Source organism: Trichosurus vulpecula, chromosome 9 (assembly GCF_011100635.1).
Source record: "Trichosurus vulpecula isolate mTriVul1 chromosome 9, mTriVul1.pri, whole genome shotgun sequence".
NCBI lineage: Eukaryota > Metazoa > Chordata > Mammalia > Diprotodontia > Phalangeridae > Trichosurus > Trichosurus vulpecula.
The window spans coordinates 20,115,281-20,382,502 of record NC_050581.1 but is presented as its reverse complement, the minus strand read 5'-3'; the positions used below and the strand labels follow the sequence as shown (position 1 = coordinate 20,382,502).

The 267,222-nt window shown below is 38.2% G+C and overlaps 1 protein-coding gene across 1 annotated transcript; it reads right to left on the bottom strand.

Moving 5' to 3' along the window:
• Positions 1-30,922: 30,922 nt before the first annotated feature.
• MOB3B (MOB kinase activator 3B) lies at positions 30,923-224,748 on the bottom strand. Its single transcript, XM_036738567.1, has 3 exons — positions 224,226-224,748; positions 73,069-73,271; positions 30,923-31,176 (listed from the first exon to the last, which is right to left on the bottom strand). Exons 1-3 carry the CDS (start codon positions 224,641-224,643, stop codon positions 31,147-31,149), a joined length of 651 nt encoding a protein of 216 aa, XP_036594462.1. The 5' UTR covers positions 224,644-224,748; the 3' UTR covers positions 30,923-31,146.
• Positions 224,749-267,222: the final 42,474 nt, after the last annotated feature.

The window sequence follows — 267,222 nt, the reverse complement described above, 5'->3', positions numbered from 1 at the left end:
TAAAGAAAGAACATATATGAATGAAAAATCTATTTCAGCCTTTTCATTGAAAACATTAATAATAATGAATTCAGAATATTTGCTCTTCAGTTTTCAAATCTTTTTAGTTCTGTTCATTCTTTGGAGCCATAATTATCTTTTTAAAAATAATGAGAAATGATAGGTTTATGCTTAAGAAGAGTCTCATTCATACACATGCCCCTACTTTTCCTTCAGAAAAAAAGTATTGAATAACTCATTGGAATTTTTAAGCTACTTAGTCCTATTTTGTTGTTGTTCAGTCATTTCAGTCATATTTGACTCCGTGGCCCAATTTGGCATTTTCTTGGCAAAGATACTAGTGGTTTGCCATTTCCTTCTCTAGCTCATTTTACAGATGAGGAAATGAGGTGAACAGGATTAAGTGACTTGACCAATGTCACACAGCTAGTGTGAGGCCAGATTTGAACTCAGGAAGAGAAGTCTTCCTGACTCAGGGCCTGGCATTCTATTCACTGTGCCACTTAGCTGCTCCTATTATGCCAATAAAAAAGATATTTGTCTTATAAAAGATAATCAAACTTCTCCAATAAAATCTATTATTCACTTCATGTGCAAATACAAAGCTAAAATGAGAAAATAATGCCAGATTTTAGGTGTGAAGAGAGTCAGTTTTTGAGTCCTAACTGTCTTATCAGTTGTCACCAAAAGACCATCTTCCATAGCGTTATTTTTATCAATGGGTCAATGGAACCTTGGATCAAGCAGCATTTATGATCTATAGTGACACCAATATCAGAAGAAACAGTGAATTGAGAGTAGCTTATATGAGTAATGATTTCCAATGATTTGTTGTTGTTTAGTCATTGAGTCATGTCTGACTCTTTGTGACTTGATGAAACATACTGTTCATGAAGTTTTCTTGGCAGAGATACTGGAGTGGTTTGCCATTTCCTTCTCCAGTAGTTTAAGGCAAACAGAAGTTAAGTGACTTGCTCAAGGTCATACAGCTAGTAAGTCTCTGAGGCCAGATTTGAGGTCAGGTCTTTCTGATTCCAGGCCCAGCACTCTATCCACTGAGCCATCAAGGTGCCTCTCCACTTTCTAATGATAACTACAACTAAGTCAATGTCATTCAAAATGTACCTATCATTTCTGATTATTTTTAAAAAGATAATTGTTTCAATTGTTGTTACTCCAAAGAATGAACAGAACTAAAAAGATTTGAAAACCGAAAAGCAAATATTCTGTACTCATTATTATTAATGTTTTCACTAACTGCTTATGGATAAATATAGAATGCATATTTAGATCCTTTTAATTTTTATTAATTTTTTTTGGTTTTTTATAAAATTTATTTCTAAATATCTCCCTTCCTTACTCAGTGAACCATTTTTTTGTAACAAATATTAAAAATGAAAAGAGTAGGAAAAAATTCAGCAAAACTAACCAATACCTAGGTGGGTATCTGCCAGTATGTTCAATATTCTATACCCATGGTCCTCCTCCCCTCCACAACGAAGGGAGGTATCATGGGATCATAGATTTAGAGCTAGAAAGGACCTCAGTGGCCATCTGGTCCATCTCCCTCATTTCACAGATGAGACCCAGGGAGCAGGAGTGACTTGTACAAGATCATCTCATCAGAGTGGGATTTGAATCCAGGTCCTTTGACTGGAGCCAATATTCTTTTCACTGCATCAAGGAGGTACCTGCATTTATTTCTCATTACACTGACAAATGTTTTATATTTGCTATCTCATCTCCATGACTTAAAATATATAAAAAAGCAGAAGCTGATATGCAAGTCACTCAACACATAATTATTAGTCTTATATGATTCAGAGCAGGAAGAAACCTTAACGGTTATGTAGTACAAGCTCTTAATTTTCCAAATGGAAAATCTGAAATGCAGAATGCGGGAGCGAGTGAACTAAGCTCCTGTAGGTATTAAGTAAAAAAAGTCAGCATTCAAACCCAAGTCTTCTTACTCTCAAGTCAATATCTAAATTTTGATATAATTTAAATATTAATATAAATTTGCACATAATATACACTGTGCTAGATGCTAAGAAAAGATACAGAAAAAAAACAACACACAGTAAGTTAGATCTCAATGAATTTAAATTATAATAAGAGTGCTAGGACCTAGACACAAATTACCATGAGAGAAATTAGTACATAGCAAATGCATAAGAAGAGTACTAATGATGTTATTAGTTCAGATATGGGTGAGATCACTATGGGCTGTAGAACCCAGAAAAGAAAGTTCTTGTCCCCTAAGTTCTTGGTACTGTCAAACGGTTCAACATGAGAAACTGATGTGACTTTATCAATGGAAATGACGTTAAAATAGAGGCCTTAACACCTGCTTTGCCCCTGTGCCCCAAGTATCATAGGAACCTTCTGATTTGGAGTTGAAATCTTCTATCTGTGTTGTTTCCCACATTAGCGTGTGAGCTCTTTGAGAGCTGGGACTGCCTTATTTTTCTGTTTATATCTTCAGAGCTTTGTACATAATGAAAAATATTTTCTTTTTTCATTCACAAGGCCATCCTTAATGACATTTGTGTTGAGGCTATGCATTGAGTTGGGAAGAATTTCTCCTTCTAAAAGATGGTATGAGCAAAGCTACCAAGACAGGAAAATGTAGTGAAAATCCAGGGAATGGTGCTTAGTTACATTTAGTTAGGAGAGTATAGAGTATGTGGAGAGTAGAGTGAAACGACTAGAAAGATGGTTTGAAGCTAGATTGTTGCAGTCTTGAATGCTAAGTGAAGGAAATGAGCTTTTACATACTAGGTGCTATTGAAAGCTTTTTGAGCAGAGGAGTAATAATCAAATATTCACATTCAAAAAATTAACTTGGATTTATGGTTAAGATGGTGATGTGAAAGCTGCTGGTGGAAACTAGCTCTCCCAGAAATGCTCTGGCAATGATTTAAAAGGGCATAAGATGGAACAAGCACCAAGAATACCAAACAAAAATATTAGTACGCTCTTTCATTCAGTCCAGGACTGTGTAAGAAGATAGCTAGAAGCCTGCGGGTATCCTGAGCAGACTACACTGGGGGAGATGGAAGCCAGTATGAGCCCTCTGGTAAATGGGACTTAAAGCCAATGGGAAATAGGCCCGGGTCTGTTAAAATAGCAAGAAAGGACAGAGCCAGTCTCTGATAGGTGACCGTGTGGGAAGATATGTCACTGAATATATGCCGCAATGTAGTCCAAAAGGCCTGAGGCTAGTACTACTGTAGACACCACAGCAGGAGACAGAACAATATACCGATAGCTCTCCAAGAACCCTGAAGCCAGTGCTCTATTAAAAGTCATTGCCCTATGTAGAGCCAATTCACCTAGGAGCCTTCTAGGAGATTCCACGAACAGAATCTCTGATCAGGGGGAGGATTCAACTCTAGTTTAGGGATTATGTTCAAAGAAGGACACCAATGCCCAGCTAAACTACCAAGGAGAATAAGGAAGAAACTAGGGTGCAGTCCTGCACAACCGTAGCAGCAACAGCTTTCAAACTCCAGAGGTGATAGTATGTAACAGAGTGTGCCTACTATGTCCAGCAGTACAAGAAGTATGTCCTGGCCCTGGCAAAAATTCCCCATCTAGGATCAAAGATTAGAAATATGAGCAAACAGAAGAAAATTCTGTATAAAATGAAAAAATATGAATTAGGAGATAAAACCAGAAGAGGGTATCAACAATGAGCACAAGTTGAGCCAAAACCAGACTTTAACAATAAACAAACTTGAAACATAAGAAGATTCACACAGTTAAAATGGGGGGGGGACTAGAAAAACAATATTAATAATATCATTTATGTAGTTTACATACTTTACACTTTACAATTATCATCTCAGATAGGATAGATTGGCAATTACTAAGTGGGAATTGAAAAAAATGCATATTTTTCAGCTACGTATGACATCTTTACTGAAACTGATTTACAGAAAAGCATAAATATTAAACTCCCCCCTTTACTCATCACAAAGCCTTTTATTATGGCTTTTTGTAATCAATATAATTAATTATAATTGATTCAAAATCAATTTTAATTTACAATCAATAAAGGGTATTTGAAAAGAGAATCCAAACCTAAATGAAGACTAAATAATATGATCATAAAGAAGATGTGGATCGAAGAACAAATCATAGGAAAAACAAAATATAATCAAAGAAAATGCTATAAACCTATCAAAATTTTTAGGGTGAAGCCAAAGCATTTATTAGGAGGAAATTTGTACCTCTAACATTTTCATCAATAAAAGAGAAAAATAACAGATCAACAAATTGGACTTGCAACAACAACAACAAAAAAAAACCCAAATGTGATACTGATGCTTAAGTCATGGATAGACAATGCAGAGAGAGAAAACTATAGATCAAAAGCTCTGATGAACATTGATGTAAAAAATTAAATAAAATATTAGTAAAAGACTACATTCTATTTAAAAAAAACATGTAGGAACAAATAAATGGACTTAATTCCTTAATATGGTAAAGAGTATTTATCCAAAACCAAGATTTTTATTGGCATTAGTATTGTTTGATAGAGTTCTGGAAATGCTAGCTATAGCAATAAAACACAAAAAATTTGAGGAACCAAGCATAGGCAAAAAAGAAATAAAATTGTGGCTTTTGTAGATTCCATGATTTCCTTAGAGAACCCTAGAATTCAAATAAAACTAATTAAAACAATATCAGTAAAGTAAGAGGATATAAAATAAAACCACAAAATCATCAGGCTTTCTGTACATTGCCAACAAAACCCAATATGAAAATAGAAAAAACAATTCTATTAAAAACAACTATAGAATAGAAACAATATCTGGGAGTCCACTCACTAAGATGCAAGATAGGAATAACATGAAATAACTACAAAACACTCTAAAGAAATAAAAGAAGAAAAATAAGTAGAGAGCTATTATTTGTTCGTATTTGGTCCCTGGAAATGGGATAAAATGATACTACTGTATTATTTTATAAATCCATTTCAACGCCAATCAAACTGTCAAAGGGTTACTTTACAGAACTGGGTGAAATAAAATTCACCTATAGGAATAAAAGCTCAAGTATCTCAAGGAAATGATGAGAACAGCTGGAAGGGAGGAGGCCTAGTAGAAGCATATTTCCAACAATACTACAAAGAAGTAATCATAATTAGATATTGATTCAAATTTTTTAAATGATCAGTGTAACAGATTAGGTATACAAGATCCAGAAGCAATCAAGCATAGTAGCACAGTAGTTGCTAAAACCCAAGTATACCAACTGCCAGGATTCACTATTTGACAGAAACTACTGGGAAAGCTGGATATCATTCTGGTAGAAATTAAATTTAGACCAACATCTCACATCATATGTGCCATAATAAATTACAAATGGATAAATAATGTAGATATAAAAGGTCATATCATAAATTAGAAGAGAAGAAAAAGCAGTATCTGTCATAACTATGGTTTGAGGGAGAATTCTTAACCAAATAAGGGATGGAGAAAATCACAGGAGACAGTATGGACAATTTTGATTACATAAAAATTAAAAGTTTTTTGAACAAGTGAAACCAGTCCAGTTAGAACTGGAAAAGAAATAGTTAACTGGGGAAAAAATCTTTTTAGCAATTTCTCTGATAAAGGCCTGATATCAAAGGCATATATAGTGAATTGGTTCAAGTATATAAAAATGACAACCATTACCCAATAGATAAATGGTCAAAGGACATGAACAGACAGTTTTGAAAAATTCAAGCTATCAACAACTACATGAAAAAATATTTCAATAATAAGAGAAATACAAATTAAGATACAACTAAGATTCCATATAACACCCACAAGATTTGTAACAATGACAAAAAGGAAAATGATGAGTGTCAGAAGTGATATGGGAGGATAGGCATACTAATGCACTATTGGTGGTGCTGTGAATTGGTTCATCTATTCTGGAAATCAATATTCAAATTTAAATTAGAATAGAGAGAAAAGTAATAATAGCTCACACTTAAATAGTGCTTACTATGTGCCAGGCACCGGCTAAGTACTTCACAATTATTAGGTCACTTGCTGCTCATAACAACCCTGGGAGCTAGGTGTTATTATTATCCTAATTTTATAGATGAGGAAACTGAGGCAAGCAGAGATGAAGCGACCTATCCAGGGTCACACAGCTAGTAAATACGTGAGTCCAGATTTGAATTCAGGTCTTCTTAACTCCAGGCCTAGACCTCTAGCCACTTCATTAGAAAGACACTCTACATGAATATTCAAGTCAATGTGGAAGATAGCAGAAGAAGGAGCAGCGGGCAAGACCAAGATCCAGGTGATAAATTCATTTATGAAGGAAGGAGGATGTCCTACCGTCTAGAAGACCATATCAACAATGATAGGGAGATGTTTGACGAGTTGTTTGAAGTTACCTTCAAACACATAAAGGTTGTTGACTTAAGCAGAAAAGTAGTCTAAAAACAGCAAAGTGGCAGCAAGGGTGGGGCAAAAGATTATGTCAGTGTATCCATCTCACATCGAGGTTACAGGATAGTGGTTGAGGGAACAGTCTCTACTGGACAGGATCATCGTGGTTGGCTCTCAGAGGGTAGCCAGGTTTCAGTTATTGCCCATAGTTAGAAGTAGCAATTGAGAAAATTCCAGTATCCAGGCATTCCAAGACATCACTCCTTTAAGACTCCTTAGTAGCTACACTCACCACAGTTGCATACTTTATTAAAAGGAATCCTTGAATTGTTTGACAATGTCACTTGCCAGTTTGGTAGTGGCCAATCTCATAGCTGAGTGTCACTATGATCTAGACGCAGGTTTCTTTCAAGTTTTCTCTTGTCTTTCTGTTCAATTCAGCTCAGTTGCATATTTTAAGTATTATGTTAACTACCCTCTTGTTAAAAATTATGGTGTTGGATCTACTTGTACCTGCCCCTGTCAAATGTTTCCATTTATATTTGTTTGTTAATCATTCCCCATATTGGTTTTATTTTATTTTGTTTAAGTTTCATTTATGCCTTTTGTTTTTATACCAGCCATTCCTGCAAAATATCAGTCCAATACTGAACCTTACAATATAAGAAAAACATTGTTAAGCAAAACAAAGTGACACAATAATCATACTTAACAATGCCATAGTCCTCCACCTCTCTCCTCAAAGGAGGGATATGTGTTTTATCATCTGTTCTCTGAGGTTGAGTTTGGCTTTTGTAATTAACCAGAATATATAATGCCTCTATACCTGCTACTTTCCTCACTATTAGCAAACTCTTCTCGTTATAGCAATACCTACTGAACTTAGCTGTCCTGCAGTTTTGACACTAACCTATCTGGCCCTTATTAGTTGCTTAAAATGGATTTCCATCAGCACAGTTGTTATTTCTCCTTGACAGTCTTCACACCAATCCAGCAGCTCACTTCCTGCCATCACTGCCATCCATTCTGGGCTCTGACAAGTTTAAGAATGTAAGAAAATTCTAAAGGGCAGAATGTAAAGGATTACTGGGGAGAAAGGGGAAGATGGGTAAAACCCACCTGGGAAAGGATGGAAATGGAAGGAAACAACAGGAAGAGATAGCAGAGGAAAATGCTTTTTTGCCTAAAGCTTCAAAGAATATAGTCTTTGGAGATCCTGTCGGAAAGAGAATGCTAGTAACCAGGGACAGACAGACAGACAGACAAAAAGAGCCAAAACAGCAGGAGACAGAAATGTAAAGACGGGTGGGGGAGCAAGAGGGGAGTAATGAAAAGAGGGAGGTAGAGAACTGAGCAGGATTTAGTTCATAGATAAGCTTTTAGAAGTCTTTTCAGACTTCGAGAAATAGAAGTAGCATGTGTCTCTGCAGCCTGACATTTTGGAGTGGTTACAGAGTTCATATGGGAGGCATACATACACCTTCTGGTAGATAATCAATTCTTTCACAGATTAACTTCAATGTCTCTAAGACTGCTTTTTTTTTTTTAATTTGGATTTACAAGGATTTCTGTACAAGTTACTGAATCCTAGGAGAAGAGCAATTTTAAATAGATAAACATGTGCCCAGTTTAATAGATGTGGTTCCTCCCAGGATTCATATTAGGAAGGGGTATCCCAGACTAACCACAAGGTAACTTTGTTCTTAAAAAATAATTTTGGGGAAAAAAAAGATGAATGAGCTCCCTCTGGTGGCTGTATTCATAAACTACAATTTGTCTTTCAATGCAGGTAAGGACTTCGCTTGGCAAATGTGTTTCTAAAAAATGCTAAATAGGTTTTTCTATAATTTTTATAGAATTCTAAATTGAATAATAATTTAATTGCATTAGGAAGAAGTTACTACTATGAAGAACCTTGCAATGAATTATTTTCTGAAGTGAAGAAAGTCTTTGTAACATGAAAGATTGAAATTCAACTGAATATCTATGTGGAAAACACTGTTACAAAAGTTAGATTAAGGACTGTTAACTTAAGAGCTGTGAGCTCATTTCAAAAATAGTTTAATAAAATATTTAATAAATCATAAAAGTTTAATAAATGTATTTCATTATAATTGGTTTCTATATTATCCTATATATTTTATTTTTTTATTCAAAACTATCATTAGAAGGAGTCCATAGTGTTTTCTTAATCAGACTGCTAAAGTGGCCAACGGCACACAAAAAGTCTAATCCTCTGGTTTAACTAAAGTATGGTCACTACCCTTGGGGAGTTTAGTTACCACTTACAGCTTTTGTAACAAAATCTAGCAATTGATATTTCACGTATTTGTCTTATCTTCCAAGTGTGTGTGGCACATGTCAAATGCTTAATAAGTGCTCTATTCTATTCTCTCTCTGTCTCTTCCTTCCCCCCCTTCTCTTGCTCGCTCTCTTCCTCCCTCCTTCATTCTTTCTGCGTCCCTGTGTCTCTCTGTCTCCCTTCATCGACCTACACTGGAAGTTTCTTGGATGTAAGCCCTCTCTGTCTCTTCTATTTCCTTGATGACCCCAATAATCCTCACATTTGCAGAAAATAACACTTAATACATATTAAGTTAATGCATGAAGTAAATTAAGTTATTATGCATAACAGCCCCTTTTCTCCTGATTTGTTTGTTGCATGAATCTTTTGGATCAGGCTTCTGACAGCAGCCACGCAAGGAAGAATGCTAAGTGCTGTCTGTTAGGAAAGCTAATACAAATAAGGGGCAGTATATGGAGGGCCGAACTTGGGTTCCCAGACCTGCCTCTGCCACACATTGTCATTTACTCTGTCGTTATCCCAGTCAGCTGATGCAGAGAAGGTGCAGATCTTCTTGGGTGGAGTGAGTTTCTCACTGGGAACATCCTTTAGTGATGACAGATCTGGTTAAAAAAATACAGGTTGAAGAAACAAAAAGAGAGACAACTACCAGGTATTAGGAAATGTGTGCACTGTATGTGGGGAGGCAAATGACAAGATAAGATTCTCAAGACCAATTGGAAAGCTTACAAAAGTGGAGACAGAGAGGGAAAGACACAGATGTATGAAAATACCTATATATCTATATAGCTTGATTTTAGAAAAAAAATTTAGACCAGAAAGCAATTATAAAGAATCCTTTATTTTGTGCTTTTTGATACCATTGATAACTACAGAGAGTCCCAAAAATCTTAGTGCATCTTAAAACTGCACTAAGACTTTTGGGACCCACAGTATATCTTACATAGTGTATACCTTGGGCATAGTAGGTACTCAATTTTGCTGAATTTGATGATAAAAATGATGATGATGGAGCTCTTATCCTCTTATCTTTAAGGAATTAATATTTGGCTTTGCACAAATTCACTTAATTTCTCTATATGACCCTCTTCTCACTTGCCTCTCCCTGTCTCTCTCTATAAAATAGGTGTTCCACTAACCAATACCTGACACCAATATGCCTTATAAGGATGTTTTGGTCGTTAATGGAAAGAAATCTAAAAAAAGATTTCACATCAGTTGGCCTTCCTAGATTCCTAGAACAAGTTTTACCTTTATTCCCTGATTCAAAGATTAAGACTCCTTCAGGTTACTTTGAATAATCACAGAGGGCCTTGCAGAGGAGCACTCTCATTTGACTTTCTCTTCATTCAAGTTGCCTGTCCTTATGGAAAGTTAATAAGGACCTAGTGATAACAATAGCTAGCATGTATATAATTCCTACTGTGTGCTGGTCACTATGCTTCGCTCCTTACAAATATTATTTCATTTGATCTTCACAAAAGCCCTGGGTGCTGTTATTATTCCCATTCTACAAACGAGGAAACCGTCTGAAGCGGGATTTGAATTTAAGTCCTTCTGTCTTCAGGCCCATTACTCTATCCACTGTGCCACCTGGCTGCTTCTTGGGTGGGGTGTGAGTTCTAAAAAACAGAAACTAATTTTTAAAATGATACTAAAAGTTGACATTTATATAGCACTTACTATGTACCAGGCACTTTACAATCATCCGGGAGTTAAGTGCTATTATTATCCTCACTTTACAGAGGAGGAAACTAAAGCAAAGAGAGGTTAAGTGACTTGCCCACACATTTAGGAAGTGTCTGACACTAGATCTGAACCCAAGTTTTCTTAACTGGCCTGGGCTTGGCTCTCCATCCGCTATGCCCCTTTGTGGTCTCTTAGTTAGACATGAGTGTGAATATAAATATAAGCAAATTTTTTAAATTACGCTAATTATATTAGAAAACTATTCAAACTCTTTTGGCAACTAGGCAGCACAGTGGATAGAGTCAGGAAGACTTCTCTTCTAGATTTCAAATCTGACCTCAGACACTTCCCAGCTGTGTGACCCTGAGCAAGTCACTTAACCCTGTTTGCCTCAGTTCCTCATCTGTAAAATGAGCTGGAGAAGCACATGGCAAACCACTTCAGCATCTTTGCAAAGAAAACCTCAAATGGGGTCACATGACTGACAAATGACTTAACGGCAACCTTCATACTCTGGCCTAGAGGTCTCACTGCTACGAAAATCCTCTAAGGAGATAAAAAAAAAAAACAGAAAGATTCCTTTTGCACTAAAACATTGATAGCAGCCTTCAATGTAGTAGCAAAGAACTAGAGGAAAAAACATAAACATCCGTTGATTTGGGGCACATGAATATAATGAAATACTAATGGAAAATTGATGAACATGAAGAATGTAGAGAAGCATAGGAAAACTTATATAAGCTAAGGCAAAGTAAACATAACCAGGAAAACAATATACGCAATGTGCACACAATGTAAATGGGAAAAAAAGAAAAAACTGGAACTGCAAATTGTGCAATTATAATAACCAAGCTTGGCCTCAAAGAAGATATAAGAATGTATTCCCTTATCTAAAAACCTTTTTATTATTAGGAACTTGACAAAAATCAACAAATATGAACATTTCCCTAATGGAATGAATAGGAAAAAAATGACTGCATATATAACCCAAACCTCAAAGCCCAATGTATGGGACTATTTCCTCATTGGTGGAAACTGATTATTCAACTTCCCAAATCTGTGTGAAAGATGAGGTTGCTCAGAACTAGAGGGAGAAGAGATGTTACTTTTCTGGCTTCTAGTTTTGAAAGAGAAGATGTGTTTCCAACCTCTCTTCAGGTATCTGAAGGGAGAGAAAGTCTTTGGGAAGAAGCCAACATGTAGAAAAGCTGGCACTTACACCATGACCCTCTATTCCCAGCTTACCACAGTTAGAAGAATTTCCCCCAGGTGATATTTAGGACTCTCTTGGTTGAGCTGTTATCTCACTCCCAAAGGGAGAGTTCATTCTTTTTTGTGCATTATCTGGTATTTATTCTCATAGTATACTTTATCTATTTTTGTTTGCTATTTGTTTGGATAAATGTGTTTATTTGCTATTTGCTATGTGTATTCATTGTGGAATTAGCGATTGATGAGGAGAAAGTTAAGCCCTGAATATATAGATTGGGACACTCCTTCCCCATTAAGGGATAGTTATTAGGAACACACCTTGAACCTAAAAATGATTTCCCCATCATTGGTTTGTGTCAAGGTCACATGACCTCAGCACAATGGAAATGATTCTACATGGAAGCAGACATAAATGTTTGAATGCTGTAGATAGCTGGTTTTCTTTTTCATTCTTAGCACTGAATTCATAGGAAGATCAACAGTACTTAATAACAAGAACATAGTGAATAATAATACAATAAAATATATACCAAGTAGTTGTCATTAATTTCCCAAACTTCATAAAGTATAGAGGCTATTCCAACCCAGGAGTTCTTGGAAATGCATCATTTGAATTTGTTCGATTTCTCACTTCTACTTACTTTTGTAAAGTATCGTGGGACCTGGGACTCAAAGCATAGGGGATGGGCTTGGCATCTGAGCTCAGTCCAAGAAATATGAAACTTGGTCCTTACAATCCTGTCACTGCTAGGGAACTTAGACTCCTTCTAATTTTAGCCAGTCTATCACGGAGCACAGCAGATGGGCTCAGCCTCTGCCACAGCAAACTTTCTCTGATTTTGACTCCAAAAAACACACACAGACCTCCTCCCCAATCTCTACATCTCTCTTTACTTTCTGTCAAAAACTACAGCCAAATTCTCCTACTTTGGTTAATAGGGCATGGGGGCAGACTATATATATGTTAGAAAACCTGTGTGTGTGTGTGTGTGTGTGTGTGTGTGTGTCTCTGTGTCTCTGTGTGTGTGTGTCTGCGTGTGTGTGTGTGTGTGTCTCTGTGTGTGTGTGTCTGCGTGTGTGTCTCTGTGTTTCTGTGTGTGTGTGTCTCTGTGTTTGTGTGTCTGTGTGTCTCTGTGTGTGTGTGTCTGTGTGTGTGTCTCTGTGTTTGTGTGTGTGTCTCTGTGTGTGTGTCTGTGTCTGTGTGTATGTGTGTGTGTCTGTGTTTGTGTGTGTGTGTCTCTGCGTTTGTGTGTGTGTATGTGTGTGTCTCTGTGTCTGTGTGTGTGTGTGTCTCTGTGTCTGCGTGTGTGTGTCTGCGTGTGTGTGTGTCTGTGTCTGTGAGTGCGTGTCTGCGTGTACGTGTTCATTCTACCCCAACAGTCTTCTCCCAGCGTATCACCAAGGCAATATTCACAGTGGTTGCAATTACTATGCATATGCTGGTGTGGTTCGGAATCACCAAACATTAATTCAGACACCAGAAAGCCAAATCCCAACACCAGTGAACTGAATCCATCAAAGCCAAAGAAAAGTTAAAACACATTATCACCACAGGGAGCAGCTCCATCCCATAGCCTTCCCTTCCCCCGCTGGCGCCTTCCACAAACACTCACAGCTAGAAGCTTGCCTGCAGCCCTCTCTCCCCCTCCGCTCTAACTGCTCTGACTGCTCCAACTAACTTCCTTCCTGCTCCACCCTTTCCTGTGCCACTCCCTTAGCAAGCTCCTCCCACCACATATGACTTAGGCTTCCATGTGATTTAAGCAGGTCACGTGGGCTTATTAATGGATGGGGAAGATCTTCAAATTAAGCAAAAAATACACATCAATACACTGACATGAAAAGGAAGATTCATTACCAGTGCTGTATATAGATGCCAGTTATCATCACCACTATCATTATCAATCTGTTCTCTAAAACCATCATTGATTTTTCCATTATTCATTTGGGTCTCTTTTTTTCAGCAAGCTTTTCATTTACACTGCTGTAGTCATTGCGCATATCTCCCTTTTGGTTCTCTTATTTCACTCTATATCAGTTTATACTCATCTTCCCATATTTCTCTTAATTTCTCAAATTAATCATTCCTTATACTAAAAACCTCAAATGGATACATTATCTCATCAATTTGGGGCATTTCCTCCAACAGCACAGATTATAATTCACCCATGGATTATTGTCCATGTCCTCCCAAAAGTTTGCCATAGGGGATCCATTCAACTTACTAACGACTTTTCTTCCAACATCAAAACAATATCAGAGGAACATGAGGGCCACCTATTTGTCATCTTTCACCTTCATCATGTGACCAACCCATCTTCTCTTTATGTCATATAGTCCTTTGATGATATCCTTTACTGTCATTCTTCTTTTTTTAATTTATTTTATTCTGAACTTAAGAAATAAAACAAGCATTTCCATTACAGTAGAATGAAAAAAAAAGATGATTGCACATAAAATTGCAAATCTATTATGTACAATTTGCTATTCCTTTTAAATGTAAAATAAATTTATCATGTAACTTATTTTTAACTCTTTTTCCCTCCTCTCCACTTCCTGCCTTAAAAATGGCTACCATTAGATACAAATATGTGTGTGTGTTTAATATGTAAAACTATTCTATACATACTTCTATTTATCACTTCTTTCTCTGGCTACAGATTGCATCTTCCTTCATATGTTAAAATAAAATGTAATTATTTTAAAAATAAAACAAAAAGATGCAAAAACAAATAACTCTATTTAATGACTCTCTGATAGAAATCAGATGGTGCATAAAACAGGGAGATGTATGTTCCCCAAAAGTATTCATCACTTGGATGGAGAAAATCCAGTGCAGAGTCCAGGTGGACGAGGGATTCCCTTTCAATGGTGAGGTCTTCTACACGTTCCTGTTTTCAAATGACATTATATTGATTGCATTAAGCCCCAAAACACTGCATAGTTTCTGGAAGAGATGTGTCATTTCCCTACAGAGTTTTTCCTGTCTCTTCATTCCATACAGGAAAAACCAAATAGATGAAGAATGTCTAATGTCCAGAATTCAACATGCATCTGAATGGACACTCTGTAAAATTTACTTAACAGTATGTATATCTGGAACAGATTATACAGATGTACAACAAGCTGAACTCAGAGTTGAAATGGAGGAGAGTAAACTGGATTGCTTTCAGGAAATTACAGAACACTTTTACTGAGTCCACATTTTTCATGACAGCAAAGATTCATCTTTTTAATACAAACATTTTACCAATGTTGCTGCATGGCAGTGAAACCTGGAACACCACTGACTTCAAAGAATTAAAGATGAGCTTATCATATCCATATATATATATATGTATATATATATATGTATGTATATATATATATATATTATTCTTTAATCAATGGGAACCCACATTCTTTCCCTATCTTTACTACCATAAAGAGTGTTGCTATAAAATTTTTGGTGTCTACGGGAGCTGTTTCTGTCTTTGCTTTCATAAATACTTAATAGTAATTACATTTAGTTGTGCACTGGTATTCGTGTATTCTAATCTAACACTGACTATTGTCTATGTTTTATTTACTATTGGTTGAAATACTAAAGACAACTAAAGCATTGTCTTTAGTAGTAAAGAAGCTAGTCTATCTAGTAAAAATGGATTTTAGTTAACCATTTCTGTGAGTATGTGAGTATTAAAACTTTGCCATCTGGAAAGAGTAAAATCCTCCAACCAAGTATATTTTCAGTGGTTGCTAACATCATTAACTATTTACATAATTTCATTTATTGTACTTTGTCCTAATCAGACCGTATCTATAGTTTTATTTTTAGTTTCAGACACTGTAGTTTAGGAAGGACTCTGATAAGCTAGAGAGCACCCAGAGAAGGGTGATAAGGATGCTAAAAGGCCTTGAGTCCATGCTCTCTGATGGAAGGAGCTGTCAAGCAAAGTCAAGAGAGGAGAAAGCTTAAGGAGATAGTTGTATTCAAGTATGTAAGAGATTAGATTTATTCTATTTGGCTCAAGAGGGCAGAACTAGTGAAGAAAGTGTAGAAGATATAAACAGTTTGATGTCAAGAAAAACTTTCTAAAAATTAGACCTATCCATAAACGGAATAAGGTAGTGGATACCTCATCAATAAAATCTTTAAGCAGAGGCTTGATGATCACTTGTCTGGTACATTATAGTGAAGATTTGCAGGGAAGGGAGTGGGGAAGGTATAGGTTGAATTAGGGCAGTTAGATGGTGCAATAGATAGAGTGCCAGGCCTGGAGTCAGGAAGACTCATCTTCCTGAGTTCAAATCTGGCCTCAGACACTAGCTGTGTGACCCTAAGCAAGTCATTTAACTCTGTTTGCTTCAGTTTCCTCATCTGCAAAATAAACTGGAGAAGGAAATGGCAAACTATGTGAGTAGCTTTGCCAAGAAAACCCCAGATGGGGTTGCAAAGAATTAAACATGACTGAAATGATTGAACAACCAACAGGTTGTATTTAAAAGCCCTGAAGTCTCTTCTGATGCTAATATACCGTGATTCTGAGGTATTTGCCTACAATTCCAGTTCCCTCAAAATTGCCACAGTAGTAAATATGCGTACAAGTTGTTTTGCAGTGAATCTATAACTTCGAATATTCAATTCAATGAATGTTGGCTGTCCTTGTAATAGTACATCTCTTTTGGCAAGAAAGGCAAAAATTATGTTCATCCTTCAGGTGGTGACCATCTTTTCCAAGAAGTGCTGAAGTAGCTATCAGGGATTACTTTTCCTATTGCCAGTCAGGACCCATTATGCCATACCTTTTGAATTTATAAGGATGAGTCCTTTACATATAAAACAGTGCATGCCTTTTATACTCCTCACTCCCCAGATTCTGAAGATTTTAACATTCAAAACACCTCTACTTGCCCCTCTCCATAAGAATTCTATCTCTTTGCCCTATGACATAGATAGGTCATTTCCTGAGTAAATGCCTGTAGTTAATGTCCAGCGGATTGTTGGTAATTCAAAGTCACACAGAAAATCCTAGAAAATTCATTTCTTCTAGCCTTATGATATGGTCCTATATTATATCATGACATATTAATGACCTCCCTGTAGCATGATATAGAGGAAAACACTAATGGCCTGCATAGCTCCTACTGATCTAAAACGGAATTAAGCAAAACAAAAACTAGAAGGATAGAATTGATAATTCTTTTAAAATTTAATGAGAAGGCTTTTTTTCAATCAAATAATTTGGAATATTTATGCATTTAATTCATTGTTCCATTTTTGTCAGTTGCTTGTTTTATTTGTATATTTATAATAATATAGATCAGATTTATAAACTGAATACTATTCTAGTGACAAGGAAGAATAAGGAGAACAATTGAGCTGGTTTTTCTGCTTAAATATAAATGACAAAAAGTTAAGAGATTCTATTTTAAGTGCTCTGTAAGTGACCATAATTACATCTGTATAAGTATGTTTGAAATGTATGTTTTTCATTTGAAATTTTAAAAAAATATTTTATTTTTTCCAATTAGATGTAAAAACATTTGACATTCATTTTTTAAAAAATGTTGAAGTCCAAATTCTTTCCTTCCCTCACTTCCCTAGCCCCTCCCTGAGATGGCAAGCAATTTGATATAGCTTATAATGGGCAGTCATGTAAAACATGTTTCCATATTAGTCATGTTGTACAAGAATACACAGGCAAGAAACCCCCACAGAAAACTAAAGCAAGTAAAAATTAATATGCTTCAATCTGCATTCAGGATCTATAAGTTCTTTCTCTGGATATGTATAGTATTTTTCATCATAAGTCCTTTGGAATTATCTTAGATCTTTATATTGCTGGAAATAGCTAAGTCATTCACAGTTGATCATCATACAATATTGCTTTTACTGTGCACAATGTTCTCCTGGTTCTGCTCACTTTACTTTGCATCAGTTCCTGTAAGTCTTTCCAGATTTTTCTGAGAGCTCATCATTTTTTATAGCACAATAGCATTCCATCACAATCATATATACCACAACTTATTCAGCCATTCCCCAGTTGACGGGCATCCCCTCAATTCTTTGCCACTGAAAAAAAGAGTTGCTAGAAATATTTTTGCATGTCTTTTAAATATCCTTGGGATAGAGACCTGGTAGTGGTATTGCTGGGTCAAAGGGTATGCATGGTTTTAGAGCCCTTTAAGCATAGTTCCAAATTGCTCTCCAGAATGGTTGAATCAGTTCACAACTCCACTAACAGTGCATTAGTATGACAATTTTCCCACATCCTCTCCAACATTCGTCATTCACGTGTGTATTTCAAATGGAAATGCAAGCACTGTCTTGGCATTACCAAGGAAATCAGAATATTGGAGATAGATACTTGCTGGTTTAGGCAGATTCCTACCATTTATCCCCTCCTTTGTAGAACTGACCCTAACCTGGAGACTAGTGGGAAGAATTTGATGTGACTAATAGATCTGACCCCCGAGAGTAGGGGTTTATGGACAGCTGGAGCCACCTGCAGTCTGAGAAAGAGTATGCAAGAACCACAATAGCTTGAGGAAGCAAGAGAGGGCCAACAGCCACTATGAGAAGCACCAGAATTGTGGACTGGGTGAATAAAAGCTATCAAGGAAAGCAATGCCAGCCTCGAGATCCTCAGCACTGAGTTCCAGACCTGGGGCTTTGTGTGCTGGTCATGGATGTAGAGTGTTGGGATGAATATTGTGCCACTGAAACCTGCCTTGACTGGAGATCCAAGGTAACAATTCTTCCATTTCCCTTCGCTTTTACCTTATTTTTAGTTCCTTCATCTGTTAATTATTTCTCTCTCTCTCTCTCTCTCTCTCTCTCATATCTCTCATATATATATATATATATATATATGATATAGACACATATATGTACATATATATATACATATACATATATATATATTGTCTTGTTCATAATTGTTTGCACATTGTCTCCTCCATCAGGCCATGAGGTTCTTTGGAGCAGAGGCTGACTTTTATCTTTTTTTATATTCCAAAGGTGTGGCACATGGTAGGCACTTAATAAATGTTTATTGACTGATTCTCCTAGAGGGTATGCATCTATTTTCCCAAACTTATTTCTGTTTCTTAAAAGTTTTCTTAGCTTGATAGTTTTACTATGTCCTTTAAGTAGATAATTGTGAGAATGTCTACATTTCTAAGCTATACGTATCCCTTCTCAAAAGCAGTGAGGGCATGTTGGAGAGGAGAGAGATTTACATTTATGCTATTTTGTCAAAGTGGTTCTCTGGCTAGGGGCCCACAGCTGAAATACAATTATTGATTCATTTTTTCACAACTTAGAGTAAAGAAAGAAAATTTATACCATGCCTTCCAAGCAACAAATGAATTGTCATTCATGCTGGGGCAACTAAAATGGTGAAGGACCTTGGATCTAAGTTATATGAAGATTGGTTGAAGAAACTGGTGATGCTTTAGCATAGAGAAATGAAGAAGTCTATCTGAACAAGGAAAGGGGGCAGTAGGCTACACTTGAATCTTGCTTTATCTGTCTTTCCAAAAAAAAGGTTTAGAACACCTACACAGATTCACAGGAATAGTTTGATGCAGAAATACATTAAACTGAACAAGAAAATAGAAGGGAACAGGGAGAAAAGAGAGAGAAGAAGAAGAGAGAGGGTAGATTCAGGGAGGAATTAGTAATAAGCAAAACAAGTGATAAGGTCAGAGTAGGGATTGTGAAGAGGGGGTTTAAAAGTAAGTAAAAATATAGGAACCTGTGATTGAGATCTGGATAAAAGGAGGAAAAGAGGAAACAAGAGAGCAGAAGCAGATTACATCAAACATAGAGTACCAGTGCTGAGCACACTCCTCTCCTGTCACCCTCTTTTTGTTGCATAATGTATATAATGTATAAAATACTATCTACCAAGACACACAAAGGAAAATATGAATACAACCACTAAGAAGTCTTTAAAGAAATATAGAACCAAATAAGTGGAAAGATGTTAATTGCTCATGGTTAGACCATACCATAATTAAAAGGACAATATTACTTAAATTAATTTGCCTATTCAAACTAGAAAAAAAAATAAGGATGATGAAATTCATCTGGAGGAATAAAAATATTAAGAATTTCAAAGAAAATAATGAAAAAGTTGGAACGAAAGGGGCCTAATTATAGCAGACCTCAAACTATACTATAAAGCAATAACCATAAAAATACTTAGTACTGGTTAAAACAGAGAGATGTTGGTAATTAGAACAGATTAGGTACACAACATACAGAAGCAAAAATATCTGGTAACATAGTGTTCAATAAACCCCAGAACTTCCATTTACTAAAATAAGAAGTTCCTAGTCGACAAAATTTCTGGAAAAAGTTTCAAACACTCTGGCAGAAATTAGATTTAGACCAATATATCATACACCAAGATAAGCTCCAGTGGATATTTTACTTAGATATAAAATCTCACATCATAAATGAATTTGAGGAGCAAGGAAGAAATTAGGATCATTGGGTACAGGAAGGATTTGTGACTAGTCACAAGGATTAAGAACAACAAGTGATAAAACAGACAACTTTGATTACATAAAATTAAAAAGTTTTTGCATAAATAAAACAAGGATATAGGCAAACGGTAAAAGTTCATTGCTGCAAGTTTATCTGGTAAAGATCCCATTTCCAAGACACATAAGGCACCTATTCAAACTTATAAGAATAAGAGGTATGCAACAATTTAGATAAATGATCAAAAGATTTAAACAGACAGTTCTAGAGGCAAGAAATGCAAGCTATCAATCAATAACCATATGAGAAAATGCTCCAAATGACTAATAATTAAAGAAGTACAAATTAAGGCAACTTTGAGGCTCTGCCTCACATCCATCAGATTGCAAAGAAGCCAAAAATAGGAAAATGACAAGTGTGGGAAGGGCTGTAGGAAAACAGGCACACTAGTGCACCATTGGTGGAATTGTAAATTGATTTGACCATTAAGGAAATCAGTTTGGACTTATGCCCTTAAAGTTATTAACTATATTCTGTTGACTTCCAATCTTGCCTCTCCAATTACCTTTCAGACATCTCAAACTTTTTGTACAGTAGGAATCTTTTTAAAAAATTTAATATTTTCCCAATTACATGTAAAAACAATTTTAACATTCTCTTCAAATTTTGAGTTTCAAATTTTCTCCCTCCCCCTCCTCATTGAGGAGGCAAGCAATGTGACATAGGCTATAGATACATAGTCATGCAAAACACATTTCCATATAAGTCATACTGTGAAAGAAAACACAGACAAAAAACGCCCAAGAAAAACAATGCCCTTTGGGCATAATTCCAAATTGCTTTCCAGAATGGTTGAATCAGAATATAACTTTACCAACAGTGCTTCAGTGTTTTAATTTTCCTACATCCCCTCCAACATTTATCATTTTCCAATCTGATAGATTGGGGTGGTACCTCGGAGTTGTTTTAATTCGTATGACTATAGATAGCTTTGATACTTGTCTGAAAACTGCCTGTTCATATCCTTTGACCACTTATCAATTGAGGAATGGTTTTCATTTCTGTAAATTTGACTCAGTTTTCTATATATTTGAGAAATGAGTTCTTTATCAGGGAAACTTGTTGTAAAAAAATTTTTTTCACAGTAATGATTACCAACTATGTATTTACCTTCATGTATTTCCCCCTCCCACCCCCGTTTATCCTACTCTTTCTGTACTTTGATCCTGTCCATTCTCCAGAGTTGTTTGCCTTTCCCAATCTGTTCTCCCTATCAGCTCCACCCACTTTTCTTATTCCCTTCCCCTACTACTTTCCTGTATGGTAAGATAGATTTCTATATCCAACTGAGTGTGTATATTATTTCCTCTTTGAGCCAATTCTGATGAGAGTAAGGTTCACATGCTCCCCTCCCCCTTTCACCTATCTTCCCCTCTACTATACAATCTCCTTTGGGCCTCTTTTATGTCAGATAATTTACCCCATTCTACCTCTCCCTTTCCCCTTTTCCCAGTGAATTCCTTTTTCTTATCTCTTAATTTTATTTGTTTAGACAATCATCCCAACATATTCAACTCACACCTGTGCTTTCTGTCCATGTAACTACCCTAACAAGAAGAACATTTTTAGGTGTTACAAATATCATTTTCCCATTTAGGAATGCAAACAGTTCAACTTTACTGAATCCCTTATGATTTCTCTTTCCTGTTTACCTTTTTATGCTTCTTTTGAGTCATGTATTTGAAAGTCAAGTTTTCTATTCAGCTCTGGTCTTTTCATCAGGAATGCTTGAAAGTTCTTTATTTCTTTGAATATCCATTTTTTTCCCCAGAAGGATTATACCCAATTTTGCCAGTTTGTAATCCTGGCTCTTTTGCCTTCCAGACTATCATATTCCAAGCCCTCTGATCCTTTAATATAGAAACTGTTAAATCTTGTGTTATCCTGGCTGTGGCTCCACCATACTTGAATTGTTTCTTTCTGGCTGCTTGCAATATTTTCTCCTTGAACTTGGAACTCTGGAATTTGGCTATAATATTCCTGAGCATTTTCATTTGGGGATCTCCTTCAGGAGGTGGTTAGTGGATTATTTCAATTTCTATTTTAACCTCTGGTTCTTGAACATCAGGGCTGTTTTCCTTGACAATTTCTTGAAAGATGATGTATAGACTTTTTTTTTATCATGGCTTTCAGATAAATTCAATAATTCTTAAATTATATCTCCTGGATGTATTTTCCAGACCTGTTGTTTTTCCAATGAGATATTTCTCCTCTCTTCTATTTTTTCATTCTTTTGATTTTGTTTTTTTTTTTTATTTCTGATAAAGTCATTAGCTTCCGCTTGCCCAATTCTAATTTTTAAGAAATTATTTTCTTCAGTGAGTTTTTGTACCTCCTTTTCCATTTGGCCAATTCTGCTTTTTAAGGAGTTCTTCTCTTCAGTGATTTTTTGTATGTCTTTTTCCATTTGGCTTTTTCTGCTTTTCAAGGTATTCTCTTCTTCAGATTTTTGTGCCTCTTACTGTTTGACCTATTCTGTTTTCTAAGGTGGTGTTTTCTTCAGTATTTTTTGTGCCTCCTTTACCAAGTTGCTGACTCTTTTTTCATGATTTTCTTTCATCATTCTTATTTCTCTTCCCAATTTTTCCTCTACTTCTCTTGATCTTTAAAATTCTTTTAGACCTTTCTGTGGCCTGGGGACAATTCATATTTTTCTTTGAGGCTTTGGATTTAGGAGTTTTGACTTTGTTGTCTTCTTCTGAGTTTGTATTTTGAGCTTCCCTGTCACCATAGTAATTTTTTATAGTGAGGATCTTTTTTTTCTGCTATTTGCTCATTTTCCAGTATATTTCTTGACTTTTAACTTTTTGCTAAAATGAGGCTCTGTTTCTGAAGTGGTGCTGTCCCAAGCTTCAGGTTTTTGTGTAGCTATTTTCAGAGGTAATTCTGGGGACCTGTAAGCATTCACTTCTCTCAAGGAGATACGATGTAGGGAGAGTTGTGTTTACTGCTCTCCTGTAATATGCATTGGTTAGCAACCATAAGCACATTTCTCCACCTTGGAATTGTGATCAAGGTCCCCACTTCCTTGGGGCTACAATCTCTGGTGTGCTAGTGTGCCTCCTTGTCCTTGGACTGAGATACAGGACTGTGACCAGATCTGAGTATGGACAAAGGAATCCTGCCCCCAATGCCAGCAAAGCCCTGTAGTCTCCTTCTGACTAGTTGTCCAACCCCTTTACCATCTGTGGGCTGAGAGGTCTGGAAATCACACTGCTGCCATTGATTCCATCACCCCCAAAGCCTGCTCCTGATTTGCTGGCACGTTCTGCACTGGACTGTACTCCACTCTCACCCTGAACTTTTGTCTTGGGCTGGAAAATTGTTTTACTTCTTCTTTGGAAAACTGTTTTACTCCTTTTTGTGGATTCAGCCACTCTAGAATCTGTTTTGGGTCATTTTTAAAGGTATTTGGAGGGGTTTAGTGAGAGCTCAGGTGAGTCCCAGAGTTTTCTCTGCCATCTTGGCTCTGCCTATTTCCAGTAAGTCTCAAAATATTCAAAACAGGATTCATTTTCTTTCTCCTTAAACCCTCCTCCACATCTACTTATTTGATTACTCTAGAGGGCATCCTCCCAGGCCCTCAGACTGGCAAACTAGGAGTCATACTTAGCTCCCCACTGTCTCTCAACCCACCCATATCCAATCTATTGCCAAGAATTTTGATTTCATCTTTGCAACATCTCTTGAATACTTTCCCTTCTCTCCTCTGACACTGTCACTACTTCAGTGTAGGATCTTATCACCTCATGTCTGAAGTATCACAATAGCCTGCTGGTTGGTCTGCTGGCGTCAAATCTCTCCGTTTCAATACATCCTCCATTTAGTCACTAAATTGATTTTCCTAAAGCACAGGTTCGATCGTATCACACACACACACACACACACACACACACCACTCAATAAAATCCAGTGGCTTCCTATCATCTCCAGGATCAAATACGAAATTCTTCGTTTGGCATTCAAAACTCTTCATACCTTAAAGTTCTTTCCTTCCTTTCCAGTCTTCTTATACCTTATTCCCCACCATGTACTCTTCAATTTAGTGACACTGGCCTCTTTACAGTTACACAAACAAGACACTCCATCTCTCAGCTCTAAGCATTTTCTCTGGTTGTCTCCCATGCCTGGAATGTTCTTCTTCCTCATCTCCATCTACTAATTTCCCTGGCTTCCTTTAAGATGCAACTAAAATCCCATCTTCCACAGAAAGCCTTTCCCAATCCCTCTTAATTCTAGTCCCTCCCCTCTGTCAGTTATTTCCCATTTATCCTATATATAGCTTGTTTGTATATATTTTTTGTTGTCTCCCCCATTAGACTGTAAACTCCTTGAGAACAGGGACTGGTTTTTGCCTATTTTAGTATCCCCAGTCTTAGCACACTGCCTGGCACATAGCATGCACTTAGTAAATGTTTGTGGATTAATCGAATATCCTTTGACATAGCAATACCAATACTGTGCCTGTGCCCCCAAGAGATAAAAAAAGAGGAAAAACATTTTCATACAAAATATCCATAGCACCTCTTTTTTGTAGTAGCAAAGAACTGGAAAGTGTGTGCCCAAGAACTGGAAAGTATGTGCCCATCAAGTAGGGAATGGCTGAAAAAATTATAGTATATGAATGTAATAGAACACTGTGCTAAAAGAAATGAAGAGACAGTTTCAAAGAAAGTTGCAAAGATTTATATGAATTGATACAGAATGAAGTGACCTGAACCAGAACCAATTTATATAACCAAGACCACTGTAATGACAAACAACTTTGAGAGGCTTAAGTCTGATTTTTAGATCAATGACCAACCATGATTGAAGAGAACTGATGATGAAGAATGCTGTCCAACTCATTTGCAACAGAGAGGTGATGGACTAAATATGCAGAATGAGACATATTTTATACGTGGCCAGTGTAGGAATTTGTTTTGACTGTATATTTTTATTAGGGATTTTGGTTTTTTTTTTCTTTTTTCAGTGGGAATGAATGGGAGGGAGAAAAAATAAATGCTTATTAGTAGAAAACAATTAATTTAAAATATTGGTAGAATTGTTGAAGATATAGACCTTTTTGAAAAGAACACACAACACAGTATAAATTATAAGTCTTTTATTTGTGCCATTTGCATTCATCATGTTCACAAATGAGAACTGATTTCACAAGTACCCTTCCATTTTACCCAATTTTTCAATTTTGACAATGATGTTAGTCAGCTTTCTAACACTGAAACCCTTTGTTTAATCACAGATAGCTACAATATTCTAAAAACATTTTCTTGGGAACTGCTAAAAAAGATACTGGGCAAATGAGAAGTTTGGAGACTAAAAAGTAGTCAAACAAATTAACTGCTTCATTAGAAATTGGCTCTTCTAAAAATTACAAAAATCTAACTATTCAGTGGAAAATATCTTACCCAGAACTAATAAAAGTCCAGAGAAGAACATCCTGTTGTAAAACTGAAATTTATCTGTTTTTAAGCAGGAACTTTAAAACCCACCAGTCAAAAAAAGTCAACTCTGTTTGGCTAACTGCATAATACCATCACCTCTCTCAACAAGAGCAAAAGAGTTAAAGTGGGCATTATTTGACATGATGACAGAAGTCTTACTTGGGACTCCCTTTGGTCACTGTGTGATTAACTTCACAGGAGAAAAAAAGTGGTCCTACGTTTCCCTTGATATTTTTTGCCCACTAAATGTCACTTTAAGAGTATTAATCTATACCATTAATTTCTGCCTTGTGCTATTCCCTCTCTAGTGTCCCCAGAATCCGCTTCCTAAAGGTGGGAGCCTATTTCCAACATACTGCTGTCTTATTTCTATTAGTGCTAAGTAGAATGAAATGTCTAAAAAAAATCCCAACAGCATTAGAATCTGTTTATTTGTTTATTTTATATGAAAGAAGTTGTATTTTAGTTGATTATTTATAAAGGCCATCTTGATTAGGCAGTGCCCTTCAAACCATCTGATTCACCCCATTATGGGCATCTTAAGAGGTAATATTCTTATCAGATTCATGGTTCATCAGGATAAAATGAAAAGATATCCATCCTGCCTTTTACTTTTAATTCACATGATATATACAGTAATCAGGTTGGTATGGGGTCTGAATTATTAGCTGAGAATACAAGTGGTTTGCAGGTCATATTCAGAGAATATCCATAGAGCTTAGAAGATGTGGAAAGTGAGAGCTGAAAGCAGAGAGGTGAAGAATACAAGTAATATTCTCTAGTACAATGTTATCAAACTCAAGTAGAAATGGGGGTAGGAAGCATATTGACTCAGAAAACCACATATTAACATTATCTATGTTTGACTGTATTTATATTTATTTTGTTTAATATTTCCCCAATCATATTTTAATTTGGCTGAACTTGAGAGTGGGGGGGCTATGTATCCATAGGGGGGTCATTCCTATTTCCATTTGAATACTTTTTCAATGACATGGATACAGAATAGAGATTATGTTTGTAGAAACCACTGTCTAGGAGTAGGTGCAGGTGGATCGGAATAGAATTCTGTAGCAGAATTACAAAAATACTTTTTTTACAAAAATGTTTTTAAAACTGGTCAGAAACAAATAAAATGGATTCAGTGAGGTCATGTTCAAGGTTCTTGAAAAGACAAAGCATACATAGTTAAGCAAAGAACTGCTTACATGTAGGCATAGTAATATAAGATCCAGATTTCATACTGTATCATGGATGGGCCAGGAAGTGAGTAGTGCAGCTTATGTTGGTATGAGATAATCTTTCTAATACAGTCATAATTGATCAGTGCATTGTGTCCACTTTTGGTCTTTGTAACTCCATTGGGAAACAGAGAATGTGAGAAAATGGGCAAGAGAATTATAAAGATGATTAAGGAAGTTAAGTAAGATCTAGAGAGGCAACATGGCATATGGGATTGAGAGAAGAACTTGGAGCCAGGAAGACCTGGGTTCAAGTCCTAAACTAGCTATATGAATATTGGTAAGGTACTTAAACTCTCAGTACCCCAGAAAACTCTCTAACACTTTAAGTTATTAAATGTATTCAATAAAAGGGAGATAATATTTGCAAAAAATGCTTTGTAACCCTTAAAGCCTTACATAAGTGTTACTTGTGAATTGGCATGGTGGAATTTACACACCAAGAATTCCTCATGTGGGTTAAATCAGAGGTGCATAACAAGAAAACAAACAAGAACAACAACAAGAAGCACAAAACCTATCAAAGAATGTCCAAAAACTAGATTATTCTATTTGGAGGTGAAAAGGCTAAAAGGCAATTTCATAATAGCCTTTAGCCATATGGAGGGCCCTAGCATAAAATCTGCTATTATTCTTGATCTTCATTCAGGACACTGCTGGGGGAGGGCATTAGGGGGTGTGTGGAATTGTGTTTAACCTGAAGCATACCTGGTTTACATGAGTTGTATTTCAGAAGTGTTTCAACAACTCTTGAATCCTAGGGTAGGCTACTCAAGGGAATTTCCTTGTTTGAAGGTCTTTAAAAATAGAATAGTTTTTATTCATTGTACTGTCCTGCCTGCAGAGTAGGAGGGAAGGACCAGATGGCTTCTAAATGACCTTTCTACCCACTTTTCCTAAGACAATGAATTGGTATCTGTATTCCTGACAGAATATAAGTGGAAAAGGTTCTCTAAGGCAAAAAAGAAGTTGCAAGGGCTAGATCAACAAATTATGGGGACCTGAGTGTAAGAACATGGGATAAGAAGTGAAATAAGAGAAGCATATATATTTGTTATCTGGTTAAATTACAGGGCAAATGGAAAATTCAAATCCACTGTAGGGAACTGATTCAAATTTCTTCCATAAGGGAATTCTGCCCATCTTCTTTATCTTTCAGTTAAATTGAATGTTAGAAATTGACATGCATTGGAATGGAGCCTAGTCCTTCCTGAACATATCAAGGAACATGAACAAAATGAGAGATTATAATAAAGAGATGATTAAATTTATTATGAACTGGGGCAGGTTATCTAGTAGTGAATTCCCAAAACCCTTGGGTTAATTATTCTATCTTTTTGCATCCTCCTTTTTCATTTAGAACTATTATTTAAATGTCATAGTGACGTTAGTCAGTAATGCAATAAAACACAACAGATGCCAGGAATGAAGTTCATATTCATTTCACTTTTTCCCAAAGCAGGGAGGGCTCATATTGGGTCATTATCCAGGCCAAAAGTTAAAGGATTAATGCTGTTCTCTTTAGGGTTTTCATCCATTTTATTTCCTTTCCTTTCACATAAGATATACATATGTGATGCAGTTAGGCAAAAACAAGTGGTCAAAATTACCTAATGTTTTCTTTCTGTAATTTGCTAAACAAAATCTTATAGATCCAGCTTGTAACTAAACCAACAAACATCAAAACAAAACACAAACACAAACCCACAACAATTTGCAAAAAAACACCCTAGAACAGTTCATTAGTGCAATTAGGAGTTATGTACAGCCAAGGGAAAACTGTACCAAGAGGAATAAACTCACAAAGCTACCTTTAAAAAAAGTCGAGAGGAAATTTCATATGCAGAAATAGTTTAAAACAGTATTAAAAACACTTGTTAACAAATTCAGATTTCCAAGTCCTACAAAATTAGGCACAAATAGCATCCTAAGTGGCATCAATGAAACACCGGAAAACTCATGATTTTAATTTCGAAACACCAACATTTTTCAGTTTTTCAAAGACACACACAACAAGGTTTTGAAAAGAAGACTCACCAAGATTTATGTCTTATTTGTGTTTCATAAAGGTTTTGTTATATTGCATAGGTCTGGAGATGATTCCACTTATTTTTTTCTTTGAATCTTTGGGATGTTTTCTCTGTGGATTCCTAACCAAAAATCATGCCTAAGATAGATCAATGTGCATTTTTCTTTCATATAGGGACATAGATACACAGTGGAGAGGCATGTTTGTCAATGATCTAATATAAACTGAATACTAAGAGTATAGAGAGAGGTAGCAGTTTTGGGGGCATTTAAAACAAACATCCTCCTCCAAAGCAAATGGTTAGCCCAACACTGAATGGGCTTCAAAAGTCCAGCCCGTAGTCCATGTGGATACATGATTTTATTTCTTCTGATTTATTTGTAATTATACTTTAACAAAAATTACCTTAAAATACCCATTTTTACAATCTTATTCTTTTGGTTATTTTCCATGAACCGATTATTTTGTGGATGCCCTAAACTAGAGTCTGTCAGGACCATGGGTAAAAAGACAAAATGAACACTTCACCCACTAAAATCCCATATAATTTTTTAAAAGAGTTATCTCTGCTCTGTTGTGGTGGGTATTCTTTTTCAGGGATGAGTTGGACAGAACGGTCACTGAGGTCTCTTCCAACTCTGAAATTCCATGATAGTACAAAGCAGCACAGAATTCATTGTAGGGACTGTCAATTGAAAAGGAAAAGGGGAAGAGACTAGATGCAGAAACAAGAGCTACACTGTGTTTTTGGACACCACAGTACAGTAACAGGTTGAAATACTATGTACTTTGTAGCCCACAATCAATTTAATATTTTGCAATACAGTGTTGCAGGAGCTATAAGAAAGAGAAAGAAGACAGACTTGTGTGATGTACCACAGTCACAGGCTAAGGCTAAAAGTCAACCAAATGAATGTTCTGTTCACGCAATCCTATATAAATGGTGACTGCTTTCTTTCACCCACTGAATTGCCCAGTTGTAATTTCCAGTTTCCATTTGTGTCCCTTCTAACAAAAGGAAGAGTTTCTTGAATGGAAGAGATAAAGAGTAGGGGAATAAAGGAGAGAGCAAAATACATAAGTTTTCCTGACACCTCTCTACCCTCTCCCCACAAAAATTAGTACACTCTACACCTGCTGAAAATTACTTTGCATAAACTTTGAATTTCCTTATTTGTGTCCACGGTGTATCCTCCAATAGAATAAAAGTTCCTTGAAGGCAGGTTCTCTTTTAATTCCTGTTGTTGTATCCCCAAGGCTTAGTACGGACACTGGATAAATGTTGAACTGAATGCATACTATGACCAAAGTCACTCAGGAACTTGGCCAGTGCTTTGGCAAATCTTACTCTGGGAAATTATGACTTAATCAATCAATGGACAAGCATTTATTAAGTATCGACTCTGTGTCAGGTACCGTGTTAAGGTCCAGGGATACAAAGACAAAAAAATCAAGAGTCCTTGCCCTCAAGGAGCTTACATTCAAACAGAAAAGACAACACACACATATATTAAATATATACAAAACAGATAGGTAACCTTTTGGGTGGGGGTGTGGATGGGGTGAAAAGGGGAAAGGCACTAGTAGCTGGGGGGCATCAGCAAAGGTCTCTTGAAGAAGATGGTGTTTGAATTTCCCTCTAGTTATAACACAAAGACACTATCTGAAAATGGAGTAGGACTTCATAAGCAGCAGACCCACGAGATAAAGTCATGCTTTTGCTCTCAGGTGGATTTTTCAAGATTTTAATGTTGTATGGAATTTCAAAATATTATACAGGATCAGGGTAGGACTTTGTAAGATGAAAAGCTTGTTAGAGAAAAAAAATCTGTTGAGGATCCAGAGTTCTCTAATTTACACTGTACCTAGAAAATAAAATACAGGAAAAATAGACTAGCTGACAAGGCTGGTCTAGTCAGTGGGGAAAAAGTACAAATATGTATCTCAGTCTCAAGACCTGAATTCCAGTAAAGCTGAGATGGCTGGAACATGTATTGAACTGTTAAAGTCTGTAACTACAGAGGTTTCATTCTGGAGAGTTCTTGAACCAGAAAAATAAATGGAAGTTTTCTCTTTCTTTGCTTTGCTTTGTAATACACCTGGTCAATAGGATATTGCTAGCAGCACTCTGAGGGTTAAGAGCATACTCGGTGAATAGGAAGCACAGCAGAGAAAAATCACTGCCTGTCCCCAACCTCCTGGGAATCAACAAGTTATTTTAGTCTGAAACGTCTACTTCATGCTCAACCCCCCGAGGAAATTGCATTCCTCCTTCTTCTGATGGATGGCTCTTTAGTGACACATCCTGCTGGTCATCTCTTTCTGAAAAAGAAGAGGAAGAGATGTAATTAGGATTTTTCTTTTTTAAGACTGGATCTCCTTATGGTGGAAGCAATGTGGCTAGTCATACAGACCTCATCCCAATGTGGATCGGCATGGAAGATTTTACCTGCTTTCTTTCCAACAGGGGCTGATTTACCCCTCCTTATGCAGCCTGGGGCCCCTCTACCACTCAGGGCTCGCCTTATTGGTGACTAGACGTGTATGGATACTTAATTGACTTTAGTCCACTGCAGCTCAGAATTCTCATTGGGAGTGTTCTACTCAGTCTACTGCACTCAGGGATACTCAGTAGTTTTAATAAAACTTCCCTCTTTGGAAAGGATTGTACCACACCTATGTACACTAATGGTTTCTAGGCCCAACCGCCCAGCTGTTTGTCACAGAATTATAAAATCAAAGAACTAACGATGGCAAGAACCTGACAGCATTTAGTTCAACTCTCATTTTATAGACGAGTAATTAAAGCCCATGAAGATGAAGTGACTAGCTCCAAGTCACCAAAGGAGTAAGCATCAAAGACAAAATTTGAACCCAGTTTCTCTGTCCCAGACACAATGCTTTTTCCACTACAGGGGATCTCAAACTGGGTATCTCACTGCTCCACTTCAAACCCAGCCTATTCAAAATGGATTTTTAAATCTTTTCTGCTAAGTCTGTTCCTTTTTTTTCATTTCTCTCTGTGTGAGGGACTGCCACTGACCTGGCCTCTCATATTTGAAGCTCTGGGTTTATCTGTGACTCTCTCTTTCCTCTCACATGCAATCAGTTCCCAAGTTAAGTCCATGTCAGCTTGCCAACAATTGTCAGACACATTCCCTCCTCTGCACTCCCCATTCCCATTGCTGCCACCATAGCACAGGCCCTCATGACCCCTGCCTGCACTATTCCAATACCCTGTCTATGGAACCTACTCCTACTTGCTTTCCCTGCTTGAAACCACGTTCTACATGACTGCCACAATAACCTTTCTCTTTCCAGCTATAATTCATATTACTCCCCGACAATGCTCTAGTCAAACTAGATGGCTGATTTTTCCCTGCTCTGCCAGCACACCTTGTTTTCCTGCACCTTTGTGTCTTTGTTCATGCTGTGCCCTATGCTTAACATGTCTTCCCTCTTCCTTTTTAATTTAATTTTAATTTTTATTCAACAAAGGTTCTTATATAATCTTTAAAGCCTACCTCAAAATGACTGCTTCCATTAATCATTCCCTGATCCCCCTTAGAGTTCACATAACAATATATTTTTCAATGCACTAATGTACTGAACTTGTGCATGCACTGATATTATGTATTAAGAGTGATGTTTGCTTATCAATGGATAAGTCTTCATAAAGGCAGGAGGGTGTATGGTACAGTGGAAAGAATACTGACTGCAGAGTCACAGGATAGGGATAAAACATCTAATCCAGCTTCTGATACATAGTTATACATTGACTTTGGATAAGTTACTTGGATAAGTCACCCAGAGACTCTCTGGGTCTCAGGTTTCTCATTTATAAAACAAGAAGCTTGGATGAGATCGGTCAATCAATCAATATTTACTGAGCACCTACTATGTGCCAGGGCCTCTGAGGTTCCCTTTAGCTCTATATCTATGACCTTATGATTATGTCTTATCTAATTTTGCAGATTTGAATGCCTAGGAAAATTTTACACAGAACAGGTGCATAACCAGTGTTTGTTGAATGAATGAACAAATGAGCAAATGATTTCCACATCTAGTTACACCACTGGACACTGCAGTGACCAAAATTCACTGCACTCCTCTCTAGTCTTTGAGGCAGACAATACTGCCTGCTATCTTTATTTCTAAGAAGTGGAGGGAACAATAGCAGTAAATATGAGGCTGATATGCTGACCGTACCAGCTAAGACAGGCCTGACCTGCAGCAGAGCTGACGCCAAGAACGTCAATCAAGAGAAACCTAAATCAGCGCAAGCTATAAAGCAAGAAACACTTGGTTAAAGAAGTATGGGATAATTGTACGTATAAAACCTATCTCTGATTGCTTACTGTCTCAGGGAGCAGGGAGGTAGAGAATTTGGAGCTTAAAATTTTAAATGAAAATGTTTTTAAAAATTGGAAAAACTTGGAAAAGTTTTGGAAAACTTTGGAAAAAAGGGAACTTTCAGAGAAACATATAACAAGAAAAAAGATGGTCTTGTTAGGCAGCAAAAGCAAGAGATGGAAAGCCCACTCCTGTGTTCTCCTGGTATCCACATGATGGCAAGGGAATCCAAAGAAAGCCCCCAGAAACCTGGATGGACCTCCTCTGCTAGATTTATAGGATGGCATGGCGGACTAGCGTCATATGGGCAGAACTTATGTGGACTGTGTTCTATGTTGTTGGGGGTACCCACACTGATGAGACCTAGATCCTTTGAAGCAATGGAGTATAAACCATCCCAACCCGTGTCCACAAATTATAATAACCATATTCACATATATGCTCATAGGAAAATGAGAATTTATTCACCTGATTCCAATCTAGCCTAAGTCAAAATCTAGGTAATACATGAGCTACACTCTACTGCTTGTTTCTATTCAGATTCCATAGGCATCTGCATTTTGACAGAACATCTTTGTGTCCACTAAGCCAGAGATTTTCTTATAATGTGAAATAGGGAGCTGTAGGAGCAGGAAGAGACACAATGAAGAGAGAAGAGGTAATATCTATTTGTGCATGCATCTGTGTGGCAATGCAAGCACTACAGCTGAATAGTCATCCTGACTCTAAAAATTATTTGCAATAAGTCAATGTTTCCACATATGCATTCATAGTCTGTACAACACACATACGTATTCATTCAAATGAATTTGATTGACCTGGATTGTGGACCATGAGATTCAAGTCAAGATGAGCCCTTTAGCAATCACCTAGTCTAGTTTGCTGTGGGGCCAGCTAGGTGGCACAGCAGAGTGCTAGGCCTGGTGTGAGGAGAACCTGGGTTCAAATCCAGCCTCAGACACTTACTATCTGTGTGACCCCAGGCAAGGCATTTAACTCTGTTTGCCTCAGTTTCCTCATCTGTAAAATGAGCTGAAGGAAATGGCAACACCATTCTAGTATCTTTGCCAAGAAAGCTTCAAATGGGGTCATGAAGAGTTGGATGTGACTGAAAAATGACTGAAGAATAACAAAGTCTAGGTTAAGTGACTTTTCCAAGGGCACATAAAAAATAGGATCATAGATATAGAGCTTGAAGGGACACCTAGGGACAATGTATGACCCAACCCCACATTTTTATACACACACACACACACACACACACACACACACACACAACTGAGGCTTAAGAAGGTTAAGCGATTTGTTCAAGGTCACATAGAAAGTAAGAGGTGGAATTTGAATCAAGATCTTCTGATTCTAGAGCTGGTGAGTGCCAAGAGGTACTAAATGAATTCTTTTTAAAAAATTTTATGACCCTCACCCTCAACAAACATGAATATTTCATACACAAGCCATAGAAAAAAAGTCTGTATGTGAAATGATGAGTCTCCGATATGCACAGCTTGTTTTTCTTTTGAAAGAATCTATTAGATTCAACATGATGGTATCTATACCACTCTGCCTATCTTTCTCTGAATCTTTCTGCTCTGTCTTGTGTGTTTCTTTAAAGTTTCATCAAGTCTCTCTTCTTTCTTTTCCCCTTTCTATTTTGTGTCACTGTCCTTAGGCACCCACTATATCCCATAACTCACTGCACCCCCTCTTAAAAAAAAAAGCAAAAGCCCTTCTTTCTAAACAAACACAGTCAAGCAAAACAAATTTACGCATTGGACATATCTGAACATTTATCTGAAAATTAATGTCTCATTGTGCATTACAGTTCATTTCTATTAAGTATTCTTTGTTAAGAGGTGGAGATATTTTTTTCTGAGTTCATATCCAGCCTCAGACACTTACCAGCTGTGTGACCCTGAGTAAGTCATTTAACCTCTGTCAGCTTCACTTCCCTTGTCTGTAAAGTGGGGATAATAATAGCACCTACCTGCTGGGGCTGTTGTGAGGATAAAATAATTAATATTGTACAGTGTTTTGCAAACCTTAAAGCAATATATATATATGTATGCATTTGTATATGTACAATATATTTGTATATAAAGCTATGTGTATGTATATGTGTGTATATGTTTTTGTTTGTTCAGCTGCAGTTGTGTCCATTTGTGCTGTGTCCCCACTTGGGGAGTTCTTGGCAAAGACAGTGGAATAGTTTGCCATTTCCTTCTCCATATCATTTTACTGATGAGGAAACTGAGGCAAACATGGTTAAGGGATTTGCCCCTGTTCACACAGGCCAGATTTGAACTCAGGAGGATGATCTACTGCAGCACCTAGCTACCCTCTCCCGCCACACACACACACAGTGTTGTTGCATTTGTTATCATCATTATCCTCATCCCTCTTCTGTAATCACAACTGGTCTTACTACAGGGATTTTTAATCAAAATCAAGAAAAAGAATGACAACAATCCAAAGAAGAGCAGCCATCTAAGGATGTATTCTCATTCCCCCACTGGCATCCATAAGAATAGTTGTGAGTGGTCCAAGGTAAATGTCTATGTATACCATATATAATATAAACATAATATACATGAATTTATGTACATATATGTAAACATATACATGTATGTAGCAGAACAGCATGTCAGGGGAAAGAAATGCAAACAAAATTTTATTAAGCTGCTCTATCAAAATTCTATTAGGATTAGAATGAACCTTCAGGGTTTAAAAAAGATGATTAGAAGTTTCAGACAGAATCTATAACAGGTTCCATCATGTTTCAGACTGTCCTCATCCAGGTGACTGAATTCTTGAAGGCGCCCCACTGAGTGGTGCTTGCTGAGATCATTTAAAAACTTGCTGCTGAAAGAATAGTCATTGGACGTCATAAAGAACATCCAAAGTTCTTCTGTATCATCCCGTTCTTCCGAGCTACATACTTTCATGGGAGTAGATAAGGGGTCTGTAGTGAATGTCGAAGACCTATGGAAGGGCCTTTTGTCAAAGCTATCTATCCATTGAAGTGATTTGACAGTACTGGAAGACACAGAAGCATGGGATCACTCCTAATCTCCAGAAATTGGTTTGAAAAAAATGTACCAATGGCAATAACAGACTTTTCAGTGGCATTTTAGTAAACAATATGGTTGATTGTTGAAATCTGTAGATAGTGATATTTTGTTTTATGACTTCTTAAATCTTTCTCAGATCCTACTTCCCTTCTACAAACCTCAGGCTAGGAAAGAGAGGGAATGAGCTATTTTACTCATGCCTTGTTCACTCTCAGGGTTCTACATCACTTATGCTAAGACAGGCCAGTGGATAGGGTGATATAAGTTTTCTGGGTCAGTGAATGAGCTTGCGGTTGCAAACAGTACCACTACATTTGCAAGATTATCATAAGTTTTATTACAAAATTGTCATATTTTATTAACAGTTCAGGTTAAGTCTTACAAGTTGTCAGCTATGCTGAGATTTTATTTTCTTTACATTCTGTTCAAAGTTCCTCATGAAATCTTTTCCATGAGTTCAAATTCTTGAGTTACTAACTACCCCGTATGTCTGACGTGTTATGGAAGCTGTAAAGAAAGAAGAAGAGAGAAGAAAATACGAGGGGAAAAGTATTTGGAAAACAGTAGAAAGGGACAATATATTGATGGAATAATTGTTCTGTTTGCTTTTAAAAGATGGAAACTGGACTTATTCTCTAATTCTAATTTAGATACATTATAGTAAGGTAAAGTTTGAATAACTGAATTTTAAACATTTGAGGGGATATTAAAAATAAAAGCTAGCATTTATATAGTGACTTAAGGCTTCCAAAACATTTTACAAATACCATTCATTTATCCTGGGATAAATTTCACCTGGGAGGTGAAATATTTTACAGATGAGGAAATTAAGACAGGAAGAAGTTAAATGATTTATTTTCCCAGGGTTATATAAGCTAATAAATGTCAGAGGCTAGCAATAAATTTGAACTCAAGTCTTCCTGACTCCAGGTTCAAAGCTCTAGCCACTATACCATCTCAAATGCAATTATTCTGGATTTAAAATTTTAGTTTATAATTGGGAAATACTGCAAGTAGATTAAAAATGAGAAATTAATTACAGTATTTCCCAATTATAAACTAGAATTTTAAATCCATAAGACAGAATAATTGCATCTTCTTAAGTTAAAAGCTTGGTTTCAGTGAGGTGGTGCACTGGCTAGAGCTCTGAACCTGGAGTCAGGAAAATTTGGGTTCAAATTTATTACTAGCATCAGACATTTACTAGCTTGTATGAAATTTAATAACTAAGTATTTAACATCTTTTTATGGAGCTAGTAGACAAAAATAATTTTTAGCAAAAAATATGCTATTACCCCACCTGGTGGGTTTATATTTCTATTTTAAAATGGAAAAATACTGTATTTTTTTGCTACCCACTGTTTTTGATATTAAAACAAATAACTATCTTGAGGGCCACAGAATCTCGCTCTTACCACTCAAGTCATGGAATCATCAAAATTTAGAGCTGAAAGGGCCCTTGGTCTATCCCTTCATTTTATGGATAAAGATATGAAGGCCCCCAGAAAGTAAATCCTGGTAACAGAGCTAATAAGCTATACAGAGAGCCTTCCGATTTCAGAACATCTTACTGCTACTTCGATTACTAATCCACTTAATTTTTTAAGCAGCAGGCTATTGACCCTTTACCATGGCTGGACAAAGATCATGGACTTTAAACACACCCTCCAATTTGAACAAATTTCCAGTTTTAAAAGTAAGCCCCATGTTGTGTAGGCAAAGCTGCCTGTCCATACAAGCCTATGTAAAAGCTGCATGGTTACATAACAGGAGAAACAGCAACAGCAGATCCATAAGAACAAAGCAAAAGGGTTTGGTAGAATATGATGACAAATGCTTTGAAAAAAGAAAATGGGCTTGGCAAAAGGGGTTATCTAAGTTTTTTTTTAATATTTCAACAGAGTTCAATGATGCAGAGGTTGAGTGTGGGTCACATTGCAAAAGAAACAGAAACAGCAGCAAACACAGAAAAGGCTTTTAAAGCACATATTCTGCCTCGAATTTTGATTACCTTTCTGTTCATTGGAGCAATGGGCACTGTACCATTGAAGAATATGGAGAAAAGAAGCAAGAGGAGGGGAAAAATTCAGATCATAGATTCAGAGCTTCTAGGGTCCTTGGAAGTCATTTAGTTAAACTGTCTCATTTTGTGAATAAGAAAACTTGGTCAATAAACATTAAATACCTACTATGTGCTAGTAAGTATGTTAAGCTCTAGGGATATAAGGAAAGTCAATAGGTAATTCCCGCCTTCAAGGAGGTTGCAGTGTAATGGAGGGAGAAAACATTCAAACAACTGTAAATACAGGTTAAATTGGTAATAATAAACATAGGAAAGGCACTGGAATTATGGGGGATCAAGAAAGGTTTCTTATATAAGGGTGAGATTTTATCTTGGGCTGGAAAGAAAGCAAGGGAAGTGTGGAGGGAGACGAGGAGGGAGAGTATTTCAGACAAGGAGGAAAGTCAGTAAAAATGCCCAGAATTGAGAGATGGCATATCTGGTTTGAGGAATGGAAAGGAGGTCAGTGTCAGTGGAATGAACAATATGTGGGAAAAAGGGGAAGAGTAAGAAGACTGGGAAGGTAGAGAAGGATCGAGTAATGAAGGGCTTTGAATGCCAAACAGAGGATTTTGTAGTTGATTCTAGAGCTGGTAAGGAGCTTCTGGAGTAAAGAGGGATGACATGGTCAGACCTGCACTTCAGAAAGATAATTCTGACAGCTGAGTAAATGGACTGGAGTGTGGAAAGACGTGAACTAAGCAACAGGTTATTGCAATAGTCTAAGTGTGAAATGATGAAGAATTGCACAAGGTAGCAGTGTCAGAAGAGAGAGGAGGGCATGTGCGAGACATGTTATAAGGTAAAACTGACAGGCCTTGGCACTCTGGATATTGGGAGTGAAAGTGAGGAGTCAAGGATGACACCTAAATTTTGAGCCTTGATGACTAGGGAAAAAGTGGTGCCTAGAACAGTAACATGGAAATTAGGAAAGGGGAGGTGTTTGGGTGAAAAAATGGTGAGTTTAGTTTTTGGGTATGTTGAGTTTCAGGTGTCTATTGGACATCCAGCTTGAACTCTCCAGCTGGCAGTTAGAGATGTAAGACTGGAGTTCAGCAATGAGGTTAAGGGCTAGATAAGTAGATCTGACAATTGATTAATGAATCCATGAGAGGTATTGAGATCACCAAGTGCAATAACACGAGGGAGGAGAGAAGAGAGAGCCAAGGACAAAGTAATGGGGAAAAACCACTGTTAGTGGGTGTGACCTGGATGAAAATCCACCAAAGGAGAATAAGAAGGAGTGATCAGATAGGTAGGAGGAGAACCAGAAGATAATAGTGTCCTGAAAACCTAGAGAGAAGAGAGCATCACGGAGAAAATGGTGATTGATGGTGTCAAAGGCTGAAGATAAGTCAAGAGACTGAGGATTGAGAAAAGGCCATTATAGTCAGCAATTAGAAGATAATAACTAACTTTGGGCAGAGCAGTTTTTTTTAAAATTAAGATTTTTTTATTTTAGTTTACAGCACTCAGTTCTGCATGTTTTTGAGTTCTAGATTTTCTTCCCCTTCCTTCCCTCTCCCTCCCCTGCCCCCAAGACGGCATGGAATCTTTCTACATATAGCTTCGCATTAAACTTATTTACACAATAGTCAAGTTGTAAAGAAGAATTATGACCAATGGAATGAATCATGAGAAAGGAGAAACAAAACCAAAAAAAAGAAAAAGAAAAAAAAAAGGAGAGCAAATAGTTGGCCTCAATCTGCATTCAGACTCCATAGTTCTTTCTCTGGATGTAGATAGCTCTCTCCATCTTTAGTCCTTTGAAGTTGTCTTTAAACCTTGTATTGCTGAGGAGAGCCAAGTCTATCAAAGTCAGTCATGACAGAATCAGTATGTCTGTGGTTATGTACAATGTTCTCGTGGTTCTGCTCCTCTCACTCAGCATTTTGTCATGTAGGTCTTTCCAGGTTATTATGAAGTCCCCATTTCTTATAGCATGATAGTATTCCATTATATTCATATATCACAACTTGTTTAGTCATTCCCCAATTGATGGGCATCCCCTTGATTTCCAATTCTTTGCCACCACAAAAAGAGCTGCTGTAAATATTTTTGTACATACAGGTCCCTTTCCCACTTGTGTGATCTCTTTGGGATATAGCCATAGAAGTGGTATTGCTGGGTCAAAGAGTATGCACATTTTTATAGCCCTTTGGGCATAGTTCCAAATTGCTCTCCAGAATGACTGGATCAGTTCACAACTCCACCAACAATGTAACAGTGTTCCAATTTTCCCACATCCTCTCCAGCATTTATCATTTTCCTGTTTTGTCATGTTAGCCAATCTGACAGGAGAGATGTGGTACCTAAGAGTTGTTTTGATTTGCATTTCTCTAATCAATAGTGATTTAGAGCACTTTTTCATATGCCTACAGATATCTTTAATTTCTTCCTCTGAAAACTGCCTTTCATATCCTTCGACCATTTCTCAATTGGGGAATGACTTGGATTCCTATAAATTTGACTCAGTTCCCTGTATATTTTAGAGATGAGGTCTTTATCAGAGACACTGGTATAAAGATTTTCTCCCAATTTTCTGCTTCTCTCCTAATCTTTGTTGCATTGGTTTTGTTTATACATAAACTTTTCAATTTAAGATAATCAAAATTATCCATTTTGCATTTTGTAATGCTCTCTATCTCTTGCTGGGTCATGAATTCTTTCCCTTCCCATAAATCTGATAGGTAAACTATTCCTTGCTCGGGGAGAGCAGTTTTGGTTGAATGAAGAGATTGGGAGCCAAACTATAGTTGTGTGAGATGAAAGAAGTAGAAACACTTGTAGATGGCCTTCCCAAGGAGTTTAGGTACAAAAGAGAGAAGAAATATGGGGTTATAGCTAACGGTAATAGGTGAAGTGGGGGTTTTTTTTTAGCATAAGGAAGACATGGGCATTTTTGTAGGCAATGGAGAAGCAGCCTATATACAAGGAGAGAATTAAGATAGTGAGAGAGTGGGGATGACAGAGAGGCAAACCTCTGGAGAAGATAAGATGGAATGGCACCATTTGTGCATGTTTGCCTTGGCAAGAAGGAAGGTTACCTCATTATGTGAGACAGAGGTGAAGGAGCACACAGTGGTACAAGGTATCTGGATGATGTGAATTGGAGAAAGCTAAAGTGAGTCATTTAAGGTGCCATAGATAGTAAGTAGCAGAGTCTGGTTTTGAACTAGGTCTTCCAGATTTTAAAAGATTTTAAAAAAACATAGAGCACCTAGTGTGGCAGGGCATGCAGAGCTCAAATGTGACTTTCAGATACTAGCTTGTGACCTTCTTAACCCCTGCCTAAAACTGGAGAAGGAAATGGCAAACCACTCCAGTATCTTTGCTGAGAAAACCCTATTGGGTTGGTCACAAAGAGTCAGACATGACTAGACAACTGAACTACAAGGTCTGAGCTACAGTGGAGTTAAAACTTATCAGGTTTATCAGGCTTATCAGGCATCCAATTTATCACTAATATGGTGTGTTGGTAATCAAAATGGGCTCCTTAGCACTTAGTTCAACAAGTGCCCTTGAAGAGTTTAGCCTTTGTTTCCTTTGATTAATTCAGTGTCTTTGATTGAGTCTTACTAGGTGCTAAGCCCCAGGCCCAAACCCCTATTAGGTGTAAAACTTTAGTGGGTGTGGATTGGCAACTAAGGTGGGGCCCAAGGTGGAGCTAACTCCAGGGAGGGCCTAGTTTACATGTCTGGGAGACCAGAGGCTTTTAGACCACGTGGGTTTAAATCCACCTCTTTGTGATGATTCTAGGTCAGGTGGGTGAGTCGCATGTGTGACTCATCCCTGACGCTGAAAAAGATATAAAAACCAGGGGTTGGCTGTCTGTTCTTTGGAGCTCTTTGGTGCAGCAGTGGTGGCGGGTGACTCTGGGCCAGCCCTTGTTCTGAGGTCCCAGGCTGAACCTAGATGCTGGTAACTATGAATCTGTATTGGGTCTGTCCATTAATGTTTGTACTTTGTTTGTAATTTGTTCTGAAGTTCAGGGTGCTGGCTTTTTCCCCTGAACTAAGTGAATGCTGTCTGTATGCTGGATTAAAGTAAACTTGTCAACCCCTTTAACCTTGCTTTCCTTATTAAAGCAGATCAAAAGAACCTTGGTTGTATGTAATGGTTGTATTTGGAATGAGAATAGGGGAACCTGATCTCAATCTATCAATCTCAAAAAATAAATTAATGAGATAGATGAGCTCTTAAAGAAAGAAGAGATTCCTAATAGTTTGCTAATAAGAATGATGATTTCTTGCACTAAAAACTACTTAGACATTATCTTTCTTTTTTATATTACTTTCTTAAACAAGTGCAACTGAAATGATAAGAATCAAAGACAAGTTTATATATTTTGCTTCTGAGAACATTAGCTCTCTGGCCAAGAACAAAACCTAATACCACACAGAGAAAAGGAAACTGATTCCAGAAGAATAGGAGAGATCACACTTAGAAGAGATTAGGACAAGAAGAATGGTAAGGAGTAGTAAGGTGTACTCACTGTCAGAAATAAAAGGAAATGTGCTTAAACTGCAGTAAAAAAGTATAAGCATGACTGTCTTAGCTATGCAGTCAGGTAACACTTAGGCATGGACTCTTATGGAGATTTCCCTTCAAAGGAGATTTTAATGAATAAGACCCATTTGTCTGCTGAGGGTGATGTAGTAGGAAAGAAGATAGATCAGAAACATGGCTTTTAGAGATCCTTTTCATTATTAAATTGAACTGAATCAGTAGGATGTTGTTTCTTAGAGATTTGAAGGACTCCAGATTGTGTTTTATTTACTTTTTTTGTTTGTGTTTTGAGGAATGAGGGAAGATGAAAGTTCTAACCATTCTGAAAATTCCATTTCTCTTGTCGGTCTTTCACTTCCCCACTCCCTCTTACATATAATGCCAAAATTTTGCTGAAAGAGACCTTGAGAGATCCTAAGCTCCTGCCAATGCACAGTTCAATCAAGGCTATGACTATTTTTAATACCGGATGACAAGTAGATATGTTTGGTATTCTTTATCTCTCCATCTAATTGCTATGAGTTAAAGAAAGATCCTTTGGAAAAAAACAGTTTCCCTTGGTCAGTGGTAAGGTCAAGAACCAAAAAGAGTGCTTGGACACATAGCAAAGGAGACTGAAATAATTTCTTTGGAGATTGTAATGAGATAGTCTGAGGACATTCCTAATGATAGATCCCCATGGGAATGGACTACCTGACCACTTTCTGGCCCTTTCCAGCACAAAGATTCCGTGAAAAGCATTATGTAATTGATGTTTCAAAAAGGCTCCTAAGAATCACCCTTGTGATTGGGGGCAGGGAAGGGAAGAAGGAAATGAGTAGAAAGTGTCTGATTCTTTTTAAACAGAAATTAAATGTTTTCTCTGAATCCAAACCAAATCCCTCCACATAGTACTCCATCCTGAATTACTACTAGTAATGTCTTAATGTCTTGTAATCCGTATGCCCTGCACCCCTAACTTTACTGCAGTCCTTACTCTCCTACAGTCAGAAGGCCCTGCCAAGATCTGCTCACTACCAATGACTCCGTAGGACCAGTGCTTCTTCTGCTTTAAAGATACTTCCAACAATTGGCAACATTCACTAGCTCCTTCCATTCAGGGACACAGTCTTAGCTGGCAAAGTCTTAAAATTTGGTGGTACTGATTTAAAATATGCATAAACGTAGATAGTAATACAAGGTAATATAGTATTCTGGCTTCACTTTGTCACACTTTCTCTTGTGTCCTAGGTCTCAAATAGTTCTAGCTATAGGAGGACCTAAAAATGGTATCAATTTAAGCCACTTAAAAGGTAAATAATCCCACTTCCACTCCATCCACGGTATAGTTGTTGATATTATTGGGCCGCTTGGAGCATTCTCTTTCTAACAAAGACCTCATTCCCCCTCTGTAAACCCCAGAGCCAAATAAGGACCTTCTATGGCTTCATAAGAACTGCTTTATTGCCTAGAATTGAAGCACCTTAATTCCTTGCTGCTAACACACAGTCAAGTATGACTCTTCTTCCAATAGTTTTCAGTATGTCACATTCCTGCCCTCAGAACAAATAGGAAGTAACTTTACAGAGGGGGCAGCTAGGTGGTGCAGTGGATAGAATGCTGGCCCTAGAGTCAGGAAGACCTGATTTTAAGTCTGACCTCAGACACTTACTGTCTGCGTAACCCTGAGCAAGTCCCTTAACCCTATTTGCTTCAGTTTCCTCATCGGTCAAATGGACAAAAAAATGGCAAACCAGTCCAGTATCTTTGTCAAGAAAACCCCAAATGGGGCCATGAAAAGTCAGTCACGACCGAAATGACTGAACAACAAACAGCAAACCTTACTGGCAGTCTTGGAAAAGCAGATTGAAATGTTAGTAGAGGAGATCAAGGCTGTCTGGGTATGAGGAAATAATTTTATCATACCTATTAAGAATATTTCCATCATACCTTTTGTGTGTGAAGCTGAAAACGTTTTTGCAGTCTCTCAATAATTCTCACTTCCGTGTCATTGTGCGGTAAGAGAACAGACAGGACCAATGCCATTGTACTGATTTTGCAGCTGATCTTGTTCAGCCATGCTGAATTGATTTGCAAAAATGATGTGTAATAAGGAGTCTCTCCTAAAACTGTATAGCACAGATTTCTTATTTCTCTCATCACTTTCTAATTTGCAGCTAATCACCAATTTAAGAGTACCTGGGAAAACCTAAAAGGACTTGGGAGAAAGAAACTGCCAAAAGACTAGTATCTCAGAAACTAATAGTGCTGATCTATGGCCCTACACACAAAACCCAGTATGAGAATGATAAGGGGGACCAGAATCTCAATCAACTAACACATGAGACACTGTGTTGTACCCTGTGAAAGGGCCTGCTAGAATGCCCAAATATCTGGTCCATCCTAGATGAATTCTTTTCCCTCTGACTGATACCTAAGACTGGGGATTTTGTTCTTCTGCTACAAAATAAGCTGGCTGTTCCAGCAAGGGGAATTTGGTGAGGATGGAAATGGGAACAAGGACAAGATCCATGAAAATGGTTGGACCCCTCAACTGGGACTCCAGGCTTTGCCAGCTAGCATTTCAAGATGTGAATTCTACTGAGAAATGCAGGGCAGCCAGACTATAGAAATCTTTCAGATCCTTCCTTGCTGTGAATGTATATAGAATCCTTTTCACATATAGCAGTTATCTATATCCTTTGTGTTTGCTTTTGAGAGTCAGTGCTGCAAACAAGCCAAAAGAAATAACATTTAAAATGTGGCATACCAGACCTCCCCAAACTGGAAACAGCAGAGTTGATTTGAACTGCTGTGCTCTCCAAGTAGAATACACATTGCTGATACAGTAGAAGTTCAGCTACAGAGTTATGAGTGTGTGAATACACAATCATACGCATTCATCCACAAAGAGACTTCTAAATGCTGACTATGGAAAGGCCCAAACTTCCATTCTTTCCCCAAACCCTGAAAATGATGAAAAGTCATTATCTAACATACCTGTAATATTGTCCCTCTTATTATACTTCAGTGTTTTTGAACACCCTCCTATTTGTACGATACAGGATATTTGTTGCTATGTGGATATGATGGAGCTTTAACACGATATATTTGTCTTTTCTCCCAACTACGTTCATCCCGTCCAGATATTTGTGGTTCAGATTATGCTCTGCTCCCTGTTTCTTCACTTCTTTGTCTGAATGGCCTTTATTTATGAAACCTCATTCCAGTAAATGCAAATTTAATTTTTCTTTCTCTCTCTTCCTTCACATCTCTAAGATCTCCAACCATCAATGGGATAAACCCAAAGATGTTCTCTCTTCGCTTTCTCAATGTCCCACAAAGTGAGGCTTCTACAGGGCTATGCTCTTGTTCCCTTCTGGTAGCATGTAAACACATGGATTTACCACTTAGGTTTTTTTTCCATATCATCCAGACTTGTTTGCAGTTGTTAGCTTACTTTTGTTTGCTGAATCTGAATGTCAAAGGACCTAACCATCTCTGATTTTCTTAAGAAGTCTTTGATCCTTTTGAGGACCATAACTAATAACTATGCTCAGTTTTGTAGAATATGTTATTTTGGAGGGCATACCAACTTCCTTTGCTTTTCAGCATATTATATTGCTTATATTATTTTATTTTAATTTCTCATAATCAATGAATGTATGATTCATTTCATTTCTTTATATGTGAACTGTCTCCTCTTGGCTACTTAAAAGATTCTTCCTTTCATAACGAAACTCTAGTCCTGGATAACTACATGTTTCCAGTTGAATGAAAAGTGAAATTCTTTTTGGACATCTTAGATTCCATTGATTATATTAAGTCTTCTATTTAGAGTACTACTAGCCTGTGCAAGGATAAGGTGGTGGAAGACCACAGAATCATATATGTAGAAATAGAAGAGACCTCAGAGGCCATCTAATATAGACTCTTCATTTCAAAGATGAGGAAACTGAAGCCCAGAGAAGTTATACGACTTGCCCAAGGTCACACAGGTAGTAAGCATCACAGGTAGGATTTGAACCCAGGTTCTCTGAAACCAAAGCCAATGATCAATGTAGCATGCTGCTTCCATATGGAATGTTATATAAGAGGAAAAGCAAGAAGGCCAGTCTGGCTATAGCATAAAATGTGTGAATAGGAATAGTATGTAATCAGCCAAGAAAAAAAGACTTTAGCCAGATTGTGAAGACTTTAATAATAAAAAGAGGAATCTTATTGTATTTTTTCTTTTTATTAATTAATTTTTAGTTTTCAACATTCACTTCCACAAGATTTTGAATTCCAGATTTTCTCCCCATTTCTCCCCTCCTCCCACCCCAAAACGGCATACATCCTGATTACCCCTTCCTCAATCTGCCTTCCCTTCTATCCTCCTCTCCTTATCCCCCTTCTATTTCCCTATAGTGCAAGACAGATTTCTATACCCCATTGACTGTATATCTTATTTCCCAGTTGCATATAAAAGCAATTTTTAACATTCGCTTTTAAAACTTTGAGTTCCAAATTCTCTCCCTTCCTCCCTCCCCACCCACCCTCATTGAGAAGGCAAGCAATTCTATGTAGGTTATAGATGTCCCTCCTCAAAAGTTTACTCCCTCCTCCAATTTGCCCTCCTCTCTATCATCCCCCCTCTCTTATCCCCTTCCCCCACCACTTTCCTATAGGGTAAGATAGATCTCCATACAGAACTGAGTGTGTATGTCACTCCCTGCTTAAGCCAGATCCAATGAGAATAAGGTTCACTCATTCTCTCTCACTTTCCCCTCTCTCCTTCCACTATAAAAGGTTTTTCTTGCCTCTTTTATGTGAGATAATTGACCCCATTCTACCTCTGCATTTCTTCTTCTTCTAATATATTCCTCTCTCTCTCACCCCTTAATTTTATTTTTTAGATATCACCCCTTCATATTCAACTCACCCTGTACCCTCTGTTCATATATATATTCCCTCCAACTACCCTAATAATGAGAAAGGTCTCATGAGTTACGAATATCATCTTTCCATGGTAGGAATGTAAACAGTTCAACTTTAATAAGTCCCTTATGATTTCTCTTTCCTGTTTACCTTTTCATGCTTCTCTTGAGTCTTGTATTTATTTGAAAGTCATATTTTCTATTCAGCTCTAGTCTTTTCATCAAGAATGTTTGAAAATGCTCTATTTCATTGAATGTCCATTTTTTCCCCTGAAGGATTATATTCGGTTTTGCTCAAGAGCTGATTCTTGGTTTTAATCCTAGCTCCTTTGACCACTGGAATACCATATCCCAAGCCCTCCGATCCCTTATGTAGAAGCTGCTGATCTTGTGTTATCCCAACTGTGGTTCCACTGTACTTGAATTGTTTCTTTCTGGCTGCTTGCAATATTTTCTCCTTGATCTGGGAAGTCTGGAATTTGGCTATAACATTCCTGGGAGTTTTCATTTGGGGATCTCTTTCAGGAGGTCATCAGTGGATTCTTTCATTCTATTTTACCCTCTGGTTCTAGAACATCAGGGCAATTTTCCTTGATAATTTCTTGAAAGACGATGTCTAGGTTCTTTTTTTTTTTGATCAAGGCTTTCAGGTAGTCCAATAATTTTTAAATTATCTCTCCTGGATCTATTTTCCAGGTCAGTTGTTTTTCCAATGAGAAACTTCACATTGTCATCTATTTTTTCATTCTTTTGGTTTTTTTATTGTCTCTTGATTTCTCATTGAGTCATTAGCTTCCATGTGCTCCATTCTAATTTTTAAGGTAGTATTTTCTTCAGTGGTCTTTTGGACCTCCTTTTCCCTTTGGCCAATTCTGCTTTTTTAGGGATTCTTCTCCTCATTGCCTTTTTGGATCTCTTTTGCCATTTGGGTTAGTCTATTTTTAAGGTGTTATTTTCTTCAGTATTCTTTGGGGTCTCCTTTAGCTAGCTGTTGACTCGTTTTTCATGATTTTCTTGCAACACTCTCATTTCTCTTCCCAATTTTCCCTCTACTTCTCTTACTTGATTTTCAAAATCTTTTTTGAGTTCTTCCATGGCCTGTGACCAATTAATTTTATTCTTGGAGGCTTTGGATGTAGGATCTTTGATTTTGTTGTCTTCTTCTGGTTGTATGTTTTGATCTTCTTTGTCACCAAAGTATAATTCTATAGTCTGTGTTTTCATGCTTTTTGCTCATTTTCCCAGCCAATTATTTGACTTTTTTACTCTTTGTTAAGGCAGGACTCTGGTTCCAGTGTGGAGGGTGTACTGTCTCAAGCTTCAGGGGTGTTGTGCAGCTGTTTTCAGAGATATTTCTAGGGACCTGTAAATTTTCAGTTCTTCCAAGGTGGTATGATCCAAGGAAAGGTGTTTACTCCTCCCCTGGCCTGTGCTCTGGTCTATGAGTGACCACAAGCACTCTTTTCTGCCTTGGAACTGTGAAGAGGATTCCCTCTTCATCACTGCCATAAGCTCTACCACATCAGCACTCCTCCTCACCCCAGGACTGCAACCCAGATCCTAGCATGGGAAAAGTAAGAGAATCCTGCCTCAGCATCAGCAAGGAGATCCCTGCAAGCCACCTCTGATCAGCAGCTCGATCCCCCCACCTTTTGTTAGTCCAAGAGCTCTGCTGCTACTGATGCCACTACCCCTGACCTGGGGTTGGGACCAGATGAGAGCTGGACCGCATTCCTCTCCTACTCAGTTCTGACAGACCTTTCCTACTGACCTGCTAAGTTGTCTTTGGCCTTTGTGGGTTGAGAAGTCTAGAAACCTCCACAGATGCCAGTGATTCAGTCCCCTGAGGCCTCTTCCAGATTTGCTGGTGCCCCAGTCTGTGCTCGGGTATCCTAAGCTGGACTGCACTCCTCTCAGACTGGTACAACAGACCTTTCCTATCGACCTTCAAGATTGTCTTGGGCTGGAAATTTGTTTCATCCTGTCCTTTTGTGAGTTCTGCTGCTCTAAAATTTGTTTAGAGTCATTCTCGCAGGTATTTGGAGGGGCTTGGGGGACAGCTTAAGCAAGTCCCTGCTTTTATTCCACCATCTTGGCTCTGCTCCCCTATATATTGAATTTTAAAGGCAATGAAAAATCACTGAAATTTTTTGAGTAGAGGAATGATATGGTCAGACCTATACTTTATGAATATCAATTTTGCACCTATGTGGAGGATGAACTGGAGAAGGAAGCTTTTAGATACAGGGAAGCTAATTAAGAGGCCATTGCAATAGCACAGGCAAAAGGTGATAAGGTTCAAGACAAGAATGATTGTGACTGGGAAATGGTGAGTTGGTGAAATCAAGGCTTGGTGACTGATTTGAACACTTGGAATGAAGGAGAATGAAAAATCAAGGATGGCTTCTAGATTACAAATGTAAGAGACTGGAAGAAATGATAATGCCTTTGACAAAAGTGTGAATTTGGGGATATGTGTAGGAGGCAAGGAAGTGGAGATGAGGAATACAGACAGATTTTTCTAGAAGTTTGGCTGAGAAAAGGAGAAGAAATACAGGATGACCCCTGAAAGTGGCCATACAGCCTTTGCTGGAAGACTTCCAGTGAAAAAGAATTCACTACCTTTCAGGCAGCCCATTTCACTTTTGGACACTCCAGTTGTTAAGCAGTTTTCCATTTATTGAGCCTAAATCTACCCTTGTAACTTCTACCCATAATTCCTAGTTTGGTTTTCTGGGTCAAGTAGAACAAGGTTAATTTCTCTTCCACAAATATTTGAAACACTTGAAGAGAAGTGTCATGTCCTACCTAAGTATTCTTACGGCTAATGTTTTCTTTCCCTTTAGTCAATCCTCATATGACGTAACTGTAAGGTCCTTCACTATTCTGGTTACCTTTTTCTAGATGCTTTGCAACATCTCAATACCCTTGAAGAACATTTCTATGCATTAGAGTAAAAAGAAGTATTGCTGTATTTCGAGACAGAATAACAGTCCCTTTTTTCCCCTTATACACATTTTTCCTCTTGACCTCAGCTCCACATTCTGGGGGCAAAGAGACATTTTTATAGATTTTTCCAAAGGTAAATAATCTCAGTAAGCTTACTGGACACAGATCCTACACATGGAAGACTTTCTCATTATCATACTAGCAAAGCATTCTCTATTGAAAAACAAAATGAAAAGAATCCTCAAAAAAGAGAAAAAGAAGGTTCCAGGACAAAAGCCAACTGCTGCAACAAAAGAAGAATAGCAGAATTTCTAAAAGGCTGATATCCAGTCAATATAATGTACTCTTTCATTATTTCTGTCACTATTAGAGAAGAAAATTTTATACTTTTTTCTGTCTTATTTCACAAAATCTTCAATTGAAAATATTATCATTTTTGGCATAGAATGCCATATTCGCTTATTGCAAATGTCAGAGAAGCCATTATTCAAAAATAACAAAACTTGAGGTCACATTAAAACTACATCCATCAGACATTCGATATCTTCCTGCAGAATTTAAGTGTAAACAGCTGTTCATTCACATACCAAAGGTGGCATCAAACCTCTATAAAGACATATATCTAAAGTGTGGCCCCTAAAAGATGAATGGAGATCAGATCTAGTTTTGAGTGGGGTCCTCAATGTAATTATTCAATTTTTAATCATTAAACTATAAAACTAAATCAGCAGGGCTAGATAGAGCCAAACTTCCATTCGACTTTTGCTGATATACCAATTTTTCAAAGGTTAATAAAAGAAAATTATAAGATCTCATAATCCATATTCACTGACATGTAGAGAAAATGCTATAATATTACATTGCAGCCTGCTCCACAGATAAGGAGACAGACGACGTGGCAGCCAGTTTCTGAAAGACTATACTGTTTACAGTAAGAGTATATAATAACAACAGCTGCTTGGGGCTTAGGCCTGGAGACGACAGCGCCAAGCAACCTAAAAGCAAACTATTCTAGATGCATTGCCTTAGTTCAGCGATTACATTAATTATTTCAAGGAAAAGCCAATGGCAAAAGAATAGAATCCATCAGTGTTCTCTGATTTGTTCTAGCTTCTCCAAGCTGCATATTCTTGATGGAGACAGGAATATATGTTGCAAAGCTGACAAAAATAAAAATAACAGTCCATTTCTTTAGGATACCTGCCCTTTTTCCCTTTTTTTCTCACCTTCACACAATTCCATGTGTTTGGAAGATGAACTGATGCTTTTTATTGGTGCATTAAATTCCCCATTAGATAGCGAGCTTCTTGACAGCCAGAATTGCATTTTTTTAAATAACATTTTTTGTTTTTGCCTTTCTTTGTATCCTTATCATTTAGCACAATACCTAGCATTTGGGAGGCACTTAATACCTGCTTCTTGATTGACTTAAGGACTAAATTCTGGAAAATTCAATTCAGCAAATGTATTAATTATGAAATGTGTGCAGAACACTAGTCAGAATTTTAAAGAATAACAAAATTTGGATAAACCATGGTCATTGCCTTCCTAGAGATTATTTGTAAAACAAAGTATACTGCACCAGTGAGGGCTGATTGTTATTCTTTGGCCTCAGATAAATATTAGCATTTGCTTTAAAGAGAATATTTCATTTCCCTTTTGATGTTGGAGAAACTTTTCAAGGGAGATCAAATTGGCAACCACTAGCTCAGATGTTCACAAGCTACAGTTTTCACATCTGTAAAATGAGAATCATGACACTTATGCTGCATCTACCTTACAGGGGTACTGTGAGAAAAGCACACTGAAAACCTGAAACTACTGCAGAAACACGAATTCTTAGTTCTTGAAGGCTTTGAATGCCAGATTAAAGATTTAGACGATTGTTCGGTAGCAGTGGTGAACCACTAAAGCTTTTCTAGCAAGAGCAATATGAGAACAATAATTATACCTACTCTTTATGCAGCACTTTAAGGTTTACACATTTTACGCATTTCTGTAAATTTGAAACTCATGGTGGTTTTGTGAGGCAGGTATTATTATCATCCCCATGTTATAGATGAGGAAACTGAGGCTAAGAGAGGCTAGGTGACTTGCCCAGTCACACCACCGGGAAGTGTTTCCCGGAGTATCTGAACTCAAGTCTTCCCGAACCCAGCTCCAACAGTCTATCCACTGTGCCACCCAGAGGCGTCTAAGATCAGAGACATGCAGCAGTACAACTATTCTAGCTGTGGTGGGCAGGAAGAACTGAAATGGGGGAGACTGTAAGGAGGAAAAACAGTCAGATCATTACAACAGCCCAGGTGAGCTACAATGAGGGCATAAGGGCTCACAAGGGCTTGGCAATTAACAGAATAGGCAGGGTGTCTATAATAAATAATCTTAGTTTTTTAATAGCTTTAAACTTAAAATTGCACTTGAGACTTTTGGACATTATATAGACAAAAGAATGACTTCAAGATATCAAGCCTGTTTTATGGCACTGACATTCACTATTTTCTTTTTTAAAACACCACTCTCATCTGCCCCATCCCCCAACTCTCCCCCCAAAAGTAACTCCCTCTTGTAACAAACAAGATTGTCAGGCAAAACAAATCCATGCAATGACTTTGTCTGAAAAAAAATTGTAAATGCAAATTTACAATTTGAATTTCTTATTCAAGGGATCAGAAGTCATGGAAAGATGCATGGAGAAAAAAAAAACTACATCTCTGCAGATCATAGATCCAGCATTATGTACAAAGAGTCAACTTTGCTCCAATTTATCTGTTTGGGAATTTCTTAAAGTGGATTATACATTTATACCTAAACAGGAAACTTGTATTTAAATCCTAGAACTGACACTTAACCAGTTGTGTGGTCATAGACATGTTACTTTGAACTCTGTGATACTGGTTTTTCTTACCCACAAAACTTGGGTGAAAGGAATATAATGCATTAGGATAATTCTTATACTACTTACCTCATAAGGTTATTATGAGGATTGTTATTCTTACAGTGCTATTATGTAAAAAGGAGCAAATATGATTATCATGGCCAACATTCTATTGCCATAAGGACCCAATGAAAACTGATGTTTTGTTATGAAGGTTGCGTCAATTTCAAAGAATGGGTTTGAGTGCCATAAAATTCAAAGGGAAAATGATGTTTTTTCTCTTTTAAAGAGAATCACGAATGGCTCCCTACATTATACTTGTCCTCATTTTTTTAAATATTTAATTATTTTCCAATTACCTGTAAAAATTTTTAACATTCTTTTTAAAAATTCTCTCCTTCCTCCTCCTTCCCCTTTCATGAGAAGGCAAGCAATTTGATATGTTATAGATGTGTAATCATGCATAACATATTTCCATATTAGTCATGTTGTGCAAGACAACACAGACAAAAAAAACTCAAAATGAAGAAAGTCTTTTTTTTTTTAAGTTGTAACAACAAAGTGGCTAGCAGCAGCTGTTGAGGTGTGAGACCCAACAAGACCAGCAACAAGAGCTGCCAGCACAGGTTCTTTGATCTGCTTTTCTAAGGAAAGTAACTTTAAGGGGTTAACAATCTCACTTTAATTAAACATACATATATCATTCACTTAGTTCAGGGGGAAAAGATCAGCCCCCTGAACTTCAGGGAAAATACAAACAAAAATTACAAACATCAACGACGTTGTCTGATCAAATCACAATACATAGTTACCAGAGAAGAACCAATGGGTCTGGGTTAGCAAAGCTGGGGCCGGGGGGGGGGGGCAGTTACAATGGCTTGCCCAGAGTCTCGACACTCCTTCCATGAGTGAGCCCCAAAAGTCAAACACCAAGATCTCCTCAATTATATCCAGTTCAGAGCCCTGAGGGCTCTGACCTCACCCAGGTTGGGTATGTGAAAGTTCCCCATCCCCAGCATCACATCACATACAAGTCAACGACTCCTGATGGCCTCAGTGCTGAGAAACAGCTGAGGAATACTCCAAAACAAAGACAGCAAAAGGTTTCCCACCCATTCAAACAAAAGGGAGACTTGATAGTGTTAGCATCCCAAAAGGGAAGAACAGGGAAAAGTCTGATTGCCTGGAACCTAAGTATGCTTCAATCTACATCCATATTCCACTCATTTTTTTCTCTAGAAATGATAGCATTTTTCACCTTGAGTCCTTCAGAACTGTCTTAGATCACTGTATTGCTGGGAACAGACAAATCTTTCACAGTTGATAATAGTACAATATTGCTGTTACTATGTCTTCGTTTTGGAGTATAATTATTTTTCTCCAGATTTTCCATGAGACTGTGGGGGAAGGGCAGCAACCTTCTCCCCCAGTTTGAGAGAATGGCAATTGCTCCCACATACCAGCTATGGTAGGCACTCATCTAAATAAACAGAGCATGAGTCTTTGGTCTCCTGACTGCCTTTTCTGCTTTGTGTTTGCTTCCCCAAAAGCAAGTGACTAAACAGCAATTCCAAGATGGATGTGTTCAACCTTAAAGGCACCTTTGTGAACTCGAAAGGCAGCAAGATTCTGAGACCCTTGGTCAGAGATGCCTGTTTTCAAGGAAAAGATAACATTGATGAGGTGAGATACTCAACCCCTGGCTCAGCTTGCCAGAAAACTGGAACCTGGGAGGGAGGAATTGTTTGGACAGGGTCGAGCTGAGGTAAAATGCTCATTCAGCAATCTTGAAAACTATATCTTCTTGATGTCTTAAGTATCATTGTATAGTAGTAGTTATGTTATTGCTGCTGTTTCTTTAAGTTTTTGTGTAACTGTGGGCTTGTGAGTTTGTGTTTTTTATAAAATATACAAGAAATAGTTATTCTATGCCTGATTCATATCATACGTTGAATACTTTTCTACTCCAACTTTAGATATGTTTTGTTAAACTTAAGTAATAAGTAATTTTCACTGGGACCCTAGAGGTGTCAAAAAGCCAGAGTATGAGAAAAGGTACCTAATCCCTTTTATTTGAGGCCAGAGTCTCCCACTGGGAAGACCCTAGTTACTACGCTGGTTGGTCCAGAGAATACAAAACCCTTAAAAGAGAGGAAGAGGGTACAATTTTCCAGCTCCTGGACCTAGCAGCGATTACAACTGTTGCACTTAGAATGTGTACATGTTGTGTCTTTTGATAACACATAAGTTTCTTGAGGACAAGGAATTTTGTCTCTGTATCTCTAGTACCTAGCATGGTGCTTGAGATGTAAATATTTAATTAATGCTTGTTGACTGATTGAGGATTTCAGAGATCTGAGGGAAAGATGAAAAAGATGCCTTTTTTGGTGTTAGCCTTTATATGAACAATTTGAATATTAAAACAAAATGAACCCAATCTCTTTTCCTCAAAACACATATATGCATGTGCGTGAGTACATGTGCGCGCACACATGTGCACGTGCGCGCACACACACGTCATCCTTTGCATTTTAACTTTCAACTGGCTATCCAGCTATGCATCTAAAAGAAAAAGAACCCCAGGCATGAACAAATGATGCATAAATGAAAGCTGAAATGAAAAGTAACTTTTTTGACCACATTTAATGATTGCCCAACACAATGCAATTCTTTGAAAATAAATCCACGAGTCCTTGCCAATTTTCAGATCAGGCCTTTTGTCTGCCAAACACTAAAGCTGCCACTTAGAGGACCTTCAGCAGCTCACTACTTTCCTCTTGAGTTGCCATTAGCAACCACCAACAGCTGATTCTATTTTAGCCTTCCCCCACCCCCAAAAAAACAAACCAAAAACCTGTCACAAAGTAAAAATACTCCACCAAGGCAAGCTCTAGACACTTGCTTTGTATGTACAAGCATCTCATTAGTCTCAGAGAGTCACAGTGCCTCAGAGGTGGAAACTTACCCCTGGAACAGAAAACCCCCTCTCCAGTATCCTCCTCAACAAGTGGTCATAATGTCTCTACTTGGAAATCTGCAGTCACAGGAAGCTCAGAACCTCTCAAATCAGTCCCATTTGCTTTTGGACAGTTCTTGCTATTAAGAAAATTTTCTGTATATCGACCATTAATCTACTTCTCTACAGTTTCCATCCACTTCCCCTTGCCCTGCCTCTTGGACTAAGCACAATAAAGCTAATCCTCTTCCACATGACAACCCTTCAAATACTGGAAGAAAGCTATCATGTGCCTTCTAATTTCTCTTTTCTCCTGGCTAAATGTTTTTAGTTCCTTCGTCTGCTCCCTATAGGCTATGGTTTCTAAATAAGATTTGATACACGCTGATACAAAGTGGACCTTCTTTGTGCATACTACATGAAATAACAACTGTACTGTAAACACTATCAGTTGGAGGGAGTTCATTGTGTTAGTCTCAATTTTGTTGAGTTTGATTTGAACTTTGTTTGAAATGGGAAAAGTCTATGTATTTATGCGCTAAAAAGGAAATGCCATGGAAAAAAGTTAATGTGAACATATCATAGCAATACACCCACTGTTACCATCATATTACTATAGGCTCGTACAGACAAGCTATGTGTATGTATATGTATGTATGTATGTAGTATGTATGTGTGTGTTTGCATTGCTTGCTGATTTTGAACATGATATGTCTAAAATCAAGGTTAAAAATGTGTGAAAGCTAGAAGTTACCAAAAAATTGACTATATTTCTCAATCATTCATTTTGGAAAATACAATATAATAAACTGGTTTCCAATTTTTTTAATTGAGATAAACTGAGAACACATAAGTTGTCTGAAATATTCAACAATTACATTTTATTGTCTAACTCTTAAGCAGAAAAATGTCTTTATGATGGAGAAATTTGAAACTGGTTTGAAAACACCCTGAAGCAGCTGAAACCAGAACAATCCAAGGTAGACAGAAAATATGAAGTAAAAAACAAAGTAAAACACAAACTAGAAAACACAATCTACTGCATTTATCGTTGAGATATGTAAGTGCTATTATCGCTAGAAAGGAAAGACTATTTGGTTTACTTACTGACAGACTGGAGTCTGATAGACTGAAATGATATCATGAAAGCATACATATATTATACATTGGCAAGATAAAACAATTTTTCCAAAGAGAATCAGATACAAAACCAAAACTAAACCTGGAGAAAAAAGGAAATTGGAAGAAGCATGACAGCTATCTTCAAACAAACCCAAGTCTGACATAAAAAGGATAACTGGTTTTGTAACAAAGTGGCTTGAAGAATTACTAACTGTAAAGTCTCATTTGATAGAAGAAACACAGCTTGCAGCTATTGATGCTGGAACATCATAGGAATAGGTAAGGAGAAACGTACAGATAACTTAAGGCCTTTGTAATCAATTAGTTGAGAAATTAGGATCTTCCTATTTTTTACTGACACTGGACAAAGCAACGGATATAGTTAAAGATCACCATGTGATCACACACACATATGGCTGGAGTGCGCACACATTATATATAATGTATAAATAATATTTGAGTATATATTATATAGATATAAATATAGATATGGATATAATTGATGTTGTTGAATCTGATATTAGGTAAGATTTGTTACTTTGCAAACTTATTGATGGCAATGCTACAAGAGAAATTTTTAATGTAATTATCTGACTATTTGCATAGTTTCATGGAAGGTTGGGTAGGTGAAACAATTTTCGTAACAGTGGGTAGCATTATTACCTAATTCTTAAACCACTGATAATGTAAGATGCTCTGTCTCTGTTCACAGTTCTGAGTGGGTGCTCAGATCCCAAGGCATAACTGACAGCTTTGTGCCCTCAGTCTCAGGTACACAACTGTACTCTCTTTGTTAGTGATTTCAGACTAATAGAATCCTCCCTTCTTCCTTTTATCTCCCTCTTCCCATGCCTCTATTCAGCACAGTGTAGGTGTGAATTATACACTGTGGGAGCTTGAGAGTGGGAGCTTTCATCATTGTCTGATACATTTGTAGGATGTTTCTTCGGTGTGAGCTTCATAATATTCAAATCCTCTGTGTGTGTATGTATATGTATGTATATATATTTTATGTCTGTTTACATATATATATATGTGTATATATATGCATACACACACATACACACACACACACACACACACACACACACTGTTGTTTTTGTTTGTACATGCTTGTTTTCATGTTGTCTCCTCCACTGGATTTTAACAGGAATGGTCTTTGATTATCATTGTATACTCAGTGCTTAACAAAGTACCTGACATATAGTATACGCTTATTAAGATGCTTGACTAAAAGCTTTCCTACATTTAAACCATCCACAGGGCTCCTCTTATTTTCTGCTATTTTTGCTCTTCTTCTTGCTGCTGTTCTTTTCTCCTCCACTCCTTTCTACAATCAATGCTTCTGTCTCTTCTCCAATTCTCCCTTTTACCCCTCCAGAGTTTACCCTCCATTCTTTAACACTATTTGCCTTCCCACACTGTGATCTATCCAAATTGGCCTTCTCTCTGTTCCTCATATATTACCTTCCATCTCCTGGGATCCATGCCTTTTCTCATTATCTGTTCCCTCTGCCTCAAATAGACTCCCTCCTAACTTCCATCCACTTCGCTGATTCCCTCTCTTCCTTTAAGACACATCATTTTCTTGATGAAGTCTTTCCTGTTCCCCACCACCACCACCACCACCTGGTTGTGCCTTCTTTCTCAAACTACCTTGTATTGAACAGGATATCTCAAAAAAAATTTTTTTTGACCAAAAAATTCACTTAAAGTTTAATTTCTCTTACCCTTGGTTTTATGAACTTCTTTCTTTCTTTTTTTCTTTTATGGGGGGGGGGGGCGGATTGGGGTTAAATGAGTTGCCCAGGGTCATTAGTAAGTGTCTGAAGCTCCATTTGAACTCAGGTACTCCTGACTCCATGGCCTGTAATCTATCCACTGTGCCACCTAGCTGACCATGAGTTTCAAATAATAAATTGAATTAATTTATCATTTTAATTTCAACCTGATAGGGCATCCTGTCATACAGTGTATGTGTGAAAGTTTCCGGATGATATATTTTTAAAATTTTCATATTTAACATTTAATTTAATATTTATACATAATATAATTATATGTAAAAATGATTTTCAGGCCCATTAAAATTTCTTTTAATTCCAAATTCTCACCATCACTCCTCTTCCCTCTCATTGATAAGGCAAGCAATTTGATATAAATTATACAAGCTCAATCATGCAAAACATATTTCCATATTAGCCATGTTGCAAAAGAAAACAGACCAAAAAACCCAGAGAAAAATAAAATTTTTAAAAAAGTATTCTTCAATCTACATTCAGACGCCATCACTTTTTTTCTCTGGAGGTACATAGCATTTTTTATCATAAGTTCTTTGGAATTTTCTTGGATCATTGTATTGCTGAGAATAGCTAAGTCATGATCATATAATATTGCTCTTACCACGTACAATGTTCTCCTGGTTTTGCTCACTTTAGTTTGCATCGGTTCATGCAAGTGTTTTCAAGTTTTTCTGAAAGAATTCTGCTCGTCGTTTCTTGTAGCACAACAGTATTCCATCACAATCACATACTACAATTTGTTCAGCCATTCCCCAATTGATGGCTATCTCCTTAATTTCCAATTCTTCGCCATAACAAGTTGCTATAAATATTTTTGTACATATAAGTCCTTTTCCTTTTTTTTTTGTTTGATCTCTTTAGGATACAAACCTGGTAATGCTGAGTCAAAGGGTAGGAACAGTTTTATAACTCTTTGTATGTAGTACTGAATGATATTTTCTCGGAGCAGGAAGTCTTTGCTTGGCCACTTTGGTCACCCTAATCTATTTCCATTAGATTTTTTTTCCATTGGGGACATTTCAAGACTGTCATACGTGAATCAAAACCTCAAATTCTCTGTGTGATCTTAAGGCTAGGATTACAAATGCAATCCTTTCAGTTACAGAATAACAAATAAATGAAAGTTTTTACAAAGTTCAAAAGTTGACTAGAGCAGTGTATTAGCACAAGATGGTGGTTGTACTGAATTTTAGTAAGAAATCTAGCAATATTTTAAAATGTTAAATAATTCGCCTTTAAAATGTTGTCTTTTTTGTAACTTGTAACCTTAACACTTCTGAATTTCTTAAAGCTAAATGGTGTGCTAAGAATATTGGGACACCCTGTATATTTGTATTTACTCACTTTACACTTGTGCTATAGATATCCTTACTGTTTCCCCCATTAGAATGTAAGCTCCTTGTGAATAGGGATTACTTCTACGTGTTTCTGTCTTCAGTCCCTAGCTTACTGTTTAGCAGATAGTTGGTGCTTATAAATGTTTTTTGATTTAATTGATCCTAGCCACTAAAGATTAATCTTTAGTTCTTTGTTTTCTTTCTCTCTCCCCTGTGTCTTGCTATTGTTCCTTTGGACTTTCCCTCTAACTAAAGGAGTTTAATTCTACAAAGGAATAGCCCAATTCCTATCCTAGTCATCTCCCTTCACAGACAGTCCATTAGGTATCTTCATGTCACATATGAGGCAAGGTCCCTCTGGTTCTGGCAAACTTTAATTTGTTCTTTCTCACCTCAGAAAGCCACAGGCACAGTCTCCCCTCTGGTGACCCTCGACTTAGGTTCCAATTATGACAGCTATAATGGAGATGACTCAGTCCCACCGACTTCAGCTCATTTTGGGGAGAGAAACATTGCCTATATCTCCCATTTAGGCCACATTTGATTCAAAAGGCCTAGTAACCCTATTGCCTACATTAAATATATATAAGCTCAGTATACTCCCAAAGGATCAAGCACCTTGGGGATTTAAGGTCTCTCATCGACTCTTAGTCAACTCTTAGTGGGTAATTTCACTGTCCACTTTTAACAAAAGTTTATTGAAGTTTCTTTCAAATTTACCCTCGCTCATCTCTTGCTAGAACTCTCCTTGTAACCAAAACAAACAAACAAACCAACATGTAACTTTGCCGGACAGAACATGGAACATTTTGTACCTGCAGTCCACTATCTTTCTTTCTATATGAAAGAAGAATATTTCACATGACATTATGTGAATGCTGATGTCTTTTAGTGTTGTTTCCTTTTACTGTGGCCAGTATGTATGTTGTTCTCTTGGTTCTGATTTTTTCCCTACACATCAATCTATACGAGTCTCCCCAAGTTTCTTTGAATTCCTCATGGTCGATTGTCATTTCTTATGGTAAAGGAGTATTCCATTTTATCCATATATCATAATTGATATATACCATGTTCAGCCTGTCCCCAGCTGATAGATACTGAACTGTCAAAAAAATGTGATACTCTGAATATTTTGTTATATATGGTGAATATCTCTTTCTATCTTCAACCTCCTTAGGGTATATGCGCAGAAGCATATTTCTGTGTCAGAGAAAATGAACTTTTAGTCACTTTTCTTGCAGAGTTCCAAAGTGTTTTCCAGGACATTTGGACCAATTCCACCTGTTGGTCCACAACACTGTTGCCCTTTCATAGGCTTCATTTTCCTTTCCTATATCCCTGTATCTGACAAGAAACTGGTGAGGCAAAAAACCTAAAGACAGTACACCAAGAAAACAGGCTATAGTCTGCCCCATGCATTTCCAGCTGGGACACTTGCCTGAGCCAGCCTCAGGGAGGCTGGCTTAGGCTATTGGTCCAAGAATGCCAAAGTCAGTTCTTGCTTCTTGTAATATAATTATATGTAAAAACAATTTTCATGTCTTGGTGGTGGAAGGGAGAGCACTGGTTCTTGCAGAATCACTGAAATTAGGAAAGCAGGCAACATGACCTTCACCAAGTAATTCTGCTGCTAAACAAGCTTAAAATGAAGTATTTGCAGTTACTGTCATTGCTTCATTGAGTCCTCTATCATACTCCATCTAAAGTGGTGGTTCTTACTCTTGTTTTCTGTCATGGACCTCTGGCAATCTGATAAAAATCTATGGACTCCTTAGAATAATGTTTTTATTATATTGATTTCAAATTTAAAAGACACTTTAAAATTCAAATTATCAAAAGACACTTAAAAAAAGACAAATTCACAGATTCCAGGTGAAGAACTCTTGATTTCAACTGACTGCAGAAGAGGGAACTACTTTCAGAGTAGATGCTTGAGTTACTGTTAGGGGCTTCTTATGCCCAGATTTGCTACTCCCTCCCTTCCCCCCCCACTTTCCCCCAGGGCTCATTTTCTTCCTTTACAATGACTTCAGGGGCTAGTTTCTCCCAGCAGTGCCTCCAACATCTGTGAATGAAGTCATCCTGACATTTCTCCAAAAGGCCCAGGGCACAATTGGTAGGTAACTATTAGAAGCTCCGTGTCCTTGCAGACTTGGATACACAGTTCTGCTTTCTCTGCCAGCAGCCTTAGATTCTAGGGCTCTATGACTTAATGCAATGCCTCTTTTCATGATAAACTGCCTACATTATACCTGCCACTGCTGATCAGCTCTGTGGAGCTCTTTATTTGATATGTTCATTTACAGGAAAATTCTATAACACTGTCCTATTATTCATGCTCTATGACCACAAATGTCTGCTTTTAATTTTTCATTATAGACTGAAACTCTGAGAAGTAGATTATTGTGGGCAGCACCAAAAAGCTGGGTATAGGGGTACAGGATAAAGAGTAAGAGATTTGCAGTCAGAGGTCTTGGGTTCAAACTCTGGCTCTACTATTTACTACCTTTATGACCTTGGGCAAGTCACTTAATCTCTAGGTCTCAACTCTTTTCACCCGTAAAATGAGAGAACTGGACTAGTAGTAGTAGTAGTAATGATAATAACAACCAGCATTCCTATAGCTCTTTTAAAGTTTTTAAAGCATTTAGATATGTTATCTTATTCCACCCTTACAATGACTCTTGGAGGAGGATGCTGTGATTATCCTCATTTTTCAGTTCAATTGTTTTTCAGTCATGTCCAAATCTTTAAGAGCCCATTTGGGATTTTCTTGACAAAGATACTGGAGTGATTTGATATTTCCTTTTCCATCTCATTTTACAGATGAAGAAACTGAGGGAAACAGGGTTAAATGACTTGCCCAGGGTCACACAGCTAGCAAGTATCTGAGGCCAGATTTGAACTTAGGAAGATGAATCTTCCTAACTGCAGACCTGGCACTCTATCCACGGCACCACCTAGCTGCCAATCCTCATTTTACCGATGAAGAAACTGAAACTGGGAGGTTACATAGCTTTCCCAGGATTACATAGCTGGGAAGTGCCTGAGGCAGGATTTGAACTCTGGTCTTCCTAATTCCTAGTCCAACACTATCTACTGTGTCTCTATGACATAATGTAAGGGCAAGCAAAGTGGGACTTTTTGTTGTTTTTGGTTTTGGAGTGTTTCTCAGAACTAAGACAATCAAATGCCTTTGATTGAGTCTTGCCTTTGTTTGTAGGAAGGCCCACACCCTTGTGCTAATTAGGTCACCAGAGGTGTGAAACCCTCGAGAGGTGTGAAGCACTCTGATGCTGAAGAAGCCTATATATACTCTGAGGTTAGCATTTTGTTTGGGGCTCACTCATTGGAAGAGTGTTGGTGTAGAGACTCTGGGTAGCCGTTAAGGAGCTTGCTTTGAATAAAGATACTTGCTTTGAAAATCCAGATGTTGGTGCTTCTCTCTCTGGCAACTATGTATGTATACCTTTGGTCAGACAGCTAGAAGCCTCTCTGTTGATTTGTGTTATTTGCTCTGTTTATATTTTCTCTGTTCGTATTTGCTCTGAAGTTCAGGGTGCTGGCTTTTCCCCCTGAACTAAGTAAGTGATATATGTATGTTCGATTAAAGTGAGATTGTAAACCCCTTAAAGTTGCTTTCCTTAGAAAAGCAGATCAAAGAACCTATGCTAGCAAGCCCTGCTGCGTGCTGGTGTTACTGGCCTTACACATACACAGTACCATTGTTGTCACACATATAAGGTCTCTTCTGTCCTGAAGTCTGTGCTCCTATGATGCTACGATCTTAACAAGAACTCTCCATGGGAATCTCATTATTGGTCATGTGCTCACTAGACACAACTGGAATTAATCCATTCAGTTTTGTATCTTCTGAGCCATTCTATGTCTAGGCTATTACTCTGTTAAAAGTTGGTGATTCCTCCTCAATCTCCAAGTTTCTGCGTGCAATGTGCTTACAGAGCATTGTTCAGTGTTCTTTTACATTGTTTTATCAAGGCTCATTCCTAAGTTTAAATACCCTCTACCACTACTACAATGCTTAGCATTTACAGACAGGATTTGCAAAATAAATAAAAAAATAAATCTAATCACCAAATTTCCTTCTACTTCCTTCAATAGGGACCTGGATCTCCATGAAATGTACTACATCTCTTGCAATTTTATCTACTGAAGTTACCACCACCACCACCACCCCCCTCTTCTTCTCTCCTTGATTCAAACAACCAGAGGTTGGCATACTTCTTACTTCTACTACTACTCCTCTGCCTCCATCCTCCAAAAAACTTCCCTCTCTGGAAGTCTGTGCAATCCATCTCACCTTCATTGATGTTATCATGTGCTCTATCTACATCATGTTCCAAGCTTCTCAACACCTTTCATATTCAGGTTCCTGGTCTTTCCCTCTGTCTCATCTTCTGCAAACATCCTAAATATCTTCAATCCAATACTTTGGCTACACCACTCCTTAGTCTTCTCATCTTTCAACACCTTCTTTATGCAATTTTAGTTACACACCATAATGGACACATCCTGGAATTCTATCATTGAGTTTTGCTTTTCTATCACAGTCATTTCCATATTTAGCACCATTACCCGCCACATCACTGAACCCTCTAGTAACAGTAACGACAAAAGATACTGAAGAATAACCAACCAACAGGATTGCAACTAAAATTATACATATTATACATATATACATATATATGTATACACACACATACACATTATACTCTATAGTCCCCCACCTCTCTGGCAAGAAGAAGAATTATCTTCCTTCTGAGACCAAGATTAGTTATTACACCAGTCAGAGATTGGCTTCCTATTAGATTTGTTCTCATTTATATTACTGTAATCATTGTGTATACTATTCTGCCTCACCTTGCTCTTTAGCAACTATGTACCTCCCCAGCTGTTTCCTAGATCATTTAAAAATTAATTGGTTGCTTACTTTACTCTGCATCACTTCATACAAGTATTCTCATGTTTCTCTGAATTCCTACTTGTCACTTCTTACCTTATAATAAAATTCCTTTCATATCCCAGTTGTTGGGGGTTTTTTTGCCATTTGATTAGCTCTCTTTTTGTTTCTAGTCCATTGCTGCTCCAAAAAGTGTCACCACAAACATTCTGTTATATTTGATTCTTTCTGTCTTTGACTATTATAGGGTATAAATCCAGTAGTGATATCTCTGAGCCAAAGGGTATGACTAGCTGTGTAACTTTTTCATATAATAATTTGCAAGTTGTATTCAAGAATGGCTGGCACAATTCACAGCCTCTCTAACATTGACTACTTCTATGTTTTGTCATACTTGCTTACTTGCTGGGTGTGCAATATTTCTCTATTCTATTCAGTGTTTATAGAACTCCCACTGAGATAGTACCAAGGAATCTTAAGACAATTGAACAATAGTACTAGGAATTCACATGATGCTGTTCTGTGAAGGTCACAACAACTTCAGTAGATATTCTCATAGAAATTTCAGTATGTAGTCTCATTTGTTTTCTCAGCATCTTTCTCCATAATCTGCTTCAACTTACTCTTTATCAACTATATACCTCCCCAGCTATTTTTTTAGTCAATAAAGATTATTTAAAAATAAGAGTAAAATAAAATACATGCAAAATTTGTTAAGGATTGATTAGATCACATCTGTCAGCTGACTTCTGCATTGAAAAGGGCCCAACAGTCTACTTTATTCAATTAGTGCTTGGCCCATTTTCTAATTACCAAAATCATTTGGGCTTGTTTCTTCCAACCATAAACTTGCTGGGGTGTGGATCAGTTTCAGCTGTTGGATTTACATGAAAGATTATTTGTCATGTCTGTGTTCAGTTCAAGGCCCCAGCCCCATTTACTCTTCTTGTTGTTGGCTGAGAGAAATGACATATGCTACTGTGGGTTCCCAGGCTGCTGGTCTAGGCAACAGCTGACAAGTAGACTCCAAAATGGATTGATGGGACTAATCTTGTTAGTTGACATGCTGTGCTCTCATTCAGCGGACTAGACTGACCTTTCTGCCATTTCTAAATTCTAATTCTAATTCTACCATTTCTAAATTCTAAAAATGAAATTCTAACATTTCATTTAAAGGGCTGGGATTGTGAGAGACATATGCCAATTCATAACATCTACTAGTCCCTGTATCACTTAGAGATTGGAACAGAGATTGGGAAGCCACTATTCCAATCTAACCCAGACTCTGTTCTATGGTTTTCTAATGTAGGTCAGATGCCTTCTCTGTTTTGGACCTTTGGAGAAATTTCATCTGGAGAAGACTGGGGAGGAGGGATATAATAGCTGTCTTCTTTAAATATTTAACTAGATAACACATGGAATATTTGTTACATTTTGCTCCAGAGGCCAGAACCAGGAGCAGTGGGTGGGAGTTATAAAGCAGCAGACTGAGGCTTGATGTCAGGGATAATTAGTAAATAAATATTTCCTAACAATTAGAGCTGTTCAGAAGTAGAATAGGCTGCCTTTGAAGGTGGTGGATTCTTACTCCTTCGCAGTCTTTGGGCAGATGTTAAACCACCACTTGTCAGTATGTTAAAGTGGTGATTCCTGAGTATGGGATTGACTAGATGACCACCAAGGTATGGTATGACTCTTAAAAATTCTATAATTTGGAGTCTGATTCTAAGGGGAATTGTCCAAAGACAAGACAAATACCCTTAAGTCTACTACCTGTTGCTTTTCTGAATCTTCCTATTGAGAATGCCTCCTTTCCTATAATATCATACCTTCATCCAAAGACATGGCTCTGATATAAGGTGTATAATCTCTTTGAAGGCAGGAGCAGACCTTTCAAAGTTGCACAGGTAGCATGGGGATATTTAGTAAATATCCAACATCAGAATAGAGGCAATGAAGAAAAGAGTAGCATTTCTAATTAGTAGCTAAAGGATAAAAGAAGCATAAAGATGGTGATATATCTTGGCTCAATCTTGGAGTGCACTAATGTAGAATATAACCATGGACAGGAAGGAACATTGGGAACACCAGCATTCAAAGGCCTCAAAACATCTAAAGAACAGGTATGTGTTTTGTGAGCAGCTCACCATTGAACTGAGTAGTATCTGGTGGATGCACGAGTATGGTCAGACTACCACTAACTAGCTAGGAAAATCAAATAGGTGGCCCAATGATCTATCCTTGGCCATCTTCTCCTTTCTTTCTACACTATCAAAGTTCAGTGTATTCCTCTTCTGATAACGGCTACATTTACAGTATATAGATGGCTGATGAGGGATATCTCCAATCCTAAAAACACCTTCATTTTGAGCTTTGACCCACATTTCCAATTGGCTATCATTGAGAACAATATGGCATACAGAGACAGTCAAGAAGTCATGGTTTCAAAATCTATGCCTGACACTTAATAGCTGTGTGGTCATCGGCAAATCATTTAACCAATCTGAGACTTTGTTCATGTATAAATGAGAAAATGTGTATGAAGCACTTTATCAACTTTAGAGTGCTACATAAGCAACAGTAATTATTATTACAAGTTATAGTCACTTAAATCTAGCACTTCAAACTTAATATATCCCAACCTGATCTCATTACCATCAACCCTAAACCTGTTCTTCATTCTGACTTCACTTCCTGGTCTCCTGTTATCTTAACCTTTAGGTCACTTTTACTTTTTTCTCTCACTAAACTTTCATAGACAATCAGTTATTGGGTTTTGATGTTGATTCCACCTCCACAATTATCACTTTCATCTCCTTCCTCCTTAATATTCTCCACCACACTTCAGATTCTCAAATGCAATAGCCTGTACAGAATATTACAATAGCTTTCTCAATAAGTCTTCCTGCCCCTAATTCTGTCTCCATGCTATCCATCACTCATTCTTCAAATGTCTGCCAGAATAATATTTCTCATTCAAAATGTCATGCTACTCTTCTGTTCAAAAACCATAGGTGACCACTGACAGCCTTCCTAGTAAAGTTTAAACTCCATGGCCTAGCATTCAAGGCCCTCCAGAATCTTGTAACATCTTGCCCTTTCAATTTTACTTCATATTCTTTTTCTCTCTTCAAAGGTCAAATAAAATGAGACTATTTTCTGCCCATAAAACATGTACAGGTCTCACACCTTTGCTCATATATGTGTGCTGACCCTGGAATACCTTTTTCACCTGTTGAATTTCTGCTTATCATTTAAAAGCCCAACTCAAACATCATATCTTCCAGGAACCCTCCTTTAGTTTTCCAATTGATAATGTCTATTCACAGAATAACAGAATTTAGAACTGAAATGGGACCTCAGTTAACACGCAGCCAACAATCCCCATTATAATGTGCTTTCAAAGTGGTCATCTAGACTTTACTTGAAAACCTTCAAGAAGGGGGAACACAATGTAGCCTAGCGGAAGTGATTCTACTTTTAGATAGTTCTAAAACTGAGTGACAATAATTGATAAGGCATCTAATTAAAGATTACTACTTTCCAGGCACATGCCAAACACTGGTAATAATAAATATAAGCAAGCAAGACAGCCCTTGATCTTAAGGAGTTTATATCCTAAGAAGTTAAGGGGTTGGGAAGAGGGAAGACAGTATGTTCACAGCAGCATGGTGTGGAAATGTCCAGGAAGTGACATGGAGGTCTGTTTCTGGACTGTTTCAGAGACTGGCATCCTTGAGACAATGTCTAATCAAGTCAATATTTCCCTTGTCCTGGGCCCCCTTCTCTTTTCTCTCTACAGTCTCTTGAATGTAGACTACTTGGTCCCATAAGCTCTTATGAATAAACACTTGGTGGTCTTCTATGGGTTTAATTACTATCTTTATACTCATGTTCCCCAGGTCTACACAGCCAACCCTGGTCTCTCTCCAGACCATAAGTCCAGCATCTCCAACTGCCTACTGGACATTTCCAATTGGACATTCTATAAGTATTTCAAACTCATCATGTCCAAAACAGAACTCATGATCATTCTCCCCAAACTTACTTCTCTTCCATATTTCAATTTTCTTCCAAAGGCTCCACCATCCAGTCAAACTCATTCTCATAATACTCATTCTCATTTGACATAACCAGTAAGTTACCAATTCTTGTTTCTTCTGCCTCTACAACATTTCCTGTATCAGATCTCATCTCCTCTGGCTTGGATTAATGTGATTGCTTCCTGATGGGTTTACTTGCCTCAGGTCTCTCTCCCCACTCCAATCTATACTCCATATAATTGCCAGTGTGATAGCACTAAAAGATATGTCACTGTCTTATCCAATAAACTTCAGTGGCTCCCTCTGACTTCTAGAATCAAATATAAACTCCTCTGTGTACTCTCTATGCATCACACTGTTCTAGAATAGCTAGCTTTCTTGAATACTCAGTTCAAGCACTACTTTCTACACAAAGCCTTTCTTGATCTCCCTAGCTCCATATTCTCTCCCCTCACCTATTACCTTGTAAATATTTACATGTTGTCCCCCAAGTCAAATGTAAGAGAAGGAAATGTTTCACTTTGTTCTCTGATTTCTCGTTGTTTAGCATGGGCTGGTACTTAGTATACACTCAAAAGAACGCTTGTTAACTGACTGGCCGTGGCTAAAGGTACCCCCACACTAAATGACTTTATTTTTCTGTCTAGCAGTTGTTGGGTATCTAATCCTTCTCTTCTCCATGTGTAAGTTTGTGACTTAAGTGTTCTCTAAAAGGGCAGAAAATTCTCTTGTGAGGGTCCATTTGTCTATCTGTACTAGGAGGACAGGTGAGTCATTCTATGGGGAAACTTCAACAACAGAACTAACTAGCACAGGTAACCAAAGATGAAGCAATGAAATCCAGGAATAAGAATCTAAAAGATAGCAATGTTAATAATCACAGGATCATAGATTGAGAGTCAGAAGGGATCTTCAAGGTTATTGTCCAACCACCTTTATTTTACAGTTGAGGAAACTGAGGCCCAGAGTAAGTGGCTTGTTCCTGGTCACACTGATAGCAAATAGCAGAGCCAGGATTTGTATCCAGGTCACTTGATGCTAAATACAGTACTCCTTCCACTTTACTAAGTCATCTGGTTACTTAATCCTAGATCAGTGGTATAAAACTCAAATAGAAATAGGGGCTACTAACCCATATATCCCTCAGGGCTGCATGTTGACTGTTTTAAAATGCAATATTATCTGTATTTTATTGTATTTTTATTTATTTTGTTAAATATTTCTCAATTACATTTGAATCTGGGTCGGGGAGCAACTGGGAGTATTGTGGGCCACATGCTGCCCATAGACCATGCGTCTGATATCTCTGTCCTAGATCACTGCTAAGAAACTATCTTTTTAGTAGACTATAAGATCCATGAAAGCAAGGATTATGCCTCATACTTAATTTTATCCCCATGTGGTTCCTTCCTTTTCATCACTGTGTTGTGGTCTGTCCTCTGTTCTCATCAGGGAGATTATGACATGATTTGCAACTGTGTTCTGCCCTTGTTTATTATAGTGAATCAGTAAAAATATTTTTATTTAATTTGATATGCCTGACTTTAAAACAAGTACAGAGCAAAAAGGGGAAGCTAGGTGGTGCAGTAGATAGAGTGCTGAGTCTGGAGTCTGGAGGACCTGAGTTCCAATATGACCTCGAACATTTGCTAGCTATATGACCCTGGACAAGTCACTTAACCCTGTTTGCCTCAATTTCCTCATCTGTAATATGACCTGGAGAAGGAAAGACCAAACCACTGTAGTATCTTTGCCAAGAAAACCTTAAATGAGGTCACAAAGAGTTGGAAATGACTAAGAAGCACAACAAAAAAGGGGTTACTAGTCATATGCATTACATTTATTGATTTGGAAGATAGAAATCTACTGATCATACAGTGGTTTTCCAGAAATATTAAATTTTTGAATCAATACTATTACACAATGATCTACAGCTCCTTAGTGTACTTGTAGACAACCTAGCTGTTAGTTGTTCATCTAGCCAACATTTACGATCTCTTTACAGGATCACCTGGTGAATACATAATGCCAGAGGTGGGGAACCTGAGACCTCGAGGACCACATGTGGCCTCAAGGCCATAGGTTCCCCACCCTTGTAAATTAGGCAATTATGTTTAACTAATTTTTTAAAAATATTATTAACGTAATCAAGCACTAAACTATACCTAATCATATTACTGATACTGGCAAGCTGTAGTTGAAAGAATGCTAGATTACAATTCCATGTTGATGGAAGTAACCTAACCATGTACAAACTTCTAAACTTATAGAACGTTTGAAATAAATGTGACAGACCTTACTGATCAAATAATCCAGGGGTTCTTTTGGACCTCGAAGAACCAAGGGTTCCTGATACCACAATGAGGCACCAAGTGGATTTTTTAGTGTGGTCCCAAAGTGAGTTCATCACAAATCTGAATCTACCTCATTTTGCAGATAAAGAAATTGAGACCGAGGGGCTTAGCCAAAGTTACACAGGTAATAAGCGATTTAAAATCAGCTCCTTTGACTCCAATGTGCTCTTTTCACTATACCATACTGTATCCCTTTCGCAAAGGGATAATAATGTTTCTATTAAGAGGAAGAAGTTCCTGAGTGTGAGAAACTAGAATAGACGGAATTGGCATTTCCTTTCTGGAAGATGGCTTAATCAAACAGTCAATTAATAAACATTTTATTAAGGACCTACTATGTGCCAGGCCTGGTGCAAAGTAGGGATAGTGGTGCACTGAATTCCCAGATCCAAAATACAAATACAGATACAAAAGTAGGATAAGGCCCTGCCATCAGGGAGTTTATATTCCAATAGGGAGATACAATAATGGAGATGTATGTGGGGAAACAAGCACCTATTAAGTAAATAACTAGTTTGGGCCAGACACTGTGTTAAGCACTTTACCCTCACAACAACCCTGCAAGATAGGTACTATTATTATCCCCACTTTACAATTAAGGAAACAAAGGCACAAAGAGGTTAAGTAATTTGTCCAGGGGTCACAAAGCTACTATGTGTCTGAAGCTGTATTTGAACTCAGGTTTCCCTGACTCCAGGCCCAGCACTCCATCCACTGTACCACCTAACTGAAGGAATGGTCGCCAAGTAGAGAGTTTGGATCAAAGCATTCATGGTGTGAAAGCACAGAGCAGTTGATTTTCAAGCCCTTTCTAGTAGCAGTGGGATCTCTACCATTCACTGAGAATAGAAGCAATCTCTAAATATAAGCAATGGTTAAATTCTAAAGCTACAATTCTTGAAGCTCTCCTTGCTCTTTTCTAGCTCTATGAGTGAATGAAAATGGTCAGTACTTGCTCCACTTACCAAGGGTTCTAGTTCCTTGCGGTCTATGAGGTTCATCTCTGTGACAAAGTAATAGAAGTGTTTGTAGCAGGTATTGACGTGGGCTTCCGCACCCATCACAATCACACGATCAAAGTGATGGATGTAGACATGCACAAACACCCGGAAAAGACGACACAGAATCTTTTTGCAGATCTGAAGAAAATTCCTCGGGAAAGGAACACCTAAAAAATAAAGAGGGTGGATTCATGACATGCAGAACTTGAAGGACACATTCCTGAACAAAAGGGAGTCATGCTGAGCATAAGAATTCTTAAATATTTAAAAGTTTTTAGGTCAAGATGTTGGCTAGAAAGCAGGGACTCACTGAAGCTCTCCCCCAAATCCCTCCAAATACCTGTAAAAATGGCTCTTAACAAATTCTAGAGCTACAGAACCCATGAAATAACAGAGGGAAACAAGTCTCCAGCCTAAGGCAGCCTGGATGGTCACTGGGAAGGGTCTATTGCACAGTGCTGGGAGCAGAGCACAGCTCAGTGCGGGCTGTGCCGGGACCAATCAGACCGGGAACAGATTGGGCAGAGCAGGCCCTAGGGCCATGAATCACCGAGCTGTAGAAGTTACCAGATTTCTCAACCCACAAACTCAAAAGACCACAGATCAGGTTAGTGGGAAAACAGCTGGATCTGTGTGAGAGCGGTCTGACCCCAGCCTTGGGAGTGGCAGAGGTGTCCCAGCGGTGGCGGCAGCAGCAGGAAGCAGGAAGCTCCCGTGGCTGCTTCCAGAACTCCAGCTGTAGTTGCTTCTTGCCCCAGGCCCACCAGGTGGGAGGAATCAAGCAGCACATCAGAGCAGGAGTGCAGGGAACGCTTTGCTGGTGCAGAGACAGTTTCTCTCACTTTGCCCTGCCTAGATGGGTTAAGGTCCTGGTTGGCAGTTCTTGGCCGAGGAGGAGCACTGGTGTAGCAGAGCTTGCAGTGATGATGGAGTAGAAGTAGCTCTGAAAACAGCAGTGCAGCCCCTAAAACTTGGGACAAAGTACTCTCTACTCTTACAAGCAGTTATACCCTGACAAAAAGTTCAAGGGTCAAGTAGTTTGGCTGGGAACATGAACAGGCAGCAAAAATGGACTCAGATTCAGACTCAGACTATAGAATCTTTTTTGGTGACAAAGAAGATCAAAACATACAGCCAGAAGAAGTCAATGAAGTCAAAGAGCCTACATCAAAAGCCTCCAAGAAAAACATGAACTGGTCTCAGGTCATGGAAGAGCTCAAAAAGGATTTGGAAAAGCAAGTTAGAGAAGTAGAGGAAAAATTTGGAAAAGAAATGAGAGTGATGCAAGAAAACCATGAAAAAAAGTCAATGACTTGCTAAAGAAGACAAAAAAAATACTGATGAAAATAGCACCATAAAAATAGATTAACCCAAATGGCAAAAGAGCTCCAAAAAGCCAATGAGGAGAAGAATGCCTTGAAAGGCAGAATTACCCAAATGGAAAAGGAGGTCCAAAAGACCACTGAAGAAAATACTACCTTAAAAATAGACAGGAGCAAGTGGAAGCTAGTGACTTTATGAGAAATCAAGAAATTATAAAACAGAACCAAAGGAATGAAAAAATGGAAGACAATGTGAAATATCTCATTGGAAAAACCACTGACCTGGAAAATAGATCCAGGAGAGATAATTTAGAAATTATTGGACTACCTGAAAGCCATCTTTCAAGAAATTCTCAAGGAAAACTGCCCTGATATTCTAGAACCAGAGGGTAAAATAGAAATTGAAAGAATCCACAGATCACCTCCTCAAATAGATCCCAAAAACAAAACTCCCAGAAATATTGTCGCCAAATTCCAGTGTTTCTAGATCAAAAAGAAAATACTGCAAGCAGCCAGAAAGAAGCAATTTGAGTAGTGTGGAAACACAATCAGGATAACACAAGATCTAGCAGCTTCTACATTAAGGGACTGAAGATCTTGGAATATGATATTCCAGAGGTCAATGGAGCTAGAATTAAAACCAAGAATCACCTGCCCAGCAAAACTGAGTATAATGCTCCAAGGCAAAATACGGATTTTCAATAAAATAGAAGACTTTCAAGCTTTCTCAGTGTAAAGCCCAGAGCTGAATAGAAAATTTGACTTTCAACACAAAAATCAAAAGAAGCATGAAAAGATAAAAAGAAAAAGAAATTACAAGAGACTACTAAAGTTGAACTGTTTTGTTTATATTCCTACATGGAAAGATGATGTGTATGATTCATGAGACCTCAGTATTAGGGTAGCTGAAGGGAATATGCATATATATATATATATATATATATATATATGTGAATGTGTATGTATGTATATATGTATGTGTGTGTGCATATATATATACATAATATATATATATATATATACAGAGAGAGAGAAAGAGAGAGAGAGAGAGAGACAGAGAGAGAGAGGGCACAGGGTGAGTTGAAGATGAAGGGAAGATACCTAAAAGAAATAAAATCAAATTAAGGGATGAGAGAGGAATATATTGAGAGAGGGAGATAGGGAGAGATAGAATGGGGTGGATTATCTTGCATAAAGGTGGCAAGAGGAAGCAGTTCTGTGGGAGGAGGGGAGAGGGCAGGTGAGGGGGAAATGAGTGAATCTTGCTCTCATCAGATTTGGCCTGAGGAGGGAATACCATACATATTCAATTGGGTATCTTACCCCACAGGAAAGAAGAGGCAAGAAGATAAAAAAGGGGGGATGATGGAAGGGAGGGCAGATGGGGATGGAGGTAATCAAAAACAAACACTTTCAAAAGGGGACAGGGTCAAGGGAGAAAATTCAATAAAGGGGGATGGGTTGGGAAGGAGCAAAACATAGTTAGTCTTTCACAACATGAGTATTGTGGAAGGGTTATACATAATGATACGCATGTGGCCTATGTTGCATTGCTTGACTTCTTAGGGAGGGTGGGTGGGAAGGGAAGAGGGGAGAGAATCTGGAACTCAAAGTTTTAAAAACAGATGTTCAAAAACAAAAAAAAAGTTTTTGCATGCAACTAGAAAATATGATACACAGGCAATGGGGCATAGAAATTTATCTTGCCCTACAAGAAAGGAAGGGAAAAGGGGCTGGGAGGGGAGTGGGGTGACAGAAGGGAGGGCTGACTGGGGAACAGGGCAACCAGAATATATGCCATCTTGGAGTGGGGGGGAGGGTAGAAATGGGGAGAAAATCTGTAATTCAAACTCTTGTGAAAATCAATACTGAAAACTAAATATGTTAAATAAATAATTTTTTAAAAAAGTTTTTATCAACATTTTTTAAGTATCAACTTCTTTTCTGATACCTCCTACTCAATAAAGCTACACCTCACAGCAATAACAACAACCAAAAATAAATAAGAGAGAAGAAAAATGTTTCAATTTAAGGACATCAGAATTTCAAGTCAAATCATAAAAATATAATTCTATTTGAGATAGCTCTCACAAGGGGTGCTCAAAATGCTATTTTAAACCTCATATTTATTTATTCATCTCTTTAGTTAGATAAGTAAAACATGTTTTGCCTCTTATTTTACCGTGTTCATCTTCACATTCACCCTTAAAGAGAGATAAGGGGGCTGGATCTCTAATCTAAGGCACAAAAAGTTGAGTAATTGGCCTGGAATCAAACAGAAATTTTGCTTAATTATCTCAATTCAAATTTGGCTGCCTCAAAACCCAAAGTCAGGGACTCAAAGTCACACTTTTCTTTTTCCACATTCATAGAACTATCAGGAGATTGACCATAAGAAGGGTTTTACTGTTTGTAACAGACGTATGACACCAAGGAGCAGAAGCATAACCAACATCTACAACACTCAAGGAGTCTCTCGAGTCTCTAAGGAAGCCCAGATAGCTGATGTCACTGACTTAGGAATATTGGAGCAACAGTCAAATGAGAGAGAAGCACTGTAACTGGAAAAGCAACAAGTGTGGCATTCTACAATGGTCGTCTCCCCTGAGACCCATGACCAATTATCTGCAATTGTTTTTAAACAAAGTATAGATAGATAGATACACAGACAGAATGAGAACACTGAGAAATTATGGTAGTATTTCTGCCACCTCAACTGGAAACAAATGCTGAAAAGAAAGGATGTAACAAAATGAGCAGAAAATGAAGAGTTGTCAAAATCATGTCTTCTGGCTATTACCCATGCATGACTGACTAGAACCATAGCTGTCAGTCAGAGAGAGTATCTACATCTTCAAGTGCTTTGCTGCAGCATGAGATACAAGAAGATGACATCACTTTTAAAAAATTATTTATTTTATTTTTAATTTCTGAAATAAAATAAGCATTTCCATAACAAAGTAGAACTTTTAAAAAGAAGATTACACATGAAACTACAAATCCATCATGCATAACTTGCTATTCCTTTAAAAATATAACATTATCATGTAAATTTTTTTTCATTTTTTTCTTCCCTACCTCCTCATCCTAGAGATGGCTACCATAGACACAAATACATATGTGTACATACATACATATATGTGTGTATATGTAAAATCATTCCATATGTATTTTTCTATTTATCAATTCTTTTTTTGGATGCAGATAGCATATGCCTTCATAGGTCCTTTGTAGTTAATTTGGGTATTTATAACAGTCAAAATGACTCAGTTTCTCAAAGTCGTTCTTAAGACAATATTGTTGTTACTGTATATAATGTTCTCTTGGTTCTCTTTATAGAAGATGTTGTAGCAGTTGGTTCTGTGCTCATTTCGCGCTTCATTATTTTGTGCAGGTTTATCTATGTTTTTCTAAGATCATCAAGCTCATCACATCATATCTTACAGCATTAATTCCATCGCAATCATATACCACAACTTTTTCAGCCATTCCCCAATTGATGGACATCCATACAATTTCCAGTTCTTTGCAACCACAAAGAGAACTAGTATAAATATTACAAAACACAGGTTCTTTCCTTTTTTCCTAATCATCTTTGGAAATAGATCTAATGGTGGTATTGCTGGATCAAAGGGTATATGCAGTTTAATAACTCTTTGGGCATAATTCTAGATTGTTTCCCAAAATGGTTGAATAAGTTCACAGTTCCACCAACAATGAATTTGGGTCCCAATTTTTCCATATCCCCTCCAATACGTGTCACTTTCCCCTTCAATCATATTAGCCAATCCAATTGGTGTTGTTTTAATTGTTTTTTCAAAGTTGTTTTAATTTGCATTTCTCTAATCAACTATGATTTTTATATGACTATGGCATCACTTTTGAGACTAGGCAAGTCACTTCCTATTGCATAGTTTAAAAATAACCAATCTTTATTTTCATTTCTTCTCCTTTCCCTTCCTTTGGTAAAGAATGTTAACTACCAATGAAATTGCCAAAAGCAGGAAGCAATAAAGGGGATGGTTATGAATATTCTACAATGAATACACATACACAGTGTATACACACACACACACACACACACACGCACACACACACACACACACACACACACACACACACACATTCTACAATGAATATTCTACAAATAAGACAGTCCCGGGAAAATCAAGAATGGGGCATTCAGAATGCTAGTAGTGCTTACCTCATCCTAGGTGTTGCAACAATTCTTATTTCAATCCAACACACAAATATCATTCACTTAGTTCAGGAGAAAAAGCCAGAACCTTGAACTTCAGAGCAAATACAAACAAATTACAAACATACATTTATAAACAGACCAAATACAATTCACAGTTACCAAGGAACCATCAACATTTGAGTTCGGCCAGGAGGCTCTTAAAGTGGCTGCTCAGAGTCCCACACCTCCAGGAGTGAAAGCCTCAAGCAAATAGCTCTGTTCTCTCTTTTTATACACTCTTTGGCCGTCATCAAACGTCATCTGAGTGACCAGAACTCAGGCTCCTACTATTGGCTCTGGTCTTAGCAACTCCCCTTAGGACCCTGAGGGCTTCACGCTCACATAGGCTTAGCACCTAGTAGATAGGGGTTTGGGCCTGGGGCTTTGCATCTAGTAAGGCTCAATCAAAGACACTTAATTAATCATTCTAAAACAGTAAGAAAGTCCCAACTTAATTGCCAATACACTAGGCACCCAATAAATATTAATTGAGTGATTAGTGATATAGCAGATACAGTGCCAGACTTGATGTGATGAAGACGTGGGGTCAAATTCTACCTCTGATAATTATTGCATGACCACAACCAAGTAACTAACTCTGAGCCTCACTCCCCTTATGTGTAAAATAAGACAAATTATAACTATAGCACCTACCTCACTGGGTTGGTTGTTTTTAGGGTTTAATGATAATGAAATTTGCAAATTTTAAAATATGAAATAAATGTTAGTTTTATTGTTACTCATCTTATTCTCATCTTTTAACTTTCTGAAAGGATTTTTAATAATTTTTTTCAAGCAGAAAACACCTCTTGCTCCTCTCCCTCCTCTTCCCTTCATTCTTTAAAACTGAACATTTCTTATCTTTTTCACGGAGTTCAAACAGAAATGGTAAGAGAGACAAGTTGCTATCCTGCTATTGTTTTGTATTTGATGTATTGCAAATTGCTGCACAGGTGGAAAAGATTTTCTATAAGTTGCCTTAGGTTGATGACCCTGTGTTTCATTAATACATAGGTTTTTGTTAATATGCTTTCCAAATCTATTATTATTCATGTTACACTAATTATCTTTCTTGTTCTTCTCTTTTTTCAAAGTAGTACAGGCAGAAATAGTCCCAAGATAAGTAACTATCCTGCTTTTATTCTTTTACGTTTGATGTCATTTGTAGTGTTGCAAAGTTGGATAAAATGACTGCTTTTTGTAACTGAAAAAAAATTGGAATGTAAGCTCATCTTCTATAGGTTCACTGAAAGCACTTTGGGACAATAAAAGTAGCAGGTGGGATGAAGGGGATGACTTTTTTTTCTTCTACTGTCTCTATATCTGAAAGCATTTCATTCCATATAGCTTGCAGATATTCTGAATAGTCAGTATGAGAAAATTTATTTACAATATTGTTCTTAAATTTTTATGAATAAATCTCATGTCCAAGCTGTTATGAGCAATAGTTCTATCAGTAATGGTGCTCCGGTCCTACTACAGCATGATACTGACAGAATATTTTGGGGTTTATATTGCAGTACAGGGAGTCAGAGTCTGTTAATTTATAAATGTTAGCAAATTTTGCTAACCACTTCTTAGTGTCTTTATGAGCATCTAATAAATGTAAAATTTTTGCAACCTCCAGTGATGCATTGCACAATTTTCACCTCTTTATTACATGATCTGCATCAAAGTAAGTCTGGATCCCTCAAGGAAAACCTTTCTATAATTTTTGGTAGCAACGACCTGATCCTGAATCATTACCATAAACCTCTCCATTTCTTTATAAATAAAACTGCATGAAAACCGATTTTTAAAATGTTTCTTTGTCAGTATACAGTTGATTAAGTTCAAGTGGATGTCACCCATGAAGCAACTTTTGATTCTACTCTTGGATATCAGTTGTTACTTAGGCTCTGTTGGGAAATAAACCACTTTAATTAACATTTGAGAATGTAGTGGCATATACTTCTTCTCAGCTTTTACTATTGCAAAACGAAACATAGTCTGATTGTTCTTTAAGTAATTCTACAAAGTTTTACCTATTTATCATGTACTCTGAGAACATCCACAAATTTTCTTCTCCTTTTTGGCAGGGAAATGTTCGTCTTTCTACAGTTCCCTTTGGGTAATGATCCCTGGGTTTCATTAATATTGTGCGAAGTTTGGTATGGGCACATAGATCCATGGTAAGCCAATTTACTGCACCAAAAGCATTAACACAGGTGTGTTGCGCTGGTATTAACTGCTCAAAAAACTTCTCTAGAGCACAGGTTTTCAAAGTGTGCAATACTGCTCCCTTGGGGGTGCTGGAATAATCCACGGGGGCAGTAGTAGCCTATGATGCAACTGGAGGGTATTGAATAAAAATAAGGGGGCTGTGGAAGCATAAGGAAAGAGAAGATAAGAAGATTTTGGAAAACTGTTTATACATGTTTCATCTGTTGTGTAACAGAATTAAAGTTGTAGTGATTACATCATTTTCCAAATAAACACACAAAATGCAAGCTGTAACTGATCAAGAGTCAAGTCTGCTGACAGGTCTTAACAAGCAAGTGTTGGCAGATGAGCATGTTGTGCATTGTCCAGAAGTCCAGGAGAAACGTGTGTGTAATGACTTGTTTATAATATGACACTATATGGTTACATGACATAATATTGCATCATCAAAATTTCAATGCAGGAAAAACCCCACAAATTTACAATAAATTATTGAATTTAAGATTCATCATTTTAACACATTTTATATTTTTTGAAATGATGCAAATTTCAAAGAATAATGTTAAAGAGTTAAATATTTCCAGGGTGGCACTGAGTAAATTTTTTAAAAAGGGTGGTAGGCCAAATAAGTTTGGGAACCTCTGATATAAAGGTATTCCTATAAAGCTTTGACCACAGGATGCCAGTTAGCCTCTTAATATGCTCAGCTTTTGTTTTTCCTTGACAACCTTATGTTTAATGTATCTAGCCCAGAATAAACCAAGGTATTTTAAGTATTACCTTCATCTAATAACTCAGTTTCACCTCCAGATTAAAGTTCAAAGTCTTTCATTTCTATTATTCTTTGGCATACATTAAGAATTCTACACTTATGAAACAAGACCAAATGTCCTCTTAATATTATTAGAGAAAGTTTAAACAAAATAAAGTAGTTGTCTAATGTATTTTTCAGTGGAACCATATAATTTGATTTTATAAATGCATATCAAATAATATTTTTGATAGTTTTGATAATAATGATGTTTCGCTAGAACTCACTCTTACACTTGAAAGCCATATTCAATTATATACAAGAGTGATGCTAAAGCATCTAGTGCTAGGCAGAATCATTCTTGTGACATTATGTCATTAGTGGTGTGTTTTAGAGATACGTTTTCTATGTGGTTTCACAATATTCTCTCTATATTTGGATCCATTTTTTAATATGTTCAGTGTGTGGCAAATAAACTTAATTAAAGGCATTGCAATGATCAATAAGGACAGTATAAATATTATAGTGCTTTCACATAACTTACTCAACCATTGCTTAAACAATAATGAATTTTTCTTTATACCCTCTTTATGCATTTTGGGGTACATTTTTTTTCATGTTAGCCACTATATGGATTTTTAAAATATAATTTTGAATTTATAAATTTATATTTATATAACATCTATTTTACATACATATACAGATTTTCATAATTTTTTGGAAAATGTTGTGTGTATGTATGCCTGTGTATACACACACACACACAAACACACACAAATATATATAAATGGCCTATATTTAAAAGAGTTACTGTTGTTCTTATCTACTGGTAATAAGCATATGATGCTTTGCATTAAGAAATATTGGATTAAGATTGTAATGGAGAGGAGGCTGATATTTTGCTAGTCACTTATGTGCCACTATGAAGCACTTGAGTCTAAATTAGGTATCTTCTCCAGATCTAACACTTTCTAGCTTTTCAGAGGAGCTAGAATTTTCAGTCACCTACTTCCTCTGAAATAATCATTCTGTTTTCATTACATTAACGAAAGCATATTTTTTTTGCTTCATGTTTGATCCAACTTGTGCTTTCAACCATAAGGACAACCAAAAATTTTCCATATCCACTTAAAGTATTGTATTTTCTCTCTTGTAATTTCTTGCTTTTGGGAGTTTTAATATTTTTGTTGATTTTTTCTCATGCTTTTATTCTTTATGTCCTATCTTCCTTTTAGCTTTCCTTTTCAATTAATGATGAAGGGTATCAAGAATTTCTGATATGGGGGAGCAGAGCCAAGATGGTGGCTGGAAAGCAGGGACTAGCGTGAGATCCCCGCCGAGTCCCTCCAAAAACCTATTAAAATGGCTCTGAACTAATTCTAGAACTGCAGAACCCACAAAACAGCAGAGGTAAGCAGGGCTCCAGCCCAGGACAGCCAGGATGGTTGCTGGATGAGGTCTATCCCGCATGGAGCTGGGAGCGGAGCGGAGCAGAGCCCAGCCTGGGCGGCGCAGAACAACCAGACCAGGAGTCAGGCAGAGCGTGCCTTAGAGCCCTGAATCAATGAGCTGCAGCAGTTACCAGACTTCTCAACCCACAAACACCAAAGACAACAGAGAAGATTAGTGGGAAAAGATGCAGGAGTGGAAGGAGTTCCTGGTTCAGCTACCGCCCTGGGGGCAGCGGAGGTGTGGCAGCTACAGAAGTACAACTGCAGTTGCTTCTGGCCCCAGGCCCACCTGGTGGGAGGAGTTAAGTAGCGGATCAGAGCAGGAGTGAAGAGCCTGCTGAAGGTCTAAGTCCAGTCTGGGTTGGGGGTTCTTGGGGAAGGAGGAGTGCGGGTGTGGCAGAGCTGGTGCATCCCCCCAAGCGTAGAACATAGAATTCTTTAGTCTACAAGCAGTCATACCCCACTGAAAAACTCAAAGGTCAAGTTAGTTGGCTGGGAATATGGCCAGGCAGCAAAAACGCACTCAGATTCAGTCTCAGACTTTGGATTCTTTCTTTGGTGACAAAGAAGACCAAAACATACAGACAGAAGAAGTCAACGAAGTCAAAGACCCTACAACAAAAGCCTCCAAGAAAAACACGAACTGGTCTCAGGCCATGGAAGAGCTCAAAAAGGATTTGGAAAAGCAAGTTAGAGAAGTAGAGGAACAATTGGGAAGAGAAATGAGAAGGATGAGAGAAAACCATGAAAAACAAGTCAATGACTTGCTAAAGGAAGCCCAAAAAAATACAGAAAAATATACTGAAGAAAACAACACCTTGAAAAATAGACTAACTCAAATGGCAAAAGAGCTCCAAAAAGCGAATGAGGAGAAGAATGCCTTGAAAGGCAGAATTACCCAAATGGAAAAGGAGGTCCAAAAGACCACTGAAGAAAATACTACCTTAAAAATTAGATTGGAGCAAGTGGAAGCTAGTGACTTGATGAGAAATCAAGATATTATAAAACAGAACCAAAGGAATGAAAAAATGGAAGACAATGTGAAACATCTCATTGGAAAAACCACTGACCTGGAAAATAGATCCAGGAGAGATAATTTAAAAATTATTGGACTACCTGAAAGCCATGATCAAAAAAAGAGCCTAGATATCATCTTTCAAGAAATTATCAAGGAGAACTGCCCTGATATTCTAGAGCCACAGGGCAAAATAGAAATTGAAAGAATCCATCGATCGCCTCCTCCAATAGATCCCAAAAAGAAATCTCCTAGGAATATTGTTGCCAAATTCCAGAGCTCCCAGATCAAGGAGAAAATATTGTAAGCAGCCAGAAAGAAACAATTTGAGTATTGCGGAAACACAATCAAAATAATCCAAGATCTAGCAGCTTCTACATTAAGAGATCGAAGGGCTTGGAATGCGATATTCCGGAGGTCAACAGAGCTAGGATTAAAACCAAGAATCACCTACCCAGCAAAACTGAGTATCATGCTCCAAGGAAAAATATGGATTTTCAATAAAATAGAGGACTTTCAAGCTTTCCCAGTGAAAAGACCAGAGCTGAATAGAAAATTTGACTTTCAAACACAAAAATCAAGAGAAGCATGAAAAGGTAATCAAGAAAAAGAACAAGAAAAAGAAATTGCAAGGGACTTACTAAAGTTGAAATGTTTTGTTTACATTCCTACATGGAAAGATGATGTGTATGATTCATGAGACCTCAGTATTAGGGTAACTGAAGGGAATATGCATATATATATATATATATATATATATATATATATATATATATATATATATATATATATATATATGTATAAGTGAATGTGTATGTATGCATATATGTATGTGTGTGTGTGTATGTGTGTGTGTGTGTGTGTGTATATATATATATATATATATATATATATATATATAGAGAGAGAGAGAGAGAGAGAGAGAGAGAGAGAGAGAGAGAGAGGGCACAGGGTGAGTTGAAGATGAAGGGAAGATACCTAAAAGAAATAAAATCAAATTAAGGGATGAGAGAGGAATATATTGAGAGAGGGAGATAGGGAGAGATAGAATGGGGTGGATTATCTTGCATAAAGGTGGCAAGAGGAAGCAGTTCTGTGGGAGGAGGGGAGAGGGCAGGTGAGGGGGGAATGAGTGAATCTTGCTCTCACCAGATTTGACCTGAGGAGAGAATACCATACATACTCAATCGGGTATCTTACTCCACAGGAAAGAAGAAGGAAGAAGATAAAAAATAAGGGGGGGGGGATGACAGAAGACAGGGCAGATGGGGGTGGAGGTAATCAGAAGCAAACACTTTCGAAAGCGGACAGAGTCAAGGGAGAAAATTCAATAAAGGGGGATAGGTTAGGAAGGAGCAAAATATAGTTAGTCTTTCACAACATGAGTATTGTGGAAGGGTTATACATAATGATACACATGTGGCCTATGTTGAATTGCTTGACTTCTTAGGGAGGGTGGGTGGGAAGGGAAGAGGGGAGAGAATTTGGAACTCAAAGTTTTAAAAACAGATGTTCAAAAACAAAAAAAAAGTTTTTGCATGCAACTAGAAAATAAGATACACAGGCAATGGGGCATAGAAATTTATCTTGCCCTACAAGAAAGGAAGGGAAAAGGGGATGGGAGGGGATGAGGGCTAACTAGGGAACAGGGCAACCAGAATATATGCCACCCTGGAGTAGGGGGAAGGGTAGAAGTGTGGAGAAAATTTATAATTCAAACTCTTGTGAAAATCAATACTGAAAACTAAATATATTAAATAAATAAAATAAAAATAAAAAAAGAATTTCTGATATGTATTTATTTTCTAGATTCTTGTTGCTACCTTTTCTTGTTGTCACCTTTCATCTTCAAACAATATGGTGTTCAAGTTTCCTATTGCATGTGCCAACTAGATATTGATGTAAAGTTCCAATGCCCTTCCACAGGTCTTCAACAGTTTTCTCAAAACACTTCTATCATGGTAGTATTCAGCACCTTTCCTTAGGAGTACTCCTAGATTGTTCCACAGTGCTTAACAGGGGAATGGTCATAGAATTTATTATTGTGTGCACATCTTGAATTTACAATGTTTGTCAAATATTATGGGAAAATGCATTCATCCAGGATGGCTATAGCAGATGACAGATATTTTTAATTACTCTTTTTTGATGCAGCTGATCTGTTATTTGGATTCATGTTATCAAACTACAAAAGGGTTTTCTAAAATTCCATTCTGATTATGCTATCTCCTTTGCAAGATTATTATTCATTACTGGGTAGCACTGAAGGAATTTGTGCTAAATGTAGAATTTCAGGGTCTTCAGGTTCTTCCATTTCTACTCTCCGTTAAACTGTGAGCTCCTTAAGTATCTCTAGTAATTGGCACAGTGTCTGGCACATGGTAAACACTTAATAAATTTTTTTGACTTGATTTGACTTGACTTCTGATTTAAAGAGTTCTCCAATATCTGCTCTTATTTCATCTAATCAAAATTGTCCTGCCTCCATCTTTAATATATCATACAACTAACTTAGAGCTGAGGATACTTCGACAAAAATCCTCAAACTGGTAAACTCTGTTTCTCATTTACCATGATATAGTACCATGCATAATGAAAGCATTCATATCTTTAGTTAATTTCATGCATGCTTCTAGTCTGCCCACTCCAGTGGTTAGCATCATATAACCTTGAAGAATTTCTAGCAAGCAGGATATTATTTCTGATTTGTTCTGATCTATTTTGTCTTCTTATGATAACAGAACATGGAGTGCCACTCACTCCACTTCTATATGTCATAGTATTCTTCACAATGGTTCTGAGTAAGACCAGTGTAAGACTACCCCTATATTGCCCTGTCTATTTCTTAGATTAAAAGGAGCAGTTTCATCACAGCGGCCAGGCTGCCAATACAGTCAGTGGTATCAGCAAAACACAACTAGTCAGAATTTCAGGGTTCCTACCAGGCCATTACAGCTATATATTACCACTATATATTACCCTGGATGGCATTCCCTTATTTTGCCATATCTCTTCCCTCCATCTCAGAACATGGAGGATGGGTTATTACCTTTTTCTTCCCATCTTTTTTGATGAGTTTAAAATAGAAACTAAAGACAAGTCCCTGTCCTGACGCTACACTACTCTTTTGTATTTAATATTCTATTAGATTAAATGACTTATTATTATTATCATTATTGTATAGGGCAGAGGTGCAACATTTGGTTCAAGTGTGAGTCAATCTCTTTCTACTGCCAATGCTATTTTGACAACATGTTGTTACTAAACAAACATTATCAGAATCTTAGCACCAGCAACTGCTGCTACTTCTATTCTTGACCCTAAAACATAGGACCATATGTGATCTTAATTGATTCTACATCATGTGCTTTTAAAATAAGTATGAGAAATATTTTAATATTAAGGCAATTCTGAAGTCAACATTGATCGTTTGTTAAATACAATCAAGCATGATACTATAAAATGATTTGTGTTGTCCTCTAATGGTTTCTTATGTGTAAGTTTTATTTTTCCTAATCTGAATATTAATTTCCTCAAGGACAGGGATTGCATCTCATAGGTCTTGTAACTCTTATGGCTCAATGTCCACATAAAACCTCACTGGTGGCAAAGTCTTCCAAATGCTCCCACTCAAAGATGAAATTGTGATCATTGCAACTATCCCCAGAATTCTACAAAGCTATAATCCACAGAAATAAAAAAATGAGTTAGTTCTAATCATTCACATTTGAAAAATAAAGTAGATGGGAAAAGTACATATTGCCTATATTATGATATGGTTGTCCTTTGTTCTCAAAGAGGACCAAAATGACATCACTATGCTAGAGTCAAGTTTCAATGTGTCCAACTGTGGCTGATCAAACCAATATGAGCTCAGAAGGCTCTACCACAGGTCAGACACAAATAGTCTGTGTGAACATTTAGGGAGGATACTCTAAATTTGAGTATTCTGTGTTTCCCTTGAGCTGCTTCAATTCTGCCTTGCTCATAGAGCACAGCACCTTCTCTGATGTGGACATGCCAGCTGAGTGGTTGTAACAGCAAGCACCATAGAACACCCAGGATAGCCTGCTAGCACAGGTCCCTGATCTGCTTTCCTAAAGGAAAGGCAACTTTAAGGGGGTCAACAATCTTACTTTAATTACAGATAACTAGAAAATAGAAGCAGAGAAATTAGCACAGAGATTCAACAGATAGGGCTCCAACTGTGTGAACAAAGTAATATAACCACCTACATACATACATCACCAGATCAGGAGAGCACCAACATCTGACTAGTGGTGGGGCTCTTAACAAGCAGCTACTCAGAGTCCCGTCCAGGGAATCAAAATGTCCTTCTCATGAGCAAGCCCCCAAAGCAAAATCTCACCTCAGAATATATATACACTTTTGGCTAAAAGGCTCAGGGACAGAAGAAATCACAACCCTCATGACTCAGTGCCTAATTAGCTTAGTACCAAAAGGTATGAAAGCCTTCCTACAAGCAAGCTTCCCCTAAGCAAGCTTTCCTTAGATACGTTCCTCCCCCACAATGGGCTCTGTGTGACTCAGGATGTATCACAGTTGTGATCTGGGCCAGAGCTCAAAGCAGCAAGACATCTATGGCTGAAATACCCGGGAACATGGCCTCTATTCTAGGAAAAAAGGCGACACATGTGGTCACATAGGCCTATTAGTAGATGGGGAAGATCTTATATTCCATTAACATTAAATTTGGCCCCAAGATCTTACATGTTCGTTACATAGGCCAATGTGACTTTAGGGGCAACTTGTATCCGGATAGGCATTAACATCTCTTTAGAAATAAGTACAACATAATTCCCACAAAATAAACATATCATGAGCTTCACATTTGCAAAATACATAGCAACATAACAACTCATTACCAGGGTGGCCACATGGCCTTAAACAAACACAAAAGTATATAACATAACATAACATAACATAACATAACATAACATAACATAACATAACATAACATAACATAACATACCTCCCACCCCATACATTCTTTGGGGGATTAAAATGTTTGAGGCATGAGCAACCAGCTCCTCCTCCCTCAATCCAAAACAAAAATGTCAAAGTAAAAGTCCTCTTGGGGGTGTGTCCTTCTCCCCATGCTGCCATTGCAGGCCCTCCCCACCCCCGTACTTTCAGGTGCATGCATGTTCTAATGAACCATGTCCCAGCCTTAACACTGCTCCAGCTGCGGCTTCCAAGTCCTGAGGGGAAGCTAGGTGACAAAGCCAACAGGTTGGGTCCCAAACTATCCCGGAAGGATGCAGCAGGAAAGCATACTTGGCACTCCTGCCTTCCTGGTTGCCCTGGGGCTGAGTTCTGAGCTCCAGGGTAACTCTTCCTAGAGGTCCAGGAGCTGACCACTCCTGGCTCCTGCTTGAGTCCCGAAGCAGGCAGCTCTCCTCTGCTGCTCCATGGCTCACCTCACTGAGGAAGAGACTGCTCCATTCCACTCCTACTGCTTCTGCCACTTCTGAACACGGCTCAAACTCTTGTTTCAAGGATTAGGGGGCAGTGCTCCTGCCTGGGCTCTGAATACAATACATTTTCAGGGCCTTCACCCCTTTGGCACAGTCTGGGGTGGGGCTACTCCATTCCACCCCTGGCTCTGGCTCTAGCCATCCCCACCTCCCGCAAGCACGTTTTCTTCCCACAGCCATTTCTCCGCCCATCTCCTCTGAAGTGCTAGTGGGGTAAGGAGGGGGAAAGAAAAGTTATCTCCCAGTGGCCCTACTCTGGGCACCCAAGAAACCACTCCTGTCACTGCTACTCGCCTATTTCCCCTCAGGCTGCTGCTGCCCCTGGGGCTCCACAACTGGGAAACAATAGACAATTACCCCAGTCCCAGTAATCCCCATACTTTCTTTTTAGTCTATGCAGATCCTGCTGACTATGCCAAATGGAACAGCAAACACCCTGGCACATGCAGGATAGCCTGTTAGCACAGGTTCTTTGATCTCCTTTTCTAAAGGAAAGGCAACTTAAAGGGGTGAACAATCTTACTTTAATTAAACGTATATAAATCATTCACTAGTTCAGAAGAAAGGTCGGCATGCAAACGTGGAGCAAATACAATCAGAGAAAGGTCATTCAATGATTGAGGGGAAAGGTCAGCACTCTGAACATGGACAAAATAGAAGCAGAGAAATTAGCACAGAGATCGACAGGGCTCCAACTGTCTGAACAAAGTAATCAAACACCTACATATACCACCAGATTGGGGGAGCATCAACATATGAGTAGTTGGGGAGTCTTAACAAACACCTACTCAGAGTCCCATCCAAGGAATCAAAAGGTCCTTCTCATGACAAAGCCCCCAAAGCAAAATCTCACTTCAGAATGCATATACACTTTTGACTAATGGGCTCAGAGCCAGAAGGCATCACAGCCCTCATGACTCAGTGCCTAATTAGCTTAGTACCAAAAGGTGTGAAAGCCTTGCAAGAAGCAAGCCTCCCTTAAGTAAGCTTTCCCTTGGGCAAGTTCCTCTTAGTCAAGTTCCTCCCCCACAATGGGCTCTATATGACTCAGGATCTATCACAGCTGTGAGCTTGGGCCAGAGCTCAAAGCAGCAAGACATCTGTGACCTGTGTACCTTTGGACCTGGGAATACAGCCCCTGTTCCAAGGAAAAAAAGGGACACATGTGGTCACATAGGTCTATTAATGGATGGGGAAGATCTTATATTCCATTAACATTACAACAGGCCTGTGCTAGTGTCTCCCATGTCACACAACCAATTTGAAAGTTCTTAAGAGAGATCTTGAGAGTATCCTTGTATCGCTTCTTCTGACCACCATGTGAAAGCTTGCCCTGTGTGAGCTCTCCATAAAATATTCATTTTGGCAAGCATATGTTTTGTATTTGAACAACATGGCCAGCCCATCAAAGCTGTGCTCTCTGAAGTAGAGTCTGAATGCTTGGCAGTTTAGTTCAAGTAAGGAGCTCAGTGTCTGGTACTTTATCCTGCCAGGTGATCTGCAGAATCTTCCTAAGACAATCCGGATGAAAGCATTTCAGTTTACTGGCATGGTGCTGGTAGACTGTCCAGGTTTTAGAGGCATACAACAACGAGGTCAGCACAACAGCTCTGTAGAAATTCAGTTTAGACGGGGGGGGGGGCGGGGGGGTGTGGAGCCAAGATGGCGGCTGGTAAGCAGGGACTAGAGTGAGCTCCTTACCGAGTCCCTCCAAAAACCTATAAAAAATGGCTCTGAACCAATTCTAGAATGGCAGAACCCACAGAACAGCAGAAGGAAGCAGGGCTCCAGCCCAGGACAGCCTGGATGGTCTCTGGGTGAGGTCTATTCCACACGGAGCTGGGAGCTGGGAGCTGGGATCGGGGTGGAGCAGAGCCCAGCCTGAGCGGCGTGGAACAACCAAACTTGGAGTCGGGCGGATGGGGCCCCTAGCGCCCTGAATATGTGAGCTGCGGCAGTTACCAGACCCCTCCACCCACAAACACCAAAGACTGTGGAGAAGGTTAGTGGGAAAAACTGCTGGAGTGGAAGGAGTTCGTGGTTGAGCTTCCAGCCCCGGAGGAAGCGGAGGTGGGGCAGAACTCCTTCCACTCCAGCAGAACTGAATAGAAAATTTGACTTTTAAACACAAGAATCAAGAGAAGCATGAAAAGGTAATCAAGAAATGGAAATTGCAAGGGACTTACTAAAGTTGAACTGTTTTGTTTACAAAACATGGAAAGATGATGTGTATGATTCATAAGACCTCAGTATTAGGGTAGTTGAAGGGAATATGCATATATATATATATATATATAGACACATATATATATATATGTGAATGTGTATGTATGTATATGTCTATGTGTATATGCATGTATTTGTATGTATGTGTATATATATATATATATATATATATGGGTATATATATATATATGTAAAAGAGAGAGAGCAGACACAGGGTGAGTTGAAGATGAAGGAAAGATATGTAAAAGAAATAAAATGAAATTAAGGGATGAGAGAGCAACATACTGAGAGAGGGAGATAGGGAGAGATAGAATGGGGTGGATTATCTCGCATAAAGGTGGCAAGAGGAAGCAGTTCTGTGGGAGGAGGGGAGAGGGCAGGTGAGGGGGGAATGAGTGAACCTTGCTCTCATCAGATTTGGCCTGAGGGGGAATACCATACATACTCAGTTGGGTATCTTACCCCACAGGAAAGAAGAGGGAGGAAGATAAAAAAAATAAAATAAATAAAAGGGGGGGGATGATGGAGGGGAGGGCAGATGGGGGTGGAGGTAATCAAAACAAACACTTTGGAAAGGGGACAGGGTCAAGGGAGAAAATTCAATAAAGCGGGATGGGTTGGGAAGGAGCAAAGTGTAGTTAGCCTTTCACAACATGAGTATTGTGGAAGGGTTATACATAATGATACATGTGTGGCCTAGGTTGAATTGCTCGACTTCTTAGGGAGGGTGGGTGGGAAGGGCAAGAGGGGAGAGAATTTGGAACTCAAAGTTTTAAAATCAGATGTTCAAAAAAAAAAGTTTTGCATGCAACTAAAAAATAAGATACACAGGCAATGGGGCGTAGAAGTTTATCTTGCCCTACAAGAAAGGAAGGGAAAGGGGGATGAGAGGGGAGGGGGGTGATAGAGGGGAGGGCTGACTGGGGAACAGGGCAACCAGAATATACGCCATCTTGGAGGGGGGGGGAGGGTAGAAATGGGGAGAAAATTTGTAATTCAAAATGTTGTGAAAATCAATGCTGAAAACCAAATATGTTAAATAAATAAATTTAAATTAAAAAAAAGAGAAATTCAGTTTAGCAGTCAGTCTAATACGTCTTTTCTTCATATTTTCATTCAGAGCCTCCCAAACACTGAGTTAACACTGGCAATGTGTGCGTCAACCTCATTATCAATGTGCATATCCTTGGAAAGAACATCAGAGAAAATACAAGACAAGCAGAGAAATTAGCACTGTTGGTCTTTGGCCCAACAGACAGGGCTCTTAACTGCCTTAATCAAAGCAATACACAAAGCTATACACTTCACATATATCACTGGATCAAGAGAACCTTTACATCTGAGCAGTCCACATGTCTGAACATACGGCTACTCAGAGTCTTGACCAGGAAATCACAAGATCCTTCTCAGAAGTGAATTCCCAAAGCAAAAAACCGGTTCAGAGTATATATACACTTCTCAGAGTCAGAAGGCATTACAACCCTGGTGACTCAGTGCCTAATTAACTTAGCACCAAAAGGTGTGGAAGCCTTCCTACAAGCAAGCCTCCCCTAAGCAAGCTTCCTTTAATGGGCTCCACACGAGGCCCATTAACGGGCAGGGAAGATCTTATTATCCCATTAACATTACAACTGTCTTGCTAGCTATGTATCATAGTCCAAGGACATGCATTTTTCATCCATTTTATTTTCCTACTGTGAATGGTTATAACTACCTCTCATTGCTGTAGAGTTCACTAAAGAGATTTTGTGACAAATCTGTAAGTTCTATCTATACTTCTGGAATAAAGAGATAGATTTCTTAGACAAGTGTTGCAGGTGGACAATGAGCTGGGTCCAGAATTGAGTAGCAGGAGATTGGTTTGGATTGAAATTTGGAAATTGTGTGATACTTTCAATGATTCCAAATTTTCATGCTGCAAAAGCACATATTTTGACAGGAGTATTCTCTCAGTGAAGCTACAGATCTCAGAAGGATGAAAATTACAAGTAATGTAGAATATAAAGACTCATGGTGGGTGTAAGTAGGCTAAAGCATATTACCAATGAGAACTCTTATTCATGAAGTGATATAAAAGACAGTATTGAAAATGTGAATGAATGGGGACAGAGGTGGCCCAGTAACATAAAATGAATGACAGAAAGCAGAAAGACAGCACAAATAGATAATTGGTACCCTTAAGATTCTAACAACACTAGAAGAAGGTTTGAGCACATTGAATGGATTCTATAAAGTAGATTTACAGAACAACACAGAAAAAATTTGCAAAGGATGAGAATGTGCACAGGAGTGCTGTCACATTTACACAGAAGGAAGGAATAACTCTATGCTAATGAAAATCGAGATCTACCCAAAATACTTTGCAGTGTTTAGAACACTTTTGGACAATTAGTAAATACACAGATGTACTTGATGATTTGTGTTTGTTTTGTGGGTGGTTTTGTGGGCTGGTCTAGACCTTTGATTTTACTGGTATAGGGAACTCCAGTGAGGGACCTGTTTCTACCATGACAGACCACCAAATTCCCTGCAATTTTTAGTGTTTTGGGCACTGATAAGTTAAGTAAGTTGTCCAGGGTTACACTTCCAGTGTGTGTCAGAGGCAAGACCTAAATCCAGGCCATTCTGATACTAAGGCCAATTCACTACCCACTATACATGCTGCCTCTTTAATACCTGTTAATGACATAAACATGAACTAAAGTGCAATGGTATGGTTTGGCCCAAGCATGAATTCATCACCTCTTACTGATAAACTTTTTGAACATATAGATCATAACTTTTTGGTTGGCCTGGTAAAGAGCTCAAAACCAAGAGACAAATGACTTGGGTTCTAATATCAGCTCTGCAACTTACTAGTTACGGAATCTTGGGTAAATCACTTCTCTTTGGGTCTCAATTTTTTCATCTGTAAAATCAGAGTGTTGTATGTGGGTGATAAACTAAATAATCTCTAAGGTTTCTTCCACTTCTAACACGTTGCATTTTGCGTAGTGCCTAGCAAGAACAGGATACCTGAGAATAGACTGTTGAGCTTATTTTGATTTTGTGTGAATGACACTTTTAATTAATTGGTTTTTCTATTTAACATTAAAACTTTACTCCATTCTTGTTTCAGACAATGCTGCAACAGTTAATTTTCAGCCACTATGTTTGATTTACACAAGTTAAAGGCAAACAATATTTTATGTCTTAAGTGTTTTAGGTTAAAGTTTGACAGGAATGAAAGTCACCCCAGCTATTTTCCCAAACTATTCTGTGAATGTAGAAAGTACATCTCTGATTTGAAGCATTCTTTATAATGAATATTAAGTGGCCTGCCTACCAAGACAAACATTTTAGCCCCAATTTTAAGTTGGGGGAAACTGTGCCATCAAGAATTTGGCCAAAAACATATAAAATATACATTTAGATTTATTCCCCAAAGCCCTTAATCATGGCTACATTATACCCCCAACAAAACACTGCTGAATTTATGAATTTGTCTTGTTCTGACGTCAATGTGCTTTTTCAGTGTGACAGGGAAACATCAAATTTCTCAGGGTCATGACCACCTTAGAGTATTTGGAGTCACAGCTTGATTAGGAATGGCAAAGCCCCAATAGGAGTTCTCCCCATTCCTATTAATTTACATTCTTATGTGTCCATAACTATCTGGGGCCCCATTAGTACAAAATTCCTTCCTAACTCCTTGGCAGGGGAGAGGAGGTATCACACTGATTTGGCATTGAGCTCTGACTGGGTAATTTCCCCCTTAACAAAGTTTGATAAAAATTCCACTAAGTCCCTTGCCTTTATTCATATACCTCCTTTCTCTTTTCCTACTCTGCTTTTCTGTCCTCCAAACTCTCCAATCTCCACCTCCAAATTTCCTTTTCTAGCCCTCCCTGTAAATAAAGTAACTTACTCAAGCATCAGGGCACTACTTCATTTCCACTACTTACAAAAGCAGGAGGGAGATGTGACTACTTATTCGGACAAAGAAGAAAAAGTCTGGGTCAGATGACTACACGACAGTTACAAAAAGTTTCAAAATGCAAAACACGAAGAAGGATCAAGTTGTAGCTGCTTGTGCTCTCTTTTTTCATCTTCTTTCTTTTAAAAAGAAAGTAAACATGTCTGAATGAGTAAATTCGCCTTAGTTAAGCCCTGAGCTAAGCCAGCCTTTGTGTGTGAGGAGGGAAATTATTGGAGAATTATTTCTGGTAACTGGGAGTTCAGCCTCTCAGGGCACCCAAGTGCTGACCAAGAATGTGCCAAGTCATTCAAGTAGCTGGCAAACCTTCTACCTGAATTAATCTGCATTGAGGTTTCACTGAGTGTTGGCCAGAGCCTGTGCCTAGGGAACAGCAAAGGTGAAGCATTCACCAGGTCATGCTGGTTCTCCCCTTTCTTCCTGTCTCATGCTATTCTATCTGGCAATATTTTAGAAAGAAGAGTTTGATAAAAGGCCAAGAGAAAAATGTGATTTGGTTCTTAATTCCCTAAATTCATAAGCCCTTAGCTTCTATGAGGATTGCTCTGCTTCATCAAAGAGTAAGAAAAGGCAGAGCCAGCAATCTTTTCTTTGTTCCAAGCAGTGGAGGAGATCACCTACCTACTCTTCCCTCCCTCTGCTGTCTTTGATGAGGCAGAACAATGATTACGGAACTGATGGTTTATGGATTTCTGGAAGCTGAAGAAATGCAATACAAAGAGAACATCAGTGCAAAATGGTTTGAAGAATTTCCACCTGCACCAGGACACACAACGAAACTTAATCCACTCAGTCAATCCTTTGAGGGACCTGAGAATATATTATTAATGGCCTGAAATGTCCATGTTTCTCTTTAAAACTATTATTTATGTCTGAGATCGTCTGTTGAATACTTTGTCTATTAAGTTCTGAATTACCTGGTGCACATGTGAAAATCTCTTTATAAGTCATAAAAATCATTCATTCTCAATAGCTCATAAAAAATAACCAACAACCCACACACATGGGAACGGAGGACAAAACTTCTTTGGCAAGGAGCTAAGAACATACCAGTTCTAAAAGAGCCTCAAAGCCAGATGCAATTTAACAGCACTAAGGAACAGAAATGGTAACTTAAAAACAGTATGCTACACGCTCTATTCTAGATGTATTCTCACCTTTCTACATATATCCCCAACTTCTCCTTTCCTTCTCCATTCTTCAAAAGAAATTTTAAAAAAATCAGAGATGTCTTCAGCTATTTATCATTGGTGGAAATTCGGCTGCATAGAACCAGTTCTTCCAAGCAGATGTTTTGTGTTATCTCTGTGTGCTCCTCAAGGAAGTGTCTGCCCTTCTTGCCAAGGAAAATAGTCCAATGTAGTGAGATTTTCTTCCTCTTACTTAAAAAAAAAGGAACTAAAAAAAACCACTCCAGGCTGACAGATACAAATAGTTAGATATAAACTAAGTTTCTATTCGATTCTGCTGCACTTATATCCCACCACTCCCCAACCATTTTATCTCAGTGTCTGGACCAAAAAGAAAGGAAATCACGCTCCCTCATGATTATAAGTCAAACATGTCATTAATGGTTTCAGTTGTGTCATTTACCCAGTGTGCTGCAGTCACGACCAAGAGGTCACTGACTGGACAATCTCCATATACTCCGCGTTTAAGACAGTGCCTAGCATATAGTAGGTGCTTACTACTAATGCTTATTGACTGACAGTCTGTCAAAGTAAGCCTTGCTTTGACTGGTCCAAGAGAACAGACTTAGGAGCAATGTGTGGTAGTTTCTGAGAGCTCTCCCAAAGAAGAATGGGCTCCCCATCAATGGAAATCTTCAAGCAGAGTCTTAGGGACATGGTAAAGCCAATTCCTATGCATGTGGCCTCAGAGGTCCCTTCCAACTCTGAAATGTTATGACTCCATTAAAATCCCTCGGAAGGTATTAACTATCAATTGAAGATAAAAACCACAAGAAAGGAAATTCAATCTAGTCTAAACCTGCTGAACTTGCTGAAAAGCAGAAATGCAAGTGGAAAAACGAGCTAGGAGTGTGATTCTAATGAATATTTCTTTTATTGTGAGTCAAGTTTAGAAGCATAGCTTGTGGACACTGGGCTTTTCCATCACAAGTCATTGCCAGATTTTGATTACTCAAATAACAGTAAACCGGTTTTTACGGGGATGACGTATATACTCCATGAAAAGATTGTTAGAGAATTTGCCTGAGGGTCAACAGTAGCCATGCTGGTGACTGGAAAAGATATCTATGAAAATCAGTCTATACCTACACACACACATAAAAAAAAAAAACTGAAAAAATAAGTGAAGTCAATTCTCCTCCCTTTTATTTTCCTGCTACATCTTCATTGGAACATGTGGGTATTAGAGATACAATTTTCTGAGTAATTAGCTAGAATGGACCATCAGGTAACTCTTAGCATAACCAGGAATTCAGTGATGAGAAGAAGAGAAAAAGGAAGCATTTTAGAAAAGGGGGAACTGAAAATAGTGATGGTTTGATCCAGACCAGAGTGGTAGTAGCAGAGACATTTCAGAAGAGGAATGTTAGCTGACCAGAAGGAAGTCAGGTTAAAAAAAACAAAACTTGGGAGCAGGAAGCAATTACTGAAAGTTTTTTGTTTGTGTTTTTGTTTTAATTCCACATAGAAAGGTGCAAGGGGTTGCTAAAGGTGTGCTGGAAGAATTCAAATAAAAACAGGCTCCTCTCTTTTACCTCCACTACATTATAGAAATGGCAATATTAATCTGAAATGGAAGGGTTGTAGCTGGCTGTGGCTTAGAAGGGAAGGAAGGAAACAAGTATTCATTACGTGCCAGACACTGCGCTAAGTGCTTTATAAATACTAACTCATGTTATCCTCACAAAAATCTTGGGCACTAAGTGCTATTATTATCCCTATTTGAGGAAACTGAAGCAGACAGTGGTTAAATGACTCTCCCAGGGTCACACAGCTAATTTGGTCTTCCTGACTCCAGGTCCAGTGATCTATCTGCTTTCACCACCAAGCTACTTCTAAAAAGGACTGAGTATATGCAGTTTCCTTTGTCAAAAATGAGTTGTTTAACCTAAGGGACAATTATAAAAGACAGATCATTGTGTTAAGCTGTAATCAGTTAAAAGCTGTGTAGCTGAAATGAACTTAACTGTATATAGCTCTAGAGCTGAAAGGAATCTCAGAAATCAACTTGTGCAAGTCTCTTATTTTACAGATTAATAAACTGAGGTCCAGGGAGTTAAATAGCTGGCCTAAGGCCACATAGATAATGATCTAAGGCAAGCTACGGATTGTCCACTGATTCCACAGTTAACACTCTTCCCCCTGTACTACCCCACTTCTCTATACAGTTTTCCATCCAAATTTCCTCACCAACTAGCAAACAAGTTTTGAACTCTAAATAGCTGCCTAGTAATATGTTGTCCTAAAGACTCATCATGAGGTCATGATGACATGGGCATAGCCTACAGAAAGTTTTGATAAGAGAAAATGCACTATTTTATACAAATATAGACAACTTTATGCATTTTTCAATTAGAAAGTAAGGTGAACCAAGTATAAAGGGGCCCACAAAAAAGGGAAAGGAAGGTGGGCCCTGTAGGACAAGCATCATTGTTGGTTCATGCTGTGTCTGGCCTCAGTTTCTTCTTTCAAGTGGTTCCTGCCACATTCTAAAACACCACATGCATGTCTGTTCCTTGGTACAGTCAGTCAAAAAGCATTTATTAAATGCTCAGTAAATGTCAGGGATTTGACTAAGCACTGGGGAGACAAAGAAAGGCAAAAAAAATAAACTGACAGGTAATAAATAAGCACAGAGTCAGCAGATGGAGTACCTTGTGTGCAAGGAATAGCAAGGAGGCCAGTGTCACTAAATTGTGCAAGAATTTTGGAAAGACAGGAAGAGGCCAGGGTGTAACGGGCTTTAAAAACCAAGGAAAATATTTTATATTGACATTGAGGGGTGACAGGTCCTTACTTGGTTTTATTGAATAAGGAGGCATGGTTGGACATGAACTTTTGGAAGATTACTTTGGCAGCTGAGTGGAGGGCAGATTGGAGTGGGGAGATATGTAAGGCAGGGAGTGTAACAAATATGCCCAATTATTACTAATTGAGGCATGAGGTGATAACGGCCTATACAAGGGTGGTGTGAGTGTCAGAGGAGAGAAGGGAATATATATGAGAGATGTTGTGAAGGTAGAATCTTGGGAACAGATTGGATATGTGGAGTTAATGCAAGTGAGGAATCAAGGATGACACCTGATAATGCCAAGAAACATGGAATATTACAGTTGAAAGAGACTCTAGAGATCATCTAGTCCAATTCATTTATACCATCTAGTAAAATTTATTCATATCGTCCAGTCTATTCCATTCAAAAATTGGGTCCCAGAGAAGAAAAGTGCCCAGTCCTACAGCTAGTTAATGGTACAGTCAGGATGAGAATCCAAGTCTTTTCGTATTCCAAGTCTATTTCTCTGGGATGGATCTGGATAGGCAGAAAGCAAGAAGGCTTCCACATGGAAGGAGCATCCATAACAAAGCTGAAAGAGTATAAGTACAGAAAATGAAGGGGGATAGAGAGGAATACACCCTAAGAGCATGTTCTAGAGCTGTAAAGGACCCCAGAAGCATTCTAATTCAACTCCCACTTTACAGATAAGGAAATTGAGGACCAGGGATGTTGTGATTTGCCCAAGGGTCCCACAAGTAATAAAGTATCAAAGGCAGGATTTGAACCCAAGTCCTCTGACTCCAGAGCCAATGAAACGAAAGGAAAAGCTGGTGATAAGGAGTTGTGGCAAAAAGATAAGCAAATGGAGATCACAATCTTATCTGGACGCACAGCTGCTGAAGATAGATGTTTACTTCCTGAACTCTTCTCCACTTTGGCTAGGATTTGTAATCAACCAGCTGTCAACATGAACTAGATAGTTTTGCCTAGGGAGAAAAAGTAAATCATTGAGAAACTATCCCTGGACAGAAGCAGTACAGAATATATAGTCTGGGAAACCTGACTTGATTATTTGTCTCTATGAATTACCTGGGGAGGAAAATGGAGATTGGAGGAAGTTCCTAATGAGGTTAAAAAAAAAAAAAAAAAAAAAAAAAGGATGTAACAAATTGTCTTCAGAAGAAATTTAATTCCCACCTTTACTTCCAATTAATTAGGATTGAGGTACCATTGCCAAAGATATTACTGGTATTTTGTATTCTATCCAAGCCCAAATGAGACATACATCTAATTGCACTTTGGAAAAAGGGCTCTGAAAGAAAAATAACTACGGTCATCCGTAGTTGTGGCCGCAAGCTGGAATAAAGCCAAAGGGAGAGTATAGGAAGGAAATAGCATCAGCTGAAGACCAGATAGCTCATGAGTTAGTAACCTTGAAGTTAAAAAGCATTTATTAAGTGCCAGGCACTGTGACAAATGTTGAGGAGACAAAGGCCAAAAAAAGAAAAAAGAAAATCCTTGCCTTCAAGGAGCATATATTCTATTGAACAATGCAAGGGATTTTCAGTCAATCAAAAAAATAGTTTTAGTCTAGGATCTATTTTTTCTTGGGCAGATAGGTTGGGACAATTCATTTATCTTTTGGCCCTTCATTTACTCCAGCCAAAAAACAGGGACAGTAATAACTTTCACAAATGAAAGGGATGCATAAAAATAGCAGGTGTCTCTGCAATATTTCACACCTGTGGAGAGCATCTCTCTCCCCACAGACTGGTGGGATGTCAAAAAATAGCAGGTAGTGTGTAGTATAGCAGGTAGTGCGGCAAGTGCACAGAGATTTCAGTTTCTTACAACTTTTTGCCTTTGAGAGGAAAATTACTGTTCACCAATTTAGGGGCCTAAGGAGCAGTAGGAAGTGGGACTTCCCACTGCTGTGAGTTCCTGTTTCTCAGGCTCCAAAAATAGTGGAGAGGGAGCACCTCTCAAAGGCAAAAGGGAAAGGAAATAGGAAACCCTGAAACCACAAGAAACTTTCAAAGATCTGGATTTCGGGTTGCTACTCTATCTGTGGTGAACAGAAGTAATCAAGAGTTGACACTAGACCAGAATCCTTGTGTAAACCAAGACACTCACTGGGCCTAGGCTCTGAAAAGTTAATGATCTGAGATCAGTCCTGGGGAAGTGAGGAAAGAGAGACATTGAACTGGAAGCTATTAAAAATCGATCAGTAAATACTTATGTGTCTACTATGTGCCAAGTACTATGCCAGATGCTGGGGATACAAGTACAAAGAATGAAACAATCTATGTTTACAAGAAGCTTACATTTTAATAAGATAAGTACACATAAAAATATGTGCAGTATTAATATAAATTGAATAAATAAAAATATAGAAAAATAATTAAGTATAAGATTGCTTGGGCAGGAGGGCACTAGCATTTTGGAATATAAAATCCTATGATTGGTGAGGTAAGCACAGGGAGAACTGGTCCCTGGCATTGTTCTCCCCTTGTTTTCACTGTTCTAGTCCAACACCTGAAGCTGGGACCAGACACAAGCACCTTTCTTGTTTCCCCTTGCTTAGAGTCTTCTAGCCATCAAAATTTACCTTCCTTTGGAAAGGAGAAGAAGGAGGAGGAAAGGGAGAGGGAGAGGACGAGCTGAGGTACCCAACTAGCTGGGTCCCCTTTCAGGCAGCTTGGTCTACACACAGGTTGTGTTTGTCCTTCGTTTTCATCCATGAATATCAGGCCACTGGACTCAGACGGCTCTGGAGGAGAAAGTGAGGCTGGCGACCTTGCCCAGCCCTCCCTCACTCAAATCAGAGTCACCTGCAAATCATGTCATCATCTCCCTGATGTCATGATCCTCTTCAAAAACAAAAGACAAACACAACAACAAACTGCTTACAGTCTAGACCCCAGGGCAGTGTCCCAGACATTCAATTTCTTGCCTTAATTTTTCCCATCCCCCACAGGGGATGCGTTTGTGTGTAGTTGTGGGTGTACCTCAGTACTGTCCCGCCAGTACTAAGAAAAGAAAACCTGGGAGGGCAAGTGGGAGGAGGTTTCTAGGATATATCATGAATGCTTAGCAATTTTCCTTGCAGTTTGAATGTCTAATAAAATGTGAAACAGAGAACTAAGTGACCATATGCTATGCAAATATTCATATACAGATCCTACACGTATACATACATACATATACATTCATACATATGTTCTGTATGTTGGAAGGCGGGGTCATTAAATAAGAGGGAAAATCCATCTATTGGATAAGAGCAAAGTCAGTTTTTATATTTTATAATTTTAAGTAATATTTCATTTTTATCTCCTAGTTTGAATTCAGAACACAACCTATGCTGTGAAAATTATCTGCTTCACATTAGTGACTAGTGAGGATATGCCAGGTTTTAGGAAGAAGTATTATATTTATTAGTAAGGCATCCTTGTATTTATTTTGTGTGTATCTGTGTATTGAGGATCCTTGAAGAGTTTAGCCTTTGTTTTCTTCGATTAATTGATAGAGTCTCACTAGGCGCTAAGCCCCAGGCCCAAACCCCTATCTAGGTGCTAAGCCTATGTGGGTGTGAATTGGTAACTAAGGTGGGGCTCCAAGTGGGGCCAATGAAGGGAGATGCTAACACCAGAGTCAATCAAAAGGAGCCTAAGTTCTGGTCCCTCAGATGACTTTTGATGACGTCCAAAACTGTATAAAAAGAGAAGACAGAGCTATTTGCTTAGGGCTCTCACTCTGGGTGGTGCACTGACGTGGGGACTCCGGGCACCTGTAGTTAAGAGCCCTCCAGCTTGCCTGGATGTCCAGACTTGGTTAAACTCTGGTAACTATGAATTGGGATTTGAATCAGACAAGGTCTGTCTGTTGATGTTTGCAGTTTGTTTGTATTTGCTCTGAAGTTCAGGGTGCTGGCTTTTTCCCCAAACTAAGTGAATGATATTTGTATGCTGGATTAAAGTAAACTTGTTAACCCCTTAACGTTGCTTTCCTTAGTAAAGCAGATCAAAGAACCTGGGCTTTCAGTGTTCTGTGAGCTGGTTGTTGTTGGTTTTACACCCTCACAGCAGCTGCTAGCCGGATTGTTGAAACAATCTGTGAACTTATATTTATTTGCATAAATATATCTATTTTAATATATCTTTATTCTGTGTATATCTATCTACGTTTTATTCTGTATAAACATATACACACACACATATACAGATACACAGGGCAACTAGATGGCACAGTGGATAGAGTGCTGGGCCTAGAGCCAGGAAGACCTAAGTTCAAGTCCAGCTTTGGACACTTACTAGCTGTATGACCCCGGGCAAGTCACGTAATCCTGTTTGCCTCAGTTTCCTCATCTGTAAAATGACCTGGAGAAGGAAATGGCAAACCGCTCCAGTATCTTTGCCAAGAACCACCCCCCATAAAAGAGGGTCACAAAGAGTCAGACATGACTGAAATGACTAAAACAGAAACAAATATAGATACATACATATAAGTGTATATACGTGTACACACACATACATATGCTTGTTGTCTCCCCCATTAGAATGTAAGCTCCTTGAGAGTAGTGATGGTTTTATTTTTTTCATTCGTAAACCCAGCACAGTGCCTGGAACATGGCAGGCACTTAATAAATGCTTACTGATTGATTGGCTGGTAGCTAGAGTCAAGGGCTACCTGGCGGAGAATTCAGGTATTTTATTCCCTCAATGGGTGACTGTCAGGAGATTGTGGGTGAGGAGGCAACAAGAAAGGGTATAAGTATTCAAAGGCTCATGAGTCAGCCTGTTTATTATAGTTATACGAGTGTGTGGCTTCCTTGCCGTACAGTCAGTCCCATGGGCACATAATGACAATGGTGACTCATGTGGACAGTAGGCTGTTACTTTGATTGAGAGCTACGATCTCCTGAGTCTCTGCCCTTATATCTGATTGTTGCTACTGGGCAGATTGATAGAGATATTAAGTAGGAAGTGGTCCTTTGGAGCAATCAGCGGATGATCTAGATGAACATCCAACCTTATGAACCACAAGGGTACAATGATTAGTCAAGTTTGTTAATTTTGCTTATCTGTATTAAATAAAATTTGCTAAGTTATGCTAACCTTACTTTCCTAACTCTGAACATAGTGGATGGACCAAGCCACTTGTTGGGAACTAGTTCTAGTACATAGGAACTACCTGGTATTTAGGCAGGTCAATCAGTGACCAAACATGAAGTTACTTTTGTCAGCTGGAGCCTAGCAAATAGATCACTCCCCACAGAATGAATAATTTGACATCTTCCCTTGCCACAGGTTTGCAGACAGCAGCACAGGAACAGACTGGAAGTACATATACTAGTGCACCGACCCAAGATATAGCCACTCTTGTGGTCACATAAAATATGAGGAAGGAAGAAGTCAGTGTGGTGTAACAAAAAGAACACTGAGGCTGGAGTCAGAAGACTTGGATTCAATCCTAGGCTTTTCTATCACTATGTATCTTTGGGCCTCCCCTGAAAGCAAAAAGAGGGATTTTAAGGGGAAATAGAGAATGAAATGAATACAGAAATGAGATTACAGAAAGTGTCACAATTACAAAGGCTTAAAAAGCTAACTAGTCATTTAGTCTCACATATTTTGCTTCTCGATAATAGGCCATATACACATACACATGCTATATCTCTCTTAAGTTCATCTACACTCTTTCCACCTCTCTTCTTGCATTTCATTCTCCACAGCATCTTGCAAAGTATCAGAAATCTGGTTTCATTCTGTTAAGAACTATTGAATGTACAAATAGAATGCCATTAAGTCTATCGACACAATTGTTAAAATATTAACTCCAGTCAAAATCCCAACTTGCTAATTCAACAGAACTCACCAATGTCATTCTGTAAAAATGCCTAGGAAAACACCTGCAATTTAATTGCAAGATGCCTGATTTCACAGCAGGTGAGCTGTTCAGAGTAGAATAAGCAGGTGGAGTCTTCAGAGTCCAAGGTCCTAGACCTAGACTCATACATGCAACCTTGGGTTTGAAAAGGACCTTCTAGGTAATCCAGTCCAACATCCTCATTTTCCAGTCAAGAAAATGGAGGCTCAGAGAGGGAAATGAGGCCCGCCCATGGACACACACACACGCACACACACACACACACACACACACACACACACACACACACACACCCCTAGCTGCCAACTAGGACTAAGTTCAACCACCTCATTTCCCAGTTGAGGAAACTGAAGCCCAAAAAAGTTAAGCTACCAAGATGACACTGGGTAGTAAGTGACAGAGCTGAGATGTGAATCCAGGGGCTTGGGCTCCAAATCCAGAATTGTTTCCACTTTTCAACGAGATGCAAGAATTGATGACAGGAAGGAGTAGTGGATGTTGGGAATTCCGTAAATGGAATGAGGACCCAGGACTCTGAGCATACCACTGTGGAAACAATTTAGCAGCAGCACATCCAGAGTTCTTACAGACAGTTATTTCCATCCCAATAGCAGTTATTACCCTTCTGGTCATTCCTGACATTGTCAAGTAGCCCCAATAATAGATCTTTTAGAATCTTAATTTTTTAAAAATTAATATCTTTGGTTTCTATATCACTTACATTTCCCATTTTATTCCTCTCCCTTCTTGTTCCCTGAAAGTCACCCCTATTATGAACAATAAAAAAGAGGGGAAAACATTCCAAAGCCAACATATCAAAACATTTTTTTTAAAAAGTATTTTACATGGTGTTCCACATTCATAGTCTGCCTCTGCAAAGAAGGTGTGCGTGTGTCTGGGGGTGGAGGGCGGGAGAGGATGCTGGCTTCAGACATCTCTTCTTTAGAACCAACCTTGCTGACCTTTTTGTTGATATTGTTGTAATCCTTTTTTGAGTGTATGTCTATCTATATACATATATGTTGGCTTGATTACTCATTTTTTATCAGTTTGTGCAAGTCTTCCCATGCTTGTCTCTCTTACCTAAGGTTTTCTTTTCTTTTTTTTAAGGTTTTTTTCTTTCTAGCGACACATCCAATTCTGAGAATTTCAGTTCCATACAGTTTTCAGTCTAGTAACAACCAATGGAAACCATCTTTCACATTAGTTCTCAGTAATAAGCATATTTATTCTTCTTCATGTAGGAAGAACTTATTAGGCCACATTGCAACATATTTCAATGCAAAGAGTGCTAGGTTTGGAGTTTTTGTAACTAAGTTTGAATCCCAGCTCTACTATATTTAAGCTGTGTGGCCATGAAGAAGTCCCAGAACCTCTCTGGACCTGAGTCTCCTCATCGGTAAAATGAGAAAGTTAAATTAGTTGACCTCTAAGGTCCTTTCCTGATCTAAATCTGTGATCTTGAATGAAATGACTCATGGAAGGGAATTTCTCTGTATAATAGTTTAAAATGGGTGGAGTTAGATAAGTCAGAAGGGATAGCTAGAATTTTTTACTAAATGAAATTCTCAAAATGACTATGTAAACCAAAAAAGCCAAGTGGTTGCACTAAGCATCATCCATGTCTCCAGTATATTAGGCCTAAACAAGCTCCTTTGGGTTGACAGGCTGCAGATAGACTGCTGACCTACATGCTTCTTTTTGGAGGACCAGGGTTCTCACACAAGTGGAAGAGTTCAATTTAAAGTGTTCTTTCCACAATCTACAGTGAACTGGGGGACTGCTAAGGAGTTGACCATTTTTCCTATTGATAGGCCCCCTCACTTCTGCTTTTATTAGTACTTTGTATGTTTGACATGAGAATGGTAAATGCATCTCTGCCAAATGGGCTGACTTCATTAGGTTGTGAGGATGAAGGAGGGAATGCTATTCTTCCTGCAGTGGGAATCCCATTAAGTAGCCATATGCAACAGATGTGGATACTCGGGCCAAAGGAGAGCTTCTGTAATGACACATAGAGAATATGGACAGTCTGAGGCCTGAAGGCAGCAAAGCCCGGTCCATATTGCCAATAATGATCTCTTACTTTCTCTTTTTATCCTGGAAATGGAAAAACTGTTACTATTTAAGGACATATAATAGCAATGAAAGGCATAATTAACCTTGCTTGAAAGGATGCAAAATTAAGGATCACTTTCTCTGGAAGGAGTCTTTAGCAAGTCATTTTGTTTTCTTTATACAGGCAACTCTGGGCTTGACCCATCCTACTAGCCAGACAGAGAAATATATCTAAACTCTCCAAGTCCTTTGTGTCTATAATCCAGTTAAAACAAGCAGACACACCCTTTGCACAGTGAACCTGGAAAGGTATGTGTGGTGTTTGAAAGATCAAAGCATTCCTTTCTTTCCAGGCTTAGAGCAAAGAAAATCACCTCATAAATCAGGAGAGTTCAGTTCCTAAAATGAGTACTTCCATGCTGAACTCAAACCAATAGTCTCATAGCCCTAAGGATAAAGCAAAATAATACAGATTCTGCATACGTTGCCTTGCCAGAACATAAAGAAAACCTAAAAATACAAAAATGTAGTGAAAAATCACTTCCCACCACACCAAATATAGTTAATAAGTATGTTTCACTGCAATGTAGACTTTGGAGACCATCCAAAGGAGTTAATAAGAACATTGTAGTAGATGTATAGTACAGACTCTGAAAACAATGAAGCTACAATATATGGTGCTGTGCTTGCTTATCTATGAGCAAGAGTGCATGTGTATCTATGTGCGTGTACATGTTTAACCCCCAAAGCAGTAGTTCTTAACCCGGGATAGATGGACTTGGCATCTTTAAAATATATATATATATATTGATAATTGTATTTCAATGTAATCTGTTTCTTTTGTAATCTCAAATATTTTATTTTATAAATTTTAAAACATCATTCTGAGAAGAGCTCTTTAAGGTTTCACCAAACTACCAGAGGGGTCCATGGCAAAAAAAAAGTTAAGAACCCCTGCCCTAAAGCACATTTTTGTTTGTTTGTTTGATGACAGAAGACAGAAAAAAAGTCACCTTAGATTGCCTGGGGAATCGATGCTTTTCAAGAAAGTGAAACATGAGAGTTCTCTTCAAGTATCTGAAAAGCTGTCATGCAGAACAGAGAGCACATGTGCTCAGTTTAGTCCCACAAGGCACCAAAGCAGAAGCAACGGGTGCTAGCTGTAAAGAGGCTTGATGTGAGGAAAAACTGTCTAAAAAGGAAGCAATCTAAAAATAGAATGGGCTATCTCAGTAAAGGTTGGGGTGCCCCTTACTAGGAATTTTTAAAGGCTGGAAATGCAACATACCAACAAGTGTGCAACAAGCTAACAGAAGAGGAGCTACTAGATGGCTATGCCCTTCTAAGATCTGAAGGGTGTCTGAAGGCTTATTTTGCTTCACAGTAAACAAAATAATTTAATTGTGCAGCAGGACCAACTGTACAACTTGTGGCTATACAGTTTCTGGTAGTGCATAGGATATATCTATTCCAAACCACCTAGTAATACATACATATATGTATATGTACATATATACACATGTAGGCATAGATGTGTATGTAAATATATTTTATATTGATCTACATAAATACATCCTATATATGTTCATATATATGTACTCTATGACATGTAACATGTACTCTATAACAAGTATACTCATCTTCCTCTCTCTACACACATACATACATACACACACACACACATGCACACATACACATGAATACATAAATCTAGTTCTAGTTAATTTGGAGCTAAGCATAACGGTTAGATTTCTGAATCCCTGTTTCAGAATTATATTTTGTTGTTATTGCCAATTTTTAAAAAAAATTCACACTGATTAATGATCAAAATCAGCTATTGTGAGAGATTAGGGAATCGCTTTCCAAGAGATCATAAAAAATACAATTGCCCCACATCTATCCTGAATGGATTAGATATTACGTATCCAGAAGCAGAAGAACGGACTGAATGGCCTCTGAAAGCCATGTGAATTGGATTTTATTGTTTGAAGAGTTTATTATTCCAGAGTTCAATAAGCAGGACACTTCAGAATGCTGCAGTGGACTTGGAGTGTGACCTGAATTCCAATCTTACCTCTCTTAGACACATACGCACACACTGATTATGGGCTAGCTACTTGCCTTCAGCTTCCCAATCTGTAAAACAGGGACTGCAACATTTGTAATACTTCATAGTGTTGTTATAAGGTTCAAATGAGATATCGAGTGTGCATATCCAAACGAGCATGCAAAGTGATTTGTAAATCTTAAGATGCAAAATAAGCATCAGTTTCAATTGTATTATTCTACACGTCCCCTACTGGAGATAAAGAACTTAGAAAGTAAAATTGCTGCTCCAAGGTAATTCTCTTGCCATTATAGTATCTAAATCATACAGAATGACAAGGTGGGAAGAGACCTCAAAGGTTGTCTAGTCAAATCCAAACAAGAAACTCTACAAAATCCCTTACAAGTGGCTAACCAGCCTCTGTTTGAAAACCTCTAGTAGGGGCAACACCCTTTCTTCCTGAGGGAGTTCATTCCACTTCTGAACAGCTGCAATCATCAGAAAGTTGTTTTTCTTTCTATCAAGCCTAATTTTTATTGGCGACCACAGTGCTAAGAACCAAGATGCTCTGGGTTCAAATCTCACCTAAGACATCTACTTGTCGTGTGATCCTGGGGAAGGTAATTTCCTCATCTATGAAAGAAAAAGACACTCATATATGGAATATCTCTTCTTCCTTCACTGAAAGATATCAGAAATGGAAAAAGGCTTCATGACCAGATCATATCCTATAATTCCTGCTACATTCAATAACATTTATGCCTATTCTTTTTACTGTCTTATGTCATATATATATATATATGTATGTGTGTGTGTGTATATATGTATATATACATATACATACACACACATATATACACACATACACACATACACATACACATACACATACACATACACATACATATATATATAGCTTGGAGGCCACCAAGTCCAACCCCTTCATTTTATAGATGAGGAAAGTGAGGCCAAGAACGATTAAATGACTTGGCCAGAATCACACAGGCAGTAAGTACCTCAGGCAAGTTTTGAACTCAAACATTCCTAGCGTCCAGTCAAGCACTTCACTGTACTACCAGTCAATTGGCCTCATGCATAGCCTGCATTTGGGATGCACCTATATAACCTTCCTTCATTCTTCAGATAATCATTTACTCAACAAAAATTTCTTAAATGACTACTTGTGTGCATTAAGCTAGACTCCGGGGGAAAGAAAGGAAAGAAAGAAAAAAAGAGAGAGAGAGGGAAAGAAAAGAAAAGTACTCTAAAAGACTAGACAAGGAGTATTCCTTTCATTAGTTACACAAAGGCAGTTGCCATTATCAATTTCACTAAATAGATTTTGGCAGACCAAAAGTACTTACAGTTATTTGCTTGCTGTAAGCATTTTACAGAGAGGGGAGTAGTCAGGGCTTGAGGCACTTAGTGCTACAAGCACATATTCATTGCCTTCCATGTTTTATAGCAGCTACTGGAATAGGCCCTGGAGACACCCTCAGATATTGGAAACCTGCTCTTACCGATCATTATAAAGAAAGATTGCCTAGAAGCAGCTAGGTGGATAGAGTGCTGACCTTGGAGCAAAGAAGACCTGAGTTCAAATTCTACTTTAGATCTAGTGCATGACCCTGGGCAAGTAAACTTCTCTCAGTCTCAGTTTCCTCATCTGCAAAAATACAGAGATAATAATAGCACCTACCTCAGGACTGTTATGCAGATCAATGAGATAACATGTAGAATGCTTTGCAAATTTGAAAGTACTATATAAATCGCAACTGTTATTATTATCACATGAGAAATCAAGAAATTTCTTAGCTTCTTTCCCTTAAAAATATCTTTGGAGTTTTTAACCCTATGACCTTTGAACATCTGGAATGATATTGTGAAAACATGTTATGAGGCATGTTTACAATCTATCATGCTGTTGTTTTTCTCTTACTCTTAAGGAATTTGTTTTAAGGGACATGTCTGGGATGAGCAATTCAAAAAAACAAAGCAAGAAAAAAGTCCTCAAACCCTAAACCTCTTCCCCTGAACTCTACTCCAATTAAATAAGCAACTATTTTATTTCTGGTGCATAATGGTGCTTTTGAAAATGAAACTAAAAAATATTTTTGAAAGAACTGCTTTACCCACAACAAGTTTCGATTATTTTTAAAGCATGAAGTTTCTCCTTCCCCAGACTTTCATATGTGATATTCACAAGTTCCTTTACGTAAACAAATTCTCCAAGTCTGCCACTTTTGCCCGTCAACTATAAATCTATGTACTATAGTCTACTGCAAACAGAGTCAAGTTCAATTTTTACTATTAAACAGCCCAGTAGCTGTCACTACTTTGTGTAGTAACATTTAAGTAGTGCTTGGCTACAATAAGACAATTTGGATACCTTAATTTGTTTAGGCAGCTAGGTGGCAGAGTTGCCTAGTTGAATCCTGTCTTAGTCACTGACTAGCTATATTATTCATTTAACCACTTAGCCTCAGTTTCCCTGTCTGTAAAATGAGGACAATAAAAGTACCTGCCCTTTGGAGTTGTTTATTATTTTGAAGATTGAACGAGCTAACATGTAAAGTGCCTTGCGGGCCTTAAATAACTTAAAGAACTATATAAACTGGAGGTTAATAACAACCCTAGGAAGTGGATCCTATTGCAAGGATCATCTTAAAGGATTAATTAGGATTAATCTCTTTTTAAAAATCATACTAATAATAACTGAAATTCATATAGAGTTATAAAGCTTGCAAAGTGCCTTACACAGGGTGTCAAAAGTTTTAGTTCACCTTTCATCTTTAATAGTTTAAAAGTACACTAAGACTTTTGAGACCCCCTGTATTATCTCATTCAAACGTCACAGCAACTTGGTGAGGGAAGTAACACAGGGATTATGCCGCCATTTTACAGATGGGGAAACTAAGGTTCATGCCTATGGTCACACAGTAAGTGTCAAGACATAGGAGATGAATCTGTGCGTTCCTGATTCCATGCCCAGTATTTTATCCTAAACCACACCGCATTTCCTTTTACAGATGAGAACACTGAGGTTAAATGATACACCCAAATAAATGTTTCATAACTAGCAAAGTGTCAGTCTGGACTCATATCTTCTGACTATAAGTCAGCTGACCTTTCTAGGATACAGCATTCTAAAACTGATATTTATTCAGATAAGTTACCCTTAAGGATAAATGTCAACAAGAATCACATTCTAAAACATTTATGAGAATAATATGTCAGGTGTATTTTGCACAAGAGTCGATGTCACAATAAACGTTTCTGCTTACATCTCTGACAAGATATGAAATATCATGTCCCTTGCATTGGTGTAATTCTGAAGTCTATACAATCCATTTCTCTCCCATGATCTATCTGGAAGGAGGAAGAAAGCTCATCTTGCTCAATTCATTTTAACATCTTTCTCAGTCTTCTCATGAGGCCAGTGAGTCTCCCTCCCTCCCCCACCTTTGTATGCATCTTGTATCATACTTACATACATGTTATGTGTCATCAATCCTTCCCTCGCCTTGAATATAAGAGCAAAGATTGTTTTATTTTGTCATGGTTTCCTCAGTGTCCATCTCAGTGCCTGACACAGTAAACAATACATTCTTACTGATTGATCGATAATTTTAAGTTTCCTTCAACTTTTGCTTAGCCTGAGACTAGTAAAGACAAGTGGTGAGAGCCTTCTTTATCATATCATATCTGCACACACGTATATTATATACACACACACATATACATACATGTTAAGCGGAGTGCGAGGCAGAATATAGAGAAAATAGTGTTAATAGAAAAAACATTATACTTTCCCCCCAAAAAATTAAAAGCCGCTAACTCCACACAGAAAGTATTGAGTACATGCAAATGAACAGTAGCAGAAATTTTTTACACCAACCAACCCCCCTCCAAAAAAATAACAAATTTAAAAAACCAAGATGCAAGTCCATGAAAATTAATAACCTTGGAGATTTTCTGATTCTTTGAAAGACAATGGTTGACAGTATTCCCTCTACTAGTTCAGACTGTAGTATTCCTTTAAAAAGCTGTAAGAAATGAGGAGCAGACAGACCTCATAATAACCTAGAAAGACTTATATGAACTGATGCTGAGTGAGGGGAGCTGAACCAGGAGAACATTATACACGATTACAGACACATGGTATCTGTAAGGACTGACTTTGATAGACTTGGCTCTTCTCATCAATGCAAGGTTCAAAGACAGCTCCAAAAGACTCATGATGGAGAAAGCTATGCACATCTGGAGAAAGAATTATGGAGTCTGAATGCAGATAGAGGTAAACTATTTGCTCTCTCTTTTTTTCTCTTCCTTTTTGGTTTTGTTTCTTCTTTCTCATGATTCTTTACAACTTGACTATTGTGTGAATAAGTTTAATGAGAAGGTTTATGAAGAACATATATCAGATTCCATACCATCTTGGGGGGGGGGGCAGGGAGGGGAGGAAGGGGAAGAAAATTCGGAAAAATTTGGAACTCAAAAACTTGTGGAACTGAGTGTTGTAAACTAAAAATAAAAAATCTAAATTTTTTTAAAAAGTATTTCTTTTAAAAGAAATTAGGTGTCAAGGGGAGTGGGAAGGAGGATATAGAGAAAATAGAGTGTTATTAGAAAAAATATTATATTTCCCCCACTTTCCCCCCCAAAATCAAAAACTGCTAATGCCACACAGAAAGTATTGAGTATATTCTGTTCAGGCAATGCTGCTTACCTCTCACCTTAGCAGCCTTTTCCCCCATAACTCCTAGTCTGAATATTGGCAGCAGAATGATCTTTGTGGTGAATTGTCATAAATTTTTCCCAAAGTTAATTATTAAAGGTTTTTTTTTTCCATTTAAAAGGGCTTTAAGTAACATATCCATCTTCCCTGAATAGGATCCTTCAGTAAAGCTAGGCAATAAAGAGAACTCTCAGTAGGATTGCACCATATGTGGACCTTCTCTTGTGACATTTAATTTACGATACAGCCATCACTGAAATGCCAACCCAATATGATGCCATGCAGGCTTAAGAAGTACCTGCTGATGACTACAATTTAAGGAGAAAGAGCAGCAACAAAATAAATGCTGCTTGTCTGACTACTGTGTAATGTTTAATCTTGGGTGGGAGTGGAGGAAGAAGGGAGGGTGGGAGGGACGAGCATTTCTATCACGCCTACTGTATGTGTCAGGCACTGTGCTAAGTGCTTAAAAATATTATCTCGTTTGAGCCCCACAACAAACCTGCAGGGTAGGTGTTGCTGTTACCCCCATTTGACAGTTGAGGAAACTGAGGTAAGCAGGTTAAATGCTTTGCCCAGGGTTACACAGCTACTAAGTGTCTGAAGCCATATTTGAATTCATCTTGCTGACTGTAAACATCTCAATCAACAGAATTTATTAAGCATATACCGTATGACAGGCATTATGCTACATGCTCAGGACACAGACAAAAATGAAACAGTCCCTGCCCTCAAGGAGCTTAGAAAGGGGAAACGTGCTGGTATATAAGTGAATACATAAATAGAAGGTGACTAGGGTTGGGGAAAGATTGAAGGGTAGGAGGAAACCAAAAAGGCTTCTTATAGAAGGGAGCATTTAAGCTGCACCTTCAAGGAAACCAGGATCCTAAGAAGAGAAAGCGAAGTGGGAATGCATTCTAGGCATGGGGGGAAGAGACAATGCAAAGACATGGAGGCAGGAAAGGAAGTGTTTTTGTGAGGAATGGTAAGACTACTTGCTTGGGTTGTACTTTTTGTGAAGGTGAATAAAATGTATTAAGGCTGGAAAGGTAAGATTGGGGCAGATTGTGAAGCGCTTTAAATGTCAAGAACAGTTTGATCTATAGTTGATCCTATAGGTAATAAGTTGCTGGAGTTTAATTCAGACCTGTTCTTAAGGAAAATTACTTTGGCAGCTATCTTGATGGTGGATTGTAAAGAGAGGCTTGAGGCAGGCAGACCAATCAACAGGCTACTGAAATAGTTCATCAGTTAATGAGGGCCTAAATTAGGGTGGTAGCCATGTGAATGGAGAGAATGAGATGACAGGGACAAAGTGGGATGGAGGGAGCTATGCATATGAAATATTGTATATGCTGTCAGACAAGATCAATGTGTTGGCTAGCTATTTTTCCTTCTTTTTAAAATCTTTGTTACAAGGGATGGCTCAAGGGTTATGAGAGAGGGAAGAAAATAGTCAGAAATATAATATAGAAGCAAAAGAAATCAAAATTAGATTTAAAATATACTTGCTAGAGCAAAGATGGAATTATGAGAAAGAAAACATCAAAACCTCATTTCAAAAATTAGAGGACAAAATAAAGTAAAAATTTTGTAAAGGAATTCATTTTTACAGGAAATATTTTTTTTTTTGTTAAGCTCATACAAACAGAATAGTTCTTTCCATTTCTTCTCCTGGAACACGTATATATATATATATATATATATATATATATATATACGTCAGCCAACTATTTTCTGCTAAACTAAGAATCATTCTGAATTTTCAATTACTGCTAAAGATTGATCAGAAATAAAATAGTAAATGGCTTGCTTATCTTCACACATGCATGTCCACAATTTGGGATTTCAGTTTTTTATTTTTGTTTTTTGGGATTTTCTTGTTTGTTTGTTATAGAAGAGAGAGGAGGGCCAGTTCTTTGGCATTAGAGTTTTCTCTACTGGGAATTCACTTGACATCTAAGAGAGAGAGAGAGAGAGAGAGAGAGAGAGAGAGAGAGAGAAGAGAGAGAGAGAGAGTTATATAGGTACCTGGGAAGCTCCAACACAATATCACATAGATAACTGATATATCTATTATTGTAATAGATAATTGTCATATAATAGACATAATTATAATAATAGATATCAATTTTCTATTTTGAGAAGCTATAAGACATAAATTTTTACAAAGATAGATAATTTTCAAATATGTAGATAATTGATATCTATTATGCATTATGATAATATCATATATTTTATGTCTGGGACTTCCCCAAAAGTCAGATGCACAAAAAATTAGTGCAAATTCCTAACTCAAATTTTAATATTTCTATATTCATTCATTCGTTAATTCAAGAAACATTTATTTTCTGTTATTTATATTCCCTTATAAAACATTTTCTCATAGACAGTTTATGCCAGGTGATTTGTGTTTGTGTTGGGGGGGTGGAACATATGGGAGGGGGAAGGGAGAATGCAATTGTGAAAGATATATTACATCAGAAGAACAATACAGATACAGCTTTCCTTTCCTTTAAGGATGGTCTGGGACCTTACAGTTTTATCATTCTTGAGAACTCCTGAATGAGAAAACTCCCTCTCATAATGCCAGTGAACATGGCAACTTATATTCTTAAAGATTTTTCCTAAAGCACTGAGATACTAAGCAACTTGCCCAAGGTCACATAGCCCACATGTCAGAAGCAGAATTTAACCCCAAATTTTTCTACTTCTGAGGCCAACTCTCTAGACCAGTGGTGTCAAACTCAAATAGAAACAGGGACCACTAAGGGTTATAAGTATCCCTATGGGCTGCACATTGACTTTAGAAAACCACATATTAATATCATCTATGTTTCACTGTATTTTTACTTATTTTATTAATTATTTCCCAATTACATTTAAATCTAGTTCATTATGCACTCGAGAGTGTAGTGGGACATAAGGCAACGTGTTTGACACCATTTTAGATGCTATGCTAAAGTTGCTTCTCTCTTTAAAAGAGGCCACAAAAAGAAAAACAAAGGAAAAGAGGCCCAGTTTAACAAATGCAGTTTTAAGAGGGGGAGAGGAGTATCTATATTAAATTATGTTTCATTTAGCTAAGACTTGTATAGTAGCAACTCAAGTCGATAATTTCTAAGTATAAAAACCGAAATATGTCCATAGAATTAAGCTAGAAATTACTGGGGTTACATGGATCTCTCCATCTGAGGTTCTCTGAAAACCAGTTAATTATTTTATTTACCTAAAATAACAAACCAATTTTTTAAAAGAAATAATCAATTATGTCCTGTTTAGCTGGATAACAAGAAGCAGCCAAACATTCTGTTGTTAGGTCTTACTATAGTGATGATTTTTTTGGAAGCTCCTTTAACCTGTCATGTTATACAACTTCACTAAGACTCTCTTTATTAAGTACTACAAAGAGCTAATAAAACATGTCAGGAAGTCTCGGCTAAGCTGCAAAAACACTATCAAAGGTCACTGTCAACATTTGGCTTGAGAGGACCTTTAAAAGGAAAAGAAAACATGAGGTGGGACCAGCAGTCTCAAAAGACTCAGCTGTCAAAAGCAGTAATCCCAAGGGTGCTACGAGTAAAACAAAACAACAAAAAAAAAATCAAAACACCAACATCCCCCCAAAAAAGTTAAAATTATGCAAGAGGAGAGAAGAAGGAGAGGGAGGAGGAGAGGGAGAGGTGACAAAGACCTCTTGGAAATGATTTCAAATGATAAAACCTATTTTCCCCTTCATAATTTAGAGTATGGCAAGCTTAATAGTCATATTTTAGTTTCATTTCCAATATATACCATGGATCCCTTTAAAAATAAGTATGAGTAGATAATTATGTTGTAATAGGTTTTCAAAGCCTAATAGTAGAAATAGATGTTTATTAACACTAGAATAAAGATGTTGTATCATTGATTTCATTGATCCCTCCAACTCCCTCCTGCTCTTGGCACAAAATTAGCCCATTTTCTTTTTCTATGATAAGTTTCCCTGGTGACATCTTTTATTCCAATTTCCCTTTGAAGTTCTTTAATGATTAAATGATGTAGTACCCTTGCCTTATACCTCTCCATTGCCCTCTGTATGAGATTTATAAATAAACATTCAACACATCTTGATTAAACACCAATAATGCAAAGAGTTGGTCCTTCTCCTTGCCCATTTCTTCACATGTGTACTTGACCATTTCCTCCCATCTTCTCCAAAAAATTGCAGCCTCAACGATTCCCTTGCTCCCTCAAATGTTCAACTGCTCCTCATCTACTCATTAAGCTCCGGCTTTCCTGACTCGAATTCAACACTACCCGCCGAGCTGCCATACCTAATGCTGTTACTTACACTATCTCATTTGATCTTCACAGTCTTGTGAGGCAGGTGGTATCATTATCCATGTTTTACCAGGGAGGAAACAGGTGGGCAGAGGTTAAGCAACATATGATACTGTTCTCTCTGCTTCCAGATGATGACTAGGCTCAAAAACTAGTTGTCGTCTATTTACTCACACTCACCCAACCTGTTTTTTGTGTATGTATGGTATGTATACATGCATGTATACACATCTATGTATGTGTGTGTGTGTATATATACATGTGTATACATGTGTATGTGTACACATACATACATGCATACATACATATATGGGACAGCTAGGCGAAGCAGTGGATAGAGCACTAGGCCTGGAGTCAGGTCCTCTTTCTGAGTTCAAGTCTGGCCTCAAACACTAGCTGTGTGACCTTGGGCAAGTTACTTAACCTGTTTGCCTGTTTCCTCATCGGTAAAATGTACTGGAGAAGGAAATGGCAAATCACTCCAGTATCTTCACCACGAAAACTCCAAATAGGGTTACGATGAGTTGGAAAGGACTGGAAAACAACTAAATATGTATGCATGCATATGTATATATGTATACACACATATATACATATATGTGTATGTATGTGTGTGTATGTGTGTATATATATATATTCCCCCACCCCCCTGACACTGACACCACTGTATCTTGAACAGGTCCTCATCACCTCACACTCAACCTTTACCGTAGTCTTCTGGTTGATCACCTTGTCTCAAGTCTCTTCCCACTCCAATCCATCTTCCATTCAGCTATTAAATTAATCTTACCAATGCACATATCTGGCCATGCCACCACCCCATTCAATAAACTCCCCTGGTTCCCTATCACTCCTAGGGTCATATAAAGACCCCTGGTATTCAAAGCCCTTCACAATCTGTCCCCCTACAACCTTTCCAGTTTTCTTACACCATACCCCTCCCCTACCATTCTTTGTGATCTAGTAACACTGGCCTCTTGCTTCTCAAACAAGATCCTATATCTTCAGGCTCTGGGCATTTTGACTCTCTATTTTCTATACATGTAATACTCGCCCATCTAATCTCTGCCTTCCAGCTTCCCTAGCTTCATCCAAAGTCCCTCTTAAAATCCCATCTTTTATAATAAGCCATTTACAGATCCCCTTTAATACTACTGATTTCCTTGTATTGATTATTTCCAATGTATCCAGTATAAATCATGTTTGTACATAGTTATATTTCATGTTATCTTCCCTATTAGACTGTGAGCTTCTGAAGAGTAAGAACTGTCTTTTGGCACATTAATAAAATACAGTAACACAATTAAGACATTCAAGTGTGAGGAACATAAAATTATTAAATAATTTTAATTATGAAATAATGCACTGAGTAAAAAGTAGGACCAGAAGAAAAGTACATACTAACTACAGCCAGAGGAAAAAATGAAAGAAAATCAATGGACAAAAAATCTTGGTGCAATGGTTTTGATGTTTTGTGTGCTGTAATTCATTAATTTTATTTAGTTGCAAAGCAAGTACAATTGATTGTACTGATTTTAATACTAAATTTAAATATCATTTCCTAACATTCTATTAACATAACATTAATAATATTTAATATTGTTTATGATGAAATATTTTATTAAAAAAGTTAATGTATTTTTGTCAGCAAAAAAAGGAAACAAAGAGAATATTCATCAATTGAAGAATGTCTGAATAGGTTGTGATATACTAACATAATAGAGTATTACTGTATCATAAGAGTTGGGAAAATAGATTTTTTAAAATATTTAAATAGTATTTTATTTTTTCCAAATACACATAAAGACAATTTTTAACATTCATTTTTTATAAAATTCTGAGTTCTGAATTTTCTCCTTCCCTGTCCTCCCACCTTCCTAAGATGGCAAGCAATTTAATAAATACAATATAATCTTTAATACATCTATTTCATATGTATTAATCATACTAACATATAATTAATACATAATCATATAAAACATTTCCATTATCAGTCATGTTGCAAAAGAAGAACAGAACAAAGGGAAAAAATTATAAAATACTAAAGTGAAAATAGTATGCTTTGATCTGTATTCAGACTCTATCAGTTCTTTCTCTAGATATGGATAGCATTTTCCATCATGAGTCTTTTGGAAATTTCTTGTATCATTGTACTGCTGAAAAGAGCTAAGTTAATCATAATTGATCATCACAAAAATGTTGTTGTTACTGTACACCATGTTATCTTGGTTCTGCTCACTTCACTTTGCACTGGTTCATGTAAGTCTTCACAGGTTTTTTCTGAAATCTGCCTGCTTGTCATTTCTAATAGCATAATAGTTTTCCATTTCATTCATGTATCACAACTTGTTCAACCATTCCCCAAATGATGGGTATCCCCTCAGTTTCTAATTCTTTGCCACCACAAAAAGAACTGCTATAAATATTTTTGTGCATGTAGATCTTTTTCCCATTTTTATGATCTCTTTGGGATATATAGCTAGTAGTGGTATTGCTGACTCAAAGAATTTGACGGCCCTTTGGGCATAGTTCCAAATTGCTCTTCAGAATAACTGTATCAGTTCACAACTCCATGAACAATGCATTAGTGTCCCAATTTTCCCACATTCTCTCCAACATTTGTCAGAAAATAGATGAACTGATGTCAGAACCAGAAAAACAAGTTATGACATCTATGCTATAAAAATGAACCATATTAAGGCCTTTTATAAACTGAAGAATGAAATGCACTGAACCAGAAGAACAATTTATATAATAACAACACTGTAAAAACAAACAACTTTAAAAGCTATAAGAATTTAAAAGCTATCGAATGGCCATTCATGATTTCAGAGAACTGATAATGAAACATGCTATCCATTATAAGGAGGTGATGGATTTAGGGAGCAGAATGAGATATTCTTATTGGTGAGTGAAAACTCATCTAATGTCTAGATGTTTTACATCCAAATAGGCTACCCACCAAGGCCAACCCATCAGTGATATCTGGCTATCTTTCTCCACCCCATTTTGATCTTCCTTTGGGAGCAATAATCAAATCAGCACTACCGTTATTACTAGAAAGAGCATGACAATCTCTTGCCATATGACTCTCACAATCTCTATAACTCTATAGACTAGGTGTAGGAGCCCAAGAATTTGGTTTTTTTTTTAATGTTTTGATGACAGTATTTCAAAATAACTGACTTCTTTTTTAATCCTATATGCTATCTGCATCCAGAGAAAGAAATGATAAATAGATGTACAGAATGATTTTACATATACATGTTTGTATATATGTATACATACATGTATATATACATACATATATACATATACACATATACATGCATACACATATACATATTTGTGTCCACTAGTAGCCATCTCTATGGTGGCAGGGAGAGAGAAGAAAAAAGAAATTTACACAATTACTTTATTATATATTTAAAAGGAATACCAAGTTGTACATAATAGATTGCAATTTCATGTGCAATCATCTTTTCCATTAAATTATGTTATAGAAATGCTTGTTTTATTCCATAAATTAAAAATGAAATAAATAAAAATTTTAAAATCCTATGTATTTTATTTTATGTATTTAAAATCATTATTCTAGAGAGGATTCTGGGAAGATGGCAGAGTAGGTCAGAAAATTCCAAGCTCTCCAGATTTCTTTTTTACTTTTTTTGGTCATTTTATTTGTTTAGTTTTAGTTTTCAGCATTCATTTTTATAAGATTTTGAGTTCTAAATTTCCCCCCCCTCCTTCTCCTCCCCGCTCCCCAAGATGGCATGCAATCTGATATAGGTTATACATGTACAATCATATTAAACATATTTCCACATTAGTCATGTTATGAAAGAAGAATTAGAACAAAAAGGAAAACCAAGAGAAAGAAAAAAAATGAAAATAGTATACTTTGATCTGCATTCAGACTCCATATTTCTTTCTCTGGATATGGATAGCATTTTCCATCATGAGTCTTTTGGAAATGTCTTAGATAATTGCATTGCTGAGAAGAGCTGGGTCTATCAAAGTTGGTCATTGCACAATGTTGATGTTACTGTATACAAGGTTCTCCTGGTTCTGCTCACTTCACTCAGCATCAGTTCATGTAAGTCTTTCCAGGTTTTTCTGAAATCCACCTGCTCATCATTTCTTATGGAACAATAGTATTCCATTACATTCATACATCACAACTTGTTCAGCCATTCCCCAATTGCTGGACATCCCCTCAATTTCCAAGTCTTAGCCACCACAAAAAGATCTGCTATAAATATTTTTGTACATGTGGGTCTTTCTCCCTTTTTAATGATCTCTTTGAGATACAGACCTAGTAGTGGCATTGAGCTCTTCACATTTCTTCCACAAACAGGGTCAATACAGAGCAGCAAAAATAAACTACAGTTGGGGCAGAAAAGTGGTCCTTCCGGGACAACTGGAGAAGATCCAAAGAAAGATCCCAGGACCAAGTTTCAGCCCGAGTGAAGTGTAAACATCGTCAGGCTAGCACTACTAAAACGGCAAGCTGTAAGTACTGGGAGCAGCTGGGTTGGAAGGTAGCGTCAATCTCAGTCACAAGAATTTCACCTCCTGGACAGTGTGGGGAGTCAGGCATCTGAATGGGGTCAAGATTGAGGGAACCTCTGCTGATAGGGATACCAGGCCAGCTGTGCTGCCGAGACACAGTCCTGAACAGGAAGGAACCAGAACTCCATTGGCAAGTGCAAAAGAAATGGGGCCGGGATGCTGCTGGCTATGGGAACTTACAGGACAGCTGAGTTCTTAGTCTTAGTTCCAGGTCAGAGGGAAGAACTGAAGGTCATAGCCACTGGAGGGTTCTCAGAGAGCAAGAAAATTTCCAGCATAGTGTGCTGAGGGGGCCCTAGCTATGGCTTGGAGGGAGAAAGGAGTGCAGAAGTTGGGCACAGGACAAAGCTCAAAAAATAATAGTAAGAAGGACTTGAGGCCAGAGGCACCATCCCCTGCACCCCAGGATTAGAGGTGATTATAATAATAAGCCACTAAACAATTTTTTTTAAAAAATAAGCAGGCAAAGGAGAAAGAACCCAATCACAGACAGTTACTATGGGAATAGAGAAGACTGGGGTTCATCTTCAGAGGAGGATATTGAAGCAAAAAAAAAGGCCTCCCCTACCCCAAAGAGTAATGTCAAATGGTCACCTGCCCAAAAAGAATTCATAGAAGAACTCAAAAAGACTTCAAAAATCAAATTGGAGAGACTGAAGGAATTTTTTTTAAAAAGGAAGACTAATCCAAGAAAAACAAGAAGATTATGAAAAGAAAGCCAACCAACTAGAAAAGGAGATCCAGAATCTTAAGGAAGAAAATGATATCTTGAAAAATAGAATTGGGCAAGGGGAAGCCAGCAAAGGTATGAGACCAAGAAATAATAAAACAAAATATACAGAATGAAAAAACAGAAGAATATGTGAAATATAAGTAAAACAAGTGATCTGGCGAACAGATCAAGTAGAGAAAACGTAAGAATAACCAGACTACCTGAAAGCTAAGATCAAAAAAAATCTTCATATAATAATACAAGAAATAATTAAAGAAAATTATCCTGAAGTGTTAGAACAAGAGGGGAAAGTTGAAATAGAAAAAATCCACCTCCTGAAAGAGATCTTCGGAGGAAAACCTACAGGAATATTATAGCCAAATTCTGAAATCCCCAGGTTAGGGAGAAAATATTACAAGCAACAAGAAAAAAAAAAACAATTCAAATATGGTGGAGCCACAATTAGAATTACACAAGACCTAGCAGCAGCTACATTAAAAGACCGTTGGTCTTGAAACAGTATATATAGAAGAGCAAAAGAACTGGAGTTATGGTGAAAAATATCATACCCAGAAAAATTAAGTATAATCCTGAATGAAAAAAATGGATATTCAATGAACTGATAGACTTTCAGGATTTTATTACAAAAAGACCAGAACTAAATAGAACATTGCACATACAAGATCAAAGAGAATTATATGGCAAACTCCCTCCCTCCCCCCCCCCCCTCTCTCTGTGTGTGTATATATATATATATATATATATATATATATATATATATATATATATATATATATACAAACACACACACACACACACACACACACACACACACACATATATGTATATATATGTAAAACTAATTACAAGGGACTCAATAAGGACAAATTGTTTACTTTTTACATATGGAAATTTAAATTGCATGTCTAAGATTGTCATTAGTAATTGGGTAGTTCGAAAGAAAGAGTGAGGTAGAGCTGAGTATGATGTGATTCTAAAAAGTAAAAAGATGTGGGAAAAGGCAAAAAGAGTAATTATCTCATACAAATGAGGTGCGAGAATAAGAACTGATACAGAAGAATTAGATGGAGGAGGACTGAAGGTATTTCTGGAGCCCTCCTCTCACTGGGAATGGGTTAAAGAGGGAACTCTAACACTCTCTCCTATATATATCATACACAACTGAAACGACTGAGCAACAAATAACAAAAAAAAAAAATCATACTTCTCATCCCCCAGGCAAGTGACTTTTACCGAGACTTAAGAGAAATGTTATTTTATCTCAGAAAAGCATCACTCAGATCAAGTTTCAGGTCACATTATGAGGGTCAGGACCCTAAATCTTCTTACACTGGCATCAGAAGCTGCTGGCAAATCAAAGGATGGGGAGCAATTGTGTAGAAACATATCTGGGTAGGAGCCAAGGACAGCAGGAGCACTGTACCCTGGCCAAGTAGTTCATTTTTCCATTCTCAGCATCCTTAACGTAATTCACTCCAGATCTGAAACAAATGCTATTAACAGAAAAGGGGCACCTATACCCTTCCATCTTTAATGTCAGTAAACCTTCATCTCAGTGATATTAGGGTATTTTTGTCATTTTTCTCTAGACATTCAGTAGTCATTCATTAAGATGGTGTGATTAAGATATATGTGAAAGTGCTTTGTAACCATGGCATATTATATAAATGTAAGGTACTACAATTATCCCAGGCTTCCACCTATTGAGTTTCAATTAGCTTCAGGGACAGAGGACAGAGGCTTTTCACTAGTTGATCAGAAAAAAGAATTAATTATACCAAGCCAAAAGAGTATTCCATTTTACAAATGGCCTAAAATGGGAAGAAGGGAATAGTCAAATAAGTAGGCAGTATTACCAAAAGAAAAAGAGAAATCAGGAGCTGAGGCCTAGTCCAAGTCCTACATGAGATAAGATTAAACCACAACTCCTCTTAATTTTTAGGAATTAATAACGTAAAAGTCAGAATCAAAGATCTGTGTTTGAACCCCAAGATTACTACTTTTTAGCTATCTGTAACCTTAGACCAACAATGGGATATAATGAATAGAGAAGCTACCTTGATAATCAGAAGCAATCACTTAACCTCTCAGTGTTAAGAGCAAATTTCCCAGCTAATTCAAATCAACAAATATTTATTGAATGCTTACTTCATACTTCACTGCACTGGGTGCTGGGGATACAGATTATAAATTACAGAAAAGTTGCCAATATGAATAGGTAGAGGGAGGCTCCATACTAGGGGTTCCCATACAGATGAAATCACAAATCTGGACCAAAAATACTCCACCAAAACCAACATCCCCCGGCCAAGAGTCAACAAAAGAATTTAGCCAAATCATTTAATTTCTATAAATCTCAGTTTCCTCATCTGGAAAAGGGAATAAATAATATTTATGCTATTTAATTTAAAGGAATTTTGTGAGGATAAAATGAGATAATGAATACAAAAACATTTTGCTTCATAAATTCAGTGTGCTTTACACCCAGTAAATTTGTAACAACACTAAACTTAAAAGTAGTTTAGTTTAGGCAGCTGGGTAATACAGTGCTACTGAAACTGGAATAAGAAAGACCTGAGTTCAAATCCAGTCTCAGACATTTACTAACCAAGGGACCCTGGGCAAGGCACTTTAACCTCTGTCTGACTCAGTTTCTTCAACTGTAAAATGGGGATAATAAGAGCACCTACCTCCTAGGGTTGTTTTGAGGATCAAATTAGATAATATTTGTACAACTGTACAGTGCCCGGCACTTAAAAGCTCCTAAATAAATGCTCTTCTTACCCTTTATCCATACACTATAAGTTATTATCAGTGAAGAAGATGAAACAAAAGATAAAAGTGAAAATATAAAGGCTGAACAAAATGGATCTATTTTAAGCAGATATTGTGCCTTTCATGAAAATACTCTTTCCTTCTTAGAAGCTATGATATCATAAGGAGTGTACCTTGAGTTGATCCTATTCCAATATGCAACGTGTAACTCCTATCCTATGGAAGCTTTGGATTAAAAGGAGGTCACAACTTTTCCCCAGATGTTTCTATACTATTTTATAAATAAAACATTTTATTTAGATTCATCATCATGATGAATCAAATGTTTTTTCTATGTTGAAATTATGTGTTTTACTCACAAAATGTTTCCAGCCTGAATGGATTTCTTTCCATTGTTGTAACTGAACCAAAACACTTGCTTTCAGGCTTTTAGATGCCCAAATTTTCCCACCCACTGCTTCCAAAGAGAAAGGGCTGTATGATGTAAAGTTTAAAGGCTATCGAAAGCATCATGTTTGCTCTGCAAAAACAAACATGTGGATAAGGTGCTACCTCCTGGGGAACATGCAATCTCCCTGCATCAACTTCATTTAACAAGAGAGCTTTGACCTTTCCGAAGAAAAACAAAGCCACCTGTGCAGAAACTGATACAAACGGCTGCCATCTTCAGAGAGTTCTAGCACTAGTCATGTGTGTGGAAATGAAATTCCAAACTGAATTAAAGATGCTATGGATAGCTAGTAAAACTATCTGGCTGGGATAGGACAAGACTGTCCTGTTTCTTGCCCAGCCTAACTTTAATAGATGTATGATTATATTCATGCTCTATTTATAATTATTTCAATTCTTCAAGGATCCATGATTTTAGTAGTGTGAATACTCCCTCCACTGATGCAGACTGAAGCTGGTCTCTGAGTCATTACAGCCAAAACAATTCATTCATTAACTGGCAGTAAATCGCTCATTGCATCTTGTGATGAGCTTCCTCAAGATTAGCTTGGTGAGACTTGGGGCAACAGAAACACAGTCATCACTGGAACTGTACTCAAAACCTTTCTAGCTTTGTAGGATCTGCCAATGGCTTATGCTCCCTCCAACAGCACAGATTTAAACTCAGGGTCACAAGGCATTGGAGTAGAACTTTAGTGGAGAACCATCACCAGTATTGTTAACGATGATGTTTGGCGCAGTACGTGGAGTGCTGAACTTGGATTCGGAAAAGCTGGGGTTTGTAACCTGCATCAAACCCTAACTATATGCTTATGGACAAGGCATTTTAGCTTCTCAGAGATTCAGTTGCCACATATGTAAAATGGAGATATTAATATATATGATACATTTTAAAAATCTTTTAATTTTTTATCTTTTATCTTTATCTCACAAAGCTGCTATATAGCTCAAATAAAGCACTATGTGATTTCGGTTGTTAATGCTATGATTATACAATTTACTTTTAAACTGTCATTAATAGGTGAAGAATTTAGTTACTGAACTACGCAGGTTATAATAACACTGAGATGACATTGAAAATATATTATCTCATTTGATCCTCACAACAACTCTATGAGGTAGTCTTGGGCAAATATTCTTGTCCCTGGACTCCAAGTACATGCTATTTCCACATTTTCCCCCTTCTTATCAAAGAGTGATGCATTTTAAATAAAATATTAATAACAATATGATGATGATGATAAACAGTTAACAGAAGGCTTTGCTATAAAATATTATTACTATTATCATATGACATTGCTAGAAATGAAGGCTCATTTGGTGGTGGAATTTGGAGAGATATATCTAGATTCGTGACTGTGATATAAAAAACAAAAACCATTAATACATCTTCTTTTAAAAAACAAAATGAAGGAGTAGGACTAAATGAACTCCAAGGGCCTTTTCAGCTCTAAATCATATGCTACACTTAATTTCCTCTCACTCTCTTAACTCTCTGCTGTCTGGCTTCCAACTTCATTATTCAACTGAAACTGCTTTCTTCAAAATTACCAGTGATCTCTTCATTGTCAAATCTAACAGCCTTGTCTCAATCCTCACACTTTTCAAACTCTCTGGAGCTTTTGACACAATCACACTCCTGTCCTTTCTCTAGGATTTGATGATAATACTGTCTCCTGGTTCTCCCCTTACCTATTTGATTGGTCTTACTGGATCTTCACCCAGCTCACATCCACAAATTGACGGTATCCCTGGGGCTCTATCCTGGGCCCTGTTCTCTTTTTCTGCATACTATTTTACTTGGTAATCTCATCAGTTCCTATGTTTTCAGATATGTCTTTTGCTAATGATTTCCAGATCTACTTATCTTTAACCTCTCTCCTAACCTCCAACTGGACATCTCAAACTGGATGTCCCTATAGATAACATAAAATCAACAGTCCAGAACTGTACTCATTATTCTCCTTCCCCACTTCGAAAACCATTTTGCCACCCATGAACCCTCCTCTCTTCCTAACTTTCACATTACTGTCACCATCACTTACAGGTATTGAGGTTCACAACTTAGGCGTCACTCTCAATTTCTCACTCTCTCTCATCTCTCTATATCCAATCTATTACCAAGTCTTATGGATTCTACCTTCATAAAATTTCTTATATGTCCCCTTCTCTCTTTGACACTGCCACTGCCCTGGGCAGGCCCTCATCACATGGACTATTTCAACAGCGTCTAGTTAGTCTTCCTGCCTCAAGTGTCTTCCCACTCCAGTCCATCCTGTATTGAGCTGTCAAACTGATATTCCTCAAGTGCAAATCTGAGCTGGCCCCATTCAATAAATTCCATTGTCCATTGATCACCTCCAGGATCAAATATAAAATTCTGTTTGGCATTCAAAGCCCTTCATTACCTGGTCTCTTACCTTAATAGTCTTCTTACACCTTACTCACTCCCACACACTCTTCGATCCAGTGACACTGGCCTCTTCATTGTTCTTTGAACAAAACACTTCATCTCCAGAATCAAGACATTTTCACAGGTTATTCTCCTCCATATCTGGAATTCTCTCTCTCCTCATCTCCATCTCTTGGTCTTCCTGGCTTCCCTCAAGTCTCATCTAAAATCCTACCTTCTACAAGAAGCTTTTCTCAGTTCCTCTTAATGCTAGTGCCTTTCATCTAGAATTATCTCCAATTTATGCTATATAAATCTTATTTCTACATAGTTTTGGCATGTTGTCTTCCTCATTAGAATGTGGTCTCCTGGAGAACAGGGACTATTTTGTTTTGTTTGTTTTGGCCTTTCTTTAGATTCTCAGTGTTCAGCAGAATTACTAGCACATAGGTGCTTAATAAATACTTGGTGATTCACTAAAGGCAGTGTCATTTACAAAGCAGTCCTAGCATGGATCTCATGACATTATTATAGTAAGGTTCCAGTGAAATCTAGAAAATCTAGAAATTTTCAGGATCAAAAAAAATTTTTCATTAGTTGAGCCCTGATCTGTCTACCACTATTGCATTCAGGTTTTAAATAGGCAAGAGAGTTTTCAGAGAGAAATATGGACACAAGGTGGCTTAACCAAGTCATAATTGGTCAGTCAAAATTTATCTAAGTACTATGAAGACTCTTCTAATATCTGGGTGCTTTTCAAAAGCCAAGTGAGAAACATTTAATTTTATAGAATTCTTTTTTCAGGTAGTATGTCTGATAGAAGGCTTTGAGACAAACAAATGCTTTATTGGGGGGAAGTACACATTTTATCCTGATTACTAAGGTGTGTATAGGAGTGACTACCCCCACCCTTACCAGGGGTTGCTCAGAGCCTACGAAAGGACCACCTGCCAGTGCCTTTTTCTCTCTAGAAGACTTCCCAGGGTGTCAGAAAACCCATTTAGTCTGGTGGAACAAATACTAGAAGGTGCCTTTCTCTTCTAACCTTCCTATCAATATCCACTTTCCTTTGTCCTCTTTTGGAGGAACACTAACTTCTTCAACCTTCCTTCCCACCCCTACTCCCAGTCCTAGATTCCACTGCAACCCTCCAGCCAACTTCCCCTTTGTCAATGGTGATAAGGCTCCTTTAGGCTTCTCCCTCCTCTTACAAAGTAAACATGGTCACTCATACTGCTTCATGAGTAGGGTGCTCCCAGGTACAACCCTTTGGGTAAGATGGAAGACTCTTAGGTCTTAATATTCTTCCTTCCACTGCATCTCAAGGTCCTCTAGGTTTTATGATATGGAAATGCCACTATGACCCCAGGCACTGGCATCTGACTTCCCAAAGCACCCTAAGGTATCTGCTCTGCAGCTGTATTTTCTTAGTTGTGCTATATTCCCATTTGGTGTGAAAGTAGGGATTGTCTTGCTTTTTTCTTTATATCCCTGGTGCTTAGCATTGTACTTGGCATATGATAAGCAATACTTTTAATTCACTCATTTGTTGTCAAATCAAAGTGCATCAAGTTTTTTTTAATGAGAGAGGGAGAGAGGAGAGAGAGAGAAAGAGAGAGAGAGAGAGAGAGAGAGAGAGAGAGAGAGAGAGAGAGAGAGAGAGAAATATATAGAAATACACAGGTCTTTTTGGAGGAAAAAGCCACTTCAATGATTTACTAAGATTAAAATGAATGATGCATGCTTGGGCCTAAGAAACAGTTTACTTTTAAAAAAATTCATAGTTACCTGGAAAGATTGTTAGAAATACCAAAGTAACCAAACAGGCCAGTAAAAAAAAAGATAACTGCCAGAGACAAATACCTCTGAATTCCTGACAAGTATTGGCTCATGGTCACAGGAGATCCTGGATAACTATTAATAAAGCCAAATGAAATTTTTGGCTTAAAATAATTAACTCCATAATGAAATTTAAGATGTCTGTGTGGAATAGCTTCCTATTATCTATCTCCAAAATCCTACTCAAAGTCTGAACATCACTACACTTAGTTACATTTATACAGTATTTTAGGATTTGCTTAGTGCTTAGCATACATTATCTAATTTGGATCTGCTCACTTATCTTGGTTGTCAGGGATGTATAATAATAAAAACAAACAAAAAATAACATTTATATAGTGTTTGTCACGTGCCAGGCACTGTGCTAAGCAGTTTTCAGTTATTATCTTGTTTACTCCTCACAGCAACCCTGGGAGGTAGATACTATCATTCTCCCCATTTTAAAGATGAGGATGAGGCAAACAGTTGGACACATCTAACATCACATAGCTAGTAAATGTCTACAGTCAGGTTTGAATTCGAGTCTTCCTAATTCCAGGCCCAGAGCACTAACGATTGCACAGTCTGGCATTTCCAGAGTCCTATCTTCAAATCATAATGGGATTTTGCTTAGTTCCTCAGGTAGCACTAGGCTTAAGAGGGCTATAGATGCTCACCCAAAGGGTAGGATTCACTTTCCACATCAAAGCTACCTAAATTCTCTTCTCTAATTTAACTTCCCAATTAGAGAGCTTGGGTTCTCTTTTAAACATCTTCAAACTTGAAAATTTCTATTTTTTCATTAGTTTAAGACATTTGGCTCAGGCTTACCATATCACTCCCTAAAAATGCAGGTAAAACCAGGGGACAGGCTCCACTCTTCTAGATATTATAGTGAACTGGCAGAAAAAGGTCCAAGAGATATGGTGATGATGCCTTGTGGTGCTTTTCTTCTACCAATCTGTAAAGACATCTGGTAGCACAGCATCTTTAGGCAATGACATAGACTGAGGACCTACTAGGTAAAACACCACAAAAATCACACAAGAGACCAGAGAGGGGGATGCTAGGGAAAGGGAAAAGATCTTCCTTGCCTGTGGGTGCAAATTACTTGGGCTTAGAGATCACATACTTGTAGATGCGTCTTCAAATTCCTGATAAAGTATAGCAAAAGTTCCCTTCCTTCAGGAATAGTGTACTTCTAGTACACGGTCACTTGCATAATAAGGCCCAATTGTCTCACAGGAAAACAAGAAAAGGACAAATAAATAGAAAGTGGGTATGAATGACTCTCTGAACCCCCCCCCCCAAAATAGGAAGTGATATGAATAGAAAGCATGCCACTCAGGCACTCTACAAGAGAGAGAAGGAAACAAGCCCCCTTGTGAGCTAACCTGTTTTAGGGAAGCAGGTAAGAAAGAAATACCTGTCTCACGGTGACCTGAAAAGATCCTTGGTGTGGATGGTGGTGCTGTGGAACCCAGCGGAAAATGTTAAAAAGTTAAAAAAAAAAAAGGTTAGAAGCATCTAATAGCAGGCAGGTGGGAAAGAGTTATAAGAATGGGCCTCCAGGATAATCATGCCATGATCAGGCTCCTTGAGAACTGGTAATTAGAGAGGAGGTAACTAGCACTATATGATGGAGGAGAGCCGGACAGTAAGGAGCAGAAAGAGGCAGAGTTAAGGACATATCCAGTGATGAGAAGGACCCGTGGAGCCTACTGTGAATAAAGGACACAGATAGTGATGGCTGGTACACATGACATCTGTCAGGAATGGAGAATGGTGGAAGCAAAAGAGGAGAAACTATGAGGGAGAGATGCAAGCGAAACCACTAGTTGATGCATAGCACTGATGGTGAGGAGTGAACTTTAGCATTCCTTATTACTAAGGCTCCATTCCAGAGAGTACTCTAAGTCAGGGGCACTATATAATTCACTGAGATGATGGGGCCCTTCCCTGGGGGGCAAGATGGAAGAGTTGTGTCAACTTCCTACGAATAAAAATCCTTTCTCGCAGTGTAAACAAAACTATTCTGTTTTCAAGCCTTGTGGACCTGGGTGCTTGAAAGAGAACTTATCGTTAAGGAAGAGCCAGGTACTGAAGATCCTAGGATCCTATTTGGATGGAGTTAGTAAGCGAGATAAATGAAAGGTCCCTAATATATGCCTGGGCCTTCTCTTTATAAGTATTACACCAACAAACCCAAAACAAATGTAAATTAAGAGGGTCCTCACAGACTTTGTTCATAAAAAGAGTTTAACAAACATGGTTACCTAACAAATATTTTGAATTATTCCAGGCACTTTATACAAAGATAAATATGGCACCCGCCTTTTTCACAAGGAGCTTACAATGTAATGGGAGAAAGCCGTGTGAACAAATAACTACCATCAAGGGAGAATACATTACAAAGAAGAGTCCAAACAAAGTGTTAAGGGAAATACCAGGAAGGGAAAATCACTTTCACTTGGGGGAGGGAAGTTGCTTTATCACGGAGGAGATGGTATATAAGTGACACCTTGAGGGAAATGAGGGGCCTCAATAGATGGAGAGGGGGACAAACATATCCCATGCATAGAGAATGTTGTGAACAAAGTTACAGAGACAGAAGAAGGAAGATTATAACATAGGTTATGATAAAACAAAATCTCCCTAGATGAAGGCTTAGTTTGAAATAAAGATTCACTAGTCAATATCAGTGAGATTTTGCTGTTTGTATTATTTGTCATAAAAACTTAAACGGGTTGTTTTTTTAAATTCTTTATTACATTTGATCCTCACTTTGTAATTTTTCTATCAATTACTTTAATAGATAAAGGACCTGTAATTTCATAGTAGAGGTGCAGATTGCAAACCCTTATACTTTAGTAGACCACTTTCATGGGGTGCTGTGGCTAAACACTCATTCTAACTACTCTTGGGATGAACTTCTATACATTAGTTAGGTCAGTGCTCATATAAGTATGGGCCTGAATGTGCACAAAGATTATAGGCCTAAATATACAAAGTTTGTGGTCTTCTCATCCTGAAAGGATCTTCCCAAACTGGAACACTGCAGACATAGCCTTTTAGTACTTGTCATCTCTACAGTATGATGGAGCAGGAAAAAAGGATTTTGTTGGAAGTATGTATTAGGAGGCTGTTAGATACAGTTTTAAGTACATCTGTGAATACTAACTCTAAATGCAAGATCCCTGTCCAATGTCACTGAGTGACATACTCGTAGGGCAGGAATTCTTCACCTTTTTTGAGTCATGGATTGCTTCAGAAATCTGGAGGGGAAGAAGCATTTATTAAGTACCTACCATGTGCCTGTGTTAAAGCACTTCACAAATACTATCTCATTTGATCCTTAGAACAACCATGGGAGGCAGGTTATTTATCCCCATTTTACAGCTGAGGAAACTGGAGCAGACAAAGGTTAAATGACTTGCCCACGGTCACACAGCTAGTGAGTATCTGAGAACCAACTTGAATTCAGGTTTTCCTGACTCTAGGACTATCACTCTATCCCCTGCACCACCTAGGTGCCTATGGAACACCTTTCTCACAATGTTTTTAAATGCATAAAGTAAGTTACAGTGAAATATGGCTATAAAAGTATTTTATGAAATATATGAAATGTGAAAATATTTTATGAAATATATTAAAAAGTTTATGAACCCCAGTTTAGGAATTACTCCATAAGAAAAATTTTGTCACATCGACCTTGGCATTCTTGCTATCAAAGGAACCAGAACAAAAGGAAATTGCATATAAATGGATGGATGGTTCCTGGGTTCTATTTGAAGAAACAAGAAGAGTTGGCAGAATTGATTTTATCACTATAGGAAGGAGACTGAAACTTTGCAGAAGACTTTATATGAAAAGATAGGATGAAAAAAAAAAGATCTGCATCAGTCTCAGGGGTACTAATTTGAACCTAGCCAATATAACTATATGTAACAACACCGCATGACTACTGATTTAAGCCAACCAGGAGGACTCTCTTATCTATAACATCCAAGATGCTGAAACATGAGGCAATGCTGGGTGTCCAGTGACCAATCATCAACTCTCTGAGCAACAGTTCTCTTTGTTTGCAACCTAAGGGCAAACTAAATAAAAGTAATTGTGCTACTTAGTTATGTGAATCCTCCTTACAGATAGAGCCAATGATGCCAACAGTTTTCTGTATATGCAGCTGCTTTAAAAAGGATTTTATCAAGACAAAATTTCTGCTGTCAGAAGTTTGAAGTTTAATTTTTGCCCAATTTAATCTTTTTTTCCTATCACCTTTTTAAAAGAAGTTTTTTTTTTGCTGCAAAATTGTTCTCTTCCTATTACTTCCCTAATTCAAACCTGAACCCTTTGTGATTGATACTTGGTATAGTCACAGGGTTATAGCATATCCCACAGGCTGTACTGTTGATTGAAACAAAAATATTGGAGAAGGAAAAAAAGTCTTCAAATAAAGTTTTTTTAAAAAGAAGCAAGGTGTTGCAGCATACTATAGGAGAAAGGGAACTTGCTCTAGAATCAGAATCAGTTATTCAACAAGCATTTATTAAGCACCTACGACATGTGAGGCACTATGCAAATTCTGGGAGTACAAAAAATGGCAAAAGACAGTCTCTGCTCTCGAGAAGCTAACAGTCTAATGGGTGAGATATGCGAACAACTTTTGTAAAGACAAAATTTATAGATGATAAATTGGAGATAATAAACAGATGGAAGGCACTAGCATTAAGGGGGACTGGGAAAGACTTTTTTGTAGAAGGTGGGATTTTAGCTGGGACTGGAAGGAAGCCAGGGAAGATGGGAGTTGGGAGATAGAGTGTCTTCGGTAAGGAATAGCATAGAGGCCACTGTCATTAGATCACATAGGAGGTGGAGAGTGACTAAGGTCTAAGAAGACTGGAAAGGTAGGAAGGGACTGGATTTTGAAGGACTTTGAATGCCATCAGAGGACCTGAGTTCAAATCCTTAATCTCCCTAAGCTTAAATTTCTTCATCTATAAAATGAGAAAGTTGGTCTAGAAGGCTCTGAGGTTCCTTCTAGCTCTGTATCTAACTTCCTATGATATCAAAACAGTTACTTAACAATTGTCGCTATCTGCTCTTGTAAAGAAATCTATTGTATCCCCTCTATGGCTGCACACATGTATGTGGATCACTATGGCTGAAAAAGGAGTGAGATAAGCTGTACTCACTACATGGCCCTAACTAGAATAAAATATCACCTTCTAGGCAAAAGATGTAGTAGTAGAGGAGTTGGGACTGTTAAAAAGAGGTCAGGCAAAGGAGAAAGAGATCTGGGATAGGGTTATCTAATGTACTCAAATATATGAATGTGCATTTGTCCCATGCAGAAGTCAAGAGTAGACAATTACAGGAAGATGTCAGAGAGGGATTAACAAATCATAGAGAGGTGGTGAAGAATACCACCTAAGACAGACGAGCAATGATATGATTAAGAAGATAAGGGCTATTAAAACATAGGACCCCTCAGAGGTCATACCAGCGCCACCAGAACTAACATGCTAATAATGTGTCTAGAGAATGGGAGGTGGAGTGAAGACTTGGTGTTCTAAAGTTATGAGAGAAAAGCAGTCATCTCTGAAGTCCTTTTAGAGATACTGAAAATTCGAAATGCCAGGAAAACATGAGAATGAAAAATGACTACCACAATGTAAACTGGAAAGAACAAGCATCACAAATCAATTGGGAATAAATGTTGCAAAGTTACAATGAAGAAGTTTAGTCTCAAAGAAGGGTTATGAGAAGATACATCCCCCTCCCACTCCTTTGATGAGGTGGGAATGGGGGCAGGGAAGAGGAAGAGATATTCATGGATATGTCACATTGCATATAATGCCAGATTTTTTTCGATGCACCAGTCTTGCTGATTTTTTCTCTCCTTTCTCATTAAAAAATATTTTTAAATAAAAGTTGGCCTCAGAGAGAAGGGAAAGAAATTTGGAAAACCAGGCACTATAAAAACAAAGAATATGAATAGAAATCTTTTTTAAAAAAGAAAATGAAAAAAAGAATAAACACTGACTATCACTAATTCCTGAAGAACTTGAGCTGATATAAATTAATTGCCATAACAACGGGAACTAAAAAACCTAGAAAACTCCATCAACCAGCAAACACTTCGTTTCATGGCCCAGCAGAAAGAACTGGCAGCCAAAGTCAATACTGGTTTAAAACATGAACTCATTCACAAAATCCTAGAAAGGAGGATGTTGGAAGATTAGGAACAGTATTACTTCATAAAACGACAAGATACATGGAGAGAAAAATAAATTTAGAGAAAGGCTGATGAAAGACCCACTTAGGTCACTCCAATAATATTTAAGAACGAAACTTGAAGAAAAAAAAGTAAATGGAAAAGCTCTATCAAGATTTTTATGATCAAGAATTTTTTTCCATGCGTTACAATAGAGCTTCCATGTTTGAACCCTAATATCATAATCCCCAATGTGTGGTATGGCTAAGTAGAAATAATACAAAAATGAGCAGGTCCTGATGAAGGATACATAGATTTGTAAATGGGGGCTGGTAGGTGGCACAGTGGATAGCGCGCCAGGTCCCAAGTCAGGAAGATTCATTTTCCTGAGTTCAAATCTGGCCTCAAACACTTATTAGCTGTGGGACTCTAGAAAAGTTACTTAAACCTGTTTGCTTTTGGTTTCCTTATCTGTAAAATGAGCCGGAGAAGGAAACGGCAAAACATTCCAGTATCTTTGCTAAGAAAATCCCAAGAAGAGCCAGACACAACTGAAAACAACTGAACAACAACAAAGTGTCTTTGTAAACCATAAAGCTCCATAAAAACATTGTAGCGACTAATTTTGGGGGCTCTCTCCATGTAGCCTGCTTCAGGAGAGGTCCCCACCTTTGTTAGGCTTCTTTTAGATATCTTTGGCAAAGAATCAGTGAAGTAGCTTGAATAAATTGGCCCAGCAGCCCTGAGGGAATAGAGAGAAGGGGAGAAAGAGAGTGAGAATGTTCTATGGAACATCGAGATCCAATGGGGCAAGTGCTGATAAGATTTGGAGATGTGATGCCTTGTGGGGGGAGATGAAAGAATGTAAACATACTGATTCACCTCAACCCTATAGGGAATAGACAAAAGAGAATCATACTTGTGACATGAAAAGTTAAGGGCCGTGAGACTCGGGTGTAGAAAAACATGATTTTAAAAGGAATGGATGCACTCTGGCTCTGAGGTGGTATTGTTGTTGTTTATACTATATAGTTGGATAAAGCTAGGATTCATATAGGCCAGCAGTTGGAAAACTGCTTCCCTGGAGATGACTGTCCTCTACTAGGCAGGAGAAGAACTGTTGAAGTCAGCAAATGATCTGAACTGTAATATGGAGATACAGATAACATAGGTACTGGGATGTGAGCTAGGGTAGTTATGGAGGATCATGCATGTGACTGAGAGGAGCTAAAGAGTGCTAGCAATGGGAGAAATAATTGGTGGCACCTAGTGAGAGTTGCCAAATAGAAAGCAATGCAGAGACTTGCCAGATAGAAAGCACCAAGGAGACCTAGGTAGAGCACCAATATAGCATCTCCTCACCTCCTCCCTTTCTGGAAGTCCCACCTAGAGAAATGGTATAAATAATGAACTGGTAGGGTCTAGATCAGGAATTCTTAACTTTCTTTTTGGTCATAGAATCCTTTTGGTCTTATTAAGCCCTATGAACTCCTTCTCAGAATATTTTTAAACAAATAAAACATACAGAATTACAAAGGAAATCAAATTATTTTATATTGAAGTACAATTAACAAAGTACATTTTTAAAAGACAAGTTCAGGGACTCAAGATTAAGACTCATATCCTAAAAAGAGGGTGCGGATTATTTTAAAACATGCTACCATTTATTTCACAATCACTGAATTGTTTTTATGTACTCTGCCTTTTCTTGAGGTTTTTTTTTCCCTTTCTGGTCCTTATATCTAATTTTCCTTGCTATAATCTGTCAAAATCCCAGTATTTGTTCACACAGATACATATTAGGTCATTCCCTTAGTGCCTTTTGTGCTAAATGATGCTGCCATAAAAGCCCCACACCTGCAATTTAGTGGTACTTTGCCACATCCTCCAGGGCTGTCATCCAAGAAAAGTGCCTGGTATGTTGTCTAGTACACGAGCCCTTCAGTGACAGCTGTTTCACCATGTGCTTTACAGGCCTAGGATTCTGAGACCCAGGAAAGGGGTGAGGGCAACTTGTATGCTACAAAGTGTCACGTTTCTCTATCTTTTTGCCTAGTACAGTAGTTGATTTGATCCGTAACTATTACAGTAATAGTCTCTGGCTCACCTTGGAAACTTAAGAGGACTGAATGATACAGTAGGTGAAAGACCAGACTGCTGTACAATTTCACTGTCAGTATCTGACTGGGGGGGCGGTGTTTCTTGACTGTAGGCTCAAATGTGAATCCTTTCTGTGTCCACTATTTTGTAAGGAAAACTTTCTTGTTTTTAATTTTATAACTCATAAGTGCTATAAGAACTTGCAGCTGTTCTCGAAGGGTAACAGATACTGGGTTCCAGATTTCTTCCTGCTTGGGACAACAAATCAGAGTAGAGTGCTGTTCCTCAAAGTATACCTCGGCACATCATATCAGAAGGGAGGCCCTGATACGAGGCTTTAAAAGAGAAAGGTATTACTATCATCAGCAGTAGCAGCAGCAACATAGCAGAGAAATGACAAATGAAATACACAATTATTAGAATGTAAAGAGAAACACATACTCAGGCACAATGAAATTCCCAAATCCAGGCCCAGTTTATTTCCATGAGGCTATATTTGCAATCTTATCACCCTTGACTCTTCATATCTTACCTTATCTCACATCCCTTATCAGTTTTCAAATACTGTCCTTTTTACTTCAACATCTCTTAAGTCTCTCCCCTTCTCTATATAACACTATTCTACTTCAACACCTCATCACCTCTAAACTGAATTACTGAAAGAACTTTCTAAGTGGTTTCTGTGCCATCCCCCAAACAGCTGCCAAAATGATTTTCACAAAACATAAGTCTATCCTCATCACTTCCCTCCTCAATGGCTCTCTATTATCTTTAGGATAATCTACTTACTCATTTCTATGCTTCTGGAGCTCTTTATATAACCTGGCCCCAACTACCTGTCCATTCCTATTTTATGTTACTCCCCTGCATGTTTTCTGTAGTTCAACCAGCCTAGCCTTCTTGTTGCATCTCATACCACACAATCCACCTCACATCTTCCTATCTTTGGATAATCACCCAAGTCTGGAATGTACCCTATCCATCCTCACAACTACCTCTTTTTTCCTTCAAAACTCAGCTCAAATGTCACCTTCTTGGGGGTCACAGACCCCTGTAGCAATTTCAGGAAACCAATGGATCTCCTCTCAGAATAAACATTTTTCAATGTATAAAATATAGTTATCAAAATATTGAATGAAAAAAACAAGTTCACAGACCCCAGGTTGAGAAACCCCTGTTTATGTGCATACCCTTTGATCCAACAATACCATTATTAGGTCTGTAAACCAAAGAGATAACAAAAAAGGGAAAAGGAACTACATGTGCAAAAATATTTATAGCAGCACTTTTTGTGGTGGCTAAATGTTGGAAATTGAGGGCATGCCCATCAATTGGGGAATAGTTGAACAAAATGTGGTATATGAATGTAATGGAATACTATTGTACAATAAGAACTGCTGAACAGACAGGTTTCAGAAAAACTTGGAAAGACTTGTACGAACTGACGCATAGTGAAATGAGCAGAACCAGGAGAACATTGTGTACAGTAACAGCAACATTTCTGTGATGATAAACTATGAATGACTCCGCTCTTCTCAGCAACACAATGATCTAAGACAAGTACAAAGGACTCATCATGGAAAATGCTATCCACAACCAGATAAAGAACCGATGGACTCTGAATGCAGATCAAAGCATCCTTTTTTTCCACTTACTTTATTCTTTTTCATGTTTTTCCCCTTGTGATCTGTTTCTTCTTTCACAACTCTGACTAATATGGAAATATATTTTACATGACAGCACATGTATAACTCATATCAAATTGCCTAACATTTTAAGAAAAGGGGAGGAGAGGGAGAGAGAAAAATTTAGAATTCAAAATCTTGTAAAAAATGAATGCTAAAAATGGACTTGACATGTAATTGGAGAAAAAACACTATTACAAAAAAGAAGCCCTTGGGGCAGTTAGGAGGCGCAGTGAGTAGAGCACCCGCCCTGGAGTCAGGAGGACCTGAGTTCAAATTTGGCCTCAGACACTTGACACATTTACTATCTGTGTGACCTTGGGAAAGTCACTTAACCCCAATTGCCCTGCCCTCCCCCCTGCAAAAAAAAACAAACAAAAAAAGAAACCCCCATTTATCCAAAGCTTTCCTAGTTCCCTAAGGTGCTAGTGCTATCCCTGCAAAATTACCTTGTGTGCTTATTTTATTTATTCTTAGATATGTATATGTCATCTTCCCTGATGGAATATAAGCTCCTTGAGGTCAGGAACTATTTCATTTTTGTTTTTAATATCTGTAGCAGCTAAACACTATGCTTGGCACATAGTAGGTATTTGATGCAGATGACTGATGATCTTTCTCCATGCCTCTCTAAGCAAGCCAATGTCATCTTAGCTTACTATTTTTCCTCTGGCAGCATGAATAAATGAATTTAACACTTCCTGGATGTCTGAGATGTCTGAAAGGGAGACAAGTTAAAGGAATTCATAACCTCAAGCAAAAGATAGCCAACAGCCATAAATCCTTTGAAAGGGACATCTGTAACCAATGCAGTGAAGTCTTAGTTTAGAAGACTGATCAGTGAAATCATTTGATGACTTGAAACATACCAGAAGAACAATGTGAAAATCATGGAAAGTATTGATCAAAGAGAGATTCGACCAATCTGGGGAATTTAAGATACCAGAAATCCAAGATGTCAGTCACATAGGGAGTAGAAATAGCAGCCCATGCTAAATGAGGGGAAAATGATAGCGCTACAAAAGACACCGAAGGCAGAGTCCTACTTTAGCTGCTATTTCTGGCAATGATCTGAATTCATCACACAAAAGTCATTTCTGGGATATTACATTTGCTAATAGGCAGGTAAAACAGACAACATGTACAGAACACCCTGGGTATACAGTGTAAGGTGTGCCGATTTCATTTTGCCTTCATAGCTGGTGGACAGGTCCTTAACTCAAGTCAGCAGCTCATGTGTACTTTACATTCGAGTACCTGAGTCACTGGGAGGTAAAGAGACTTGCCTAAAGGCAGTATGTATCAGAGGCAGGACCTAATCCAGGTTTTCCTAACTCCATGGCAAGATGCACTATGTCACAGTGGCCCTAATTGATTATTTACCTGACTACAAATATACAGAACTGAGAAGTTAATCTGTTCCCATTCTGTTTATATTCTTTAGCTAATATTGAGGATGATCAGATAAAAACAAGAGTTGGATGAGATGGACAAGCCACCTGATCCAACAGTCCAAAAGTTTTATATTTTCTTATTAGACACATAAAAATACTAGTTTAACAACAAACATGTTAGTGGTTGCATCACTTTTCCCAACCTTTTTTAAATACGGAAAATTATAAGAATCCAGCTTTTACTGGAAATGGAAAGTCTTAGGGTTTCTCTTCAATGCTTGGCTATGGCATAAAAAGCTCCTCCAGATTTGAGAACTACTGTCACTAACGCTAGAAATAACTTGGCCAGTGTATATCTTAATGTCAATCTATCAAGGATGAGGACTCTCTCCAGTAAATATCCAGAAACTTACCTAAGCATTTTATTTTAGAGTGTTACCTAAAAATCAGGGATGTTAAGTGTTTTGCCTGTTGTCACACAGCTATTAAATATCAGAAACCTGCTGAGCAATAATTTTGCAAGCCAAGATATTTGGGCCTATACAAGGCTTAGAGCTAGAAGGGACCTTGGATATTCACCAATTTGAATCCCTTCATTTTTTTCAGATAAAGTAACTGAGGCCAAGAAAGGTAAATGATTTGGTGAATTCTATGCAAGTAATAAGTATCAGTGCTGGGATTCAAATCCAATCCTGTGATTTCAATTATACTGGTCATGCTGCTTTTGGTTTTAAGTAACCTCAAGAAACTTGCTATTCCCATTTCTTCCTTCCTTCATCCCAGAGACAGCCAACTGCTCCAAAGCAGGCAATAAATCAGGGTAAGAAGAACTTCACAAGGTTGTGAACAGGGACCATGCATTGCATGTCAAATTAAAATTCCAACTAAGCCTCCCACCACAGATTTCAACAAGCCTGCACGGCTCCATTTCCGGCAATTCACCACAATGGGCTCAGCCTGCCCTGGGGTGAAACCAGTTTCAACAGAGCAAAAGTGCCAACTGCAGAAAGGCTGTGCTTGCTGGCACTAGTGACAGTCCAGGGAGTAGGAGGGATCCCTAGGCTCATACTGTATTAGCTAACAGGATATAAGGGCAAGCTGGGATGATAGAATGGAAAAGGAAGATTTTAGAGGGCCATAAATTTTTCTTAAGTAATTCCAGCAGTGAACAGTCTTATGGCTCTTGGTTTTTCGAACATAGCTATGCCTAGTAGAACTACATCCTTTCAAGGCACTCTATGGCTGGTCTATGGATTTTTGTCTCAGACAACATGATCAGATGCCTTAAGGCATCCACAAACAAAACCAACTTAACAAAACACACAAAACCCCAGTTCACCAGCTTCTAGCCACTGTAATGTGCTGTGGAACAACGTTAAATGAGAAGGGTACAGAGACTGAAGGTGGGGGAACATCTTAAACTCTTTGCTTTTAGAACATCCTGAGCTAACATGTCAGAGCCCATCTCCAAAAGAGTGAAAGCTCATCTGATATTAATTTCCTTAAGGGAAAAGGGCACATCCCCATTGGCAGCATGCAGTCCAAAGAACACCTAAATAAGAATTAAATGGTCTGAGTTCTAACCCCAGCACCATCTCTTACTATAGGATCTCCAGTAAATAACGTCTTATCTCGGAAACTCAACTTCCTCATTTATCCTGAGACAATAATACCCAAGATGCCTTCTCCACAGAGTTGCTATGAAAATCACATGAAAGCACTTTGAAGATTATCCAAGTAGGTATATATACAAGTATATGTGCTATCCATGTACAATGTATTGCTATTATGATAGCTGAACAATGAGCCCACATTTTATGGGAATATAATATATATATACATATATTTATTTTTAATGGCTAAGAGGTACAAGGCTCTGGGGACACAGGGGTAAATTAAAAGACTTCTTTTCCACAAGGAGTTTACATTCTCTCATGTGGTTGTGGACAGGGAGGAGCTGGAGAACGAAGTCAGTAAAAAAAAAAAAAGGCTATTGGATTTGGCAATAAGAGAGAGAGGGATATTTCAGTAATGATAGGGCCAGAAGCCAGACTGAAAACTGAAAATTTTAGTAAGGTTGAGGAGGCAACAGGTGTAGATCATGCTGGGAATTTGCCAACAGAGCAAAAGAGGGAGGGGGTAGTCTGAAGGAATGCTGGAGTTAAGGGAAGGTTTTCTGTTTATTTTTATTAAAGGTCAGAGCATGGTAATAAACTGAGGAGAAGGACTTGAAGGACTCAGTAGAGTGAGAAAGAATGAAGATTCATGATAAAGGAAGGGGTAATTAATGGATCGATCAAGGTCGAAGAGGAGATGACCTCCTTGCTATTCCAGGAACAAGATATTCCATCTCTGGTTTCCAAGCATTTTTTCCAGCTGTCCCCCACGCCTAGAAAGCTATACCTCTTCATCTCCAGGTATTGACTTCCCTGGCTTCCTAAAAGTCCCAATTAAAACCCCACCTACAGAAAGTCTTAACTCCTCTAAATTCTAGTGCCTTTCCTCTAGAAATTATTTCCTATATATCTAGTATATAGCTTGTTTATACAAGAGGAGGAGGAAATGGAATTTAAATTGTTAACATCTCAGCTTGATTTCTCACTAAGGGAAGAGGAGAGGCTAGGTATTTATATTTTGTTCACTACTAGTTATTTAGTAAGATTTTAGTGTCACAAAGGTGAGAGCACTGGCTTAGAGTCAAGAAGACCTGAATTCAGATATGGCCTCAGACACTTACTAGCTGTGTTACACTGGGCAAGTCACTTAACCTTGTTTGCCTTAATTTCCTCATCTGAAAAATGAGCTAGAGAAGAAAACAGCAAACCACGTCAGTATCTTTGCCAAGAAAATGCCAAATGGGGTCATAAGGAGTTGCACAGGACTGAAGTGACTGAACAACACAACAACAGATACTTGGAGAAAGAAGGCACAGAGGGTGTTGACATTCAGATGAAATTCAGCAATGTTCTTCAAATTATTAAAAATTCACCATCAGTGGGAAAATGATTAGGGAGATGTGGGTTGTATTCAGGAAAGAGAAATGTGGCAGTGTAGAGAGAAAACTGGCTCAGAAAAAAGAAGACTATACTAACTCCAGTTCCAATTTAGACACAAACTAGTGTCCTCTTCAGTAAATCAGTACCTCTCTGCTTCAATTTTTTTACTTGAAAAAGTACTGACCAGTACTAAATGGTTTCCAAAATTCTGGGAAAAGAAGAATCACACTTTCACAGGGGCCTAATAAGTTAAAAAATACATCATTGTTTCCAAATTCCTGCAGTACTCTTTAATACTGATCCTACCCTATGTATTACTTATTACCTCTGGTCAACACAGGCTACAAGTCACACTCTTATTTTAGAAAAGCATTACAAACAAAAAAAAATCTTCAAATTCAGGCTCAGTATATGATAATCTTTTAAGACTTCAGGAACTAGTCATCTCAATTCAATTAACTTGTTTATAGAAACTCTTCTAGAAGATTATAGTTTGGTTTAACTATCTAGAAAGTCAAGAAAGGAAGTAGGAAACTGCTCTCTTTGTCATGGTGACTTAACACACAATGGAACTCAAGAGCCCAGTATGGATTTATTCCAAATCATGAGCAATTCACACTTTTTTAATCAGCGATAGAATCTGTCCTATAAATGGTAAAGTGCTTTGAACTCATGAAATTAAAGATTCATTTAAATTCCATACCCCAAAAAAGAGGAATGGGCCACAACAAGAAGTCTTCATGGCCAGATGGCTACTTGTTAGGGATGTTGTATACAGTACTGGAGCAGGACTCAGGAATATCTAGGGTTGAATCTCATCTCAGACACTTACTAGCTGTGTGACCTTGCACAAGTCATTTCACTTCTTCTGGCCTCAGTTTCCTCAAATGAAAAATGAGACATTAGTATAGGTAATTTTTAAAGTCCGTTCCAACAGTGCATCTATGGTCCTGAGACAACAGGAACAATCTATCATTCTACCTCCTCTTGAAGACTTATGAGAGATCAAGAGCTAGAAAAATCTCGAGGCAGTTCATTCGACTTTTGGACAGCTTTAATTATTAGGAAGTTTTTCTCTCTCAGCAATTTCCATTCGGAGTTCTCAGTTGTTCCGTTTGGAGCTGGACAAGCCTAAAACTTACTCCATTCACCTCAGTACATACAATCTTGCCTTCCATGTCATACCCCCAAATCCCATAAAGATCATGGTGTCATCAAAAGTTTTTGAATACCACATTATTATTTACTTTCTATTCTAGGGGACAACCCATACATATCTATTCATTTGAATGACTCAGCCACTCAAGTGCTGTAGGCATTATGATCCAAACTAGGAGACTAAAAAGAGAAGAGAAGGCAGCAAGTTTTGCAGAAGCAAATAAAGCACAACAAAAGTGAAAATAGAAATTATCATTCCTTGGCTCTCTTAGTCATCCCACATACCTGTCTATCAGCTGTTCACAATGTCATTTACCTTGCAGTAACTTAGCTACAACCAGCCTCTCTCACTAGTTAAGAGGACAAGTTTCAGATGCACAGATGAGGAGACTGCTTTTTCTATTCATATTTGAAAGAAAACACAGCAGTACTTAAGTCTTTTTCCTCATCTGCCCCTGAAGTACTTTATTTCTAACTTTTATTAAGATATTAGTATTCCACTAATATGGCAAACAGCTCCAGGATATTTGCCCAGAAAATTCAAATGGAGTCATGAAGAGTCAGACATGACTGAAAAATGAACCACAAATATGGCACACCTGGCTGAATGAAGCACTATTAATAATAATTATTATTATACCCAACACTTATATAGTGCTTTTACAAACATCATTTGAATCTTACAATACCCATATGCAGTAGGAAGGTATGGGTCACAAATTCAGCATAGCACCAGAGGTTTGAGAGAGAAATTTTGGGAGACTATTTGTGTAGGTAACTTAGACTGATTGGTACAGAGTTCTGGGAATAAGGGACAGGAGAGAGGCACAGAATTAGAGAGAAGATATTCCCCAACTTGAGAGAGAGAAATATGTTGGGCAGTCCCAGTGTTTGCCACTTACTGTGAAAGCTGAATGGATTCTCAGGTCTGGATGAGATGCTCTCCTGCCCATTAGTCACGGCTCCCAATGGGGAAGAAATGTATTAATTTTGCCCGTGTAAAATTTAAGCAAGAAGTTCCCCGCAGTCAGAAAATCACTGGCTGCTCTATTTCCATTGCCTGTATGGATCAGTTTCTTTTCTGTACTGAGTGTTCTGTTTGTTCTCTTCTTTCTGCTCTAATTTGTCTTCCTTAATACATAAAACTAGTTAAACTTGCTAGCCTTGGTTATGGAGTTATTCAGGGAGACTTGGTGACAGGAGAGTCGGAGATAGTCTGGAACAGGGGTGGGGAACCTGTGGCCTCGAGGTCACATGTAGCCTTCTAGGTTGTTGGATGCAGCCTTTTGACTGAGTCCAAGTTTTATAGAACAAATCCTTTTAGTAAGGGGGTCTGTTCTGTGAAGTTTGGATTCAGTCAAAGGGCCTCACTTGAGGACCTAAAGGGCCCCACGTGGCCTCAAAGCCACAGGTTCCCCACTCCTCACTCTGGAATAAATACAATAGACTATCCAGCTAATCAATAAAAATCTATTAAATGATTACTATGGGCTATGATCTGTGCAGTGATAGAGTGGGGACACTACAGTAGACCAATGGATTCCATACCTTCTCTTCCCATACACATAAATACAACTTAGAAATTACATGAGACTGGCTGCCACCATTTCTAAAAAAGTTCAAGGTCATAAGGGGAATAAATAAGTAAAGACCGCAGAAAATAATTCATAATTTGAACCTGAATTTCTGCTTAGACCTACTATTCCTTAAGAAGGTAAAAAGAGCCTTAGAGGAGGGGGATTGTGCTGAGTAGTCTTTTCTGGGTTCTTCTACCCTTGGCATCCTTCCTTGTGCCACATGTGGGGAATCCTCCCCACATCCTTGGCTGTATGTACAATATCCTACATGGTATAGTCCAATGTACTATGCTAGTTATGTATCTTAAGCAGGATTTGAACCTACATCTTTTAGACTTCAAGTCTAGCAACTCTTTGAATGAGTTACTACAGATGTTATTACTCTTATTTCGAAAACAAGGAAAAAGAGGCTCAGAGAGATAAAATTACTAGCCTTTAGCTAGAAGTGTGGAAGAAAAGGTTACAAGTCAGGTCTTCCTGACTCCAAATTCAGTGCTCTATCCACTAGCCACGTTTGTTAATATTTTGTTTCTCAAAACATTGTACATCTTGACATCCTGAAAATATACTATACAAAGTAATCATAATAGCTGTTATTAAATCTCCATTTCTTCAACTCATTGATGCATATCAAATATCTGACACTTTCTAATTTAAGTGTGGCTCTCTTAGCTATGTTGGTGTTAACATCATTGCACTGAACAAAATTTACCACTTTGCCAAATGTTAGGGATATAAAGCAAAAGCATTGTCCAGACCCTCGAGGAGCTTCTATATAATAAATGTAGACAACAAACAAAGGGTATTAGAAGGGGGTGAGGGAAATATCCCTGCTTTGTTATGATGAGGCTATAGAAAACTGAGTACAGGCCTGGATCTCAGCTAGATAAGGTAAAAAGCTCACCTATCTGAGCCAGGGGAGCCAGAGGTGCAGTCCATGTTTTTGGTGGATAGCAGTTGTCAGAAAATAGGGTCATGACAAAGAGATGGTAGAATAGCAAAACTACTTTTGCTCTGCAGAGCTAATGAAATTAAGGGATTGTGGTTTGGAGCATTTCCAAGTCTTTCCTAGCAGGAAACTTTCTGGCTTAGAATAAAAAGAGCCCTGAACTCATTACATGTCAACTAGTATCCTGACCTATATATTTTCCACAACTGTCCATAGATCAGGCTGCTAACTGCGGGGTTCCCTTTGCTAATTTTGTGATACATACCACCAAACAGGGGTAGGCTTCAGAGGTTGTCTGGATGAAGAAAAACAACCACACAAGAACAATAAGTGAAAAACTATTTATTAACTTCCCTCAGGGTACACAGCAACAAGAGGTGTTAGTCATGCCAGCAACCTGACTACCAACCAAAATCTCTCATAGTGAGTTTTTTGAAAACAAGGTTGTTTTGGCTTTTTTTTTTGTTTGTTTTTAACACAAAACTGCGATTCATCTATTTGAGGAGCCCCTGGATGTGGAATATCCTACTGATACATAGGAGCAACCTGCCTGTAATTTATGGTCTTAGAAAATTATTGGAGCACTGAAAGGTTACATGAACAGCCCACAATATGTATCAGAGGCAGGGCTTGAAACAGGAGTGTGCTGGTAAATGTTTAACAACCAGCTGGTGGTAGGAAAAATGTATGTAGGATGTGGTTCTAAGTTTAATGCATTATTAACATTTCCTCCATTACTCTCAAGGCCTAGCACATAGTAGGCACTTAAATGTTCAGTGACTGACAATCTACGAAACAGTAAATCAAGCCCTTATTTGCAGCTGGTTCCTGAGAAGTAATTGCTCACTGAAAATTTAACAATCAATAGTACCTGAGCTGGCTCCAGCACACCCCACCTTGAACCTGACCTTTTCTGACTCCAAGGTCAGTCCTCAATCCACACCACCATCCTATCTCTCTGAGGCAATCTACTAACCAAGGTAGTTGATCCTTCTGTCTTGTAGGTAAGAAAGCTCATTACCTAAGTGTAATATCAATATTAAACGTACATATTGATGAAGGTAATGAAATGATTATTGTTGGGAAATTGCTAGTAAAAATCATGACTGATATTCCCTTCAGGGGAAGGAACATTCTCTTTATTCTTTTTGTTGGTATTTTCACCACTAAAATATCTTGTAAAAATGATCCTTTTGTGATTTGAAGACATGTTACCTCTAACAGAGATTTCCTCAGTGTACACTTGGTCTAGTACAGTCACTCTTTCCCACTTTGCCTTCTTCAGTCTTATTTCAACTTCCTTTTATGAAAGACTAAGGTGCTGGGATCCAAACGTGGCAGGCAGTTCCACTGTCTTTGATGATGAAAATATATTGTTATAGGAATATTGACAAATTCATTTCATTTTTGGTCATGAAAAAAATCTTGAGTAGACACTCTATTTTTCCTTCCTTTCTTAACCAAACTCCTTGAAAAAAGCTGATGTTAGTTTCTCAAACATAAGAAACTATTTTAGAACCTATTTTCTGCCACCCTCATAACATTTAGCTAACAAGGGCCTCACAGATTTAGGATCGTTTAGTCAATCACAGTTCTCCATGTTACAGATAAGGAAATGACTCCCAATAAAGGGAACTGACTTTCCTAAGGATATCAAAATACTAAGTAGTGACCAACAGGTAAGTTAGACTTTGTAATTGGTCTAAAAGCTGTGTGATTTTCAGCAAATTCTGCTCCACCTTGGGCCACTAAAAAGGAAGTAAAAAGGGGACTAAGGGGTATTTAATTTTTTATCTTTGTTTCATTAGTTGTCAATATTCTTTCTAAAACACTGCACCAAGACCTGAAAAAAAATACTCCAGTTGCAAACTGATCTGGACCAAAGGACTACCAATTCTTTCATTCTTTACTGTGATGGATGAAAACGGCAGGACTAATATTAAGGAATTCAGACTGAATCCAAGTTTTGCATGAGTTTCTGAGTCCATTTAAAAATAATCTTTCAAAAAGCTATTTATTTCAGTTCGTCAGGAAAGAGTATGAAAATAAAATCTTTGGATCTGAAAAGGATGTTAAAAATGAGAGAAGCACATATATGATTGGGGCTGTCAGGCTTTGATTTTGCAAGGAACAATAAACATCATTCCATAATGTTTGATCTCTACAGAGAGCTTATATCTATAAAATTAAAGGTTGCACTCCTGGAGAAAAAAAATGGGAATTTAAAGGGCAAACCTTCCTACTATTCAACTCAGCAGATGCCAAGTTTTACAGGTACCGATGATTTGAGAGCATTGTTACTAATAACCATCATTATTGGCAGCAAACAGGGAAAACTACACATTAAACTCCCAGGGTTCAAAGCAGAAACATCTGTTTGAAGCCACAATGAATTGTTGGTGGACTCTTAACAGCTGGAGGTCCCTGTGGATCATTCATCTTTGCACCAAAATGTTGCAGATGTTTACAGCTGCTGAGAGTCAAATCAGGAAATTCATGGCCTCTATTCAATTGGGGTCGGAAGATGAGCTAGCTCATGACTATACAGGCAAGGTATACCCCTTGCTTCAGCAGAATAAAGTGAGGGTTGATCTTAAATATATTAGTGTTGAATGAAGAGCTGCTTTTCTTGGCTTCTACTGTTACATCCCCACCATGCCACGGTATTTGGCAATATAGAACTGGCCACAGAGTATTTATTTAACATTTAAAAGATAGCTTCATTATTTGAAGGTAGATAAAAGAAAATCTTGAGAATATGATGCTCTGGGGTTTTGTTTGGCTTTTTAATAATTCAGTTTCATGCAAACCTTTTGTAGCAGAAAGAATATCTGTCTGAAAATCATGTTGTTATTTTGTTGTTGCTCGGTCATTTCAGTTGCGCCCATCTCTTTTTTTTATCCCATTTGAGGTTTTCTTGGCAAAGATACTAGGGTGGTTTGCCATTTCCTTCTCCAACTCATTTGGTAGATGAGAAAACTGAGGCAATCAGGTTAAGGGACTTGACCAGGGTTACACACTAGTAAGTGTCTGAGGCCAGATGAACTCAGGTCTTCCTGACTCCAGGCCCGTAGCTCTATCCACTGAGCCACCCAGTTGCCCCTAGTAACAACACTGCCACATGGTACAACTGTGTGGCCCTAACCCCACCATCTGCACCCTGCATTTCAGTTTCCTCATCTGTTAAACTAGTGAAAGCGTAAACATGTATGCTCTATATATCTCAGATTGTTGTTATGAGGCAAACCCTTTGTAAACGTACATATTATTTACTGTGATGACTGAACCTTCAAACATCACCATCATTAACTAATTTTTTAAAATGATCTGTCAATGTCTCTTCAATTGTATTCTCATCAAACAAGAATCAGTACCTAAAAGGTGATTCACATGCAGGCTGCATCTAAACTTTGCCTAAGATCCAAAATCTTCCATCAACACCTGAGTATAACACAAACATATGATCTTTACCAAATCATAGGATCACAGATTTAGACTGGGAAGGGACCCTGCAGGTAACTAAAGCCAACCCCCACATCTTAAAGACTAAGACTTCTGACTTACAGGGGGCCGGAGCCAAGATAGCAGCTAGAAAGCAGGGACTAGCGTGAGCTCCCCACCAAGCCCCTCCAAAAACCTATAAAAAATGGCTCTGAACCAATTCTAGAACTGCAGAACCCACAAAACAGCAGAGGGAAGCAGGGCTCCAGCCCAGGACAGACAGGATGGTTTCTGAGTGAGGTCTATCCTGCATGGGGCTGGGCGTGAAGCACAGTGGAGTGGAGCAGAGCCCAGCGTGTGCAGCACAGACCAACCAGACCAGGAGCCAGGCGGAGCGGGCCCTAGCGCCCTGAATCAGCGAGCTGTAGCAGTTACCAGACTTCTCAACCCACAAATACCAAAGACAACAGAGAAGGTTAGTGGGAAAAGCTGCAGAAGTGGTTCAGCCACCGCCCTGGGGGCAGAGGAGGTGGGGCAGCTACAGAACTACAGCTGCAGTTGCTTCCAGCCCCAGGCCCACCTGGTGGGAGGAATTAAGTGGCGGATCAGAGCATGAGTACACAGCCTGCTGAAGATCTAAGCCCAGTCCGGGCTGGGGGTTCTTGGGGAAGGAGGAGTGCTGGTGTGGCAGAGCTGGCGCATCCCCCCCAAACATAGAACACAGAACTCTTTAGTCTACAAGCAGTCATACCCCACTGGAAAACTCAAGGGTCGAGTTAGTTGGCTGGAAATATGGCCAGGCAGCGAAAACACACCCAGATTCAGTCTCAGACTCTGGAATCTTTCTTTGGTGACAAAGAAGACCAAAACATACAGACAGAAGAAGTCAACAAAGTGCAAGAGCCCACAACAAAAGCCTCCAAGAAAAACATGAACTAGTCTCAGGCCATGGAAGAGCTCAAAAAGGATTTGGAAAAGCAAGTTAGAGAAGTAGAGGAAAAATTGGGAAGAGAAATGAGAAGGATGCGAGAAAACCATGAAAAACAAGTCAATGACTTGCTAAAGGAGACCCAGAAAAATACTGAAAAATACACTGAAGAAAACAACACCTTAAAAAATAGACTAACTCAAATGGAAAAAGAGCTCCAAAAAGCCAACGAAGAGAAGAATGCCTTGAAAGGCAGAATTAGCCAAATGGAAAAGGAGGTCCAAAAGACCACTGAAGAAAATACTACCTTAAAAATTGGATTGGAGCAAGTGGAAGCTAGTGACTTGATGAGAAATCAAGATATTATAAAATAGAACCAAAGGAATGAAAAAATGGAAGGCAATGTGAAATATCTCCTTGGAAAAACCACTGACCTGGAAAATAGATCCAGGAGAGAGAATTTAAAAATTATTAGACTACCTGAAAGCCATGATCAAAAAAAGAGCCTAGATATCATCTTTCAAGAAATTATCAAGGAGAACTGGCCTCATATTCTAGAGCCACAGGGCAAAATAGAAATTAAAAGAATCCACAGATCACCTCCTCCAATAGATCCCAAAAAGAGATCTCCTAGGAATATTGTCGCCAAATTCCAGAGCTCCCAGATCAAAGAGAAAATATTGCAAGCAGCCAGAAAGAAACAATTTGAGTATTGTGGAAACACAATCAGAATAATCCAAGATCTAGCAGCTTCTACATTAAGAGATCGAAGGGCTTGGAATATGATATTCCGGAAGTCAATGGAGCTAGGATTAAAACCAAGAATCACCCACCCAGCAAAACTGAGTATCATGCTCCAAGGCAAAATATGGCCTTTTAATAAAATAGAGGACTTTCAAGCTTTCTCAGTGAAAAGACCAGAGCTGAACAGAAAATCTGACTTTCAAACACAAGAATCAAGAGAAGCATGAAAAGGTAATCAAGAAAAAGAACAAGAAAAAGAAATTACAAGGGACTTACTAAGGTTGAACTGTTTTGTTTACATTCCTACATGGAAAGATGATGTGTATGATTAATGAGACCTCAGTATTAGGGTAGCTGAAGGGAATATGCATATATATATATCTTTATGTATGTATATGTATATGTGAGTGTATATGTATGTATATATGTATGTATATATATATATATAGAGAGAGAGAGAGAGAGCAGGCACAGGGTGAGTTGAAGATGAAGGGAAGATACCTAAAAGAAATAAAATCAAATTAAGGGATGAGAGAGGAATATATTGAGAGAGGGAGATAGGGAGAGATAGAATGGGGTAAATTATCTCGCATAAAAGTGGCAAGAGGAAGCAGTTCTGTAGGAAGAGAAGAGAAGGCAGGTGAGGGGAAATGAGTGAATCTTGCTCTCATCAAATTTGACCTGAGGAGGTCAAATACTCATACATACTCATTTGGGCATCTTACCCCACAGGATAAAAGGAGGAAGAAGATAAAAAAATGGGAGATGATAGAAGGGAGGGCAGATGGGGGTGGAGGTAATCAAAAATGAACACTTTCGAAAGGGGACAGGGCCAAGGGAGAAAATTCAATAAAGGGGCATAGGTTAGGAAGGAGCAAAATATAGTCAGTCTTTCACAACATCAGTATTGTGGAAGGGTTATACAAAATGATACGCATGTGGCCTATGTTGAATTGCTTGACTTCTTAGGGAGGGTGGGTAGGAAGGGAAGAGGGGAGAGAATTTGGAACTCAAATTTTAAAAACAGATGTTCAAAAACAAAATAAAAAGTTTTTGCATGCAACTAGAAAATAATATACACAGGCAATGGGGCATAGAAATTTATCTTGCGCTACAAGAAAGGAAGGGACAAGGGGCTGGGAGGGGAGTGGGGTGACAGAAGGGAGGGCTGACTGGGGAACAGGGCAACCGGAATATATGCCATCTTGGAGTGGAGGGGAGGGTAGAAATGGGGAGAAAATTTGTAATTCAAACTCTTGTGAAAATCAATGCTGAAAACTAAATAAATAAAAAAAGAATATATAAAAAAAAAGACTAAGACTTCTGATTTTAAGAAGCATCTTCATTTTTTAATTGGAACAGGATTCAAAGAGACCAGGATGATTCTGTTGTATTAGGGATACCAGAACTGAAAACATTTGGATCCTCTGCAGATCATTAAATAAATCTGCATGACTACACATTCCTGGAAGTAGCTCCTTGCTAATACAAATGTAAATTCATATATGTGGCACAGATAATCATGGACAGGGACAGGTACTGGGCCTGTGATTTCACTGGTATAGGAAACTCTCAGGTAAGGAAATTCTAATTCAGAGTAAGAGAATGCTCTAGATCACAGATATCATCCTCTCAGGCGCACAACATAGGTGTCATTCTGGATTCCTCACTATCTCACACTCCACATATTCAAGCTGTTGCCAAGGCCTGCTGATTGCACCTTTGCAGCATCTCTAGAATATGCCCCATTCTCTCCTCTGACATTCCACTGACACCACTGTACTCATCACCCCGTGCCTGGGCTATTGCAACAGCCTGCTGGCAGGTGTGCCTGCCTCAACTCTCTGCCTACTGCAATCCATTCTCAATTTAGCCACTGAAGTGATTTTTCCTAAAAAGCAGGTCTGATAATGCCATTGCTACCCTGACCTCCTACTAAATAAGCTCCAGTGGCTTCCTCTGGCCTCTGGAGCAAATACAAAATGCTCTGTTTGGCATTCAAAGCCCTTCATAACCCAGTCCCCTCCTATCTTTCCAATTTTCTGACACCTTACTCCCCAAAATGTACTCCAATACAGTGACATGAGCCTCTTGGCTGTTCCACAAACATGTATTTTCTCTAAATAATCCAAAAAGGAGTATATATTTTACATTACATATATTGAGCTTTAGACTGAAATATTTTGGCTAATTCACTTAACTGCAAACATTATAAGGCAGGGACTAAGAACTGTTCTACCTTATACTCTTCATACTAAATATAACAGTGTCTTACACATATTCTATAATTGGCACTCAATAAAAATTTATTGAATGAGTAAATTCATTAGTCGATTATTCAGTCCAGTATCCTCAGTAATGGAGTTGCCATTTATACTATCTATATTAAGACAATGCTGTGTAGTAAAAAAAAGGCACTAAACTTGGACTTAAAAGATCTGGATTCTAAAAGTCTTCACTTATTAGTTAATTACCAACTAATCAATAATGTTGATTGATAACTAATGTGATCTTGGGAAAGGCATTTCTCCTTTTAAAACTTCACTTTCCTTTTCTGTGAGTTGGCACAATAATATATGAGGATCAGACAAGATGATGCATGTAAAACAACTGTCAATATAGAGCTATGTTAACATACTATTCTTGATTAGCAATTGTCAAACAGAATAAAATAAAATGCACTTAATGCTAAAACCATACTGAACAAAACAACGTTTCTTTCATGATTAAGACGATGCTCTGATATCTTCCCATGACCCTCAAGGTCATCATTAACGTCACTTAATTATCATTGTATTATGGATGTGTCAGTTAATAGATAACTTCAATTGAAACGATGCTGCCCATATCGATTTTAATATATTCAAAAAATGAATGTCTTATGTTCTGGGAGATCATGACCCTTCAAGTAAAATGATGACACTACATTTTGAAGACTAATTTAGAAGACAGAAATCTACCCATATTCTCCATCCTGTCTTCAAGTTTAAATACTTGCTACTCCTTAATCCTAAATATTAATAAGAACATTGTTTGGCACATAGTAGGCACTTAATAAATACTAGATGAATGACCGCTCATCTGCTACCTTTTATTGATCACAATGTCACATCCATTCCGGCAGCAAGAAGACAGTAAGGTTAATGCTGGACAACTTCTCATTTCAAGATTCTGGTCAATGTGATATGGCCTCCATCATAGATACTAAGCAGACTCTGTGTTTAAAGTATTACATGTTTAACATGATTGCACATGTATAACCTATATCAGATTGCTTGCTGTCTTGTGCGGGAGAAAAATTTGGAACTCAAAATCTTATAAAAATTAATGTTGAAAACTATCTTTACATGTAATTAGAAAAAATAAAATACTATTTACTAAAAAACAATTTCTTCTGGCTTAAAAAAAAGAATTCAAAGTCACTCAGTCATCTACGTTTAACTTTTTTTAATAAAGAGACTGATTTTTCCCATGAAGCAAATAAGAGAGATTCCTGAACAGAGAGATCCTATGCTTCTGGAAGTCTGTGGAGTCCAAATATCACAAAACATGTCAGAATTTGAGTTGGAAGAGACCTTGGGGATCATACCTGAAGACTAACAAGACTAACCTAGCCCTTGCTTGCAGACTTTCAAAGAGGGTGAAGCAATTACTTTCTGAGTCCTCCCATTCCACTTTAGGATAGTCCCAATTATTAGTAGTTCACTTCTCTTATAAAAAATCTAAATTTGCCTCTTTGAAACTTCTACCTACTGCTCCTAGTTCAGCCATGTGGAGTCAAAGAGAACATATCTAATACCTCTTTCACTATTTAAAGCCCTTCATTTACCTAAAGACAACTATCATTCCTCTACCACCACCACCACCAAGTCTTATATTCTCAATTCTATTTTCACCAAGTATTTATCATGTTCCAGGTCATAGGGATCACAAAGACAAAAACAGAACATTCTAACTTGGGGTATAGAGAACTCTGAAAGACCTTAGCATAAAAAGGCCAAGGTCTCCCACTGCATCCTGGAACATCTCCAGTTGTCCTGATCTATATCTGGCCACTGGATCCAGATGGCTCCAGAGGAGAAAGTGAGTGGTGACTTTGCACAGCCCTCCCTCACTTAAATCCAATTTACTTACAAGTCATAGCATCATCTTCCTCATGTCATGGTCCTCTTCAAGAAGGGAGGACAAACACAGCCTATGAGTAGTGGGAACTGCCCCTCTGGGGACCCAATTGGGCAGTTCCATTTGGGCAACTCAGTTCTCCTATGAGTAGTCGGAACTGCCCCTCTGGGGACCCAATTGGGCAGTTCCATTTGGGCAACTCAGTTCTCCTATGAGTAGTCGGAACTGACCCACTGGGGACCCAATTGGGCAGTTCCATTTGGGCAACTCAGTTCTCCTCTCCTCTTCTTTTCCCTACCTTTTCTTCTCCTCTCTTCTCTTCTCCTCATGAAGAATCATACCCTTACCTGGGGGTGTTCAGCCCAAAGGAAGATAAATTCTGAAGGCTGACACCTACCTACATATCTTGGGGTTTACTGGCTAGATTTTTTTCTTAAAGACCATGCCTTAAACTCAATTCACTCTGGCTCTCATAGATTGGCCAACAATAGGTTCTTACCTGAGCAAAACTTAATGGTTAGTTTCTGGGCCTTGATGGCTCAAAGTGAATGTAAATAGCAATTGTTTCTCTTTTGGCCAGAAACCCTGAGGGTCTTCTCCTCCCACTTTGATTTCTTCTTCTTTTTTTTTTTTTTTATCAAAGGGGCCAATCCTTGGCTCATTTTTTAAACAACCCTAATCACTGAATGGGAGTTGCCCATGAGAACTCTGAAAGACCTTAGCTTAAAAAGGCCAAAATCTCCCACTGCATTCTGGGCCACCTCCAGTTGTCTTGATCTATATCTGGTCACTGGATCTAGATGGCTGGTGACTTTGCACAGCCCTCCCTCACTTAAATCCCAATTCACTTGCAAGTCATGGCATTATCTTCCTGTTGTTATGGTCCTCTTTGAGAATGAAGGACAAACCACAAGTAAATACAAAGTAATTTGGGGGAAGCTTGAAAAATAGGAGAAAAATAAGGGGAAGGGAGATCATCAAAAACCTTGTTTGGAATTAGGACCTATGAATTCCAGGGGAAGGAGGCAAGTAAGCAGGGAGATCATTTCCAGCCTCTTAGGCAGCCTGTGCAAAGCCCTTTAACCAGTCCTCAGAGGGGTTATATTTGAGACCCTTTACTGTTCTGGTTGCTCTCCTTGGATAGTCTGGAACTTCTAATTATCCTGATAAAATGACGTCTTAAACTTAACATGATATTCCAAATGTGGTCTAACTGGAGCAGAGTACAGAAGGACTCTTTTGGAAGCTAGGAATACCTTAATGCAACCAAAAATTACATGTGCTGGAAGACCTAGCCCCTGTCATGCTTCACCTAAAACTAAGAAATGAATAAGCTTAAAGAGTTACTTAATGTGAGATTAGGCAACATGGTGTAAAGGATATAGTAATGGATGAGGGAGTCAGGAAAACCAAAGGAGCTAGGCACTCTGAGAGGGAAACCCAAAATGGCATGGGCCTGGGAAAGTCAAACCATTATCACTCTGACCTCCATCTCTCTTTGGATCCTAAGGAAGACAGCTCAGGACCAACAACCCAAGAGCCTTAGGAACAGCAGTAGCTCTAAAACCGCCATTGCCTTGCTTCTAGCCCACCTCCCATAATCATCATTTAAAGAAGAAAACATTGTGAAGAAGGGGCCCCCACCTTCCTTACCACCACAACTAATAACTGTTTATCAACTGCCACTAAAAGGCAGATAGTCACAGGAGTCCTGCCAGTCCTCTTTCCAGTCCAGCTCTCAGAGCCATCATGGAGAGAAACACTTCCTGTGGAGAAGGGAGCAAATCATCTTCATCAGCTGTCAACCAACTGCCACTCACAGGGCAGGTAAACCAGCCTAGCTGAAGCAATAAGCAATAAGGCACCATGAGGAAGAGCCAAGACAACGCAGGACTCTGAACCCCAAAGCCTTTGTGGAATAGTAATACTTTCCAGCTTAGTCCCCTTAGCCATTGTCCTTGGAAGTAACTTGTATGGAGGTACAGCCTGGCAATTGCTCCAACAAGTATTAACGCCACAGCTACTGAAGATCCAGAAAAAAAGTTCTTGTTACCAAAGCCTGTGGCACTGTCAAGTGTCTCAATCAAGTGGATTTTACCAGTGGAAACAGCACCAAAGAAGCATTAGCATCTGTTTCGATACACCCCTAAATACCATCTGACCTTCCTATCTAACTTGCATCTGAATGGTTCCATATTTGTTGTCTCCCTCATTAGAATGTGAGCTCCTTCAGAGAAGACTGTCTCACTTTTCCATTTGTATCCTTAGTGTTTAACTTAGTGTTTTGAACATAGTAAGCAATTTAAAAAATACTTCATTAGTTCATCCATTCAAATTCTATCTCTTGCACCTTTTACTTAACCTTTCTAAGCCTCAATTCCCTCATCTTTAAAGTGTGTACTAGATGGTCTTTAAGGTTCCTTCCAGCTCAAAAGCTATGATTCTGTGATCTGAAGGATGTCTTAACATCATCAATTATCAAATACATCACCTGGAATCAACAACTTGGATGAGGCATTATTTCTTACTCTACTGAACCACTAAATCGTCACTAGAAAAGGGTTTTCCATGGCATTAGACTTGCCAACATGGGTCTGTTTTCTAGAATGCCAAACCATCTCTTACTCCTTAACAATAAGAACAACAATTTATCATTAGCATTTATATAGCCCTTACTATGTGTCAGACAATGTGTTAAATACTTTACAAATATTGCCTCATTTGATTTTATGTTACACAAGGAACATGAACCACAGACTACTTTTTAACTCTGAGCCTTCTTACAAGGTAGGGACCGATTTTTACAAAATTTAAGATTGCCTCACTCTATTTACCTTAAATAACTGATACTACAAGCTATTTGATAACAATGTCATCTATAGACTGGCACCACACACAAATTAATGAAGAAGCCTGTGCACTGTACTGGTTTTGCCTTTATATATTTTTCCTTATTTTATATCCTTTTTTAAAGAAACCTACACCTCTTATTATATAATCAAAAATAGAGTGCATCCCATTCTAGTCTTCTAACTGTATACTTGTCGACAAGAAGGGGAATAGCTAATATTATTGCCCTGGACCTTCTGCCACTACAGAATCCAGATTAGAAAGAAATCTTATCAAAATCATCAATATAACTACTTGTTCCAAAGAATCAGACAAATAGGATAGGGCAAACTGCTATCCTGAAGACAACTTCTGAAGAGACTGACAAACAAAATGTGCCAAGAATTCTCATGATTCAACATGTCATGATGTGTTCAGCCACAGAAACCAGTTCTGATAATTTACTAATGGAATGAGAAAACAAAAATTGTATCTCTAGGTACAGTGACATGAACACTTACAAGGCAAATGGTAACATGTTTTAGATACTGCTCTGTCTCCTACTCTTCAGGGCACAAGACAGAGCCTTTGAGGTATACTGTGAGCCAGCTGTAACCAACTTGTGAGAGACTATTATTAAATTTTCAGTGTGAGCATTTATACCTCAGAAATCTGCAATACGAAGATTTGATCTGGCTTGTTGATTGTCTGGATTTAAGGAAGTGTTAATAATGCAGATTTAACTTAAAAGTTTGTGTGCATACACCTTACTCTCCCAGCCCAGTTGTTAAACATTTACCAGTACACTTCTGTATAAACAGTTGTTAAACATTTACCAGTACATGCCTATGAAGAACAGGAGTGTAGTAGAAGGCTTAAGGAATGAAATCATTAGCAGACTATAGGATAGTAATAATATTAACAACCAACAACAACAACAATTGGCATTTATATAATGCTTAAGATTTGCAAAATGCTTTACAGAACTTTTCAGCTTTACAGGATCCCTGGGTGAACCCACAATTGAGTAATACATATAGATGAAGGCCAGCAAAAAAGACTCAGAGCAAGTGATCACATAAATAAAAGAACAAGGAGACAGTGGTGTCACTAAAGCCCAAAGACAGAATATCCAGGAAGAAAGAACAGTCAACAGTAGTAAATGCTACTGATGGGGTCAAGAAGGATGAGGTCTGAGAAAAGACAATCAGAATTTGCCCCACTAGGAATCCAACTAGGCCTCTCCAGTTAGGCAACAGCAGCTCCCTCTCTCCTTCCCTCCCACCTTCCTCCCCTCCCTCTTTCCTTCCTTTCTTCATTCCTTCTCTCTTTTCTTCCTTCCTTTCTTCCTCCCTGCCTCCCTTCCGTCCTTCCCTCCTCTCCCTCTTTCTCTCCTTCCTTCCTCTCCCTCTGTCCACATAGTGTATCATACCCTTACCAGCAGGCGCTCTACCCAAAGGAATATAAACTTTAATTACTGAAACCCTGCAAGTTATCTTGGGGTTTACAGTATAGATTTCTTTCTTAAGGACCAGTCCTTAAACCCAGATCACTCTAGCTTCAATTGACTGGCCAACGATAGGTCTCACTTGGTCACTGTTTGGGTTCTGATGGCTCAGAGTGAGTGTAAATAGCAATTGTTTCTGTTTTGGCCAGAAACCTGAGGGTCTTTTCCCCTGCCAGATGGATTTTTTTTTAAACTAGGTAAAAGAGGCCATTCTTTGCCTTATTTCTTACTCACTAAATGGGCATTGCCTCAGTCAAACTGAGATTTGGGAAAGACCTTAACTTAAAAAGGCCAAGGATTCTCACTGCATCCGGGGCCACACTAGTCATCCTGGTCTATATCTTGCCACTGGACCCAGATGGCTCCAGAGGACAAAGTGAGGCTGGTGACTTTGCACAGCCCTCCATCACTTAAATGCAAATCACTTGCAAGTCATGGTATCACCTTCCTGATGTCATGGTCCTCTTTGAGAATAAAAGACAAACGACAATCACCACTAGCATAATCTTTTATTTTTTAATATTTATTTAATATTTTGTTTTCATCAATTACATGTAAACATAATTTTAACATTCATTTCTTAAAACTTTGAGTTCCAAATTCTCTCACTCCCTCTCTCCCCTCCCCCCTCATTGAGAAGACAAACAATTTGACATAAGGTATACATGTATAGTCATGCAAAACATATTTCCATGCTAGTCAATCATGATCTTTTAATCAGGAAGAATAAAGCCATAGATAGATGGCATTTAGTCCAAAAAAGATCTATTTATTCAATTCCGGTCTATCTCCTGAGCTCCAGTCCTTCAATACCAATTGTTGACAAGGCCTGTAGATTATAACTTCATAGCATCTCTCACAGATGTCCCCTACTCTTTTCTGACACTGCCACCACCCTGGTACAAGGCCTCATCACATTATACTTGAACTACTGCAACAGCCTGTTGGAGGATCTCCTTGCCACAAATTTCTCCCTGCTCCAGTCCATACTCCACTCAGTTGTCAAAGTGATCTTCCTAAAGTATAGGTCTGGGGGGAGCAAAGTGAGTAGAGCACCAGCCCTGGAGTCAGGAGGATCTGAGTTCAAATCCAGCCTCAGAAACTTGACACACTTACTAGCTCTAATGACCTCGGGCAAGTCACTTAACCCCAATTGCCCTGCCTTCGTCCTTCAAAAAAAAAAAAAAGCAAAACCCAAGAAAATATAAAATACCCAAGAACTGACAGAAGCCCAAATTAAGTTCTTAAATAATCTCAGAAAAGGAGACAGAACCAGCTACAAAGGAATTATTAAACAAAACAAAAACAAACAAACAAAAAGAAAAGTACAGGTCTGACTATGCACCCTTCTCTACTCAATAAATTCCAGTGGATGAAATATAAAATCCTCTGCTTTATGTTTCAAGTTTTTCATAACCTCACTTTCCCCTGGCCAACTGTAATAGCAATTTAGATTTCAAGCTCTTTCCTACCCATTAACAGGCCATGTGACCTGCTTACATCACAGGAAGCCTAAGTCACACGTGGCAGGAGGAGCTTACTGAGAGGAAAAGGAAGTTGTGTCACAGAAAATGCCGAGAGAGAGAGAGAGAGAGAGAGAGAGAGAGAGAGAGAGAGAGAGAGAGCAAGCGCTGTCAATGGCCATTGTGACTGTTGGAGCTGAGGTAACACAAGTCGACTTCTGATCACTGAATAGATTGTGACAGGTGTACTGTAAGTTTGTTTTTGGGAGGACTCCAGCAGGAGGTCAGAGAGGTTTTGGGATGGCGAGGCTCCAGGTTGTGATATTATGTATGGAATGCTTCACTGCTGTGATGGATTGGGTAGATGGCTTATGGGATATGGTTCTCTGGTTTCTGAATAAATGATTTACTTCTTCTACGTTCTATGTGGAGAGTCTTGTATACTTTGAGACACAGAACCACGTAGGCATTTTGACAATTATCATCTACATTGTTATTATTGCCTTACTGATACACCAACTTTCCAATCTTCTTACACTTTTATGGCAGCAGCAGCACCACCGCCACCACTCCCCACACACAGATACACCCTTACTCTTTGATCTAGTGACAGTGGCCTCCTTGCTGCTCCTTACACAAGACCATTCATCTGCAGACTCCAGGCATTTTCACCAGATAGCTCCTATAAACTGGAATATTCTTTTTCCTCATCTTTACTTCCTAGCTCTCTTGGCTTCCTTCAAGTCCCAACTAAAATCCCACCTTCTGCAGAAAGGCTTTCCTGATCTTCCAGAATTCTAATGTCTTCTCTCTGCTGATTACCTCCAATTTATCCTGTATATGATTTGTTTGTACATAGTTGTTTGCATGTTACCTCCCCCATTAGATTGTGAGCTCCTTGAGAGCAGGATTTATCTTTTACCTTTCTTTGTATCCCCAGCACTTAGCACAGTGCCTGGTACAAAGTAGGCACTTGATAAATGTTTACTGGACATTTAACATTTCAAATGGGATGTCCCAAAGAGGTCCCCAATTGAGCATGTCAAAAATAGAATTCATTTTATTTTCCCCAAAACTACCTCTCTACAGAAATTCCCAAACTCTGTCGAGAGAACCACCATTCTCCCAGGCTCTCAATTTTATTACCTCTTCATCATCCTCAACTTCTTATTCTCTTTCATCACACATAGACAAACTTTACCCTTATAAGTGTCAGCAGTGTTTTGCATCTATTTAGCTTTGTGGAGGGGAAGATCGTGCCTGATCTTGGAGGCAAAGAGACAGGTTCAAATTTGGCCTAAGACACTTCCTAGCTCTGTGATCCCAGATAACTCACTTAACCTCTCTCAGCTTCATTTTTCTGATGTGTAAAATATAAATCATGCTAATCTGCAGCACCTACCCCAGAGGATTGTTGTGAGAATTAAATTAGATACTGTATATGAAGTATAAGCCTTAAAGCACATGGAATATGAGCTCCTGGAAGGCACAAGACAGTTTAATTTTTGTCTTTCTATTCAGTGTCTGGCACCAAGTCGGCACTTAATAAATGCTTCTACATTGATTGAGTGTTCTACAACAATGAAGTTCAGTCAGTTGACAGTTCGCTGTTCCTTTGCCTCTTATTTATTTATATGGCTGAGGCCCACCCCTATGCTCAAGATCTCTCTCCCCGCCCCCAACAAGCCCCCACCCCCCTTTCTCTTATTGGTGTCATTTCATCTGACATTTTCTTTAGGGTGGCGACAGTAACTAGGTGTTCAGCACTCAACCTCCTTCCCTTCCAGTTCCAAACGAGATCCATGCTAGCCAGTGAAGTAACAGTAAACAGAGCAAACGCCAGTGTCACAAGCAGCTTTAATTAAACAGAATAAGCAATAATGTCGCCGAGAGCCTGAAAGCGGATAAGTCAAAATGCCAATAACTACACTAACATAATAATGGAGAGCCGATTTCATAAATGATTCAATCTGAAACTCTAGGGCACTTTCGGCTCCTCTCAAAGGTGGCGGACAGTGATTTACACTTAGGTCTTATTTTTATTACATTCCTTGAATCCATTCTGCCTGGATAGCATCTTCAACTAATCGCTCAGTCAATCAGCCAATCGTTATCTGACCAATAAACATGAATATGTATCTCGCCACAAAGTGAAAGTTTTAAAGGATGCTCAATGAAAATGGAATATTGTGAACATTTGCCCATCTTTCTTCTCATTTGCACTTCCTAGCTCTCTTACCCAGCTGTAATTTCTCCAATTCTTCTTATGTGTCTTGCTTCACAGTACAAAATAAACTTCCTTACAGAGGATGTTTATTGATAAGACTGTAAGCAAAATGAATATGTAACAAAGATGGTTAAAGAGATTCTATCTTTCTATTTTTTTTCTCATTTGCAATACTAATTTTTTTTATGTCTTGCCAACAACTTCAATCTTTTTGTATGACTATCTTTGCGACTTTGGCTTTGAAGCTTTCAAAAAGATCTTACCAGAAATTTGGCTTAGTCATGCATTTTGCTAACTATTCTTTGACTGGAAAGGTTCATCACTGAAGTCATCTGTCAGGGAACTGTAGTTTCAAAACATATGTGACATACATGTTTGCGTATGTTTAAAACTGTGGTACATGAATGTAATGGAATATTACCATTCCATAAGTAATGATGAATATGAAGAATTCAAAGAAACATGGAAAGATAAAGTAAGCAGAACAAAGAAAACATCCTACTATTAGAACATTAACAACAGAAATAGAGTAACCCTCCAAAAAACTAAAACAGAGTGTTGTATAATTAAAAATCAACAAGTTTTGCCTTGAAGGAAAGTTCAGAAAATGCAACTGCCCTTCCATCTTGCAGAGTGCATGATTATGAGTATATGATATAACTTGTACCTTTATCTAATAGTATGCTATTAATCATAGTTGATGTGTTGGTTTGCCTGAACTACTCAATGTTTCTTTTATTCTGTTATAAGAATTAGGGAGTAGAGAAGGATATATTTGGAAATTACGATAATGAAAAAATGAAAATTGTCAATACAAATTGAGACAGAGAGAAAGGGAAAGGGAAGTGAATAAGCACTTCTATAGTGCCTGCTGTGTTAGAAACTATGTAAGTATTTTACAAATATTATCTTATTTGATCTGAGCAAAGGAACTGAACCTGTGATTTCATTCTTACTGTGAAGAAAATCCCTTTTGCAATGCAATTTGGCATCTTCTTTACAAATTATAGTCTGAGAGAGTTTTCTAAAACACCACAAAGGTTAAGTGACACACACAGTGTGTGTCAAACATAAGATTTGAACACATCTTCTTGATTTCAACAGAGGCTTTACATCATGCTATGTTTCCTATATGTCGATGTTTAGAGGCTTAACCTGTAAATTAGTCGTTTGAACTGCCTAAGATTATAAAGAGGTACCATGTAATTACTATTAGTCAAAATAAATGAAATTTTTGATAATCACAAAATAATGACAAAATTACATGCGCTTAGAAAATACTGTAGTCTGGAATATTTTGCCTGAGTTACAATTTAGTTTAGGAGAAAGGGCAAAAAAATAGTAATTTAGGAGAAATGGATTTTAGTTTGAGTTACTAAATAGTAACTGTTTTCCTTTTTTGAATGGGCCTTATTTCACTCAAAGTGAGAACCTGAAAAGACCTTAGCCTAAAAGGGCCAGGCTCTCCCAATGCATCCTGGGCCATCTCCAGTCATCATGGTGAATATCAGGCCACTGTACCCCGATGGCTCTGTGAATAACCCCTCCTCTCCTCTCCTCTCTTTTCCTGTCCTCTCCTTACCTGAGGGTGCTTTGTCCAAAGGACGGTACATTTCGATGGGTGAAGGCTGCCTCCGTAACTTTGGGTTTACTGGCTGGATTTCTTTCTCAAAAATCAAGCCTTAAACCCGAATCACTCTGGAGCAACAGGCCCTCTTAGCACAGAGTGAATGTAAATACTAAAAACTAAACAGTAAGTGTTTCTCTTTTGGCCAGGAACCCTGAGGGTCTTCCCTTCCCAGTGTGATTTCTTTTTTTGAGTTTTTGATTAAAGCAGTCATCCCTTGATTAACTTCTTAAAGAGGCCTATTTACTGAATGGGTGTCACCTCACTCAAAGTAAGAACCTGAAAAGACTTAAAAGGACCTAAAAGGACCAGCGTGTCCCAATGCATCCTGGGCCATCTCTATTCATCCTGGTGAATATCAGGCCACTAGATCCTGATGGCTCTGGAGGAGAAAGTGAGGCTGGTGACCTTGCACAGCCCTCCTTCACTCAAAGTCAGCTATAAGTCATATCATCATTTCCCTGATGTCATGGTCCTCTTTGAGAACAAAGGACAAACACAACTGCCTTCAGCTTTGCCACTAGCTAGTTGTGTGAGTTGGAGCAAGTGTTTTAAACTCTCTTAGTCTCAGTCTCCTTACACATACAATGAGGCTCATAATAATATCTACCCAATATGCCTTTTAGAGGCCATTGTCAGACTCAAATGATCTAATAATGTAAAAGTTACTCCAAAAGAAACATAAAGCACTAGACCCATATACAGTATTTAAATCATTATAGAAAACACAAAAATTCATCAACTCCCAAAATATTTCTTCAACATTCTTTTCAACTTGCTCAAGGATTAAGTTATTGCTGCTTGCCCTAGGCAAGTCAGACTATCTTAAAGTAATAAGTTTAGTCATCAAAGTGAGGAAATATTAGATCTGTGGCAAAGGCTTAATTTGAAAAATGGACACTACCCCCCCATCCTCCCAAAAAAAACCAGGAATAAAAAAAATTAGAGATTTATTTATGATGGAACCATATTCATTATAAGTTAACACTTTATTCTATCTTTGGAGCAAAAATAGAATGACTTTATACCTAGTGTTTGTGCAGTCTATTTTCTCAAAGCACTAGCCTTCCAATTTTATTTTAAAATGGATCAATCATCTTCAAAATCGAAACTCCTCTTGTTTTTTCCCCTATGCCTGTAGGGAAACTTTAGGAAATGAGGAAGAAAATGAACATATTAACTAACAATTATGAAAAAGGAAAGAGAGGGAGGAGGAGGGTTGAAAAATGTTCTGAGTCTATGCTACTTCTTACGGAATCTAAATTTTTATGATGCCAAAACTGATTAGAAGAACTCTCTTGTAGTTCACTTCTATGAAAATAAAAACCAGCCATATCTATAGGCAAAGCATCTAAAGCCATAATTATAGTGGGGTGACCTGGGCTTTGTCCCAGGGCATTGAATTAAGATATTACCAAAGTCTGAAGGCATTGACAGTACTCCCAGTCCTTCAGCAATGTATCCAAAAGCTTACCATCTAGTTAGCAAAAACAATTAGTTAAAATAAGAAGCTACCAAATGTTAGGCTGGGGATCAGCCATTCTCAGGCCCCATAAGCACCATCCCTAATCTCTCACCCCTTTTGACTGAACACACACTTTGTGCCGCTTACTTCCCCTATTACGAAAATTCCTACTTATAACCTCTAGGCACCCTTTGCTTTTAGGTTGAGCCATGACTATGAAGACCAGCACAGGAATCTGTTACCCTTGAGGGTGTTGTGTGTGTGTTCATTTTCTTCTTGTCCAGTGCCTTATCCTTTAGGTTTCTAAAAGAGTAGAGAGCTCCACTAAGGCACCACTTGTTTCTATGTGCTAGTGTAAGGGCAGAAAGGATTCAGATGTGTCCCAGAACCTTTGCAATTACCAGGTTCTGTGGCTGTTGATTAGATTTTGAGTTCACATCTAGGTTTTAATCTGTGCTTCCTGTATGACAGTCAATTCCCCTCTGTGTATCTGTTTCATTATCTGTAATATGAGAGGGTTTGACTATATGACTCCTTTCCTAGCTCTAACCTATGATGTTATGATCACTAATTCAAATGGACTTAAGTCCATGAATATACTTCTCGGGCCCCAATAAGCAGCTAAAGATATCAGGTGATACCTCCTACCTCTCCAGACTTCTTGTTAAACCATGGTCCGGGGGTGGAGCCAAGATGGGGGCAGGAAAGCAGGGACTTGCTTAAGCTCCCCCCAAAATCCCTCCAAACACTTGTAAAAATGGCTCTAAACAAATTCTAGAGCTGCAAAACCCACAAAATAGCGGAGGGAAACAGATCTCCAGCCAAGCCGAGCCTGGATGGTCACCAGGAAAGGTTTATCACATGGTGCTGAGAGCGGAGGTCAGCGCAGCATGGGCCTTGCCAGGACAGATAGGACCCAGAGTCAGCCAGCCAGAAGAGGCCTTGGGGCCATGAAACAGTGAGCTGTGGCAGTTACCAGACTTCTCTCCAACAAATGCCAAAGAGCATGTTAGGGGGAAACTGTGGGATCGAGTTCAGAGCGGTCTGGCGGCCAGCTCTGGGGGTAGAGGAGGTCATGCAGCAGTGGTGTTAGCAGCAGCAGGAAGCTCCTAAGGCTGCCTCCAGAGCGCCAGCATCAGTGGCTTCACGAGTCCCCAGCTCACATAGTGGGAGGAATCTAGCAGCAGATCGGAGCAGGAATGCAAGGAGTGCTTTGTGGGCACCAAGGCAGATTCTCTTGCTGTGCCCTGCTTGGATCTGAATTGCGGTCCTGGTTGGCGGTTCTTGGGGGAGAAGAATCGCTGCAGTGACAGAGCCTGGGGTGACGGTGGAGTAGAAGTGGCTCTGAAAACAGCAGTGCTTGGACCCTAAAGCTTGGGACAAAGTACTCTCTACTCTAGAAGCTGTCATATCCTGACAAAAAGCTCAAGGGTCAAGTAGTTGGCTGGGAACATGAACAGGCAGCGAAAATGAACTCAGACTCAAACTCAAACTCTGGATTCCTTTTTTGGTGACAAAGAAGATCAAATCATACAGGCAGAAGAAGTCAACAAACTGAAAGAGCCTACATCAAAAACCTCCAAGAAAAATACGAATTGGGCTTAGGCCATGGAAGAGCTCAAAAAGGATTTGGAAAAGCAAGTAAGAGAAGTAGAGGAAAAATTGGGAAGAGAAATGAGAGTGATGCAAGAAAACCATGAAAAACAAGTCAATGACTTGCTAAAGGAGACCCCAAAAAATACTGAAGAAAATAACCTTAAAGAACAGACTAACCCAAATGGCAAAAGAGCTCCAAAAAGCCAATGAGGAGAAGAATGCCTTGAAAGGCAGAATTAGCCAAATGGAAAAGGAGGTCCAAGAAACCACTGAAGAAAATACTACCATAAAAATAAAATTGGAGCAAGTGGAAGCTAGTGACTTTATCAGAAATCAAGATATTATAAAACAACCAAAAGGATGAAAAAATGGAAGACAATGTGAAATATCTCATTGGAAAAACCACTGACCTGGAGAACAGATCCAGGAGAGATAATTTAAAAATTATTGGACTACCTGAAAGCCATGAACAAAAAAAGAGCCCAGACATCATCTTTCAAGAAATTATCAAGGAAAACTGTCCTGATGATCTAGGACCAGAGGGTAAAGTAGCAATTGAAAGAATCCACCGATTGCCTCCTGAAAAAGATCCCCAAAAGGTTTTTGTTTTTTTTTTTGGTTCTGTCTCTTCTTTCTCATGATTCATTCCACTGGTCATAATTCTTCTCCACAACTTGGCTAGTGTATAAATTAATTCAATGAGAAGTTATACATGGTAGTTATATGAGGTTCCATGCCATCTTGGAGAGGGAGGGGGGAAGGAGGGGAGAAAATCTGGAACTCAAAACTATGTAAAACCGTGTGTGGTAAACTAAAAATAAAAAAATATTAAAAAAAAAGAAAAAAGAAAAAAAAGATCCCCAAAAGAAAACTCCTAGGAATATTGTTGCCAAATTCCAAAAAGAAACAATTTGAATATTGTGTAAACACAATCAGAATAACACAAGATCTAGCAGCTTCTATGTTACAGGACAGAAGGGCTTGGAATATGATATTCCAGAGGTCAAAGGAGCTAGGATTAAAACCAAGAATCATCTACCCAGCAAAACTGAGTATAATGCTCCAAGGCAAAATATGGACTTTCAATAAAATGGAGGACTTTCAAGCTTTCTTAGTGAAAAGACCAGAGCTGAACAGAAAATTAGACTTTCAAATACAAGAATCAAGAGAAGAATGAAAAGGTAAACAAGAAAGATAAATCACAAGGGACTTATTAAAGTTGAATGGTTACATTTACATTCCTACATGGAAAGATGATGTGTGTAATTCAGGAGACCTTTCTCAGTATTAGGGGAGTTGAAGGGAATATAGACAGAGGGCACAGGATGAGTTGAATATGAAAGGATGACATCTAAAAAAATGAAATAAATTTAAGGGGTGAGAGAGGAATATATTGACAGAGAGAGAAAGGTAGAGATAGAATGGGTAAATTATCTCACATAAAAGTGGCAAGAAAAAGCAGTTCTGTTGGAAGGGAAGAGGGAGCAGGTGAGGGGGAATGAGCAAACCTTACTCTCATCAGATTCAACTTGAGGAGGGAATAACATACACACTTAATTGGGTATCTTACTCCACAGGAAAGTAAGAGGAAGGGGATAAAAAAGGGGGAATGATAGAAGGGAGGGCAGATTGGGGGAGGAGGTAATCAAAAGCAAACACATTTGAAAAGGGACAGGGTCAAGGGAGAAAACTGAATAAAGGGGGACAGGATAGGATGGAAGGAAATATAGTTAGCCTTTCACAACATGAGCAGTGTTGGAAGTGTTTTACATAATGATACATGTGCAATCTATGTGGAATTGCTTCCCTTCCTAGGAAGGGTAGGTGGGAAGAGAAGAGGGGAGAGAAATTGGAACTCAAAGTTTTAAAAGCAGATGCTTAAAAAAATTTAAAAAAAATTTTTGCATGCAGCTGGGAAACAAGATATATAGGGAATGGGGCATAGAAATCTATCCTGCCCTACAAGAAAGTAAGGGGAAAGTGGATGGGGCGGGGGAGGAAATGGGGTGAAAGAGGGGAGGGCTGACTAGGGAAAGAGGCAATTAGAATATATGCCATCTTGGAATGGGGGGAGGGTAGAAATGGGGAGAAAATTTGTAACTCAAAATCTTGTGGAAATCAATGTTGAAAACTAAAATATTAAATAAAATATATACAGAAAAAAATTAAAAAACCATGGTTCACCAGCATTCTCAGCCTGTAAAACTACTTCATTTCTGCATTTCCTTCCTTTGAAGGAGTCAGTTCTTCCAGGAACTTCCATTTTAAGGAAAGTAGAAAGGCTAGTCATGTTTCCTCCTTTATTCCTTTCTGGACTGCACTCTTGACTCTCTGGGCTTCTTTCTCCACTGTGACCACATGCAGGTTCTCTTTCTCCTTCCCCTCCCCATTTTTTAAGCCTTTTTTTGGGGGGGGAGGGATGTATTGCCTTCCCTACCACCACTCCCTTCCTATGTAATATAAGTTCCTTTCAAGGCAGGGACTGTTTTCCTTTTTGTTTGTATTCTCAGCTTTGCACAGTGCTTGACACATAATAACCATTTAATAAATGATCGACTCACACAATGGTTCAAAAGAAGCAGAGAAAAGAGCTGGCCCTCAGCAAAATCCTGCAAGAGTAATTGTTCTACATTTCACACAATTTACTTTAGCTTACCCTGTTCCCTTCAAGAGGCATCTGTCCCCACTAATATTTAAGAACAACTATTCAGCTGTACTCACTCTATGCCTAAGGAGAGTGGTGGTGTTTTCTTTTTAAACTCCAAATGGCAGTCACTATCACCAAACAATATATAAAGCTCCAGAGAGAGCTGTCAAAACCACTCAGCAACACTGACTTGCTTAGCTAATAAAGCTTTTGCTTAGTAGAGAAGAGGCCTACTCAATAAGGGAAATCTGAGATACCACTGAAAAGCACAAAAGAACACTACTTAAAGGATATGTTTTCATTTTTCATTTCAGAGAATGAAGCAACTGATTTAACAATTTTTTTTGAGCACCAACTATCTACAAACCACTGGGGTCAGTACTAGGGTGGAAAAAGATGCACAAGGCATAGTTCCTGTCCTCATGGAGCTTACTAGCCTAGTAAGGGAAATGAGACATACACAGATAATTAGAACATAGGCCAAATGTACAAATGAAAAAGGAAGTGAAAAAAATGCAAGGTTGAAGACTGCAGAGGGTACTTCTGGCTGGAGGATCAGAGAAATAATCATAATAATGATGAAGATGAGGACAATGATGATGATAGTAGTTTTATAGTGCTTTAAAATTTGCAACATATTTTTACAAATATTATCTTTTTTGATTCTCACAACAACCCTGAGAGCTAGGTCCTATTATCAGTCCCATTTTTATAGGTGAGAAAACTGAGGCAGATATAGGTTAAGTGACTTGTCTGGATCACACAGTGTTTGAGGCAATGTTTGAACTCAGTTCTTTCTGACTAAGCCAAGTGTGCAATATATTATAACACAACTGGCTCAAAAATAAAGCTTCATGAAGTGAATTTGTTCTGAGACTTAAAAGGTGGTTAAGAATTTGACAGATGCAAGGAAGATGAACTGGAAGAGATGTAACTTCTAAAGCAAAGCAGCACATGCTGGCCCTTCCTGACCAAGACATTCTAAATCAACTCCTCTTCTGTTCTTCAGACTGAGTCGGATATTCTAAGGAATTACATTGCTGGGTTATACTACTCCATCGTAAGGACATTTTGACCTGGATGTCCCATAAGCATCTCAATTTCAATATGTCTAAAAGAAAGTTCATTTTCTTTTCCCCAAAACCTGTTCCTCTTACAAACTTCTCTGTTTTACTCAAGGGTGCCAGCATCCTTCCAGTTGTTTACATCTGTAAGCTAGATATCATCTTTGACTAATAGCTAAAAGCTAAAACTTATATAGTACTTTAAGGTTTGCAATGCACTTGACAGAGATAAGTGACTTGTCCCAGGTCACAGAGCTAGTGTCTGAGGATAGATTTGAACTCAAATCTTCCTAACTCCAGGATCAGCATTCTATTCATTGTACCACCAAACTGTCTAATTACTCTCCCTCACCCCACATATCTATTCAGTTGCCAAATCTCTTCCTTTTTATCTCCACAACATCTCTCACATTCAGTCCTATATCTCTATTCCAGGGGTTCTTAAACTGGGATCCATGAACTTTAAAAAAAAACATTCTGATAACTATAGTTCAGTATAATTGGTTTCTTTTATAACCCTATGTGTTTTATTTTATGCATTTCAAAACATTCTGAGAAAGGGTCCGTGTATTTCACTGGATTGCCAAGGGGATCCAAGACACAAAAAAGTTAAGAACCTCTACTCATACAGTCAGCCCCCTATTTCAGACTCTTTTCACCTCTCACCTGAATCTCTCCCCTCTCTAATCCATGTGTCATACAGTGGTCAAAGTGATTATCCTAAAGCACATTCTTGACCATGATACAACCCCCGTTCAATAAGTGCCAGTGATTCCTTAGTAGCTCTAGGCTCAAACAGATCCTATGACATTTAAAGCCCTTCACAAACTGGTTCAAACCTATGGTTCGGTCAGACTGTCTTTTCTTTACCTTAGAAATGACACTCCATATCCCACTTCCATGCCATTGCACTGTCTGTCCCTCGTGTTTGGAATTCACTCCCTCCTAAACACTTCTTGGAATTCCTAGTTTCTTCCAAAATTCAGGTCAAGTGCCACCTTCTACATTATGCCTTTTATAAGATCCTGAGCTGCTATGTACTTCCTGTCAAAACTACCTTGCATTTACTTGGATATTCCCCAATACCCTGAATGTAACCTCCTTGAAGGCAAGGACCAGTGCCTGACACATAACAGCCATTTAATAAATGCTTGTTGATAGACTCACACAATGGTTCAAAAGGCTCTTCGTTTTTATCTTCAGAACTTAGTACAATGTTTAGCAAATTAGGAACTTAATAAATGTCTGTTGCTTACTTGGAGAGCTTCTTGTACATCTTACCATTTGCTAATGGGGGCTCATTTTTAGTTACTGAAAAAAAGTTAATCCTTCAAAATGAGTGCCCTAAAGGCCAAAAATTCAGTGCTCTATTGCCAGCACTGTCATTGAAGGGTGGAGGAAAGACAGCTTATTTTTCTTACAAAATCCCATGCTTGTGTAGGCAAGCTTGGATCCACAGGCACATACTGGTTGCACATGCATTCCATTATCTGCCGAGGTCTGCATTTGCAATCTGCTGCTTTGCAAGGGCACATAGAAAGACTCCTCAGAGAGCACAAAGATGTCATCTCTCCGGCCTACTGAGAATGGAACACAAGGCTTGCCTGGTCACAATGTAATCCTCAGAGTTTTCTGGTTCATTTGTTTTGACCTCCATTTTCAGAGCCATGTATAGGAGAAGAATACACATTTGAATATAAGCCCAAACTTACTCTATGCCAGTTGCTGCATTGGCCAGTACCAAAGAATCACAGAATCACAAAATTTAAATCCATTTAAATCCAATATCTCCACTTCACAGACGAAGGAACTGAGACTCAAAGAGGTAAAGTAACTTGTCCAAAGCCCTATAACTAATTATTAGGAGAGTCCAGACCAGAATCAAGACTTTTTGACACTTATTCTAAGATTCTGTCCTCTACACGACGCTATCTCCTACGTTTTTTCTATGTTGAAGGGAAAAAAAAAATCCTGTCTGGTATCAAGAAATGCAAGAAAGTTGTGAAAAAGTAAGCCTAAGACTGCCAACAAGCAAAGATTATTAAGAAAGACCAAAAAAAAACTTTTTAAAATAAGAAGAGAAAAAGAAGGCTACACGCCTACTCATTACTTATAAGTTTTTGAATGGAATTGCGCAGGGACAATCCATATTTGACAATTACCCCTCAATTCTCTAAAATCAGACCACGTATAAAACCATGATGGATATGATGGTCAAAAATCCTCAAAAGGCATCCCGACATCTCTAAACACAGACAAGATACCAATAGCTATGGAATGTTTTTCTAAGAAAATAGTTCACCTGTGGTAGACTTCAAACATTCTTCCCAGAAATGACAAGAGATTCCTCCAAATAGAGGTATGTAAAGACATATGTTAATCTTTTAATATCCAGCCTTTGGCTTCCCAAAATTATGCTGACAGAGTCTAAGCATCAGCTGCATTAGTTCTCACTTTAAGATAACTGGAATGATGGCACTTGGTCACTGCTGGCATGTTGCCATTTCCAAGTCCAATTAAATAAATATAATGGGTACAAGAAGATGTTATATTTGAGGTTCTGTGCTCATGACTGGAATAAAGACTGAATTAATATTTCCATTTGGTATGGATAATAACTGTCTTTTCTGGAAAGGGAAATGTTTCTATTTTGAATTATTTTGCATATTCTTATTTCTGTATATATCATCTCTTCTAACAGAATGACAGCTCCTTAAGAGCAAGATCTATTCATGTTTGTTTTTGTATTCTAAGTACCTCTGACAATGCCTGGCATATAGCAGCTACTTAATAAATGATCAATGACTGACAACTGCAGAGTAACATCACTGTCACTGCTACTCTCCTTCCATTGTCACAGGTAATGTTATCAGCTGTTGTTTTTTGTCCTTTGTTCTCGAAGAGAACCATGACATCAGGAAGGTGATACCATGACATGCAAGTGAATTGGATTTAGGTGAGAGAGAACTGTGCAAATCCACCAGTCTCACTTTCTCCTCCAAAGCCATCTGGGTCCATTGGTAAGATATATAGATCAGGATGACTAGAGATGGCCTTATTTTAGCAGAAGACAGTGTAAACAGAACTGTATTTCATTTCTCCCTCTACTATCAAGAAACATGATCTTCAAATTGGAAATTATCAAAGAAATGTAGTTAGGATGGTGCCAAAGTGTATCCAGAGATAGATGAGGAAACAGGAAAGGGACAGCTAACTGTTTTAAATAGGTACAAATCTCCAGGTTCAGATACCGAAAGAACATATATGTGATCCCAGAACCAATGTCAACAATATCAGATGCCAGAAGACAAACATCCTGATTCAAAAGGGGATTCTGGAAGCTACAAACTACTGCACTGCATTCAATACCCAGTTAATTTCTACACCACATGATTAAATAGGTGATCTGTGAACATTTATTGTAAAAAAAAAAGATCTGGAGGTTTCAGTTGACTGTAAGTTCAATATGAGGCAACAGTGTGGCACTGCTACCAACAAAATTATGGGAATACCAGGCTACATTAAAAGAAGCAAAGTATCCATATAAAGGGAAGTCAGTTTCTTTATATTCTGTCTTGGTTAGAACACAAATGAGATATCCTCTTCAGAAACTAGAGTACACCTAGAGAAAAAAAAAATCAGAATGCTGAAGAGTCTAAAAGACATGCCCTGAAAGGAATGGCTGAAGGAACTACATACGTTTAATTTAGAAAACAGAAGCCTTAACAGGGATAGGATATCTATCTGTCTGTGTGACCTTGGGCAAGTCAGTTTACTTCTTTGACACAAAATTTCCCTACCTGTAAAATTAAGATATAATATTTATATTACATACCTCAGTGTTGTTATTTTTCTAATTTCTTTAGTTGCATGTTCAGTTAATTGATCTATTATTTCTATCTTTTGTTGATGAAATGTTTAGAGAGAAATTGTACCCTAATGACTTTTGTAAGTCAGTCAACAAGAATCTATTAAGTGCTTTCCCTGAACTAAGCATCCTCAGGTTTTGGTATATTGTCTCACTGTTGTCATTTTGTTTGAACAAATTATTTATGATTTCTATAATTTGTTCTTTGACTCACATATTCTTTAGGTTCTTTTATGTCTCGATTTAAATTTGAATCCTCCTTTCTTCAAGTGTACTTTATTGATCATATTGTGTTGTGGTCTGGACAGGATATGTTTAATTTTTCAGCTTTTCTGCATTGGTTTATGAGGTTTTTATGTCCTAACACATGATCAAAATTTGGAAAAGTTCCATATGTAGCTAAAGATATTTTTAGACTCTTTCATTCCCATTTAAAAATTACCAAAAATATATCATACCTAATGTCCTAAAATTCTATTTATCTCCACAATTTCTTTCTTGTTTACCTTTTTTTAAGATTCGTTAGATCTTAAAGGGCCCACTGAGGTATCTAACAGTTATAATTTTACTGTCTGTTTCTCTCTATAGTTTGATAAGATTTTCCTTTAAGTACTTAGATGTTATCCTACATATGTATACACATACACACAAACATCCATAACCAAAATTATAAAGTTTTGCCTTTAAGAAAAAAAAATGTAGCCTTACTTATTTCTTTAAATGATATCTATTTTTACTGTTGTCTGAGATTATGACCGAAAAATCTTGATTTTTAAAATTAGCCTAAGGTATAATAAATTCTTCTCCAAACCCTCATTTTAATTCTGCCTGGATCTTTATGTTTCAAGAATGTTTCCTGTAAACAAAACTTTGGTTGATTCTCATTCTAATACATTTTTCTATAGTTCTCCAGTTTATAGGTGAGTTCATTCTATTCATATTCGCAGCTGACTGTTAAGAATGTTTTCCTTTGATACATTCTCTTATAATTTCCCTCTTTCCAAAAGGAGGTGGGAAGCAAAGGAAGGTAGGTAAGGAAAATGAATGGGTTAAACATTAGGCATCTCCAATAGAAAAGGTCTGATCATATTCTTTTGCACCTCTTCTCTTTACCCAGAACAGACTTAAGATCACTAGTTGTTACACTTCATCTTTTACACTTTATGATCTACCCTCAGAAGCTACGATGAGTTTTACTTTTGACCACTGCCCTCCTAACTTTACTCACCCTCTTAAATCCCTTTTCTTGGCCTGTTTACCCACTAAATTTAGTGCATTTTTACGTGTGTGTGTGTGTGTGTGTGTGTGTGTGTGCACGCACGCACAAGTGAGTATGCATACCCAAGAAGGAATGAGGTTCATGAGATAACTGTTTCCACCACTATTTTTTATCCTTCTGGTACAATCTAATGATGAAAAATAGTAGGTTTCTCCCTTCTTCCTCATTTGTACCCTAGCATATTTGCTTTTCTTTCTCTCTCCTTTCTTTTCTTAAAGCCAACAAAACAGATCTAAATCTGTAATATGATACTATGAAGTTGTGCTATAAACATATATACAGTCAAAAGGTTCTGACTACACATTTAATTATTGTGGGTGTATAATTCTGCAGCACCAATACCTCCTCTACCCATCAGGCATATGACTAAGGGGATTCCCTCTATTGGATGAGAGATTAGATTAAATGATTTCTAAAGTGCCTTCTAATTCTTAAGATTCTGTAAGGACTTGTGAAATAGAAACGAGATAACCTGATTCAGAAAGGCTACGGACATACTTTTAATTGTGGAAGCCACACATCTACATCATCACTGGAAGTAATGTGCAAATACAGAGGAAAAAAAAACAAGACAAATACTAAATGTATGTGACACTAGTTCTGGAGTCAGGAAGACCTGGGTTCAAGACCTACTTCAGACACTTACTGGATATGTGACTGTAAGCAAATCATTTATAGCCTCTCTGGGTCTCAATTTCTTAATCTGTAAAATGAGTAGGTTGAATACAATATCTGCTAAGGATCTTTCCAACTCTAAATCTATAATCCTATGACCTAGGCAGAGTTTTGAAAAGAAGCACTGCATTTTGTATAACAAGTCTGGCATTGGACACTGCAATTAATTCCTTGCTGATATAATTAACAACAGGTGGAAATATAAAGTGGAGGAAGACAGAACTTGGGTCCCAAGTCCAAGATGTGTCCTCATCTCTGTCCCAACTCTATAATCCACCCAGAGAAGGTACAGTCTTTAATTCAATTCAGTAAAAATTTATTAAGTACCTATTATGTTCCAGACAATGTGCTAAGTGCTAGGGATACAGAAAGAGGTAAAAGATAGTCCTTGCCTTCGAGTTGCTTATAATCTAATGGGAGAGACAACATGCAAACACATATACACAAAGCAAGCTATATACAAGATAAATAAGAAATAACTGAGACAGAGAAAACACTGGAATGAAGAGGTGTTAGCGAAGCTTTCCTAAAGAAGGTTAGATTTTATTATCTGTGAATTGCATTTAATTGCCCTATTATACTGCAAGCTCCATGAGGATAAGGACATGTACCTTACAAAACTTTGTATTTCCCCTAAAGTTGAGCATATAGTGTTTTATGTATAGTAGGTATTTACCTACTGATGGGCAGCTAGGCGGCACAGCAGATAGAGTACTGGGCCTAGAGTTTGAAAGACTCATTTTCCTGAGTTCAAATCTGGCCTCAAACATTTACTCTCTGTGTGACCCTGGGCAAGTCATTTGACCCTATTTGACTCAGTTTCCTCATCTGTAAATTGAGCTGGAGAAGAAAATGGTAAACCGCTCCATTATCTCTGCCAAGAAAACCCCAAATGGAGTCATGAACAGTCAGATACAACGGAAACAACTGAACCACAACAATAACTTACCTAATGTATTGTCTGAACTGATGTTTAATTGAGTTCAAGTTTTGACAGCTAAGACTTCACATTATCTGGGGCAAGAGTTATCACAAAATATTTTTGCATAGTTAAAAAAACTGAGCAGATGCAGATGGGTAAAAAACCAGAATAATTCCAGGTGAAATTTATAGAGATGGAAAATTTATATGGCAGAGATAACTTGAATGCAAAAACTTGCTGGACCAACTTGTCTTCGGAAAAAAAGGTTAGTCCTTCCCCGCACCCCCACCCCCTCAAAGACAAAGTACGCACTTGCAAATTCACTGGTTTTCAGTAAGATGGGAATTTTCTCTATGATCTCCAGAATTGCCATACTGCCTGCCAGAAACATTTTCCCTTCAATTATCATATTTCACATTAGACTTCATGCTACAACAACCCGATCGCTGCTAATGTATTCTGGAGAGACAGTAGAGCATTACACTGGGAGAGTGCTGGCCCTGGAGTCAGAATAACTTGGGTTTAAATCCCATCTCTGATATTTATTAGCTGTGAGACTCTGGACAAATCACTTATTTTCTGGGAACCTTGGGCAACTCTCAAAGATTATAAATGACAGTTGGGGTATGATGGGCAACAGAAGCTCCCATACTGAAAGGTAATGAATTCCTAAGCAGGTTTTTTCAATCACAAACTACTATAACCTTGTGCATAGAAAAATGACTTTTATAGTTTATCATAACTTTTATAGTTGGAGGAGATCTCTTCTTTTTTCCATATCAAAATCTTTTAGCTTGATTTCAGGGGATCATAGCATCACAGGAATAAAGCAGGAAGGGATACATTATAGGTCATCTAATTCCACCCCCTCATATCTGAAATGAGAAAACTGAGGTCCTTATTAATTGAGAGGAAGTTATCTTCCCTTTCAACTTACAAGATGCTACACTACCATACATTTTCCCCTCCAAACAGGAAAATGTGAACTACTATTTTTCTAAACTCTCTCTGAATATGTAAACTAGGTTATGAGTTATCTATTAAAAATTAGTGATGAAGCAGTGGCATACAGGCATATTAATGACGGACAATGGAAAAGGGAAACCTGGGCCTCCTTGAGCATTCTATCCTACGCATTTTGGTATAAAGTAATGCCTGAGTTCCCACCTGAGAATCTGATGTGCCCTTTGAAGAAACTGGAAATACCCAGGGAAAATCAATCATATCTTGAAGGGGAAATTGCAACCACCATGAAAGTGATGGAACAAAGCAGTATACATTTTCTTATGAATATGAAATGTAAAACAGATGACTGAGACTGATAGCAGCAGCATGCTTGATGATTTTGCAATGTTTCTGCCCTCTCCCATAGAGACAGTTCTTCATGCTGCCCAGGGGAAAAGCTGGGAATGTGATGTTTCTAAACTGTAAAACCCATGAGATTTTCCCTTTCCCAAGAGGATGAAAAGAGAGTACATTCTGCATCAAAACACACCACGTAGCTTTAAGGTCAGTGGAGTCATGTTATTCCCATAAAAACGATACACTGCTATTCACCAACACAGATAAACACAAGTTCAATCTAGTAAGACATGTTAAAACCACCATAAAACCCCCAGCATAGCCAAACTGATAATATATCATCACTGCCCTAAAGCTATGTTGGCATGCATCTCACAGGTAAGGACTTAAGCACAGAAACAACATATCAAAGGCAAGACTATATGTGTCAGTCTGAAGGAAAAGGTGGCACAGTAAAATAGCCCAGCTTCCACTAGGCAGTAAGTACTTTGTCAGGGTCAATAATATTTAAATGCATAAAATATCAAATGTTCCTTTTCCTAAATTTAACCAACCATGTCCACAACTAAGATAAAGAAATTAAAGAGAAAACTGAGTGTGATAAAATTTATAAGAAAAGTATTGCTTTACATTCAGGATCTTTTTGGCTATTCCACCCACATGATCTCATTTTAAAGGGCATATCAGCCAACCTGATACCCTCTAACCACTTTTGGAGACACCAGGATCCCAAGGGGAAAAAAGTCTGTTTTGAAGTGGCAGCTACAGTTAAATGATATCATGAAGAATATTCAGGGCAGAGCCAAGATGGCAGTGTGAAAACAGAGACACCCTTGAGCTCTCACCCAAATCCCTCTAAACACCTGTAATAAAATGACTCTGAACAAATTCTAGAGATGCAGACAAACAAAATGACAGAGTGAAACAAGTCTCCAGAGCAAGACAGCCTGGATGATCGCTGGGAAGGGTCTATTTCACCATGCTGGGAGCAGAGGGCAGCCCAGCACGAGCCACACCAGAACAGACCAGGCCACGGCAGATCAAACGGAGCAGACCTGAGGGCACTGAATCACTGACAGCTGTGGTGGTTACCAGACTTTTCAACCCACAAACACCAAAGAGAACTTAGCAGGTGAGTGGGAAAACTGTTGGACCTGGGTGAGAGAGGGGCGAGGTCAGACCCCAGCCCAGGGTGGAGGAGGTGGCTGCAGTGGCAGGGGCTGTGTCTGGAGCTCCAGGCCTACACATGGTGGTGGGAATCGGGAAGCTGATCAGAGTGGGAGTGCAGGGATCTCTTTGTTGGTGCCGAGGCAGCATTCTCTTGCTTTGCCCTGCTTGGATCTGGGTTGCAGTCCTGGTTGGTGGTCCTTGGGGGAGGAGGAGGAGCACTGGGGTGGCAGAGCTTGTGATGGCTGTGCAGAGGGAATCCTGATAGTTACATGGCAGAAAGGAGTGCTTGCACTCAAAGACCTGAGCACAGGCCAGGAGAGGAATATCATACCACTTCAGAATAGAAGTAGCTCCGGAAACAACAGCACAAAACCCCTGAAGCTTGGGACAGAGCACTCTCCACTCTGAAAGCATTCATACTCTGACAAAGAGCTCAAAATTCAAGTAATTGGCTGGGAAAATGAGCAGGCAGCATAAAAGGACTTAGACAATAGAATCTTACTTTGGTGACAAAGATCAAAACATACAGGCAGAAGAAGTCAGCAAAGTCAAAGATCCTACATCAAAAACCTCCAAGAAAAATATGAATTGGTCTCAGGCCATGGAGCTGCAGCTCAAAGAGGATTTGGAAAATCAAGGAAGAGAAGTAGAGGAAAAATTGAGAAGAGAAATGAGAGTGATGCAAGAAAACCATGAAAAACAAGTCAATGACTTGCTAAAGGAGACCAAAAAAAATACTTAAGAAAATAACACCTTAAAAAATAGACTAACCCAAATGAGAAAAGCCAATGAGGAGAAGAATAGGTTAAAAGGAAAAATTAACCAGACACAAAACAATACTGAAGAAAATAACACCTTAAGAAATGGAGTAACTCAAATGGCAAAAGAGGTCTAAAAAGCCAATGAGGAGAAGAATGCCTTAAAAGGAAGAATTAACCAAACGGAAAAGGAGGTCCAAAAGATCACTGAAGAAAATAATGCCTTAAAAATTAGAATGAAGCAAGTGGAAGCTAGTGACTTTATGAGAAACCAAGAAATTGTAAAAACAGAACCAAATGAATGAAAAAACTGCAGACAATGTGAAAATATCTCATTGGAAAAACATTGACTTGGAGAATAGATCCAGGAGAGAGAATTTTAAAATTACTGGACTACCTGAAAGCCACGAGCAAAAAAAAAGAGTCTAGACATCATCTTTCAAGAAATGATCAAGGAAAACTGCCCTGATATTCTAGAATCAGAAGGTAAAATAGAAACTGAAAGAGTCTCCTATCGCCTCTTGAAAAATATCCAAAAAGGAAAACTCCTAGGAATATTGTAGCCAAATTCCAGAGTTCCCAAGTCAAGAAGAAAATATTGCAAGCAGGCAGAAAGAAACTGTTTGGGGAAACACAATCAGGATAACACAAGATCTAGCAGCTTCTACATTAAGGGCTTGGAATATGATACTCTGGAGGTCAAAGGAGCTAGGATTAAAACCAAGAATCACCTACCCAGCAAAAATGAGTATAATACTTTAGGGCAAAATATGGATTTTCAATGAAATAGAGGACTTTCAGGCATTCTTGATAAAAAGAGCACAACTGAATAGAAAATCTGACTTTCAAATACAAGAATTAAGAGAAGCATGAAAAGGTGAACAAGAAAGAGAAGTCATAAGGGACTTAGCAAAGTTGAACTGTTTACATTCCTACATGGAAAGATGATATTTGTAACTCATAAGACCTTTCTCAGTATTAGGGTACTTGAAGGCAATATGCATATATATAGACAGAGGGCACAGTCATTTGAATATGAAGGGATGATATCTAAAAAAATAAAATTAAGGAGTGAGAGAGGAATATACTGGGAGAAGGAGAAAGGGAGAGATAGAATGGGATAAATTATCTCACATAAAAGTGGCCGGAGAAAAAGCTGTTATAACATAAGGGAAGAGGGGGCAGGTGAAAGGGAATGAGTGAACCTTGTTCTCATAGTATTTGGTTTAAGGAGGGAATAACATACACATTCAATTGGGTATCTTACCCTAGAGGAAAGTAGGGGAGAAGGGGAGAAGGGGGGGAGGAAATGATAGAAGGGAGGGCAGATTGGGGGAGGAGGTAGTCAAAAGCAAACACTTTTGAAAAGGGACATGGTCAAAGGAGAAAACTGAATAAAGGGAGACAGGGTAGGATGGAGGGAAATATAGTTAGTCTTTCACAACATGAATATTATGGAAGTGTTTTGCATACTGATACATGTATAACCTATATTGAATTGCTTGCCTTCTCAAAGACAGTGGGTGTGGAGGGAAGACAGGAGAAAATTTGGAACTCAAAGTTCTAAAAAGAAATGTTAAAAGTAATTGCTTTTACATGCAACTGGAAAATAAGATATACAGGCAATGGGGTATAGAAATCTATCTTGCCCTACAAGAAAGTAAGGGGGAAGGGGATAAGGGGAGGGAAGTGGGATGACAAAAGGGAGGGCAGACTGGGTAAAGGGACAATCAGAATACATGTTTTCTTGGGGTGGGGAGAGTGTAGAGACGGGGAGAAAATTTGTAACTCAAAATCTTGTAATCTTGTAGAAAACTAAAAATAAATTTAGAGAAAAAAAGAATATTCTGGTCATAGGACCATAGTTTAAGAGCTGCAATGAATCTTGGAGAACATCCAACACCTTTATTTTACAGAAAAGGAAACTGAGGCATAGAGACATTAAGTGACTTGCCCAGGGTCACAAAGTAAGTGTCTGAGGCAGGATCTGAACCTAGGTCCAACTCCAGCATTTCATATACTATGCTACCTAGACTGACTCCTTTTTCCCAGGACAGACATTATAACAATTTGAGATCCCTTTTAATCACTGAATAGTAACCCTAGAAAGCATCTAGTCCAATGTATTCATTCTAATTAAACTTTAAGATTAGTCAAAAAAGCATAGATTCACCATCCCCACAATTCACTAAGACAAATGTCACCACTAAAATCCCACCTTCTATTGGAAAGCCCTTCCAATCCCTCTTAACTCTAGTGCAGTTTTTCCACTTGCAACCCCTTCAGTGCTTCCTAAATAGTGGGTTGCAACCCCATATGGGGCCATGTAGTGCCTTCACTGTTGATAATTTCCAGTTTATCGCACATAAAACTTATTTATACCTAGTTATTTTCATGCTGTCTCCTCTATTAGACTGTAAGCTCTACAAGGGCATGAACTGCCTTTTACTTTTTTCTGTATCCCTAAGCACTTAGCACAGTGCCTGATACATAGAAGGCACTTAATAAATGTTTACTGATAGATGGACAAGAGAAGGGAGCACAGGAAGAAGGCTCTCGCATTCTGGTTACATCAAACAAGAAAGATAACCTAGTTTTTTTCAATGTTGAATTTATTTAATATTTACTGTCATAGGCACTGTGCTGGATGCTAGAGATATAAATACGAAAGTGTGATGGCCTCTGGCATCAAGGACTTTACATTCTACTAGGAGTATACAATATGTTGACACAAGCAAATACAGGCTATATGAAAAATACACAGTGGGGGGAGTCAATAAAGGCTTTTTCAAAGAGTTGGCATTTGAGCAGACTTTGAGGGAGTTAGTGGTTCCAAGAGGTAGAATTAAAGAGGGAAAAGAGTCCAGTCATGGGAACTTGCCTTTGCAAAGACACAAAGATAGGAGATGGAAAACTACTTATGAGGAACAACAAGTAAACTGGCCTGACTGGAGTTTAGGGTACAAGAAGAAAAGGAAAGTATGACCATTCTGGAAACACAGGCTGGAACTATGCCATGAAGAGCTTAAAAAACTAAACAGAGCTTCTTGATCAGAGAAATGACATGGTCAGACATAGGTTTCAGGAATATCGATGTGGCAGCCTTGCAGAGGGAAAGAGATTGTATGCACAATTGGTAAGCTACTATAATGGTATAGATGAGAAGTCCTGAGGACCTAGAATAGGATTATTGTGGGGTGGTGAGTAAAAGAGAAAGATCTGAGAGAAGCTGACCGAGGAAGCCAAACAATTAGGCATGGGCAGTGAGTGAAAGTCATGGGTGAGTGATTACGGAAAAAAGAAAAGAACCTATATGTTCTAAAATATTTATAACAGCTCTCTTTGTGGTGGCAAAGAACTGGAAATTATAGTGAAGCCCATCAATTGGGAAATGGCTGCACAAGTTGTGGTATATGAGATTGTGATGGAATACTACTGGGCTATAAGAAATGATGAGCCCAATGATCTTAGAAAGGCATAGAAAGACTTGCACAAAAAACAAAGAGTGAGATGAACAGAACCAAGAGAATACTGTATGCAGTAATAACAGTATTATTTTAAGAAAAACTTTGAGTGACTAAGTCATTTTGACTATTGTAAATATCTGAATTAACTACAAAAGACATATGAAGGAAGACACATCAGCATCGAGAGAAAGAACTGATAAATAGAAGTATGTATAGAATGGTTTTACAGATACACACACACACACACACACACTTGTGTCTAATGATAGCCATTGGGGAGGGGGAAAGGGAAGAAAAAAGGGGGGGGAACTATATTATAACTATTATATTTCAAAGGAATAGCAAGTTGTACCTAATAGACTTGCAGTTTCCTGTACAATGACCTTATTTTTTCCTGTTCTATTATGTTATGGAAATGTTTGTTTTATTGAAGTTCAGAATAAAATAAAATTTTAAAAAGAGTGGAGGATGACTACTAGGTTTTGAACATAGGTGATTGGAAAAGTCGTTATGTCCTAAAAAAAATAGAGAATTAGGTCAAGGGGAGGGTTCAGAGAGAAAAATAAGTTCATTTTAGCTATGTTTGAGATAGTTATGGAATATACAGGTAGATATGTCAGAGAAGAAGCTGGAGATATACAACTGGAGATCAGGTTGACAGAGGAGAGAAGGATATATAAATCTGGAAATCATCTGCATACAGATGATAGTTGAATCTATGAAAGCTAATGAGATGAACAAGAGAAAGTATAGAGAGAGAAAAGGAAAAGCCCCGGAGAGAACACTAGGTACACATTAGGGGTGGAACATGGATGATGATCTTGCCAACTTTACAAAAGGAAGAGAAAAGAAGGAAGACCAAAAGTAGTCAAAGATAAACAGTTCAACTTTGAAAGTTACATGTTGAATTATATACTCAGAAAAAAAGCAAACTCCATGTAATTAAGCACGTTTATGTACAATCCTCTCCTGTTTTGCAATATAGAACATTTTATTAATGTTTATTAAGTTCAGAATAAAAATAAAATAAAAAAAGAAAAGAACTGAGGACTTGCCTAGACAAGTAGAGAGAGAAAGAACCAGAAGAGAGCAGTGTCGTGAGAAGTCAGAGAGAATAATCAGCAGGAGGAGGGTAGTTAATAGTGTTGAATCATGCAAGCTCCACCTATAAAATACAGCATAATATAATCAGGCAGTCTATTTTGTTTGTATTCTCCTGTTCCTATTCTCTATTACAGCACTAAATATTTCAAAAGAAGCTATGAAGGAAACTCAGAAAGTCAAAGGTAATGAAAAGCAAGGAAAGGAGGTGGCAAAATTTTATTTGGAGAAAAACCACAGGACAACTGCCATCTCTGGTACTGCTGGGACCACTTCAAAATTACGAACCAACCCATGTTCTTAAAAAAGGTGTTATTCCTCTTTTCCTTGCCAACTTGTTTTTACCCTATGATTCCTGTACAATCCTAAAGTTTGTGTCAGGAAATAGAGAGGTGGGAGATAAAGTAGAAATCCTCTAGGAAGAGTGTAGACAAGAAAGAGCAGGAATAAAAATTAATGTTCAACCTTTGCTAAAAATACTGCAAATTTCTTTTGAACATCATTAGTCCCAGTCTCGAATAGATGGTAAGTGGTTCATAAGCTTTCCAATGAAATCCTCTATTTGCATTAGCAAAAGAGAACAGCAAAAATAGTAAGAAAGAGATTAGAAAGTTAATAATGCCCTCCCCTCTTATCTGAGAAGGTTGTCTAATCAATTTCAACAAGTATTTATTATTATGTGGCCATGCCCCAGGAACTGGGATGCAAAGTGAAAACATAAATTTTGTTGTCATTCTCTGAAACCAGCTTGGCTGATTTTATTTTATTTTTTGAGACAATCAGTATTAAATGACTTTCTCTGGGTCAGAGAGATAGTAAGTGTCTGAGGCTGCATTTGAACTTGACCAACCTGACTCCAGGGCCAGTGTTCTATCCATTGTGCCACCTAGCTGCCCCCAGCTTGACTAATTTTAAATTCATAATGACAAAATGCTGAATTCCAATACTGCTCAGGGATTCTTTTCCTTCATTTTACTTTCCATTTATATCTAATTCTCATCCACAAGGATATTGTGATTTCCCTGCTACAGAAAACTCCTGGATAAGGAAACTCTTCTAATGCAGACTGGCCTCTTCTTTGCAATTTACAGACTTAATGGCCTAGAGCTATGGTGTCAAACTCATATAGCAAAAGATCCTTGCAGGCCACATATTGACTTAGTAAACCAAAAATTAATATCGCATGTTATATGGTGTTTTTACTTATTTCCTTAAATATTTCCCAATTATATTTTAATCTAGTTCAGTGACACTTGGGAATTTTTCTGGGAACTTTGTCAGAGTGGGAGTTTTACAGACTGCTAGAGGGCCTTGACTTTGGTATCTCTGGCCCAGAGCACTGAGAGACTAAGTAATTTGCCCATGAACACAGAGCCAAGAAGACCCTGAACCTTCTTTGTCCTATGGCCAGCTCTATCCACTTCCACCATGGTCTTTTGCCAAACAATTTAACTTTAAAACTTATGGACAGTTGTGATAGAGCTTATCCACGAAGGTGATAATACCAGTGTCACTACAAAATGGAAAGGAATTCAGAGGAAATAAGAATGGAAATTCTTTTAAAGAATTTTCTCTGATCATAGAAATCAGAGATGTGACCAGTCAGGAAGGTAAATCTTATTCACCTTACTCTAAAATGATAATTATTTTTCATTTTTCCACATAAGAGGCAACAAAAAATGTGTGCTGCAAGTATGGGCTCATGTTTACATACACACACACACACACACACACACACACACACACACACACACGCACACACATCCACTCACCTTCTCCGTTAATCAAGTCAGAAGAAAATGCTAGAAGCAACTTGTATTGTGAATTGCTGCTAAGGTCTTTACAATTTATGTAATTTGCGGAAGAAAATGCAATTTCTGTGTGCACATTGTAGGTATTGCAGATTCTCAATTTATGGGTTGGGGTATAGGAGTCTATATCAGTAACTTCATGAATCTACTCAATCATTCTTGTGCATTATTACTCCTATAAAATCTATAGAAGTTAAAGATTTATGATTCAAATACAATGTAGTTTCTGGGCAATTTATGTAATTAAAAATCCAAATAATTAACAAACCTAGGTCAGAGAATGGAAAAAATCCTCTGATTAGTGAATTTCTCCCCAGAACTGTCATTTGAAGATGTATCCACACTAGCCATGTTCACTTCTAACCCTGCTTAGCCACCAACACTCTGGACCACTTTTCTATCTAAGACCTCTTCCTCTCTCTTCTCCCCTCCCTGCAACTTTTCACTTTCTTTGTATTGTGCTATTCCGTTCCCCCCCCCCCTTAGAATGTAATCTTGACAGCAAGGATTGTCTTTCTTTTTGCTTATATTTGCTTATATTACCCAATGCCTGATACCAGAGTAAGCTTAAAAAAATGCTTTATCTAATCTCATTTGATTCTGATGGTGTACAAACTTATTTTTTTAATCATACAATACCAAATATCTGCTGAATTAGCACAATTTCATAATGGCTAGGACTAATGCATTAATGTTTACAGAAACAACATAAGATTTCAGAAGCAGTCAGGATTAATATTTTAATATCTAATTAGCAGTAATAATTAGTATGTTAGTTCTCTAGTCTCCATTTAAACAAAGCTAAGAGCTTACTTATTTCCCTAAGATACCTCCTATAAACTAATGAATGCATATGTGTTTGTCCAGGCTAATATCCCTTAACTGGACATTAGCCATAAGAAACCTTACACTACAGGTGGTAAAAGTTCTTAGGTCTTTAAAATGTGTTTTCAGCAAAATGAAGAAGGCAATTTTCAATTAAATAAACAATAAGCAATTAGATTAAGAACTAATATGGTACCATAGACAGAATTTACTCACTGATATTCCATCTTGGGCTCTCAAAGCACTCCTTAAGTTAAGGAATGGAGTCTTGCACTGGGTACCAGACATGCAGTCCTAGGTTCTCTCAGGGAAACCCTACCAATCAACACAGACTAGACCAGGGGTGGGGAACCTCAGGTCTAGAGTGGTGTTTCACAAATAACACATGGGAGGCACTGGAGTTTTTGGACCCCAGCCTCTAACATGTTCACTCTTGATCTGGTTAGACAGGAAGGACAGGAAGACAGCTTCGGAGGGATTAATAATCTTACTTTATTCTAGTCTAGTCTTCTCAAAAGGGTTGCTGATAATGGCAGCACCAGTTCGTACAGCATTCCCTAATCACCCTTTTCACAGGGGCCAGTGAGAATATAGTAGGAGCTACAACTCCTATGGGATCCCCTAAGCCTCACTGGGAGCTGGCTGAGGCAAACACGGATTCCCCCCAAGCCTTGATGGGGGTCAATCAAGGCACACACAATATTACACTATTATATTCCTTTATGGGTTCCTCACTCACTGACCAGTGCCCACTTGCTTTATAGGACAACAGACAAAGAAGGCATATTGCCAGCAATAGCCTCACAGGTTAACATTAGCAATATCGTCATTCAGCACAAATGTAGTTAAGTATCACATTATGTCACCCCTACATCTCACTGCAAAAATGTGGTGGAGATGTTTACAAGTCATATGCCTGGGAAATATTACCTTGTCCTAATTTAATAAGATTAAATTTGGTTAAGAGTAAATGTAAAGTCTTGTAGTTAGATTTAAGAAATTGACTTCATAAGAACCACATAGGGAAGCTTGGTTAGGTGTAGATTTAGGGGTTTTAGTGAGTAATAAGCATAAAAGAAGTTATCAGTGTACTATGATAGCCAAAAAATACAGAAAAATAAAGAAACCCAAATGTGGTATTGGTATGCATCAAGGAAGACGTAGCTTCCACGATACAACTGAAGAAATGCTGCCCTAGGAGTCACAGGACCAAAGTTCAAATGCCAGCCCCACTATTTTCCTTGGACAAATCATTTAATCTCTATAGGCCTCATATGTAAAATGAAAGGTTTAGACCAGAAGATCTCTCTAGTGTGATGCAGAGAAAAGTAGCACAGTTTAGTGGATATAGTGCTAGAAATGATGTAAGAAAGACCTGAGTTCAAAAGAATCTTGGCAGAGAGAGTATCTTGTGTGAATGAATCACAGCAAGGAGGCCAGTATCACTGGATCCCAGAATATGTGTAAGGAAAGAGGAAAGAGGGGAAAGGAATGAGAGAACTGGAAAGGCAGGAAGAAGTCAAGTTATGAGGGGCTTTGAACACCAAACAGAGTGTTTTATATTTGATCCTGAAGATGACAGGGAACCATTGGAGGTTATTGAATATTTAATAAGATGAACTTGACAGATGAATGTAGACTGGTCTGGAATAGGGAGATACTTGAGGCAGAAAGACCAAGCAGCAAACTACTGCAACAATTCAGGAGTGAGAAGTGATGGTTTGCACCAGGGTAGTGGCAGTGTCAGAGTAGAAAGGGGGAGGGTATACATGAGAGGAAATCAACAGAGCTTGATAACTGAAGGGACATGGAGGTGAGAATAAGAGAAGTCACTGTTTTTCTTCATTTAATTTTATTTTTTATTTATGGAATAAAACAAGCATTTCCATAAAATAGTATAATTAAAAAAGATGATTATGCATGAAACTGCAAATTACTTGCTAAAACTTGCTATTCCTTTTAAATATATAATAAAGCTATCAAGTAAATTTTTTTCCTTTTTTTCTTCCTTCCCCCTGCTCCTGCACTAGAGATAGCTACCATTAGACACAAACATATATACATATATACATACACATATATGCATGTATGTATGTAAAATTATTCTATACATACTTCTATTTATCAGTTCTTTCTCTGGATGCAGATAGTGTCCTTCCTCATGTATCTCCTTTATAGTTAATTTAGGTATTTATAATAGTCAAAATAACTTATTCACTCAAAGTTGTCTTTAAGACAATATTGCCATTTCTGTACACAACGTTCTCTCGGTTCTGATCTTTTTGTTCTTCATTATTTCACACAAGTCTCTCCATGTTTTTCTAAGATCACTGAGCTCATTATTTCCTGTAGCACAATAACATTCCATCAGAATCATATATCACAACTTGTTCAGCCATTCTCCAGTTGATGGGCATGCTTGCAATTTCTAGTTCTTTGCCACCACAAAGAGAACAGCTACAAACATTTTAGAACATATAGGTTCTTTTCCTTTTTCCCTAATCATCTTTAGAGATAGACTTAGCAGTGGTATTACTGGGTCAAAGAGTATAGGTAATATAATAACTCTTTGGGCATAATTCTAGACTGCTCTCCAAAATGGTTGGATCAATGCACAATTCCACAAACAATAAAATGGTGTCCCAATTTTTCCATATCTCCTCCAACATCTGTCACTTTCCCTTTCTATCATTTTAGCCAATCTGGTAGGCATAAAATGATACCTCAAGTTTGTTTTAATTTTCATTTCTCTAATCCATAATGATTTAGAGCATTTTTTCATATGACTATAAATTGTTTTGATTCATTCAATGAATAACTGCCTGTTCATATCCTTTGACCATTGTCAACTGGGGAATGACTCATATTCTTATAGATTTGACAAAGTTTTTAATGTATTTGAGATATCAGACTTTTATTTCAGAAATTATGTATAAAATTTTTTCCCTAATTTTCTCCTTTCCATCTGATCTTGGCTATTTTTGTCTTATTTGTACAAAACCTTTTTAATTTAATGTAATGAATGTTATCTACTTTATACCTCTATCTCTTGTTTATTCATAAATTATTTACTTATCCATAAGTCTGATAAGTAATATGTTCTACATTCTTCTGATTTTCTTGCAATATCTCTCTTTATATCTAGGTCACGTATCCATTTTGACCTTATCTTGGTAAATGGTGTAAGATATTGGTCAACGTTCAGTTTTTGCCATATCATTTTCCAGTTTTCTGAACAATTTTTACCAAATAATGAATTCTTATCCCTAAATCTTAAGTCTTTGCACTTGTCAAATACAAGGTTATCATGTTTACTTGCTGCTGTAAACTGTATGTCTCCTCTATTCCATTGATCTACATTTCTACTTCTTAGTGACTACCAGATAGTAGTGATAATTACTGCCTTGTAATAATACTGCCTATATAATAACTGCTTAAGAGAAGTGATCATTTTGAGTAATGGTGATGCCCCTAAGAGTAATAGGAAGTTAGGAAGAGAGGGGGCATTTTGGGTGGGAAAGATGAGTTTGGTTTGGAAAATGTTAAGTATAAGCTCCAACTGGAGATATTCAACAAGTGGCTGAAGATATGAATCTGAAGGTTTAGAGTTGGAAAAGCAAACTTGAGAATCATCAGCATAGAGATGATAATTTAATCCGTGGAAGGTGATGAAATCACCAAGGAAAATATTATAAAGGAAGAGGAGATGGCCCAGGACACACCCCTGGGGGATACCTATGCTTAATGGGCATGGTCTGAATAAAGATTCAGCAAAGAAAACTGAGAAGAACCAGTTCGACATAGAAAGAGAACCAGAAGACACAAGTGTACCCTAGAGAAGAGAATATCAGGGAGAAGAAGGTATTGACAGTATCAAAGGCTGCAGAGAGAACAAGAAGGACAAGAACTGAGAAGAGGGCATTAGATCTAGCAATTAGGAAACAGATCATTGGCAACTTTGAAGAGAGCAGTTTTTGTTGAATGATGAAGTCGGACTATAGAGTTAAGAAAATAGCGACAGAAAAGGAAGTGAAAGCATCATTGTAGATGACTTTCCCAAAAAGGTTGGCCAAGGTAGTGCAGTGGATACAGCACTACTGTGGCCCTGGAGTCAGGAGGAACTGAGTTCAAATCCAGCCTCAGATATTTACTAGCTGTATGACCTTGGGCAAGCTGCTTAACCTCAGCTGCCTCTTTAAAAACAAAGATTAGCCCAAAAATGGGAGAAGAGATATGGGGCAATAGCTAATAGGAATGGGTGGATCAAGAGAAGGATTTTTGAATGTGGAAGTCATTGGCATGTTTGTAGCTAGTAGACAGGGAGAGACTGAAGACAAGTGAGAGAGTGTAGATGATAGAGGGGTCAATTTGCTAGAGAAGAAGGGATGGAATTGCATCATTTGTGCACATAGAGGAGTTTGCCTTGGGGAGGAGAAGGGCCACTCTTCATGTGACATGGGGTGAGTGAGGAATAGTTGCAGAAGGGACCTTGGTGATGTGAAATGAGGAAGAGAGAAGGAACTCTTAGAGAATGGAGTCAATTTTTTCAGAGAAATATGAAATGAAGTTGTCAAGCGAAAGGGCCGTGGTGGGGTATTTTAAGATATTTGAAAATTAATGAAAAGTTTTGGAAAAATTATGATAAGTAGAAATGTGAGTCGATTAAGGAGGCATGGATTACCTTGCTGAAGTGAAGGCAGAGTTGAAACTAGGTAATGCAGATTTGTAATGGATCCATTCCACGTTCTTTCAGCATTTTCTCCAGTTTTCTTCAGCAGCATATGAGTACAGTGAAGGCAGTGGATGGTAGGAGTCCTCTAAGGTCATGGCTTAGCAGGGTAATAATGGCGATAGGATAAGGGGGCAAAGGACTTGAAATTGGATACTACAGGATTTAGGGTGCAAAGCGGAGGAAGAGGCAGAATCAGAACAGAATGCAATCAGATAAAGAAATTTCAGAGTTCATGAACATGAAGTGATGAATTAGTGGGTGATGCCAAGATCAAGGGTATGATCATCTCTGTGTAGCTGAGGTGGAATGGAGGTCATGAGAAATACATAAATTAAGGAACTAGGAAGTCCAGGTGTTTGAGGGAGCATCAATGTGCATTCAAGAAGAACTCTAGTGTGACGGCAGGAGTCAGAGAGGAGAGAAAGATTGTGATTCAAGAACTGAATTCATAAAAAAGAAGGAAAAGGAGGAAGAGGAGAAGGAATATCCTTCAAGTTGGTAGATAACAGATACTAGAATTTTGACTGAGTAGTAAATATGGATTGAGTGAACCTCAAAAGAAGTTAGGTTACCAAGTGATGGTGGTAGGGGGAGCACTTGGAAGGAAGAGTCAAAGAACAACTAGTACTAGAAAGTATGGCCAGAGAAGCTGTGTTATCACAAGGATCCAGGCCTTGCTAAGACCCAGAAGATGGAAGAAGTGGGGAAAAACAAAGATTTAGGATGTTATCTATGGAGCAAGCATTCCAGAGAACACAATGGAATGGGCAATAGCTTTAGAATGGGACACTGAGGGAAGGTGGGGCTTGAGGGATGACAATAAAAAAGCAGGAAGTAGAGAATAGAGAATGGAGTCTGAATATCAGTTGGGAGGGATAGGGGTGGTTCATAATCACTGGAGCAGAGAGGTAATGACCAGGCAATAGTTTGTTAAGTATTGAGGAATGAGGTCAGGTTATTAGCATCCTGAGGGATTCAGCTCAAGGACAGAGTCCTCTCAGGGCATGAGACAGCTCAGGTGAGGGAACCAGTGGAAGGAGCCAATGAAATTTCTTTCCTTACCTTCCAGTCAGGCTAGGCCATGCCAGGAGACCAGCATAGGGAGTATGACAGAATTATGGTTTTTCTCCTTCCCCTTCAGACAAGAAGAAACAAGGCTAAGAGATCTGCACCCACAATGGAACGGCACAGACTACAGAGGAACTTTACCTGCTAGACTCTAGGCCCTAGGCTAGGGAGAGAAACTAGACCTGTCATTTCACTGATGTAGGAAACTCCCTAATAAGAAAACCCCTTCTAGCAAGGCACAACAGCACCTACTTTGCAACATACAGTCTTAGAGAGCTGCCTAAAGCATTGAGAACTTGTGTGTGTGTGTGTGTGTGTGTGTGTGTGTGTGTGTGTGTGTGTTCATATTAAGGCTATATTTGAACCCAGGTCTTCCTGGAGCCAGAGTTGCCTTTCTATCCACTATGCAACACAGTCTTTTTTCATGCAGCCTAAGATAACATTAGCTCTTCTGGCTGCTAGGTCACCCTGCTGACCATGGGTCACACTTGGGTGGAAAGGAGTCAGGCAAGCACCTGAATGTAGGAGCCAGAGAAAGAATTAAGAATTGATATGAATTTGGTTGTGAGAGGGGCAGCACAGGAACAAATACAGAGTCAGACTTAGTAGCAGGGATAGGAAACCCAGGTAATAGGTCTTAGCAATGGTGCCAGCAGCAAGCAGGGAATTAAATAATAGCCTGTGCCCAAGACTGAAAATCCCTAGATGTTCCCTGTTAAGGCAGCCAACTTCTAAGGGAGAGAGTCTGAGAGCAAGCAGGCAAACGTAAACAGGAACATCTGGCTGGAGAGTTATTCAAAAGGGCAATGAATTGGGAAATTAACACTCTCTGAAGACAAAGGATAACTTTGAAATATAAGGATGGGGCAATTAATCTTCAACAAAAGGTTAATGTGAGTTTCTTCAAAGAAACAAAAAAAATGATGGTAAAAACAGTATAATGATGTACATAAAAACTCAAGCCAAGGTCTTCTAAGGATCTGAGCAATTTTTGGTGAGATGAGCTTACCAGAGAGGTGAAGAGAGCACCTAGTTTAACATCTTGAAACTTGTACCATAAGAGAACATTAAATGAGATCTGGGGCCAAATTCTAAGTCAATACCTGGGGGCGGGGGGGGGGATTTCTTCAAAATACTTGGCTAGATCTCTAGGGGGCCAAAGACTTGCAAGATCAACTCTTTCCTGTACAGACATTGTTCCTTGCCAGAGAATACTTAGCAGCCAGTTTCTACCATGAGCCAAACTCCACTCTGAAAGCACAAGCAGGGTTGGGGAGGGGTAGACAAGGAAGGAAAAGAGGGAAGGAGTGATTAATAAGTACTAAGAATATGGGGCAGCTAGGTGGCACAGTGAGTAGAGCACTGGCCCTGGAGTCAGGAGGACCTGAGTTCAAATCCGGCTTCAGACACTTGACACATGTACTAGCTGTGTGACCGTGGGCAAGGCACTTAATCCCAATTGCCCTGCTCCCCCTCAAAAAAAATAAGTACTAAGAATAAAAGTACAAATACTTATAAACAAACTGCATTAAGGGCAGTTATTACTATCACTGGTAGTACCGTCAGAATCTGCTTGCAAAGAAATAATAAAAGATTATTACATAACCTTAAAACCTTTTTTTGAGAAAATAATACATTTTTCAAGACTTCCCATTATTTAAATGAGGTCATTCTTATCCATTGGCTGGATAATTTAAAGGGTCCACTTTGCTGGGCTTCCTAGACTGCCCCATATGACCTGGTCTCTTAGCAGTACCCAGTTGAGGGTAGGTAAGAATTATGGCTAGGGAGGGTCTTTATGGATCAAACCTAACTTTTACTAGCAACTGGGAAGTTCTAGCAAAAAAGTTTAAGCACAGAGAACAACTGTCCATTGATGGCCAGAGGTAGAAGGCATTGTCAGAGATTAGTAACAAGAATCCTAAGCGAAGCTGGCAAGAAGCAACGTCAAGATTTCAGACAGTAAGAGTTTAGTGCCAGGAGACAGACAAAGAGGTAGGACTAGACAAAACATGACTGAAATTTGTTGCAATCAAACTCTGCATGCACACATTCAAGTCATCATTTGTGTAATGTAAAATGTGTGGTATTGGAAATCAGAGGGACCTGGGATTGCCAGTTTGTGTGATCTTGCATGTATCATTTAAATTCTTTGGACCTCATTTTCCTCTTCTGCAAAATGGGAGTTTTGGATTAAATGAGCTCTAAAGACTCTGCCAACTCTAAATCTCTGACTCTATGAAGTTTTAAGCCCACCTCTAGCTTAGTTACCCAACTCTCCCAACTTGCTCAAACCCACCTAGATCCAATGGCCTCACTGGCTTCCATGTCTCCAGCCTTTTCAGATCAATCCTCTTCCCATCAGCTCTCCCTCTACCACTTACTTATCAACCAACTCACACCAGAATTTATGAGGCAATAGACATTCCATCTTCCCCCAAAACCATTTTTTGGAAAAAGTCTTCACGTTGAAAAACTTAAGTTTCTGCTTCAGGGATCTTTCTGTAAGTGACCACAGAGCCATAATTAACTTCTCCCAGAAACCAAAGGTTAGCAAGTACCTTTAGGATTATGAAGTAGTGATAAAACACACATCTGCAGAACCTGAAAGAATATTAAGTTTTATCAAGCCCTATGAATCACTAAAGTAAATCAGGGAAATGGGGTTCCACAGTTATTTTTTCAGTCAGTATGTGTATATGCTTTTAGCACTACAGACAAGTCTGTTGGCCCCAAAGTGTCAATTGTCAGCTTTATAACTGACCTGGAAATAACAGCAGTAAAGTGCTTTAAGTAGTTCATATTAGAAACCCCTATTAATTCTGCTATGAGTGGCTTGGGGGCACATAAGATTCATTTTTATTAGGTTTGCTGTATTTTCACTAAAGCTTGAAGGTTCTTTATAAACTATAACCCAGACCAGCCTATATCCTTATTTTTCATTGTACTACTTTACTATTTTCAGGAAAAAAAATAATTAAATAGGAATGTCAAAGGAAGATATGGACATAAATATGTGCATCTTTGAACACAAGACTATATTTTAAAAGGTGTAATATTCCTGAAATTTGACAGGTCTCTTATAGGCTCGGGAATAGATTTTTGGTAGACTCTTAGGTTACTATATCACAGCTAAAAGAGACCTCAGAGGTCAGTTAGTCCAACCCTTTTATTTTACATTACATTACAAATTTTAAGAGGCATCTAGGTGGTGAAGTGGATAGAGCACTGGGTCTAGAATCAAGAAAACCCAAGTTGAAATCTGTCCTCAAACATTTACTAGCTGTGTGACTCTAGACAGGTCACTTAACCTCTCTCTGCTTCCTCAACTGTGAAATGGGACCATAACAGCAACCACTCCTAGGGCTTTGAGGATTAAATGAGATAATAGATGTTTAGTACAATGCCCGGCACATAGTTGGCACTTATTAATGCTTATTCCTTTCCCCTTACAGACAAGATAACTGAGAATCGGGGAAGTGAGGTCACATAAGTAATGAGCACCATATTCTAGGGACAACTGGAATATATGACTTGCACAGAATAGGTACTTAAATATTTGTGGAGATTGAATTGAATCTGATAGGGTATTTTTTTAATCTTTAAAACTTTTTTTTCCTTAAAAAAATACAAAAAATACTCATTTGACCTTCACTGAAACTGCACACATGGAACTAATTTAACTATCTGTCTCACCTCGTTAATTGAAGTGTTTTTCCCACTGGCACCAATCCCCTTAGTTTCCCATGTAGCAGACTATGAGTCAAAATTCAAATATTTAAGACTTAATAAGTAAGTAACAGAGCCCTGGCTAGCATCTATCCCTCAAGGACTCCATCAATTACTGTTAGAAAGACACTGAACTTTTTCTTTCCTCTGTATGTGTGTCTCTGTATACATATATGTATAATGTCTGTGAGACAGTGTGTGTGTGTGTGTGTGTGTGTGTGTGTGTGTGTGTGTGTGTGAATTGGGCAGTCAGTTAATAAGCATTTATTAAGTGCCTACTCGGTACTAGGCACTATGCTAAGAGCTGAGAATACAAAGAAAAGTGAGACAATTCTTGTGCTCACAGATCTCACAGTCTAATAAAGGAGATAACATGCTAACAATTATGTACAACATAAACGAAATGCACACAGGATAAACTACAGATAATCCATACTGGGAAGACCCTAAGGAAGAATCAAGAAAAGCTTCTTATTGAAGACGGAATTTTACCTAGGGCATGACGAAAACCAGGACATGGAAATAAGAAGGGAGAGTATTCCAGACATGGGGAATAGCCAATGAACATGACCTGAGTCTGGACATGGAGTATCTTGTGTGAAGAATAACAAGGAGTCCAGTGTCACCGCATTACAGAGTGTGTAGGAACAGAGTAAGGTATAAAACGATTGGAAAAGAAGGAGGGAGCCAGATTGTGAAGTACTTACTTTGAATTACAAACAGAGGATTTTATATTTGAACTTGGAGGTGATAGGGAGCAACAGGAATTTATTGAGTAGGAGGGTGTCCTAGTCAGACTGCTGCTTTAAGATCAGTGAGTGGAGGATGGACTAGAGTGGGGAGAGACTAGAGGCAAGGAGACCAACCAGCAGGCTGTCACAATACTTCAAGTGTGAGGGAACAAGTGCCTTCAACGGGGTAGTGGTAGTGACAGAGGAGAGAAGGTAGTATGCACAACAGACACACAAAGATAGAATTAACAGGCTTTGACAACAGATTGGATGGGGGTGAAGATAAGGGAAAGTGAGGAGTTCAGACTGGGAGGATGATGGCGTCCTTGATAGTAATAGGGAAGTTAAGAAGGATGGAGAGTTTTGGGGAAAAGATAATGAGTTCAGTTTTAGGGATGCTGAGTTTAAGGTGCCTAGGGGACACCAAATTTGATATGGTAGGGATTCAAGCCTGGAGATTAGCAGAGGTTAGGGCTGGATAAGTACATCTGAGAATCATCAGCATGGAGATGATAATTGAAACCTTGGGAGCTAATGATATCATTGGCAGAGAGTTTACTTAAGAGGGATTCCCTGAATCAATTAAAAGTCTGGAAAAATGATAACAAATCTAGCAAGCTAGCTAGATTCAGGTAGACATGATTCAATGAATGTTTTAAAATATTTGTTGAACTACTAGGATGAACCAAGAACTTTAAAGTTTTTTATTCTAATTTAATGGAAATTAGTGACTAGATTGGTTAGATAAATTAATTAGAACATGGTGTTAAGGAGGTAAAGTGACAGTTCTAATTTCCATATGGGATGGTTAGCTTCATTTAGCTTCATATCTTGTCTTGGATCCGTTGTCTCAGGAATAAGTGCCACCATAAACAAGAAATACTGAGTAATTTTGAACTGTTCAGTCCAAATCTAAAATACCTTCGGCAGGGGGAGGGGGGAACCCAACAACAACAACAACTCAAAGCCCATTTCCTACTGACATGTGATACAGAACCACAATTCTTAACTCTGCTTAGTGAAAATACAGGGGAATTTGCAACTATTTCCAGGTGCAAAATTCTGAATATGATATAGGCTTTAACTTATTTTAATTAAAATAAGTATACTATACAGCAAGTTTAAAAGGGTTATAAAAATTAAGCAATCAACAGGAACATAAAAAGAAAAACCATGACTGTTTTGGATCCATCCAACAGTCTATTACATCCTACCTCTGACAAAAGCATCAAGGATAGTATTTTTTTGGTGCCAAGCACAGAGATCACAAATACACAATCAAATATCCTAATTTCCCTTACTAGTCCATTACGGATCTGTCAGCCATAAACTTGGCTAAAACTTTTTGTCAAGCTTTTCATTTTTTCAAACTGTATAGTCTCAAGGGGGATGACTCAATTCAACTAAGCAAATATTTCCATTGGGCTGGAGTCAATTGCTATATTTTACATAATTATAACTCTAAATAGAAGTCCAAATATATGGATGCATCATTCACACTAATGAGGACCTAGTTGTACTTCTATAGGTAAGAGGCACTATATTAACTGTTAAGGGAAAAAACTAAATGGTTGTCCCTGCCCTAATGCAGCTTACAGTCTAGTAAAGCACTTAAATAAATGCTTATTAATTGATTGACCATATGAATTGCTATGGTGGCTTTTTCCTCAAATTTCACTTTCCTTCACCTTTCTGAATTTTTTAACACTGTCCATCAAACCCTCATAAGCAATGTCACCTACTCTGAGGAGGGCTGAGAATACCCAGCCCTCCTCAGATTATGTGACGCTGCTCTCTCTTGGTTCTCCTACCTATATGATTGTTCCTTCTCTGTTTCTTTTGCCATATTATCATCTACTTTCCACCCGTAAGGCTCTAATGTGGGCCCTCTTCTGTCTCCCTTGGTAATTTCATCAGCTCCAATAGGTTTAATTATTATTTCTAAATAAATGACTCAGAGGTAGAGACAAGTTGCTGGAGTAAGGGAAGGGACTCACCTGAGCTCTCTCCTAAACCCTTCAAAAACCTTTAAAAAATGACTCTAAACAAATTCTAGAGTAGCAGAATCCACAAAAAGAAAGAGTGAAACAAATTTCTAGCCCAAGACAACTTGGAAGGTTGGCAGGAAAGGTCTGCAGCACCAGGGAGAGAAAGGTGTACAGTCCAGCACAGGCTGTGCTACCACAGACCTTTCCCCATCCCCAGCAAACCCAGAGCACTGGCACCAGCGGTGGTTTCTAGACCTCTCGGCCCACAGATGGCAAAGACAACTTAGAAGGTCAGCAGGAAAGGTCTATTGCACCTGGGTGAGAGTGGAGCACAATCCAGCACAGGCTCTGCCAGCACAACCCTGGCCCCATCAAATCAGGAGGAGACCTTGGGAGTGCCCGAATCAGCAGCAGCAGCAGCTGCCTCTGGAACTCTCAGCCCACAGATGCTGAGTGGGTCAAACAACTGGTCAGAAAGAGATTACAGGGATCTTTTTGCTAGTACTGAGGCAGGACTCTATTGCTTTACCCATACTCAGAACCAGGCTACAGTCCTGGGTGGCAGTCCCAGGACAAGAAGAAGCACTAGCACAGCAAAGCCTGTGGCCACAGTGGAGGGAGGACCCTTCTTGCAGTTCCAGGGCAGAAAAGAGTGCCTATGGTCACTCACAGACCAGAACACAGGCCAGGAGAGTAATAAACACCTCTCCTTATATCATACTACATTGGAAGAACTGAAAACTCACAGGTCCCTAGAAGTATCTCTGAAAACAGCTGCACAAAACCCCTAAAGCTTGGTTCAGTAAGCCCTCTACCCTGGAAGCAGATCCTTACTTTAACAAAGAGTTAAAAGTCAAGTAATAGGCTGGAAAAATAGCTAACGATGGGGAAAAAAAACATGATACAGAAAATAACTATGGTGACAAAGAAGATCAAAACACACCTCAGAAGAAAACAAAATCAAAGCTCCTGCATCCAAAGACTCCAAGAAAAATGTGAATTGGTCTCAGGCCAGGGAAGAGCTCAAAAAAGATTCTGGAAATCAGATAACAGAGGTGGAGTAAAAATTGTGAAGAAAAATGAGAGTGATACAGGAAAATCATGGAAAAGGGGTCAACAGCTTGATAAAGGAGACAAAAAAAACTACTAAACAAAGTAGCACCCTAAGCCAAATGGTAAAAGAGGTCCAAAAAGCCAATGAAGAGAAAAATCTGCTTAAAAAGCACAATTGGCCAAATGGAAAAGGAGGTCCAAAAGCTGACTGAAGAAAATAATTCCTTAAAATTAGAATGGAGCAAATGGAAGCTAATGATTTTATGAAAAATCAAGAAACAATAAAACAAAACCAAAAGAATGAAAAAAATAAAAGAGAATGTGAAATATCTCATTGGAAAAACAATTGACCTCAAAAGTAGATCCAGGAGAGATAATTTTAAAATTATTGGACTACTTGCAAGCCATGATCAAAAAAACAGCCTAGACACTATCTTTCAAGAGACTATCAAGGAAAACTGCCCTGATATTCTAGAATCAGAGGGTAAAGTGGAAATTGAAAGAATCCACCAATCACCTCCTGAAAGAGATCCCCAAATGAAAACTCACAGGAATGTTATAGCCAAATTCCAGACCTCCCAGATTAAGGAGAAAATATTGTAAGCTGCCAGAAATAAACAATTCACATACGGTGGAGCCACAGTCAGGATAACACAAGATTTAGCATTTTCTACATTAAAGGATTAGAGAGCTTGAAACATGATATTCCAGAGGGCAAAGGAGCTAGGATTACAGCCAAGAATCACCTACCCAGCAAAATTGAGTATAACCCTTCAGGAGCAAAAAAATGGACATTCAATGAGAATAGAGGATTTTTAAGCATTCTTGATGAGAGCTGAATAGAAAATTTGATTTCAAATACAAGACTCAAGAGAAGCATAAAAAGATAAAACAGGAAAGGGACTTAATCAGGTTAAACTGTTTACATTCCTACATGGGAAGATGATACTTGTAACTAATAAGATCTTTCTCATTATTAGGGTAGTTAAAAGGAGTATATATACAAAGAGGGCACAGGTGTGACTAGAATATATGAAGGGATGTCTAAAAAAATAAAATTAAGAGGTGAGAGAGGAATGTACTAGGAGAAAGGGAAAGGGAGAGGTATAATGGGGTAAATTATCTCACATAAAAGAGGCAAGAAAAAGCTTTTACAGTGAAGGTAAAGAGGGGGGAAGTGAGGGGGAGTGAGTGAACCTTACTCTCATCAGAACTGGCTCAAAGAGGGAATAACATATACACTCAGTTGGGTATAGAAATCTATCTTATTTACCCTACAGGAAAGTAAGAGGATAAGGGGATAAGAGAAGAGGGGTGGTGACAGAAGGGAGGGCAGATTGAGAAAGGGGTAGTCAGTAGCAAAACACTTTTGAGGAGGAACAAGGCGAAAGGAGAGAGAAAATAGAATAAACAGGGAGGAAACAGAATGGAAGGAAATACAGTCAGCAATAGTAACTGTGAAAAAATTCTGAAGCAAGTTTCTCTGACAAGCACCTAACTTCTCAAACATATAGAAAACTGAGTCAAATTTATAAAAATAAGAGCCATTCCTCAACTGACAAATGATCAAAAGTTAAGAACAGTTTTCAGATGAAGTAATCAAAGCTATCCAAAGCCATATGAAAAAATACTCTAACTCACTACTGATTGGAGAAATAAAAATTAAAATAATTCTAAGCTACTACTTCATACCTATTAGATTGGCTAATAAAACAGAAAAAGTAAATGACAAATCTTGGAGGAGATGTGGGTAAAATGAGACATTAAAGCACTATTGACAGAGTTATGAACTGATTCAACCATTCTGTAGAGCACTTTGGAACTATGGCCAAAGGGCTACAAAACCATGCATACCCTTTGACCTAGCAATACCACCACTAGGTCTGTATCTAAAAAGAGATTTAAAAAAAGGAAAAGGACCTATATATACAAACATATTTATAGCAGTTCATTTTGGGGGGCAAAAAATTGGAAACCGAGGGGATGCCCATCAATTGGGGAATGGCTGAACAAGTTGTGGAATGTGATTTTGATGGAATACTATTGTACTATAAGAAATGATGAACAAGAAACTCTCAGAAAAACGTGTAAAGATTTGCTGGGCTGATGCAAAGTGGAATGTACTATGTACAAAGTAACAGCAATATTGTGAGCTGATCAGCCGTGAACGACTTTGTTATTGTTAGAAATACAATGACCGGCTTAGATTCAATCTAGTTCAGATTAAATCTGGCCCACTTGTGAAAACAGGCACCACAAAGGGTGGGATTTCTTAAGACAACCCATTATGGCAAACCCTAAAGAAACTTTGTCTTTTATCCAAGGCAACAGTGAAGGACTTATGATGAAAAATGCTATCCATCCCCAGAAAAAGAAGTGATGGTGTCTGCATGCCAGAAAAAGAAGTGATGGTGTCTGCATGCAGACTGAACATATTTTTTTTAACTTTCTTTATTTTTCTTGAGGTTTTTTTTGTCTACATTTTCTTTCACAACATGACTATTGTGGAAATATTTTGCATGATAAAAATAAATGACTCCCAAACTGTCTGGCCATAATATCACTCCATATGGAAGTTCAGTTCCACATCTCTAACTGCTTGCTAGACATTTCTATATGGTAGACATCTCAAACTCAACATGACCCAAACTGGGCTCATCTTCTCTACTTAATCTGACCTTTCTCCAAACTGCCCTATCTCTGTTCAATATATTGCCATTCTCCTACCTTGTAACCTTGGAAACATCTTTGACACTTTCTTCTCCCTTACTTTCTATGTTAGATCAATTATTAAATCCTCTTAATTCTACCTTCAAAACATCTTGCACATCTATCTTCTCTCCACTCACAATACCACCACCTTAGTTCAGGTCTTCATCATAATAGCACTCTGGTCTTTCTGACACAAGTATTTGCTTTCCTTAATCTATCACATAGCTGCCATGCTATAGGTTCACACATGTTACTCCTTTCCTCAAAAATTTTCAGTTGTTCCTTACTGTCTCTAGGATAAACTATAACTCCTCAGCCTGGCACTTAAGTGTCTACAATCTGGTTCCAATCTTTCCAACCCTCCATATTATTCCTGTTCAAACATTCTCTATTCCAACCAAACTGGCCGTTTTGCTTCACCCCCAAACCTTGCTGAGGGCACCATGTGCCTGTATTTGTACTGCCTGTCCACAATCCCTGGAATTCACTCTCTCCTTATCTCTGTCTTTCAGAATTCTCCTCCAAGATTCTAATTGTTAATGTTTACTGCCTCCTCATATATTCCTAGAGTTCTTTGTGCTCTTCTTTAACACTCTCACTATTATCCTTTATAATAATTTGTACTCATGAGGGACCCTCCCATTTATGACTGATGGCAGGGACTATTTCATTTTAGCCCATGGATTTCCATTATTTAAGGTAATGTCTTATGCATCACAGTTGCACATTAAATATTTGTGGGATTGAACTGAGCTATATGCAAAATGGAGCCACTGAAGACTTTTGAGCAATGAAATGTCATAAACAGATTAAGAAAGATTGATCTGGCAGGGTTATTAGAATGAATAGAGCAAAGGCAAGAATAATGTTATAAAGACATATATACTAATTAGGGAGACAGTAGATAGGGATAACTGAAAATACATTAAGTTCACATATACTATATGCAATAATATCTGATATTTATATAACACTTCAAAATTCGCAATGTACTCTGCATTTTTTGACCCTCAAAACTTTATGAGGTAGGTATTTCAGATATTCCATTATTTCAGTTTTACAGATGAGAAGACTGAGACTCAGAGAAGTCAAATGCCTTGCCCATGGTCACGAAGCTAATAAGGGTCAGAGACAGTACTTGAACCTATGTCTTTCTAACTAAATCTAACCCTGCGACCCACTGGTAGACATCTCCATCTATTCTTACCTCAAACTAAAAACACCCAAAATTGAACTCATCATTTAACTTTCTCATTAAACAGGCCTCCTTCTCTAACATCCCCTATTTTTGTTGAGGGCACCTCTACTGCTACTTTTACACACACACACACACACACACACACACACACACACACACACCCCTCTTTTCCTTAAGGAGAGCAAAGATATGCAAACATGAAAAGGTAATTAAGGAAGGTAATTACAAGGAAGATTAAGTTGTATCAGTGATGAGTAAAGTGAGTTTTGTATGAGATCAGAAAAGAGATCTTTTGATAAAGTATTCAATCAATCTCTGATTGTTCACCATGGGTTGGAGTGTTTAGGGAATAAAACAATCACAGAGCAAGAGATACCTAAGCAATGTCTTAAAGAATTGGAATGATTCTTATATGTGGGTAAGAAAGTATTTTCAGCCAGGCGGACCAGTGAAAGCAAAGGCAGGAAGGGAAATGCTTATGGCAACTTCAGCAGACAGTGATTCAAAAGTGAGTAAGCAAATTTGCCTAAAATGAGTTTATTATATAAGAAGTATGGCAAGGTAGGGCACTGAATGTAAAGGGCATTGAATACTAGGCTAATGATTTTAGACATCACAAGGAAAGAGGGTTTGGGAAGAGAGAAGACTAGATCTCAGAAGAAATTCCTACCAATGCAGATCCACAAATGTTCTGTGACTTAAGAGTCTTAGGATTACTTCGGAGCACTCAATGATCAGGCACTTCTTCTAGGATCACACATCTAGTGCATGAAATCAGGTCTTCCTGACCTTGAGAATGTCTCTCTATTTTGCCAGGCTGCCTCTCACTTGAACTTTACAACTGGTATGTGACAGGAAGCTTAGTTAATTGAACCTTTAACCAGCGTTCTAAAAAGTAGTAAATTGACTCCAGTCTCTTCTCTTCTCCCTGCCCTGCCTTTTCCTGGCAAAGATGTTAACAAGCAGTAAGTTGACACCTTGGGTATATATAGAGACACTTTCTGGTCTGATAAGTCCCATAATGATTACTGCAAAGCCAGATGGCCTGCACAGCTGGCATATGTATGCTAACTCTACAGGGTCAATTTTGCTTTGAGTAGGCACCTGAACGAACGTGAACCCTCCTTCCCCTCAGGGAAGAAAGTCCCCTAATGAAACAAGCTTGGAGTGGGAGGGGGTCTTCCAGATCTCTGGGGCCAATACAGAAACATATCAGATATCCTACAGCTTGGACAGAATTGATCAATCTGTCCCTAGAGGAACAAGAGTGTTTAGGAAGTCAAACACAGCTCATGAAGTGTGAGGTGGAGTAATTTCAGGAGTTATCACAGCCTGGGTGAAGCAGATTGAGCCCTGGATTGATATTTTTGCATATGTTTGTGTCCCTATCCCCAGTAACTAGCACAATGATTTTACACAAATGGTGTTGACGACAAGTATGTTGACAAAGACAAAGGAATGGCATACATTCTAATCTGGTCTCCAGGTGCTATTGTTACATAGGTGCATTTGACAAAACCAAGACAAAAATACGGACTTTGTAGCTAGACCTATCAGAAGTTAATTGAGTGCACTGCCCAAAGATCCTTTTAAATACTCTGCTCTTTCTACTTAAAGGGTGCTAAAAATTCTATTTACACACAGTTTTCAGGAAAACATGTTCACTAATCAACCGGAAAGCTCTAATTAACCAACAAATATTTATTAAGCAAGTAGTTTCTGTTTGCAAAACATGTAGAGGGGAAAGAGAAGTATATATGTATACACACGTATATGTACTCAATTTTTATCATGAATGTTACACATGCTATAGAGGTCACAAACTCCAAGTACCCTAAAGCCTAGCTGTTAGAATAAATTATATCTGCTCTGCCTCACATGCCCAAACTCAACTCCCATAAGCTACATGACCAAAAACAGAGGGAACTGTGTTTCCTAGAAGAATGTGAATTCTGGAGCGCAAGGGTTGTTTTTCATTTTTGTCTTCGTATCTCTATTACCTAGAATGATGTCTTGTAATACAAGAAGTAATTCATTAATGCTCAGTGAATTACTGAGTTGAATTGACTAATTCCAAAATTATGTTTTGGTAATACTTCCACTTTACTGTCCAAGTGTTTAGTAAAATTAGGGTCTCCAGACTAGCTGTTTTCATTCCTTACCTCAATTTGTGGGTTTTAATGCTACTGTTGCTAGTTAAAAGCTGATAATTTTATTTTTGAAGCACTAATGTTTTTAACCTCTGGCTTCCACATAATAAGAAGTATCCAATTACACCTTTCAGCTGGTACAACTTGTCACCTGAGATAAAGACCTATTAATATTACATAGAACAGGTAATAGTGATCTCAGTGCTGGTAAGGACAGCCAGCAATTTGCCTTGCTATATAGGCCAAACTCTGTCTTTCATGTGGTTTGTGTCTCTATCATCCTTCTCTTCCTGTTTCCTACCACACTTGACTATGGATCCCCTGTACCCCTTTGTCAGACGTCATGCAAAGAAGTTAGGCCAATTAGTCACGTATTGTTATACTGGGTGGTTATTTAACATTGTTTTCATTCTACTCCATAGACAACCAAATACAGAAGAGGAGTTGGAATCTAAACTTCACTGAACAAATTCCCTTAAAAAAAGGCTTTGTTCTGTTGTACCAGAAGCGAGCGAGACACACCACAGAGTATAAGTTTTAAGTGGAGAATTTATTAGCCGGCGGCCATCGGGGTACGGCACCACAAATCAATGGCAAATGTGTTGGGGTGATGGCTTGGCTTATATAGGATATGGGGGTACAGAGTAAGGGGAAAGAGGAACAAAGGTCCTGGCTGATCAAAAGATTCAGTCAGGTTATCGTACTAGTGGGATAATCTCATTTACATTCCTTGGTGGAGTCACAGAGTCCCAGGGATATCTCCCAGGAAGGGTCTATCAAGTTATCTCTCAGTGGGATAGTCCTATCTATTGACATTCCAGGAAGGAACCAAGGAGTCTCAGGGATATCTGCTAGACAGGATCTGCCAGGTTATCTCTCAGTGGGATGGTCCTATCTATTGACATTTCAGGAAGGAGCCATGGAGTCCCAGGGGTTTGCTAAATACCAAAGATATCTGAATCCATTCTTTCTGGGGGGGGCTTGTCAGTAGCTAGGGGTTACTCAGGGGTTCCTAATTTTCCTTGTATTACATTCCCCACTTTTTTTCTTCATGGGAATTTCAAATCCTTGAAAAAAGGAATGACCTGATGGGGCATAGCAATAAAATTAGGAGGCCAACCAAAAACGCAAAGCAGGGGTGACAGTAAAAGGAACGCTAGGTCGTTGGCCCCAGGGGAAGGCCAGACCTAGTTGGAAGACTCAAGGAGAGTCCAAGGAGCCTCCCCAGGTACTGCACTCCAGAAATTTAAAAAAATGGTATAAAACATCCCACATTTCCCCCTTTTTTTTGGTCAAAGGCAAACTGAAAGTTTCGCCTAAAGACCAATTAAAAGTATGGAAAAGACTCTATTTTCCACAGGGTGAAGTTTTAAAATCCCTATCTAGGTGGAGTCAGGTTTTCCCTTTTCTGTATTGGGACATCCCCAGGGATGGGCAGAAATTGTAAACTAACTGTAAGTAAGTAGAGGGAACATAATAAAAGTTCAGGAAAAACAGTCTTGGGAACACAAGGACGCAGAAGGGAAAAAAGCAGGTCTTTGCTCAGGTTCTGGTTCCGGATCCCGTGAGAAAGCTGTCCGCGTCCGGTGCTGTCCTTCTCAGGCTCTTGGAACCGCAGGGCGAGGTCTTCTATAGGCCCAGATGTCCACTCCTCACACGGGGTTCCCAGAACACATGTAATTTGATGATTAAGGTCCCAGCCACGCAGGGCTAAGTTCTGCCTCTCTGGTTCAGATCTAGAAATTCTCAGACAATTTTAACTCACTATAACTTACAGATACTTTACAAAGGGGATATATTTTCACCTGTACCACTATCTTATACAATTTTCTTGTATTAGCATCCAAATTTAAGATCTTATTACCAAAACACACTTAACAGCTCGAACTGCCAGAATTGATAAATTTTTAGAGCCAATCATACACATCTGTACATAATTCTTAGGGGAATCAATCAATTGCCTTTTTTCAAAATTCGCTATCCCTTCCTTTTATTAGACATCTATCACATTACATCTTTGCCTTATTTGCTTTGCCTAATCATTTTCCCCTTTTGGAGGATGTTATCCCTATATTATTTCAATGTTTTATTTGGTCATGAACCTAAGTTAAAATTGTAAGCTATTCATACCTGTATCCTATTATAATAACTCAGAGATATTTCAATATTCATCTATCTATTACCTAACAGATTTAGCATAGTGCTTACAAAACTTCTTGATAATTTAAATTTGCTATGAAAGAAACGAGGGACTATGTCATATATCTTAACAGAAGGAAAGAACTTACTTCTTTAGCTCTGTTTGATTCCAGGCACGAGTCATATCTGATAGCCAATCTTATAGTCACCAGGTGCTGAAAGCAGGGCTTAGGTGTAACCAGGTGGGGACTTTCCTTTTCAGAAAGGAAATAGCAGAGTTGGGAAATAAAGTCAGGAAGATCCTACCTAGGCTGTGTCCAAGGTCGTCTTCACGACTGCTCCCAGGCAGACCCACCTAAAAAAATTCTCAGCTTGTAACGCCTGGTGTGCCATTACCGGCTTCATGTGACCTAGTCCTGTAATCAGAGCTTAAGACAATATTAAATTGTAGTCCCAAAAAATCTTAAATAGCAAATAAATATCCTTCAGATAAGACTGCCCAAATTTTATTGAGCTAATAATTATCAAATCAAGCTACATAACTTTTCCATCTTCTAAATACTTCCTCACTCTCATCTCCAACTTACTTTGACCATCTGAAACTATCATTCTCGGGACAAGAGGGGCTTAGCTAACTCCCATTTGTCCACAAACTTTCTAATCTGCCTTTATTATTTTCCCTCAACCTTAATTCACCTTTCCAAATCTTTCAAACCTAGTACTAAGTCTTCTTTACATTTCAACCATAAGACAAAACAACTCATAAGTTAGTACTTTCATTGTCATAACTGTGTATACTGGAATACCATTCCAGCTTCTTAAACCACAAAGATACAAAAAAGGAGATTTGTTTTTTTCGTGATAACTCACTCTAAAATAAGGAACACTTATTAAAAAGATCTGCCATCTCATCTCCCCCTGAAGGTGGGTTCTTCTCCATCAGTTGGCAGACTTCACTAATTAAACTACCAGGCCAAACCCATCTCAAGTCTTAGTCTAATCTTGTTGGAGGCTTCTAGGCCCCTACCGTCCTCTTAATGCTGCCCCTCTCCTTTCCTTCCCTTCTGACAGGTGGGCTAAGGTGAAATTCTTTTCTTCTTATCTAAACTAAGGGCGGAGAGGAGTAAGGAATTCAGACTGTCCTTTGGAACCTCCTTACTCAAAAAAAAAACTTGAATAAGACATTGAATGGGTGCTTCTATAGATAAGCATCAATTCTAATAAGGATTTTTTATCCAGATGTTAAAAGGCATGCTCGCTAAACTTTCCTGAACGCAATTATTTAGAAGGTTTTAAAATGATAGACATCTCCTTTTTCCTTAAAGCAAATTAACCCTTAAATGCTGGAATTCATTAACTAAGTTGGTGCCAAATGTCCTCACTCTCAAATATTGCACAGAATTCCTAGACATTACAAAGTTCCTTAATCAAAAAGTGTTATAATGGGAGGACACTTAATTTCTATAATTACATACTCAATTAATTAGCCTTATCACAGTAATAAGGTTTACCAGGACTTAAAAAAAGCTTTTTCCATAAGAATTCCTCTACACAGAAAAGTCACACAAGATTGATAAGAATTCATGACTAGATGGTTTCAAAAGTTCTTGTTTCAGTTAATAACCTCAATTTCTTAATTAAGTACAATTCTTAATCTAACAACATCCAGATTATAAGAGAAATTATTCTCTAACAGCACAGGTAATGCGATGTTAACCAATTTGTATATAATAACTAACTTAGAAATAAATATACCACAAGCAATTATCATGTATCTAAAACTTGAAACAGATTCCAATTAATTACCAATCTAGTGATCATGACTGAGTTGGATAAGCAAATCAAATCTGATTCATAACCACTAGTGGTAACATTTTAATTTCTAAGGCCCAATACTCTCTGCATTGTAAAAGATTACCACATTTTTCAATATTGCTGATACATCTGTTTGTCAAATTACACAATTTAGAAATGTACCAGTGCCCTAAACATAATTATGCATTTTAAAACTTGAAACAACCCTTTTATCAATTAGGTGAACACATTTCTAAATCTCCTTGCACAGAGAATCTTTCATATCATTATTTGAAACTATAACTTTAAATCACCAGATATATTCTCATAATAGAAAACTTTTTTTCACACAAAAAGTCTGTTCTCACGGTTAAATATTAGTATTATTAATTATTTACTTGTTATAACCACCTATAACAGTTCCAAATTTTATCCTATCCCTTTAAAAACCCAATTCACATATATCAAAATCAGATTAAAATTGCTATAATATCATTTCTTACCACCCAATGGTCTTCTCAAATTTCACAATCTAAGAGAATTTTTGGGAACACAATGCAAGTTTAGAAATACAGAAACAATAATTTTGAGATGACATCTATTGCATTTCCAGACTTCCACATATAGAAATTATTCAGCTTATTACTTTTGGTATTATATATTAATGTATTAATATATAAATACATGTATCACATATATTAATACATTAACATCCCAAATACACTTTATTTAGCTGTACATTCTTCAGCACCACTACCTCTGGCCCAGGTATAGGAACTTTTGCCTGGCCATGAATGAACTTATGAAAGAAAGAGAAACTTAATTTTGCACCCACTTTTTCCAAGCTTCATCTTATACAAAAATGCCTAAAAGGATTTTTTTTCGGACTCCCAAGGAAGATAAGAGCAGGAAAAAAATCCCTTTTAGTTTTCTAAAGGGGCTCCTCCCTAGGTAGGGCCTGGCAGCCCCTTGAGGGCAAGGAGCCTACCCTTCCAAACACTAACTAACCATCCCTGTTTCTTTACAAGTTTCCTTTAGCTTCAGCTCTGATAACCTTTCAATGTGGAGGGTGGGGGAAGGGTGAGACCAGGAGCAGCACATGGCAGCCAAGAGGAGCACATGGACTCCTGACTAGACAGGTAATCTCAAGCTGCTACTCTACAACCCCCCTAAATTCCTTATACAGGTTTTCTATCTCTCTCTTTCACAAATTCACCTTTTAAACTTTACCACAAGGACGGGCTACAAAGGTACTCAAGGGCACAGGACTGACTGTCAGTCTGTGAATTTCTATCCCTCTCCTCATTGCCCGGTGGGGAGGGCGATTTAAGTTTTTCCCTACAGTTCTCCTGCATTCTCTTCTAATCTGATCCAGGAGGAGAGGAGTTTGATTTAACTGCTCTAACTTTTACTGCAGCCCTAGTGAAAAGATCTCAATGATTGTAATTCAAGTAAAACTTCACCCCTTGCTCACTCCCAAAAACCTCTTTTGTACTTGAATCTAAGGGAATCTGGGACCAAGACAAATGCGAGAGTCCCGCTGAAGACTTTAACTGAGGTTTTAGCCAGAAGGCATTCATTGGGAGGAGATGTTTCCAGCAAGAGTGAGCTCCTGGAATGGATTTACAATTTCAGGAGTTCTTTCTTCCCAAATTCAACTAACCAATTTCCAAACTTTTTAACAATTTAAAACCCAGAATTTGCCAAATTTTAACCCATTCCCCGTGGTTCCACGCTGGCCAAACGGGAGCCACAAGGAAGGGAGTCTTTTTTTTTCCTGGTGGCAGCCTGATATCTCTGGCTGCCTATGTTTCAGATTTTTTTAACAAAACATAGACATTTCACAATTGACACAGACACGCTAACAGAGACGAACTCAAAACACAACAAAATTCACGGTGTGGATCGAACTGAAGGCTAAGCAGGCCCCCTCAGAGGAAAGATTTCCTCCTCAAAGATACGACCCCCAATCTCTCTCACACCTCCAACACAAAACAGAGACCAACAGCATGGGCTAATTGGAGGCTAAACAGGTCCCCTCAGAGGAAAGAAGATAAACCAGGTTTCCTCTTCAAGGAAAACACCCCCAATCTTCCCATACCCAAACAGACCCGGTAGCATGGGTTAACTGAGGCTAAGCAGGTCCCCTCAGAGGGAAGAAAATAAACCAGGTTCCCTCTTCAAGGAAAACACCCCAATCTTCCCACACCCAACACAAAACATATAACCAATGGCATGAGTTAACTGGGGCTAAGCAGGTCCCCTCAGAGGAAAGAAAATAAACCAGGTTCCCTCTTCAAGGAAAACACCCCAATCTTCCCACACCCCAATAGGAAGGGTGGCGTCCCAGCTTCCTAGCTCTGTACCACAGCCTCGTCAGGGTTTAGCATGGTATCAGAGACCCAAATGGCTAGCCCCAAACCAGAAACCAGACCAGAAAAACCTTACCTCTAGAGGTCTACAAAACCAGAATTCTCCGTAGGCCGAAAAGGGACAGGTCAGCAAAGAGTCCATTCTCCGAGACCATCACTCCACATCAGAGTCCTAGGAAAAGAAATCCCCAGGAGCCGGCCCTCTGAAGTGAGAGAAGGTGGATCGGGGGCAGAGACTCCCTGCTGAGGTCCGGAATTCTGTGTGTGTCTCCAGGGCGGTAACACGAAATACCGCCGCATCTCGCTGGGGCCTCCAAAATGTTGTACCAGAAGCGAGCGAGACACACCACAGAGTATAAGTTTTAAGTGGAGAATTTATTAGCCGGCGGCCATCGGGGTACGGCACCACAAATCAATGGCAAATGTGTTGGGGTGATGGCTTGGCTTATATAGGATATGGGGGTACAGAGTAAGGGGAAAGAGGAACAAAGGTCCTGGCTGATCAAAAGATTCAGTCAGGTTATCGTACTAGTGGGATAATCTCATTTACATTCCTTGGTGGAGTCACAGAGTCCCAGGGATATCTCCCAGGAAGGGTCTATCAAGTTATCTCTCAGTGGGATAGTCCTATCTATTGACATTCCAGGAAGGAACCAAGGAGTCTCAGGGATATCTGCTAGACAGGATCTGCCAGGTTATCTCTCAGTGGGATGGTCCTATCTATTGACATTTCAGGAAGGAGCCATGGAGTCCCAGGGGTTTGCTAAATACCAAAGATATCTGAATCCATTCTTTCTGGGGGGGGCTTGTCAGTAGCTAGGGGTTACTCAGGGGTTCCTAATTTTCCTTGTATTACAGTTCTATAAAACTTGGAATCAGTCAAAAAACTGCACCCAAGGACCTAGAAGGCCATGAGTTCCCTACTCCTGCCTTAGACAAATACTTTGATTCTCTGGGTAGTGATTTCCTCATTTGCAAATTAGGAGGTTGGACTAGATGCTTTCCAATTCCAAATCGATGATCTTATGATCCAGATCTGAATCTATGATCCTATGATCCTATCTAAGTCTCAGCTGACAAGTACTTTGTAACAGAAAACTATGTCCAAATCTCCTCAAGAAGGTGAAAAAAAGTTAATCTTATTATTATCTAGTATTTATATAGCACTTACTGTGTGCCTGGCACTGTGACACTTTAGAAATATTAGTCCACTTGATCCTCACAACAACCCTGGAAGAAAAATGCAATTATTATCCGCATTTTACAGATGAGGAAACTGAGGCAAACAGAGGTTAAATGACTTGCTCTGAGTCACATAGCCAGTCAGTTTCTGAACTCAGATCTTCTTGCCTACAAAACTGGTGCTCTATTCATTATGGCACCTACCAGCCCCAAATTCTTAAGACCACATAAAGTAATACAGCTATTCAAAGGACTGCCGGATCTCACTGTATATTATAAACCAGTGATCAAAAAAAAGTTTGGTACTGGTTTAAAAACAAAAAGTAGATCCAGGTAACAGACTGGGTAAGCAAGAAACTGACGCACTTAAAATTGGAACCCAGTTTTTGACAGATTCGAACCATCAATTACTGAGACACTCCTAATTTGACAAGAAGCTTTGGTAAACTAGGAAGCAATTTGGCAGAAATTAGGCAGAAATAATCATCATCTTAGATTACACCACACAAAGCTAAAAAAAATGGATACAGGACATGAATATAAAAAGTCACAACAAAAAAATAGAAGAAAATAAAATCAGATACCTTCCACAACTTTACCTAGGAGAGAATTTTTAACTAAATAAGTTAAGTGATAGAGGAGATCATAAATGCTAAAATAGACAAGAAACTGAGGCAGTGGTTATGTGATTTGCCCAGGGTCACACAGTCCAAATTTGAGGTCATATTTGAACTTGTCTTTTTGACTCCAGGCCAAGCATTCTATCCACTGTATCAATGAGTTGCCTCAGTTCTGAGTGGGAAAAAATATTTGCACCATATATCTTCAAAAAAACCAAGGCATACAAATATATAGCAAACTGTCACAAATGTATTTGAGCTCAAGAGCAATCACCTAATAGATAAGGAAGTTTTCAAAAGAGCTATACAGGAAGTTCAATGTCCACATACAAAACATGTTCCAATTCACTGATAATAACAGAAATGCAAATTAAAATAATTCTAAGGTTTTATTTCACTCCATGAAAATTGGCAAAGATAGTAAGAGATAACAAGATAACAACAGTCATTGCTGAAAGGACTTAGGGATAATGGAAAGAAGGAAGGAAGGAGAAGAAAGAAGGAAAAAAGTCAGTCAAGTCAATAAACATTTATTAAGCACCTACTATGTACCAGGCACTATGCTAAGTGCTGAAAGAAGAAAGAAAGATGGAAGAGGAACACTAATATTTATAACTTGCAGAGTGCTTTACATATATTTCATTTCATCTTCAAAACAATTCTATGAAATGTATGCTATTATTATAACTATTCTGAGGATAAGGAAACTGAAGCTGACAGAGATTAAATGACTTTCCCAGGCTCACATGGCTAGCAAGTATCTAAGGCAGGATTTAACTCAGGGCTTCTTTATTCCAAGTCTTTTACTCTACCAAGTATGGCACCTAGCTATTAAAAACCTCAATACTGGGAAAATAAGACATTTTGCACACAAAAAAAGGACAAAGATCCTTGTTTGGAAATGAGATACACAAATAATTTCCATAGACCCTCCCAAATTTCATAGAATTTTTGTTCAAACTATTCCTGTCCCATGGGAGAATTTCTTCAGAGGAAAACAGACAATTCTGCGGGAAAGCACTAAAAATAAGATTGTCTATAGAAATTACAAAAGCCAAATATATTTCAAGATGTTTCTTAAATATTAGCTTATTGTCTTCTAGGAGATTTCAGATGATCAAGTGTGTGGCAAAATATCAACTGTCTCCTAACAAACTCAATCTACAATAATAATGGCTCACATTTGTATATGCCTTTAAAGATTACAAAGTGATTTCTTCATATCTGTGTGAGGCAGGTAGTCCAAATATTACAAATTACACATTTTATAAATACGGAAAATGAGGTTCAGAGAAATTAAGTGACCTGCCCATTGTTTCAAAGCTTGTAAGTCCCTGAGTTGGGACTTGCCTGATATGGAACTAGTCATACTGTCCAGGTAGTATATTGTGATTGCCTTTAGTCTTGAAGTAAGACATTCTGCCATAGTACCTTAATCAGGGCTAAAAACCCATTAAGCATCTTTAAGTTAAGCCTTCATACTCAGAAAATTTTTCCTTTTTTACAATGGAATGGAAAAAATGCGGGCCCATTGGTGCTATCATCTAAGCATCTTGTCCTTCCCCTAGTATCTTCTTGCATACTGGCTTAGAAGGACATCTCCTCTGGGACATTAAGACTAACCAACTCCACCTCAGATTTCACCCCAGGACCATCAGGAAAACCCTCACCAAATGAACAAAGACTGAAGGGGTAAAAATTGTCCTCTGGGCTTCGATGGGATAATGCAATTCTATCACGCATATTCTTTGCACCTTAGGCAAGCTATTTCAATTCTCTGGTCTTCATTTTGCTCATCTGTAAAATGAGCAGGTTGGATTAGACCAAGAGTTCTTAACTTGAGGTCAATAAATTCATGAAAAAAATATTTTGACAACTGTATTTCAATATCACTGATTTCCTTTGTGATCCTATGCATTTTATATTATGCCTCCAAAAACACTATTGGGAGAAAGGGTTCATAGGTTTCACCAGACTGACAAAAGGGACCATGACAGAAAAAAATTTAAGAATCTCTGGATCTAGTGAACATTCTAATCCATTTCAACTCTATCCTTCTATGATCTCTGATCCCCAAAGAAATTGGTATGGAAGAAAAGTACAATTACTTATTGGGAAAGCCTTGTTTTTCTCCTCATCTTTCTCAGAGGTTCAGATCTAAAGCATTATCTCATCATCTAACAGAAAACCAAGCAACTCCATTTCTCTAATTTCATCTCATTACAACTAAACAGACATAGGACTGTGAAAAGGTTTTCCCTTTCTATTATTCTATCTTAGTCATTATTACTGAAGGATGTTAAACTGTGATACTTTTCTGAAGAGGAAGCAGTTTCTGTTTTTGAAGTCATTGCTAGACTGGGAAATTTGATCTGTTGTTCTCTTTATTTGGTTTTGGTTTTTTTTTTTTTGTGACAGAGGCATTTGTTAGCTTCTTAACAAAGCAAGGTAAGGGACAGGGAGAAAGAATGAAGGAGACTGCAAATTAGGAGGAAGTGACATCCATATGATATACTCTCATATAAGAAAAAAGATTTCAGCCCAAAATAAAGTCTACTATATTTTATTTTACTTTAATATATGAGCTAATCAAAGCTTTCTTTTCCCCTATGTTTTAGCAACAGAAATCAACAACTGTTTATATGCTTTAATGCTTATGTAGGAAGACTTACACAAAGCAAAGACCATTTGTCATGTGTTTTCCTTTTCCATTTTGTGTACAGAAAAATTAGGCCTGAGCCTGTCTCAATTTTCAGGAAGGAGCAAAGAAAAATTTCTTGGATTTAATGCTGCCATTCTTAATATGACTTCCATATTCTCATTAACCAATCATCTGTTTGATGAGTGCTCCCTTTTTACATGATCCTCTCTAGACATCAGAATAATTTCCATGACAATGGCTCACAATGACAGCCCAAAGATCAAGCAAGCTGGAATTTGAAAAGGAAGAGAATACCGTGAGAATATTTCTTCTAAAAAATAAGCTAACAAAAGATGAGAGCAAGTAATAATGGCATTTTGGGAGATCACATTGATGATGACAGCAGCATTTGGCCATGAAACACCTCCAGGCTCAAAAACCATAATCCCAGAATTTGTGGGCATGGAACACTCAGGATAAAGGGGGCTCCAGGGAATTCTGGGACTAAGTTGAAAAAGCTAAGCTTATTTTTATGTAAGAAAAAAAATTTGTCCCATAGTAAGTTTTTTGGTACAGAATATCATAGCATACGTCATATTTTAAAGGGAGAAATACTGCTAGCCTTGAAATATTCTCTCCAAATCCCTTTCACATAATGGAGGACATGAGAATTCTCTAGGAAAAAGATTGGGAAAGACTAGTTTCTGGCACTAGTAATTATACTGGTTATTTTTCCTTAATGAAACCTTGTATCTTGAGAAAATGCAACTGAGAAAATTAAACTGTAATGAGGAAGGGGATAGGAAAACACAAAGCTTTTCACCCTGCAAAACAGGACAAAAACAACAGAGAAAACCAAACCCTGTTGAGGAAAGGAATAAGAAATACATAGGAAAGCTGATAAATTCAGAAACTTTTTTAACTTTGCTTTGAAGGTTGAGCCATGCATGTGTTGGTGCTGAGGAAACTACTATTTAATGGTTGGGATGGTGAATGAACCTAGGCAATGAACAGCACAGCATAAACTATGGACAGATTCATTTTAGGTCTCCCTTTTGAAAAGGCATAATGGGCATTCAACAGAATGGGGGTGGTGATTAGATTGCCTCCTCACCTCCTGCCTCCAACTATGAATAAGTACTATGTCTCTGCTGATACAGAAGAAACAATCAGAATAACACTACTTCATTCTCATTGCATGAGCCCTGGAGATCCAGAACTCGATTTATATTTCTTTAATGGTACTATAATGAACAGCTCTGGTTGTTTTGTCTTTTCTTTTTAATGGCAATAAGGTGGTAGAGGAAAGGTTGGATACCCAGTTCTTTATTTCTCCAGAATGCTGACTTACTGATCTTTTCCACTGCTACACAGACCACCAGAATGCAATACTTGGCAAGAAGTACTGACAGGATAATAAATATAATAGAAGCAAATGAACTGCAACTAATAGATCAACAAAGAAGTGAACAGGGCTAAATGGCTGTAATTAAAAAAAAGGATCAAGCCTCTAGGAAGCTTGAGAGATCACATCTAACATTGCACCATTGCTATCCAGTCTGTAAAATAGTATCTAGGAACTGCAGTAATATTTCAGAGCAGTGCAACAGGGGAGCACTCCAACCACAGTGTCACCTAAGACACCACACTTGGACTTACCTACGCTGGTCGGAAATATATCTTCATTATTGATCTGTACCTCAATCCAGTCCATGAGAAGGTTCATATACTGAGGGGCTGGCAATGCAGTAGGTTTCTTGTACTTAAGGTCATCCTGCCACCGGTACTCATATTTTGGGCCCCCTGACATCACAGGACAGGTCCTCTCAGTGCAGAACTCACAAATGGTGCCATAGATCAAGTTGATACGGTTAAAGAAGTCTACCACATGAACAGCAACCCAGTCATTCTGGTCTTCCCCACTGGGCAGCTGCACTGCTGCCTTCAGGTCCACCCCGGAGTTCAGAGAGGCTTGTGCCCTTTTGTGGAGCTCAAACCTTTGCGTGCCAGGTTCAAATTTGCGTTTGGGCCGAAAGGTCTTGTCTTTATTAAAAACCTGCTTCAGGGCTATTGACATTGTCTTGTTGTCCTCTTCTCTTCTTTTGCAGGAGGCAAAAAGGCACCAAGAGCGTTTTGGTGATATATCACAGCTCAGGAAGGTTTTCCACTGCCAGCCCTCGGGCCCCAGTCTTGCAGCCACGGTTTCCAGTCTCTTTTAAATGGTCCCCTCACTCTTCCTTTTGAATGTTTTCCCAAGAGACCTCATGTTCCTGAAGCTAGAAAGGAAAAATATATATGTGATTGCCTGGTTTGCATTCAATCCACTTCACTATCATGTGGTCACATTCCTAGATGACTAGACCTTCATCCACCAGATGAAGAATATTAGTAGGTTGAATCTCTGTTATTTGTTCAAACCGGTAAAAAAAAAAATCCAAATAAAAAAACCTTACATGTTCATAGACTAATATACTTGAATATGTGTCAAAAGTCTCTGCTAGAGTTAACCAATATAGACACAATCTGAAGACATTTCTCAAAATAATGTCTATCCATGAACTGTGTGTATACTTCATACAACTCACAAGGGGGGCATTCAACTTGAATTGTCCTTTCTGTATTGGGAATGCAGGAATTGTGCCCCTAGCATTTTTCTGCATGGCCTACCCTTGTGACCAACAGCACATTTTATTGAGTCAGCAGTGTAGTCTGGAACCATTAAGCAGGAAGAACATAACTGATTTGCTTGGGGAATCAAACTTTTACCATATTGACATGGTGTTAAAACCCAAAAAAGCCAACAAGTCCCAGGTTCCTGTGCATGTCATTGATCCTATAGTAGAGTGGGGCACATAAAGTGCACTGGAAAAAACATGGACTTAATAGAAAGAAAAATTACAACAAAACAATTGAAAGTAAATTATTTGTGGGGGCAGCTAGATGGCACAGTGAGTACAGCACCAGCCCTGGAGTCAGGAGGACCTGAGTTCAAATCCAGCCTTAGACACTTGACACATGTACTAGCTGTGTGACCTTGGGCAAGTCACTTAACCCCAATTGCCCTGCTAAAAACAACAAAAAAGAAAACAAAAAAAAAAGAAAGTAAATATTTGTAAAAATTACAAAGAAGAAAGCATGACCCAGAGAAGAGATAAGAAAAGGAACCTCCCCCAACTTATTTGCAGAGATGAGATAACTAGGGGTGTAGAACACTAAATTTATTTTCAGCTTTTTTTTGATGTGTTGACTTCACAGATTTTTTTTTTCTCTTTTGTCTCTTAAAAAAATTCTTTGTGACTCTCTAGGAAGAGAGAACTGGAGGAATACAGGGAGATAGTTAAGTAAGAGCAAAAGATATAAACAAAATTTTGTTTTTTCAAAGAATCACTAGCTAAGACAGATGACCTGGATTCATATTCTACCTTTCATATCCACTCTATCCATGTGGTCTTGGGCAACTCACTTATCTTCCATCATCCTTAATTTCTTTATTTATAAAATAAGGAGGTAGGGATACAGATAGCTTTGGAGGTCCCTTCCAGCTCAAATCTCTGACATTATTGTACTATTCTTAACAATATGTGAAAAGGATTGTGTCAGGACAATATCTAAATAGTTTTAAAAATTTTTTGCCTGTTAGAATATTAACTGCCAGACTGCGTTTTTATTTTTTACTTCAATCTTTCTATGCCTAATGCTAGAATAGTCTTACACATAGGAAGGACTTAAAAAGGCTTGTTGAAATGAATTAGTTAAGATGAAATCATAATGCTTACTTCTTGTTTCACTGAATAACATTATAAGGGAAAGGGCTCTAAAGCGGTTGCATGAAATTGAAAAGCTTTTACACAAACAAAATCAATGTAGCTTGAATAAGAGGGGAAACTACTGATAGAGAAAAAAATCTTTCATCAAAAATCTCTGACAAGGGTCTGAGAGCCACACTACATAAGGAATTAACAAAAACTATGTAACACCAAGTTTCATTCTCCAGTGATATACTGGTCAGATATGAACAGTTTCAAAAAAAAGAACTGCAAATAATTCACAATAAATATGAAAGAATTCTAGAAATTACTAATCAAAACAGAAATGTAGCAATTCGGAAGTCTCATTTCACAATGAGTACACTGGCAAAGATAAGAAAAGATGAAAAGTCAATGCAGGTGATTATGGAAAGACAGGTATATTATTAAATTGTTGGTTACTGATTGATCTGTGTATTAGTCTAAGCATTCTGGAAAGCAATTTGGAATGATGCTTTAAAAAATGGAGGAAGGAAGTGGAAATAAGCATTTATATAGCACATATCATATGCCAAGCACTGACTAAACTATTTACAGATATCTCATTTGATCTGCACAACAACCCTGGGAGGCAGCTGTTATTATCCCCATTTTTCAGTTTAAGAAATTGAGGCAGACAGAGGTTAAATGATTTACCCAAGATGATAGAACTAAATTTGAAAGGCTAAATTTGAAGTCTGGTGTCTCTGACTCCAGGCCTGGTGCTGCCAATATAAAATTATTATAATTTAGGACCAAGAGATTCCCACTAGGCATATACTCCAAGGTGTTCAAAGGCAGAAGGAAAGGTCCTATTTATACTGAAATATACATAGCTGTACTTTTCCTAGTAGGAAAGAAGTAGAAGTGAAGTAGGTGCCCATCAATTAGGAAATGACTACGGGTACAAGACTGCAATGGAATATTATGCCACAAAAAACTATAAGGAATTCAGAAAAGCATGGAAAGACATATGAACTTATGCAGAATGGAGTAAGCAAGGAAAACAATATACACAATGACTACAGTGATGGAATAGAATGAATGAAAACAAAACTAAATGCTGTGTAGTTATGATGATCAGACTTGACTTCAGAGAAGAGTTGAGAAAATACACCTCACTGTAGAGACAGGGGACTATGAATATAGAATATCGTATATTCTGTCAGCCTTAATAGTTGTGGTGGTTAATTTTGATAAGGTGTTTTTTGTTATTGTTGTTATAAGGGATGTCTTGCTGAGTACAGGAAGGGAAGGAATATAATCTAAATGTAATATAAAAAAGGTATCAATAAAAAATGTAAAATGAATTTAAAAAAAAGTAGCATGTCTTAGTGGATAGAAAGCCAATCTCTTTGCCAGACAGACCTGGGTTCAAATCCTGTCTGGCTGAAGCCACATATTTATTAAGCACCGACTATGTACCAGGAACTGTGGATACAAAGACAAAAGCTGAGCTGAGCACCTTGGCCACTTTTGCTAATACATGTGGCTTACTCCTGGAAGACCCGCACTTTGGAATAATGAAGCAATCTCTTCATTGGTCCCATGGTTCCTGTGTTCCTTCTATCACTGCTGTAATAGTGTCATGTCAAGGCCACCAAGCTGGAAGGAATGGTGGTTGGTAGCCTAACAGATAAAGCACTTGCTTGGACTCAATTAGACCTGAATTCAAATCCAGCCTCAGACATTTATTAGCTATGCAACCCTGGGCAAGTCCCAAACCTCAGTTTCCTATACCTACCAGGGTTGCTGGAGGATAAAACAAGTCAATTATTAAAAAAAAACACCAACCACATAGGACAGTACCTGGCATGTGGTAGGTATGATATAAATGCTTTTTCTGGTCTCCTTCCCTCACAGACATGGCCATCCCATACAGTGACTGCACCCTCTGTTACTCCTTTAGCCTGCAGAGCTTGTGGGGTCTGTTCAAGCCTCTCTCAGACCTCGAACGTGGAAGAGGGGATCCTTACCCTGCTGCTTCCTCCTCCACTTCATGACTTCCTCCCTAGAACCCGCATCTGAGGAAGCACCCACACCAGCCATATTCACTCCTACTCAGGCTCAGCTCTTCCCCCCACCTACAATTTTGAATATAAGTTCCTAGAGGACAAGTATTTGTGGTATCTGTATTCCCATTTTAGTAGGGTGCCTGACACATACTAAGCTCTTACTGAATGCTAACTTAATCTAATCTAATTCTAAACTCAACAGGAGGAAATTTCTGCAACTGTATACTTCTTGAAAAAAAGATAATCAACAGCCCTGTGACAGAGTCAGTCGGAAAGTGCAGAGTCTAGGTGAAGGGAACAATACTTGACAATGTTTTATATTTTAAGTATCAGACTTTTGTGATAGTATAATAGGTTTCTTGATCTTGTTTTAAATTTCTGTCAATGACAGCTTAGGAGTTTTAAGTTTAAGCATTTCTTTCTGTAGTGGAAGAAATTAATGGATGCCCTACACCTTATCTACCTTATACACTGTGGACCTTTCAAATAATCTTTTTTGGGAAACTAAACCTAAATTTTGAGTGTCTCCTCTGGGCACTGGGGGAGAGGCATAGAGAGCCAGTGACAAGAAGGAGCCAATCTGATCCCTATCATTAGAAGCCAAGCTCCCCCTGAAAAGAGCCTGGTTCACTTGAGCCAAGAACCCTGGGGCCCCAGGATGAAAGAGGGCCTTACTTCTCCCTAGGTGCAATCTGATCATTTGCTACTTACAGTTACTGCAGGTGGAGTATTAACATTTGGGGGAATCCAGAAAAGCCTATACAAGGGAGCACTCCCAGGACTTAAGGACATTTTTTTTCCTTCGCAAGGTTTTTCAGGGTTAGGAAGAGATGAAATGTTAGACAACACCTTTTCACCTATGAATTATGACAGCAACTTTAAAATGGTATTTTGTGGGTGCTGGTAATTATAGTCTATAGATTCTTCCTATTTCAGCTGTATGACAGCTGAAAAAGCAAATATCTAAATTAACCAAACTTGGAACCAGACTTCTAAATCACTATACCAATGTCGAAGCAGGATTTTCAAAAATATTAAGCTTTTGGTCATGCTGCTTTCACTAAAAATATGATTAATAACTTGTTTGAACTGTACCCAGTTTCCTTTTCCACGTAGGCAGCTAGGGAGGCACAGTACATGGAGCACTAGGCCGGAAGTCACAAAGACCTGAGTTCAAATCCAGACTCAGGTATTTACTAGCTGCATGACCCTGGGTAAGTCACTTCACTTGTTTGCCTCAGTTTTCACAAATGCAAAATGGATATAATGAATACTATCATACAGGATTGTGAGGCTGAAATGAGATAATATTTATAAAGCACTTGACACATAGTAGATGCTATATAAATATTCTCTTCCTTAATTTTATATTTGAAATAACACCAATGCTTATGACTATCATTGGTTGGTAGGTTGTTGTCCTTTGTTCTTGAAAAGGGCCAAATTGACATCACTATGCTAGAGTCAAGATTCAATGTGTCAACTGAGGCTGATCAGGCCAATATGAGCTCGGAATGCTCTACCACAGGTCAGGCACAAATAGTGTGTGTGAACATTTGGGGTGAATACTCCAAACATGTGCCTCTTGCATTTCCCTTGAGCTGTTTCTATTCTGCCTTACTCACGGAGCACAGCACCTTCTCTGATGTGGGAACACCATGCTGAGCGGTCCTATGCCAATGTCTCCCATGTCACACAATCAGTTCCAAAGTTCTTGAGAGAGGCCTTAAGAGTGTCCTTGTATGGCTTCTTCTGACCACCATGTGAACACTTGCCCTGTGTGAGTTCTCCACAAAACAGTCTTTTTGGCAAGCATACATTTTGTATTCAAACAACGTGGCCAGTCAATTGGAGTTGCGCTCTCTGAAGCAGAGTTTGAATGCTTGGCAGGTTAGTTTGAGTAAGGACCTCAGTGTCTGGTACCTTATCCTGCCAGGTGATCTTCAGAATCTTCCTAAAACAATTCAAATGGAAATGATTCGGTATCCTGGCATGGTGCTGGTAGACTCTCCAGGTTTCACAGGCATACAACAATGAGGTCAGCACAACAGCTCTGTAGACCTTCAGTTTGGTAGTCAGTCTAATACCTCTTCTCTCCCATACTTTCCTTCACTGCCTCCCAAACACTGAGCTAGCTCTGGTAATGCATGCGTCAACCTCATTATCAATGTGTATACATCCCTACACTACCAAGATAAGTGATCTTATACACAGCATTCAAAACTTCTCCATTTGCTGTAACCGAAGGTTCCACGTATGGAAGGTGTGGTGGTGGCTGATGGAGCACCTGTGTTTTCTTGGTGTTAATTGTTAGGCCAAAGTTAGCACAAGCAGCAGAGAACTGATTCACACTTCATTGCATCCCAGCTTCAGAGGCTACATTGAATGCACAATTATCTGTAAACATAAAATCATGCACCAACACTCCTTCCACTTTGGTCTTGGCTTGTAGCCTTTTCAAGTTGAAGAATATACCATCAGTGTGGTAACTGACCTTGATGCAGTGTTCATCCTCACTGAAAGCATCTGACAACATGGCTGAAAACATCACGCTAAAAAGCATGGAAGCACGCACACAGCCTTGTTTCACTCCAGTGGTGACTGGGAAGGCAGGAGGGCATTGTCCATTAACTAGAACCCAAGCAAGCATGCCGTCATGAAACTGATGTATGATGCTGATGAACTTCTCTGGCATTGACATAATTTCCATAAGCCCTAACAACTAATAGTATCAAAGGCCTTGGTCAGATTTGCAAACATTGTATATAGACCTTTATTCTGCTCCTGGCATGTCTCCTGGAGCTGTCAGGCAGCAAACACCGTATTGACCATTTCTCGGCCCTTTCTGAAGCCCCACTGACTCTCAGGTAGATAACTATCTTCCAGATGAAGGATCAGGAGGACTCTGGCAAGAAGCTTGCCAGCAGTGACTTACAGAGAGATCTCCCTGTGATTGTCCCAGGACAATCAACTTCATGGATGCACCCTTGCAGCAAACATTGGCATTTAATAGAGTATGTGATTATAAGGAGAAGAGACAGACAGGATGTGACAGTGACGAAGACAACATGTGGTGCAGAGTGCTGGACTGATCACATCTTTTCCAAGCTAAATATTCGCATTCAGCAAAAGCGGTGGCCCAAGGCAAAATGACTACCAGAAGTATTAAAGTCAACAAATTAGAGCTCTTCTATGAGTTTGTTGCTAATTGAAGGGAAAATTGAGCCAATACACAGCTGGCAACAGTGGAGCAGAAAAGGAGTGGGCAGCTTTCAGAGATTTGGTGTATAGCCCTACATTTGCTCAGTTGGGTCAGATCACTCACAAACACCAAGACTGGTTTGATGAAAATGATGGGGAAATTCAGAAGCTGCTAAATGAAAAACGGGAACTCCATGGGGTTTAACAACAGGATAGCTCATCCATCTCTAAGAAGGCAACATTTAATTCCACCAAAAGTAAAGTACAAGCAAAGCTTAGAGAGATGCAGGATTCTTGGCTCAGTTCTTTAAGAAGGCAGATGAAATTCAGTTTTATGCTGATACTAATAATCCAAAGCACTTTTATGATGTCCTGAAGGCTATTTATGGGCCAGAGACCTATGGTGTATCTCAACTACTCAGTGGTGATGGGGCCACATTGATTAGTGATAAGCACACGATCCTGGCTGAACACTTCCATAGTGTTCTCAACAGACCATCATCAATCAATGCTGAAGCCACTGATGATTGATGCTTACCTCAGGCTGAAGTCCCTCCCTAGCTGAAGCTCCAACTGAAGAAGAGATTTTGAATGCCATTAGACTCCTTTCATGTGGCACAGCACCCGGTGCTGATTCTATTCCAGCTGAGATTTACAAGGTAGGAAGTCCACTGATCATACAAAAGCTGACTGAAATTTTCCAGGATATATGGCAAGAGTTCAAGGATGCCTCCATTGTCCATCTCTAAAGGTAAAGGAAATGACTATCATACTACTATTCTCCACCCCCTAAACACAGCCCTTCAGTTTTAAACAGGAATAGAAAACAACTGGTTTTTTTTCAGCTGTACTAAGATTTCCTCCCTCTTCCAAATAATGATGATGATGATGATGATGATGATGTTAGCAATAATTTTATAAGAGCAAATAAGGGGTTTGTATTGTTTAATATAATAAAAAATAAAACTTAGATTATTTTTATCTCATCCTCTTAAATTTATATTTTTGTGTATATTTTAAACCACATATTAGAGATTTGTATGCAAAATTTCTTCTACCACTGGGGTGCACAATCAAAAATATTTGGAGATTACTGTCCTAAACCAAGGAAATCACAGTTCTTTAAAAAAAATACAAGAAAAAAATATAATTTTTAAAAGAACATCTGGTCAGAAGGTTTGGGTTCAGATCCTAGCTCAATCCTTATAGTACTAGCTGCCTGATTAGGCAAGTCACTTAACTTCTCAGAGGCTCAGTCTATTTCCATGTAAACTGAATTTAAGCAAGTCACTTATTAGTCTCCTAGCCACACTTCCCCCTCCACAAAATGAGATTGCTGTGCTACAATCAATGCTTCTTAAACTGTGGGCCATGACTCCGTGTGGGGTTGCATAACTGAATGGGGGGGTCACGAAAAATCTGGCAACAGTAAAAGGTTTCTAAATGCATAACAATCAAAAATTAATTCAAAATCAAACACACAATGAATCCAATGTGTTTCTGGCAGTGCTTATCCATGTTGCATTGTGCAACTTTACCGCAGCCTTAGTTCTGAACACACATGTGTACTTGCACTGTGCATGCAGTCACACCACGCAATGCCAACAAATACTGCCAGAAACATGTTGCTTCGTATTCGAGACTATTGTATGTTATGAACTGCAGTGTTTTTACTGTACATACAAAGTTTTCTGCTGTTATAGAAACTTAATAGTTCAATTACAGAAAATAAACTTTCAATATTTTCCTACAGTCATTCCTCAGCATGTAAGTATCAAATTAGTATATCTTTGGATTGTATTGTGTTAGAATGTTTGATTTTTTAAATTGCTGTTATCGCCTTCTTTTATGGAAACATAAGTGTTTAGCTGCAGCAAGACAAAAGTCCTTTAATAATATTTCTCCACCATCACCACTGTATGTTCACACTGTATGTAAGTGTGAACACTGATTTTTAAAATCTAGTACAAACATAAACTAAAGCTAGTATTTTTTGAGAAATTATTAGTAATATTTGTTTATATTTTCTGATAAAAATATTTTTGGTTATGGACAAGTGGCTAAATTTAGACAGAGGAGGTAAAAATACTGATGACAATGCAGCAGCGTTCTACCAGGTTGCAGTATACCTAAATTGACAAGAAAAAGAAATTATGTTGAATCATTTTTGCAATATGGATTTGCTTCCAATAATGATGATGGTGTAGAAAAACCTCTTTGCTTAATTTGTAACAAGGTTTTGGCTATGGAGAGCATGAAACCAACCAACTTTAAATGACATCTTAATATCAAGCATGCAGCATACTGCAATAAACCAAAGGAATACTTTGAACGACTTTAAGATCTTCAAATAAAGAAAAACAATGCTTTTGAGAAATTTGTTGCTGCCAATGAAAAGTATTTACTTGCAGTTTACAAAAAAATCTTATTCAATAGGAGATCACTTGTTACCTGCTGCTATTAAAATATATATAGTATAATATATAATATAAAATATTATAATATAGTTATATAATATGTAACTATATGTAATAAATAATATAATTATATGTAATATAATATAAGCATAAAATACAATTATATAAATATAATACAATAATATGTAAAATACATATATATCTTAAAGTCAATGAATTTTTCACAAATGAGGGTTTATAGAGGAAAAATTGTGTTGAAATATATACAGATGAAATTGGGGCAATGATGGGAAAGAACGTTATCACTTTTACTCACTGCATGATCCATCGGGACGCACTCTTAGCCAAAAGAATGTCACCAGAGTTAGATGTTTTGCTTCAAGATAATATCAAAATCATTAACTTCATTAAAAGCTGTACCCTTAACAGTTGTTTGTTTTCAAACCTTTGGAAAGACTTGGACTCCAATTACAAAAACTTATTAACTACATGCAGAAGTTGTTGTGTTTGTGCTTCATTTTTGAAGAAAACCATGACATCAGGAAAATGATGACATGACTTGCAGTTGACTTTGATTTGAGTGAGAAGGGCAGTGTAAGACTGTAACAATGTTATTAGCAGCTACTGTGAAAGTATAAGACCAATAACACCAGCACACAGGAGGTCTGCTAGCACAGGGTCTTTGATCTGCTTTTCTAATGAAAGCAACTTTAAGGGGTTTACAATTTCACTTTAATTAAACATAATTATCTCATTCACTTAGTTCAGGGGAAAAAGTCAGCACCCTGAACTTCAGAGAAAACACAAACAGAAATTACAAGCAGAAATCATATAAGCAGAGCAAATAACATTTTTAGGCCAAAGCCTTTTCAGGTTCTCACACTGAGTGAGGTAATGCCCATTCAGTGAATAGGCCTCTTTAAGAAGTGAGTCAAGGGATGGCACCTTAAAATTCAAACTGGGAGAGGAAGACCCTGAGGGTTGCTGGTCAAAAGAGAAACAGTTACTTCAAAAATGAAGGACAAACACAACCTGTGAGTAGTCTGAGCTGCTTGAATGGGGACCCAGCCAGTCGGATAACTCAGCTCATCTTCTTCCTCTCCTCCCTCTCCAAAGGAAGGTAAATTTTGACAGCCAGAAGCTTGCCAGTTAACTTGAGGCTTACTGGCTAGATTTCTTCCTTCCTTCCTGTTTTCCTGTCTTTCTTTCTTCCTGCCTGCCTTTTCTCTTCCTCTCTGTCTGTGTCTCTTCTCAAAGACCAAACCTTAAACCCATTTCACTCTGGAGATGACAGATTGGACCACAATAGTTTCCAACCCAAGAACGGCTACATTTTGGGCCCTCCTGGCTCGGAGTGAATGCCAATAGTAACTGTTTCTCTTTTGACCAGCAACATGCAGAGGTAAGGTGGCTCTCAAGAGGGCAAAGTTTAGGGAGATTATTGAAACTATTTGAGTAGAAATCAGATTTTGTTAATTTTTTTTCATAATAACTTATGGCTTTCAAAACTATGTTATCTGTTGGATATTTTCAAAAACTCAATGATTTAAACATGTTGCTTCAAGAAAACACTTATATTTATGTTAAAAAATAAAACTGAAAGTTTTATTTAAAAAGTTAACGTATGTCAGAGGCCTTGGAGTATGATATTCTGGAGGTCAAAGGAGCTAAGACTAAAACCAAGAATCACCTACCCGGCAAAACTGAGTGTAACCCATGAGGAGAAAAAATTGACATTCAATGACAAAGAGGAATTTAATGCATTCTTGACAAAAACCAGAGCTAAATAGAATATTGACTTTCAAATACAAGACTCAAGAGAGGCTTGAAAAGGTAAACAGGAAAGAGAAATCATAAGGCACTTATTAAAGTTGAACTGTTTACATTCCTACATGGAAAGATGATATTTATAACTCATGAGACTTTTCTCAGTATTAGAGTAGTTGGAGGGAATATATTATAGAGAGAGAGACGGGGGGGGGGGGGGGGGGGGCCAGTGGCACACGGTGAATTGAATGTGAAGAGATGATACCTAAAAAGTAAAATTAAGGGGTGAGACAGGATCGTACTGGGAGAAGAAGAAAGAGAGAGTCAGAATGGGATAAATTATCTCACATAAAAGAGGCAAGAAAAAGCTTTTACAGTGGAAGGGAAGAGGAGGAGGTGAAAGGGAATGAGTGAACCTTATTCTCATCAGAATTGCCTTAAGGAGGGAATAACATCTATACACTACTGGAAAGTAGGAAGGGAAAGGGATAAAGGAGGAGAGTGATGGAAGGGAGGGAAGATTCGAGAAGGGGGTAATCAGAAGCAAACACTTTTGAGGAGGGGCAGGGTGAAAGGAAACGTGACTATTATGAAAGTATTTTGCATGACTACACATGATTAACCTATATTGAAATTCCTTGCCTTCTTAATGAGTGTGGGTAGGGAGGGAGGAAGAGTGAGAATTTGGAACTCAAAGTTGTAAAAAATGAATGTTAAAAATTGTTGCTACATGTAACTGGGAAATAAGATACACAGGAAATGGGGTATAGAACTCTATCTTACCCTATAGGAAAATAGAAGAAGTGGATCAGAGAAGCTGGGGGGGCGGTGATAGAAGAGAAGGGAGAATGGGGGAAGGGGTAATTGGAAGCAAAACGCTTTTGAGGAGGGACAGGGTGAAAGGAGAGAGAGAATAGAATAAAGGAGGGTAGGGGGAATAGGCTTTCACAACATGACTATGGATATGTTTTGCATCACTACACATATATAACCTATATGGAATTACTTGTCTTAATGAGTGGGTGGGAAGGGAGGAAGGGAGAGAATCTGTAACTCAAAATTTTAAAAACAAATATTAAAAATTACTGTTCACATGTAACAGGGGGAAAATTAAATACTAAATAAATACAAAAATTTTAATTTAAAAAAGTTAACATATAGAAGAAGAGGGTGGGAAATGGTTCTTAAAAATGTTTACAGCTACAGATGATTTTGTAATTGAAAATAGACTTCACAAATATTTAATTGTAAGAGTTATAATTGATCATCTGCAGTGCCTGGAGACACGGTTTTAGAAATACTTCCCTTCAAATTTTGATTCTAAAAAAATTAAGTAGGGCTCATAAACTACGCTCAATTGAAATAAAAAAATGTCAGCCATTTGCCTTTAAAAGTTCAAAAAGAATTGGCAGAGTTATCAAGTGACACAGGCAACTTGAGTTTCCTAAAAAAAAATCATTAAATGAATTTTGGCTTGGGATTAGTACGGAATTTGCAACAATCTCCGAAATGGCCTTAAACATACTTCTGCCATTTCGTACTATGTATTTATGCAAAGTGGCATTCTCAGCATTGATGATTATAAAATCAAAATATTCATCAACTCTGAAAAACACTGAAGATGCTCTGCATCCTACAGTATCAAATATTTCTCCAAGATACAATTTTTTAGGTAAAAATTAATAAGCACATTCATCTCATCAGTACACAAATTTACTTTCATCTTTAATAAATGGTAAAATTATATGTACACCAAAGAATTGTGTTAAAATACATTTCTTTATGATTTATTAGCAGTAAATGTTTGATTTGTATGCCTATTTTATATACCTATATACCCCTGGGTCACGTAAAAATTTCTTGGGTGAACAGGGGTAACCCAGTGGAAAAAGTTCAAAAAGCCCTGGGCTAGATTACCTCTAAGATCCCTTCCAGCCCTAAATAGATACTGTTTATTATCATAAAAGAGGGGAATTGAACCAGGTGATAATTACTAGTAAGGTCCCTTTCAGGACTAACACTAAATGAGCTCTATTGTTCATCAGTTAGCTTTTGCTTAAATAAGCAACTACTTCCTTATTTTTTCTTCTATCAGCAATGCTATCAATGCTTACTTAATTCCACCATACCCCAATTAGTTTTCACGAAGATACAAAATACTTGAAATGGTTTCACATTTTTTTGGACACAGAATTTTGCATATACATCCACCCAGTCCTACCTTCCACTAAAGTCTTTTTCTTATATCTTTAATTGCCTGGAATTGATCATAGTTATTCAAAGGCAGAACGTACACTGTGGAAAATGTTAACCAAATTACAGCCTTGCTGAATACAGAGAGGATTGTAACCCAAAGTTTGGCCAACTTGGTAATGACTTTTATAACAACTAATGAAACCATCTATTAGGATAAGGACAGGCTGCTATCCTGGGGCTCTTGGTAAAAGGAGTATTCACATTTTTAAAAATCCCAGATCATTTAAAGTTTTGAAATACACCCAAAATGCAGATTTTTCTTAAAATTACTTAAAGCCTCTGGTTTTATAAATTCATAATATTTTTTAAAACATTATCTGCCTTAATGGAAAACAAATCACTTTCTCCATTGTTCCCACTTTTTCCATCCCTCTTCTCACTTCAAAAGTTTGTGGTAATGTATACCCAGTTTCAAAGAAAGAGAAGAACAATTGTATTCTGAACTATGCACGGGGACTCATTCTTGAAGGTGAGATACTCAAGGGCATTTTTGTGGCTTTACGGAAATAAGATTCTGGGACCAGGAGATGTGAAAACGATGAAGTGTAATGGAATGGTTTCTGTAAAGCTGAAAATGGACTACAGTCTCTTATTCATCTTCAAATACTTTACCATGGCATTGACTTCTCAAGTCTCAAGATGGGACTCAATTCTCATTCCTTCTGATAATGAGATTACCAGAAATTAATACTCTTCTTAGGACCATCATTTTTCACTACCTTATGTGACCTTTCATTTTACTGAAGCCATTGTTTGCTTTCTATCCTGGAGGCTTTTAATGGTAAACCACAAAATGAAATCATTCTTTCAGAGCAATGCTGAAATTCCCCTGGACTCAACTAACAAGTCTACCTGGCATCACTTAGAATGGTAGATGAGTAAGATAAAAAAAGCAATAACCAATGTTCCCACTATTTCATCCAGGCGTTGATGCAGCTGGCACCCTCAAATGTCTTTATTTAAAGTCTTGGCAGAGATGCCCTCTTTTTTCAAGCGTCCACTTAATGACTTGAAAAATCATGCTCTATTTATGTTCCAACTTAAGTCTCACCTTATAGAAGTCATCCTGACTGCCACATCTGATGATGTTACTAATATGTGCCTATGTGTGTATGCGCATCTTAGATTAGGTTTTAATACTGCTGTTATTTCAAATTTGTATAATTTTAAAATATTTTATAGAAAGCAGTACTGTGTCAAGGTGGATAGAGATACAGGGTCTGAGTCAGGAAGAATTGGGTTGAAGTTCTATCTCTGACACATATTGTCTGTGTCATCCAATGCGAGTTGTCTTTCTAATTTTTCCAAGCCCCAAGCAAATCTCTAAAATGATAAATTTCAGAACACTTACTAACCTGCACTGGTAGAGTGAGTTTCATCAAGAATTTCATGTGTGATGATGATAATGATAATGATAACTAACCTTAATATAGCACTTACTATGTGCCAGAAATTCTGCTAAGTGCTTTACAAATATTATCTCAGTTGATCTTCACAATAACCCTGGGCAGAAGGTGCTATTATTATGTCCACTTTACAGATGAGGAAATCAAGGCAGAGCTAAAAGGACTTGCCTAGAGTCACCCAGCTAATAGAGTGTCTGAAACTACATTTGAATTCAGATCTTCCTGACTCTATCCACTGCACCACCAACATCAATGGAGTCATGGGTCCAATATATGGTAAATTGTAATTATTGTGACCATCAAACTACCTCTAATGAGGAATTCTCAAATATATAAACCTACTGGAAGAAGTCAAAACCATGTGGGAAAAAGATGAACTACATATCATCCCCATCACAGTCTGCTACTGGGATTATTCCAAAGATGATTTCAGTGAGTCTACAACAGATGACTTTATGTGAGTTTTTTATATTATCTACCTAAGAAAGAGCGTGGGCAGCAAGGTGGCAAAGTAGATGAGTGCCAGGCCTGGAGTCAGGAAAACTCCTTTTCCTGAGTTTTAAGCCAGCTCAGACTAGCTGTGTGACCATGGGCAAGTCACTTAAAACCTTGTTTGCCTCAGTTTCCTCATCTTTAAAATGAGCTGGAGAAGTAAACAACAAATGACTCCAGTATCTTTACCAACCAACCAAACAAACAAAAAAAACCCCAACACAAATAGGGTCATGAAGATTCAGACAGGGCTGAAACAAGTGAAGAACAAAAAAGAAAAAGCCTGAACAAGGATAGAATAATGATTTGTCAATGAACTACAATTAATATGAGCATGAGAATAAAAACAATACTAATGATGATAATATTTCAAACTTGGTGTTCTATATGCATCTAAAATTCTATATGTCCAAAATTTAACTAATTATCTTCTCTCCAAAAGTTTTCCTTCTTCAAGGGTACAAATTATTAAATTCTCAATGTGAGCATTTACACCTCAGAAAGAGACAATTTATTGTTTTCTTAATTATTTAGACTCACAAAAGTATTAAAAATGCAGATTAAACTTTAATATGTATATGCATACTTTGCACTGAGCCTGGCCTGGAGAACCTGCTTGTTAAACATTTACCAGCATACCTGTGTAATGTTCTATAAATATTGCTTGAGCTCAGCAGGAATGTACTCGTAGGCCCAGAGAATGAAGTCATCACCAGAATGAAGGCCTAGTAACTGAAGGATAATAACTGATACTATTACCATTAATAACAACAAAAAACTGGCATTTATATAGCACTTTAAGGTCTACAAAGTTCTTTACATCCATTTATCTAATATGAGTCTCAAAACATCCCTTTCCTGCTTCTCGGCATCCTCATTTCTGTCAAGGGCACCAGCATTTTTCCAGTCACCAAGGACTGGTACCATTGTTGACCCCTTACTCGTATTTAAATCACATGAATAAAATTAATGAAAAAACCCCTTTATTTAAGTGCTTACTATATGCAAAGCCCTGGACTAAGTGTTGGTGATACAAATAGAAAAGTAAGATAGTCCCTGCTCTGTAGGAGCATACCTAATAGGGGCAACAACACGTAGAGAAGGTTTCTGCAGCAAGTCAGATGGAAAAAGCAGGACATGGTCTTTAGAATACAGCACCAAAGTAGATGGCAGTACCTATTCGTTAATACTGGGGCAGCTATGTAGTGCAATGGATAGAGTTCTGGGCCTCAAGTCAGGAAGATTCTTCTTCCTGAGTTCAAATCCAGCCTCAGATACTAGTTCTGTGACCCTGGGCAAGTCACTCAACCCTGTTCACCTCAGTTCCTCATCTGTAAAATGAGTTGAAGGAAATGGCAAATCACTCCAGTATCTTTGCCAAAAAAAAAAAAAAAGACAACCAACCAAATGGGGTCACAAAGAATTGGACACAACTAAAAAATGACTAAACAACATTCTTTTAAGTAATTTCATTACAAATTCCAGTAACAAAATCATATCAGTTTTTAATGTTGAACTATTTAATGGTGCCAAGGACTTTGGTGGCAAGAATATTTTTCCCCTAGGCCTTCAGTAGCAGTCCAGAGGCGTTGCTTCCTCAGATTATGGTCATGGGCCCAGGGTTGAAAGCAATGCTATTCCAAAGTCTATTGGGTTCAGGGTCCTAGGTTCAGGGTCTCCATCAGGGTCTATGGAGAGACTGTGGTCAAGGTGATGATGGTAGTGGTGGAGGTGCTAATTTGACTTGCCTGGCACAATCTACTTCTTCTCTCTCTCCATGAGACATGAAGAGTTGCTTTCCCATAGCTAATCAGTTGTGAGATCGTATCATTTCTACTTCACGACATCTCTCATGCATGTCTTCTTCTTTCTACTCACACAACCACCAGCCCGGTTCAGGTCCTTTAATCAATTTTCATCTATACTACTGCAACAACACCCTAATTGGTCTTCTTGCTTCCTGTCTCTTCCTACTCTAATCCATCCTCCACACAGCTGCCACAGAGATTTTCCTAAATGATATTTGTGACCACATCATTTCCTTACTCATTAAACTGTAGTGGCTCCCTATTACTTCCAGGATCAAATAAAAGTATCTTTGTTTAGCATTTAAGGCCTTTCACTTGCACCTGGCCTTAGCAAAAGGTGGAAGCAATGTATGTATGTGTATATGTATGAGGCAACATACTATAGTGTATCTAAGATATATGGTGTAACAGATCAAAATATTTAAGATCAAGAGCCCAAAAAGCAACTAAACTCTGCATACCCTTTGATCCAACAATACCACTACCAGATCTGCATCCCAAAGAGATCATAAAAAAGGGAAAAGGACCTACATGCACACAAAAATATTTATTAGCAGCCCATCAGTTGGGGATTAGCTCAACATGCTGTGGTATATGAATGTAATGGAATACTATTGTGCAATAAGAAATGATGAACAGGAAGATTTAAGGAAAACCTGGAAAGACTTGTACAAACTGATGCATAGTGAAATGAACAGAACCAGGAGAACATTGTGTACAGTATCAGCAACATTGTGTGATGATCAGCTATGAATGACTCAGCTCTTCTCAGCCACACAATGACTTAAGTAAGACAAGTACAAAGGACTCGTGAAGTAAAATATTATCCATATCCAGTCCATATAAAGAACTAATGGACTCTGACTGCAGATCAAAGCATATTTTTTCCACTTACTTTATTCTTTCTTGTGTTGTTTTTCCCTTTTGATGTGTTTCTTATTTTACAACTGTGACTAATATGGAAATTTTTTACATGATAGCACACGTATTAACTATGTCACACTGCCTACCATTTTCAGAAGAGGAGAGGAGAGGGAGAGAGGGAGAAAAATTTGCAATTCAAAATCTTGTAAAAATGAATGTTAAAAATTTTCTTGACATGTAACTGGGGGAAAAATACTATTTAAAAAAAATAAAGTGGTTAAAAAAACACAAGAGCCACATATGAACAAGGAGTTCTCAAAAGAAGAAAAATATCATCAACAACCATGTGAAAAATGCTCCAAATAAGTAATAAAAAGATGAGTACAAATCAAAATAACTCTAAGATTTCATCTCAAATGTGCAACTTGGCAAAGATTACAAAAAAGGAAAATGACAATTGTTGGAGAGAATATAGGAGGCTGGGCACACTAAGCATTGGGTGGTGGAACTATGAATTGATCTATTTTGCAAAGCAATTTGGAACTATACTCCAAAAGTCTCAAACTACATATACCCTTTGACCAAGTGATACTACTAATAGGCATATTGCCCAAAGAGATTTTTTAAAATAGGGTGAAAGACTCATATGTACAAAAGTATTTGCAGTAGCGCTTTTTGTTGTAGCAAAGAATAGAAAGACTGTGTACCCATTCATTGCTAAACATGTCATGGAGTATGAACGTAACAGAACATTATTCTGTGATAAAAAAAAAAAATACCTAAAAGGATGGATTCTGAGAAACCTGAAATTTATATGTACTGATGTCAACTAAAGTGAACAGAACAATTTAGTCAATGACTAAAGCTTTGTAAAAGAGAACAATGTTGAAAGACTTAAAAACTCTAATCAATGTAATGACCAGCCACAACTACAGAAGACTGATAACAAAGCTTTCCTCCCATCTTTTGGTGGAGAGGTGATAAACTATGGGTGAAGAATGAGGCATACATTTTCATACATGACCAAACATAACACAAATTTCCTTTGTTCAACTATATTGATTTATTATAAAGGAGAGCTTTCATTTGGGTAGGAGTAACTTGGTAAGAGAAAATGGGTTAATGAAAGTGATGGAAAAGAAAGGAAGGAAGGAAGACGTGTAAAAGGACCATTTTTAAATAACCAGAAAAGATTCAGAAAAGGATGCAGATAAGCAGGGTAATGTTGGTTCTACCATATTACGAATTTAAACGAATTTTTAAAAACCTGTTATCAATAGCCACAATTTCACAAACAATCCTTTTTCTTGTGTGTTTCTCGTCTTTCATTTTAAATGAAAATGTTCATGTTTGTGGACAATTTTGTAGTTCATAATTTTAAAAAATGAGTCAAAGTACAGAAGAAGATGGTAAGCAGGAAGGTCTCTTGGAAGGTGAAAACTAAAATTCAAATAAACAGTTTAAAGCAGACAGAAGCTCCATGTGTTCTCCATATTTTCTGCTTAACAGATCAATTATAGCAATAAAACACATGTGCTACAAAAATATGCATAGAGAATTCTGCTAGGCTGCCAGGGGATGTTGATGGGGTAACTAAGCAACACTGGCAAAGAAAATTCTTATTTCCTTTTTCCCATTGATACCTGTTGTTGCAGTAGTCCAAAAATCAATGCTACCCATCCAAAAGAAAAAAAAGGAGGAAAACAATCAACATCTGCAAAATTTAATAACAGCTAGCATTTATGTAGCACTTTAAAGTTTGCAAAGTGCTTCTCAAACACTATTTCATTTAATCCTTATAATAACCCTCAGTAGTCGGTGTTATAATTTCCAATAGAAAATGAACCTGAGGCAGCCAAATATTAAGTAATTTGCCTGGGGTCACACACTAAGTGGCTGAGGCTGGATTTGAATTCACCGTTTCCTGACTCCAAATCCTCTGCTTCATAGTGACAGTATAAATGCTAGCTATCATTATTATCTATCAGCAATCGGCTTCATAGAAAATTAGGGCCAAACAAATAACTTCAGAAGCCCAACCCAAGTTATATGGCCAACCGAGGAGAGCTGACTAACTGCCACCCTTACTGACATCTCCTCATTCCAAAACCTGTTGGGATCAAATGGGGAAAAGACAAAAATAGGTGGGAGAACACTTACCCCATATTGTTCTTCAACATGACAGAGTCTTCTTGTTATGGTCTACTTCTCCAGATCCTGAACAACTGAAAAACCTATATGGTTTAACTATCTAGTTATATGTGATTTAGAGGCTCTCTGGAGTATTTGACAATGTTGTGTTGAGTATCTTCTCCTCCCGAACACTCTCCCGAGGGTTTCATGATGGTGCTCTCTCTTCTTGTCAGATCACTTCTCTATTTCTTTTGCTGGATCATAACTCACATCATACACTTTAACTGCGGGTTTACCCCCAGGGCTTCTCCTGGGCCCTCTTTTCTTTCTATAATTTCTCTCTAGTTGACCTCATGAGCTCCCATGGGTTTAATTATCATCTCTATGTAGATGAACCCTAGATCAATATAATCTAACCTTTGTAATTGCCTCTCACCTGGAATGACCACCTAATTGTTCTCCCTGATTAAATCTCCCCCCTACCTTTGATATGATCAAAGCATTGGTCTAACTATATCATTTTCTTGCTCAGTAAGTTCCAATGGCTCTTAATTACCTCTCAAACAAAATACAAACTCCTCTGTTTAGCATTTAAAGCTCTTCCTAACCTAGTGCCAAGCCATCTTTCCATTTTCTATGACTCCCCTTCATACACTCTATGGTCCAGCCAAAACTAGCCAATTTGCTATTCCTTACAAATGGGTCTCTTTGCCTTTGCTCAGGTTGCCATCCTTAAATCTGGTGTGTACTCATTCTCACCTCCAGCTCTTTGACTACAGTTTCCTCATGGTTCAGATCAAATGCTAATCCTTACGTGAGATATTTTCCATAATGCCAGCTCGGAGACAGAGAGCTGGACCTAGAGGGAAGAATACCTGAATTTAAAGCCAGCTTCAGTCACTTATCAGCTGTGTGACCCTGAGCAAGTGTATTTGCCTCTTTCATCATCTGTAAAATTAAGATAATAATAGCACCTACCTCCTAGGGTTTAATATTTGTAAATTACTTTGCAAAGCTTAAAGTGCTATACAAATGCTAACTGTCATTATTATTATTATTATTATTATTATTATTACATTACTTTATAAATATGAGAGGGGAGATACATGTCATTCCCCAGGAGATAACATGAACTCTCAGAGGGAAGGAATTATTTCATTTTTGTCTCTATATTCCTACTGCCAAGCACAGGATCTAGTACATATGCTGCTTAGCAGTTCCTAAATTCTTGCTGATGATATACACAATCTGAATGAGAGATGATTTTGGAGAAAACAAGCACAACATTTAATTAACTAGTTATGTTTGTCTATTAATCTGAAATTCAGTGCTCTGCTAATATGTTCTCAGACATGTTAAATAAAAGAAATCACAAGGAGTGCAGGTATAGAATAGTCAGATAATGATAACTGTGTAAAGTGGTGATTGTGTAAATCTCTTACATATATTAAAACATACAGAATATTCTAGGCACTGGGCTTATCCTCATATGTTGCCCTAAGAGTATGTCCACATAAAAAAATACCATGCTGTATGCCTGAAGAGGGTTGAATAAGTAATAAAACAATGATTCCATAGTCCCGTTGGTATTCCCTCACAACAACCAACTGGCAACAAGCAATTCCTTGCCCTTGCCCCCTCCCACCAGGAACCTGTCACTTCTGTTTCCCTTCAATAGCTCCTAAATTTTTTAAAAAAAGTTTTTTCAAGTGATCAAATATGCAGAGCTGGAACTTAAAGAGTTTATGTAGTCCAACTTCTTCATCTTAAAAGATAGGGAAATTGAGGCCAAAGAAGTGAAAAAAAATCTTGACAGATAATAAAGGTAATAAATAGCATTGATTCAACTACAAATATCTGTTAAGCACCTACTATGTGTCAGGAATTGAAAAAGGTCATTTTAGCACCTAAAAATGATGAGGTTCTGATCTAGGATGGTGGTCACATACACGGAGAGAAGCAAAGAAAACATAAGAAGTGTTCTGGAGTAGAATAGACAAGTTCAGCCTCTAATAGGAATGAGGAAGAATGAAGAGTTAAGAATAAGTCTGCAGTGGTAAACTAAGACTTGAATTCAGGTCTTCTGACTCCAAATCCAGCCCTCAATCCACTCTATCACATTCCCTCCAAGCTAGGCATAGGGTTAGGCTAGCCCAAGGACATTTAGGCCAAGTTCTATTGACTATAACCTCTTCCATTACTTCATTCCAAGGCCATTTATTAAGCACCTATTGTGTACCTAAGACTATACTACACCAAGGTAGTTTTAAAGATAATGAAGTCAAGTCCGTGACCTAAAGGAACTTCTATTCTAATGGAGGTGTACAGAAATGCACAATTGTGTATTATGAAATATACACTCATTTGTATATATGTGTATGCATATGTATACATATGTGTATATATATATGTGTATATATATATATGTAATTTAAAAATCACAGTATTCCTGAATTTTTCATTAGATATTGGATTTCTTCAATGTGAATACTCTTTCCAGTGGCAGAGATTGAAATCCATTTATGCTTTATCCTATGAAACTCTTCCCCATCATTTCAAGATCTAATGTCCTCCTTGCTCTTTTAACATATGGTGGGTATCAGTGTAGCACTTGAGCTGTCCATCTGCTATTTGTCATTCTTGCTATACGATCTCTTTTTTGAACCACACCTTTCTTGCAGGATGTAGCGAGCATGACATAGTGCAGGCCTGCACAACATACAGCCCACAGACCACTTGTGGCCTGCCCAAGGATTTCGGGCAGCCAGTGAAAAATGTAGAGGTTGTAAAAGAAAATAAAGATATGAGTGCTTCGTCCATGTCCTGCTTAACCTGCCTTCCCTTAGTCACTATTGTGTCAGTAATGTAATTTGGTGGGTGGGTTGCCACCGCATATTCCCTCCTGTTTGTCACATGACCCTCAACAACCAACCATTGTCAGCATATCTTTAGTCTGAGAGGAGAGAGAGAGAGACGTATCTTTTCACTGTATTTTTTTAGTCATTACTGGCATTAAACAGTGACAAAATGAGTGCAGCCATGCGCCAATGCAGCTAACGCCCACTATTTGATGAGCGGTAACAATGCGAGGGCTTCTTTCCTACCCTTGCTGCATGGCTGCCCTCCAAGTTACATGAGTGTCTGGTGCTCTCTCCAAGGTCAGACACTCAGTTCAGTATTTCTTTGTATGTGAGCAGTTGCTATGAAGATTTGGGGGTTCTAACATTAAAGTTTTTGGGGTGGCTTTGTAAAATGGGTGATAAAAAGAAATGGAAGATCGAATCAGCACCTAGAGTGTTTAATCCAGAGTGGACAAATAGATACTTGTTTACTTAAATGAGAGACAAAATATTTCTTGCCTTGTCTGCCTAGAAGTCAATTGCTGTTCTGAAGGAATACAATCTTCATTGCCATTTCAAATAAAAACATCCTGACTTAAGCAAATTGAACACCAATGAAAAACAAATTAAAACATCCAAATTGTTGAAAAAATCTCAGTGGGGAATAATGGCTTTTTAAGAAAGTAAACTCAGAAAATGAGGCTGCTACTAAGTTTTCAGACTACTTAGTTTTCAGACACAGAACCGATACAGACAGAAAATGACAGAGAGCTGAGAGAGGATTCTTAGAAACCCACTGCACAAATTAGATATTGCTGGCATTTTTCTTTTCCCTTGCCTTTCCCTTTTGTGCTTTGGTAACTCCCCTAGTGCGTTATTGCCACCCACCCTGGGGCTGAGGCTCACGAGATCTTGCTCTGCTTTTCCCAAAAGGAGGCTCACCTGATCTTGCCCCGCCCATCTTAGATTGAGTTCTCCCCGTGGCTCACAAGATCTCCCTCTCCCTTCCCAAAAGAGAGGCTCATCCGATCTTGCCCTAACCCTGGGCTGAGGCTCACGAGATCTTGCTCTCCCTTTCCAAAAGGGAGGCTCACTTGATCTTGCCCCAACCTCAGGTCATCCAGGAACTGCTCACTGGTCTTGCTCTCTAGAGGAATCACGGATCTCTCTCACCTGGGATCCTGCGCACAACTTACATGACCAGATCAATTGAGCTGGTCCTCTGGGTGGACTTCCCTAACACTATCAGGAGCTCTGTTCCAGTTTCATTTTTGCCTCCCCAGACTGTCCCTCTTCGGGTCTTTATCTAATCAGGAGGGAGGTTTTCACAGACCATCCCTGAGCCACCAGCAATTTATCAATGGGCACCTGCCCTGGGATTCAGTATGCGAAGACCCCTCCCAAAATAGGGCTTCCCGGCCAATGCACCAAAACTCTGTGTGTCAGAGACCACTACTCACATTAAAAATATACAGAGACCGTTCTTGAGAAAAGGCAAAAAAGGAGTTTATTACTTTCTCATGAGAAAGGTCACACCCTAGCATGGCCCAAGATGATGCCAGCATGTGTGTATGGGGGGGTGGGGGTGGGGAGCATACAGCTCAAAGCAAGTTATACAGACCCAAATGCAGAGTTGCCCCACCCCCTACTGGCTCCTCTTCCCATTGACTGGATTTGGAGCTCACATTCTAAACATGGAATTTTCTCCCCAGCAACAGAGAACAAAGAACAAAAAGGCAGGCATGAGACCAGGGACTGGTATTCAGCAAAAAGGGAGTAAAAGCTAGATAAACAGGACCTAGCAGGTGCCTGTCTACTGATATAATTTCTTATCTCTACTTTCTCAGTAGAACAGGGTCTACAAATGTAGAAGGGGTGCAGGGTGGGGGTGGGTGGTAGGAGAGGTAAGGTCTTGTCCCGTACTGAAGGGCTTCACTATTTCAGCATTCCACTCACCTATGTGTAGATGATAATTGTCAAAGTGCCTGTGCAGTTCTGTGTCCCAAAGTATATGAGACTCTCCACATAGAAGGCAGAAGTAAACCATTTATTCAGACATCAGAGAACCCTACCCATAAGCCATCTACCCAATCTATCACAGCAGTAAAGCATTCAATACACACTATCACAACATGGACTCTCGCCATCCCAAAACTTCTCTGACTCCCTGTTGGGGGGTCTTCCCAAAAACAAACTCACAGTACAGCTAAGTCAGTCTGTTTAGCTCTAACTATCATGACGGCCATTAGCAGCCATTAGCAGCATAACTGCACTCTCTCTCTCTCTCTCTCTCCCTCTGCATTTCATGTGATATAACTTCCCTTTCCTCTCAGGAAGCTCCTCCCACCACACCATGACTTAGGTCACATGGCCTATTAATGGGTGGGAAAGATCTTCTAAAAAATCTTCAAAACTGTGAATGTGAATGGGAAACTGAAATATTGAAGAAATATATGAATTTGTGGATAATATTCCTTTATAAAGGGCCAAGGGTATTGAACTTAGAAATGCATATTTGTATAATTTTAAAAGTACATATTGTTATTTGGCATTGATAAATTTATTAACTATGTAGCCCCAAGAAAGTTCTATTTACTTTGGTTTACTGTTCAGTAAGGGGATGGTGGTACAATTCATTTCCAGGGATATTACAAAGATCACATGATTGTAAAGGTGCTTGACACAATGCCTGGCATAAAACAAATGCTATTTGAATGTAAACTGTTTTAAGTTGAATATAATTGCCTCATGTTTGTTACCTTTATGTGGATTTTCTTAGATGTGAAATTTATGTCAATGGTGATGAGATGAATCTGGAAATACATCCAACCCAGATTGGTAATTAATTGGTTTGGTTTTAAAGTTTAAATAGATGATAATTGTTTTGGGTATTGTTGTATTTGTAAAATTTTCCTTTATTGCATAACTTAGTAGACAACTATATCATCTGTGTTGTCAGAAAAGCAATTTCTCTTATAATCTAACTGTTGTTAGGTTAGGAATTGTACCGTAAAAATGGTGAACGAGTTAGGAAACTTTTAAGTCATTCTGTTTGACCATGTATTATAATATTCTGAAGTACTGTAATTTAAGAAATCATAAATTACCAAATTTTGTCTTTATTTAAAGGGATTTTCAGTTAAAATTGTTTTGTTATCATCTAGAAAAATTGTGAGATTGTTAACCAAGCTATTGGGTTATTGTTTAAATCAAGTATTTACAAAAGTATGTTTAGTTTTCTTTTTTTCTCTTTAATTATGTGGAAACTGTTTGGTGATCAAATTTAAGAATTGTTTAGTACTTATGAATTAATAATAATATCAGGATAAATTGTAAGCTGTTTCTGAGAAAGGGAAGTATTTTTATGAAGAAATGTTTTGTAAAATCCTTTGCATGATTTTTAGAAGGCCTACTAAATTTATATTTGTCAGCTAATCTGTTACAGCAATTTGATATTGATGACAATTATGTCCAAACCTACTGAGAATTTTTTTAAATTTTATTTAAGTTTCACTCCTAGGTTTGTTGTGTCTCTGGATCGATCCTGAATAAATGTGCTCAGAGAAACAGCAAAGGATACCAAACAGGCCCAAGGTTTTTCTATTAACCCATCTCATGCCAGATCAAATTAGGCACAGAGAGAGAGAGAGATTTATTTTCCCCCACCTGGCAAAAGGATGAATAAAAAGGAATGGGGCGGGGGGTGATGTAAGCCAGTGGTGTTTCTCCCCAAAGTATTAGACTCAGTGTCACATGGGGCTGGCCAGAATGTGTACAGGCAGTGGCAGCTAGTGCCATTCTGGTAGAAGAAAGTAAGAAGTAGAGGAAGAAGCCAAAGGTAGAGAAGTCAGTGTCTATACTTAGGGTAAGACAGCTCATCCTTTTATAAATAATTATTATTATTTTTTTAATGATCTAGAAATGTATTTGATGTCACTGAAATTTACTGTTTTTATTACAGTTAAGAGCAGTTTGGTTATTTTGTTGATTATTGTTTTAATGCTAAAACCAAAAATGGTCAATTGATTACCGTATGTGGAAAGAAGGGGATTGTATAAAGCCTTATCGATTTGGTTCTGCCCATTCAGAACAGTCTTCCTGTATGCATGGGAGTCAGCAGGCAAAGGGCACCAGTATTAACCCCTTCCTGGCATCCATGTTAATTCTCCTTATTTTGTGAAATTGCCAAGGCCCCTGTAAATTATCTGTATAGGCAAGGTCATCAGCCCCAAGAAAAGAATTTGTTTGATTTATGTAGGTCCTAAACAATGAACTTAGCTTGCTGAGAAGTCACAAATTTATGTACAATACATAGAAAGGATTCTAACAATTGGCTTTTACACCAGGACAAGTTTAAATTTAAGAGGAGAAAGCTGTTTAATGGAATCTCTTATATATGTGAGTCCTAGTAAATCTTTATTGCTTATTGCAATTCCATGAAAGTAAAAGCAACTGCATCTGGCTCTAGGCTATGACTAGTGAGACTTGCTGTTTAAGGTGAAAGGTGCTTGGGACCATAACTAATCTGTTTTGAGTTTGAATTTGGGTATAGTTGTCTGCATTAAATCAGTATCTGAGAGAAATGCCACAAGCTAAGCTACTCAGAGGGAATGTGATCCTGTACTGTTAACAGGTGGAGGTCTGCATTTGGAAAAAAAGCCAAGGGGACAATCTTAGCCTCAATCTAGGATGGGATCCTCCTGGCTCAATTTCCCCACTGTGTTCCTTTGGAAGGGAATGTTTCCCACCTGACTATGCCTTACTCAGGCTATGAGGAGAAACAGATACTGCATGATTGGGGAATTGTGACTCTATCTGAATTTAAACAGAGCTAAGGGTGTTTTATCCTGTCATCTTTGGTATGTCATGTCCCTGCTCTTTTTCCTTCTATAGTAAGTTTCTATGATCAAAGCAAATAGTCAGTATAAGATATGAGCTCTTTTGTGTTATCTTACTGGGAAATCTAATAATATTTTTATCTAGAACTAGAACATGTGCAGAAATTTATGTAAACTACTTAAGACTCACCTTAAGATGTTCCCTTTGTTTAAAAGGATTCTAAGAGCAGTAGTATTTTTCCTGTAATAAGTCTGTTACTGTTGCCAATGTCAGATTTTATTACAACACCTTTTGACTAAGGAACTTTGTGATAATTAGGGATTCTGTGATAACTAGGAATTTAATTTCTTGATAATACTCTGGAATTTGTGTTACACTAAGGACTTTTGCACTAACTTAGTAAGGTCTTATGAATAAGGGTAGAAATGCATGTGAGCTAGTTAGGGCTCGCTTTGGAGATATTCCTTCAGCAATGTGAGACTACAGTCATATCTTAAACAGATTATTGGAATTTGCTATTCAAATTCCTAATGGTATTGATAACTGATAACTCTCTAATCTCTTGGTGGCAAATTTCTATAATCAGAAAGTTTTGTAAGTACGGTAACAAATTTACTCAAATAATTGATTATGGAACATCTTAGGTTACTGTAGGACTAGGATTAGGGCTCCTGTATGAGTTAGGGACTTTAATTCTTGGTAACAGTATGGAGACAATTAGGTCAAGGGCTTGTGAGAATGTTATTTTGTTATTTGATTAATGTCATGCTTGTCTAAAGTTTTGTTACAACTAATGCTAAAAAAAGAAGAATGGCTTGTGGTTTATTTTGTAAATGCCATCAAAAGAACCATGGCATGACTAAAAGTTTAAGATTTTATATGTACTGTGTTTAAAATTGGTTATTTAATATATCTATGCATGTACTGGAGCCTGTTATTAATTCCTTAAGTGAAATCTCATCCTCCTGGTAAGGAAATTAATAATGGATTAATGTAAAGTGTAAGACACTGGGTTGTAATGTGAATTTCTTAAACATGACAATTGGCCACGGTTCCAATTTTGAGTTTGTAAAATTAATCAGAGTTATGAGGATTAGAAATGGTAGTTTAAAATTGTGCTAAGGTCACTTTTGTAAGAGAATGGACAGAAAGCTGGTTCATACAAGAAGAAGATGCTGAGATACTGTGCGGGAGATGGCTGGAACAAATACTAAGGACCAGAGGACTTCATTGATGATGTTCCCTACCAGACAGCTGTATAGGAAAAGACTTTTTGAATCTTAAAGGGAAAATTGCATTATTGTTTTCTTTTGAGTCTCTGTATCAGTATTTATAAAGAGGACTGCCCCTTTGATTTGTCAATGCATCGGTCAATCCTTCCCATATTTACTTAAAGAGGTGATGGTTAAGGGGATGAATTCAGATGAGAAAGAGAACAGGGGAGTAAAGGAAGTTTATCAATAATGTTGTGAGTGTCTTCAGATGGTTGAAGAGAAAAGTAGAATGCTGAAATATTGAAGCCCCATCAGTGTGGAACAAGACTGTACCTCTCCTATCATCCACCCCCACCTTTTATCCCTTCTATATTTTTAGAAGCTGCTCTACTGAGAAAGTAGAGATAAAAAATTACATCAGTAGACAGATACCTGCTAGGTCCTGCTTATCTAGCTTTTACTCCCTTTTTGCTGAATACCAGTCCCTGGTCTCATGCCTGCCTTTTGTTCTTTGTTCTCTGTTGCTGGGGAGAAAATTCCATGTTTAGAATGTGAGCTCCAAATCCAGTCAATGGGAAGAGGAGCCAGTAGGGGGTGAGGGAACTCTGTGTTAGGGTCTATATAACTTGCTTTGAGCTGTATGCCACACACACACATGCTGGCATCATCTTGGGCCACATGTGTCCTTTCTCATGAGAAAGTAATAAACTCCTTTTTTCCCTTTTCTCAAGAACGGTCTCTGTATATTTTCAATGTGAGTAGTGGTCTCTGACCCACACATAGGCATTTTGATAATTATGGTCTACATTGTTATTATTTCCTTACTGATACAGTCATACAGCTAGTTAAGTGTCTGAAGCTAAATTTGAACTCAAGTCTTCCTGACTCCAGCCCCAGCACTCTATTTTCTGCACTACCTAGCTTCCATTTCTACTCCCCATAAGATATTCTCCATGTCAACAGCAAACACCTCTGATGAGCAGATGTTTGTGCTTCATTTTATAATGCTAATTAGGAGTCCCAAACAAAATTATTTCTGCGATCACCATTGTCAAAGAATCCTTATTATCTTAACATATCCATATGATTACTAATCACATAATAACTATTACATCCAAACACATATAATACAGGAACTAAGTAAAGTGTGAAAAATTATATAACTTTTTCTGAATGAGAGAGTAATTGAAAATGATTCCCTTATTCTTCCTCTCTGATTTTCCTAATCTCCTCTGCTGGCTCTCAAAGCAGGAGCAGCAAGGATACGGAGCTGAGGTAGGGGAAAAGAGAAACAGAGAAAGAAGCAGATAGAGAGAGAGAGTGATCATACGAGAATATTAAAGAAGAATAGGTAATTAGTAGTCTGGTAATCAACGCCCATTCCAAATTTGTTCCTCTTTTTTTTCTAGTCTTAATCTCCCACTATTTCCCAAGCTCCCTACATTTCCATTTCCTGTCTTTATGATTTTTCTCATGATTTGCCCTTAAAAAGCTGTCCTACTATCCTCATCTACTGAAATGCTACTCACCCTTCAATGTCTGGATCAAATACTATCATCTCCATATTGCATTCATTCACTAATAAGAATGAGAGCCCTCTACTTTGTATTCCAAAAGCATTCAGTTGTACTTAATACGTATATGTCTTATTTTCCCTACTAGACTTAAAACTCCAAAAGAGCAAGATGTGAGTTCATGAGACACTTACTAGCTGTGTGACCCCTGGGCAAGTCACTTAACCTGTCTGCCGCAGTTTTCTCAACTGTAAAACAGGGTTAATAACAGCACCTAACTTCCAAAGTTGTTGTGAAGATCAATTTGTAAAGCACTTGGCACAGGGCCTTGACACTTATTAGGTGCCATAATTGTTGAGGACAGCTAGGTGGCACAGCGGAGAGTGCTGGTCCTGGAGACAGGAAGATTCATTTCCCTGAGTTCAAATGTGGCCTCAGACACTTCCCAGCTGTGTGACCCTGAGCAAGTCATTTAACCCTGTTTGCCTCAGTTCCTCATATGTAAAATAAGCTGGAGAAGGAAATGGCAAACGACTCCAGTATCCCTGAAGAGGAGACATGACTGAAAATGACTGAACAGCAACAACATTGACTTAATCACCTCTGCCCTTGGGATTGCGCTTTCCTGTTGACTGAGGTGGAAAATGATGGAGATGGCAGTAGGAATTCAAAAGGAGAAGGAGGAGTTGTTCAGCAGCAAGAAGGTCTCAGTAGAGTCAAATTGAGGGATCGGAGGGCAAAATTAGGTAACTGAACTGGATGGTCTCTAAACTATCCTGCAATTTAAACTTTGTTCTCATTTTCAACGAGTAGTCAGATGGTTGGTTTGATGCCTGTACTTATTTATCACTTTTAGATAAACTTGGAACTTCACAAATACTGACCTGCACAAATGCTTTAATGGGTCCAATCTTCCTTAAGAAATTCTGAAAGTAAAATTCTTGTTATCAGGGTTTACTCTCTCCCCCAGATTGCCTGGAAGATGCACTGTGGTATAACAGAAAGTGTATTAGATTTGAAGTCAGGGGACCTAAGTATAAATATCAAATAGGCCATTTACTAACTATGTTATTTTAGGTAAGTCCCATCACCATTCTGGGAGTCTGCAAAATGAGAGTGCTGGACTAGAATCTCTAACATCCCTTTCTATTCTAAAGTCTTAAGTAGACAAATGGCTATTTTAAAACCAAATGAGGCTGTCCAGGGTCCAGCTCTCCTCCAAACTATTACTGTCCTTTAAAATAGAGCTGCATGATTGCTAAACAACATTCTATTCCTGTATCAATACAGGATTCTTGGTTGTTGTTTCTTTCAGTTTGTTTTTTGTTTTTTGTTTTTTTATTTTGGCTCTCCATTGTAACAAACGAAACTATGTCCCAAAAGTTACAGCAAATGCTCTCTGTTGTTTAGCCTTGGTGATCCGGCACTTCCTTCCACAACTAACAAGACGTGACTCCCACAAGGCCGTGTGTGTAGTTTGGGAAACTGCTCCCTTTACTACCCTTATAACTTGGTCCCTATGTTCCTACTGGTCTGGATGCTTATGTTCCCTTATTGTTTTATGACAAAGGCTGGAAAAGATTGTGGCTTTCTAAGGTTCTGCCAAAACACCCTTCTGAGTCAAGGGGTCTACATTTTAACAATTTAATCCTGATAAATACTGAATATATATATATATATGTGTGCGTGTGTGTGTGTGTGTGTGTGCGTGTGTGTGTGTGTGTGTGTGCGTGTGTGTGTGTGTGTGTGTGCGTGTGTGTGTGTGTGTGCGTGTGTGTGTGTGCGTGTGTGTGTGTGTGTGTGTGCGTGTGTGTGTGCGTGTGTGTGTGTGTATACTGGTAACCAAAATTTGTAGCTTTCACTATAATTGTTAAAAATAGAAGACTTTAAAAATATTCTCATAGTTTCCAAACTAATATTCATGGAAATAGTTACTCTGTCCTTATTATTAGGATTGGTTTCACTCTCTGTACTAGAATTCCAAGCACCTAACACAGTGTGCGGCATACAGTGGTGCTTAATAAATGATTACTGATTGATTAAAAGGACCTGTGATTTCACTGGTATAAGGAACTCCCTCTACCAAAACGGGACAACTCCTTCTCTGAAACTTACAGCCTTAGAGAGATTTCCCAGAGCACTGAGAGGGTAAGTCATTTCGCCAAAAGTTACACAGCCAGTATTAACCAGAGGCAGGATATGAACACAGGTCTTCCTGGAGGTAGTTATCTAGCCACAAAAAGAATAATAGATGTAAATCGTTTTCCCTCAAATTCTATACTTTAGAGAGCTATTTTTCCATGCCACTCTCATTACAGCAAGCCTACTCTGACTTCTGTAAAACAGTCAAGGCCTTGGAAATTTTCCCAACCTTCTAAAGAACTTATGAACACTGGCACAAAGGAGTATGTGAATAACTCTCAATGCCTCTATATTCATTTCTCTACCACACAAATAGCATGTCCACTGTGAAAATCTCAAACAATTTTACCACTTTCCAAAGTTTTCATAGGCATGCTGGACTTTAATATTATAAGGAGTAGATACACCACAGCTTATGTGCGCCTAGTATGGAGTTCCACATACATCTGAGGACATCACTACCTAAGTTCAGAGACTCTTCATCAGGGTAAGTCTGAACGGTTAATTCATCAGTGATGACATCTCACAGAGACCATTTACTAAAGTAAAGAACTGGGGTCTATCTGTGTCAGTGAATGAAGGACCCATCAAGTCATAGACTACTTGCTTGGGAGACAACATGGGGCAGTAAGAGAAGTCCTAAATATGGGGTCAGAGACCTTGGATTCAAACATCGACTATTAATCACGTAACCCCAGACAAATCACTTAACCTCTTGGGCCTCAGTTTCTCCATCTGTAAAATGAGACAGTTGGACTTTGAAGTCTCTTTTAATTCTAAATCAAATGCTACATCATATATATATATATATGTATGTATATATATATATGCATATGTGTGTATATGTATGTATGTATCGCCACATCCTAAGAAGTTTTTAAGTGAAGAATGGTATTTACTTCAGCTTTGATTGGCCAAGACATTAAGATTTCTGTTTCTATTTTTCTAGGGAACTAAATAAAGTACATGCCTTCTCCTTGGTAGGGATAAATAACAATAGCTAGGATTTATAAAGTACTTTAAAGTTTGCAAGAGTTTTACAAATATTATCTTGTTTGTATCTTCACAACACCCTGAGAGGTAGGTGCTATTATTAGCCTCCTTTTACAGATGAAGAAACTGAGGCATACAGAGGTTAAGTGACTTAACCACGGTCACAGAGTTAATGTCTGAGGCAGGTTTTGAACTCAGGTCCTAACTGTGGACTGTTCTGAAGAATGACCAAAATCTAACCAAATGCATGAGGGTAGGAAGAAAAGATAAGGAAAACATCATGCTGGGACACCAGTAAGGGAAAAATCATTCTACTGCACTCACACGTAGAGTCAAGGGGCTAAAGTCACAATATCTATATCCACGAGAAGATACACAGCACAATGTGGTCACACACCATATTGTGGCCCATACCAATCAATAGTGCCTCCAGTATGTAGTTACCGAACCCTGATGTAGCAGAGGAAAGTGTGAGGGAATCCTTACGCATGGAGGTACTAGCCATAGACAGCAAGTCATTCAAGGAATCACTCACAGTAGTTTCAATGGGAGGTATAACAGCTTCTGACTCCAAAGTATAGAGACCCCATGAGTTTAGAGGCACGTGGTACTCTCCAATCTTCTGTGAGACTGTGGTAGTTATCCAAAATCCTCAGATGGGAACACAGTCATACAGGTGATGACAGGGAGATACAGCAACACTCTTTAGGCCTAATAACATATTAGGTACTGTTTGGAATAGAATTAAACAAAGAAACAAATGAACACCTCATTTCTTGGCCAAATTCAATCCCCTGAAGAGAGGTGAACCATTTGGAGTATGTGTAAGAAATGGAGTTTCACAGTGAATTTGATTAAGTACTCAAGACCTAGAAGCAATGGATCAGAAGGGCATGGTTATCTACTGTGTATATGCAAATGACTGTAGAAATAAGCTATATATATTTTCGGATTTTTTTAAAGGAAATAATTAACAGAGGAAATGCATCAGAATTTGGGAAAGGCTTCTTACAGAAGCTAGGAGGTAGCAATGAGAAAGTAGAGAGTTATAGCTATGGAGGAAAGCCAGTGAAAACTAAAAAAAATATACTGAATAAAGGACAGATTTTACACACACACACATACACACACACACACATAGCATTAATCCATATTTGAGAACAAGAGCCATTCCTCAATACATAAATGGCCCAAGGATATGAACAGGCAGTTCTCAAGAGAAGAAATGTAACTTAACCATATGAAAAAAATATTAAAATTACTAATAAGTTGAAATTCAAATTAAAATAACTATGAAATACTATCTCACAAATTAGATAGGCAATAATAACAAAAAAAGGAAATGACAATTGTTGGAGAGGATTTGGAGGACAGGTTCATTAATACATTACTAGTGGAACTATAAACTGATCCAACTACTCTGGAAAGCAATGTGGAAATATAATCAAAAAGTCACTAAACTTTATATATCCTTTTGTTCAGCTATGTTACCACTAAGCAAATAGCCCAAAGAGATCAAAGATAGAATAAAAAGGTTCTTAAATACAATTATATTTGCATTTACATATTTGCTGTAGCGAAGAGCTGGAAATAATGGGGATATTCATCAACTGGAGAAAGGCTGAACAAATTACAATAAATGGATATTATAGAATATTCTGCCATAACAAATGACAAAGGGTACAGACTCAAAGAAACCCAGGAGCATTTGTTTGAAATGACACAAATGAAGTAGGCAGAACCAGAAGAACAATCCATCCATTAACTAAAACACTGTAAAGAAAAAAACTTTGAAAGACCTAGGAACGCTGATCAATGTAATGACCAATCACAACTCCAGGAGACTAGTTAAAAGCACGCCGCTGCCACCACCACGCCCTTTGGCAAAGAAATGATGGATTGTAGGCATAGAACAAAATATGCATTTTTAGGCATGACCAATTACAACATAAATTTGTTTTGCTTGACTTTACAAAAGATGGCTGTTATGTTGGAGATAAGTTGGGAGTAAGAGAGGGAGTGGGGGGTTGTTACGATACAAGCAGGAATGAGCAATTTTAAAATACATAAAATAGAACAATAGAAAGTTCAGAAGGGGACAAAGACAACCAAGGTAAAATTGGTACTGCTATGCTAAATTTATCATCATCAAAACTACTACTACTAGTTAATATTTATATAGGACTTTAAGCTTTACAAAGCACTTTATATACATTATCTCCTTTGGTCCTCACAACAACTCTAAGAGGTAGATTCTATTACTACACCTATTTTACCAATAAGGAAATTCAGTCTGAGAAAGGTCAAGTGACTTTTCTAACATCACCCAACTAGTGTGCGTCTAATACAGTATTTTAACTCCAGTCTCTCTGATTCCGAACCCAGAGCTATTTCCACTCTGCCCCCTACACTTCCTAAAGTATTTAACATATACTTTTTTTAAAGAGTGTATATACATATTAGATGTCTACAATTTCAGAGTTTATAAAAAAAAAGGTTCCATTAGTAATTTTCCATTTCCCCACTGCCTGAACTCTGTTCTCTGAAATGTTAACTCAGTCTTCTACTTTACTGTAAACCTAGTTAAACAAACATGAATCAAGATGATAGGCAACTTAAGGCTCTGACTTTTTTAAATGACCTAGGTCAGCCTGCCCTAAACAATCACCAGGATAATGACGATATGTGCCTACCTGCATGTTAAAAGTCTGGTAACATTTCCATCATCAAGATAGATAGTTTAGCACTCTACTATTTCCTGTTCCATAGGCCTTTGGGACAAAAATACTCACAACAAAAGTTAGCTTTTGAATGTTCCACAATCTCTTACTTTCAGATGAAAGGGGAACTGCTAGCAAATATTCTCATCAAGCTTTGTTTTAGAATTCAGAGTTTAGGCTTATTTTGTGGGAACTGAAATCTGATCTTTTTCTGAGGCAGTAATTATCACAGTGGGTCACTGACAGCTGCCTCTCTACAGCTCTGATAAGAACTAAACATGTTAGGATTTCCAGAGGATATATACCCCCAATTCCCCTACTGCCCCTTCCAGGAAGTCTGGGAATGTACCAAAGGCTGATCAGTAATGTGTTGCTGGCCTGATCAACGATGGAAACAAGTTCACAACTGCATTATAAGGAAAAAAGTTTGGTTTTAACTGTTTCAAAGTCGCTCCCCCCCCGCCACACACGCACACACACATCCTTGAAGCCTACACACAATAGAGGGTTTCTACCTAAACGTCATGATGATTCTCCACCCTATAATTTCCACCCTGTCCAACCTTATCATTTGGCTGAACAGACCTACCATTATGGGCTGGAAAAATACTAAATAATCCAAACATAAAGCAAATGAACCGAAGTGGTCACTAACAATTCAAAACAACATCTGTATTCACCACTTCTGCTTCTATGAGATTTCTTTATGAAGTCTGCTGAATGTCTAGGCCCTATCCAACTATTAAATAAAACTATTCTCTCTGTTTAATAATACCACATTTTAATAATAACAGCTCTACAGCTTGCAAAATGCTTTCTATTAAAAAAACTCAGTGAAACTGATGGCAAAAATATTATTATCACCATGCTGTTGGTGAGGAAATTAAGAATGAGAAATATTATGCCTTACTCACAGTCACAACTCGTAAGTGACAGCAGGAAAGCAAAGCCAGTTCTTCTAACTGAAAAATCCACTGTTCACCTTATCCTGCTTCTCTTTAGAGTCTATTCTAGAGAAATCCTTCATATTTGAACAAGACTTTATTAAAGTATGTAAAGCATAATAATCCTATGAAGTAGGTATTATTATCTGTGAAACACTCTGAGTACATGAAAAGGCCTTAGCCTAAAAGGGCCAAGGTCTCCCACTGCATTCTGAGTCATCTCCAGTCATCCTGATGAATATTAGGTCATTGGATCCAGATGGCTATGGAGGAGACAGTGAGGCTGGTGACCTTGCACAGCCCTCCGTCACTCAAAACAAAGTCAACTGCAATTCCTGTCATCATCTCTCTGATGATGGTACTCTTCGAAAATGAAGGACAAACACAGCAATTACCTATGAAGTAGGTATTCTTATCCCCATTTTACAGATCAGGAAATTGAAGTTCAATGAAATTAAATGACTTTCCCAAGAAGGTGTGTGTGTGTGTGTGTGTGTGTGTGTGTGTGTGTGTGTGTGTGTGAACGAGAGAGAGAGAGAAAGAGAGAGAGAGAGAGAGAAGGAGAGAGAGAGAGAGAAAGAGAGAGAGAGAGAGAGAAGGAGAGAGAGAACTGACCTTTGATATACCCAATCTTGAGTTTAAACCGATGATTCTTTCCACTAAATCATACAGCTTTTGTTGAACCTTCATTCACCACTATCCCCCCCCACACACCTTAAATTAAACTTTGGAGGGCAGCTAGGTGGCACAATGGATAGAGCAAATCCAGTCTCAGACACTTATTAGCTGTGTGACCCTGGGCAAGTCACTTAACTCTGATTGACACCAAAAAAAGTTTTTTAAATTAATCTTTGGGACATGTTTTAGAACCTTCAGGTGGCATGATAAGTTGACTTGTCAGGCCCACCAATTCTGTCTATGTGGCTGCCCCACCAACAGTTCTCAGCCATTTCCTCACAATTCACTGTCACATCATTCTCTATACAATTAATTTCTATTCTGTTGAAGCAGGCATGGAAAGATAGTTCATTATCTCATATGATTTGGTTCCACAGATTACCATAACATTCTTCTTCTCTAATTTGTTGGCCTTAAAACAGAAGCTAAGTCACTCTATGAGAATCCAAGGTAATTAGATCCAATCCAATCCAATAAACATTTATTGAGCCTCTACTATGTGCCAGGCACTGTACCAAGTTCTAGGAATAATATTAATAAAAAGAAAGATGGTCCCTGCCCTCAAAGAGCATACAATCTAAAGGGGAAGACAACATATAAAAGAAGGCAGGAAAGTAAGGCAGGAGGGAGGATAGGACACCAGGCAGTACCCAGCACGGGGCATCTTGTTCCATGGAGTTGAAACCAGGACCTCCATAAAGGAAAGCATTGGGACAAGTCTGGTACTCCACCTTTCAGCCTTCCAATCAGAGGAAAGAGGAGACTGAGGGAAGTAGTTTCAATCAAGGCTTGAGTTAGAAAAATGGTAGTGAGTTAAGACATGATGAGCTTATTCTGGGAGGGGCATCTTGTTCTGTGGATCTGAAACATAGTAGATGGATGACTGACCTTGTACTATTCTTTTTTATTATATATAAATTTATTCGTTTTCAGTTTTCAACATTCACTTCCATGGGATTCTGAATTCCAAATTTTCTCCCCATCTCTGCATTTTGATTACCCTTTACTCCAATCTCCCCTCCCTTCTATTACCCCCACCCCCTTGTCTTATACCCTTCTCTTCTATTTTTCTGAAGGACACGATAGATTTCTATACTTCATTGCCTGTATATCTTATTTCCCAGTTTTCATGTAAAAATAATTTTAGCAGTCATTTTTAAAGCCTTGAGTTCTACATTTTCTCTCTTCCTCCCTCCCCACCCACCCTCACTGAGAAAGCAATTCGATATAAGATATACATGTGTAGTCATGCAAAACACCTCCATAACAGTCATGTTGTGAAAGACTAACTATATTACCCTCTATCCTGTCCCACCCTTCATTTGTTCTATTCTCTCCTTTGACCTACCCCTCCACAAAAGTGTTTGCTTCTGATTACCCCTTCCCCCAATCTGCCATCCCCACTATCATATCTCCTCTTTTATCCCCTTTCCTCCTGCTTTCTTGTGGGGCAAGATAGATTTCCATATGCAATTGAGTTTGTATGCTATTCTTAAGCGAAATCTGATGAGACTAAGGCTCACTTATTCCCTCTTACCTCCCCCCTCTTCTCCTCCATTGTAAAAGCTCTTTCTTGCCTTTTTTATTTATTTATTTATTTTGTTTATCTGCATTCTACCTCTTCCTTTCTCTTTCTCCCAGTACATTTCCCTCAACTCTTAGTTTTATTTTTTAGATATTATCCCTTCATATTCAGCAGGCCCTATGCCCTCTGTCTACATACACATACATACACATGTACATATAGATACACATACATATACATACATACATGCATATATACATATACACATACATACATACCTATATCTATATATCTATACCTATAGATATAGATATATGGATACACACACACATTCTTTCTAACAAAGGTCTCATTAGTTATAAATATCATCTTTCCATGTAGGAATGTAAACAGTTCGACTTTAATAAGTCCCTTATGGCTTCTCTTTCCTGTTTACCTTGTAATGTTTCTCCTGATTCTTGTATTTGAAAGCCAAATTTTCTATTCAGCTTTGGTCTTTTCAACAAGAATGCTTGGAAGTCTTCTATTTCACTGAAATTCCATTTTTTCCCCTGAAATACTATACTCAGTTTTGCTGAGTTGGATGATTCTTGGATTTAATCCTATCTCCTTTGACCTCTAGAATATCATATTCCAAGCCCTCTGATCCTTTAGTGTAGAAGCTGCTAAATCTTGTGTTATCCTGACTGTAGTTCCACTGTACTTGAATTGTTTCTTTCCGTCTGCTTGCAATTTTTTTCTCCTTGACCTGGGAATTCTGGAATTTGGCTATAATATTCCTAGGAGTTTTCATTTTGGGATCTCTGTCAGGAGGTCATTAAGGGATGCTTTCAATTTCTATTTTACCCTCTGGTTCTAGAATATCAGGGAGATTTTCCTTGACAATTACTTGAAAGATGATATAGGCTTTTTTTGATCATGGCTTTCAGGTAGTCCAATAATTTTTAAATTATCTCTCCTAGATCTATTTTCCAGGTCAGTTGTTTTCCCAATGAGATATTTCACATTGTTTTCTATTTTTTCATTTTTTTGGTTTTGTTTTATAATATCTTGATTTCTCATAAAGTCATTAGCTTCCATTTGCTCCATTCTAATTTTTAAGGAATTATTTTCTTCAGTGACCTTTTGGACCTCCTTTCCCACTTGGCCAATTCTGTTTTTTAAGGCATTCTTCTCTTCATTGGCTTTTTGGACCTCTTTTGCCATTTGGGTTAGTCTATTTTTAAAAGTGTTATTTTCTGCAGCATTTTTTGGGTCTCCTTTACCAAGCTGATGATTCATTTTTCATGATTTTCTTGCATCATTCTCATTTCTCTTCCCAATTTTTCCTCTACTTCTCTTACTTGACTTTCAAAATCCTTTTTTAACTCTTCCTGAGACCATTTCATATTCTTTTTGGAGGCTTTGGATGTAGGAGCCTTGACCTTTTTGTGCTTGTTGTCTTCCTCTGGCTGCATGCCTTGATCTTCCTCATCACTAAGGATGTAAGAAAATACCTTTTCACCAAGAAAGTAACCTTCTATAGTCTTCTTCTCCCTCCACCCCTCTCCCAATCTGGTTGCTCATTTTCTCAGCCAGTTACTTGATCCCTGAGCTCTTTGTTAAAGAGGGTGTAATGCCCCAGCTTCAGGGGAGCTGACCTCAGAGATATTTCTAGGGACCTGTAAATTTTCAGTTCCCCCGGTGGCATGATTGAAGGAGAGGTGTGCACTCTTCTCCTGGCCTGCGCTCTGGTCTGTGAGCAACCACAAGCACTCCTTTCTGTCTTGGAAGTGCAAGGAGGACTCCCTCTCCACAGGTGCCACAAGCTCCATCACTCTAGCATTCCTCCTCACCCCCAGACCGCCACCCAGGACTGCCACCCAGATCAGCAACTCAATTCCTCCACTGTCTATGAGTGGAGAGCTCCAGAAGCAGCTGCAGCTGAGGCAGTGGCTGCTGCCATCCTGGCTCCGGGGCCAGACCACACTCCCCTCTCACCCAGGTGAGAGACCTTTCTCACTGACCTTTGAAGCTGTCTTTGGCTTTTGTGGGTTGAAAATTCTGGAAACCACTGCAACTGCCAGTGATTCAGTGCCCTGAGACCTGCTCCAGTTCTGTCTGTGCCAATGCAGCCCATGCTGGGCTGCGCTCCGCTTCTTGTAGGCCTTCCAGATTGTCTTGGGCTGGAAATCTGCTTCATTCTGTCATTTTGTGGCTTCTGCTTCTCTAGAATTTGTTTAGAGTCACTTTTGACAGGTATTTTGAGGGGCTTGGGGGGAGGGCTCAATCAGGTCTCTGTCTTCTTGGCTCTGCACGACACCGTACTATTCTTAAACATAGTTTGTTGGGATAGGTTCTTAGTCACCACAGGAGGAAGAAGCTTGGGACTTTGCTAAGAACCCTGGAAGGGATGGTTTTGCTCATCTTCCTAGGTAAGATATGATCCTACAGGTGGTATAGCAGGGTAGATTATACAACCCTAAAGGGAGGTCAAACTAGTCAGGAAAGAAAATGTTCTAAGAGAGAAAGAAGGAATTGGTGACCCATGGTGATTCAAGGAGAGCCACAGGATGTCTATAGAGACCAGGACTGTGGGTTAAGGGTAGAGGCCAGTGGCACTCTGTCTCTGTCTCCTGCTTTACTGTTTCCTGGGAAGTGTTTATCTCTGAGAAATGTGATAAAGCTCTACAAAGGTCTTTCTCCAAAACTCATTTTTCCCCCAATCCTCTGCATGCTAGCATGTTATCAGACATTTGTTTACAACTTGTTCTTTTCTTACCTTGTACTTGTTCTTTTATTCTGACTGTATTTCTCGTCACATAAAATACCAGTGGTCTTTAAAGAGAGTAAATATGGAAGACTTTGGCTATCTGGTTTCACAAACTCTAAGTGGCTAGAAAGATTCTTTTATAGTTTAGATCCCAGGCTTTAGCCAATTGTTAGAGGAACTCTTAGCCAGGGAAACGACAGGCTGTGATTTTAGTTCATTACTAATTCAGGCATTTGGATAAATCATAGGCTGAACTATAAAATGGATTAGGGACTTTTTCTTTTCCTTCCTAGAAGAATGAGACTATTGTAGTCGGCACAGGTGCCTAAAACAAAGCAGTCCCTGCCCCTT

Excerpts from the sequence above, each read along its gene's own strand:
- MOB3B (XM_036738567.1), bottom strand. The coding sequence starts at position 224,643 with ATGTCAATAGCCCTGAAGCAGGTTTTTAATAAAGACAAGACCTTTCGG. Across the intron at positions 73,272-224,225 it reads TATATTTCCGACCAGCGTAG|GTGTTCCTTTCCCGAGGAAT; the intron begins GTAAGTCCAAGT and ends TTTATTTTTTAG. Across the intron at positions 31,177-73,068 it reads GCAAGGAACTAGAACCCTTG|AAAGAGATGACCAGCAGGAT; the intron begins GTAAGTGGAGCA and ends CTTCTTTTTCAG.